Below are 288358 nucleotides of genomic sequence, written 5' to 3'. Positions count from 1 at the left end.
GTGTGGAGAGTCTGTCTGTATTATGTGGAGAGTCTGTCTGTATTGTGTGGAGAGTCTGTATGTATGGTGTGGAGAGTTGGTCTGTATTGTGTGGAGAGTCTGTCTCTATTGTGTGAAGAGTCTGTCTGTATTGTGTGAAGAGTCTGTCTGTATTGTGTGGAGAGTCTGTCTGTATTGTGTGGAGAGTCGGTCTGTATTGTGTGAAGAGTCAGTCTGTATTGTGTGGAGAGTCTGTCTGTATTGTGTGGAGAGTCTGTCTGTATTGTGTGAAGTCTGCCTGCATTGTGTGGAGAGTCTGTCTGTATTGTGTGGAGAGTCTGTCTGTATTGTGTGAAGAGTCTGTCTGTATAGTGTGGAGAGTCTGTCTGTATTGTGTGGAGAGTCTGTCTGTATTGTGTGGAGAGTCTGTCTGTATTGTATGGAGAGTCTGCCTGCATTGTGTGGAGAGTCTGTCTGTATTGTGTGGAGAGTCTGTCTGTATTGTGTGGAGAGCCTGTCTATTGTGTGAGAGTCTGTCTGTATTGTGTGGAGAGTCGGTCTGTATTGTGTGGAGAGTCGGTCTGTATTGTGTGAAGAGTCGGTCTGTATTGTGTGAAGTCGGTCTGTATTGTGTGGAGAGTCTGTCTGTATTGTGTGAAGAGTCGGTCTGTATTGTGTGAAGAGTCGGTCTGTATTGTGTGGAGAGTCGGTCTGTATTGTGTGAAGTTGGTCTGTATTGTGTGAAGAGTCGGTCTGTATTGTGTGGAGAGTCTGTCTGTATTGTGTGGAGAGTCGGTCTGTATTGTGTGAAGAGTCTGTCTGCATTGTGTGGAGAGTCTGTCTGTATTGTGTGAAGAGTCGGTATGTATTGTGTGGAGAGTCTGTCTGCATTGTGTGGAGAGTCTGTCTGTATTGTGTGGAGAGTCTGTCTGTATTGTGTGAAGTCTGCCTGCATTGTGTGGAGAGTCTGTCTGTATTGTGTGAAGAGTCTGTCTGTATAGTGTGGAGAGTCTGTCTGTATTGTGTGGAGAGTCTGTCTGTATTGTGTGAAGAGTCTGTCTGTATTGTGTGAAGAGTCTGTCTGTATTGTGTGGAGAGTCTGTCTGTATTGTGTGTAGAGTCTGTCTGTATTGTGTGTCGAGTCTGTCTGTATTGTGTGGAGAGTCTGTCTGTATTGTGTGAAGAGTCTGTCTGTATTGAGTGGAGAGTCTGTCTGTATTGTGTGGAGAGTCGGTCTGTATTGTGTGGAGAGTCTGTCTGTATTGTGTGGAGAGTCTATGTGTATTGTGTGGAGAGTCTGTCTGTATTGTGTGGAGAGTCTGTCTGTATTGTGTGGAGAGTCTGTATGTATGGTGTGGAGAGTTGGTCTGTATTGTGTGGAGAGTCTGTCTCTATTGTGTGAAGAGTCTGTCTGTATTGTGTGAAGAGTCTGTCTGTATTGTGTGAAGAGTCGGTCTGTATTGTGTGGACAGTCTGTCTGTATTGTGTGGAGAGTCGGTCTGTATTGTGTGAAGAGTCTGTCTGCATTGTGTGGAGAGTCTGTCTGTATTGTGTGGAGAGTCTGTCTGTATTGTGTGGAGAGTCTGCCTGTATTGTGTGGAGAGTCTGTCTGTATTGTGTGAAGAGTCGGTCTGTATTGTGTGAAGAGTCTGTCTGTATTGTGTGAAGTCGGTCTGTATTGTGTGGAGAGTCTGTGTGTATTGTGTGGATAGTCGGTCTGTATTGTGTGAAGAGTCGGTCTGTATTGTGTGAAGAGTCTGTCTGTATTGTGTGGAGAGCCTGTCTGTATTGTGTGGAGAGTCTGTCTGTATTGTGTGAAGAGTCTGTCTGTATTGTGTGAAGTCGGTCTGTATTGTGTGGAGAGTCTGTGTGTATTGTGTGGATAGTCGGTCTGTATTGTGTGAAGAGTCGGTCTGTATTGTGTGAAGAGTCTGTCTGTATTGTGTGGAGAGTCTGTCTGTATTGTGTGGAGAGTCTGTCTGTATTGTGTGGAGAGTCTGTCTGTATTGTGTGAAGAGTCTGTCTGTATTGTGTGGAGAGTCGGTCTGTATTGTGTGAAGAGTCGGTCTGTATTGTGTGAAGAGTCGATCTGTATTGTGTGAAGAGTCGGTCTGTATTGTGTGAAGAGTCTGTCTGTATTGTGTGGAGAGTCTGTCTGTATTGTGTGAAGAGTCTCTGTATTGTGTGGAGAGTCGGTCTGTATTGTGTGGAGAGTCGGTCTTTATTGTGTGAAGAGTCGGTCTGTATTGTGTGGAGAGTCTGTCTGTATTGTGTGAAGAGTCGGTCTGTATTGTGTGAAGAGTCGGTCTCTATTGTGTGGAGAGTCGGTCTGTATAGTGTGGAGAGTTGGTCTGTATTGTGTGACGAGTCGGTCTGTATTGTGTGAAGAGTCTGTCTGTATTGTGTGAAGAGTCGGTCTATATTGTGTGGAGAGTCGGTCTGTATAGTGTGGAGAGTTGGTCTGTATTGTGTGACGAGTCGGTCTGTATTGTGTGAAGAGTCGGTCTGTATCGTGTGGAGAGTCTGTCTGTATTGTATGGAGAGTCTGTCTGTCTGTATTGTGTGGAGAGTCTGTCTGTATTGTGTGAGAGTCTGTCTGTATAGTGTGGAGAGTCTGTATTGTGTGGAGAGTCTGTCTGTATTGTGTGAAGAGTCTGTCTGTATTGTGTGAGAGTCTGTCTGTATAGTGTGGAGAGTCTGTATTGTGTGGAGAGTCTGTCTGTATAGTGTGGAGAGTCTGTCTGTATAGTGTGGAGAGTCTGTCTGTATTGTGTGAAGAGTCTGTCTGTATTGTGTGGAGAGTCGGTCTGTATTGTGTGGAGAGTCTGTCTGTATTGTGTGGAGAGTCTGTCTGTATTGTGTGGAGAGTCGGTCTGTATTGTGTGGAGAGTCTGTCTGTATCATGTGGAGAGTCTGTCTGTATTGTGTGGAGAATCTGTCTGTATTGTGTGGAGAGTCGGTCTGTATTGTGTGGAGAGTCTGTGTGTATTGTGTGGAGAGTCTGTCTGTATGGTGTGGAGAGTCTGTCTGTATTGTGTGGAGAGTCGGTCTGTATTGTGCGGAGAGTCTGTCTGTATAGTGTGGAGAGTCTGTCTGTATTGTGTGGAGTGTCGGTCTGTGTTGTGTTGAGAGTCGGTCTGTATTGTGGGGAGAGTCTGTCTGTATTGTGTGGAGAGTCTGTCTGTATGGTGTGGAGAGTCTGTCTGTATTGTGTGGAGAGTCTGTCTGTATTGTGTGGAGAGTCTGTCTGTATTGTGTGGAGAGTCAGTCTGTATTGTGTGGAGAGTCTGTCTGTATTGTGTGGAGAGTCGGTCTGTATTGTGTGAAGAGTCTGTCTGTTTTGTGTAGAGACTCGGTCTGTATTGTGTGGAGAGTCTGTCTGTATTGTGTGGAGAGTCTGTCTGTATCGTGTGAAGAGTCGGTCTGTATTGTGTGGAGAGTCTGTCTGTATTGTGTGGAGAGTCGGTCTGTATTGTGTGGAGAGTCTGTATCATGTGAAGAGTCTGTCTGTATCGTGTGAAGAGTCTGTCTGTATCATGTGAAGAGTCGGTCTGTATTGTGTGGAGAGTCGGTCTGTATTGTGTGAAGAGTCTGTCTGTGTTGTGTGGAGAGTCGGTCTGTATTGTGTGGAGAGTCGGTCTGTATTGTGTGAAGAGTCGGTCTGTATTGTGTGAAGAGTCGGTCTGTATTGTGTGAAGAGTCTGTCTGTATTGTGTGGAGAGTCGGTCTGTATTGTGTGGAGAGTCGGTCTGTATTGTGTGAAGAGTCGGTCTGTATTGTGTGGAGAGTCGGTCTGTATTGTGTGAAGAGTCGGTCTGTATTGTGTGGAGAGTCTGTCTGTATTGTGTGGAGAGTCGGTCTGTATTGTGTGAAGAGTCAGTCTCTATTGTGTGGAGAGTTGGTCTGTATTGTGTGGAGAGTCTGTATAGTGTGGAGTGTTGGTCTGTATTGTGTGAAGAGTCGGTCTGTATTGTGTGGAGAGTCTGTCTGTGTTGTGTTGAGAGTCTGTCTGTATTGTGTGGAGAGTCTGTCTGTATTGTGTGGAGAGTCTGTATGGTGTGGAGAGTCGGTCTCTATTGTGTGAAGAGTCTGTCTGTATTGTGTGGAGAGTCTGTCTGTATTGTGTGGAGAGTCTGTCTGTATTGTGTGAAGAGTCTGTCTGTATTGTGTGGAGAGTCGGTCTGTATTGTGTGAAGAGTCGGTCTGTATTGTGTGAAGAGTCTGTCTGTATTGTGTGAAGAGTCTGTCTGTATTGTTTGAAGAGTCTGTCTGTATTGTGTGAAGAGTCTGTCTGTATTGTGTGAAGAGTCGGTCTGTATTGTGTGGAGAGTCTGTCTGTATTGTGTGGAGAGTCGGTCTGTATTGTGTGAAGTCGGTCTGTATTGTGTGGAGAGTCTGTCTGTATTGTGTGGAGAGTCGGTCTGTGTTGTGTGAAGATTCTGTCTACATTGTGTGGAGAGTCTGTCTGTATTGTGTGGAGAGTCTGTTTGTATTGTGTGGAGAGTCTGTCTGTATTGTGTGAAGAGTCTGTCTGCATTGTGTGGAGAGTCTGTCTGTATAGTGTGTAGAGTCTGTCTGTATTGTGTGGAGAGTCGGTCTGTATTGTGTGGAGAGTCGGTCTGTATTGTGTGAAGAGTCGGTCTGTATTGTGTGGAGAGTCTGTCTGTACTGTGTGAAGAGTCGGTCTGTATTGTGTGAAGAGTCTGTCTGTATTGTGTGGAGAGTCTGTCTGTATTGTGTGGAGAGCCGGTCTGTATTGTGTGAAGAGTCTGTCTGCATTGTGTGGAGAGTCTGTCTGTATTGTGTGAAGGGTCGGTCTGTATTGTGTGAAGAGTCTGTCTGCATTGTGTGAAGAGTCTGTATTGTGTGAAGAGTCGGTCTGTATTGTGTGGAGAGTCTGTCTGTATTGTGTGGAGAGTCTGTATTGTGTGGAGAGTCGGTCTGTATTGTGTGAAGTCGGTCTGTATTGTGTGAAGAGTCTGTATTGTGTGAAGAGTCTGTCTGTATTGTGTGAAGAGTCTGTCTGTATTGTGTGAAGAGTCGGTCTGTATTGTGTGGAGAGTCTGACTGTATTGTGTGAAGAGTCTGTCTGCATTGTGTGGAGAGTCTGTCTGTATTGTGTGGAGAGTCTGTCTGTATTGTGTGAAGAGTCTGTCTGCATTGTGTGGAGAGTCTGTCTGTATTGTGTGAAGAGTCTGTCTGTATTGTGTGGAGAGTCGGTCTGTATTGTGTGGAGAGTCTGTCTGTATTGTGTGGAGAGTCTGTCTGTATTGTGTGGAGAGTCTGTATTGTGTGGAGAGTCTGTCTGTATTGTGTGGAGAGTCTGTCTGTATTGTGTGGAGAGCCTGTCTATTGTGTGGAGAGTCTGCATTGTGTGAAGAGTCTGTCTGTATTGTGTGGAGAGTCGGTCTGTATTGTGTGGAGAGTCTGTCTGTATTGTGTGAAGAGTCTGTCTGTATTGTTTGGAGAGTGTGTCTGTATTGTGTGAAGAGTCTGTCTGTTTTGTGTGAAGAGTCTGTCTGTATTGTGTGGAGAGTCTGTCTGTATTGTGTGGAGAGTCTATGTGTATTGTGTGGAGAGTCTGTCTGTATTGTGTGGAGAGTCTGTCTATTGTGTGGAGAGTCTGTATGTATGGTGTGGAGAGTTGGTCTGTATTGTGTGGAGAGTCTGTCTCTATTGTGTGAAGAGTCTGTCTGTATTGTGTGAAGAGTCTGTCTGTATTGTGTGAAGAGTCGGTCTGTATTGTGTGGAGAGTCTGTCTGTATTGTGTGGAGAGTCGGTCTGTATTGTGTGAAGAGTCTGTCTGCATTGTGTGGAGAGTCTGTCTGTATTGTTTGAAGAGTCGGTATGTATTGTGTGGAGAGTCTGTCTGCATTGTGTGGAGAGTCTGTCTGTATTGTGTGAAGAGTCAGTCTGTATTGTGTGGAGAGTCTGTCTGTATTGTGTGGAGAGTCTGTCTGTATTGTGTGGAGAGTCTGTCTGTATTGTGTGAAGTCTGCCTGCATTGTGTGGAGAGTCTGTCTGTATTGTGTGAAGAGTCTGTCTGTATAGTGTGGAGAGTCTGTCTGTATTGTGTGGAGAGTCTGTCTGTATTGTGTGGAGAGTCTGTCTGTATTGTGTGGAGAGTCTGTCTGTATTGTGTGGAGAGTCTGTCTGTATTGTGTGGAGAGCCTGTCTGTATTGTGAGAGTCTGTCTGTATTGTGTGGAGAGTCGGTCTGTATTGTGTGGAGAGTCGGTCTGTATTGTGTGAAGAGTCGGTCTGTATTGTGTGGAGAGTCTGTCTGTATTGTGTGGAGAGTCGGTCTGTATTGTGTGAAGAGTCTGTCTGCATTGTGTGGAGAGTCTGTCTGTATTGTGTGAAGAGTCGGTATGTATTGTATGGAGAGTCTGTCTGCATTGTGTGGAGAGTCTGTCTGTATTGTGTGAAGAGTCAGTCTGTATTGTGTGGAGAGTCTGTCTGTATTGTGTGGAGAGTCTGTCTGTATTGTGTGGAGAGTCTGTCTGTATTGTGTGAAGTCTGCCTGCATTGTATGGAGAGTCTGTCTGTATTGTGTGAAGAGTCTGTCTGTATAGTGTGGAGAGTCTGTCTGTATTGTGTGGAGAGTCTGTCTGTATTGTGTGAAGAGTCTGTATTGTGTGAAGAGTCTGTCTGTATTGTGTGGAGAGTCTGTCTGTATTGTGTGTAGAGTCTGTCTGTATTGTGTGTCGAGTCTGTATGTATTGTGTGGAGAGTCTGTCTGTCTATTGTGTGAAGAGTCTGTCTGTATTGAGTGGAGAGTCTGTCTGTATTGTGTGGAGAGTCGGTCTGTATTGTGTGGAGAGTCTGTCTGTATTGTGTGGAGAGTCTATATGTATTGTGTGGAGAGTCTGTCTGTATTGTGTGGAGAGTCTGTCTGTATTGTGTGGAGAGTCTGTATGTATGGTGTGGAGAGTTGGTCTGTATTGTGTGGAGAGTCTGTCTATTGTGTGAAGAGTCTGTCTATTGTGTGAAGAGTCTGTCTGTATTGTGTGAAGAGTCGGTCTGTATTGTGTGGAGAGTCTGTCTGTATTGTGTGGAGAGTCGGTCTGTATTGTGTGAAGAGTCTGTCTGCATTGTGTGGAGAGTCTGTCTGTATTGTGTGAAGAGTCGGTATGTATTGTGTGGAGAGTCTGTCTGCATTGTGTGGAGAGTCTGTCTGTATTGTGTGAAGAGTCAGTCTGTATTGTGTGGAGAGTATGTCTGTATTGTGTGGAGAGTCTGTCTGTATGGTGTGGAGAGTCTGTCTGCATTGTGTGGAGAGTCTGTCTGTATTGTGTGAAGAGTCGGTATGTATTGTGTGGAGAGTCTGTCTGCATTGTGTGGAGAGTCTGTCTGTATTGTGTGGAGAGTCTGTGTATTGTGTGAAGTCTGCCTGCATTGTGTGGAGAGTCTGTCTGTATTGTGTGAAGAGTCTGTCTGTATAGTGTGGAGAGTCTGTCTGTATTGTGTGGAGAGTCTGTCTGTATTGTGTGAAGAGTCTGTCTGTATTGTGTGAAGAGTCTGTCTGTATTGTGTGGAGAGTCTGTCTGTATTGTGTGTAGAGTCTGTCTGTATTGTGTGTCGAGTCTGTCTGTATTGTGTGGAGAGTCTGTCTGTATTGTGTCAAGAGTCTGTCTGTATTGAGTGGAGAGTCTGTCTGTATTGTGTGGAGAGTCGGTCTGTATTGTGTGGAGAGTCTGTCTGTATTGTGTGGAGAGTCTATGTGTATTGTGTGGAGAGTCTGTCTGTATTGTGTGGAGAGTCTGTCTGTATTGTGTGGAGAGTCTGTCTGTATTGTGTGGAGAGTCTGTATGTATGGTGTGGAGAGTTGGTCTGTATTGTGTGGAGAGTCTGTCTCTATTGTGTGAAGAGTCTGTCTGTATTGTGTGAAGAGTCTGTCTGTATTGTGTGAAGAGTCGGTCTGTATTGTGTGGACAGTCTGTCTGTATTGTGTGGAGAGTCGGTCTGTATTGTGTGAAGAGTCTGTCTGCATTGTGTGGAGAGTCTGTCTGTATTGTGTGGAGAGTCTGTCTGTATTGTGTGGAGAGTCTGCCTGTATTGTGTGGAGAGTCTGTCTGTATTGTGTGAAGAGTCGGTCTGTATTGTGTGAAGAGTCTGTCTGTATTGTGTGAAGTCGGTCTGTATTGTGTGGAGAGTCTGTGTGTATTGTGTGGATAGTCGGTCTGTATTGTGTGAAGAGTCGGTCTGTATTGTGTGAAGAGTCTGTCTGTATTGTGTGGAGAGTCTGTCTGTATTGTGTGGAGAGTCTGTCTGTATTGTGTGAAGAGTCTGTCTGTATTGTGTGAAGTTGGTCTGTATTGTGTGGAGAGTCTGTGTGTATTGTGTGGAGAGTCTGTGTGTATTGTGTGGATAGTCGGTCTGTATTGTGTGAAGAGTCGGTCTGTATTGTGTGAAGAGTCTGTCTGTATTGTGTGGAGAGTCTGTCTGTATTGTGTGGAGAGTCTGTCTGTATTGTGTGAAGAGTCTGTCTGTATTGTGTGGAGAGTCGGTCTGTATTGTGTGAAGAGTCGGTCTGTATTGTGTGAAGAGTCGGTCTGTATTGTGTGAAGAGTCGGTCTGTATTGTGTGAAGAGTCTGTCTGTATTGTGTGGAGAGTCTGTCTGTATTGTGTGAAGAGTCTCTGTATTGTGTGGAGAGTCGGTCTGTATTGTGTGGAGAGTCGGTCTTTATTGTGTGAAGAGTCGGTCTGTATTGTGTGGAGAGTCTGTCTGTATTGTGTGAAGAGTCGGTCTGTATTGTGTGAAGAGTCGGTCTCTATTGTGTGGAGAGTCGGTCTGTATAGTGTGGAGAGTCGGTCTGTATTGTGTGACGAGTCGGTCTGTATTGTGTGAAGAGTCTGTCTGTATTGTGTGAAGAGTCGGTCTCTATTGTGTGGAGAGTCGGTCTGTATAGTGTGGAGAGTTGGTCTGTATTGTGTGACGAGTCGGTCTGTATTGTGTGAAGAGTCGGTCTGTATCATGTGGAGAGTCGGTCTGTATTGTGTGAAGAGTCTGTCTGTATTGTGTGGAGAGTCTGTCTATATTGTGTGTAGAGTCTGTCTGTATTGTGTGTAGAGTCTGTCTGTATTGTGTGGAGAGTCTGTATTGTGTGGAGAGTCTGTCTGTATTGTATGGAGAGTCTGTCTGTCTGTATTGTGTGGAGAGTCTGTCTGTATTGTGTGAGAGTGTCTGTATAGTGTGGAGAGTCTGTATTGTGTGGAGAGTCTGTCTGTATTGTGTGAAGAGTCTGTCTGTATTGTGTGAGAGTCTGTCTGTATAGTGTGGAGAGTCTGTATTGTGTGGAGAGTCTCTCTGTATAGTGTGGAGAGTCTGTCTGTATAGTGTGGAGAGTCTGTCTGTATTGTGTGAAGAGTCTGTCTGTATTGTGTGGAGAGTCGGTCTGTATTGTGTGGAGAGTCTCTGTATTGTGTGGAGAGTCTGTCTGTATTGTGTGGAGTGTCGGTCTGTGTTGTGTTGAGAGTCGGTCTGTATTGTGTGGAGAGTCTGTCTGTATTGTGTGGAGAGTCTGTCTGTATTGTGTAGAGAGTCTGTCTGTATTGTGTGGAGAGTCTGTCTGTATTGTGTGGAGAGTCAGTCTGTATTGTGTGGAGAGTCTGTCTGTATTGTGTGGAGAGTCGGTCTGTATTGTGTGAAGAGTCTGTCTGTTTTGTGTAGAGACTCGGTCTGTATTGTGTGGAGAGTCTGTCTGTATTGTGTGGAGAGTCTGTCTGTATCCTGTGAAGAGTCGGTCTGTATTGTGTGGAGAGTCTGTCTGTATTGTGTGGAGAGTCGGTCTGTATTGTGTGGAGAGTCTGTCTGTATCATGTGAAGAGTCTGTCTGTATCGTGTGAAGAGTCTGTCTGTATCATGTGAAGAGTCGGTCTGTATTGTGTGGAGAGTCGGTCTGTATTGTGTGAAGAGTCTGTCTGTGTTGTGTGGAGAGTCGGTCTGTATTGTGTGGAGAGTCGGTCTGTATTGTGTGAAGAGTCTGTCTGTATTGTGTGAAGAGTCTGTCTGTATTGTGTGGAGAGTCGGTCTGTATTGTGTGGAGAGTCGGTCTGTATTGTGTGAAGAGTCGGTCTGTATTGTGTGGAGAGTCGGTCTGTATTGTGTGAAGAGTCGGTCTGTATTGTGTGGAGAGTCTGTCTGTATTGTGTGGAGAGTCGGTCTGTATTGTGTGAAGAGTCAGTCTCTATTGTGTGGAGAGTTGGTCTGTATTGTGTGGAGAGTCTGTATAGTGTGGAGTGTTGGTCTGTATTGTGTGAAGAGTCGGTCTGTATTGTGTGGAGAGTCTGTGTTGTGTTGAGAGTCTGTCTGTATTGTGTGGAGAGTCTGTCTGTATTGTGTGGAGAGTCTGTATGGTGTGGAGAGTCGGTCTCTTTTGTGTGAAGAGTCTGTCTCTATTGTGTGGAGAGTCTGTCTGTATTGTGTGGAGAGTCTGTCTGTATTGTGTGAAGAGTCTGTCTGTATTGTGTGGAGAGTCGGTCTGTATTGTGTGAAGAGTCGGTCTGTATTGTGTGAAGAGTCTGTCTGTATTGTGTGAAGAGTCTGTCTGTATTGTGTGAAGAGTATGTCTGTATTGTGTGAAGAGTCTGTCTGTATTGTGTGAAGAGTCGGTCTGTATTGTGTGGAGAGTCTGTCTGTATTGTGTGGAGAGTCGGTCTGTATTGTGTGAAGTCGGTCTGTATTGTGTGGAGAGTCTGTCTGTATTGTGTGGAGAGTCGGTCTGTGTTGTGTGAAGATTCTGTCTGCATTGTGTGGAGAGTCTGTCTGTATTGTGTGGAGAGTCTGTTTGTATTGTGTGGAGAGTCTGTCTGTATTGTGTGAAGAGTCTCTCTGTATTGTGTGGAGAGTCTGTCTGTATAGTGTGTAGAGTCTGTCTGTATTGTGTGGAGAGTCGGTCTGTATTGTGTGGAGAGTCGGTCTGTATTGTGTGAAGAGTCGGTCTGTATTGTGTGGAGAGTCTGTCTGTACTGTGTGAAGAGTCTGTCTGTATTGTGTGGAGAGTCTGTCTGTATTGTGTGGAGAGTCGGTCTGTATTGTGTGAAGAGTCTGTCTGCATTGTGTGGAGAGTCTGTCTGTATTGTGTGAAGGGTCGGTCTGTATTGTGTGAAGAGTCTGTCTGCATTGTGTGAAGAGTCTGTATTGTGTGAAGAGTCGGTCTGTATTGTGTGGAGAGTCTGTCTGTATTGTGTGGAGAGTCTGTATTGTGTGGAGAGTCGGTCTGTATTGTGTGAAGTCGGTCTGTATTGTGTGAAGAGTCTGTATTGTGTGAAGAGTCTGTCTGTATTGTGTGAAGAGTCTGTCTGTATTGTGTGAAGAGTCGGTCTGTATTGTGTGGAGAGTCTGTCTGTATTGTGTGAAGAGTCTGTCTGCATTGTGTGGAGAGTCTGTCTGTATTGTGTGGAGAGTCTGTCTGTATTGTGTGAAGAGTCTGTCTGCATTGTGTGGAGAGTCTGTCTGTATTGTGTGAAGAGTCTGTCTGTATTGTGTGGAGAGTCGGTCTGTATTGTGTGGAGAGTCTGTCTGTATTGTGTGGAGAGTCTGTCTGTATTGTGTGGAGAGTCTGTATTGTGTGGAGAGTCTGTCTGTATTGTGTGGAGAGTCTGTCTGTATTGTGTGGAGAGCCTGTCTATTGTGTGGAGAGTCTGTCTGCATTGTGTGAAGAGTCTGTCTGTATTGTGTGGAGAGTCGGTCTGTATTGTGTGGAGAGTCTGTCTGTATTGTGTGGAGAGTCTGTCTGTATTGTGTGAAGAGTCTGTCTGTATTGTTTGGAGAGTCTGTCTGTATTGTTTGGAGAGTCTGTCTGTATTGTGTGAAGAGTCTGTCTGTATTGTGTGAAGAGTCTGTCTGTATTGTGTGGAGAGTCTGTCTATATTGTGTGTAGAGTCTGTCTGTATTGTGTGTAGAGTCTGTCTATTGTGTGGAGAGTCTGTCTGTATTGTGTGAAGAGTCTGTCTGTATTGAGTGGAGAGTCTGTCTGTATTGTGTGGAGAGTCGGTCTGTATTGTGTGGAGAGTCTGTCTGTATTGTGTGGAGAGTCTATGTGTATTGTGTGGAGAGTCTGTCTGTATTGTGTGGAGAGTCTGTCTATTGTGTGGAGAGTCTGTATGTATGGTGTGGAGAGTTGGTCTGTATTGTGTGGAGAGTCTGTCTCTATTGTGTGAAGAGTCTGTCTGTATTGTGTGAAGAGTCTGTCTGTATTGTGTGAAGAGTCGGTCTGTATTGTGTGGAGAGTCTGTCTGTATTGTGTGGAGAGTCGGTCTGTATTGTGTGAAGAGTCTGTCTGCATTGTGTGGAGAGTCTGTCTGTATTGTGTGAAGAGTCGGTATGTATTGTGTGGAGAGTCTGTCTGCATTGTGTGGAGAGTCTGTCTGTATTGTGTGAAGAGTCAGTCTGTATTGTGTGGAGAGTCTGTCTGTATTGTGTGGAGAGTCTGTCTGTATTGTGTGGAGAGTCTGTCTGTATTGTGTGGAGAGTCTGTCTGTATTGTGTGGAGAGTCTGTCTGTATTGTGTGAAGTCTGCCTGCATTGTGTGGAGAGTCTGTCTGTATTGTGTGAAGAGTCTGTCTGTATAGTGTGGAGAGTCTGTCTGTATTGTGTGGAGAGTCTGTCTGTATTGTGTGGAGAGTCTGTCTGTATTGTGTGGAGAGTCTGTCTGTATTGTGTGGAGAGTCTGTCTGTATTCTGTGGAGAGCCTGTCTGTATTGTGAGAGTCTGTCTGTATTGTGTGGAGAGTCGGTCTGTATTGTGTGGAGAGTCGGTCTGTATTGTGTGAAGAGTCGGTCTGTATTGTGTGAAGTCGGTCTGTATTGTGTGGAGAGTCTGTCTGTATTGTGTGAAGAGTCGGTCTGTATTGTGTGAAGAGTCGGTCTGTATTGTGTGGAGAGTCGGTCTGTATTGTGTGAAGTCTGCCTGCATTGTGTGGAGAGTCTGTCTGTATTGTGTGAAGAGTCTGTCTGTATTGTGTGAAGAGTCGGTCTGTATTGTGTGGAGAGTCTGTCTATTGTGTGGAGAGTCTGCCTGTATTGTGTGGAGAGTCTGTCTGTATTGTGTGGAGAGTCGGTATGTATTGTGTGGAGAATCTGTCTGCATTGTGTGGAGAGTCTGTCTGTATTGTGTGAAGAGTCAGTCTGTATTGTGTGGAGAGTCTGTCTGTATTGTGTGGGGAGTCGGTCTGTATTGTGTGGAGAGTCTGTCTGTATTGTGTGAAGTCTGCCTGCATTGTGTGGAGAGTCTGTCTGCATTGTGTGAAGAGTCTGTCTGTATTGTGTGAAGAGTCGGTCTGTATTGTGTGGAGAGTCTGTCTATTGTGTGGAGAGTCTGTCTGTATTGTGTGGAGAGTCGGTCTGTATCGTGTGGAGAGTCAGTCTGTATCGTGTGAAGAGTCTGTCTGTATTGTGTGGAGAGTCTGTCTATATTGTGTGCAGAGTCTGTCTGTATTGTGTGGAGAGTCTGTATTGTGTGGAGAGTCTGTCTGTATTGTATGGAGAGTCTGTCTGTCTGTATTGTGTGGAGAGTCTGTCTGTATTGTGTGAGAGTCTGTCTGTATAGTGTGGAGAGTCTGTATTGTGTGGAGAGTCTGTCTGTATTGTGTGAAGAGTCTGTCTGTATTGTGTGAGAGTCTGTCTGTATAGTGTGGAGAGTCTGTATTGTGTGGAGAGTCTGTCTGTATAGTGTGGAGAGTCTGTCTGTATAGTGTGGAGAGTCTGTCTGTATTGTGTGAAGAGTCTGTCTGTATTGTGTGAAGAGTCGGTCTGTATTGTGTGGAGAGTCTGTCTGTACTGTGTGAAGAGTCGGTCTGTATTGTGTGAAGAGTCTGTCTGTATTGTGTGGAGAGTCTGTCTGTATTGTGTGGAGAGTCGGTCTGTATTGTGTGGAGAGTCGGTCTGTATTGTGTGAAGAGTCGGTCTGTATTGTGTGGAGAGTCTGTCTGTATTGTGTGAAGAGTCGGTATGTATTGTGTGGAGAGTCTGTCTGTATTGTGTGGAGAGTCTGTCTGTATTGTGTGGAGAGTCTGTCTGTATTGTGTGAAGTCTGCTTGCATTGTGTGGAGAGTCTGTCTGTATTGTGTGAAGAGTCGGTCTGTATTGTGTGGAGAGTCTGTCTGTATTGTGTGAAGAGTCGGTATGTATTGTGTGGAGAGTCTGTCTGCATTGTGTGGAGAGTCTGTCTGTATTGTGTGAAGAGTCAGTCTGTATTGTGTGGAGAGTCTGTCTGTATTGTGTGGAGAGTCTGTCTGTATTGTGTGGAGAGTCTGTCTGTATTGTGTGAAGTCTGCCTGCATTGTGTGGAGAGTCGGTCTGTATTGTGTGGAGAGTCTGTCTATTGTGTGGAGAGTCTGCCTGTATTGTGTGGAGAGTCTGTCTGTATTGTGTGGAGAGTCGGTATGTATTGTGTGAAGAGTCGGTCTGTATTGTGTGGAGAGTCTGTCTGTATTGTGTGAAGAGTCTGTCTGTATTGTGTGAAGAGTCGGTCTGTATTGTGTGAAGAGTCGGTCTGTATTGTGTGAAGAGTCGGTCTGTATTGTGTGGAGAGTCTGTCTGTATTGTGTGAAGAGTCTGTCTGTATTGTGTGAAGAGTCTGTCTGTATTGTGTGAAGAGTCGGTCTGTATTGTGTGGAGAGTCTGTCTGTATTGTGTGGAGAGTCTGTCTGTATTGTGTGGAGAGTCTGTCTGTATTGTGTGGAGAGTCTGTCTGCATTGTGTGGAGAGTCGGTATGTATTGTGTGGAGAGTCTGTCTGCATTGTGTGGAGAGTCTGTCTGTATTGTGTGAAGAGTCAGTCTGTATTGTGTGGAGAGTCTGTCTGTATTGTGTGGAGAGTCTGTCTGTATTGTGTGGAGAGTCTGTCTGTATTGTGTGGAGAGTCTGTCTGTATTGTGTGGAGAGTTGGTCTGTATTGTGTGGAGAGTCTGTCTGTATTGTGTGAAGTCTGCCTGCATTGTGTGGAGAGTCTGTCTGCATTGTGTGGAGAGTCTGCCTGTATTGTGTGGAGAGTCTGTCTGTATTGTGTGGAGAGTCGGTATGTATTGTGTGGAGAGTCTGTCTGCATTGTGTGGAGAGTCTGTCTGTATTGTGTGAAGAGTCAGTCTGTATTGTGTGGAGAGTCTGTCTGTATTGTGTGGAGAGTCTGTCTGTATTGTGTGGAGAGTTGGTCTGTATTGTGTGGAGAGTCTGTCTGTATTGTGTGAAGTCTGCCTGCATTGTGTGGAGAGTCTGTCTGCATTGTGTGAAGTCTGCCTGCATTGTGTGGAGAGTCTGTCTGCATTGTGTGAAGAGTCGGTCTGTATTGTGTGGAGAGTCTGTCTATTGTGTGGAGAGTCTGCCTGTATTGTGTGGAGAGTCTGTCTGTATTGTGTGGAGAGTCTGTCTGTATTGTGTGGAGAGTCTGTCTGTATTGTGTGGAGAGTCTGTCTGTATTGTGTGGAGAGTCTGTCTGTATTGTGTGGAGAGTCTGTCTGTATTGTGTGGAGAGTCTGTCTGTATTGTGTGGAGAGTCTGTCTGTATTGTGTGGAGAGTCTGCCTGTATTGTGTGGAGAGTCTGTCTGTATTGTGTGGAGAGTCTGTCTGTATTGTGTGGAGAGTCTGTCTGTATTGTGTGGAGAGTCTGTCTGTATTGTGTGGAGAGTCTGTCTGCATTGTGTGGAGAGTCTGTCTGTATTGTGTGGAGAGTCTGTCTGCATTGTGTGGAGAGTCTGTCTGTATTGTGTGAAGTCTGCCTGCATTGTGTGGAGAGTCTGTCTGCATTGTGTGAAGAGTCGGTCTGTATTGTGTGGAGAGTCTGTCTATTGTGTGGAGAGTCTGCCTGTATTGTGTGGAGAGTCTGTCTGTATTGTGTGGAGAGTCTGTCTGTATTGTGTGGAGAGTCTGTCTGTATTGTGTGGAGAGTCTGTCTGTATTGTGTGGAGAGTCTGTCTGTATCGTGTGAAGAGTCTGTCTGTATCGTGTGAAGAGTCTGTCTGTATTGTGTGGAGAGTCTGTCTGTATTGTGTGGAGAGTCTGTCTGTATCGTGTGAAGAGTCTGTCTGTATCGTGTGAAGAATCAGTTCCTGAAAGACTTGGGCTAAGCTTCTCCCGGCGAACCGCACAAGAACGTGGGAATAATTTTGTCCATTAAATAATAATAATAAGTCAATTACTTGAGTGGTGATGTCATGTCCGGGGGACGGCCTGACCTCCAGCGACCGAGCGACATGTGAACCAGGAACGTCATCAGCAAAGACGAGTTTTCATCTCATAAATCAACATGGCGATCACATAGCTCGACAATATTAACGTCTCATGACATTTAACTGTCCTCTGAATGATATTGTTCATCACATTTTACACAATGCGGAATATTTCCAGGTACCTGCAAGTCGGACACTGATGTGAATGTCTGTCTAATTTGGACAGATTTATGATTTTCTACCAACAAAACACGTCGTCACCTACCTGGCTTTGCAAAAGTTATAACTAGTCACAGGTGATTGCTCTTTGCCCCACAAAACATCTACATATTGAGGTTCTCGTAAATACCTGATGTGATCTACGGCCCCCAGGTGTATATCCATTCAGGCCAGAATCGGTGACCACAGTCACACCAAAGACTTTAGAAATGGTACGTGCTGCTTCCTTGCTTGAGAAGGTAGAGCACCGACAATCCCCTTCGGTTGGCATCCATGGGGAGAAGGAAATTCCTCTTGAGGAAATGCCCCGCTGAGTACGGTGAGAATAGCGGCGCCATTGTTATGACGTCACTGGTACCCAGAGTATCCCAGGAAGTGACGTTAGCGATGTATGTGTGTGTGTGTGTATGTGTGCGTGTTTGTGTGTGTGGATATGTGTGTGTGTATGTGTGTGTGTGCACGCACGCGTGTGTGTGTGCGTGCATGTGTGTGTGCACGCACGTGTGTGTGTGCGTGTGCGTGCATGTGTGTGTGTGCATGCGCGCATGTGTGTGTGTGTGTGTGCGTGTGTATGTGTGTGCGTGCATGTGTGTGCGTGTGCACGCGTGTGTGTGCGTGTGCACGCGTGTGTGTGTGTGTGTGCACGTGTGTGTGTGTGTGTGTGTGCACGTGTGTGTGTGTGTGTGCGTGCACGTGTGTGGATGTGTGTGTGTGTGCATGTGTGTGTGCACGCGTATGTGTGTGCGCACGTGTGTGTGTGTGTGTGTGTGTGTGTGTGTGTGTGTGTCAGCTCTATTACGACCCTTTGCCCATGTATTAAAAATAATGATAATAAATAAGTAAAAACTCCCTCATAATAAAATCTTACCTTCATCATAATCATAAAATCTTATATCGGGAACCATATTCAAAAAGGACACGGTCTGTGTCTGCACCTGCCGTTTACAGGTGGCTCTGTGCTTCCAAAGACTTGCTGCGGATATCGTTGGTGTTCGGCTGAACAAAGCCGAGCTGGAACAATCACAGGTAGGTCGAGATTGAGCATGGTCTGCAGTACAGGTGTCACAGTGGCGTGCATAGTAGAACAGGCTGGTGTTATGAAAGGTGAGGATCGAGGCTGCGGTTTGATATTTCATCCTGATTTATGTGTTTATTGCCAACACTGCTCGGTTATACCATTTTACCAAGTAGGTTACAATTCATGGCTGCAGGTAAAGTGAGCCAATGAAAGGCAATTTTAATCTTTTTATCATCTTACCTGCTGTCCTGTGTATTGTTATATTGAGTGTAAAGCACCGACTCCAATGTTATTTGTCAAATAGATGTTTTATTGCATTTACTCAATTACCCTCATTCAAACTTTCTTTAAACACACACACACACATATGGAGGAGGAGGTGGTGGACACTTGGACACCTGGGAGAGCTCCGTCCGTTCCACCTTCTGAAAACCACATATGGAGATAACAAGCAATTGACACACACACACACACACACACACACACTCACTCACGAACTATTGTTTGTGGTTATTGTGAACTCAAATCGATGAGATGTATTGTGTAATTTGCAAGCACAAACCCCTGGCCTATCTGGCAAAGTGATGGGCCCATAGACTCAGCTTTATTGTGCGAGATTCCATCGATCGTGAAGGCCTAGGTTTGCATGGCATCAAGTGCCCACTAGAATGTATATACAGACTTGGCATTTAATATGGAATATTTTTTTTGTGGGGGTGAACTTACTTTTCAAGATGACTTAGAACCAAAAGTTCATTGGAATTATGTTGAAATTATTCTAGATTTTGTTAATGTGACCTTTAAAAGAAACAAAAACCACATTTGACATTTCGAAGCAAATACATTGATCCTTGAAAGTGATGTAAACTGATATCGAACTCAATTCACGGACAGTACTGTGTTAAACTTCTGTACGTTTTCCAGAAGTATCTCTATTTTGCACATTAGCCAAAAAATTTTTAAACAAAAACAAAAGTTAAATTACGACTGGGATTACGGACAGTAAAATTACAGTTCAGTACTTCGTGTAACCCCCACGAGCATTCAGGAGATCACGTACACGTTGAGGCATGCTGTTCATGAGATTTGCCAAGGTTTGGACAGGAATCGCTTGCCATGCAGTTGCAATAGCCTGCTGCAATTCACGCACAGAGGTCGGCTGCTGGTCCAAGTGGTCGATTTGACGCATTAATTCTGCCCACAAGTTCTCTGTCGGATTCATATAAGGGGACATGGCAGGCCACTCCATATGCTCTACACCACGGTCAGCAAGAAAGTGTTGGATCATGCGAGCACGATGAGGCCGTGCTTTGTCATCTTGGAAGACAAAGTTTCCTCGAAAGGCTGCACGAACAAATGGAAGCAATGTTTCTTCCAGAATGGCCCTGTGCTTGAACTGGTTCAGGTTTCCATTCAGAACAACCAGGTCAGTTTTGCCCCCTGCATGAAAAGCAGCCCAAACGGTCACCCCACCACCTCCAGCTTGGACTCTTGGCACTATACAATCTTTGTTGTAGGCTTCATGCACTTGTCTGCACACTCCGACACGGCCATCTTGACGATAGACCAGAAATCTAGACTCGTCACTGAAGATCACGTGATTCCAGTGTCCTGGCTGCCATTGACGGTGCTCTCTGGCCCACTGCAATCGGCGCTGGCGGTGTTGTCTGGTCAGACGTGGCTTTCTCAAGGGATGCCTGGCACGATAGCCTGCTTGAACCAGTCGTTGGTCGACTAGCCTTCTGGATACAGGCACATTTGTCCGTTGCTGCCACTCAGCCCTAAGCCGATTAGCTGACTTCGTACGGCCATTGCGGACTAACCGGTGCAGCTGGCGATCATCCCTCCTTGTGGTTCTGCGGGGACGTCCTGGCCTCGGTATTGGAGTAGGGACACCCCTCTGAGCATTTCGTTTCAGGATCTTTGACACCTGACCTTGAGTGATGCCATACTGCCAAGCAATAGCACGCTGTTTTATGCCGGAATTTCGTAAAGCCACCACTAAATGACAAACAGCATTGCCGAGTTGACGGACCATCTCCAGGGGAAGCGGCAATAACTTTTGTAGACGTGCAGCAGTTGTTTTCCACCAATACAGAACGCAACAACCCTTATATACCCGATTGTGAAGCCAATCGTCAAATGTACCTGTCCGTACATTTTGTCACGCCACCTGTGATATAATCCTGTTATTGACTTCTTGCTGCGACAGACAATCAGTGACATGGTTCTTTCAACAAAGAAATCACCGAAGCGTAAAGGAAACTCACCAGATTGATATACCGAGTTCAGAAAGTAAACCCAAGTCAAGAAAAAAAAAATATTCCATATTAAATGCCAAGTCTGTATATATATATAAATCGGGATTTAAATTTAATTCAAAAATTGATCCAGACGTCTATTCTCTTTCACACAAATAGAATGTTCTTTTTTAAAATTCTGTCACATGCAGTGGTATACATTGTAGGGAGCATTATTGTGCCCATTCCAAGTTGTCGTCAGGTCCACCTAGAAAGAGACTCATGTCACATAGAGGCCAGACCAGGTAGATTACCTTCCTTGAGCCAGTTACCTTTTTATTAATAGCGGTAGAGACGTGACCAGTAAGTCTCCCTAGACGAGATCTGTGTCCAACAGTTTAAAATCCAAATGCATAACACTGCTTTATCTTCAGCTAGAATTGAGTCTCCAATCTCGGGGGTGTGGTCCCACTTTCCACACTCACATCAAGTTTAAGATCATCCAGTTGTGAGGGGAGGACAAAGCACGGAACAGGCATAGGGTGCAAGACCAGAAATATGGTGGTAGTTGACAGAAACCACCGACCTGTCTGTGATGGTGAAGTCATGGACCCATCATAGACTTAGCTTCAAGGTGGGGAGATTCCTATGATGTTGAAGGCTTTGATTTTTATGGCATCGATCAAGATGTGAGGCAGGGGAGCCAGCCCAGAGGGGAGAGCAGTACTCCATCAAGCTGCGGATGAAAGGTGGATACGAGTTCAGGTGTGTCAAGGAAGGACATTCTATGACGGAGGATGCCCAGTCAGCGGATGGCTTTGGAGGCCAATTTTGAAATATGGTCATGGCTGATAGTTCGACCCAGGAGTTTGAATGACTAAACTTTCTCAAGAGGATAGTTAAGAAAATCGACTGGAGGGTCTGGCATAGGATTCTGTTGGAGAGATATAGTGAGTGTGAGAATTGTCTGGAATAATTTAGATAATGTTCCAGGTATCCTAGTGAGTAACAAGCGTTACGCCTAGGTCCCCCGTCGGTGAAGTGATGTGAGTTGACAAAGTGGAAGACGCAAGGCGGCCATCTTGGATTTTGACGCGGCGACCCAATTTTCAATAGCGTTCTCCCTTATGCCAAGATACACCGACACACCAGATTAGAAGTTGGTACTTCGTTTATTTTTCAAGATATTCCGCTCACAAGGTTCAGACGTACATGGCGGCGGCCATCTTGGATTTTGATGTGGCGACCCAATTTTCAATGGCGGTCTTCCTTATGCGTAGATACACCCACACACCAGATTAGAAGTTGGTACTTCGCTTATTTTTAAAGATATTTTGCTCACAAGGTTCAGACATACATGGCGTCAGACATACATGGCGGCGGCCATCTTGGATTTTGACGTGGGTTGCACCCACACACCAAATTAATTCGGTCCTTCGCTTACGCACGCGCGTACACACGGACGGAGGGGAAAACCATAGTCCCCCTTTCGCTCCGCGGTGCGACGGGGGACAATAAAGTCCAAGATAGTCAAGCAGACAGTCCATGTAATTACCAGAAGGGCACTCGGTATAGCGCATACCTCCACCAGGCTGAACAGTTATGTTTTGTATCCCAATGATAGGCCGGATCTGGATTCGGACCTGAACCAAATATAATCAGCTTGTTCTTGTCACCTCACCAACTCATCCACCAAGTTTAGTCACAACTCGTCCATAACTTTTTGAGATATCATGTTATCTATCACTTTTCGCCCGATCTCTCAATGGTGAAGAATCACTTAAAAATTAAATAATTCTCGTATCCGAATCCATATTCAGATCTTCACAAAAATCGAATCCGTTCGGTCTTGTCACACACGCAACCTCTTCACCAAGTTTCATCCAAATCCGTCCATAACTTTTTGAGATGTCCTGCTATATATCGGTTTAGCTCTATCTCTCAATGGTGAAGAATCACTTTAAAACTTCTCTGATCTGGATATGCAAACGGATCTTCACCAAAACCTAATCATTTCGTCCTTGTCATATACACAACCTCTCCACCGAATTTTGCCCGAATCCGTTCACAACTTTTTGAGATGTCCTGGTCACAAACAAATAAGAAATATATCGTGCATAGCACGATACTTGCGAATCCCGAAAATAAATTGTTGACCTTTGTCCTATGTTGACCTCAAAATAATTGATGGTTAAATTTGCAGACAATGTGTGCAAATCCTCTTCAAAATTCAAGTCAATCAAATGAAAATTGATGATTTTAGAAATTTGACAAAGTTGTTGACCTTTGGCATATGTTGACCTTTTGACCTCAAAATCAATCTCCTTCCTTATGACCAACTCTACAATTTCCTGACGTTTCATGAACATCGGTTTAAAATTGTGACCTGTAGGCAATTGACATACAAACAAAGAGACAAACAGGGGTGAAAACATAACCTCCATCCACATTTCGTGGCAGAGGTAATAAAGTAATGGGTCATAAAGCAAGATCAGAACATGATAGCAACTAGAACGGCACTCAGTAGAGAGCATACCTCCACCTGGTTGGCCATATCACTCAATGGTGAAGAATCACTTAAAAAATTCTCCTAGCCGGATCTGGATCTTCACCAAAATTGAATCGATTCTTCCTTGTCAGACACACAACCTGTCCAACAAGTTTCGTCCAAATCCATCCATAACGTTTTGAGATATCCTGCTATGTATCGTTTTTGGCCCTATCTCCCAATGGTGAAGAATCACTTTAAAAATTAAATAATTCTCATATCCAAATCCACAGTCAGATCTTCACCAAAGTCGAATCGAATCGTCCTCGTCAGACACCGAACCGGTCCACCAAGTTTCGTCCAAATCCGTCCACAACCTTTTGAGATATCCTGCTATGTATCGATTTTTGGCCCTATCTTCCAATGGTGAAGAATCACTTAAATTCTGGAAGCCGGATCCGAATCCGGATCTTCACCAAAATCCAATCATTTCGTCCTTGTCACATATGATGTCCTGTCCACAACGTTTTGAGATATTTTGTTCACAAACAGACAGACAAACAGACAGACGGACAGGGTTGAAAACATAACCTCCATCCGCCTTTGGTGGCGGAGGTAATAAACCTCTCTCTCTTTACATCTCTCCCTCCCCTGCTACGTTCTTTATTTTTGTTTTCTAAAGCTATTTTTGAAAGCATGTACTATGAATATCTCCTCTCCGCAAGCACTTGTCAATGTACATTGGTTGCATAATGGAGTCGCTGCTGCCATGAGGGTTATGCCTGATGAAGAAAGCACAATGGAGACACAGCTGTAATACTGTAGGCTTGAAGCTCCAGGATAAATGCACAATCCAGCCCATACGTTCCTGTCAGCTAGTTAGTTTTGTGAAAAGCCACTTTACTCTGTAGTACTTCAGTCCCTACCCCCCCATCTCCCACGATGGCCTCCGTATTGTTATCCAGGGAACAGACACACAAATCTGGCTTCCAAAGCAGGCAAATTAACCTCCATATTTATTGGCCCTTTGTCCTTACAATCCCAGTACAGCTGAGCTGGAGGGCTGTTTGCAAGCTCTTCCCTGTATCTGTCTCTCTCCCTCCTCTCTTTGCCTACAGCAAGTCGTGAAAGCTGACATCGTTAACTACATGCAAGAACAACCCACACAGCTGACCAGCCAACACAAGAGTTCAATGTGCCTGCTCCAGTGAGCAGTGGGACCGACGTCAGAAGTCAAAAGGAAACTCAACACTCTGCGCACCGACCCGTACCATCATGGTGTACTCTCGCACGTGGTGGTATCTTAGGGAAAAAATAACTTTTGTACATTCTCCTTGTATGGAACTCCATCGAGATAAATATTGGGAAATCCTTATGGAAGAGGGATGAAATTCCTAATGTACGATGGATGAAATCGCCATGACGTATGCTAACCGCCTTGGGAAGTAAGGAGAAGCTGACATTTCAGCATTAACCCTTCTTGTCGGAGTAAACGAGCTGACGTTTCGGGTGTTGACCCTTCATCAAAGCTTTGCTCCGATGAAAGATGTATTCGGCTTCCCACGGTGGCTATCGTACCTCGATCAACATCCTGTAGATTTCATCCATTGTTGTACCTGTCTGCCCACGCAGACCAACACTAGCCTTCACGGGCATGACTAGTTCTTCTTTCCAATGTACATGTCCTCACATGCCAAATCAAGACTGCCTTTCTTGCCGAGTGCTAAATAAATTGCTCCAAATTCCATTTAATGGGAACACCAGCAATTCCCAACAACACGTACCACCGAATTTTCCCTGTAGTACAAGTGTATCCGTAAAGTTGGCCAGTGTCTCTTTTGAGTGCCACAGTGCTCCCCGTTGCATCATGTTCATGTTGTAGCTCTCTTTTTCCTGGGTCCTCAAACCAGCTGCTCTCTTTTTCCTGGGTCCTCAAAGCGGCTGCTCTCTTTTTTCCTGGGTCCTCAAAGAGCTGCTCTCTTTTTCCTGGGTCCTCAAACCGGCTGTTCTCTTTTTCCTGTGTCCTCAAACCGGCTGCTCTCTTTTTCCTGGGTCCTCAAACCGACTGCTCTCTTTTTCCTAGGTCCTCAAACCCGCTGCTCCCTTTTTCCTGGGTCCTCAAACCAGCTCCTCTCTTTTTCCTTGGTCCTCAAACCAGCGGCTCTCTTTTTCCTGGGGCCCCAAGCTGGCTCCTCTCTTTTTCCTGGGTCCCCAAACCGGCTGCTCTCTTTTTCCTGGGTCCTCAAAGCGGTTGCTCTCTTTTTCCTGGGTCCCCAAACCAGCTGCTCTCTTTTTCCTGGGTCCTCAAAGCGGCTGCTCTCTTTTTCCTGGGTCCTCAAACCGGCTGCTCTCTTTTTCCTGGGTCCTCAAACCAGCTGCTCTCTTTTTCCTGTGTCCTCAAACCGACTGCTCTCTTTTCCCTGGGTCCTCAAACCGGCTGCTCTCTTTTTCCTGGGTCCTCAAACCCGCTGCTCTCTTTTTCCTGGGTCCTCAAACCGGCTGCTGTCTTTTTCCTGTTTCCTCAAACCGGATGCCCTCTTTTTCCTGGGTCCTCAAACCCGCTGCTCTCTTTTTCCTGGGTCCTCAAACCGGCTGCTCTCTTTTTCCTGGGTCCTCAAACCCGCTGCTCTCTTTTTCCTGGGTCCTCAAACCGGCTGCTGTCTTTTTCCTGTTTCCTCAAACCGGATGCCCTCTTTTTCCTGGGTCCTCAAACCAGCTCCTCTCTTTTTCCTTGGTCCTCAAACCAGCGGCTCTCTTTTTCCTGGGGCCCCAAGCTGGCTCCTCTCTTTTTCCTGGGTCCCCAAACCGGCTGCTCTCTTTTTCCTGGGTCCTCAAAGCGGCTGCTCTCTTTTTCCTGGGTCCCCAAACCAGCTGCTCTCTTTTTCCTGGGTCCTCAAAGCGGCTGCTCTCTTTTTCCTGGGTCCTCAAACCGGCTGCTCTCTTTTTCCTGGGTCCTCAAACCAGCTGCTCTCTTTTTCCTGTGTCCTCAAACCGGCTGCTCTCTTTTCCCTGGGTCCTCAAACCGGCTGCTCTCTTTTTCCTGGGTCCTCAAACCCGCTGCTCTCTTTTTCCTGGGTCCTCAAACCGGCTGCTGTCTTTTTCCTGTTTCCTCAAACCGGATGCCCTCTTTTTCCTGGGTCCTCAAACCCGCTGCTCTCTTTTTCCTGGGTCCTCAAACCGGCTGCTCTCTTTTTCCTGGGTCCTCAAACCGGCTGCTCTCTTTTTCCTGTGTCCTCAAACCGGCTGCTCTCTTTTTCCTGGGTCCTCAAACCGGCTGCTCTCTTTTTCCTGGGTCCTCAAACCGGCTGCTCTCTTTTTCCTGTGTCCTCAAACCGGCTGCTCTCTTTTTCCTGGGTCCTCAAACCGGCTGCTCTCTTTTTCCTGGGTCCTCAAACCCGCTGCTCTCTTTTTCCTGGGTCCTCAAACCAGCTGCTCTCTTTTTCCTGGGTCCTCAAAGCGGCTGCTCTCTTTTTTCCTGGGTCCTCAAAGCGGCTGCTCTCTTTTTCCTGGGCCCTCAAACCGGCTGCTCTCTTTTTCCTGGGTCCTCAAACACGCTGCTGTCTTTTTCCTGGGTCCTCAAACCAGCTCCTCTCTTTCTCCCTGGGTCCTCAAAGCGGCTGCTCTCTTTTTCCTGGGTCCTCTAAGTGGCTGCTCTCTTTTTCCTGGGTCCTCTAAGTGGCTGCTCTCTTTTTCCTGGGTCCTCAAAGCGGCTGCTCTCTTTTTCCTGGGTCCTCAAACCGGCTGCTCTCTTTTTCCTGGGTCCTCAAACCGGCTGCTCTCTTTTTCCTGGGTCCTCAAACCGGCTGCTCTCTTTTTCCTGGGTCTTCAAACCCGCTGCTCTCTTTTTCCTGGGTCCTCAAACCAGCTCCTCTCTTTTTCCTTGGTCCTCAAACCAGCTGCTCTCTTTTTCCTGGGGCCCCAAACTGGCTCCTCTCTTTTTCCTGGGTCCCCAAACCGGCTGCTCTCTTTTTCCTGGGTCCTCAAAGCGGCTGCTCTCTTTTTCCTGGGTCCTCAAAGCGGCTGCTCTCTTTTTCCTGAGGCCCCAAACTGGCTCCGCTCTTTTTCCTGTGTCCCCAAACCGGCTCCTCTCTTTTTCCTGTGTCCCCAAACTGGCTGCTCTCTTTTTCCTTGGTCCTCAAAGCGGCTCCTCTCTTTTTCCTGTGTCCCCAAACTGGCTGCTCTCTTTTTCCTTGGTCCTCAAACCAGCTCCTCTCTTTTTCCTGGGGCCCCAAACTGACTCCTCTCTTTTTCCTGGGTCCCCAAACCGGCTCCTCTCTTTTTCCTGTCTCCTCAAGGCGGCTGCTCTCTTTTTCCTGGGTCCTCAAAGCGGCTGCTCTCTTTTTCCTGGGTCCTCTAAGCGGCTGCTCTCTTTTTTCTGGGTCCTCTAAGTGGCTGCTCTCTTTTTCCTGGGTCCTCAAAGCGGCTGCTCTTTTTTTCCTGGGTCCCCAAACTGGCTGCTCTCTTTTTCCTGGGTCCTCAAAGCAGCTGCTCTCTTTTTCCTGGGTCCTCTAAGCGGCTGCTCTCTTTTTCCTGGGTCCTCTAAGTGGCTGCTCTCTTTTTCCTGGGTCCTCTAAGTGGCTGCTCTCTTTTTCCTGGGTCCTCAAAGCGGCTGCTCTCTTTTTCCTGGGTCCTCAAAGCGGCTGCTCTCTTTTTCCTGGGTCCCCAAACTGGCTGCTCTCTTTTTCCTGGGTCCTCTAAGCGGCTGCTCTCTTTTTCCTGGGTCCTCAAACTGGCTGCTCTCTTTTTCCTGGGTCCCCTAAGCGGCTGCTCTCTTTTTCCTGGGTCCTCAAACCAGCTGCTCTCTTTTTCCTGGGTCCTCTAAGTGGCTGCTCTCTTTTTCCTGGGTCCTCAAAGCGGCTGCTCTCTTTTTCCTGGGTCCTCTAAGCGGCTGCTCTCTTTTTCCTGTCTCCTCAAAGCGGCTGCTCTCTCTTTCCTGCCTCCTCAAAGCGGCTGCTCTCTTTTTCCTGGGTCCTCTAAGCGGCTGCTCTCTTTTTCCTGTCTCCTCAAAGCGGCTGCTCTCTTTTTCCTGTCTCCTCAAAGCGGCTGCTCTCTTTTTCCTGTCTCCTCTAAGTGGCTGCTCTCTTTTTGCTGTCTCCTCTAAGTAGCTGCTCTCTTTTTCCTGTCTCCTCTAAGTGGCTGCTCTCTTTTTCCTGGGTCCTCAAAGCGGCTGCTCTCTTTTTCCTGGGTCCTCTAAGCGGCTGCTCTCTTTTTCCTGGGTCCTCAAACCGGCTGCTCTCTTTTTCCTGGGTCCTCTAAGCGGCTGCTCTCTTTTTCCTGGGTCCTCTAAGCGGCTGCTCTCTTTTTCCTGGGTCCTCTAAGCGGCTGCTCTCTTTTTCCTGGGTCCTCTAAGCGGCTGCTCTCTTTTTCCTGGGTCCTCAAAGCGCCTGCTCTCTTTTTCCTGGGTCCTCAAAGTGGCTGCTCTCTTTTTCCTGTCTCCTCAAAGCGGCTGCTCTCTTTTTCCTGTCGCCTCAAAGCGGCTGTTCTCTTTTTCCTGTCTCCTCAAAGCGGCTGCTCTCTTTTTCCTGGGTCCTCAAACCGACTGCTCTCTTTTTCCTGGGTCCTCAAAGCGGCTGCTCTCTTTTTCCTGGGTCCTCAAAGCGGCTGCTCTCTTTTTCCTGGGTCCTCAAAGTGGCTGCTCTCTTTTTCCTGTCTCCTCAAAGCGGCTGCTCTCTTTTTCTGGGTCCTCAAACCGGCTGCTCTCTTTTTCTGGGTCCTCAAAGCGGCTGCTCTCTTTTTCCTGTCTCCTCAAAGCGGCTGCTCTCTTTTTCCTGGGTCCTCAAACCGACTGCTCTCTTTTTCCTGGGTCCTCAAACCGACTGCTCTCTTTTTCCTGTCTCCTCAAAGCGGCTGCTCTCTTTTTCCTGGGTCCTCAAACCAGCTCGCTGAGGTCATTACCGGCGATGGAGCTAGGGGCCGCAGGCCCATCACCCGGCCTCGACGATTCCCAAACACAGGCCACTCCTGGGTGTATTTGGGCAGCAGGCATGTCAGCCGAGCGGCAATTAACTTGTCACTCTGAGGATAGATTTTCCATATCCTCTCCTTTGACATTGTAAATGTAGTCTCGTCTTGCCGAGCGTGATGGTGCCATGTGAAGGCACCGGTCTCATGTAGCGTGCACATGTACACATGACGGGGTGGAACAATAGGGTCGAGTAGGGCAGTGACTCGCGTGTCCTGAATGTGTCATGCATCTGTTTTATCAAGGATTTGAAACAAAAACTGAACTCTGCACCGAGTTTGTTTAATCACCTCCTGGAGTCGCAGATAGTCATGCAAGTGTGTACTCGGTACATTTTGGAGGTGTAAAAATAAACCAGCTGTCCATCTTGTTCACAAACTCTTAATGTTAATGCTTTGTAAAATAAACCGTATCCACAGCAAGGTCGGCCTCCGTGAGGTCTGAATCGAACATAAGTGCCGAATTCGTCATGGCTTCTCTCGAAGCAAAAGGGCTGGTAGGACGAACGGGGCCAAGGGGTGCAAAAGGTACGGCGTCTAATCCCTTGCAGGTGGCAGGGGCCGAGAGCAGGTGGGCCGCTGGGACCGTGCGCCTGTGCTAGATCTAGGCCCGTCCCGTCGCTCCGTTTCACGAGTTGAGCACGAGGCCCTTTAAAGATAGATTACAATATCTAGAAATTACCTTTGTGTTCGTAATCAAAAGGTAATGTGATTGAAATCAGAAGTCTCGTTCGTCACTGGGACGCTCATGCCACCTAAAGGTATAAAGTGTGCACATGAACTTGATAAATCCCCTATAAAAACGATGATATATGACATGATATGAAATGCATTTCTTTATCCTATTATTTGGAACGTGTGACCAAATGTTCTACGATTTTGGAGTCATCTATTTATTACGTACTCAAGTATGTGGGGACACGTCAGTTATATATTAGTGATTGCTCCGACAGGATGGCCTTGAGGTACACACACTCACCTCTAACCTGTCTAGCCTAGGTTTGAATCCAGACCCAGCTATAAACTGTCATCCCGGTGTTTCACAGGTGGGGACATTCATCAATGTCCTTTAAATGGGAATCCAGTCTGCCAGCATTAGTTTGTGGGATCTTTAACGTCCACCGTGTTCTTCGTGAAAAGTAGGCGAGCTATCGCCAGCATCCTGAGAAAATGACAAATTCCTGCTCTAACCAGCAGAGGGCATTGCACCAGCGGTACAGCCTCACCCTCAGCCAATGATGGCACCCACAGCCTTGTGCTGCAAACAATTGAAGAAGAAGAAGTTACTTATTAAAGAGGTGTGGCTGAGTTCGATTCAGTTAATGTTGCGGAGTCAATGTACATATATGTGTGTCAATGTACATATATATATATATATGGCATATGCATGATGAGCCAAATTATATCCACCGTCTTACGAATTTGTACGTGACTTCTGCTACTTCCTGTGTCTTGGATGTTTTCTTTTTCTTTTTATTGCCCTCGCCAGGGGAGAGGGTATTGCATTTGAGTCTGTTTGTTTGTTTGTCTGTTTCTTTGTCTGTTTGTTTGTTTGTCCGCAGAGAATAAATATGATTTTCTCTGCAACCGTTGTTCCGATTGACAGGAAATTTTCACCAAAGGTGCAACTCCACCTGTATAATTTTTTAATGATAATTATGACGTCATAGCTCACGTGCTTCCGCCACCATATTGGAAAAAACTTTGCACCTCTATATCTCCGAAAGCGCTGAATAGAAAAAATTGTGACATGGCTCATTGTAAAGAACTCTCCATGGGGAATAACATCTGTTAGTGATGATGTCATAGGTGCCTTCATTATGACGTCATAATTCGACATGTACAAAACTTCATCCGATCAAGATGAAATTTCTTGAGCATAATCTCGGAATAAATTAGTTTAGAAAAAAAACAATGATGACGTCATCGGTCACGTGGTTCGGCCGCCATATTTGTTTTAACACAAAAGCCTTAAAAACCACTGAAAATACATCCTGGTGAGGGTTTGCAATCTCTGATTGCTCTTTTTCTTGTTTTGTTTTGCTTTATCCTTAGCTTTATCAAACCTTCCCTTACCCCCTTACCTGGAGTGGCTTTATGCCTTGATTTGGCGATTACCATTAAAAAAAAATCCTGATTATATATAATGACAGAGGTGCATGGTGGTAGTTCCAAACGTGCAGTTAACATTGGCTTGTAAAAGCAAATATTACGTTGGACTGACCCTAACCAGACCATGAAAGAATCTGCAAACTCGTCATCTCCGACCCACAACTCGTTCTTGATAACCAAAGATGAATCCTTGTCATTTGTCAACAGCGGTCTGGACAACCCAACTGCTCCGGGAAGTGAACTTACCGTATTTGTCCAACAGACAATGCCGATTCGACTTCACGCGTTGTCAAGCTGCTGGGTTGCAGATATCCTACACGACACCACCCTGTAAACTACAGCAAGGTACACACAGAGAAGACTAACATGGCCGGAAGTGACGTCACAATCATGAACTCGAGGCTTGTGGGTAAATGTCCTTTTTTGGGGTTGTTTTTTTTACTCTCATTTCAACTTTGAGTTGCAAGATGTGAGATAATGGTGTCCGAATTGTCCTGCTGGACACAAGAAGAGCAATGGTATCGTACAATTTAACGAATAAGAGCAATAGCACTGACTACACGTGAAGTGAGTTTGGGCAAATAAGAATTTTTAAAATACCAGTTCATGATATGGATTTTTTTTTTAAGGAAATTTTTCAAGGCCCTTTTTGTCCCCCGTCGCACCGCGGAGCGAAAGGGGGACTATGGTTTTCCCCTCCGTCCGTGTGTGCGTCCGTCCGTCCGCCCGTCCGTGCATGCGTGCGTAAGCGAAGGACCGAATTCTAATTTGGTGTGTGGGTGCAACTAGGCATATGGAAGACCCCTATTGAAAATGAGGTCGCCACGTCAAAATCCAAGATGGCTGTCACCATATCTAAACCTTGTGAGCGCGATATCTTGAAAAGTAAATGTCTGAACCTTGTGAGCGAAATATCTTGAAAAATAAACGAACTACCAACTTCTAATCTGGTGTGTGGGTGTATCTACGCATAAGGGAGAACGCTATTGAAAATTGGGTCGCCACGTCAAAATCCAAGATGGCCGCCTTGCGTCTTCCACTTTGTCAACTCACATCACTTTACCGACGGGGGACCTAGGCGGAACGCTTGTTATTTGTTATTTTTTCTCCAAAATGGCTGCCATGTACCATTCTGGCTGGCTTATTTCAATGGCTGCCATGTTCCATATTTTAACACCATCCTCCCCTCCAAAAAATTCCAGCAAATCATGTAGACGCCATGCCAGTTTCTTAGGTCCTCAACACCAACCCCCCCCCCCCCCCCTCCTCGCCCAAAGAAATGTCGTGAGTCACGTACCAGACATGTCAGTTCTGTACAACTGTTTACTCCGCGACTCGAAGTAGTTCTTTTGGCGCATGACTCAAAATCAGACGTTCGAAGGTCCGCAAAAATTGGACCGCAAATCTTTGTTACCCGCAGAAGATACGTTACCCTGTATTTCATTTTAAATTGTTTTTGTAAAATAAATTCTAAAAAAAATAATATATATATCCACTTTTACATTATGGGGTACTCGAATATATGACCCATCACTTCGCTGACGGAAATACCAATGTTTGCTGCGATGGCTAATCCATGGGGGAAGAACAAAAAACGAATTCCCGGGAGTTACCCGAATCCACCATAGTTGGATTTATTGAAATCCGTTCATCCGTTCTCAAGTTATAACAGACAGACATTTCTCCTTTTATAATATAGATCATGTGCAGATCAGGGACAAAAAATGTCAATTTAATCCATTTTCAATTCAGGCTGTAACAAAAAAATGTGAAAAGGTCAAGGGGTGTGAATACTTTCTGGGGGCCCTGTATATGCTACACACGCACAATGATGGATCACTGCCTGTGAAACACTGGGATGACAGTTTATAGCTGGATCAGGAATCGAGCCCAGGCTAGACAACTTACAGGTGAGTGTGTCTACCTATCGGCCATCCTGTCAGCCCTTACCATGGGCTACCCCTGAGGGTGCTTGCTTTACCGGACTGGGTGGGCAGCCTGTGATCGGTAATGAGCTGACCCGACCTCCCAAATCCCATCATGGTAAAACACGAGGGGATGCTTCCCGCGGATTTCCTTCGAACCCAGGTATGTACCGGGACCATCAAAGAGTCTCCAATAATGAGATCCCCCCCCTAAATTTTTTGCGGCACAAAAACAACAGGTGCACCGCGCTGCGTTATATGGCCACCTGATGTTTCACCAACTTGCGGTTAATCTCGTCGTCTTAAACTAAATCGGAGGGAGAAATGATGGGGGTTTTACCCCGACGGAGTGTCACGCGCGAGCCTTCGGCATTCACCGTAAGGAAACGCTTAGGGTCTTCATCCCCCAAATCCCAGGGTGGAAGTGCTGGTTTGTGCTGATGAAAACCCATAAATATATGGGATAATCCGACACAAGCAGCCCGTATGGGTAATTCCCCCTAAATCGTTACGGATCTTCCTTTTCCAATTGGTCCCGTTTGGGACACATGTGTCACTCGGTAACGTCACCGGCTTGTAATTTTCCCCCAAGGTTTCCGAAACCAATTATCCGGATTAATGAAGCCGCAGCACCAAATCGCTCCCCATGATGGGGTCTCGGACACCAAACACTCGGTTTCAGAACTCGCACGGACACCGAGCTTCCCGCTGGGAGCGCAAATCGGGGATGTCAAACAACAGCTGAAGTGAAACGATGCACAATGGAACAGACAATGACAAACATGTACGTACATTGTAGATACATGTTCTTCATACTATGGGTAATAGGATATCGCTCACCATGGATCTCCAGCCCAGGTATGATTCCCGGACACGACTATCAGAAGGGGCGTCCTTCGGGGAGGACATTAAGTCAGCTGTCTCATTTGTATTGTTGAACATTAAGTCGGCTGTCCCGTCTGTATTGTTGAACATTAAGCCGGCTGTCCCATCTGTATTGTTGAACATTAAGCCGGCTGTCCCATCTGTATTGTTGAACATTAAGCCGGCTGTCCCATCTGTATTGTTAGACATTGTCAGCTGTCCCATCTGTATTGTTGCACATTAAGCCAGCTGTCCCATCTGTATTGTTGGACAATAGGTCGGCTGTCCCATCTGTATTGTTGAACATTAAGCCGGCTGTCCCATCTGTATTGTTGAACATTAAGCCGGCTGTCCCATCTGTATTGTTGGACATTAACCTGGCTGTCCCATCTATATTGTTGGACAATAAGTCGGCTGTCCCATCTGTATTGTTGGACATTAAGCCGGCTGTCCCATCTGTATTGTTGGACATTAAGCCGGCTGTCCCATCTGTATTGTTGGACATTAAGTCGGCTGTCCCAGCTGTATTGTTGAACATTAAGCTGGCTGTCCCATCTGTATTGTTGGACATTAAGCCGGCTGTCCCATCTGTATTGTTGGACATTGTCAGCTGTCCCATCTGTATTGTTGCACATTAAGCCAGCTGTCCCATCTGTATTGTTGGACATTAATCCAGCTGTCCCATCTGTATTGTTGGACATTGTCAGCTGTCCCATCTGTATTGTTGAACATTAAGCCAGCTGTCCCATCTGTATTGTTGAACATTAAGCCAGCTGTCCCATCTGTATTGTTGGACATTAAGCCGGCTGTCCCATCTGTATTGTTGGACATTAAGCCGGCTGTCCCATCTGTATTGTTGGACATTAAGTCGGCTGTCCCAGCTGTATTGTTGAACATTAAGCCGGCTGTCCCATCTGTATTGTTGGACATTAAGCCGGCTGTCCCATCTGTATTGTTGGACATTAAGCTAGCTGTCCCATCTGTATTGTTGGACATTAAGCCGGCTGTCCCATCTGTATTGTTGGACATTGTCAGCTGTCCCATCTGTATTGTTGAACATTAAGCCAGCTGTCCCATCTGTATTGTTGAACATTAAGCCAGCTGTCCCATCTGTATTGTTGGACATTAAGCCGGCTGTCCCATCTGTATTGTTGGACATTAAGCCGGCTGTCCCATCTGTATTGTTGGACATTAAGCCGGCTGTCCCAGCTGTATTGTTGAACATTAAGCCGGCTGTCCCATCTGTATTGTTGGACATTAAGCCGGCTGTCCCATCTGTATTGTTGGACATTAAGCTGGCTGTCCCATCTGTATTGTTGGACATTAAGCCGGCTGTCCCATCTGTATTGTTGGACATTAAGCTGGCTGTCCCATCTGTATTGTTGGACATTAAACCGGCTGTCTCACCTGTATTGTTGAACATTAAGCCGGCTGTCCCATCTGTATTGGACATTAAGCCGGCTGTTCCATCAGTATTGGACATTAAGCCGGCTGTCTCATCTGTATTGTTGAACATTAAGCCGGCTGTCCCATCTGTATTGTTGGACATTAAGCCGGCTGTCCCATCTGTATTGTTGAACATTAAGCCGGCTGTCCCATCTGTATTGTTGAACATTAAGCCGGCTGTCCCATCTGTATTGTTGGACATTAAGCCGGCTGTCCCATCTGTATTGTTGGACATTAAGCTGGCTGTCCCATCTGTATTGTTGGACATTAAACCAGCTGTCTCATCTGTATTGTTGAACATTAAGCCGGCTGTCCCATCTGGATTGGACATTAAGCCGGCTGTTCCATCAGTATTGGACATTAAGCCGGCTGTCTCATCTGTATTGTTGAACATTAAGCCGGCTGTCCCATCTGTATTGTTGGACATTAAGCCGGCTGTCCCATCTGTATTGTTGAACATTAAGCCGGCTGTCCCATCTGTATTGTTGAACATTAAGCCGGCTGTCCCATCTGTATTGTTGGACATTAAGCCGGCTGTCCCATCTGTATTGTTGGACATTAAGCTGGCTGTCCCATCTGTATTGTTGGACATTAAACCGGCTGTCTCATCTGTATTGTTGAACACTAGGGCATGCCCGTACTATATATATATCTAAAATTATATCCCCCCCCTCTATTTACATGAAATGGTTTGGTCCATTCGCAAAGCCAAAGCGAACGGCTTGCGAGTACGGTGACAATCCCCCCCCCTCTATTTACATGAAATGGTTTGGTCCAAAGCGAACGGCTTGCGAGTACGGTGACAATCCCCCCCCTCTATTTACATGAAATGGTTTGGTCCAAAGCGAACGGCTTGCGAGTACGGTGACAATCCCCCCCTCTATTTACATGAAATGGTTTGGTCCAAAGCGAACGGCTTGCGGAGTTTGGTAAAGAAATCGCCATAGCTCGGTAACTACTTGTCCGATTAATATGAAACCTTGAAAAGGCACATCCTCGGGTCCCCAGCAATATACCTGGCAAGTTTCAAGTATATCGGACCCGTGGTTGTCGAGAAACAGCGGTCACAGACAAACACACAGACACACAGACATACATACACACACACACACACACAGAGATTACTGGAATTATAGATAGATTAAGCCGGCTGTCCCATCTGTATTGGACATTAAGCCGGCTGTCCCATCTGTATTGTTGGACATTAAGCCGGCTGTCCCATCTGTATTGTTGGACATTAAGTTGGCTGTCCCATCTGTATTGTTGGACATTAAACCGGCTGTCTCATCTGTATTGTTGAACATTAATCCGGCTGTCCCATCTGTATTGGACATTAAGCCGGCTGTTCCATCTGTATTGGACATTAAGCCGGCTGTCCCATTAGTATTGGACATGAAGCTGGCTGTCTCATCTGTATTGTTGAACATTAAGCCGGCTGTCCCATCTGTATTGTTGGACATTAAACCGGCTGTCTCATCTGTATTGTTGAACATTAAGCCGGCTGTCCCATCTGTATTGGACATTAAGCCGGCTGTCCCATCAGTATTGGACATTAAGCCGGCTGTCCCATCTGTATTGGACATTAAGCTGGCTGTCCCATCAGTATTGCGAATGTTAATGATCCATTCGATTTTATTTTATTTTTTACCCCGCGTGCGTGAAGTGAAAAGCGGGGTTAAGTAATCGGGTATGTACACACGTGTTTGCATTTTGTTAAGAGCAGACATCGCCAACCGTTCATCAGAAGAAATTGAAACTTTACCACATGTTACATGGACATTTGATGTGGCGCATATAACATGCATGGCGCACGCTGTCAGAATTTACATGGTGAATTAACAAAGCCGAATGGCAAAATATGACGTCATAGGTCACGTGGTCTGGCAGCCATATTGGACCAAAGAAAAAAAACCTTACAAAACGAAGAGTTGCCTCGCCCCAAGTCCTTCTGAAGAGTGTATGGGTTTAGTATTCCATGAACACCATCTCGTTCTATCAGAGGATTTGCCTTCCTACCGGTACCTTTAGTAAGTACCATGACCTGGGTTACACACGTTACCATGGAGCTCCAAAGGAGATGAGAGAAACTTGATGGCTGCAGCACGTGAATAATTATAAGTACAATTTTTGCATATCGTGACATGACCCTCGAATAAGGAAAAGGTGGGATCGGCTGAACCTCATTCGGATTATAGGAATGACGGTTGGGATTCAAGGGCACATGGAATGACTCGTCATTCCTGCTTGGAGGAATCATGTTTCGTTTCATGAACGCGATGTCAAATTACAGCCACGATTTGAATGGCTTTTGGCAGCAAGTAACTGGTGTTTGTACAGGGAATGGAGTGGACGTGCAGCGAATGGAGTGTACGTGCAGGACATGGAGTGTACGTGCAGGGAATAAAGTGCACGTGCAGGACATGGAGTGTACGTGCAGGACATGGAGTGTACGTGCAGGGAATAGAGTGTACGTACAGGACATGGAGTGTACGTGCAGGGAATAGAGTGTTGGTGCAAGTAATGGAGTGTACGTGCAGTTAATGGAGTGTATGTGCAGGACATGGAGTGTACGTGCAGGGAATAGAGTGTTGGTGCAAGTAATGGAGTGCATGTGCAGGTAATGGAGTGTAGGTGCAGGACATGGAGTGTACGTGCAGGGAATAGAGTGTTGGTGCAAGTAATGGAGTGCATGTGCAGGTAATGGAGTGTAGGTGCAGGACATGGAGTGTACGTGCAGGGAATAGAGTGTTGGTGCAAGTAATGGAGTGCATGTGCAGGTAATGGAGTGTATGTGCAGGACATGGAGTGTACGTGCAGGGAATAGAGTGTTGGTGCAAGTAATGGAGTGCATGTGCAGGTAATGGAGTGTATGTGCAGGACATGGAGTTTACGTGCAGGGAATAGAGTGTTGGTGCAAGTAATGGAGTGTACGTGCAGTTAATGGAGTGTATGTGCAGGACATGGAGTGTACGTGCAGGGAATAGAGTGTACGTGCAGGACATCGAGTGTACGTGCAGGGATGGAGTGTGGTGCAAGTAATGGAGTGTATGTGCAGGAATAGAGTGTACGTGCAGGACATGGAGTGTACGTGCAGGGAATAGAGTATTGGTGCAAGTAATGGAGTGTACGTGCAGGACATGGAGTGTACGTACAGGGAATAGAGTGTTGGTGCAAGTAATGGAGTGTATGTGCAGGTAATGGAGTGTACGTGCAGGACATGGAGTTTACGTGCAGGGAATAGAGTGTTGGTGCAAGTAATGGAGTGTACGTGCAGTTAATAGAGTGTACGTGCAGGAATAGAGTGTACGTGCAGGGAATAGAGTGTTGGTGCAAATAATGGAGTGTACGTGCAGGGAATGGAGTGTTGGTGCAAGTAATGGAGTGTACATGCAGGGAATGGAGTGTTCGTGCAGGGAATGGAGTGTTCGTACAGGGAATGGAGTGTTCGGGCAGGTAATGGAGTGTACGTGCAGGACATGGAGTGTATGTGCAGGGAATGGAGTGTTCGTGCAGGAAATGGAGTGTTCGTGCAGGGAATGGAGTGTTCGTGCATGTAATGGAGTGTCTGTGCATGTAATGGAGTGTCCGTGCATGTAACGGAGTGTCCGTGCATGTAACGGAGTGTCCGTGCAGGTAACGGAGTGTCCGTGCATGTAACGTGTCCGTGCAGGTAATGGAGGGTTTGTGGGAATATATATGTATAGATAAAACACACACACAAAACAGGTGTAGACACCAAGGTGGGGTTGTTTTTAAGATCGAATGTGTCAAGCTTTGCGGTCACAAACCAGATACAGGTAAATCTGGACAATCCTCGGCCGTGCCTGGTTCATCAATTACCATCATTTTAAGCTTTATAGGGATATGGCTTCCTTTTGATGTCAGGAAAGCCGTGTCTCCTCAAACGCACTGATCTCGTCACTGTCCTGCATTTATGTCTATTTGTTGAGACTCGTTTAGACTTCCCAAAGCACAGCTTCATAAACACCACGTGGTTAGACAACTGTTTTAACCCCTTCCTCTCTCCTTCCATCTCTTTGTCCACGATGGAGAGCAATGGAAAACATTAAAATCAGAAGATGTTATTAAAACCCAGCTCTTCCATGAGCCTCGACTCTGTATACAAAAACAAAACAGATTTGAACATGCAAAACATGGCTATCTACGAGGACCACAATTTTTATTACCTCCACCACCATATTACCTCCATCACCACATTATCTCCACCACCACATTATCTCCACCACCACATTACCTCCATCACCATATTACCTCCACCACCATATTACCTCCACCAACACATTACCTCCACCACCACATTACCTCCACCACCATATTACCTCCACCACAACATTATCTCCACCACCACATTACCTCCATCACCATATTACCTCCATCACCATATTACCTCCACCACCATATTACCTCCATCACCACATTACCTCTACCACCATATTACCTCCACCAACATATTACCTCCACCACCATATTACCTCCACCACCATATTACCTCCACCACAACATTATCTCCACCACCACCACCACATTATCTCCACCACCACATTACCTCCATCACCATATTACCTCCATCACCATATTACCTCCACCACCATATTACCTCCATCACCATATTACCTCCACCAACATATTACCTCCATCACCATATTACCTCCACCACCATATTACCTCCACCACCATATTACCTCCACCACCATATTACCTCCACCACCACATTATCTCCACCACCACATTATCTCCACCACCACATTATCTCCACCACCACATTATCTCCACCACCACCACATTACCTCCATCACCATATTACCTCCACCACCATATTACCTCCACCACCATATTACCTCCACCACCATATTACCTCCACCACCATATTACCTCCACCACCATATTACCTCCATCACCATATTACCTCCACCAACATATTACCTCCACCACCATATTACCTCCACCACCATATTACCTCTATCACCATATTACCTCCACCACCATATTACCTCTATCACCATATTACCTCTATCACCATATTACCTCTACCACCATATTACCTCCACCACCATATTACCTCTATCACCATATTACCTCCACCACCATATTACCTCTACCACCATATTATCTCCACCACCATATTACCTCTACCACCATATTATCTCCACCACCATATTACCTCTACCACCATATTACCTCCATCACCATATTACCTCCACCACCATATTACCTCTATCACCATATTACCTCTACCACCATATTACCTCCATCACCATATTACCTCTACCACCATATTACCTCCATCACCATATTACCTCCACCACCATATTACCTCCACCACCATATTACCTCCACCACCATATTACCTCCATCACCATCATATTACCTGCACCACCATATTACCTCTACCACCATATTACCTCCATCACCACCATATTACCTCCACCACCATATTACCTCCATCACCACCATATTACCTCCACCACCATATTACCTCCATCACCACCATATTACCTCCACCACCATATTACCTCTACCACCATATTACCTCCACCACCATATTACCTCCACCACCACCATATTACCTCCACCACCATATTACCTCCATCACCACCATATTACCTCCACCACCATATTACCTCTACCACCATATTACCTCCACCACCATATTACCTCCATCACCATATTACCTCCACCACCATATTACCTCCATCACCATATTACCTCCATCACCATATTACCTCCATCACCATATTACCTCTACCACCATATTACCTCCATCACCATATTACCTCTACCACCATATTACCTCTACCACCATATTACCTCTACCACCATATTACCTCTACCACCATATTACCTCTACCACCATACTCTACCACCACATTACCTCTACCACCATATTACCTCTACCACCATATTACCTCTACCACCATATAACCTCTACCACCATATTACCTCTACCACCATATTACCTCTACCACCATATTACCGCTACCACCATATTACCTCTACCACCATATTACCTCCATCACCATATTACCTCTACCACCATATTACCTCCACCACCATATTACCTCCATCACCATATTACCTCCACCACCATATTACCTCCATCACCATATTACCTCCACCACCATATTACCTCCATCACCATCATATTACCTGCACCACCACATTATCGTGTTACATATAATATACTTATAAACATAGCAGGATTTCTCAAAACGTTGTGGACGGCTGATTTTGATTAAATGTGATTCTGTATTGCGATTTTCTGGTCTAATCTGGGATACAAAACGTAAACTGTTCACCTGGTGGAGGTGTGCTCTCTACTGAGTGTCGGTCTTGTTCCGTATGCAACATGGCGGATTTTTGGGGAGTTCCGCTTTTTTATTCCCCCCCCCCCCCCCCCCTCGTTCATCTCCCTCCTGCACGTCTCTTAATCGTCGTTGATTTTCTCTGCTCTCGTGGACGATGACCGCCCGACATTTGCAGCTCCACCTGCGTCTCATCACAGCAGAGTAAATTTGTCTATCGTTTCTTCACGGGGGAGGGGAAGCGGACCTCCTGGTCCTGGATACTTCGCAGAGTTACCACCGAGGTTTGCAGTTGCACTATTCTGTTGATAAGCACAAGCACAACAATGCAGTTCAAACTAACATCCAATGGTGCAGGGTGTTCACCTTTGGCCTCAATCGTGCTGACATTTTGCCGCTGTGTTTAGTCTGCGATCCCAAGACCGTTGACAATCGCATTTCTCCTTTTTCGCTTCTGAATCACATCCTGAAAGTGTGGAGTGGTGGTCGATGCTTTCGGCAGCAACACCGGGGTGGCGACTCGAGGAGGTGAAGACATCTGCGCGTCAATGTGCACACCAATTTGTCTCACCTTCATATCGCTGTGAAGGGCTAACCCAGGCATTCATGTCCTTGCGCCTCGGCGTGAGGGAATAAATATTTACACAAGTGGGAGGGAGCGTCTGTGCTGAGAGCTGGTTCTTCTTCTCTCCTTCTTCTGGAGGGTAACCACAAATAAGAAGATGAACCGGTGATCGATTCACCCCGTTATACTCGGGGTCTAAACGCTCGGAATCACCACCGTTGAGGTCTCTCCCACCCTCTGGGTCTAGGTCCCTCCCACCCTCTGGGTCTAGGTCTCTCCCACCCTCTGGGTCTAGGTCTCTCCCACCCTCTGGGTCTAGGTCTCTCCCACCCTCTGGGTCTAGGTCTCTCCCACCCTCTGGGTCTAGGTCTCTTCCACCCTCTGGGTCTCGGTCTCTCCCACCCTCTGGGTCTAGGTCTCTCCCACCCTCTGTATCTAGGTCTCTCCCACCCTCTGTGTCTAGGTCTCTCCCACCCTCTGTGTCTAGGTCTCTCCCACCCTCTGGGTCTAGGTCTCTCCCACCCTCTGGGTCTAGGTCTCTCCCACCCTCTGTGTCTAGGTCTCTCCCACCCTCTGTGTCTAGGTCTCTCCCACCCTCTGGGTCTAGGTCTCTCCCACCCTCTGGGTCTAGGTCTCTCCCACCCTCTGGGTCTAGGTCTCTCCCACCCTCTGTGTCTAGGTCTCTCCCACCCTCTGTGTCTAGGTCTCTCCCACCCTCTGGGTCTAGGTCTCTCCCACCCTCTGGGTCTAGGTCTCTCCCACCCTCTGGGTCTAGGTCTCTCTCACCCTCTGGGTCTAGGTCTCTCCCACCCTCTGGGTCTAGGTCTCTCCCACCCTCTGAGTCTAGGGCTCTCCCACCCTCTGGGTCTAGGTCTCTCCCACCCTCTGGGTCTAAGTCTCTCCCACCCTCTGGGTCTAGGTCTCTCCCACCCTCTGGGTCTAGGTCTCTCCCACCCTCTGGGTCTAGGTCTCTCCCACCCTCTGGGTCTAGGTCTCTCCCACCCTCTGGGTCTAGGTCTCTCCCACCCTCTGGGTCTAGATCTCTCCCACGCTCTGGGTCTAGGTCTCTCCCACCCTCCTGGTCTCAGTCTCTCCCACCCTCTAGGTCTCGATCTCTCGAACGGACTATCTCTGGTGCTGAAGCACGTGGTGCTTTCCCGCCAAAAGGCACGTCTCGGGAGAGCGCGAAATTGGCGCCGGGTGTTTATTTAGAAAAGCGTAATGGCGGGTGTGCTGTTGCTTACCCGACCGGAGAGCCGCATTAAAAGCTCCTGGAGGCGACTAATACTATGTGCTGTAAGCGTGTTATAAGCGTGCTGTAAGCGTGTTATAAGCGTGCTGTAAACGTGTTATAAGCGTGCTGTAAGCGTGTTATAAGCGTGCTGTAAGCGTGTTATAAGCGTGCTGTAAGCGTGTTATAAGCGTGTTATAAGCGTGCTGTAAGCGTGTTATAAGCGTGCTGTAAGCGTGTTATAAGCGTGCTGTAAGCATGCTGCAAACCTGGCCAAAGACACCACTGCTGCAACCAAAGTTGTGTTTGTTGTTCGAAGGTGCGTTTATGCCATGCGTACATCTATCTATAATTCCAGTAATCTCTGTGTGTCTGTGTGTCTGTGTGTCTGTGTGTCTGTGTGTCTGTGTGTTTGTCTGTGACCGCTGTTTCTCGACAACCACGGGTCCGATATACTTTAAACTTGCCAGGTATATTGCTGGGGACCCGAGGATGTGCCTTTTCAAGGTTTCATATTAATCGGACAAGTACTTACCGAGCTATGGCGATTTAGCCGTTCGCCGTTCGCTTTGGCGTTGCGAATGGACCAAACCATTCATGTAAATAGAGGGGGGGGGGGGGGTTCTGTGGTCGTTCGCTTTGGCTTTGCGAATGGACCAAACCATTCATGTGAATAGAGGGGGGGGGGGTTCTGTGGTCGTTCGCTTTGGCTTTGCGAATGGACCAAACCATTCATGTAAATAGAGGGGGGGGGGGTTCTGTGGTCGTTGCGAATGGACCAAACCATTCACATCGAATCATCGAATCACATCGAATGGACCAAACCGTTCGCTTTGGACCAAACCATTGCATGTAAATAGAGGGGGGGGGGGGGTTCTGTGGTCGTTGCGAATGGACCAAACCATTCATGTTTTTTTTTTGTTTTTTTTTGGCAAGGAACGGGCACCCACGTACGGGCACGTCCTAGCTTATATATAGTACGGGCATGCCCTAGTAATAATAATAATAACAAGCGTTACGCCGAGGTCCCCCGTCGGGGAAGTGATGTGAGTTGACAAAGTGGGAGACGCAGAAAACATGCTATGATATGATATTTCGCTCACAAGGTTCAGACATACATGGAGGCGGCCATCTTGGATTTTGACGTGGCGACCCAATTTTCAATAGCGTTCTTCCTTATGCCTAGATACACCCACACACCAGATTAGAAGTTGGTAGTTAGTTTATTTTTCAAGATATTTCGCTCACAAGGTTCAGACATACATGGAGGCGGCCATCTTGAATTTTGACGTGGCGACCCAATTTTCAATAGCGTTCTTCCTTATGCCGAGATACACCCACACACCAGATTAGAAGTTGGTACTTCGCTTATTTTTCAAGATATTACGCTCAAGGTTCAGACATACATGGCGGCGGCCATCTTGGATTTTGACGTGGGTTGCACCCACACACCAAATTCGAATGCGGTCCTTCGCTTACGCACGCACGCACGCACGTCCGCACGCACACACACACACGCACGGACGGACGGACGGAGGGGAAAACCATAGTCCCCCTTTCGCTCCGCGGTGCGACGGGGGACAATAAAACATATGGGAAATACCACTGGCGCTCACCTGGTAGAATAAAGAGTATACTTCACCGACTAAGGGTATTTTAAACCAATCTCAATGGTTGCTAGAAGACAGGACAGCATGTAGATTGTAGAATCATACTAACATAATCAGAAGACTTTAAACAAACAAACAAAAAAAATACCTATTTTGGGGGGCAAACCCCCTTACACCATGATTTTTTAATGCCGTGAACAAACTTTAGCCACAACACAACAAATATCATTTGTGTCAAATTTGGTCACAATCCCATCAGCGGTTTCGGAGAAGAAGTTTCGAGTGTTTACGGACTGACGGACAATGCACCATCGCTTAAGCTCCTCTGAACTTCGTTCCAGGTGAGATAATCATTAACTTTACAACTCAGCGTTAAGACGTCCACGTGGCTTGGAAGCTTACAAGATAGCTGCACATGGGAGGAATTAAATGTTCATCGCGTTGAACCATCAAACAACGTAAGCTCGTCACAAACCTTCAAACGATCACACTCACTCCATCTCTCCCATCGGTTCACCCCACTCCATCGGTCCCCCCACTGCATCGGTCCCCCCACTGCATCGGTCCCCCCCCACTGCATCGGTCCCCCCCCACTGCATCGGTCCCCCCCCCACTGCATCGGTCCACCCACTCCTTCGATGTCCCCACTTCATCGGTCCCCCACTCCATCGGTTCTCACTCCATCGGTCCCCACTCCATTCGTCCCCCCGCTCCATCGGTTCCCACTCCATTGGTCCCCCCACTCCATTGGTCCCCCCACTCCATCGGTCCCCCCACTCCATCGGTCCCCCCACTCCATCGGTCCCCACTCCATCGGTTCCCACTCCATTGGTCCCCCCACTCCATTGGTCCCCATTCCATCGGTCCCCACTCCATCGGTCCCCACTCCTTCGGTCCCTCTCAATTTTCCCATCGGTCCCTCTCTTTCCATGCATTGTCCTCACTCCATCAATCGACCAGATTTTGCGCCATTTTATGAAGAAGTACAGTCAGGGATGGGAACATTTTTCCACTTGTACTCACTCATTCATGTACCTAATAAATTAAAAGAAATGGAGGAACAGCTGGTCAAGTACAAATGACGCACGTGCACAGAGGCATGCACGGATCATGCCTGGTTACACGTACAAGTCATGACGTTGTTGCAGGAGTGGTGTGTCATGCAGAGACCAAGAGGCTGTATAGTGTGGGATTTATTCCTGATGGAATGGGACCCCCTGATTCTCAGCTGTAGGTAGGACATTACTTCTGGTTTTCGCCTTTGCATGTACCACACTGCAAGTGGTTTACTGACCCCTGCTGCATGCAGTGTGCGAGGTTATTAGCTATGGCACCACATTTATTTGCCCCAGCCCTCCCCACCAGGCTTCTCCCGAAGGGAGCCCGTGTTTCTCATTCGTTAAAAAACAGGTTGTTATCCTCCGGCATCACACAGCGAAATCTGTCTGCCGGTTCGTCCATGTGCTTAGAATCCCATGACTGTAACAATATACGGTATATAATTACGTATTATAATTATAAAATGTTATTTTTGAAAAACATTTTTGGGGGAGGGGCGAACACGGTTGTAGGAAGAGGAATGAGCAAACAACAACTCATTCACCTTTTGATGAGAGCCACTCATGGACATCACAATCACTACACAGGTATGGTCGTCGATCTGTACCTATCTTCCATTCCTGCCAAGATCCATGTACCTCTCTATCCTCAACATTTGTAGGTACCCATCGAACTCAAATTTAAACCGATCTGCTGTTTCCGCTGCCACACTACCTTTTTAAGGAGACCATTCCATGCATTTACCACTCTCAGTGAAAGACCCATCCTTACTACCATCCTAACACCTGGTTCTATCACTGTCTATTCTACTTTAAAAAATAATAATAATTATTCGACATCGCAAAGTCGACTTTCCCAACTCTAACTTTGACCTAAAGCCTCAAGACCATTTGACCTCAACATCTGATGTGTACATATGTATCATGGTAATGTACTTGGTTTAGCTCAAATCTCAATGTCAACATTTTTACCTGACGTGACCTTTGACCTCTCGACCCTATAATCTAATCGGTTCATGTTTACATCATTATACATACTTGTACCATGTTTGACTTAGATCCCTTCAGCCGTTCTTAAGTTATCGCGATAACGAAAACCTACCACGGACGGACGGACAACCAGAAAACATAATGCTGGTGACTTCATCAGCGGAGGCAAAAAACATCGGGGCAACACCCCTGGCGCTCACCTGGTAGAATAAACAATATACTGCACTGACTAAAGGTATTTTAAACCAATTTCAGTGGTTGTTATGAGACAGGGCAGCATGTAGAATCATACTAACATAATCAGAAGACTTTAAACATACAAACAGAATTTTTTTTAATTTTGGGGGGCAGCCCCCCCCCCCAACCCAATATACCTCCTAAGACCCCAATTTTTCGAATGCCATGAACAAACTTTGGTACACCACGGGGGGTGAAGGTTGTGCCCAAGTTTCATCAAAATCGTGTGTGTCGTTTCAGAAAAGAAAGCAAATACCTCTTATGGTGGGTCATACCTGGATCCACTTTCACCCCGGTAAACCCCCTTATACCCCGAAGTTTTTAATGCCGTGAACAAACTTTTTGTGCCAAACACAACAAATAGTCGCATAGTTTCAGTCACAACACAACAGATATCATTCGTGCCAAATTTGGTCGCAATCCCATCAGCGGTTTCGGAGAAGAAGTTTCGAGTGTTTACGGATTGACAACGCGCCATCGCATAAGCTCCTCTGAACTTCGTTCCAGGTGAGCTAAAAACGTCTGCACTTATTCTGTCTCTTCCCTTCATTATCGTTTTTTTTTGTATCTGGTTTTGTTGTGTGTGTATATATATATATATATATATATATATATATATATATATATATATATATATATATATATATATATATGCAGTATATAGTCTTGGATAGATTTCTGCTGCACAGCTGTTCAACTCCAGGTCCGTGGAAGGCGTGGATGGGACGAGCGGGCGAGAAGGTAAATACACAGTCCATGGCCTGGTCGGCTGTGCAGGAGGAAACAGCACGAGGAGAGCAGCACAAAAGGCTCCGTTTGATGCAGTTCTCGGGTGTTGCGCTCCAGGCCACGTCCTGCAGTCTAAACAAGGGTTGCCGTACTCTGTCGATGGGCAAGTCGAGCCTGTGGTCCAGACACGCTGGGTCATGACCGAAAGCAGACCGTACAAGCTCGTATCAGGAAACGAGCAAATCAGGGCACGATGACGAGGTGGGTTATGGGTCGTCCGGACTTTAAAACTCAAGTCATGCAACACCAAACAAATATACATTACCACAAAATGAAATGGCGGAGTGAAAATTTCCATCAACAATGCGAATATAAAGTAAGTGGGGTTGACGTTTTTTTTTTACATTGACCTAATTTTAAAGGTCATGACCGAATTAGTCATTTTAACATTTTTCACCTTAACTCGACTAAGGTATGTCTGAACGGAACGAAATTGCTTTCATCCGATGGCCGAGAGAGAGTAAGGCACATTTACGCTTAATTTACATCGTGCACCTCCGGGTTAAAGGTCAAGGTCAAATGGCGGTCTGAATAAAAAATAAACGCGTTTTGTATCATCACTCAATTTTGCCAATGCAGAATCTCAAAGACCGCTTGGCCTTACAAGATGTTTTTGCATCATAATGGTGGACTTACAATGAAGTTGTGCACCTGGTCTTGGATTTGTGACCTCGATCTGTTTTTTTGGCGATTGTGACCTAATTAACAAGAACTACCTTTTTGATCATAACTTGAAAAATTTTCCTCCGATTTTCATAACTAGGACCTGCCCGTACGTGGGTGCCCGTTCCTTGGTGCGGCCCGCGTGCCCGTACTATATATATATCTAAAATTATATCCCCCCCCTCTATTTACATGAAATGGTTTGGTCCATTCGCAAAGCCAAAGCGAACGGCTTGCGAGTACGGTGACAATCCCCCCCCCTCTATTTACATGAAATGGTTTGGTCCAAAGCGAACGGCTTGCGAGTACGGTGACAATCCCCCCCCCCTCTATTTACATGAAATGGTTTGGTCCAAAGCGAACGGCTTGCGAGTACGGTGACAATCCCCCCCCTCTATTTACATGAAATGGTTTGGTCCAAAGCGAACGGCTTGCGGAGTTTGGTAAAGAAATCGCCATAGCTCGGTAACTACTTAACTACGCCATAGCTAGGACGTGCCCGTACGTGGGTGCCCGTTCCTTGCCAAAAAAAAAAAAAAAAAAAAAATTTGTGTAGGGGTGTGTGTGTGTAAACATCCTAGGGCGTGCCCATACGTGGGTGCAAAAAAACATGCGTGCAAACAACAACAAAAAAAAACTTTGAAACCACGTGGCAGTAACGACCACAGAACCCCCCCCCCCCCTCTATTTACATGAATGGTTTGGTCCATTCGCAACGACCACAGAACCCCCCCCTCTATTTACATGAAATGGTTTGGTCCAAAGCGAACGGCTTGGGGAGTTTGGTAAAGAAATCGCCATAGCTCGGTAACTACTTGTCCGATTAATATGAAACCTTGAAAAGGCACATCCTCGGGTCCCCAGCAATATACCTGGCAAGTTTCAAGTATATCGGACCCGTGGTTGTCGAGAAACAGCGGTCACAGACAAACACACAAACACACAAACACACAGACACACAGAGATTACTGGAATTATAGATAGACTAGGACGTGCCCGTACGTGGGTGCCCGTTCCTTGCCAAAAAAAAAAAAAAAAAAAAATTTGTGTAGGGGTGTGTGTGTGTAAACATCCTAGGGCGTGCCCGTACGTGGGTGCAAAAAAACATGCGTGCAAACAACAACAACAAAAAAAAACTTTGAAACCACGTGGCAGTAACGACCACAGAACCCCCCCCTCTATTTACATGAATGGTTTGGTCCATTCGCAACGACCACAGAACCCCCCCCCTCTATTTACATGAAATGGTTTGGTCCAAAGCGAACGGCTTGCGGTGTTTGGTAAAGAAATCGCCATAGCTCGGTAACTACTTGTCCGATTAATTTCAAACCTTGAAAAGGCACATCCTCGGGTCCCCAGCAATATACCTGGCAAGTTTCAAGTATATCGGACCGGTAGTTGTCGAGAAACAGCGGTCACAGACAAACATACACACATACACACATACACACATACACACATACACACAGAGATTAATGGAATTATAGATAGACTAGGGCATGCCCGTACTATATCTATATCTAAAATTATATCCCCCCCTCTATTTACATGAAATGGTTTGGTTCATGAAATGTTTTGGTCCATTCGCAACGCCAAAGCGAACGGCGAACGCTTTACATGAAATGGTTTGGTGCATGAAATGTTTTGGTCCATTCGCAACGCCAAAGCGAACGGCGAACGGCTTGCGAGTACAGTGACAATCCCCCCGGGGTTTTTATTAGTTTTAAAACGGAGCTTGGCAACCGCTGGCATTCTTTAGCCGGCAGCTTCGCCCGCCCGAACGCCGTTACAGTACCTTCGACCGCGAGTTGCTCGGACTTCACTTGGCGGTCAGGCACTTCCGCCATCTGCTCGTGCGAGTACAGTGACAATCCCCCCCCCCCCCCCTCTATTTACATGAAATGGTTTTTATTAGTTTTAAAACATAGTTTAACGCCAACATAGCGCCAACATAGTTTGCAAACGTGAAATAAATGAATACGCTCTCAAATGTGCCATCCGAGGCAGAGTGTGTCCGCCACGTTCGGCACACGCGATAGTTCGCTGCTCTCTGATTGGTTGAATCGTTTTTTGGACATAGCTCGGTAAGTAATTGTCCGATTAATATGAAACCTTGAAAAGGCACATCCTCGGGTCCCCAGCAATATACCTGGCAAGTTAAAAGTATATCGGACCCGTGGTTGTCGAGAAACAGCGGTCACAGACAAACAAACAAACGTACAAACGTACAAACGTACAAACAAACACACAGAGATTACTGGAATTATAGATAGATGACGACTTTTAAGGATAGATCGTAGAGGGGACACATTTTCTACACTTACACACTATCCTTCAATGTTCAAGGTCAAATGGTGGTCTGAAAAAAAAAAATATAGCCATTGGATCGCCAGCCAAGGGTAAACCTCTTCCGGTCGGGGGAGACTTACCCTTGCGATTGCTTTATCACAGATATCTCGTTAACTCTGCCACCTTAGGGTGGACGGACGTTCATTTTTCACCCCTGTCTACCTGGATGGCTGTGAGCAGCATATCCCAAAGTTAGAGGAATTCGGACGAAATTTGATGGACTCCAGTCCTTCCCGGTTGGATATGTGACAAGGACTAAGTGATTCCATTTTGGTTCAGGTCTGGATGCAGATCCGGCCTATCAGTGGGATACAAAACGTAAACTGTTCAACCTAGCGGAGATGTGCTCTCTACCGAGTGCCATTCTTGCATTCTTGTTGTACATATATATATATATATATATATATTTGGGATGTTTTTATTTGTATTTTTGTATTTAATGTAATTCCATGAGGTTCGATTTTACATTTTCTGGAAAGGTCACAAGTTTGGGAAATTTCTAGCTGCTCCTCATATGGAACCATAATTGTGTAGACGGGAAACTTGTCGTGGCTGGCCATCCAGATGCGGAACAGTCTACTACTTACGAGTAGTTTCCCGAGAGTGGTGTTTTTGGGAATTTTTGTGAGGCAGGTTTCTAATTGGTGAAGGAGCGCTCTGAGGACGAGAGAAGACCCAGTCGCCATTTTCTTTGCTTTATGCAGTGCCGTGGTGGTGTCTTGGGGTTGGCAGGATGTCCTAGAGGTACACACACTCCTGGGTTTGAGCTATCCAACCTGGGTTTTAATCCCGACCAAGATATATAAATGCCATCCTGGTGCTTCGCATGCAGGGCAAGGCATCAACGTGTGTGCCATCCATTGGATGGACGTTAACTTAATGCAGTGTCCCATCTGGCAGCAATAGTTGATGGACGTAAAATGTCTCATGGTGTCCTTCGTGAAGAGAACGCAGAACAGACTAGAAAGAGTAATCAGAGAATGCAGACCCTCGCCAGGATGTTTTTAGTGGTTTTTAAGGCTGTGTTAAAACAAACATGGCGGCCGAACCACGTGACCGATGACGTCATCATGTTTTTTTCATGGTTTATGACCGCTTGGCCGTACCAAGGTTTATGACCGCTTTTCACCAATTTATCCCTAGATGATGCTCAATAAATTTCATCTTGATCGGATGAAGTTTTGTACTTGTCGAATTATGGCGTCATAATGGAGGCACCTATGACATCATCATTAACAGATGTTATTCCACATGGAGTTCTTTACAATGAGCCATGTCTCAATTTTTTCTATTCAGCACTTTTGGAGATACAGAGGTGCAAAGTTTTTCCGTTTTCCAAGATGGTGCCCATACCACGTGACCTATGACGTCATAATTATCATTAAAAAATTATACAGGTGGAGTTGCGCCGATGGTGAAAATTTCCTGTCAATCGGACCAACGGTTGCAGAGAAAATCATATTTATTCTGTGCGGACAAACAGACAGACAGACAAACGGACTCAAATGCAATACCCTCTCCTCTGGCAAGGGTAACAAGGGTTGCTGTTAGTTTGCTAGGTCCAGGGGTGTATTCCAGCCGGAGTGCACCGCTCAGGTACCTCAATCCATTTGATTGCTTATCTCCGCAACAGTTGAATATATATATATATATATATATATATATATATATATATATATATATATATATATATATATATATATATATATTTAAACACCCACCTTCTCAATTGCTTGAGTTATTGTGCTTCTTTGAGCTTCTATGGCCAAATAATCGGGTTCAAAGCTCTGCCCAAAGCTTGGATATGTCGATACGTTGGACACTTTGTCGATGGAGTGATATTATAACATTACAGGTTATGTTTAGGCAACACAGACCCAGATGAATTGCCAATACAGCAATGGTCGAGAAACGAGACAAACTTTCCAACCACTTTCCACATCCAGATGTTGTGAATTCTCTTCTATTTACAAAAAGTATTTACACCCTGGAAGACGTAGAGGTACCTACATCCAGTGAAGGTCTGGTCCAGTTTAACGTCCATCCGAGGGACGGGACACACACTGATGAATCACCCCGCCTGTGAAACACCAGGATGACAGTTTACACCTGGGTCGGGATTCAAAACCAGGATAGACAACTTATAGGGAAGTGTGCATTCCGGCGGCAGATCTGGCGATGACATCACAGCCGCCATTTTTGCAGGGCTCCGGTACCTCTGGCTATATGTGAGAGAGTAGTTGCTCTCTGAGCAGCAGCTTTTCCATTTTAAAGGAGAATGACCAGGTAGAGTGCATGTTTCATGTGACTGGCCTTCTTGAGGTACGAAGGGCAACCAATTTTGCATCAAAAGAGAGTCCACTGAAAAATCAATGCCAACCTTTCTCAAATCACGATTTCAAACACAAATTTGCATTTAAATTTAACAGTTGCAGCCATATTATTTAATTTACTATTGACTGACACTTTGTCTAAACGGAATAAATGAAAGGTGAATATATTTGAGAAAGATAAAATTTATGTGTGCAGTCTGACTCTGCTCTGGAGTGCATTACAACACTCTCCGGAGAAGATTGACTCAAACATAATCCATAAAATAATTAAATCAATCCCAAATGGAGTTAAGGCAGTTCTCAAGGCAAAAGGGGGTCAACACTGATTATTGATTTTATGTAAACACAGATTTGATTTTTCATATAATAAGTGTTGATTTATCCTTAAAAGTTCATGGAAATTCCTTGAAAGTAATTTTGCTTCATATTACAATTACATATTTTATATCAAATAATACATCTGCTACTGGACAGTTTTGCATCCCACTATATATATATATATATATATATATATATATATATATATATATATATATATATATATATACTGTATGTATATTTAAATATAAGGAGGAATCAAATTCCTGCGAGGGGCTAAGTGTGAAAAAATTCTGACTCAATACATATATCTATATATATAAATATATTGTAACGAATTTGAGAAGTGTAACGGTTTTGAGAAGTGTAACAATTTTGAGAAAGTGTAATGAATGTGAAAAGTATGGTTTTGTTGTGTGTAACACCCTCGTAATGTAAATAATGGTTGCAGCCCGTCCTCCTAGTTAATTCCATGAAACTTACACACAGGCCACGATATATCTTTTTAAATAGCTTATTTCCTTATTCTATGTAGGCTAAATATGTGTTTCCCACTAGATTGACTCTGCATTGTATCAAACGAAATAAGCGTAGGCCCCTTTCAATTTCCCCAATCATCTCCGCTCTCCAAAATTCCTTTCAAAAGCGGTGCGAGTGGTGTTCAATCCCACAAGCCGCCATTGCCCATGTGCTAATCTCGGAGAAGAGGGGGTAGGAGCCGCCAACTCACAGGTGTGGCACGTCGTCAGGATCAAAGAGGGAATCGGACAGCCCTAACAGCCAACCAGCACCGCGGTGAGCGACCCGGTAGGCATGCCCTCGCAGCCGGCGGCTTGATTCCGACCCGAGTAATAAAAGCGACTGGAAGGGACTGCTTCAAGAGATGAGATGAGAGATGAGAGGAGAGATGAGCTGTGAGCTGAGCTGTGAGCTGTGAGATGAGAGATGAGAGATGCTCCAAACCAAAAAGGAGAGGTACTTGGAGAGGAAACAAGCTTTGGAGAGACGCGCTGAGAGGAGGGAGACGGCTCCACCAGGAGAGGAGCAGGTGTGACCGAGCCAGCGCGTGACGTCCACAGCATCAGCAGCGTCGACGCGACCGAGGGTTTTCCCGCCAAAAACGCGAAGAATTGGGAGCTGCTACCTCCAGCCCTGCCGGTTGCAGGGACCTGACCCTGCCTCCCTCTCCAGCAACCCACCTCCGCCATTCCTGCCTGCAATTTCCCCCGTGTAAGTGTGAACGTCGTCTGTCCTAATCGTTGTCCTGGGGTTAAGTAAATTGAATAGTATAAGCTAACGATTCACTGTGTGACTGCTTCTTCCATCCATTGCTTGTAAATAACTTTGATCGCTCCTTCTTTTTGCTTGTGTGTATAATAAATCCTGTTATTCCTCCGTACTCTGTCTTCTTCTCTCTTCCTTCTCTTTCGGTCGCTTTAGAGGTTTCCAAATTGAATATCTGTGGCGCGATCTGGTCAACGTTGGGGGAGTCAGGCCAATCGGGGATCCTGTAACGGTCGCGGTTGACCATCCGCTCGGCCCAAAGTAACATCTTGTCCGCGACCCGTAACAATTGGTGTCTAGGAGTGGGATACGAGGCCCGAACCAAATTTTTTAAAAACGTGTAGAAAAAAATTTGGTCAAAATTACGAGCTGCCGAAATTTTGTTGTTTTATAAAACCCGAATTTTGAGATCGCGCCATGGACAATCAAGGCGATCGGATGTCGGTGGGGGAGATAGACGGGTTAGGGGTAACCCAGGACTTAGGGGAAGAAAGGGAAGAGGGGAGCAATGAGGAGGCGGTTGAGGGGGTATCAGATGCACAAAATGGCGTCCTCACGCACGAGGCTTCAGGTGCACAAAATGGCGGCCTCGCGCACATGGTTATTGTGGCGCCAAATTTAGCCACGCCCGTGACCGTAACAGCGCCGCCGATGGATTGGGGCCTTTTTATGATCCAAATGAAGGCCCTTATGGATGCTCAGAGTGAGCAAATGAAGGCTCAGAGTGAGCAAATAAGGGCTCAGAGTGAGCAATTGGGGGTAATGGGGGGCAAAATGGGGGAAATGGGGGGCAAAATGGGAGAAATGGGGGAACGGCTAGAAGCTAAATTTGAGGGGTTAGACAATAATCTTAAGGGATTAGACAAGAAATTTGAGGGATTAGACAATGGGTTAGAGGGGGTGAAAAATGGGTTAATGGGGTTAGAAAATAGGATGGAAGACAAATTGCGGGAAATAGGGGAGCAATCCGCCCGGGAAATCGAACAGATGGGGAACCAGATAGAGGAGGTGAAAATCGGGTTAGAAAGTAAACTGGATGCTCAGAGGGATGAATTGGGACAGATGAGGGTGGCATCTACAAAAGAGATGGAGGAGATGAAAGAGGAGATACGACGAGGTGTGAGTGAGGAGGTTTCGGGGCTACGCGAGGAGGTAAAGCGAGGTGAAAAGCGTATAGAGAAAGAGGTGAGGAATAATACGGCGAGGTTACAAGGGGGCATAGAGGACCTGACGGAGGAGGTGGAACAGCTGACGGAGGGACAGACGGAGTTAGTGGAGCAGGTTCAAAGGAACACTGCGGTACTAGGAGGGTTAAAGGCGACACAAAAAGAAATTAAAAATGACTTGATAGCGACACAGAGGCAATGTCAGATGGTACGTGAGGGACTGACAATGAGGTTGGACGAGGTGACAGAGGTAATGGAGATGAAGGACCGGCAGGTGAGGATGCACATAGAGACGGTCACGGTAGCCTTAGAGGACGAACTTGAGGAGACGCACCGGGAAATAAAAGAGGTGAAGCAAAAATTAGAGGAAGTGGAAGAAGAGGTGAGGTGAGTGAAATTAAGAAGAGACGGACAGAAACTAAAAGAGAAATCCAGGAGGAGGTGATGGAATATGTACAAGGTCGGTGCTCAACTCATAATGTGATGCTCACTAACCAAATAAAGAGTTTGCAGGTGGCAAAGGAGGTGCGGAGACGAGGTGCCAAGGTGAGTGGCGATATAATCGGAAATGTACATGATGTGAGGAAAGCTTCAGTCGGCTTGGGGATTGGTTTGGATCCGGGTGTTCGTGAAAGGCCGTTGGTGAAGTGTGCGACAGGACTGGTGTGCGAAAAACGAGGTGTGCGAGAATGTCCGACCATGGGGTGTGTGAGGAAAAAGTGCGCGCCAAGGAGTGAGTGCGCTGTCGAGAGTGAGTTGGTTGTAGCGCGTGTGCGAGGGAGCACATGGAAGCGCGTAGTGAGGAGTGTTACAGAGGATGTAACGGAAGCATGCACGCCTGTGATGAGTGTTACAGAGGATGTAACGAAAGAGTGTACGCCTGTGGTGAGTGTTACGGCGGAAGTAACGGGAGAGTGTGCGCAAGAGGATGCGCGAGAAAGGTGTGTAACGGACAGGTGCATGGGGAAAGAGTACGCTGTCAAGAGTGAGGAAGAATGCACACCTGTGGTGAGTGTTACGGAGGAAGTAACGGGAGACTGTGCGCGAGAAAGGTGTGTAACGGACAGGTGCATGAGGAAAGAGTGCGCTGTCAAGAGTGAGGGAGAATGCATGCCTGTGGTGAGTGTTACAGAGGGTGTAACGGGAGAGTGTGCGCAAGAGTGTGCGCGAGAAAGGTGTGCAACGGACGGGTGCATGAGAAAAGAGTGCGCTGTCGAGAGTAAGGGTGAGTGCGTTGTCATGAGTGGAGGTGAGAGTAGTGAGAGTGACACGGAGCGTGAGTTGGTTGTGACAGGTGAGCGAGGATGTACACCTGGAATGGAAGGAAGCACACCTGGAGTGGTAGAGCGTGTGTGGGAATGCACACTTGAGTTGGTCGTGAGGCACGTGGTTGGGTGTGCGAGTGAGAGCACACCTGTGATTGTCACAGAGGAGGTGACCGAGGAGGGGGCGCGAAGAGGTGTGTTGGTGGTGTGCGAGCGACGAATGTGTGCCAAGGTGTTCGGTGGTCAGGTGTGTGACCAAGTCTGTGAGTGGAATGAGTGTACCTGGGTGTGTAAGAGAAGGTGCAATGACCAAGAGCAGGGAGACGGCTGGATGTATGAGCAAGAAAGGGGTAGCGTATGCGTGTAAGCATGCATGTGAGGCATCGACGGTAACCGGGTTAGCGGTTAGAGCGACTTATAGCCGAATCGGGCCCTCGGTGCGTGCCGGGCTTCGCGTGCCGCGAGAACCAGCGGGGATCCGAGCCACGGCGGGTTCGGAAGGACCGCCGTACGCGATCCACGCTGGGCCTCGCTTGGAACGGCCGCGTCCGTGCTCCACTAGGCAGAGCGGGCAGCCCGATAGGAAGGGTCATCATGGCGACCACTTTTTATTGAGACGTTCCGGCAGGTCGAGATCGGGCAATTGGATGGCTCCGCGCCGAGGTGGTGCGTGGGATCTCGGCCCGGGTAAGCCCCCGTCCCTGCCCCGAATGCGGGACGTATCCAGCCGCTGGCACAAAACAACCCGCATTCATTGCTCGGCTGTACGAAGCCCGGCTGTAGACGTGAATTGGCGCACCGAGAGGATCTAATAAGTAGACGGGTGATGAGGTTAGTGTTTTGGACCCAAAATTAGAAAAAGGCAAAGTTTGATGATTGGTACAGTGATTGGCAGATGATTGGCAAATTTTTGATTTGTTGGATTTGGACGAGCAAAATTTATAGTGGAACCTCCCTGCTGTGGTGGGATGGCCAATCCACCATCCCTCACAGAGGGGGGGCAAAGGAGCACTAGATTATGGGGTGTATGGCAGTGAAAACTAGCCCGGGTGGGTTAGGATATTGTGTGTAGGGATCTAGCGAAGATGACATTAGGTAACGTTAAGGTTAGTTAGTGACAAGGATACCTGTAGTGGGGACGCAGGTAGATTAGTGTGGATTATAATGACGAGGGAGCGCAATAGTTTAAAGGGACGACTGGGAAGCGCAAGTTTCAGAGGGGAGTAGTTAGCTGAGATGATGCCGTGTGTTTGAGGATTGAACAGGTGAGATTGAACAGGTGTGATTGCACAGGTGTGCAACTGGACAGGTGTGTGGAGCAGTGTATGAGTGAGTGAAGGTGATCGTGTATTGTGATGACCAAATGGTCCAGGAAGAAAGGAGGGTGCAGGTGGCACCAGGTATGATTGCACAGGTGTGCAACGACAGGTGAATGGAGAACGGGTGTATGGAATAAATGGTATGGAGTATTGGAATGGATGGTCGTGGAGTGAGTATGATGGAAATTGTGGAGTGGAACGGATGGTGCGGAGGTGTGAATGGGGGAAGAGTGGACCCCCATCACGGATACCCGGGAAGGGTAGTGTAATTGTTAGGTAGAGGGTATAGGTAAATTGTGGTTGGATATTGGCATCTGTGGTGCGGTTGGAAGAATGATGTTTGGATGGGTGCATTAGTGTTGTGGAAATGGCTGGGCGTGTAGCCTGTTAGTGTGTGTAGTTGGTTTGGGCACTCCACCACTGTGAGGATGTCGGCCAGGTGAGGCCGCAGGTGGGCTCTGGGAGCCGGTAGTTGTTGTGGATGGGGCCCGAGGATCCGGAGGACGGACCCGGGTAGCCCAGTGCCAGAGGGCACCAAGGGGTGACAGAGCCAGGAGGGGCCTTCCCCAGTTAGATAGGTTAGGGTGAGGAGCTAGGTAAGCTCGGGTGGCAACTGCAGTGGTGGAGGTGTGCAGGTGGGTAGACCTGCTGGGAGAGCTACACGTCACAGCCCAGAAATTGTGCAAGGGCACCGGGAGATGAATCGGGGGAGTGAGACCCCAAATTGAGAAGCACCACAGTTTGGTCAATGGGAATTGGTTTTTAGAACCCATAGAGTAAGTTGGCCAATGGATTGGCAGGGAAAGACCCCGGGTAGTGTAAAGTGTGTTAATGTCATTTAGAGGATAGTTAGGATTGGAGTCTCCTCGCACCATCTGCATCCACTCACCTGAGGTGACAGGTACTCCACACCATGCCATGTTTTGATTATTTTTTACTGTGCAAATGTTTTGGATTGTGAGACGCATCATGACGTGGGTGTGAGATTGTGCTTGATGTTCCATCTCTTCCTCCTTATGAGGATTGATGATGAATTGGGTGATGGCAAATTTTGAAGTCGAGGGATTGGAGACGAATTTGGTGTAGAAGGGAAAGATGGGGAAGACAAGACGTAGTGACGAATTTGTAAAGGTGTAAATTGTTGTAAATATGGGGTAAGGGCAAGGGTAGTGTATGTGACAGGGGGGGTGACGTACGGTAGGGACGAGTTTTTCTCACTTCGCTCTCCGTACGCACTTCACCCTGCATTGCCTTTATTGACGTGTACCCTTGTGACCTTACCCCTCGCTCATTTGTCTTCCCCCCTTTTGTCTCCCACTTGAGGACCTGTGCGCCATTGGGCGCCGAGGGGAGCGTGCGTGAGGTGGCCATTGTGCGCACGAGATTCTCAGAACCAGCATGCATTGCGTTGATGTACCACTTTATGGACCGCTGTTCTGCGGCCAAGTACCACTTGATGGACCCCAGGTTCTGGGGCAGGGCACCTCTGTTGGAGACCGGCCATAGTAGCCAGGGAATCTTGCTTGCGGACCTCGGTAAGGTGGCACCTATGCCAAACAGGTGGACCACCCTTAGTTGGCCCCTGAGGCCCTAAATAAAAATGAACACAAGTTGTGCTTTTTATTATTTCCAAGTAGGCCGCATGAAGCAGGAAGACGTCGGGAAGAACATCGGCCCAGCAGAGAAAGAGAAGACCACCACCAGTTGTTTTGTTGTGTTTATTATGAACAGTGGTGACTGTGCACCGAGTGGTGCTTTTGGTGCTTTGTAGTGCTTTTGGTGCTTTTGGGTGCTTTGGTGGTATTGGTACTGGTGCATCGATGCAATGCGTGCTGTCTCCTCCCTCCCAACAGAAATTTCTTTTTCTTGTTCCCTAAAAAGAAAAAAAAAACACAGGTCCTGGGTTGCGTTGTAAATAAGAAATAACGTCACTGTAAATAATGCTCCCCACCATAAATGTATAGTTTGAAAACAATTCCGTAATTCGGTTATCCTGTGGGCGCAAATCTGTTAGACAGGGTGCAATGCAGCAGGGGGACATATTTATTTGTGTTTTAAGATTGTCACACTCAGGGTCAGGTTAATTGTAGAGGGAATTACACCTACGTGTCACACTAAGTTAAAGTTTTGTAGGCCCGAGTACGGGCCTGAAGAAAGGAGGGTGCAGTGTAACGAATTTGAGAAGTGTAACGGTTTTGAGAAGTGTAACAATTTTGAGAAAGTGTAACGAATGTGAAAAGTATGGTTTTGTTGTGTGTAACACCCTCGTAATGTAAATAATGGTCGCAGCCCGTCCTCCTAGTTAATTCCATGAAACTTACACACAGGCCACGATATATCTTTTTAAATAGCTTATTTCCTTATTCTATGTAGGCTAAATATGTGTTTCCCACTAGATTGACTCTGCATTGTATCAAACGAAATAAGCGTAGGCCCCTTTCAATTTCCCCAATCATCTCCGCTCTCCAAAGTTCCTTTCAAAAGCGGTGCGAGTGGTGTTCAATCCCGCAAGCCGCCATTGCCCATGTGCTAATCTCGGAGAAGAGGGGGGTAGGAGCCGCCAACTCACAGGCGTGGCACGTCGTCAGGATCAAAGGGGGAATCGGACAGCCCTAACAGCCAACCAGCACCGCGGTGAGCGACCCGGTAGGCGTGCCCTCGCAGCCGGCGGCTTGATTCCGACCCGAGTAATAAAAGCGACTGGAAGGGACTGCTTCAAGAGATGAGATGAGAGGAGAGAGGAGCTGTGAGCTGAGCTGTGAGCTGAGAGACGCTCCAAACCAAAAAGGAGAGGTACTTGGAGAGGAAACAAGCTTTGGAGAGACGCGCTGAGAGGAGGGGGACGGCTCCACCAGAAGGAGAGGAGCAGGTGTGACCGAGCCAGCGCGTGACGTCCACAGCATCAGCAGCGTCGACGCGACCGAGGGTTTTCCCGCCAAAAACGCGAAGAATTGGGAGCTGCTACCTCCAGCCCTGCCGGTTGCAGGGACCTGATCCTGCCTCCCTCTCCAGCAACCCACCTCCGCCATTCCTGCCTGCAATTTCCCCCGTGTAAGTGTGAACGTCGTCTGTCCTAATCGTTGTCCTGGGGTTAAGTAAATTGAATAGTATAAGCTAACGATTCACTGTGTGACTGCTTCTTCCATCCATTGCTTGTAAATAACTTTGATCGCTCCTTCTTTTTGCTTGTGTGTATAATAAATCCTGTTATTCCTCCGTACTCTGTCTTCTTCTCTCTTCCTTCTCTTTCGGTCGCTTTAGAGGTTTCCAAATTGAATATCTGTGGCGCGATCTGGTCAACGTTGGGGGAGTCGGGCCAATCGGGGATCCTGTAACGGTCGCGGTTGACCATCCGCTCGGCCCAAAGTAACATCTTGTCCGCGACCCGTAACAATATAATTTCCCAACCAAACATGAACTAACGTGCTGCATTTTATTTTATTTATGCTTATTCTCCTTCGCCTCTTCCCTTCTTATGGGGTGAGGTCCAATGGCACCAAGCTTCTGCCCTACCTTGACCATGACACTCCCCCACTTCCCTCTGTCCTCAGCCAACTCTCTCCACTCTCCATCCACCCCACCTTACTGAAATCCCTCCTCACACAATATTCCCATCTCAACCATGGTATTCCTCTTTTCCTCCTACCTTGTTCCCTCAACCTATCCGCTCTCTTTACCATTCTCTCTTCCCTCATCCGCACCAAGTGCCCTGCCCATCTCAGCCGGCATTTCTCCAATCTCCCCGACAAGCTCATCTGCACACCAATCTCCTCCCTCAGTTCATCCATTCTCCTTCAATCCACCCTCTTCACTCCCGCAATCCTCCTCACCCAGTTGTTCTCACAAACCTGCAGCCTCTGTTGTTGTCTCTGTACCAGTGTCACTGTCTCCAGACCGTCAAGGTAGGCCGAAGTAACACACGACATCATTACCTTCCCTTTCAATCTCCTTAATATTTTTCTGTCTACCTCCACCCTCTCCCATGCATTCGCACCCACCTGAATCCTCCTCCACACCTCGGCCTCTGACTTACCATCCATCCCCAGTAATTGGTCGCCAGATACTCAAACCTATTTCCTTGTTGATCTCTGATCTCCTTCCCCTCTAACCTGTTATTCATTTATTTTCTCTGCTGCCCAACCCACATCACCTCCATCTTCAGCCCATGCTTCTCAAATGCCTCCTTCTACTCCCCCAGTACTTCCTGCATCTTCCACCCTCTCTCCACCACAACAGCCTAATTGTCCGCAGACAATATCCTCCACAGAATTCCCCTCATGTTTACCTTCCTGTTGTCCAGCTCCATCACCATGATAAACATGAGTGGGCTGAGAGCGCTTCCCCGCCTCAACTCGTTCTTCCTTCGACGTCACCATGATAAAGTCCTCCGACATTCCAGGACCAACCAAAACTCTTCCCTTGTCCATCCCTTCCACCAACCTAACTTCGGCTTCTAGCATTCCTCATCCATCTCATTGTCGCCATCACCATCTCTCTCAGGACGGTGTCATAGGCCTTCTCCAGGTCAACAAATCCCAATGCCATTTCACCTTGCACCTCCAACCTTTTCTCCACCAGCTGTCTCAGCGTGAAATCCCATTCGTCGCCCCACCCCCCCCACCCCCCCCCCCCCCGGCCCTTTTTAAACCCCTCCTGCTCTTCTTCGATATCCATCTTCACACTCATCTTTATCCTCCCATCCAGATTCCTCTCCAGCACCTTCATGACATAACTAAGGTGCATAATTCCCCTGTGCTTCCCCAGATCTTGAGCATCGCCCTTTTGTATCGGCACAATCCACCATGTCCTCCAATCCTCTGGAATTTAACCCTCTCTCATACATGCATTCAACAGCCTCTTCATCCAACTGACTCCGACTTCTGCCGCTGCCATTGTCATCTCGATACACATCTCATCAATGCTTGGTGCTCTTCCCTTCTTCATCCTCTTCATGCTGTCTGCACCTCCTCCTCCGTCATCTCCACTAACCCCACACAACTCGGTAGCTCCAGCTCGCCGTTGTTTCCTTCCCGGTTCAACAGCTCCTTGAAATATCCTTCCCACACCTTCAATACATCCCTTCACTGTCACTTTCTTCCCGCCTCCATCCTTAATCACTGCCCCTCCTTCATGTCCTTACTATCCTCATCCCTGTCACGAGCCAATTTATAGATCATCTTCCTCCCACCATCCTCTTCCAACTTGTTGTACACTTCCTCTTCCACATCATTCCTCGCTTTATCCACAGCTCTCCTTGCTGATTTTTTCTTCTACCAATACAGGTGCAGGAATCCCGCATCTGGCTGTCTCCCTCTGTCCTTGATCTTCTCTTTCCTCTTTCAAACCTCCTTCTTTACACCAACTGCCTTCACTACTACAACCCCCATACCTGGTTTTTATCCCTCGACAATGCACCCTTTCTTGACATCCTTCCACACAAAACTTCTGCAATTCCCCTAAACACCTCTCCGTACTTCTTCCACTCCTCCTCCAAACCTTGCTTCTTTGCTAAATTGCTCATACCTGGCACTCATTTCCTTGTACTCTACGCCAACATTTCCTCTACACGTCCCTCCCACCCCTCTAATAATCTTACGACCTCTGCTCTTAACCTCCCTCCTTTTCTTTCATCCTCATCACAAATGCCACAGGCTGTTGCTGGGTGGTAACATGCTCTCCTGCCACTGCCTTGCAATCCTTAACCCTCCACAACTGTCTCTTCCTTACCACCACCAAATCCAGTTCTGTTCTATGCCATCCACTCCTACAGGTAATCTTGTGGCTTCCCTACTTTTTAATGAATGAACCAGCTCTGGCCACCCCATTCCTTGCCACCAGCTCTTGACCCTCTCAATTCCTCAGTCACCAACCAAATTTACCAACACATTCCTCTTCACCCAGCTTCGCTACTCCCACATGCTCGATAAAGTCCGCCCGCAATGCATAGCATCACCTCCAGATGAACCATTCCCATCATCTTCTCCATTGTGTCCGATTTCCTTCCTCTCCACCAAAGTCCTTCCCATGTGTGGCCCATATACCGACATAACACACCATTTGCCTCTGAATCACCACCCATGCCACAACAATCCAACCCTACCATCTCTCTACTCTGACCACCTGCTTGCTGATCTCTTCCGATACCATTATTCCCATGTCATTACTCCTTCCATCGCCAACCCGTGTGCAACAGCTTGTATCCTCCTCCCATTTACCTCCTCCTTTCCATCTGGTCTCCCGCACACACAACACCTTCTCTGCATCATCTCCACCACCTCGACTCCTCTCCCCTCCATTGATCCCACATTCAAACTACCTAGCTGGACCTCACTTCTGAAGTGCTGCTCACCTGGCAGAGACAGTAACCTGTTTATCAGTTTAGGATGCTCTGGTCATCAATCAGCAGCACTGCCCCAGCTGACCTACTGGACCTACTACCCTAGACTGTCATCATCATGCTGTGTGCGCACACGCACGCACACCGCTCTTTCTTTACCCTCTCCCCCTCTCGCTCCACACCACACTCCTCTCCCCAACCCTGATGCACTCATCCCTATTCCCTGCCCCACCTCTCTCCTTCCCCTTCATTTTGTCCCACACTCCCAACTCTCTTAAATATTTTGAAGTCATGTTTAATCAGCTCACAACAAAGTGCATGGTTTTCACAAAAATCACTCGGTTCAAAAACCACTCAGTTCTAGCCTCAGCACACTCGTGCAATTACGCTCCTCGACTCTCACGCCCAGACATCCTCGACTCCCATGCTCAGTCCTCCCGCTAGTTGGCTGGGTGCCTTGTGGAGAAACAAGGGATCGGCTCCAGCACAGATACTTTAACCCACGATGAAAATTAATCTGACATTCCAGAACTGTCGTACAACTGTAATAATTACGAGTAGTAGACATCCACAACCATCATTACCTCCACCACCAAAGGTGGCTGAAGGTTATGTTTTCACCCCTGTCTGTCTGTTTGTTTGTCCGTTTGTTTGTAAACAAGATATCTCAAAAAGTTGTGGACAGATTCGGACGAAATTTGGCAGAGAGGTAGCGTATGTGACAAGGACGAAATTATTAGATTTTGTGAAGATCCGGATTCGGATCCGTCTACGAGAATTTTTAAGCGATTCTTCACCATTGGGAGGGCCCAAAACGATACATAGCAGAATATCTCAAAAGGATGTGGACGGATTTGGACGAAACTTGTTGGAGAGGTTGGGTGTCTGACAAGGACAAATAGATTCGATTTTGGTGAAGATCTGAATATGGGTTCGGATATGAGAAATTTTTTTTTTTTTAAGTGAATCTTCACCATTGGGAGATTTAGGGCCAAAAACGAAACACAGCAGGACATCTCAAAAAGTTGTGGACGGATGATTTTGATTAAATGTGATTCTGTATTGTGATTTTCTGGTCTACTCTGGGATACAAAACGTAAACTGTTCACCTGGCGGAGGTATGCTCTCTACTGAGTGCCGTTCTAGTTGACCATGTCGTGGAACATCGGTCGAGGCTCTCACTTTTTCACCGTGATTCGCTTTTAAATTGGTTTTCTCTGGAACCGCCTGAGCGATTGCACGAAACTTTCAACATCGGATCGCCGACCCATGGAGATTTCTTTTAACCAAAGTTACAATGATAATTGGATGAAAAACACGACTGGCGTTCCAAATAACTTGGTTTTTATAGAAATGGGTCGCAGTGTGTTTCATGTATCAGGAGTATTAGCACACTACCCACTGGGTGATTGCGTCACACATTCACCCCCATCCCCGCCCCCCCCTCGCCCCAAAGCCTCAACCTGTCCAACCAATGGGTGGAACGAAACAGGTTGCCTTAATATTATGTCCTCTGGAGCCAGCCAAGCTCTCGACCCACTATATAACTTTTGATTAATATATTTGTTATATTATTTTGGTTAATATTTTGGTTTTCATTGGTTAATATATTTCTTATTTAATTAATCCCACGTTTGTATTGGTCCTGCGAATACCAACAAACATCCTATTTGTCCTAATAATGAAGACAAAGACGTCCTTCAGCTCAAAATGGTCGAAACATAATCAACTACCTATTCTCCATCCCATGCAGAAATGCTCACGCAGAACGGGGTTTTTCAATGATGACCAACACTTGGAGAACAGGAGGACCACACTGGGAGTGGACAATGTGAAAGCAGAGATCCAGATCTGCATAAATTTTTCAGAAGAATGCAATGACATATATATATATATATATATATATAATAATAATAATAATAATAATAATAATAATAATAATAAAGGAGTCTTATATAGCCCCATCAAGCAGGGTAAACTACCCTCATGGCGCTTTACATTATCATGCGAACGCAATATAAGGCCTTCAGAAAGTATTCACACCCCTTGACTTTTTCACACTTTGTTGTGTCACAGCCTGAATTAAAAATGATTTAATTGAGATTTTTTTTTTTACTGATCTACACATAACAGCCTGGTGTTGGCTTCGCGGTTAGGGTGCTGGCTTGGGATCTTCAGATCCTGGGTTTGAATCCTGGCCGATCGCTGAATTAACGCCAGGGGGGTTGACTCAGCCTGTCGGCAAATTGAGTACCAGCTTGCTGGGATGAATGATCCCGGTGTCTACCCAGATTTAGAATAGGTACACCGTATCCCTGCGCATCGTAAGAGGTGACTAAGGGTTGGCGTCAGGAAGGGCATCGGACCATAAAACATTGCCTCAAAAAACAGGGAACCATGGTTGTCATGGGGCCTGCAAGCCTAACCCCCGCTCTAGTGGGGAAAAATAGCCTTAAAACGATCATTCATTCATTTACTGATCTACACATAATACCTCATAATGACAAAAGTGAAAACATGTTTTTAGAAATGTTTTGCAAACGAAATATGTAATTTACATACGTATTCAGCTCCCCGAGTCAATACTTCGTAGAAGCGCCTTTGCCGGCGATTACAGCTTCAAGTCTTCTTGGGTTTGTCTGCATCAGCTTTGCACATCTGGATTTGGGAGTTTCTTCCTTGCAGATTTGCTCAAGCTCTGTCAAGTTGGATGGGGAGCGTTGTTGAACAGCAATCTTCAAATCTTTGCAGAGATTCTCAATGAGATTCAAGTCTGGACTTTGGCTGGGCCACTCAAAGATTTTCACGTTCTTGTCCTGAAGCAATTCCAATGTTGCTTTGGATGTACGATTGGGGTTATTGTCCTATTAGAATGTAAATCTTCAGTGCAGTCTGACGTCTTTTGCACTCTGAAGCAGGTTATCCTCAAGGATTTGCCTTTACTTTGCTCCATTCTTCTATCTTTACAAGTCTCCCAGTCCCTGCCGCTGAAAAGCATCCCCATTGCATGATGCTGCCACCACTATGCTTCATGGTAGGGATGGTCTTAGATGGGTGATGAGTTGCTCTCGTTTTCTCATCAGACCACACAGAATATTTTGCCTCATGCTCTGAGTCTTTCATGCATCAAATTTGTTTGGATTTTCAGCACCATTGAGGTGATCAATGAACAGGTGAACATTTCAGGTGCGCAGAATGGGGAGGCTGCTCATAAAGTTGAATTATCCTTTGGATACTCACAACAATCCAAAGGCCGACGGTTTGCTGTTTTCTTTAATTATGCAGGTAGATTACACCACGCATCTCAAGCAACATTGAAACGAACCATAACAGTTAAAAGAGCAAAGAAGATCAAGCATTAAATCGGTCTCAGGTGGAGGAAAGCTATTTCATTCGCTTCGATAAATGAGTAAAAATACAAGCCGTGCTCAAATGGAATAAAAGAAACAAAACAGAACGCATCAAAATGTACCTTCGCCCGGTTAAGTTGCCCCAAATGACATCTCTCAAACTTGAAGGGCTTGACATGTTCAAATCACGACATCACAAAACGATCTGCAGATGAACCGACTGAAGGTCCAAAGAACACACATAATTGCTCTGCTTTTTAAACTCTCAACTTAGAGAGAATGCACATCGAACCATTTCCAATTGCACTCTACAAGTGCCTTACCTTAGGAATGTATAATAATCGGGAGATTGGGATTCAAACCAAGAACCTTCTTCCTGGAGGATTCAAGGAAAGGTCTTCAGGTGTTCATCAAGTCAGGCTGGTTTTATGGAGGGTGATTATATTAACATATTTTACAGCAAATCGAACAATTAACCTCAAAGTGGGAGGACGAGGTTAGGTAAAGAGGTTGACAAGGTGTGTGTGTATATGTGTGTGTGTATGTGAATGTGTGTATGTATGTGTGTATGTATGTGAATGTGTGTGTGTATATGTGAATGTATGGAGATGAATGTGTGTCTACAGAGTGGTACATTGCATGTACAAAGTCCATAAAACCTGCACTGCATTTACGCCGTCACATCAATCAAACAGTTTATTAACTTCAAAACACCGAGGGAGGGGAATATATATATATATCTTTAAAAATGTATTTAGAGAGAAAGGGGATGATCGAACATTACATGCAATCTACATGATCGAGAGAGAGGGGATGATCGAACATTACATGCAATCTACATGATCGAGAGAGAGGGGATGATCGAACATTACATGCAATCTACATGATCGAGAGAGAGGGGATGATCGAACATTACATGCAATCTACATGATCGAGAGAAAGGGGATGATCGAACATTACATGCAATCTACATGATCGAGAGAGAGGGGATGATCGAACATTACATGCAATCTACATGATCGAGAGAAAGGGGATGATCGAACATTACATGCAATCTACATGATCGAGAGAGAGGGGATGATCGAACATTACATGCAATCTACATGATCGAGAGAAAGGGGATGATCGAACATTACATGCAATCTACATGATCGAGAGAGAGGGGATGATCGAACATTACATGCAATCTACATGATCGAGAGAGAGGGGATGATCGAACATTACATGCAATCTACATGATCGAGAGAGAGGGGATGATCGAACATTACATGCAATCTACATGATCGAGAGAGAGGGGATGATCGAACATTACATGCAATCTACATGATCGAGAGAGAGGGGATGATCGAACATTACATGCAATCTACATGATCGAAGAGATCGAGAGAAAGGGGATGATCGAACATTACATGCAATCTACATGATCGAAGAGATCGAGAGAGAGGGGATGATCGAACATTACATGCAATCTACATGATCGAGAGAGAGGGGATGATCGAACATTACATGCAATCTACATGATCGAGAGAGAGGGGATGATCGAACATTACATGCAATCTACATGATCGAGAGAGAGGGGATGATCGAACATTACATGCAATCTACATGATCGAGAGAGAGGGGATGATCGAACATTACATGCAATCTACATGATCGAAGAGATCGAGAGAGAGGGGATGATCGAACATTACATGCAATCTACATGATCGAGAGAGAGGGGATGATCGAACATTACATGCAATCTACATGATCGAGAGAGAGGGGATGATCGAACATTACATGCAATCTACATGATCGAGAGAGAGGGGATGATCGAACATTACATGCAATCTACATGATCGAGAGAGAGGGGATGATCGAACATTACATGCAATCTACATGATCGAAGAGATCGAGAGAGAGGGGATGATCGAACATTACATGCAATCTACATGATCGAGAGAGAGGGGATGATCGAACATTACATGCAATCTACATGATCGAGAGAGAGGGGATGATCGAACATTACATGCAATCTACATGATCGAGAGAAAGGGGATGATCGAACATTACATGCAATCTACATGATCGAGAGAGAGGGGATGATCGAACATTACATGCAATCTACATGATCGAGAGAGAGGGGATGATCGAACATTACATGCAATCTACATGATCGAAGAGATCGAGAGAGAGGGGATGATCGAACATTACATGCAATCTACATGATCGAGAGAAAGGGGATGATCGAACATTACATGCAATCTACATGATCGAGAGAGAGGGGATGATCGAACATTACATGCAATCTACATGATCGAGAGAGAGGGGATGATCGAACATTACATGCAATCTACATGATCGAGAGAGAGGGGATGATCGAACATTACATGCAATCTACATGATCGAAGAGATCGAGAGAGAGGGGATGATCGAACATTACATGCAATCTACATGATCGAAGAGATCGAGAGAGAGGGAATGATCGAAACTCACACATTACATGTTCGATCATCTCACTACATTGCCTGATACAGACATACCCAAGAACACTACATTGCCATGTTACTCCCCCCCACCCCCCACTCACTACATTGCCCTGTCACCCTTCCCCCCACTCATTACATTGCCATGCCCTCCTCCTCCCCCTCACTATATTGCCATGTCACCCTTCCCCCATTCACTACATTGCCATGTCACCCTCCAACCCCCCCCCCCCCCCACCTCACTACATTGCCATGTCACCCCCCTCACCCCCTCACTACATTGCCATGTAACCTTCCTACCCCCCCCCCCCTCACTACATTGCCATGTCACCCTCCTCGCCCCCCTCACTACATTGCCATGTAACCTTCCTACCCCCCCCCCCTCACTACATTGCCATGTCACCCTCCTCTCCCCTCCTCACTACATTGCCATGTAACCTTCCTACCCCCCCCCCCCCCTCACTACATTGCCATGTCACCCTCCTCTCCCCTCCTCACTGCATTGCCATGTAACCTTCCTACCCCCCCCCCTCACTACATTGCCATGTAACCTTCCTACCCCCCCCCCCCCTCACTACATTGCCATGTCACCCTCCTCACTACATTGCCATGTAACCTTCCTACCCCCCTCCCTCACTACATTGCCATGTCACCCTCCTCGCCCCCCCTCACTACATTGCCATGTCACCCTGCTACCCCCCCCCCCCCCTCCTCACTGCATTGCCATATTAACCCCCCCACAACCCCCACTCCCGCTCAGCCCTAGGGGTTTGGTAACAAACAGTAAATCTCCTCTTTGGAATGCTTTCAATTTTGCATTAAAATATTATAGATTTGTCACTAAATATTCTATTATTCTCTTTGTGCGATCGGGATGAATTCAGAGGGAATGTTAAACTGCAGGTTTGTTTTCCGTTTCGTGTTCAAAATATAACATTAAATTTAAATTAAGTTGTTCGTCGATCATAAACTGACGTTCACTGGACCGACAGACAGACAGACAGACAAAGTGAACCAATTGCTTAACCCTGCCTTTGGCCTTGCGTGCGCAGGGTAACAATAACCCCAAGCACAACAGGCTTCCAGAGTCAGACTGGTATCGAAAAGTTGACAAATCTTCTCTAATTCCTCTTGCAGTTTTTTTTCTTTATTTGATCATCACAAATAATTACATGTTCTTCCCATCATCGAGGGACAGCAGTACACCGACAGTTTTAGCAGTAGACAGCACAACTCCAAACATCCCTGCCCACTTCTCTCCAAGACTACAAAATAGTTTTGAAACGGCTCTTCACTTCTTCAATGCATGTTCCACCAGCACCCCCACGCAACCACTGCTAGGTAGGCACTACTGAAGCCAATTTATATTCCATAGGTGAACCAATTTTTTTTTTCGTATTTTGCAGAGCTTCGTCGACAAAGCTTTGGCCGATCACGTCCCATTTCTCCAAACGATATCCTCAGGATATGGAAATCCACACAAACTTTAACATAGACCTACTGAAGCCATAATCAAGGGTGCACCGTCGGGTCATGTCAAAACTTTAGTTTTAGCTTCCTCAATCAAAAGGCAGCTTTACTTTGACCTCGTTTCACATAAACGCTTAAAAAACAAAAAGTGTCAGCAACCAAAAACTGAATGCAAACTCGGTTCGACATTGAAAGTTTATGCCGGAATTGCGGGACATGCAAAACTTAAAGAACGCACAAGCTTCAACCTTCTGCAAGTCACACCTCGTTCCATCGTGATAATGAACATAGTGTTTATTCTTCTTGGGGATAACGTTTTCATCAAAACAAAACCACATGCTCGGAGTATTTTCAGTGGAGTGCAACACCCATCAAAATGCGTTCAACAGCCCCCACGTGGTATAAATGGTAAAAGTATAAGGCACGTAGTAAAAACAAAATTGTGCGTCTGTGCAGTGCATTACCTCCGAGTATGCTTACCGAGGCAGGAAGGACCGCATTACCTCAGAGTATGCTTACCGAGGCAGGAAGGACCGCGTCGCCACCAACGGGCGCACGCAGGTCTCTGCCCAGGAGAGAGTGCTCACTAAAGATCCGATAACAAAAAAAAGCTAGTTGCAATTGGGCGGGATGGGTCTGCTCAGGATGATACAACGCCAACCGACAATGAAGGAATAGATCGTGTGATAGTGCAAGAAATTGCATTAATCAACGTATTGATAGAGCTGACCCCGATCACCGAAAATGAGGCACCCCCATTGGACGGCCGGCACCATGTCCAGAGAACGAGAGACCCAAAACGGCATCGAGATCCACCAGAGCAGGACAAAGCAGCTTGACGTCCGATCGAACGGTGAAACCTCCATTGCCGATATCGAGTTATGGATTTTAAAGAGCGACTCTCGGGATAAATCAAGGCGTGTTGTGACCGGGTGAACAACGTGGCCGTGGAAACTTTCAGACACGATTGCAAAGTCAACAATGATGGCGAAACATCTAGCAGCATAAAATCATAGAAGAATCAGTATGAAATGTCATTCCGATGAGAAACATGCACTGCACATTCCTGTTGTCTTTAAAAAAAAAAAAAAACCCATCAGCCAGGTACAATATCAACAGGTTTGCAGCAAAGAAAAGGTATGCATAATAGGCTACACATAAAGGTACCATTGCTGTCTCGACAATTAAAAAGCAATGTTACGATACTTCAACCTGAATTAGTGTGGGGGAAACTAACAAGGACACCTGACCTTTAAAGAAAATTGTGCGTAACAAATCGACATTCACTTACAAGAAGTACTCGTACGAATGGCAGAGGGGCAAAGAAAAGGAAGCACGGGGAGTCGGAAGGGTACAGAAAGCACGATGAGAAGACAGGCCGGAAGGAGAGGGCACACAAGGAAAAGAGGGAGAAAGCAGGGTGTGGGGGAGAAGGAGGGAGAGAAGTACCAGGAGAGGGGCAAAAATGGAAGAGCATAAGAAGAAGGATTGAAAAGAGAGGAACAGTAAGGACGGAGAGCAGGACGGGGTCAGAGACAGAAAAGACGGAAAGCAAGAGAGACAAAGGAGGTAGAACAGCACCAGGAAAAGAGCGATAGACAGGAGGAGAGCACAAGGATGAGAACGAAGAAGAATGAAAAAGGCCTGAAGATGACAGAGTTCAATAATTTTAGTTTTATAGCCGCTCATGACGGGGGTCACGTGTAATTAATCAAAAGCTTTCAAGTACGTGTTGAGATGATCAGGTGCATAAAGCTGAAGGAGTGTAAAGATGGATGGGAGAAAATGATGAGCATGGTATCCAAAATAGGCCAGAACAATGCGTGAGATATCATATGCAATTTTCAGCATTAAAATCAGGTTTGGAAGAACTAACCAAAAGAAGAATCAAATGGTGGGAAAAGGTAGTTATAAAAATGGCCGAAATGAACAATAAGTTTCAGTGAGTGGCAAAAGAATGTTTGAAGAATTCGTAAACAGACCACGAAATGGCAGTGGAAGGTACTTGGTATAAGATGCGTGCCTGCATGCCACGGAAGAAAGCCGAAAGGCCGCCAAGCCGGTAGACCGTTCTGAAGGCCATCACAAGCCCTTTAAGGTAGTGCGGTGGATGGCAATGTGGTGGGCGCTTGCCTCCACCACTATAAAAGCTTGTTGCACCCAAGGCGTGGCTTGCCGGCCGACTTTCTTGATGGTGTGCCTGGTACACCTGGAGGAGCGCCAAAATTGTGGCTCCGGTCTTTGGTGTACCAGCACGCATTTCCAAAGAGGGTTTGGCTCCGATAGCGGGGTTAGTCCTTGTGGCCGAAGAGGCCGTACCCCAGGCCGATTTGACGGTGCCGGGAGCTAAATAGTCAGCACGTGAACTCCCGAACGTCATGCCCAGAGGAGTCCCTGGAACTTCGTGCCCGCACCCACCCTTCTGCACCAGAGCCATTTCTTGGGTATTGAGCAGAGTTTTACACACGTCCAATGGGGTGGTGACGGCCGCTGCCAGGCCTCCGGCAATTCCGCCCGACAACATGTGCGTCACAGGGCTGTATATACGCTGTCCGTTCATCATCTCCTGGCTCGCTTCATAAGTCACAAAGTGCAGACTTTGAAAAGGCAGATTCAGGGCAAGCTGTGTCGGGTAGCTGCGATAGAAAGCCCGCAGGCCCTCTACACGCAGTACGCACGTGACACAGTCCACGGCTCCACGGTAGGGAGAGTTGTACATTTGAAGTCGCTGCTTCACCACTAATGTGCACGTGCACATCGTGGCAAGGTAAAGGAGATGTAGGGCTCAGAAACGAAACACCCCCAAACGAGCAAGCAGCAGTCATTTGGACAAGGTGAAATAAAGAGGGACGTTTGACACGATGAAGGGCAGTAGGATTGCGTTGCAAATTATTGGCGTGTTTTCAGAATCCAGGATGGATGAAGCAGAACGTCGGGAGTTCGCAGGGTTCAGCCATAGAGCGTAACATGTGCCGAGCCAGGGCACAAGATCCGATGCAAAAACATGAAAATTAGTTCATATACACGAAAATTAAAAAGCAAACGTTCAAATAATTTTGTCAAAAGGTGTATCGAACACTCAAACAAGCGACACATAAAACTTTTCCAAATACTCATTTCAGCAAATAAACGTTGCAGTGAAAAAAGAAACAAAGGACGATAAAACACTTACCTGTTGGGTATTTTGCCTCATAAATAAGACAAACCTCTGCAAATGGGCTTTTGTTGCAGTTTAGTAAAATCAAGAAGTGCAATACCGACACCAAGCAGCATGAGAACAACGGATGGGATGAAAAGCAAGACAAGTCTTGCATTGTTATCAAGCTGTCCTTCATTTTGTTATCGAATGATAACATAAACCAGGCTAACGTTCGCCATAACACAGATCGAATGTCTGCACTGCCATAGAGAGAGATAGTTAAGGTGGAATTCTGGTAAATCCCCGACGGTCCTGATGGTGCGTGTTCGTTAATTTAGTGGGAAATAAGTAATTAAAGCCCCCCCGAATCCCACCTTCCCAAAAACGTCCAGTTCCACCTGTCACCCAAACGCAACGGCTGTTGGCTGCACCATGTGACATCCATCCACAGCAATAGCCGAGAAGTCCAACAGGCGGGGATTAAATTGAAGGTGCAACCTTCACCCCACATCATCTGAGGTCTTATTTGCAGAAGCATAATGGTGAAGTATCTTAGAATTGAGGGCAGAGGACCATTTTTGTTACTAATTGCAGGACACCTGTCCACGTAACAACAAAGATGAGTGAAGAGGTTTTGTTACCATTGAAAAGTGAAACAGGTCGAAAAGTTATTCGATAAGCCGAATAGGCACGAATGGCACGATAATATAAACAAATCCAAAACGAAACTTTAGCTCGAATCACTGGGAAGAAGAAAACAGAATATATTGTTGTAAAGCGTTCAAACTACATCCTGGGCTACACCGGCTTTGCTTCATTTTGTTGATCCTTTCAATAGTTCGGTTACACGGGTTCACGTGAAACAAAAACAATTGGTTGAATCAAAATCCAACGTATTCTCAGGAAAGGGTAGTGAAAGCAAATAACTCGTCACAACACTGAACAGTTTGTATGTTGCAGCTGTGTTACCTTCGGCGGGATTCATCGTGGCATCGTGCAGCAATGTGGCCGCACACCCAGCTACACCTGCTCGCACACACGAGGATCGTTACAAAACATGGATCGACAAACGAGGATCGTTACAAAGCAGGGATTGAAAACCGAGGATCGTTACAAAACACGGATCGACAAACGAGGATCGTTACAAAACACAGATCAGCAAAGCAGGATCGTTACAAAACAGCGATCGACAAATGAGGATCGTTACAAAACAGGGATCAAAAAACTAGGATCGTTACAAAACAATGATCAACAAACAATGATCGTTAAAAACATGGATCAACAAAGGTGGATCGTTACAAAACATGGATCGACAAAGGTGTATCGTTACAAAACATGGATCGACAAAGGAGGATCGTTACAAAACACGGATCGACAAACGAGGATCGTTACAAAACATGGATCGACAAATGAGGATGGTTACAAAACACAGATCGACAAATGAGGATCGTTACAAAACATGGATCGACAAAGGAGGATCGTTACAAAACACGGACCGACAAACGAGGATCGTTACAAAACATGGATCGCAACAAACGAGGATCGTGACAAAACATGGATCGACAAATGAGGATGGTTACAAAACATGGATCGACAAATGAGGATGGTTACAAAACATGGATCGACAAATGAGGATGGTTACAAAACACGGATCGACAAACGAGGATCGTTACAAAACACAGATCGACAAAGCAGGATCGTTACAAAACAGCGATCGACAAATGAGGATCGTTACAAAACAGGGATCAAAAAACTAGGATCGTTACAAAACAAGGATCAACAAACAATGATCGTTAAAAACACGGATCGACAAAGGAGGATCGTTACAAAACACGGATCGACAAACGAGGATCGTTACAAAACATGGATCGACAAATGAGGATCGTTACAAAACACGGATCGACAAATGAGGATCGTTACAAAACACGGATCGACAAACAAGGATCATTACAAAACATGGATCGACAAATGAGGATCGTTACAAAACACGGATCGACAAAGGAGGATCGTTACAAAACACAGATCGACAAACAAGGATTGTTGCAAAACATGGATCGACAAATGAGGATCGTTACAAAACACAGATCGACAAAGGTGGATCGTTACAAAACACGGATCGACAAAGGAGGATTGTTACAAAACACGGATCGACAAACGAGGATCACATGGATCGACAAACGAGGATCGTTACAAAACATGGATCGCCAAATGAGGATTGTTACAAAACACGGATCGACAAATGAGGATCGTCATAAAACACGAATCGACAAATGAGGATCGTTACAAAACACGGATCGACAAACAAGGATCATTACAAAACACAGATCGACAAACAAGGATCGTTACAAAACACACATTGACAAAGCAGGATCGTTACAAAACACGGATCGACAAACTAGGATCATTACAAAACACGGATTGACAAACAAGGATCATTATAAAACACGGACTGACAAACGAGGCTCGTTACAAAACATGGATCGACAAACAAGGATCGTTACAAAACACACATTGACAAAGCAGGATCGTTACAAAACACGGATCGACAAACGAGGATTGTTACAAAACACGGATTGACAAACGAGGATCGTTACAAAACATGGATCGACAAACAAGGATCGATACAAAAGGATCTTTTCAAAACCCGGATCGACAAATTAGGATCGTCATAAAACACAGATCGACAAACGAGGATCGTTACAAAACAGGGATCAAAAAACTAGGATCGTTACAATACATGGATCGACAAACGAGGAGCGTTACAAAACATGGATTGACAAACGAGGATAGTTACAAAACATGGATCGACAAACGAGGATCGTTACAAAACATGGATCAACAAACGAGGATCGTTACAAAACAGAGATTGACATAAGAGGATCATTATAAAACAGGGATCGACACATGAGGATCATTACAAAACACGAACACACAAATGAGGGTCGTTACAAAACACCAATACACATACGAGGGTCGTTACAAAACAATTTGAACACACAAACGAGGGTCGTTACAAAAACAGGAATCAAAAACTCAACTGTGACCATGTTGGTGTATTGTGGTCCAAAAGGATGAAAAAGTGACATTTTGATTTCCTTATACAATTCACCAACAGTTTCTACCTTTAAGAAAATTTGCTGCAAAAATGTACAAATTCTTTAGCGCAGTCATTCAGTTCCAAATATTATATTGTTCATCTTTTCTTTTTCTATACATTTCCAACATTGTCATCACTCTGAGTGTAGTCAACGCCTTTGGAATCAATGTGCCCAGAATTGATTCCATTCCATTTTGTAATGTGCTTTGTACCATCATGGTAACCCTTAATGGACATTTAAAAGTAAAAGTAAAAACAATGCAGATGGTAATGATCATTTGTACATTTTCTTTGCTAGCACACCCGTTCCCTACGGGAGCGGCAGGAAGGGTCATTCAACTCTGGGGTACATAGATTACAGTAGATCTAGGGTCGGGCCTCAAGAACATCAGGGATGTGTTTATTTCCCAAGTTTCTTGTAGAGCGCTCTCCAAGTGGTTTAAGCACTTGAACAAGCACTCCATTCAAAACCGTTGATAAGGAATGGCAGGCCTGGCAAGCGAGGATCGCGAGCTTGCTGCTTAGTAACTGAACACACCCTGGGTTTTCTCCCTTTCAGTTTAGTGTTAAACAGCAGTAGTGACTGTTTCAAAACGTAATCAACCGTGTTTGTGATTTATAATATTTTTACTTCTGGTAGGGGTGCTCGTTTAGTCTTGACTTTAGACGTAACTCGTTTTGTAACGATCCCCAAGTTTAGTCAAAACTCGTCCATAACTTTTTCAAATATCATAACTTTTTTTTAAAGATCATAACTTTTTTAAATATCATAACTTGTATGTCGCTTTTGGCCCAATCTCTCAATGGTGAAGAATCACTTCAAAAAATTAAATAAATCTCATATCCAAATCCATATTCAGATCTTCACCAACATCGAATCAATTCGTCCTTGTCACACACCCAATCGGTCCACCAAGTTTTGTCCAATCCATCAATAACTTTTTGAGATATGCTATGTATCGGTTTTAGCCCTATCACTCAATTGTGAAGAATCGCTTAAATATTAAAATAATTACCGTATCCGAATCCATATTCAAATCTTCACCAAAATCGAATAGAATTTTTTTTTTTTTTTGGTCCTTGTGCGTTTGGTTATCTCGTGCGACCACGAGATTGGTCCTTGTCACACACATAACCTGTCCACCAAGTTTCGTCCGAATCCCTCCATAACTTTTTGAGATATCCTGCTATATACGGGGGCTGCAAAAGTAGGTATTCAGTGAGGATTATACCAGTATTACGTTTATGTAATTATTTGTAATTTAGGTAAATGTAATTATTTGTAATTTGTAATTTAGGTAAATGTAATTATTTGTAATATGTAATTTAGGGATTAATATGTTTATTATTGATATGTTTATTATTGATATGTTATTATTGATATGCTTGTATAATCAATAAAATACGTTTTGTGCGCACGTTTTGTTTTTCATTACTGTATACCTACTTTTGCAGCCCCCTGTATATAGTTTTTGGCCCTATCTCCCAATGTTGAAGAATCGCTTAAAATTTCTACAAGCCAGATCCGAATTTGGATCTTCCCCAAAATCTAATTAATTCATCCTCGTCACACCCAACCTGTCCACAAAATTTCAGCCAAATCAATTCACAACTTTTTTGAGAAATCCTGCTCACGGGCAGACAAACGACAGACCAGGGGGTGAAAACGTAACCTCCTTCCATCTTCGGTAGCGCAGGTAATCGTAATCATGTCAAGTCTCACAATGTATTTGGCCTTTGCATAATATGTACTACAATATCTTTCCATGGTCAAAGGGACTGTCGAAAACACTTGCACACAACACATTGCCATCACATAGAGACCTTAATGAACGATACAGATAAAATACGATGACCAAATTCACCAAATTTAATCAACGTGTGGAAAAGCCCACTGCAAAATTGAAGACTTGTGATGACCAATAATCCCGGGCAGGAACTGTCCGAAAAAGCTGAAGAGTGAGCAAACAAAGGCAATGGCATGCAGACCGATGAGTAGGGGCAAGGTTGGGGGGGTGGTGGGGGATGAATTTTGAAGACAGCGGATTCCATTTCAAAAGGATACTACATTTCAAGACGGATTAGAATAGTTACCAAAGCTGAAAACCTGCACTGTTCATCGTAAAATAGGGTAACATTAAGCTGCCACCTGCAGCACAGAAGTGGTTAGTAACAAACCTGGTAAATGGTGAGAAAATAACAAAAGGTGAGGAACGAGGTGTATTGCGAGTGGTGATAAAATGCACTACATTCACAGACCACCTTAGCTGCAGTGAGGAAGGATCAGGCCTATCCGTATCGCATTTCACGGCTGCAATCCCCGGCACAAAAGGTCAATCCGACCACGGCCCTAGGCCACGTTGTGAGGCACGGCCGCCCCAATTCCAAACCAGCCAAAGAAGCTGCCTTACTGGCTCCCTGTTTTGAATAGCAATGTAGGAATAGATCGTCCCATCGCTCCCACGGGGAAGGGAAAAAACATGGACGAAGACATAATATATTTAGAAAATGGAAATATCTGGGCTTTTGTGGACATTATTTAAAAGTATGGCTTACCTTACTGGAGAATAATATTTATCAAGTGACATTTGCTATTATATGCTGGGGGATTACCTTTTTGGGTGCGAACAGTGGAAGTAAAATAGAAATAAATTAATAAACAAGATCTCCTTAGTCTTCAGCCTGTCTTCACAGTGGTGTGGGTGTGAGTGTGTAGGTGTGTGTGTGTGTGTGTGTGTGTGTGTGTGTGTGTGTGTGTGTGTGTTTGTGTGTGTGTGTGTGTGTGTGTGTGTGTGTGTGTGTGTGTGTGTGTGTGTGTGTGTGTGTGTGTACACACACACACATACAGTCACGTGAAAAAGTAAGTACACCCCATGTAAAGTTTTGACTTTTTCAACATATTTCCACATACAGCTATTTGATCTTCATTTCAACAATATTGATAGATAAAGGTGATATAATATAACAAATATGAAACATTTACATTTTGTAGTCCATTGTATAATTTAAATAAACATAAATGCAAATTTCACATGTGGAAAAAGTAAGTACACCCTTGGCTCTAATAGGTGGTATTGCCCCCTTTGGCAGAAACAACCTCAAGTAGGCATTTCTTATAACTGTCTACCAGTCTCTGACATCGACTGGGAGAAATTTTTGCCCACTCCTCCATGCAGAATTCTTTCAGCTGTGCAATGTTTGAGGGGTTTTTTGCATGCACAGCTCGTTTCAAATCCCCCCACAACATCTCGATGGGATTTAGATCCGGGCTTTGACTTGGACATTCCAGAACCCTCCATTTCTTTCTTTTCAGCTATTCCTTGGTGGATTTACTGGTATGTTTAGGGTCATTGTCATGTTGCAAAGTCCACCTTCGGTTGAGCTTCAACTATCCGACAGATTGCCTCACATTATCCTCAAGCACCCTCTGGTACAATGAACAATTCATAGTGGATTCTATGATGGTGAGCTGCCCAGGCCCTGATGCAGCAAAGCTGCCCCAAACCATAATATTTCCACCACCATGCTTTACAGTTGGTATCAGGTTCTTGTGGTCAAATGCAGTCTTTGGTTTTTGCCAAACATGTCTTCTGGTACTGTGGCCAAATAGCTCTACCTTTGACTCATCTGCCCAGAGCACATTGTTCCAGAAGTGCTGGTCTTTGCCGAGGTGTTCATTGGCAAACTTCAGTCTTGCCCTGATGTTCTTTCTGGACAGCAAAGGTTTCCTCCTGGCACACCCCCCATGTAGATCAAATTATTTGTGCAGCCTCTTTCTAATGGTAGACTCATGCACTTTGACATCAACAGTGGCAAGAGCTACCTGTAGGTCCTGTGATGACATTCTGGGGTTCTTAGAGACTTCTTTCAGCATCTTGCGGTCTGCTCTCGGGCTGAACTTGCTGGGGCGGCCTGGCCTGAACAAGTTGGCAGTTGTTTGGAATCTTCTCCACTTGTAGATGATCTTCCGGACAGTCGAATGATTGATTTCAAATTGTTTGGAGATCTTTTTAAATCCCTTCCCAGACTCATAGGCATCTATAACCTTCTTTCTGAAGGCCTCAGAGAGCTCTTTTGATCTAGGCATGGTGACGCCACACATCACCTTGCTTGGCCAGCAACAACAAAGAGCAAACCAAACTAAATGTCTGAGGTTTAAATAAGACAGGTTCCTCCAAGATACTCTCTAACGATGTTCTAATCATTTGCATCTGAGCTGGTGCACCTGATTCTAATTTTAGGTATTTGAAGTAGTGATAAATGTAAGAGTGTACTTACTTTTGCCACATGCGAAATTTGCATTTACGTTTATTTAAATTATACAATGGACTACAAAATGTAAATGTTTCATGATATTTGTTATATTATATCACATTTATCTATCAATATTATTGAAATGAAGATCAAATAGCTGTATGTTGAAATATGTTGAAAAAGTCAAAACATTACATGGGGTGTACTTACTTTTTCACGTGACTGTGTGTGTGTGTGTGTGTGTGTGTGTGTGTGTGTGTGTGTGTGTGTGTGTGTGTGTGTGTGTGTGTGTGTGTGTGTGTGTGTGTATGTATATATATATATATATATATATATATATATATATATATATATATATATATATATATATATTGTTATAGATCGCGGTTAGGATGTTATAGACCGAGCGGTGGTTTAAAACCGCGACCTAACAAAACTCACCCGATTCCACCCGAACGTTGGTTGTATCGCACCCTAGCTGCTCAATGAGGGAAAAGACAAAAGCGACGCAATGCAAGAGGAAAGCGGAGACAAAAAAAGGTTTGAAATACTACCACTGAATTTATTTCTACTATTTACACACAAGCAACAAAAAGCAATTCAGTTTATTTACAAGTACAAGACGCAGGTGACACAGTGCAAATTTAGCTTATCTACAGACTTAACTTATTACCCAGGACAGAACAAACAAAGACGACTCACACGGGGAATGCCAGGGATGGCAGAAGGTGGATGGCTGGCGGGAGAGGAAAGGTCCAAGGGGGGGTCTTGCAGCACAACCGGCGCGTTCAGCAGCCGCCGTTCCGTTTCGGCCCTGCTCCGAACCGCCGTTCAGGCCCCCTTTGGCGGTGGGGTGGCGCGGCTGCGGCGGCCTCCGTCCGCTGCGTTCCCAGGACTTGTCTCACTGGTCTGGTCCCTCAACCCTCAACCCTCAACTCTTTCTTGCTTCTCTCACTCCTCACCACCGACTCCTCTCTCTGGCAACCGACTGTGACCAACTCCTTGCAACCAACTCCTCCTCTCTTCACAACCCTTCTTTTTCCAACCCAGAGTGCATCTCTCTTTCTTCTTCTCTCTCAACCACTTCCGGTTGCGCCCTTTTATAGCGCCCCCCAGCGATCACGCCCCCGGCGCTTTGGACACGCCCATCGGGGCGCTCACCTCGGCCCTGGCTGGTCGCACGACCCTCGGGCTCCGCCCCGGACGACGACGGGCGGGCGCGCCCCTCCCCTCCTCTGACGAGGTGGAGACACGCCTTTCTTCCCTGACTCGAGCCTCGTGGTCAATGGCGGTTATTGGAGGGGAGGTGATTGGGAATCGAGGCTCAGCAATGACGAGAGGGGATGTAATATGGCAATCGAGGGTCGGCAATCACGAAAGGGGGGATGTGAAGGAAATGGGGATTTTTGGGGATGGGAATGGAAGGGGATCTATTCTCTCTCACTGGTGCAATGGAGTATTTCAATTAATGGGAGACACAGCCTTATCTTAAAACACAGAATAAGATATAACTATCGAACATGAATATCCTATGATTGGCTGACGTGTATGCTTGTGGACTATGGGACGCCCTTTTGATCTTACACAGCTCCGGAGGCAGGAGGCACAGCACAACAACAATAATAATAATCATACAGCACACAATAAAAAATATATATATACAGTCCTCATATCCACAACACTGCACTCTCCTCCTCTTAGGCACGTCCCGGGCCTACAACTTTTAGCTTTAGCGTGACACGTAGGTGTAGTTCCCTCTATTTTTAACCTGACCCTGAGTGCGACAGTTTAAACATAAATAAATGTGTCCCGCTGCTCCATTGCACCCTGCCTAACAGACTTTCGCCCACAGTTAACCGAATTGCGGAATGGTCTTCAAACTATACACTGACGGTGGGGAGCATTATTTACAATGACTCTGCTTTTATTTACAAAACTAACCCAGGACCTGTAATTGTTCTTTCTGGGGGGAGGACAGTCTGCTCTGCATCAATGCACCATTAAAGCACCCAAAAACGCACCAATACACACCCAAGCACCAATCGGTGCAGTCCCCATTGTTCAATGAATAAAATAAAACCAACAAACCCAACCCTGCAGGTGTCTCTTGCTCTTCGGCTCCCTCTGCTGGTTATCATTATTTCTTCCAGTTGTTGTCATTTTCTTTGCTTTGCTTACTGGCGGCCTATTTTCAATAAAACTTGCACCCAATGTGTCCTTTTTATTTATTTATGGCCCACCAGGCCGACTATGTGTATGGTTCACCTGTGGGGCATTGGTGCCCTGTGGCCAAGGTCCGCCAGCAAGATTTCGGGCCCTCATGGCCGGTTCCAGCAGAGGGGCCATGCCCCAACCCATGGGGTCCATAAGTGGTGCTCGGCCACTGACATGTGGTCCATAATGTGGTGCATCGGTGCAGACAGCTGGTTCTGGGAATTTCGGGCGCACAATGGCCGACCCACGCACGCTCCCCTCGGCGCCCAACGGCGCTCAGGTCCTCATGTGGGAGACAAAAAAAAGGGGGGACAAGACAGATGAGCGAGGGGTAAGGTCTCAAGGGTACACATCAAAAAGGCAATGCAAGGCGAAATGCGTACGGAGGGCGAAGTGAGAAAGCTCGTCCCTACCGTACGTCACCCCCATGTTACCTAGCCCACCCTTGCCCTTACCCCATATGTACAAAACCTACACATTACCAATTCGTCACTACTGTCACGTCTTCCCCATATTTCCCCTATATCAAATTCGTCTCCACAATCCCTCTACTTCAAAATTTGCCATCATCAATTCATCATCAATCCTCATAAGGAGGCAGAGATGGAACATCAAAGCACAATGTCACACCCACGTCATGATGCGTCTCACATTCCAAACATTTGCCCAATAAAAAATAATAAAACATGGCATGGTGTGGAGTTCCTGTCACCTCCGGTGAGTGGGTGCAGATGGTGCGAGGAGATCCTTCATCCTAACTATCCTCTAAATGACTTTAACACACTTTACACTACCCGGGGTCTTTCTTCGGCCAAACCATTGGCCCTCTTACTCTATGGGTTCTAACAACCAATCCCCATTGACCAAACTGTGGTGCTTCTCAATTTGGGGTCTCACTCCCCCGATTCATCTCCCGGTGCCCTCGCACAATTTCTGGGCCGCGACGTGTAGCTCTCCCAACAGGTCTACCCACCTGCACACCTCCACCACTGTAGTTGCCACCCGAGCTTACCTAGCTCCTCACCCTAACCTATCTAACTGGGGGCAGCCCCTCTCCTGGCTCTGTCACCCCATGGTGCCCTCTGGCACTGGGCTACCCGGGTCCGTCCTCCGGATCCTCGGGCCCCATCCACAACAACTACTACCGGCTCCCAGAACCCACCTGCGGCCTCACCTGGCCGACATCCTTACAGTGGTGGAGTGCCCAAACCAACTACACACACTAACAGGCTACACGCCCAGCCATTTCCACAACACTAATGCACCCATCCAAATACCATTCTTTCACCTCGCACCACAGATGCCAATATCCAACCACAATTTACCTATACCCTCTACCTAACACTTAAACTACCCTCCCCGGGTATCCGTGATGGGGGTCCACTCTTCCCCCATTCACTCCTTCGCACCATCCACTCCACTCCACAATTTCCACCATACCCACTCCACGACCATCCATTCCAATACTCCATACCATTTATTCCATACACCTGTCCTCCATTCACCTGTCGTTGCACACCTGTGCAATCTCACCTGGTGCCACCTGCACCCTCCTCCTCTTTCTGGACCAGTTGGTCCACGCAACACACATCACCATCACTCACTCATACACTGCTCCACACACCTGTTCAGTTGCACACCTGTGCAATCACACCTGTTCCATTCTCACCTGTTCAATCCTCACACGCACGGCATCATCCCAGCTAACTACTCCCCTCTGAAACTTGCGCTTCCCAGTCGTCCCTTTAAACTATTGCGCTCCCTCGTCATTATCATCCACACTAATCTACCTGCGTCCCCACTACAGGTATCAGTCACTAACTAAACTTAACGTTACCTAATGTCATCTTCGCTAGATCCCTACAATTATCCAAGCCCTCCCTGGCTCGGTTGTCATAGCCACCCCATAAACTATTGCTCCTTTGCCCCCACCTGTGAGGGATGGTGGATTTGCCATCCCACCACATCGGGGGTCTCTCACTACCAATTTCGCTCGTCCAAATCCAACAATCAAAAATTTTCCATTTACTGCCAATTCTATTCACTTTTCTAAATTTTGTATCAAATCACTACTATCACTATCACCATCACCCGTCTACTTATTACATCCTCTCGGTGCGCCAATTCACATCTACAGCCCGGCTTCGTACAGCCGAGCAATGAATGCGGGTTCTTTTGTGTCCGCGGCTGGATACGTTCCGCATTCGGGGCAGGGACGGAGGCTTACCCGGGCCGAGATCCCATGCACCACCTCGGCGTGAAGCCATCCAATGTCCCGATCTCGACCTGCCGGCACGTCTCAATAGAAAGTGGTCGCCATGACGACCCTTCCTATCGGGCTGCCCGCTCCGCCTAGTGGAGCCCGGATGCGGCCGCTCCACGCGAGGCCCAGCGTGGATCGCGCACGGCGGTCCTTTCGAACCCGCCGTGGCTCGGATCTCCGCTGGTTCTCGCGGCACGCGAAGCCCGGCACGCACCGAGGGCCCGATTCGGCTAAAAGTCGACCTAACCTTTAACCCGGTTATCGTCGACGCCTCACCTGCAGGCTTACATGCATACGCTACCCCTTTCGTGCTCATACATGCAGCCGTTCCCATTCTCCTCGTACCTTTCCTTACACACCCCGGTACACTCACTCCGCCCATCGACTTGGTCACACACCTGACCACCGAACACCTTGGCACACATTCGTCGCTCGCACACCTCACCAATACACCTCTTCGCGCCCCTTTCTCGGTCACCTCCTTTGTGACAATCACAGGTGTGCTCTCACCCGCACACCCAACCACGTGTCTCACTACCAATTCCAGCGTGCATTCCCACTCACGCTCTACCATTCCAGGTGTGCATCCTTCTATTCCAGGTGTACATCCTCGCTCACCTGCCACAACCAACTCACGCTCCGTTTCACTCTCACTACTCTCACCTCCACTCTCGGTCGCGCACTCACCCTTACTCTTGACAGCATGCGCTTTCCCCATGCACCCGTCCGTTACACACCTTTCTCGCGCATCCTCTCGCGCACACTTTTTCGTTACTTCCTCCGTAACACTCACCACACCGCGCTTCCCTGTGCTCCCTCGCACACGCGCTACGACCGGCTCACTCCTGACGGCACACTCACTCCTCGGCGTGCACTTTTTCCTCACACACCCCATGGTCGGACATTCTCGCACACCTCTTTTTTCGCACACCAGACCTGTCGCACACCTCACCAACGGCCTTTCACGAACACCCGGATCCAAACCAATCCCCAAGCCGACTGAAGCTTTCTTCACATCATATACATTGCCACTCACCTCCGTACTTTGTCTCCGCACCTCCTTTGCCACCTGCAAACTCTTTATTTGGTTAGTGAGCATCACATCATGATTTGAACACAGACCTTGTACACATTCCATCACCTCCTCCCGGATTTCTCTCTTAGTTTCTGTTCGTCCCTTCTTAATTTCACTCACCTCTTCTCCCACTTCCTCTAGTTTTTGTTTAACCTCTTTTATTTCTCGGTGCGTCCCCTCAAGTTCGTCCTCTAAGGCTACCGTGACCGTCTCTATGTGCATCCTCACCTGCCGGTCCTTTGTCTCCATTATCTCTGTCACCTCCTCCACCCTCATTGTCAGTTCCTCCCGTACCATCTGACATTGCCTCTGCGTCGCTATTAATTCATTTTTTATGTCCTTTTGTGTTGCTTTTAAACCCCCGATGATTGCTGTGTTCTTTTCCACTTGGTCCGCTAGTTCCTTTTGTCCCACTGTCAGCTGTTCTACTCCTTTCGTCAGATCTTCTATTCCCCCTTGTAACTTTGCCGTATTATTTCTCACCTCTTTCTCTATACGCTTTTCGCCTCGCTTTACCTCCTCGCGTAGCCCCGAGACCTCCTCACTCACCCCTCGTCGTATTTCCTCCATCTGGTTCCCCATCTGTTCGATTTCCCGGGCGGATTGTTCCCCTATTTCCCGCAATTTGTCCTCCATCCTATTTTCTAACCCCATTAACCCATTTTTCACCCCCTCTAACTGATTCTCCTGGGCAGCCATTCTATTTTGCACCCCCGTTAACCCATGTTTCACCTCTTTTATCCCGTTGTCTAACCCCTCAAAATTATTGTCTAACTTCTCACCGGTACCCCTCGCTTCGTCCCTCATTACCCCCATTTGGTTTCCCATTACCCCCAATTGCTCACTCTGAGCATCCATCCGGTTCCCCATTACCCCCAATTGCTCACTCTGAGCATCCATCCGGCCCTCCAATCGCTCACTATTCTGGGCCATAAGGGCCTTCATTTGTATAAAAAAAAGGTTCAAATCCATTGGCATCTCCGGTTCGACTACCGCGACCATGGGCGTGGCTAAATGTGGCGCCGCTGTAATCACGTGCGCGAGAGCGCCATTTTGTGCACCTGAAATTCCCGCAACCACATTGCCCTTTTCCTCCTCCCTTTCTTCCCAGAAGTCCTGGGTTACTTCTAACCCCTCTATCTCTCCCACCGGTATCCCGTCGCCTTGGACAGCCATGGCGCGATTTCAAAATTCGGGCTCTTCCTTTAAAACAAAACAAATTTCGTACTTTATAATTTTGAGCGCGTGAAGCGCGCTCCGGGTCGATCTCACTCCCCGACACCAATTGTTATACTAATAGTACAATTGGTGTTCCAAAATTTGGGCTAAATAAATTTAGTCCCAGGTTCGAATCCAACTCCTGACAACCAATTGTTATAGATCGCGGTTAGGATGTTATAGACCGAGCGGTGGTTTAAAACCGCGACCTAACAAAACTCACCCGATTCCACCCGAACGTTGGTTGTATCGCACCCTAGCTGCTCAATGAGGGAAAAGACAAAAGCGACGCAATGCAAGAGGAAAACGGAGACAAAAAAAGGTTTGAAATACTACCACTGAATTTATTTCTACTATTTACACACAAGCAACAAAAAGCAATTCAGTTTATTTACAAGTACAAGACGCAGGTGACACAGTGCAAATTTAGCTTATCTACAGACTTAACTTATTACCCAGGACAGAACAAACAAAGACGACTCACACGGGGAATGCCAGGGATGGCAGAAGGTGGATGGCTGGCGGGAGAGGAAAGGTCCAAGGGGGGGTCTTGCAGCACAACCGGCGCGTTCAGCAGCCGCCGTTCCGTTTCGGCCCTGCTCCGAACCGCCGTTCAGGCCCCCTTTGGCGGTGGGGTGGCGCGGCTGCGGCGGCCTCCGTCCGCTGCGTTCCCAGGACTTGTCTCACTGGTCTGGTCCCTCAACCCTCAACCCTCAACTCTTTCTTGCTTCTCTCACTCCTCACCACCGACTCCTCTCTCTGGCAACCGACTGTGACCAACTCCTTGCAACCAACTCCTCCTCTCTTCACAACCCTTCTTTTTCCAACCCAGAGTGCATCTCTCTTTCTTCTTCTCTCTCAACCACTTCCGGTTGCGCCCTTTTATAGCGCCCCCCAGCGATCACGCCCCCGGCGCTTTGGACACGCCCATCGGGGCGCTCACCTCGGCCCTGGCTGGTCGCACGACCCTCGGGCTCCGCCCCGGACGACGACGGGCGGGCGCGCCCCTCCCCTCCTCTGACGAGGTGGAGACACGCCTTTCTTCCCTGACTCGAGCCTCGTGGTCAATGGCGGTTATTGGAGGGGAGGTGATTGGGAATCGAGGCTCAGCAATGACGAGAGGGGATGTAATATGGCAATCGAGGGTCGGCAATCACGAAAGGGGGGATGTGAAGGAAATGGGGATTTTTGGGGATGGGAATGGAAGGGGATCTATTCTCTCTCACTGGTGCAATGGAGTATTTCAATTAATGGGAGACACAGCCTTATCTTAAAACACAGAATAAGATATAACTATCGAACATGAATATCCTATGATTGGCTGACGTGTATGCTTGTGGACTATGGGACGCCCTTTTGATCTTACACAGCTCCGGAGGCAGGAGGCACAGCACAACAACAATAATAATAATCATACAGCACACAATAAAAAAAATATATATACAGTCCTCATATCCACAACAATATATATATATGTGTATATATATATACATATATATATATATATATATATATATATATACATACATATATATATATATATATATATATATATATATATATGTATGTATGTATGTATGTATGTATGTATGTATGTATGTATATATATATATATATATATATATATATATATATATATGTATGTATGTATGTATATATATATGTATATATATATATATATATATATATATATATATATAATATATATGTGTATGTATGTATGTATGTATGTATGTATGTATGTATGTATATATATATATATATATATATATGTGTATATATATATATATATATATATATATATATATATATATATATATATATATATATATATATATATATATACATATATATATATATATATATATATATATACATATATATATATATATATATATATATATATATATATATATATATATATATACATATATACATATATATATATATATATATACATATATACATATATACATATATACATATATACATATATATATATATATATGTATATATATATATATATACATACATACATACATACATACATACATACACATATATATCATATATATATATATATATATATATATATATATATATATATATACATATATATATACATACATACATACATATATATATATGCGGTTTTGAGAACCCACACTTGTAAATATAACATCATTAAAGGTTAAAGGTTGCACCCCATAGGTAGGTCACAAGCAACACGTAGGTCACCATAGGACGTTAGTTATTTCTTAGTATGTGTTTAGGATAAGGCCATTCCCAATAGTTGCATCTGCGTTGCGTAAAACAAATAAGAGTAGGCCCCTGTTCGTTCATTTTGGCAGCCTCCCTCCAAGCGACGCCATTAAGCGCTGTTCAGTCTGTACCCCATCGCCCCTCCCAGTTTGTTACGCTCCTTGGCCAGCAGCCTTCGCTGCCCTTGGGCTCGCTCAACCCAGCCCAAAAGCCACGAGGTGAAGCCCGGGGAAAAGGGGCGGAGCGCAAGGATAGAGGTGCGGCCACGTCAAGCGGCCATCAAGGCGGAGCCGGTAAGATCACACCCGCCAATCAGGGCTAAGGTGAGATCACCTGACAGGGCGTGGTTGGGGCTTCCAGAGCGTTCGCTGGCTTGGGTTATAAAAGCGCGCACACAAAGCCCTCGACAGGACTGGCCAGAAGAACTTCGTGGTATAAAGAGAGCATTCAGAAGGACTGGTACGAGAGTTGAGTACGAGAGGGAGAGACGCGCTGTGGCAACCAGCTTTACAAAGGGCGAGCGTGCGGCACGCATTGCCGAGGACTGCAGCGTGCAGAAGGACATGGGGGAAGGGGCGCTTGGAGCGATCAGAGTAATACCGGGAGCGCGTGTAAAGGCGCCGGTACACTTATTACGTACGCGGCTAAGCGTGCAATAACCGCTAGCTTACCGACCTTTCCCCGTCACAATAATTGTCTGCTCGCGCCTACGCTACACAGGAAGAGCTGCCTGCCGTCCACCATCGTCTGCACGGAACGAGCCAAGGACCGAGACGAGCTGTGGACGCCATCGCCGGACCTTCCACCCTACCTTCTACATCCCCGCGTGAGGCTGAGTCTGAGACCGAGTCGGAGAGCGAGCGGGCCCGAACCCAGGGAATAAGTTAAGACTGAATAAGGCTGTCCTGTGTACTTTTTCTTCCTCTTCCTTGTACATTCTTTGTTTCCTCTTCTTGTACATTGTGAATAAATTGCCTTGTTCTTCCTGGTTTCTTCCTAATCCGATCGTCCTTGTCTTTTCTCCATTGGGTAACCGTGGCACGATCCCAACCGCTATAATCGGGTCTAGTCCTTGTTAACGGCCCGAATCGCGGCTCGCTTCGCTCGGCGTGTCCACTAACGCCGAGTTTCGGGCGGGAGTTATTTCCTTGCTTCGCGGTCGGTGTTAGTACTTAGGTAATAGGACTAAATTCGACCAACAACCCTATTTAACACCGACCGGAAGGAACGTGATAACTTCCGGATCGCGTCGGTCAGATCACGGACAAGGGGATTAATCCCCCCTTGATAATGGGAAGGCCGACGTTTGACATCCACAACAATATATATATATATATATATATATATATATATATATATATATATATATATATATATATATATATATATACACAAAGAATTAAGTTAAGCACCCCTACACAACGAATTAAGGTAAGCACCCCCTAATATATATTCTTTGTGTATATGTATACATTGGCATATATTCTAAGGTATGTGAGATCAAATAATGATTGGTATGACATTAGTTATTGACGTTATTGACGTTATTGACGTTATTGACGCAAAGATCGCTAGAGGTCTTCTCAGAACAATGACTGTACGTTAGAAAACATAAACGTCATCCACACTGTCCGTGATGGACCTATAGCTCCATACTTAAATTGAGGTGAAAATATGGCTAAAATTCCCAAAAAATTTCACCTTAAATTATGCAGAATAAAATATTGAAAACGGCATGATTGTTATGTTTTTATGTGACCATAATATCACTTCTCCAGAAAATATAGCAATATCATGGGTATATTACACTGTTTTGACGACAACAAACTTGTAATGTGCGAGGTTGTAAAAAAACGGGGGGGGGTGCTTAACTTAATTCTTTGTGTATATATATATAAATATATATATATACATATACACACACACACACACACACACACACACACACACACACACACACACACACACGCACGCACACACACACACACACACACACACACACACACACACACACACACACACACACACACACACACACACGGGATTTGCTTCCACATTGTAAACAATAAGTACATAGGTGCGTAATAAATAGACACTTTATGATTATAGGCAAGTATCAACAACTTCTTGCTAGATATGGCTGTTTTTTTACGGACGTGTTTACGGTTTCTTACGTAAATTTCATTGAGGGTTTTCTTTCATGGTTTACAGTTATAGAATGCAAGATATCACCTGAGGGTTTTTTTTTTAACGGACGCTTTGTTCCTTTTTTTGTAAATTTTCCTTTACGGACAGACACTTTTTCTTTTTTTCCTTTACGGATATTATTGTTGTAGTGAAATCGTATTCGTACTGAACCCGGGGTGATGCCCACTGCTCACTGACACCGCTAGGGGGTCGCGGCTATAAGACCCGCCGCGGCCGGTGCTCCGAGACTCCTCCTGTGACATGTTACATCTAGCAGACTCGCTAACGGTACGCCTGCATAGAATATTAAGCTTGCTTGCATTGAATGTTATGGATGGACCCATGTGATGCCAAATCTTATTCCTATTGCATTTCCTGTATTACAGAATGATGTCATGGTCTTAATGGAATTAAACCACCAGTTGGACTAAGTTGTGTGGACCTGATTGGTTTTCCACAACACTTAATTCCATTAAAGATCTACCGACATGGCGGGCAACAAGACGCTGGGGGTTGCAACATTCTGTGCTGACCCACAAGCCTCGGATGGAGGATTGCAACTGAAGCACTGGCTCAAAACGTTGGAGCATCATTTCGCAGAGCCTGAGACCGAGCCGACAGCTGCCGCGAAGCTAGCAACGCTGCATTCGAAAATCGACTACAAGGTGTACAATTCCATCGCACAATGCGCGACGTACGACCTCGCGATTGCAGAGCTCAAACGGTTGTACATAAAGGAAAAGAGCCCGGTATATGCTCGGTATTTGCTACTAACGCGACGTCAGCAACCCAACGAGCCGATGGACCACTACGCCAGGAGCTCCGGCAGCTCTTGCTGGACAGCACCAGGGAGCCACGGACTCACGCGCAGTCTCAAGATAACCTTCTTTTAGACGCCTATGTCGCTGGGGTCTCCTCCCAGGACCTAAGGCTCAAACTCCTGGAGAAGACCGACCTGACCTTCGCTACGGCACTCGAGCAAGGAAAGGTATACACCGAAGCGCGGTTGCAATCGAACACCTATGATCGCACGCACCTCTTGGCGGGAACTTCGCTACACGCACGGCCGGAGAGTGCTACCGCCGAGGAAGCGGACCTGCTCGCGGAACTCCAGGATGCTCCGGAGGAGGACCCAGTCCTGATGGCTGCCGCAACGGCCAGACCCAAGGCCCTACGCGGGGCCACCTGCTATTTCTGTGGGGGGCAACGTCATTCCCGGGCCGTGTGTTTGGCTCGGGACGCCATATGCCATTTGTGCTCGCAAAAGGGGCATTACGCGAAAGTGTGCCGGAAAACAGCCCGCGGCTCGCGGCCGCGCGCGACCTTGAATGGGCTCATTGCGGAGCCTACGAGCCGAGCCCGGAACCCGGCGCCTTACCCGGCTTTGAAGGGCAGGGCCCCTCTCTGCGGGCCCCTGGGCGCTCAGTCGACCTTGGTGGGCGTCACCGGACAGCCACCACAGTCTCATCCTCAATCGGGCACGGCGTATGCGTCCTTGACCAGACTCCGGGCCACGCGAGGGGCTTTGGAGCCTCGCCAAGCCCCAGCGGTACGTTCTCGTCGTGACGCTCATGAGCGAACGGCGTCCACTGGCGGCGACATGGGTTCGGTACCAACTACGGTGGCCCTCACCCGTAAAAAGGCGATTTCGAATACTACGGAGGCCCTTTTCTGCCAAAAGTGTCAAAAGGCGCTTTCAAATACTACGGAGGTTTTTTTCCGTCAAAATTGTCAGATTTTGAATCGCGAAACACCGGAATGCATGGGAAAGCTCTCTGATGGCTTCAACGGATTCCCCATGGACAACGAATACTCCGGCAACGACCGCAAAACTGCTGCTGGCATAGGATCCGCCCGCGAGGCTCGTCCGACCCACTCGGGGGGTTCAGTCCCACTCCCAGCAGGCTCGTCCGGCCTGGCTCAAGCCCTTATTCCCCTCATGGTCGAAGGCCATTGTGTGCGGGCCTTGGTGGATACAGGGTCTACGGATAGTTTTATCGACCAGCGACTAGTGCACAGGCATGGTTGGCAGGTCTTGAGGTCTACGAGACGGATCTTCATGGCTTCCCAGGGACTTGGACTCAGCACGAAGGGGGAATGCCGATTGAAACTTGTGATAAAGGGACGGGTTTTTCCAGATGTGCACCTTATGGTTTTACCTGCTTTATGTGCTGATATTCTGTTAGGACACGATTTTCTTAAGCGGCATGGACGTCTGGAAATGGAGTTTGGTGGGCCTGACACGCTTGTTGTGGGGGCGGACGCGCTTGCTGTGTGTGCCCTAGCGAAAATGGAAATCCAGCCGCTTTCGCTGTTCCCCAATCTAACCTCCGACTGTACCCCTGTCGCGGTAAAATCACGGCGCTACTCTCGCGCAGACATGCAATTCATTGCGGACGAAACGGCTCAGCTCTTGAAAGACGGTATCATAGAACCTAGCCGGTCGCCGTGGCGAGCCCAGGTCTTGGTGGTGCGAAGCGAGGCCCACCGCAGACGCATGGTAATCGACTATTCCCAAACGATTAACCGCTTTACACAGCTGGATGCCTACCCCCTTCCGGGGATGGACGTGCTGGTGCGACAGGTGGCCCAGTATTCGGTCTACAGCACTCTCGATCTCCGTAGTGCATACCATCAGATCCCTATCTCTAGGGCGGATCGTATCTATACCGCTTTTGAGTCGGGGAAGCGGTTGTACCAGTTTACTCGATTGCCTTTTGGGGTAACGAACGGGGTCACCTGTTTCCAGAGGGCCATGGATGACCTCATTGCGAGGGAGCACTTAACCGATGTTTTCGTCTACCTAGACAATCTTACGGTTTGTGGGTATGACCAAGGGCAGCATGATGCTAATCTGAAGCGCTTCCTCGAGGTCGCGCAGAGGTATCACTTAACCATGAACGAGGATAAGTGTCAATACTCTCTACGCAAGATAGATCTTCTGGGGTACACCGTGACCCATGGCTCTGTCGCTCCGGATAAGGAGCGTCTGCGACCTTTGCTCGACATGGCCCCTCCCTGCGATCGGGCGTCCCTGAAGCGCGCCCTCGGGCTATTCGCCCATTACTCCAAATGGGTACAAAATTTCTCCGCGAAACTTCGCCCCCTTGTGGCCTGCGACACCTTCCCACTGCGTCCGGCCGCGTTGGCGGCCTTTGGAGGCCTTAAGGCCGACATCGCCAGTGCCGCCGTGGCGACGATCGACGAGAGCGGATCTTTCGTCCTCGAAAGTGATGCCTCGGATCAGGCCATCGCGGCGACCCTCTCCCAAGGAGGGCGTCCGGTGGCTTTCTTTTCACGGACTCTTACCTCCGCTGAGCGGAGACACTCGTCTGTCGAAAAGGAAGCGTATGCGATCGTCGAGTCTATTCGGCGATGGCACCCGTACTTACTCGGGCGGTGCTTCCAAATCATCACGGACCAGCAAAGTGTTGCGTTCATGTATGACACCTTACACGCCCAGCGCATTAAGAATGAGAAAATCACTCGCTGGCGTATCGAACTCGCCGACTTCTGTTACACCATCAAATACCGCCCGGGGAAGGATAACCGGGCCGCCGACGCCTTATCGAGACCGGCTACATGCGCGGGTATCACCTCTTTGGAGGGCCTACGTGTGCTGCATGCCACTGCGGGCCATCCGGGCGTAACGCGTTTCGCTCATTTTGTGCGGCGTAGCAATCTCCCTTACTCGATTGACGATATCCGCCGTATCTGTCGCGACTGCGCTATATGCGCGGAAATCAAACCGCGTTTCTATAACCCACCCATGGGGACTCTGGTTAGGGCTACGAGGCCGTGGGAACGCTTGGCGATGGATTTCAAGGGCCCATTGCCGGTGTCGAGTAGCTCTCGCTATCTGCTCACTATCGTCGATGAGTACTCGCGATTCCCCTTCGCTTATACGTGCGTGGACATGACTGCTGCCACGGTGATGCTATGCTTACAGAACTTGTTCTCTATGTTCGGGTACCCGGCCTATGTGCATACCGACCGGGGTGCGGTCTTCTTGTCTCAGGAGGTGCGCGGCTATCTGCTCCAAAATAACATCGCTTCTAGTTACACCACGCCGTACAGACCCCAGGCAAATGGGGAGATCAAACGCTTCAACGGGATTATCTGGAGGGCCGTCATGCTCAACCTCCAGAACCTCGGCCGGGGCCTCGATAAATGGGCTTGGTCGCTACCTGCGGCGTTGAACTCGATCAGGGCTCTCCTGTGTACGGCAACCAACCAAACTCCCCACGAGCGACTTTTCCACCACCTCAGGAGCACGGGGTGTATACGGTCTTTACCCAGTTGGCTCGCTGGGCCCGGGCCGGCCTACCTTAAACGGGCGGTTCGCACGAGCAAGTACGACCCCCTAGTGGACAAAGTGCAGATTCTCCAGGCTAATCCTGAGCATGCTCGTGTGATGACGGCTGATGGACGTGAGACTACTGTCTCCGTACGTCATCTTGCCCCATGCGGGATCGCCGACCCGAGTAGGGAATCGGACGAACCGATCGAACCCATCTATGAGACTATGGACTCTCCTGACGCTCCCATCACCGAAAGTCTACCGACCCTCCCCTCGCCGCGTCTACCTGGGCCCGACGGCTTGGCGGTACCCCCTTCGTCACCTGACCCTGGTGGCGCCTCCGACGCCGAGGACACTGGGATACGTGATGCCGAACCCGGGGAATTTTGGACGCGTGCTGGCAGAGAAATCCGCCGCCCGGACCGGTACGGTTGGGTCGACTGATACCCTGTTCCGCACCCTGTTCGTGCTGACGCTCGCTCGCTTCTAGCCGCTCTGCAGTATAATTCTAACGGGGGGGGGGGGGGGGGGAGAATGTAGTGAAATCGTATTCGTACTGAACCCGGGGTGATGCTCGCTGCTCACTGACACAGCTAGGGGGGCGCGGCTATAAGACCCGCCGCGGCCGGTGCTCCGAGACTTCTCCTGTGACATGTTACATCTAGCAGACTCGCTAACGGTACGCCTGCATAGAATATTAAGCTTGCTTGCATTGAATGTTATGGATGGACCCATGTGATGCCAAATCTTATTCCTATTGCATTTCCTGTATTACAGAATGATGTCATGGTCTTAATGGAATTAAACCACCAGTTGGACTAAGTTGTGTGGACCTGATTGGTTTTCCACAACAATTGTTATGTTTATTTCACATTTTACAGTTTTAGAAATTACAATTTTTCAAATGGGAGATATCGATTGAGGACTTTTTATGCCTCCACCTCCGAAGGTGACCAGAGGCATTATGTTTTTGGGTTGTCCGTCCGTACGGGCTAAACCTAGTTTTTCTCAGCAACCACATGTCCTATTGAGACGAAACTTTCAGGGTAGGAGTGACACCCATGGAGAATGTTTTTTTGATAATCTTGGCGTCATAGGTCAGGTGGTCTGGCAGCCATCTTGGATTAAATGCAAATAATTAAAAAATTATTTCTCGGAAACCGCTGAATGGAAAAATTTGAAACTTGCACATTGTCAAGTACTCTCAATGAGGAACAAAAGCATGGTAATGATGATATCATAGGTAAAATGGTATACCAGCCAAAAATGTTTTAATCAAATTCCTTATCCTAAAAACCTGAAATTGCATGCATATGATCTATAACCCATTTGTACTGAAATATTAAATTTATGGCATCATATGTCACATGGTTTGGCAGCCATATTGCATTTAACCTAAAACCGGAAAAAAATCTTCTCCCAACCCACCAAATCAATTGACTCGGAACTTTACATGTATCATCGACTAGGCATGGCGATTAAAACAATCACGAAAGCAATTGGTCACATGGTGTAGCAGCCATATTGGATTGAAGGAAAATATTAAATAATTATATCTCTGAAACCGCTTACCCTATCGATGTGAAATTATAAAAATATCATCAAACACCATTGTTGCATATAGTTTGAAATGATGTCGTCGTAGGTCATGTGGTTTGGCAGCCATCTTGGATAGAAAAACTAACCTTATCCGATCAACACGAAACTTCACAAATGTGATCCCCTTCCCATACATATGCAAATTGTACATTTTAAAGGTCATACAGCCGTGGCCAAAAATATTCGTACCCTTGCACTTTTTTCAAAGAATGCACCATTTCTTCCAGAAAATTGTTGAAATTAAAATATATTTTGGTATCCACATATGTATTTCTTTCGTTTTCAGTGGAACAAAAAAAAAGCTGAAAAAATTACTAAATCTTAGCTTATTCCACACAGAAATCCTAAAGTGGCCCGGACAATATTATTGACACCTTTTAAAAGTTGTTAGAAATAATTAGATTTCAATCAAGTGATTCTCCTTTACTTTGGAATTTAACTCACCTGTGGTGACTTGCAGGTGCCTGTAATGTAAAAATAACTCATTCAACCAGTTTGAATGGAGAAAAGGAGTCATTCTGCTGTTTTGTGTCACTGCGTGTACCGCAATGAGCATGGAGAAAAGAAAGAAAACCAGAGAATTGTCTGAGGAGGTCAGACACAAGATTGTAGCCAAGCATGGACAATCTCAAGGCTACAAGTCCATCTCCAGAGAACTTGATGTTCCTGTGTCCAACATACGCAATGTTATCAGGAAGTTTAAGGCCCATGGCACAGCAGCCAACCTCCCTGGACATGGCCACAAGTGTGATTGAAGATTGCAGCGGAGGATTGTTCAAATGGTGGAGAAAGCACCTCAATCAACTGCTAAACAGATTCAAGCTGACCTTCAGACACAAGGTACAACAGAGTCAACTGACACCATCCATCACAACTCAATGAAAGGGGGTTTAATGGTAGGACCCCACTGCTGAGAGAGATACATAAGAAAGCTCGACTGGAGTTTTCCAAAACACACCTGAACAAGCCAAATCCTTCTGGGAGAATGTCCTGTGGACAGATTAGACCAAATTAGAGCTTTTTGGTAAAGCACATCATCTCTATGTTTACAGAAAACAAAATGAAGCCTTCCAAGAAAAAAACACCTTCCCCATCATCAAACATGGAGGAGGTTCAGTGATGTTTTGGGGTTGCTGTGCTGCCTCTGGCACTGGGTGCCTTGAATGTGTGCATGGCATCATGAAATCAGGAGATTACCAAGGCATTTTGGAGCGCAATGTTCAACCCAGTGTCAGAAAGCTGAGTCTCCGGCGAAGGTCATGGGTCTTGCAGCAGGACAATGACCCCAAACACACTTCAAAAAGCACCCAGGAATGGTTCAAGACAAAACGCCAGACTGTTCTGAAGTGACCAGCAATGAGTTCAGATGTAAATCCCATTGAACACCTGTGGGGAGATCTGAAAACAGTAGTTGGGAGAAGGCACCCTTCAAATCTGGGAGAACTGGAGCAGTTTGCACAAGAAGAGTGGGCCAAACTGCCAGAAGAGAGGTGGAGGAAGCTCATTCATTGCTATAGGAAGCACTTCACTGCAGTTATTTAGTCCAAAGGCTGTGCTACCAAATATTAAGTCGTGGGTGTCAATAATTTTGTCAATGCCATTTCTTTTTATTTTCTGATTTAAAAGGATATATTAAGTTCTGAATCTAAAACAAAGGTCCTGTTATATTAACAGTGAAATAAAGAATTGTGGAGACCAAATACTTTTGTGAATTTCAACTTATTTTTAGGGAAAATTGTGAGTTATTTGAAAAAAGTGCAAGGGTGCCAATATTTTTGGCCATGACTGTGTCACGTGGTATGGCAGCCATATTAGCTTGAAAGCAGATATGAAAAAAAAATCTCTTCTCTGAAACCGCTTCACCAATCGATGAGAAACCTGTCATGGCTTATGAAAATGTGATACTTAAAAACAGCTGAAGGAGTTTAAATCAAACTTGTTTATTTTTAGGACAGTCAACGAGGGCATCTATTCATAATCTGTCTGCAACTTTTGGAAATATATCGCTATATATAGTTTTTGGCACCGTCTCTCAATGGTGAAAAATCACTTTAAAAATTCTCATATCCAGATCTGGATCTTCATCAAAATCTAATCAATTCTTCCTTGTCACACACCAATCTATGGACCAAGTTTCGTCCGAATCCGTTCATAACTTTCTAAGATATCCTGCTCACAGACAAATAAACATACAGACAGACAGACGTGAAAACATAATCTCCATACACCTTCAGTGGTGGAGATAATTATTTCATGATGGTGATTCTCTTGTAACAACTGCAAAAGGATAATAAACATAGGCCGATGTAATTTGCTACTTTTGAAAAGTGAATTATTTCAGATTAATTTTCTATTTCTAAAGTTAACTAAATGAGTAAAATCTAAACTTGCAAAAGGAATCAATAATACAATCTGAAAAGAGCCAAAGTGGCATTTCAATTTCACGTGACAAGTCATGCATCTCGTTTGCCTGTTTGGCCTTCACATCCGAGGACATACGAGCTCGTGATGTTGCTATCCCAGTTCAAATCCTATGTGCCGTGATCGTTTGTCTTGTCTTCCAATATCCATCAGATTCATGCAATAGTACACAGAGTCGTTATCCTCCATGCAATATCCACATAGCTTCTCCATCATAACCAAAAACCCCAAAACAACCCCTCCATTTCTTTCTTACAGGCCGACATCACTGGCCTACGCCGGACACAACAAATCTACAAATTACGAAAATAAAGGCTTTGGTTGAGAGGGTCTATAAAGCTCCATTCATACAATCCAAATGCAGTTGATGGGACCAGATGTTTGCTTTGATGAGGTGCATTAAATGGCCTTTTATGAAGATGAAGGGGATTCAATTTGAGAGAATGTCAGTTTCGTGGGTAAAGCAGGGAGCAGATTGTAAAAAAGGCAGAAGGCACAGCTGTATCATTAGAGCCAAATAAAGGTATATTTATTCCATCAATCCAGTGGCCATTTCATCCCAACCTACACCAATGGATTGAAAAGGATTAACTTGTGTCACCCAATCTTTTGAAGAGATTGCAATTATAAGTGTGTCCACTGACTAGCAAAGGCATGCCGAAGGACAGGAAAGATAGGGTGTCAGACGGACACAACGAAAGATCTTAAAGCGTAACATGCTGATGCTGGACACAAAGCATACTTGTGCCCTCTATTGGTGGAATCTTTCATGAAAATAATTTCATGTTTGACCTATTTGGGATCATCACAGAGTTACATTAGAAGAGCCATCACAGACTTACATCACAGTTTCATTCCTGTGCGCAAAATAAAATCAATGGCCTAAAGTTTCATCACTAAGTCACAAACCTGGGAGGAAGATGGGTAGAGGCATCTCTGAGGGATGGATGGGGAGAGGAACCACTTCGACTCGGGGTGGATAAGGTGAGGAACCACAAAGACTCAGGGTGGATAAGGTGAGGAACCACCAAGACCCGGGGTGGATGGGGTGAGGAACCATCAAGACTCGGGGTGGATGGGGGTGAGGAACCACCAAGACTCGGGGTGGATAGGGTGAGGAACCACCAAGACTCGGAATGGATGGGGTGAGGAACCACCACGACTCGGGGTGGATGGGGTGAGGAACCACCACGACTCGGGGTGGATGGGGTGAGGAACCATCACGACTCGGGGTGGATGGGGTGAGGAACCACCACGACTCGGGGTGGATGGGGTGAGGAACCACCACGACTCGGGGTGGATGGGGTGAGGAACCACCACGACTCAGGGTGGATGGGGTGAGGAACCACCCCGATTCGGGGTGGATGGGGTGATGCACGCTCGAAGTTAAGTAATTGTCACATTTGTATTTTTGTCGAAACTGTATTTATCTTACGTGTGTGTACCTTTTGCGTGTCCCTGGGAAGATTATTATCGGTGTTAATCTTTCATACCTGTAAAAAATAGTCGAGTATTTCGTGCCACGTGGCCTAGTTGTTGAAGCTTCCGACCTTGAGGCTTGGTTCTCTCCGGGGCATCCAAAGCGGTTATTTTTACCTTCGCAAAAGCGGAAGGTTATGTTTTGATCGCTGTGTATTTATTTGTATGTCTGTGTGTGTGTGTGTATGTTATTCGCATAACTCAAAAAGTATTCAACCGAATTGCATGAAATTTGGTGGGATGATTGGTTATTATACGGGACACATTTGATTAGATTTTGGGAGCAATCGGGTCAAAGGTCAAGGTCAAGGTCATGAAAAGGTCAAAATCGTATTTTTGTTGTTCTGTTCCCTACACTCCCATGCCAAGTACAGAACAGTAGCTGCGGCGAAGGTATGCGCTCTACCGAGTGCCCGTTCTAGTTTCATTCGTGTGTTTGTCAAATTTCAACTCGTTATTTTATCGTCTATGCGTAATATTGTTTGTTTATAGTTACTTTTGGTTTGAATTTCCTGTAACTCGTAATTAATTAATCGTGTTCTGCCTCGCGTGTGCGGCCTTGTACCCCCATTGGTGTTTGTTTACTTAACTCCCCTACATCGTGTTTTGCTTGGCTCTTAGTTTTTTCCCTTCTACCCCGAACATAATACTCTTTTTCTAACGTTTTAAATCCCCACCCCCCCCAAAAAAAAAGAAAAAAAGAAAAAAAGAAAAAAAAAACATTAATTTTTCCTTTCTCCACGTATGCTGTTTGTCTCATCCTGTACTTTCTGTCGAGGTGTGCTGTTCGCCCCGCCCCCATTATCTCCTTGCCATCCACCTTTTGCCCTGTCCACGTGACTCGTGGTGGTCCCTCTCGGCTCTCCCCCCGTTGGTACTTTGTGCATATAAGATTGTTTACGGTTCTGTTTTAATATTATTTAAATATGTATAAACTTTCCCCTTCAGTGTTTTATTCAGTGGTATATTACAACAAGCTGTTTTTCTTCCTATTTAAAAGGCTTTTTTCAAATTCCTCTCCATCTCATTCCATGTCAAAAAAAAGAAATTCAATCTCTTATATGTCTCCCTCACTACATGGTCTAAATTCACATTCATTCCACCCCTCCTCCATCGTTCTGAATCGGATTGCTAACTTGAAAATCACAACAAACCCAATTTGTTATCAATGTTTGTCTTTCATTAATCATCCATTTTCGAAACTCCCCTCTTGCCCCTCCCCTCCAAATCCCCCCCCCCTTGCACCGACACTCCTAAACTCCCCCCTTGCCCCTCCACTCCTAAACTCCCCCCTTGCCCCTCCACTCCTGAACTCCCTCCTTGCCCTTCCCCTCCTAAACTCCCCTCTTGCCCCTCCCCTCCAAATCCCCCCCCTTGCACCTACACTCCTAAACTCCCCCCTTGCCCCTCCACTCCTAAACTCCCCCCTTGCCCCTCCACTCCTAAACTCCCCCCTTGCCCCTCCACTCCTAAACTCCCCCCTTGCCCCTCCCCTCCTAAACTCCCCCCTTGCCCCTCCCCTCCTAAACTCCCCCCCCAACCCCTCCCATTCAAATCTCCCCCCATACCATTCCTCTCCAATTCTCCCTCCTCCCCTCTCCTCCTCAAAGCTGCCTCCTCCCCACTTCGTCTCCCTTCTATCTCATACCTCCACCCCCCCCCCCAACCTTCTACTTTCCTCTGCCCCCCCTCAAACAACTCCTCACTGTGCCTCATCCCTTCACCATCAAACCTTTCATCCTCCTCATCCTTCCCTTTCTTGGAACTCTTCTGTAATCTCTGACACACTATCAACTGCTCTCCCTACCTCCCCCTCTCATCCTTCATCTTACCCTACTCCTCCCCTCCCCTGTCCTGTACCCGATGCTCCCCCTCTCTCTTCATTAACGGTATGGACCTCAAACATCCGGGGCCTTCGCTCAAACCTGACTGATCTCTCCATACAGGTTGCTTCTGACAATCCAGACTTGATCTGCTTAACAGAGACTTTCCTTCTTCAAGATGTCTCCGATTCCTTAACATCTCTTCCTGGTTACACCCTCCTCCGGCATGATAGACCTGAGCCTCGTCCTGGTGGTGGGGTGTCTATCTTTATCAAAAACTCTCTTCCTCACTCTCCTTGCACTGCCCTCTCTCCTCCTCACCCCCAGGAGTACCTCTGGCTACGGCTTCCTCTCCGCTCCCACCTTTTGTTCATATGTGTTCTGTACCGTCCTCGAAACAGTGATGACTCCATTTACATTTCACTGGCTGACAACATGGACCAACTTCTATCCACTCATCCCAACTCTCTCTTCCTCATATGTGGTGACATCAACTGTCATCATGCCAGCTGGTTGGGTGTGGGTTCCTCTCTCACCAGTCATGGCACCTCAGCAAAGGACTTCTGTGACTCACTGGGATTGACACAATCTGTCAATTTCCCGACCCGGATCTCAGCCAATGGAGTATCTTCTCTTCTAGACTTGGTTATGACAAACTTCCCTGCTAATGTCTGCTGCTCATCTTCTGCTCCAATCGGTTCTTCTGATCATGTGCTTGTCAAAGTGGACATCTCTCTGGCCATTCTCAGAGAGCCTCCTCAGCGTCGACGAGTCTGGCATTTCACTCAGGCCGACTGGGACGGTCTTCAAGCAGCCATCAATCGTCTGGATTGGTCTCCCATCTCCACTGCCTCTGACATCAATTCTTCCTGGGAATTCTTCCAAAGCAAACTGCTCTCTCTCATGCACAGATTTATGCCATCTCGTCTTCAGTTGTCTTACCCTTCCTCCCGTCCATGGTACACTGAATCTTGTGGTGAGGCAGTTGCCCTGAAACAACTTGCCTTTGCCTCTTGGAAGGCAAATCCAACTGAAGGCAATCTCAGTTCCTTCCACCAAGCTCGGAACAAGTGTGTGTCTACGCTCAGGAGTGCCAGGAAGCACTATCTCTCCACACTCAAGAATGAACTCTCAAACCTGTCTCCTTCCTCCAAATCCTGGTGGCGTCTGGTCAAATCCGTTTCTGGTGTTTGTTCCCCCTCCATCCCCTCCCTTACCTCAAATGGCCACACAGTTGACATCGCACATGACAAAGCCGAATGCCTCAACTCTGTGTTTGCCTCAAAATCTTGTGTCCCAAACCCATCTCTCTCTGTTCCCACCCTTCCCAGTCGAACCCAACTGCTCCTGGACTCTGTGTCCTTCTCTCCTGACAAGGTGGAGGAGTTTTTGTCTAACCTCGACTCTGATTCTGCAACTGGACCAGACGGCATCAGCCCACGGGTCCTAAAATCCTGCTCTGCTGCTCTATCTCACCCTCTCTCTGTCATTTTCACCCTCTCTTTTGCTCAAGGTCATCTGCCAGCATCCTGGAAATCAGCAAACATTACCGCTTTATACAAAAAAGGTGCAAAAACAGATTCTTGCAACTACAGACCAATCAGCCTGCTCCCAATTATCAGCAAAGTCATGGAATCCATCATTGCTTCGGATATGAAATCTTTCCTCTTCTCCAACGGCTTGATCTCTGATCATCAATTTGGTTTCAGACCAGGTCACTCTACTCTGGACATGCTGCTTCTGCTGTCTCAACAATGGATGGAGGTCCTCAATGCCAAACAGGAAATCAGAGCTGTCTCCCTCGACATATCACGTGCCTTCGATACGGTCTGGCACCCAGCTCTGCTCACCAAACTCTCCTCCTATGGTATCCATGGAAATCTCCATGCATGGCTTGCGGACTTCCTCTCTGGTCGTAGTCAACGTGTGGCCCTGAATGGATTTCTCTCAACTCCCCTTCCTGTTCAGGCTGGAGTTCCCCAAGGCAGTGTTCTGGGCCCTGTGCTTTTTCTGGTCTTTATCAATGATCTCTCCGACTCTCTGGAAAATCCTCTCTATCTCTTTGCTGATGACTCCACTCTCTGCCGCTCCATTCCTCTTCCCTCAGATCGGCAGGCTGCAGCCTCCTCACTCTCTGAAGACTTGGACAAAATCACAGACTGGTCAAACAAGTGGAACATGTCTTTCAATCCTGACAAATCTCACACTCTTACTATGTCTCTCCGAAAAGATCGACTGGACAACCCTCCCATCTACTTTCTCAACAATCCTCTCCAAGAAGTTCTGTCGCTCAAGCTTTTGGGTCTCACTATCTGCCATGATCTTTCTTGGGAAAACCACATTTCCAAGCTGGCCTCCAAAGCCAGTCGCCGACTGGGCATCCTCCGTCGTGCGAAGTCCTTCCTCGGCACACCTGAGCTCCTCACCACATACAAGGCTTTCATCCGCAGCTCAATGGAATACTGTTCTCCCCTATGGGCCGGTGCTCCTGCCTCACACCTAGCTCGGCTTCACGCTGTCGAAACCAAAGCTTTCAGAATTATTGGAATCTCCCGCGATGAAGCTATCTCTGAGGGCCTTTCACTCACTCACCGCAGGCAGGTAGGTGGTCTTTCTGTCTTCTACCGACTCCTCTCCGGCCTTGCACCCCCAGCTCTCTCTGTGCTCTGTCCCCCAAATATTCCTACAGGTCGCACAAGATCTGCCAGCAACCCTCTGATGGTTAAACTGCCGAAATCTCGGCTCTCTGCTCACCTTCATTCTTTCATTCCTCTTTTCTCCCGCCTCTGGAACAAACTCCCTCACTCCCTTCAATCCCACTCGTCCCTCCAGGTCTTTAAAACAGCTGTTCACCACCATCTATCTTCCCCCATCCAAAACCTTGATCTTTTCTACCCCCGCTAATTCACCCAAGATCCACCTTGTTTGAAATTCCAACTTCTTTCCTGGAAGTCCTGGCAGTGTCCATATGTTTTATACCTCTCCCACCCCCCCCCCCTTCCCATGCCCCCGCCCCAAATGCCCTCTCCCTCTCACAGATCTCTCGATGTCTCCATGTCTCTCGGTCCCTGCTCTCAAATGTTGTGTTTGTGTCCTTCCTCCTCTCTCCCCATCTTGTCTACCGCTCCCGATGTTATATGTTTTATGTGTCGGTTTGTCTTTCTGTGTGATTAATGTTCGCTCTTTCACGAGCCTCGATCTTGTATGCAAAAAAAAACAAAAAAAAACGGGGTGGATGGGGTGAGGAACCACCAGGACTCGGGGTGGATGGGGTGAGGTCGTGTTAAAAACAATTTTTTAGGAACAGTTTTAAACTCTATTTCATAGACAGGTTTTCAAAATTTACAAGTCCAAGCCAATTATAGCTGTACTGTCCCTGCTTTCTTTGCACATTAAAAAAGGAAAGCCTCAATCTCAATTTTCAAGTCACTCCACAGATAAAAGTTTGGAAAAAAGTCAATTAGAGATGTGATGTTTTCAATGAAAACTTAAACTAGTTCACAATACGAGTATAGATGGACAAATTACAAATGTCCATTTAAAGATTGTGAAAGGTTTTGGTGCCGCAGGAGGTGTGGGGCGAGGGTGGAAGTGTGATACAGTAGGTGCGGTGGTGCTCACCGTTAGCTAGGTGAGAGTTACGACCCTCACTAAGAACAGCCTTGATGCGCTCGTAGCAGGCAAAGTAGAGGGCATGCGCAGGCCCAGCACCAGTCGCCATTGCATTGACTCCACGAACGGGTCTCCAAATGCCTTCAGTGCGCACGATGGTTAGAAGAGCGTGGAACACGTTTCGGTATGCAGCACGTGGGTCAGGACGCAGGCTCTGCATTCGTGTCTGCAGCACACATACCATGCATGGTTCAGGTCTCTACATTTCATCCATCGGTGGCAGCACTACTGCTAATCTCACCATTCAGTGCCGCCTAATCCGGTTTGAATGGGAAAATGAGGGTTAACAAAATTCCACAAGTCATGTTTGGCTTTTCATACATTTATAGGCAAAACTTTCAGAGCATCAGCACTGCTTGTGTGCAAAAAGCTAAGGATATCCAGATTGCTCAGGGCACTATCATAACACCCAATGACCAAGTTTAATGGGCATCTCAGCAGAAATCAGACCTCAAATTATCAATGCTCATAATTGAGTCTCGTGTTTATTCCAATACTATGCATTCATAATGGGGTGATGTCGAAAAATCCTTTCTGAAGAGTCATGAAGCAGTGCCCCCTTGTGGCAAATGCATTCACTATAAAGTTATCAACCAAAACGGTTTGCAACATCACGGTGATTCAGATAACCTCACCATTTTTACATCTCAACTCTACGTTTTCACATCAGATACAATTGAACAATAGTTTGCAAACCAAGCTCAGTCCCTCTCATGTAGTTTGGACAGATGGCTTTATAAAGAAACATGTACACGGACAGAGACGTACATGAGAAGCTAGACTACCTGCATTGCCCATGTTTAACATCCTCGACTGAGTTAGCGTTTTTCAAAAAATAAACCATTTCACTTGGTCACTGATAGGGATTCAAGTATGTTTGGAAAATTACTTTGAGCTTATGTCAGTATTCATGGCATGCAGAAAACTATACTTCAAATTTGACCAACTTCAACTGAGTGAAATTTTGGAAAAAACTCTCCAAATATGAAGTCCTCTAAAAAATTGTATATAATTGCTGTATTTACATACTTACACAATTAGGTGTTGAACATGTCAAAATAGTGACTATATATGGATTCATCATGATGTACGCGCAAACACACGTGTGCGTACACACACACACACACACACACACACACACACACACACACACACACACACACACACACACACACACACACACACACACACACACACACCTAACCCTCATAGTACAAGAAAATATTACCGCGCGGACCCCTCCGGTTAATACCAGGGACCGCGGAAGACCAGAACGGCTTTAAAGGAGGCGACGACCAAACACGGATTCGCTATAAAACGCGGGAAGAGAAGAAGGGAAGAGGAAGAAGCGGGAGCGCGTAACTGTGGAAGGGGAACGAACTCAAACGGACACCAGAGTTGAAGGGAATGAGAAATAATAAAAGGATTTATTGTAATAAGGATCGGGACAGGAAACGCGATGATAAATCAAATTCCTAAATTGGGATCCCACACACCAGACTCAACAAAAGGACACAGGGATGAATGAACAAAATAAATCGTCGTGTACTTGTGAATGTAGGGTGCGGTCTTATCTGTCCGTCGTCTTGCAGTGTATCGTCCAATGGTGCTCCAAACTCCGGTGCGGAGAAATCCTCCGTCCGCCTCGCATGCTTCGCGAGGCCCGAGCCAACGCCCTCGCCGTTTGCACAAGAGGTCCCGCCCGTTCACAGCACCGAGCCTCGCTCCCGCACCACACAGATGGTGAACCCACGACCACCAGGACCTCTCAAGACCAAGAAGAAGCGCAAGGGCTTCAAGCACAGAGAGATATCGTGCAGCGCAAGACAGCCAGAGACATGCAGCGCAAGAGGCAGAGAGTGCAAGGGCTAGAGCTAGCGCTAGAGCTGCTGAAATGTCGTGCAGCGCACTTTTATAACCTGGGCGGTGACGTCAGCCTTGGCACGCCACCAACCAGTGCCTTCCACCGAACCTTCCAGCTCCTTCCCTCCAATCACACGTTCCCTGTGGCGTGGTCATAGCTCGTGGTGTAGCTGACGGCGGCCACCCGGCGGTGCCCCGTTCTGGCTTCTTCCAAAGTCGTTGTAAGGGATGGGGATTTAATTACTGTGTGCGCTAAAGGGCCTATCTAAGTGTTTATATGGGTATGCATTGCCATAAGGGACAAAGGTTTGATTACCAGGTGTGACACACAAGGCTGTTATCTTTAATCCCTACAACTACCTAGCACACAAACATCCTGGTATGTTCACAGGTATTCTCCTGAACCGACAAACCGGACTAAGCACACAGAAGTTATTACAAGGTAGATAGATTCCCTATCGTGACAGTCGAATACCTACCTAAACAGATCTACCTGGCTCTAGATATTGCTCTACCCCACCGACATAACAATATACAAACAAAAAACCATGAAACAGCCGCATCTCCATCATGAGCAACAAGTGGTTTCATTGAATAAACCACCGTTTAGAGGCCATTTTTCCCCGCAAAGCGGGGGTTGGCCTTTTCGGGGACCGTGGTTGTTGTTTTTTTTTTTTGGTCCCCTTTTTGAAGCAATGTTTTACGGCCGGATGCCCTTCCTGACGCCAACCCTTTTTGTCGCCTTTTTACGACAAACAGGGAATTACCAGTGAACTGGTACTCAAATAGCCGACCTCGGAAGGATGACAGGCTGAGTCAACCCCCCTGGCGTTAATTCAGCGATCGACCGGGATTCGAACCCAGGATCCTTGGTATCCTAAGCTGGCACCCTAGCCGCTAGCCCAACACCAAGTGGTTTCATTGAATGTTGCACAGAAATAGAAAATGACTTTACAAAGCAGGAAACAAGGGATATAGAAATGCAGGTCAATGAATGAAAGTCAAAGCTCAAAGACAATTATTTGTTTGAACGAAATGCTTTTGCTGGAAGATAACAAAATTATTATAAAAATGAAGTTAAGGCAACTGTGTAAGAATGTGGATGATCGGTTGAGTGCGTTTGCACAATTACGATTTTGAATTTTATAATCTAAAAAGCTGATCAAACAGATTGCACAGTCAATGTGCCAATACACATCATTTCCTAAATTATCTTGCACATAACAGATAGGCTTGATAATTAATCTGAACTGACAAAAAGAGCGGGTAAATTTTCAAGAAAATTAAACAAAACATGAATCACCTCCATTAAACCAGATATTAAACTTTATTCATAATCGAGGATTTAATAATCTCAATTACACCAGATATTAAACTTTATTTATAATCGAGGATTTAATAATCTCATTTACACCAGATATTAAACTTTATTCACAATTGAGGATTTAATAATCTCAATTACACCAGATGAATGAATGAATGAATGAATGAATGATCGTTTTAAGGCCATTTTCCCCGCTAGAGCGGGGGTTAGCCTTGCGGGCCCCATGACAGTCATGGTTCCCTGTTTGAGGCAATGTTTTTTTTATGGCCGGATGCCCTTCCTGGCGCCAACCCTTGGTCACGCTCTTACGATGCGAAGGGATACGGTGTACCTATTCTAAATCGGGGTACACACCGTGATCATTCATCCCAGCAAGCTGGTACTCAATTTGCCGACCTCGGAAGGATGACAGGCTGAGTCAACCCCCCTGGCGTTAATTCAGCGATCGACCGGGATTCAAACCCAGGATCTGAGGATCCCAAGCCGGCACCCTAACCGCTAAGCCAACACCAGGCTGACAATTACACCCTAACAATTACAACCTGACAACCCTAACAATTACACCAGATATTAAACTTTATTCATAATCGAGGATTTAATAATCTCAATTACACCAGATATTAAACTTTATTCATAATCGAGGATTTAATAATCTCATTTACACCAGATATTAAACTTTATTCACAATCGAGGATTTAATAATCTCAATTACACCAGATATTAAACTTTATTCATAATCGAGGATTTAATAATCTCAATTACAGCAGATATTAAACTTTATTCATAATCGAGGATTTAATAATCTCAATTACACCAGATATTAAACTTTATTCATAATCGAGGATTTAATAATCTCAATTACACCAGATATTAAACTTTATTCATAATCGAGGATTTAATAATCTCAATTACACCAGATATTAAACTTTATTCATAATCGAGGACTTAATAATCTCAATTACACCAGATATTAAACTTTATTTATAATCGAGGATTTAATAATCTCAATTACAGCAGATATTAAACTTTATTCATAATCGAGGATTTAATAATCTCAATTACACCAGATATTAAACTTTATTCATAATCGAGGATTTAATAATCTCAATTACACCAGATATTAAACTTTATTCATAATCGAGGACTTAATAATCTCAATTACACCAGATATTAAACTTTATTTATAATCGAGGATTTAATAATCTCAATTACACCAGATATTAAACTTTATTCATAATCGAGGATTTAATAATCTCAATTACACCGGATATTAAACTTTATTCATAATCGAGGATTTAATAATCTCAATTACACCAGATATTAAACTTTATTTATAATCGAGGATTTAATAATCTCAATTACAGCAGATATTAAACTTTATTCATAATCGAGGATTTAATAATCTCAATTACACCAGATATTAAACTTTATTCATAATCGAGGATTTAATAATCTCAATTACACCGGATATTAAACTTTATTCATAATCGAGGATTTAATAATCTCAATTACACCAGATATTAAACTTTATTTATAATCGAGGATTTAATAATCCCATTTACACCAGATATTAAACTTTATTCATTATCGAGGACTTCATAATCTCAATTACACCAGATATTAAACTTTATTCATAATCGGGGATTTAATAATCTCATTTACACCAGATATTAAACTTTATTCATAATCGAGGATTTAATAATCTCAATTACACCAGATATTAAACTTTATTCATAATCGAGGATTTAATAATCTCAATTACACCAGATATTAAACTTTATTTATCATCGAGGATTTAATAATCTCAATTACACCAGATATTAAACTTTATTCATAATCGAGGATTTGATAATCTCCATTACACCAGATACAACAACATGCATTTTAAAGGCCATTTTCCCTGCGAGAGCGGGGGTTAGCCTTGCGGTCCCCATGACAATCTTCTCCATTTTGCCCTATTTTCTGCATCTCTTCTTGTTAACCCCCTTGTCCACATTTCTTCTTCCACCATCTTTAGTCAAGTCTTTCTCGGTCTTCCCCGTCTTCTACTTCCTTCTGCATTCATTTCCATCACTCTTCTCAACCAGTCACTTTCATCCTTCCTCAACACATGACCAAACCATCTCAACCTGTTCCTCTTCACAGCATCAATCACAGGCTCTATTCCCATCATCTTTCGCAATTCATCATTTGTCTTCCTCTCTCTCAACGATACTCCGCACATCCGTCGAACCATTCGCAGTTCCACCCTTTCCAACCTTCGTTGCTGCTCTACGTTCATTACTCATGTCTCGCTCCCATAAATCATAACACTTCTCACACATGCAGCATACACCTTTCCCTTCAGCTTCAACGACACTCCCCTCATCATCAGCACGCCACTCAATTCCCGAAACTTCTTCCATGCACATCTCACTCGAGCAACCATTGCCGAGTCTGATCCACCTTCTCCATTCAGCATGTCTCCGAGGTAGCAAAATGTTTTCACACCTTCCAGCTTCACGCCGTCTCCAAGATCCAACTCAACATTTCCTCCATCTGCAGCTCCCTCTGTGCACACCTTACATTTGAATGTAGCTGCCACACTGGTTAATGACCCTCTCAGACCACTACATTTTTGATGAACCCACTCAGCGCACATTGTACACTGAAGGGAGTTCACTCCGACACCCTTCCTACACACAGCACAGGGCCACTTCCCAGTTCTTTCCACCTCACCACATGCTTTACCACTTGCCATCACCTTCGTCTTTCCGATATTCACCTTCAGACCTTTTGTCTCCATACATTCCTTCCACGTGTTCATCTTTTCCTTCAGTCCATCCATACTTTCCGCAATCAACACCAGATCATCTGCATATAACAACTCCCACGGTAAACCCTCCTTTACGTTCTGAGCCAGCACCTCAATCACAGCTACAAATAGTAGTGGACTTAGTATCGACCCCTGATGCACTCCCACCTTCACCTCAAACTCACCACTGTTCCCGTCCTTCGTCCTTACAGCTGTGCGCGCTCTTTTGTACATTGCCATCACTACTCTGATCAACCATTCCTCCACTCCTAACTTCCTCAATGCCCATATCAATACTTTGCGTGGAACCCGAACGAATGCTTTCTCCAGATCAACAAACCCAAGAAACAACTTCTTCCTCTTCTCCATGTACTTCTCCTGCAACTGCCTCACAATGAAAAGCGTGTCTGTCGTTCCTCTTCCTGGCATAAATCCAAACTGCATTTCGTCGATCTTCACTTTCTTCCTTATCCTCCTCTCCAACACCCTTTCCAATACCTTCATTCCATGCTCCAATAACTTTATCGCTCGGTACGAGCCACACTCCAGAGGGTCACCTTTCCCCTTGTATAGAGGGACGAGGGTACTCAGTTCCCAATCCACTGGAATGCGGCCTTCTTTCACCACCAGATTACAGATCTCTGTCATTCTCTTCACACCCCAACTTCCTGCTGCCTTCAACATATCTCCCACAACTCCCGTCGGCCCTCCCGCTTTTCTACCCTTCATTGCTTTTATCGCTTCCTCAACTTCCTTCTGAGTTATCTTCTCTGCCGGTCCTAAAACTGGGTTACTCTCTATGTTGCCATCCCATTCATTCTCTGTATTCAACAGTATTTCCATATATCTTTTCCATCTTCCTTTAATTCCATCTGGGTCGACAACGATTTGTCCCACTTCATCCTTCAAGCAACTCACGCCCATCACATCACACCTCTCTTTCGCTATCTGCTTTGCAATCCTGAATACTGCTTTCTGACCCTCTTCCGAATCCAAGCGTTCTCCGAACATTTTCCTACATGCCTCCTGCGCCTTTGCTGCCTCTTTCTTTGCAGCCTTCCTGGCTGCCTTATAACTTTCATGCTTTGCTGTTTCTGCTCCCGTACCCTTCGCCTTCTGCCACTCCTTGAACTTCTTCCTCTTCTCGTCAATCCTCTTTCCAACTTCATCATCCCACCACCATGTTTCCGAGTGCCTCGGTGGTCCTTTTGTCCATCCACATACCTCACCAACGGCTCCCAACAGACTAGCTTTCATTGACATCCAACCACTTTCAAGCTCAACCACATCATCCTCGACCCTACTCAGCCTCTCTTTTAATGCCTCCCTTACTGTCACCTCTTTCAACCTCCACACCTTCATTCTCGGTTGGTACTTCACCCGCCGAGCTCTCCTCGCATCTTTCACCCTTACGTCGCAGACAACCAAGTGGTGCTGTGAAACAGCCTCCTCCCCCAGGATCACCTTTGTGTCTCGGAGGTGCCCCCTATCTCGCCTACGCACCATCAGGTAGTCAACGGTTGTCGTCGACCCACCTGACGTGTATGTAACAAGCTTATTATCCTCTTTCTGGAACTGAGTATTACAAATCAGCTCCATCAGCAAACTCCAAAATCCTTTCACCTTCTCCATTTCTCACACCATATCCATAACCCCCATGAACTCCGTCAAAACCATCCATACTCCTTCCCACATGTCCATTTAGGTCTCCTCCTACCACAACAACTTCCTCATCTTTCACGTTTTCCATCAGCTTCTCTATCGCACACCAGAACTTGTCCTTCTCTTCATCGCTTCGACCAACCTGTGGAGCATATCCCGAGATGACGTTCACTAAGAGCTTTCCAATCATCATTTTCACCATCATCAACCTATCACTCACTCTAGTCACACTCACCACACTGTCTACAAACTCCTCAGAAAACAGGACACCAACACCATTCACGCCCTCCGGGCACCCTTGCCACACAAACTTGTATTTCTGTCCCTGCCTACCCTTCACCATTCTCACACCACTTCCCTTCCATCTCGTCTCTTGCACACAACATATGTCCACTCTTCTTCTGACCAATACTTCCACCACTTCTCCTGATCTCCCTGTCATTGTCCCTACATTCCATGTCCCAAACCTCAGAAACCGATCTCCACTTTGGGCTGTACCCTGCCCACATGTAGTTGTAATTGTCATGGTTCTCTTTTTGAGGCAATGTTTTTGTTGTTTTTTTATGGCCGGATGCCCTTCCGGATGCCAACCCTCTCAGTCGCCTCTTACGACACGCAGGGATACGGCGTACCTATTCTTATCCAGGGTACACACTGGGAAACGTTTAAAACATGGAAATTCTGGGGGGTGGGGTGGGCGGCGTCAGCATCACGGCTGCGGTTTAAACATATTTAAATAAATATTTAAACAAAACCATGAAAACAATCTGGGAAAAGTCTCTAAGTGAGAACGTGGATTTGAGACCAGATATTAAACTTTATTCATAATCGAGGATTTAATAAACTCAATTACACCAGATATGAAACTTTTTTCACAATCGAGGATTTAATAATCTCAATTCCACCAGATATTAAACTTTATTCATGATCGAGGATTTAATAATCTCAATTACACCAGATATTAAACTTTATTCATAATCGAGGATTTGATAATCTCCATTACACCAGATATTAAACTTTATTCATAATTTAGGATATAATAATCTCCAAAACACCAGATATTAAACTTTATTTATAATCGAGGATTTAATAATCTCCAAAACACCAGATATTAAACTTTATTCATAATTGAGGATTTAATAATCTCCAAAACAACAGATATTAAACTTTATTTATAATCGAGGATTTAATAATCTCCATCACACCAGATATTAAACTTTATCCATAATGGAGGATTTAATAATCTCCATTACACCAGATATAAACTTTATTCATAATCGAGGATTTCTTTTATCGGGAAAATAAAGGATAACAAGCGTTACGCCTAGGTCCCCCATCGGTGAAGTGATGCGAGTTGATAAAGTGGAAGACGCAAGGCGGACATCTTGGATTTTGACATGGCGACCCAATTTTCAATAGTGTTCTCTCTTATGCCTAGATACACCCACACACCAGATTAGAAGTTGGTACTTCGCTTATTTTTAAAGATATTCCGCTCACATGGTTCAGACATACATGGCGGCGGCCATCTTGGATTTTGACGTGGCGACCCAATTTTCAATAGAGTTCTTCCTTATAAGGATAGCGTTCTCTCTTATGCCTAGATACACCCACACACCAGATTAGAAGTTAGTAGTTCGTTCATTTTTCAAGATATTTCACTCACAAGGTTTTTTTTTTTGGTTTTTTTAAATACAAGATCGAGGCTCGTGAAAGAGCTAACATTAATCACACAGAAAGACAAACCGACACATAAAACATATAACATGAGGAGCGGTAGACAAGATGGGGAGAGAGGGGGAAGGACACAAACACAACATTTGAGAGCAGAGACATCAAGAGATCTGTGGGAGGGAGAGGGCTTTGGGGGGAGGTAGGCATGGGAAGGGGGGGGGGGGGGGGTTGGAGAGGTATAAAACATATGGACACTGCCAGGACTTCCAGGAAAGAAGTTGGAATTTCAAACAAAGTGGATCTGGGGTGAATTAGCGGGGGTAGAAAAGATCAAGGTTTTGGATGGGGGAAGATAAGAGATGGTGGTGAACAGCTGTTTTAAAGACCTGGAGGGAGGAGTGGGATTGAAGGGAGTGTGGGAGTTTGTTCCAGAGGCGGGAGAAAAGAGGAATGAAAAAGTGAAGGTGAGCAGAGAGCCGAGATTTCGGCAGTTTAACCATCAGAGGGTTGCTGGCAGATCTTGTGCGACCTGTAGGAATATTTGGGGGACAAAGCACAGAGAGAGCTGGGGAAGCAAGGCCGGAGAGGAGTCGGTAGAAGACAGAAAGACCACCTACCTGCCTGCGGTGAGTGAGAGAAAGGCCCTCGGAGATAGCTTCATCACGAGAGATTCCAATGATTCTGAAAGCTTTGGTTTCAACAGCGTGAAGCCGAGCTAGGTGTGAGGCAGGAGCACCGGCCCATAGGGGAGAACAGTATTCCATTGAGCTGCGGATGAAAGCCTTGTATGTGGTGAGGAGCTCAGGTGTGCCGAGGAAGGACTTCGCACGACGGAGGATGCCCAGTCGGCGACTGGCTTTGGAGGCCAGCTTGGAAATGTGGTTTTCCCAAGAAAGATCATGGCAGATAGTGAGACCCAAAAGCTTGAGCGACAGAACTTCTTGGAGAGGATTGTTGAGAAAGTAGATGGGAGGTGTTACGGGGTCCTCCCCTATCCTCTGGTCTCGGTAAACCTCCGAACCCCGAGAGGGTCCCCGGCGGAAAGATATGTTAGCCTTGGTTGAAATTAATCACAAATGAAACCCTCAATGAAACCATGAAATGAAACAATCAAATTAATAATGAAACCACACCAAGGGTTATGAACAAACAATAATATATTATAAATCACACCGGAATCACGACACAAATAATAATAGCAATTCACCCGACAATCCCTATCTGAAGATGGTACCACCTTATCTCGTCCTATACCCAAACTCACGGCACTCCCTCAATGTCTCTGTACCCCTCCAAGGCGAAGTCGATTCGCTCCAGCGATCATTGGATCAATGTCCGATCAAAATCAATTGAGGCGTGGACGATCGAAGCAACCCAGAGGTCACGTGGTCCAACACCCAGCAAAAATAGCGGTGGAATGGAAAACCTCCCAAAAACGCGCGGTACATGTTTGCGGTTCAATCAGCGAGTCTCCTTATAATCCTCCAACAGCCACTTTCTGGCACAGCCGTCCCCGGCAACCCACCGGGGAATAATGCCCGGCCGACGCGACAAAAACCTTTTCACTGCAGGTTGAGCGCATGGCGAAAATGGCGGACGACTTTCCCTCGCGCCGGGGCTTTGAGGCAAGGATACTCCAAAACCTCTTCGCAGATACCCGACTACACCGGCTCCACCGCACTCTGGCGATATCACCTATCGCACGAACTTCCTTTCAAGGACGCAATGTTCACTCGCACTGTCCGCTCGACCGCTCGGTACGGAGCTTCAACCAAGATCGTCTTTTTACTTCTCTCCACGCCTCTTCTTCCTCGCTCCACTTCTTCCGGTGCACTATCCGATTTCCGGCATCATTTTTATCATGAGCGCTTTTAAACCTTTTAACCACAATAACCCTTTCCCTTAAACCACAATAATAATAATAACAACAATGATGATTAGTGCCGAATCCGTAACATAGGGTTGTCCATTCGGTCTTTTCGGAGAGACATAGTAAGAGTGTGAGATTTGTCAGGATTGAAAGACATGTTCCACTTGTTTGACCAGTCTGTGATTTTGTCCAGGTCTTCAGAGAGTGAGGAGGCTGCAGACTGCCGATCCGAGGGAAGAGGAATGGAGCAGCAGAGAGTGGAGTCATCAGCAAAGAGATAGAGAGGATTTTCCAGAGAGTCGGAGAGATCATTGATAAAGACCAGAAAAAGCACAGGGCCCAGAACACTGCCTTGGGGAACTCCAGCCTGAACAGGAAGGGCAGATGAGAGAAATCCATTCAGGGCCACACGTTGACTACGACCAGAGAGGAAGTCCACAAGCCATGCATGGAGATTTCCATGGATACCATAGGAGGAGAGTTTGGTGAGCAGAGCTGGGTGCCAGACCGTATCGAAGGCACATGATATGTCAAGGGAGACAGCTCTGATTTCCTGTTTGGCATTGAGGACCTCCATCCATTGTTGAGACAGCAGAAGCAGCACGTCCAGAGTAGAATGACCTGGTCTGAATCCAAATTGATGATCGGAGATCAAGCCATTGGAGAAGAGGAAGGATTTGATATCCGAAGCAATGATGGATTCCTTGACTTTGCTGATAATTGGGAGCAGGCTGATTGGTCTCTCGTTGCAAGGATCTGTTTTTGCACCTTTTTGTGTAAAGCGGTAATGTTTGCTGATTTCCAGGATGCTGGCAGATGACCTTGAGAAAAAGAGAGGGTGAAAAGAACAGAGAGAGGGTGAGATAGAGCGGCAGAGCAGGATTTTAGGACCCGTGGGCTGATGCCGTCTGGTCCAGTTGCAGAATCAGAGTCGAGGTTTGACAAAAACTCCTCCACCTTGTCAGGAGAGAAGGACACAGAGTCCAGGAGCAGTTGGGTTCGACTGGGTAAGGTGGGAACAGAGAGAGATGGGTTTGGGACACAAGATTTTGAGGCAAGCACAGAGTTGAGGCATTCGGCTTTGTCACGCGCAGTGTCAACTGTGTAGCCATTTGAGGTAAGGGAGGGGATGGAGGGGGAACAAACACCAGAAACGGATTTGACCAGACGCCACCAGGATTTGGAGGAAGGAGGCAGGTTTGAGAGTTCATTCTTGAGTGTGGAGAGAGGTAGTGCTTCCTGGCACTCCTGAGGGTAGACACACACTTGTTCCAAGGTTGGTGGAAGGAACTGAGATTGCCTTCAGTTGGATTAGCCTTCCAAGAGGCAAAGGCAAGTTGTTTCAGGGCAACTGCCTCACCACAAGATTCAGTGTACCATGGACGGGAGGAAGGGTAAGACAACTGAAGACGAGATGGGATAAATCTGTGCATGAGAGAGAGCAGTTTGCTTTGGAAGAATTCCCAGGAAGAATTGATGTCAGAGGCAGTGGAGATGGGAGACCAGTCCAGATGATTGATGGCTGCTTGAAGACCGTGCCAGTCGGCGTGAGTGAAATGCCAGACTCGTCGACGCTGAGGAGGCTCTCTGAGAATGGCCAGAGAGATGTCCACTTTAACAAGCACATGATCAGAAGAACCGATTGGAGCAGAATAAGAGCAGCAGACATTAGCTGGGAAGTTTGTCATAACCAAGTCTAGAAGAGAAGATACTCCATTGGCTGAGATCCGGGTCGGGAAATTGACAGATTGTGTCAATCCCAGTGAATCACAGAAGTCCTTTGCTGAGGTGCCATGACTGGTGAGAGAGGAACCCACACCCAGCCAGCTGGCATGATGACAGTTGAAGTCGCCACATATGAGGAAGAGAGAGTTGGGATGAGTGGATAGAAGTTCGTCCATGTTGTCAGACAGTGAAATGTAAATGGAGTCATCACTGTTTAGAGGACGGTACAGAACACATATGAACAAAAGGTGGGAGCGGAGAGGAAGCCATAGCCAGAGGTACTCCTGGGGGTGAGGTGGAGAGAGGGCAGTGCAAGGAGAGAGAGGAAGAGAGTTTTTGATAAAGATAGCCACCCCACCACCAGGACGAGGCTCAGGTCTATCATACCGGAGGAGGGAGTAACCAGGAAGAGATATTAAGGAATCAGAGACATCTTGAAGGAGGAAGGTTTCTGTTAAGCAGATCAAGTCTGGATTGTCAGAAGCAACCTGTATGGAGAGATCAGTCAGGTTTGAGCGAAGGCCCCGGATGTTTGAGGCCCATACCGTTAATGAAGAGAGAGGGGTAGCATCGAGTACATGACAGGGGAGGGGAGGGGTAGGGTAAGATGAAGGATGAGAGGGGGAGGTAGGGAGAGCAGTTGATAGTGTGTCAGAGATTACAGAAGTTACAAGAAGGGGAAAGATGAGGAGGACGAAAGGTTTTATGGTGAAGGGATGAGGCAGTGAGGGGTTGTTTGAGGGGGGCAGAGGAAAGTAGAAGGTTGCGGGAGGTGGAGGTATGAGATAGAAGGGAGACGAAGTGGGGAGGAGGCAGCTTTGAGGAGGAGGGGGGAGGAGGGAGGAGGGAGAATTGGAGAGGAATGGTATGGGGGGAGATTTGAATGGGAGGGGTTGGGGGGGAATTTTGAAGGGGAGGAGTGAGGGGGGAGTTTAGGAGGGGAGGGGCAAGGGGGGAGTTTAGGAGTGGAGGGGAAAGGGAGGAGTTTAGGAGTGTAGGGGCAAGGGGGGGGATTTGGAGGTGAGGGGCAAGGGGGGAGTTTAGAAAGTGGATGATTAATGAAAGACAAACATTGATAACAAATTGGGTTTATTGTGATTTTCAAGTTAGCAATCCGATTAAGAACGATGGAGGAGGGATGGAATGAATGTGAATTTAGAACATGTAGTGAGGGAGACGATAAGAGATTGAATTTATTTTTTTTGAAGTGGAATGAGTTGGAGAGGAAATTGAAAATAGCCTTTTAAATCGGAAGAAAAACAGCGTATTGTAATATACCACTGAATAAAACACTGAAGGGGAAAGTTTAAACATATTTAAATAATATTTAAACAGAACCGTGAACAATCTTATATGCACAAAATACCAACGGGGGGAGGGCCGAGAGGGACAACCACGAGTCACGTGAACAGGGCAAAAGGTGGATGGCAAGGAGATAATGGGGGCGGGGCAAACAGCACACCTGGACAGAAGTACAGGATGAGACAACAGCACACGTGGAGAAAGAAAAAGAATTTAAAAAAAAAATTTGGGGGGGGGGGGGGATTTAAACGTTAGACGAAGAGTATTATGTTCGGGGTAGAAGGGAAAAATCTAAGGGCCAAGCAAAACACGAAGTAGGGGACTTAAGTTAACAAACACCGACGGGGGTACAAGGCCGCACACGCGGAGCAGAACACGATTAATTAATTACGAGTTACAGGAAATTCAAACCAAAACTAACTATAAACAAACAATAACGCATGGACGATAAAATAACGAGTTGAAATTTGACAAACACACGAATGAAAAAATAACCACTTTGGATGCCCGGAGAGAACCAAGCCTCAAGGTCGGAAGCTTCAACAACGAGGCCGCACAGCACGAAATACTCAACTATTTTGTACAGGTATGAAAGATTAACACCGAGAATCTTCTGAGGTACACACACGTAAGATAAATACAGTTTTGACAAAAATACAATTGTGAACAAATACTTAACTTCGAGCGTGCGTGAAGATCGTGGAACAGCTTCGAAAAACCATGACCGCCCCGACAAGATCTCGCGAGATCTTTTTGAAGATCAGAGTTTTGAACCTTTTTGTTCAAAACCTTTTTCAGAAAACCTTTCAGAAAAAAGGTTCAGAACCTTTTTGAAGGTTCAAACATATATATAGTGGTAGATATCTTGGATTTTGACGTGGCGACCCACTTTTCAATAGCGTTCTTCCTTATGCCTAGATACACCCACACACCAGATTAGACGTTGGTACTTCGCTTATTTTTCAAGATATTTCGCTCACAAGGTTCACATATATATGGTGGCGGCCATCTTGGATTTTGACGTGGCGACCCAATTTTCAATAGCGTTCTTCCTTATGCCTAGATATACCCACACACCAGATTAGAAGGTGGTACTTCGCTTATTTTTCAAGATATTCCGCTCACATGGTTCAGACATACATGGCGTCAGACATACATGGTGGCGGCCATCTTGGATTTTGACGTGGGTTGCACCCACACACCAAATTCGAATGCAATCCTTCGCTTACGCACGCATGCACACACGCCCGCCTACACGGACGGACACACGGACGGAGGGGAAAACCATAGTCCCCCTTTCGCTCCACGGTGCGACGGGGGACAACAAGCGTTATGCCTAGGTCCCCCGTCGGTGAAGTGATGAGTTGACAAAGTGGAAGACGCAAGGCGGCCATCTTGGATTTTGACGAGGCGACCCACTTTTCAATAGCGTTCTTCCTTATGCCTAGATACACCCACACACCAGATTAGATGTTCGTACTTCGCTTATTTTTCAAGATATTCCGCTCACAAGGTTCAGACATACATGGTGGTGGCCATCTTGGATTTTGACGTGGGTTGCACCCACACACCAAATTAGAATTCGGTCCTTCGCTTACGCACGGACGGACACACAGACGGAGGGGAAAACCATAGTCCCCCTTTCGCTCCGCGGTGCGACGGGGGACAAAAAAACTAACCTACGTCACTACTCGGTAAGAACAGAAATTACATAAAAGGACATATCGACAAGAAGCTGCACAGTGTGACGTAGCGCTTAAGGTTCTTATGACCAACCGAATAGAGGCGCACATTTCTGCAGAACATTTCAACACTTATGATCACTTCGCCTGCAATAGAAGTGAGGTAAGGGGACATTATTCCACACAGGTTAAAACATGTGCCGGGAAGATTCCTCGACACAAGTTACAACAGTGAGAGCTAGATGCGTCTCCGAGTTAATAACCGCTCATTTCAAGGTGATATCTAAATGAGGATTTTATCTGTCAAAATAATAATAATTATAATAAAAATGGTGTTCAAAAGCTTCGACAAATGAGATGCTCACAATAAAGACATGCGAAAGTACAACGAAGTGCAAATACGGTTTTTATATTATATTTTATATATTAATCGGATCAGTTATACTCGTGTAAAAAGTAAATGATTAGTAAGTTTTGAATGATTTGCAAGGATCTCTTCATTCATGACCCTCGCAAGTATTACAGAAAGGTGACAATCAGAGAGTAACAAGTTTCAAGACTTTTGACTCCAACCTTGTGTCTCTGGCAAGTTGATTATACCTACCTAGTACTCTGTTTCTATACCTATGAAGAATGCACTGATGTTTTAGGCTATACCTGGGAGAAATCATTTAATTTTATGCGGTGCAAGCTTATTCGATTTCTATATCGTCTTTGGCCAGGCTCTTTCCAGAGCATTGGCGCTGCCAAAGCAGTCACTTTGGAGACATGCACTTTTCCACTGATCTTCCCAGAAGTAGCCAGGACAGGAACTAGGCCGTAATATCAGCACAAGGACCCACTCTTTTGAAAAGGCCATGTGGAATATTTAATGTCCATCAGTGAAAGCAAGTAGATGGGACAACCAGCTACACATCCATCCGAAGGATGGTGAACACGTTGACAACACCCCGCCTGCAAAGTACCAATATGACAGTTTCTAGTCGGTTGAGGTGGAGAAACAGCTCAACGGTAAGCAAGCCACCAATTATACAGTATACCCTGCGAACCCCCTAACACAGATTTAAGATAGACATTTTGCAAAAGTCAAATCAACTCAAATATAATGTTTTAAAGCATGTTATATGTATACATACTACAAGAAAAACATCTCTTCCTCCAATAATCCTTCCTTCCTTTTGGCGTTTCTACTGGTAAAAGCAAACTGTCATGCTTATCCACAAAATTATACTCATCTCTAAGGATTCAAATAATGATGGAAAGTTAGAAAAGAGCACACGTAGTAAAATCTCCACAAACACACCGTTAGGTGTATGTATGTCAGGAGTGAAACAACTACATTGAAAGACAATGCTAACATTCAGTACAATAATGCTGGTTGCAAAGGGAATTTATGTAAACACAATGATTTTCAATGATTTTTCAGAAAAAACAAAATTGGCATTTGGATTCCCTTTGAATGTGGTCGTGGTGCATGCAGCACAGGCATGATGGGCCAAATGATCTCCTCCTCCATCAATGCTCCTTGTTAAGATATATTAGTCTCTTATTGAAATGGTTACAAACTTCAACCCCAACCAACAGACATTATCAGGTTTTGTATTTGTGTGCAGCGGAATCGCATCTTTACTTCATGGAATGTAAAGACAGCACTTCCGTATTTTCCGAGAAGTTCATAGGAGGGGACGGTGATAGAGAAATCCAATAATGGATGCTATTTCTATATTTACCGACATAGACAGGTGTTCTCCTGCCTGGCGGACATCTCATCACTGTAACATGCTTGTAAACTTTTGTACCCTGCTAACTTCTAGAAAAACACCTCAAAAACTACCATGGGAGGAATTTGCATGACCATGGTCATGATACGCTAACATTGCACCCCATCCAGAAAAAATTGGTTAAGAAATGAATCAGCATATCGGAATAGCACCTCGATTCCCTATAATCACCGACCTAAGGTTCTGCTTGGCCGTACGTAATTTACAGATTAAGACATGAAGTAGAAAGCATGGTTTCCCATCTGGGATAACTAAATCACCAGCAAGGTGGGCGCGGGGATCCTACCAGATTTAGTCACCTCAGATGGCATGCCATCCATGGTTGCTCAGCAACCTGCCGGGTCACAGAGTTATCCTTGGCTCGTTGGCTACAGGGTCGGAGGTTGGGAAGCGGGTCTGAGTCATCCCCTCGTGAGCCCCACAAATTAGTTGTACAAAGAAAATAACGTGCACACGAACAACTAATCTACATACAAAATGCATTTAGAAGTTCATATCCGCAACTCTGTATACTGGAAACTTCCTTTTGAAGAGGTGCGGAGGTTCACTTAAGAGCGGGACAAGGAGCAAAAGGTCGACAGACAGAAAAAGTGTGGCAAAGCAGAAATGGGAGGACAAAAAGCACAGGTACTGACAGTAAGGTTTCAAGTGAAAGAGGGCAACAATTTTAGGCGACCCTCTGATGTTATTTTGACCCTACTGGGTTTGAACTCGAGACCAAAAGATCCTTACAATTAAGCGACCAACAGGCTTCCCATGTGATTATTTGGCATCAATCTCCGAATTATTTCTGGCCTTTGCCCGGTATCAGAACAAGGAAGTGGCAGTGCCGGCTCAACGTCATCTTCTGCATGCCATTCAATATATGATACAAACGGACGTCTCGAGAAATGATGATAATTCCTCCGAATAAGTCCATTGAAGAGAAAGCAGTTTGGGTATCAGGCAGCGATATCATTTGAGTATCAGGCAGTCTTGAAATGTATATGGGCCAAATAGAGAAAGAATGGGTGAGATAAATGTGATCACTGTAACAGGTTTAACAATTAGACGACTTCCAACGACAGGTGTAGTAAGCAGCAGGCTTTTACCTGTTATAAACATGGATCTAAGATTAATGGAGGAGATTGTATGAATAAACTAGAACGGCACTCGGTAGAGCACATACCTCCGCCAGGCCGAACAGTTTGTTTTGTATCCCACTGATAGGCCTGATCTGGATTCGGACCTGAACAAAATCTAATCTGCTTGTTCTTGTCACCGAACCAACTCGTCCACCAAGTTTAATCATAACCTGTCCATAACTTTTTTAAATATCATGTTTTATATCGCTTTTCGCCCGATCCCTCAATGGTGAAGAATCACTTGAAAATTAAGCATGTGTTACGCCTAGGTCCCCCGTCGGTGAAGTGATGCGAGTTGACAAAGTGGAAAACGCAAAGCGGCCATCTTGGATTTTGACGTGGCGACCCAATTTTCAATAGCGTTCTTCCTTATGCGTAGATACACCCACACACCAGATTAGAAGTTGGTACTTCGCTTATATTTCAAGATATTTCGCTCACAAGGTTCAGACATACATGGCGGCAGCCATCTTGGATTTTGACGTGGCGACCCAAATTTCAATAGCGTTCTTCCTTATGCCTAGGTACACCCACACACCAGATTAGAAGTTAGCACTTCGCTTATTTTTCTAGATATTTCGCTCACAATGTTCAGACATACATGGCGGCAGCCATCTTGGATTTTGACGTGGCGACCCAATTTTCAATAGCGTTCCTCCTTTTGCCTAGTTGCACCCACACACCAAATTAGAATTCGGTCCTTCGCTTACGCACGCACATCTGCACGGACGGACGGACGCACGCACGCACACACGGACGGGAAAACCATAGTCCCCCTTTCGCTCCGCGGTGCGACGGGGGACAATAACTCTCGTATCCGAATCCATATTCAGATCTTCACCAAAATCGATTTGTCCTTGTCACACACACAACCTCTCTACCGAGTTTCGTCCAAATCCATCCATCACTTTTTGAGATATCCTGCTATGTATCGGTTTCAGACCAATTACTCAATGGTGAAGAATCACTTAAGATTTAAATAATTCTCATATCCGAATATATATTCAGATCTTCACCAAAATCGAATTGATTTGTCCTTGTCAAACACCCAAACTGTCCACTAAGTTTCGTCCAAATCCATCCATAACTTTTTGAGATATCCTGTTATATCTCGTTTTCCCCCCCATCTCCCAATGGTGAAGAATCACTTAAAAATTTATACTAGCTGGATCCGAATCCGGATCTTCACCAAAATCTAATCATTTCGTCCTCGTCACATACGCTACCTCTCTACCAAATTTTGTCCGAATCCGTCAGCAACTTTTTGCGATATCTTGTTCACAGACAGACAAACAAAGACAGACAGACAGGGGTGAAAACATAACCTCCATCCACCTTCGGTGACGGAGGTAACTAACGAGAAGAGTTTCGTCCCAGTTTACGAAACTAGTTTACGTTTTGTATTCTGCAACCGGACCTGAATCAAAATGTAATCGGCTCCTTCTTGTCACCTATCCAATCCATCCACCAAGTTTCTTCCAAATCCGTCCATAACCTTTTGGGATATCATGCTATGTGTCGTTTTTGCTTCTATCTTTTTGCAAGAAATTTTTTACTATCCAGAACCGAATCTTGACCAAAATCGAATCAATTCATCCTCGTCACACACCCAACCTGTCCACCAAGTCTGGTCCGTCCATAACTTTTTTGAGAAATCCTGCTCAAAGACAAACAGACAGGGGTGAAAAATTAATGCCCGTTAACCTTTAGTGGTGGAGGTATTCACATACAGGACAAAGGTATTAATACACGTTACCACAATTGTACATAAGTTACACGAATATTAGTCGAATTTGGACAAAATGAACAGTATTTATGGGATTTATAGCTTCATGAGCTATGCACCGAGATGGGAACACCAAGCAGGCAAACTTCCAAAGAGTTGGGAAATTTCAGATAGTTATTTTTAGGTGCGTATCTAGACATCCTTTATAGATCGTAGTGTGGTCCAACTTCACTGCTAATCCCCAGCTGTTAACCTCCTTGTTGGTGCTGTCCGGGTTCGTTGCTCTATCTTGAAAGTGCCACAGTGTCCATCGTGGAGGAGGTTCTGCTCGGACCGATTTGGAGACACGAAACACGCAACTCAAGAGTATACTTTCAATGGAGTCACAATGAAAGTCACAATGAATCCCTCCTCCATATAGCCCACCCCCTTTGTTGCATATAAGGGGATGTTGAGATGATTTTATAACTCTTGAGGAAGATTAACGGAGGCGTGTGGCTTTGTCATGTTGGTAATCGAAACGTGGAGTCATTGTTTGTTCAATTAAAGGTTGGAGATCTTACCATGGAGTCATTTGGATTTACTCCCTACCGCAAATCTTTGCATATATATATATATATATATATATATATATATATATATATATATATATATACTACTAGCTTGGCTCGGCTCGCTGCGCTCGCCTCACCACGCGTCGATACTGAGGAACGGGCTTATTTTAGCTGAGGCTAATGACTGTACCTGAGTTGCGGTGTTGTCATGATTTACACCAATCATAATACAAACAATTACTTTGCACAAATGTATTTGTTATGTTTGTGATATTACATTTTTATAGGCAATTTAGGTTGAATGTTTTTTTTTTCAAGAAAGAACCCCTCCACACATACATAGGGGAGGGGTAGGTGCAGACTGGAAGTTTGGGACGATTACACCTCACCACCACGTAATTCAAAACACCTCACCACCAAGTAATTCAAAACACCTCACCACCATGTGATTTAAAAACACTTCACCACCATGTGATATTAAAACACCTCACCACCACATCATTTAAAAACACCTCACCACCACATAATTCAAAATACCTCACCACCACGTGATTCAAAACCACCACAACGTTATTAAAAACACTTCACAACGACGGAAACAAAAGTTTGAGAGAGTCGTTAAGTGACAACAAAGCCACTGCCCAGATGTGTAGATATATAGATAAATGACTGTACCCGAGTTTCCGTTTTGTCATGGTTTATTCCAATCATAATTCAAACAATTATTTTGCACAAATGTATTTGTAATATACGTGATATCACATTTTATAAACAATTGAGTTGAAAAAAAAAATTCCCCAAAAAATTCCAAAAAATAAAAAATAGAAATATATATATTTTTTAAAATACCCTTTGGACATACCGACGGGAGAGATATGTGCATACCAGAAGTTTGGTACGATTTCACAAAAGTTGGAGAAAGTAGTTCAGTGACAAGACAACACAACACAACACAGGACAGACGCTGCACAGATATATATATAGACGAGCTTGGCTCGGCTCGCTCCGCTCGCCTCACCAAGCGTCGTTCCTGAGGAACGGGCTTATTTTAGCTGAGGCTAATGACTGTACCTGAGTTGCTGTGTTGTCATGATTTACACCAATCATAATACAAACAATTACTTTGCACAAATGTATTTGTTGTGTTTGTGATATTACATTTTTATAGGCAATTTAGGTTGAATGTTTTTTTTTTCAAGAAAGAACCCCTCAGCACATACATAGGGGAGGGGTAGGTGCAGACTGGAAGTTTGGGACGATTACACCTCACCACCACGTAATTCAAAACACCTCACCACCAAGTAATTCAAAACACCTCACCACCACGTAATTCAAAACACCTCACCACCAAGTAATTCAAAACACCTCACCACCACGTAATTCAAAACACCTCACCACCACGTAATTTAAAACAACTCACAGCCATAAAACATGTAATAAATACACCTCACCACCACAAAATTAAAAACACCTCACCACCACGAAATTGAAAACACCTCACAGCCATAAAACACGCAATAAAAACACCTCACAGCCATAAAACACGTAATAAAAACACCACCACCACGAAATTAAAACCACCTCACAGCCATCAAACACGTAATAAAAACATCTCACAGCCATAATACACGTAATTCAAAACACCTCACCACCAAGTAATTCAAAACACCTCACAGCCATAAAACACGTAATCAAAACACCTCACCACCACAAAATTAAAAACACCTCACCACCACAAACTTGAAAACACCTCACAGCCATCAAACACGGAATAAAAACACCTCACAGCCATAAAACACGTAATAAAAACACCTCACAGCCATAAAACACGTAATAAAAACACCTCACCACCACAAAATTAAAAACACCTCACAGCCATAAAACACGTAATAAAAATACCTCACCACCACAAAATTAAAAACACCTCACAGCCATAAAACACGTAATAAAAATACCTCACAGCCATCAAACACGTAATAAAAACGCCTCACCACCACAAAATTAAAAACGCCTCACAGCCATAAAACACATAATAAAAACACCTCACAGCCATCAAACACATAATAAAAACACCTCACAGCCATCAAACACTAATAAAAACACCTCGCAGCCATAAAACACGTAATAAAAACACCTCACAGCCATAAAACACGTACTAAAAACACCTCACAGCCATAAAACACGTAATAAAAACACACCACCACGAAATTAAAAACACCTCACAGCCATAAAACACGGAATAAAAACACACCACCACGAAATTAAAAACACCTCACAGCCATAAAACACGTAATAAAAACACCTCACCCCCACAAAATTAAAAACACCTCACAGCCATAAAACACGTCAAAAAATCACCTCACAGCCACGAAATTAAAAACACCTTACCACCCCGTCATTTAAAAACACCTCACCACCAAGTAATTCAAAACACCTCACCACCACGTAATTCAAAACACCTCATCACCAACTAATTCAAAACACCTCACCAACACATAATTAAAAACACCTCACCACCATGTGATTTAAAAACACCTCAACACCACGTCATTTAAAAACACCTCACCACCACATAATTGTGACAAGACAACACAACACAACACAGGACAGACGCTGCATAGATATATATATATATATATATATATATATATATATATATATATATATATATATAGTTGCGGTTTTGAGTTTTGGTAACAGTTAGTATAACAAGCGTTACGCCTAGGTCCCCCGTCGGTGAAGTGATGTGAGTTGACAAAGTGGAAGACGCAGAAAACATGCCATGATATGATATTCCGCTCACAAGGGTCAGACATACATGGCGGCAGCCATCTTGGATTTTGACGTGGCGACCCAATTTACAATAGCGTTCTTCCTTATGCCGAGATACACCCACACACCAAATTAGAAGTTGGTACTTCGCTTATTTTTCAAGATATTCACCTCACAAGGTTCAGACATACATGGCGGCGGCCATCTTGGATTTTGACGTGGCGACCCAATTTTAAACAGCGTTCTTCCTTATGCCTAGATACACCCACACACCAGATTGGCAGTTGGTACTTCGCTTATGTTTCGAGATATTACGCTCAAGTTTCAGACATATATATATGGTGGCGGCCATCTTGGATGCTGACGTGGCGACCCAATTTTCAATAGCGTTCTTCCTTATGCCGAGATACACCCATACCAAATTAGAAGTTGGTACTTCACTTATTTTTCAAGATATTCATCTCACAAGGTTAAGACATACATGGCATCAGACATACATGGCAGCGGCCATCTTGGATTTTGACGTGGGTTGCACCCACACACCAAATTCGAATGCGGTCCTTCGCTTACGCACGCACGCACGCACGCCCGCATGCAAACACGCACGGACGGACGGACTGAGGGGAAAGCCATAGTCCCCCTTTCGCTACGCTGTGCGACGGGGGACAATAAAGGTTAAATTTCCCCCTCATAGTTAGTCACACAAACAACATGTAGCCTCGCTATAGTGCAGTTATCTCTTAGTATTTGTGAGAATAGTCCTTTTCCTGTGTTAATTCTGCGTTGAGTAGAGTAAGGAGAATAGGTCCTGCTCCTACTTCCATTGTAATATGCCGCCTCCATCGCCTTACGTCTCTTAGTGCTGCCTTTGGCTTTTTGGCGCGAATTAACACTAGGCAGGCCTAGGAGGGCCGGGGCGGGACCGAACGAGGGCGACAGAGAAGCTGACGGTAAGCACGAGCCGCCAATCAGGGCTCAAAGGGTGTGGCGGCAGCACTGCGTCACAGGGCGTGGTTGGAAGGTTCGAGAAGGTTTGAGAAGGTTCAGGGCGTATCGATATAAGCCGGTGCGCAAAGCCACCAGGAGGAGTTGGCACCCATGAGTTGGCGAGCAATAGTGCGCGCGGTGAGCAGTGGAGTTCGAGCAGCAATTGAGGTACGATGACTGAGTTGGCATAGAGTGGAGAAAGACACGCATGAACCAGGATACGCACTCATATGAAAGTGACGCTCGGTTGTGCTTGAAGCCGAGCCGCATATAGTGCATCGAGTTACGCGAGTGATAACGCGCTGTGTAACCGCCAGCCGCGCTGAGAGACGCGTACTTTTCCTTCCTACCTCATCGGCTGCCTTTTGTTCGGGAGACGCGCTACGAGGATCCTTCCACAGCCTGCTTGCCTTCTTCGCGGGATGTGCTGGGACCGTGGAGAGCCGGACGGGGCCGTTTCTGGACGACCACGTCGGTGCATTTGGCCAGAACATCATCCTGCCTGCAATCCCCTGTGTGAGTGTGAACGGGCCCGAGTCTGGGAATTTAGATTAGACTGATTAAGTGCTGCTCTGTGTATCTGCGTCTACCGATCATTGTACATACTTGTGGGAATAATAATTAAACCTGTGTTCTTCCTTCCATTCGATCGTCCTCGTGTTTTCCTCATTGACTAAGCGTGGTACGAGTGGAATCGCTCGAATCGGGGTCCACTACTAGAAAACTGCACAGACCACTTGGTACTCAATCCGCTCGGTGTACCCAAATCACACGTGGCTCGTGCGAGGCTTGCTTCCCCGCTTCCGCGGCGGCGCAGGGATTTAGGTACGAGCGAGACTTGGTCCCGAAACCCTACCTTGTGTTTGCCTGGAAGAGGCGTTTCAAGTCTCTCGGTTCCGCCAAGCCCAGAAAGAACAAGGGGCGTAATCCCCCCTTGGTAAGGGTAAGAAGGGTGGCGGAGAACCATAACAATTGGTGTCAGGAGTGGGATTTGGAACCCTAACAAAAACTTTTGGGACGAATTGGCTCCAAATTGCGAGCGGACTGAAATTTAGTTATTAAGATCAAATTTGTATTCGTACCATGGCGAGTCAAGGCGGTCGAATGCCGGTGGGGGTAGATGATGAGGAGGAATTAATGACCCAGGACCCACAGGAAGGGTCGGTAGAAGAAGAGGAAATTGATGAAGGGCCGGCAGCAGGGGTAGAAAATGGCGGCACCTCACACGCAGGGGTAGAAAATGGCGGCACCTCACACGTGGCGGTGAGAGCCGAGCCCACGGTGCCAGCGGGTTTGGACCTGTACTTACTCATAGAGCAACTACGAGCATCTATAGAAATGCAGAGGGACGAAGCAAGGGGTAACAGGGACGATATGAAGGCTCAGGGTGAGCGATTGGAAAACAAAATGGACGCCCAAGGTGACAAATCCACCCGGGAATTGGAAGAGGTGAAAAAGGGGTTGGAAAACAAAATGGACATCCAAAAGAGGAATTGGAAAAATTTATGGCAGTGTCAAAGAAGGACACAAAAAAAGCGGGGAAGGACATTGGGCGCATGTTGAGGGGGAAGGTCGCAATGGGACACGACGAGGTGACGCGGTGTGATGAGCGCGTGTGGAGCAAGCTTGGGCAGGGCACAGCCAAGTTGACCAGGGGTATGGAAATCGCCACATGGGGTGAAGAAAAACCGACGGTCGCCGAATTGGACAGAGAAATTTCATGCGTGCCGGCGATCGTCGAAGAAATAATGGAAATTAAAGAAACAATTGGGGCCGAAGAGACAATAGAATTGGAAAATAAATCGCCGGAGAAAGAGATGGGATTTGCACAAAGTTTGTATTTGCACCGTGATGTCGGGCTTGCTAACCAAATGAAAAGTTTGCAGGTGCTGCTGGCGGAGAAAAAGGTCCCCAAGGTGAGTAGAATTAATGGCGGGAATGTGTTTGGCGCAAAAAGGGTTTTGGCGCGCTTGGGATCGAGACGAAACCCGGGCGGTCATGGAAGGTCCATTGTGCAGAGTACGAGGGCGACTGGCGCGCGTATGAGAGAAAATTGTGCACCGGAGCGTGCGCCGGAGGAGAGTGTGTTACAGTGTGCGAAGGAATGCACACCCGAGAGCATGGAGAAAAAGTGTGCGAGGATTGGGTGTGTACCAGGAGAGTGCACACCCGTGGGCATTACGGGGTACGTAACGAGAGAGTGTGTAACAGAAAAGTGTGTAATGGATTGTGTGGAAGGTATGAGTGTGCCTAGGTGTGCAGGTGCGAGTACAGTGTGTGAGGAAAAATGCACACCTGAGTGTGTAAAAAAAGAGTGTGTAACAGAATGTATGGGAGGCGCAGGGACGCCTCGGTGTGCGAGTGCGGAGTGGGTCGCGAGTGGTGAGAACGCGGCTCAAGCATCGACACAGACCGTGGTAGCGTTTAGCGCGACGGATAGCCGACGTAAGCCCTCGGTGAGTTGTGAGCAGCGGGGACCGGCGGGGATCGATGCCATGGCCGTGTCACAAGGACCGCTGTGCACGACCCGTGCCGGACCCCGCCCTGTATGGTTGGTGCCGCGCCGTGGCGGCAAAGGCAATCGGCGAGGTTCATGGGGAGGTAGGAGATTTCGGAGCCGCTCACCTTTGCGGGTGCGGTGCTCCGAAGGTGGGCGGTTGGGCCATCGTACGTGGGACCGCGAGGCACCGCGCCGAGATGGAGCCCTGAACCTCGGCCCGTCCATGCCTCCTCCCCTGGATCGAAAATTCCGGACGGAGCCAACCTACAGTAGACTAACCACCCGCATGGATCGCTCGGCCTTTCGAAGCTGAGCTGTGACGATGTATTTCCGCACGAAGAGGCTCAAGAGGAGCGGACTGATGAGGAAAGTGTACCCTATGTGGAGGAATGGTAATTTCACCATTCCTCACACGATCCAGGGCTCATGAGCATTAGATTAGGGGGATGGCAGTGACAGGCACATGGAGATGCCAGCCATGGTTACCTCCATGGGGCACCAAAGCTAGCCGAGGGAGGGCTAGGATAATTGATAGGGAATTAGAAGGCAGACTGTAGAGGACATGAGATTTAAGTAGAGACATTTGTACTGTAGTGGGGACGTAGGTAGTTTAGGTGGTTGATAATGACGAAGGGAGTGCTTCGTCTAATGGGATGACGGGGAAGCATGAGTTTTAGGGGAAAAGCAGAGCTAGATAGATGATGTTGTGTATTTGAGGGAGTTGTGTTGTTGAGACAAATGGAATAGTGTTTGAGGTGTGCAAGGAAAAAGGTGTGGGAGCACAACAGGTGTGCGAAAGTGGTGTGCGAAATAAATGGTGTGCGAGAAAAGGTGTGAAATGCTTGGTGTAGAATAAAAGGTGTGGAATGCATGGTGCGAAGGATTGAATGGGGGAAGAGTGGAACCAATTCGCGAAAGCCCGGGGGGGGGGGGGGGGGAGGTAGTGTAAAGTCAGGTAGAGGGCCAAGGTAAATTGTATGGATATTGACACCTGTGGGGCAGGTAGTGGCAAGTAGTGCTTTGGAGGGTGTATGAGTCAGTGAAATGGCTGGGCGTGTGGCTTAATTGGTGCGTATGGTTATTGGGGCACTCTGCCACTGGTAGTTTGTCGGCCAGGTGAGGCCGCAGGTAGGCTCTGGGAGCCAGTTAGGGTAGTTGTGAGTGGGGCCCAAGGATTCAAGGGAAGGACCCGGGTAGCCCAATGCCAAGGTGGGCATCAGGGGCCTTCCCCAGTTTAGGTAGTCGCAGGAGCAGGTAAGCTCGGGTGGCGACTTCAGTGGCGGAGGTGCGCAGGTAGTTGGACCTGCTAGTGGAGCCACACGACCCAGCCCTGAAATTGTGCAAGGGCACAGTATGAAAATTTGTGGGAGTGAGACCCAAATTTCAGGGGCACCAGGTGGGCAATGGGAATTCGGGTTCTTAGAACCACATAGTTTAAAGAGGCCGATTGGCAGGGTACAGCCCCGGGTAGTTTAAAAGTAAATGTCAGTCGAGTAGTTAGGAAGAGAAACCCCATTCGCGTCATCCACAGCCATTCACCAAGGAGGACGAAACTCCACACCAGGGCTTTGTAAACTGTTTGAGTGGTAAAGACGTATCATGACGTAAAGAGACATTGTGTTTGTTCCATTCCTTCCTTCCTGGGAGGGATTGGGAGACAAATTTGGATTAGAGAGGGATATGGGAGACAAGACGTAGAGACGAATTTGTAAATACAAGGAAGGGCTAGGGTAGTGTAAGCTGACATTGGGGGATACTAACGGATAGGGACGAGCCTGCTCTGCTCGCTCTTCCGCGCTCCTCATGCTGCATTACCTTGTTTTGCTGTGTACCTTTGTGCCCTTGCCGCTTTGCTGGTCGTGCTTTGTCTCTCCCCCCACCCAAGGACCATTTTGGAGGTGGAACTGTGCAGCACCATCGACCTGTGCAGCATTCCTTGCTGCACCTTGCTACATCTGTGCAGAATCCCTGCTGCACTTTGTTACATCTGTGCAGCTGAACTGCGCAGCACTTTGCTGCCATATCCTTTTATTATAACTTGGCTGCACCTGTGCAGCACTTTGCTGCCACAAACACTTTGCTGCACATATTACACTTAGGGACCACAAGTCTTGTGGCCTTACACCTCTACTGTGCAGCACCTTTCTGCAAATTCACCTTGCATCTTCGCCTCTTCGGACCACTTGTTTTGAGTGGCATAAATGTCACGGTCGGACCACAGAGGGTTGGCCCTGCTGGAAGAAATACAATAAACACAGTCTTTGTGTATTTTTATTATGGTGTGCTAGGGACGAGAAGAGTTGTAAGTTTAATTATCCCTGAAGAGCAGGAATGGCCTGTATGCCAGTCCGGGGGCTTGCCGGTTTGATATATGCACACAGAAGATGCAATAAGCAAGAAGCAAGAAGCAGCAAACAAAATGTGATGATTTTTGTGTGTGTTTTGGGTTTTGCTGTGCTTTCTCTGCCCTCCAATCTTTTCTTCAAAAAGGACAGGTCCTGGGTCATAGAACTGTAAATAAGGTTAAGTTTTTGTGCTTGTATATAAAATGCTGCCCACCGGCTCTATGTTTAGTTTGACAAATTCCGGATTCGGTTAATTGTGGGCGTGATTCTGTTGGAGTAGCTACTCAACGCAATAGGTGCGACATATTTAGTGTTTTAAAACTGTCGCACCCACGGGTTAGAGTAAATGTTAGAGGGAACCACATCTATATGTCATATGCAAAAGTAAAAGTTAATTCCCAGATCTTTCTCAAAACCGGTCGTTCCAATTTTTGTAGGTTCGACTCGGGGACGAGTCTGACGAGGGAGAGGGGGTGTTGCGGTTTTGAGTTTTGGTAACAATTAGTATAATAAAGGTTAAATTTCCCCCTCATAGTTAGTCACACAAACAACATGTAGCCTCGCGATAGTGCAATTATCTCTTAGTATTTGTGAGAATAGTCCTTTTCCTGTGTTAGTTCTGCGTTGAGTAGAGTAAGGAGAATAGGTCCTGCTCCTACTTCCATTGTTCTATGCCGCCTCCATTGCCTTACGTCTCTTAGTGCTGCCTTTGGCTTTTTGGTGCGAATTAACACGAGGCAGGCCTAGGAGGGTCGGTGCGGGACCGAATGAGGGCGGCAGAGAAGCTGACGGTAAGCGCGAGCCGCCAATCAGGGCTCAGAGGGTGTGGCGGCAGCACTGCGTCACAGGGCGTGGTTGGAAGGTTCGAGAAGGTTCGGGGCATGTCGATATAAGCCGTTGCACAAAGCCACCAGGAGGAGTTGGCACCCAGGAGTTGGTGAGCAATAGTGTGCGCGGTGAGCAGTGGAGTTCGAGCAGCAATTGAGGTACGAGGACTGAGTTGGCATTGAGTGGAGAAAGACGCGCATGACCCAGGATACGCGCTCATATGAAAGTGATGCTCGGTTGAGCTTGAAGCCGAGCCGCATATAGTGCATCGAGTTACGCGAGTGATAACGCGCTGTGCAACCGCCAGCCGCGCTGAGAGACGCGTACTTTACCTTCCTACCTCATCGGCTGCCTTTTGTTCGGGAGACGCGCTACGAGGATCCTTCCACCGCCTGCTTGCCTTCTTCGCGGGACGTGCTGGGACCGTGGAGAGCAGGACGGGGCCGTCCCTGGACGAACACGTCGGCGCGTTTGGCCAGAACATCATCCTGCCTGCTCCCTTCCTGCCTGCATCCAATCCATCATCACCCTGTGTGAGTGTGAACGGGCCCGAGTCTGGGGTTTGGATAAGACTGATTAAGTGCTGCTCTGTGTCTCTGCGTCTACCGATCATTGTACATACTTGTGGGAATAATAATTAAACCTGTGTTCTTCCTTCCATTCGATCGTTCTCGTGTTTTCCTCATTGACTAAGCGTGGTACGAGTAGAACCACTCGAATCAGAGTCCACGACTAGAAAACTGCACGGACCACGTGGTACTCAATCCGCTCGGTGTACCCAAATCAAACGTGGCTCGTGCAAGGCTTGCTTCCCCGCTTCCGTGGCGGCGCAGGGATTTAGGTACGAGCGAGACTTGGTCCCGAAACCCTACCTTGCGTTTGCCCGGAAGAGGCGTTTTAACTCTCTCAGTTCCGCCAAGCCCAGAAAGAACAATAGTCCGGCAGCTAAACTAAATATAGCATAACAATTGTGCATTTTGTGAGGAAAGCACCAAATTTGGCACTCTAGTAGACTATCATATTATGAAAAGATCTGGATATTGGGCCATCTCAGATTCAGAGATTTGATTTTTGCAAGATTTGCAGATTTTGCAGATTTGCAAGCTGAGATTGCAACGCCAGGGACGGCCGACCCCTTCCTGCGAGCTGCCCACGTCACCCGCACAAGAAGAGCTCATCAAATCACTGCAGCGGCACTGCACATCCTGCAACACCGTGCGTATGAACTGACTGACTTTTGACTTCAGTTTGGAACATTAACAGTCGGTTTGGAATATTGTGGGTTCGTTCGGAATATTGCTTGTCAGTTTGGAATATTGCTAGTCGGTTTGGAATATTGCCAGTCGGTTTGGTATATTGCGAGACAGTTTGGAATATTGCGAGTCAGTTTGCGAGTACGACATATGCTGATGATGCAGAAGACCTGCCTGAGTTTGAAGACTGGTGTCACCAGAGAGGAGCAGACATTCCCAACTTTCAGTACTGGGCAACTGTGCTGGAACTAGAGATGTTGGTACTGGTCTACGTGCGTTCTCTGCGGCAGGCTTCATTCACGATGTACCTTGATGCCCTGACGGAACTGGTCCCATGGTTCCATGCCTTAGACCACACACACTAGATGCCAGGTGGGTCCCTGTTCACCTGAGGGACATGGTTGCACTCCCAATGAAGCACCCAGATGTAGCCAGAGAATTCAGGGCTGGCAACTTCACTGTACAGAAGACGAAGAAGGTGTTCTCTTCGATCCCAATCGAATCGAAATCTTGCAAAAATCAAATCTCTGAATCTGAGATGGCCCAATATCCAGATCTTTTCATAATATGATAGTCTACTAGTGTGCCAAATTTGGTGCTTTCCTCACAAAATGCACAATTGTTATGCTAAGTTGCCCCACTACAAGGGGCTTAATCCCCCCTTGGTAAGGGTAAAGAAGGGCGGCGGAGAACCGTAACAATATGTGGAAAAAGTAAATACACCCTTGGCTCTAATAGGTGGTATTGTCCCCTTTGGCAGAAACAACCTCAAGTAGGTGTTTCTTATAACTGTCTACCAGTCTCTGACATCGACTGGGAGAAATTTTTGCCCACTCCTCCACGCAGAATTATTTCAGCTGTGCGATGTTTGAGGGGTTTCTTACATGCACAGCTCGTTTCAAAACCCCCCAAAACATCTAGATGGGATTTAGATCTGGGCTTTGACTTGGCCATTCCAGAACCCTCCATTTCTTTCTTTTCAGCCATTCCTTGGTGGATTTACTGGTACTAGGGCATGCCCGTACTATATATATATCTAAAATTATATCCCCCCCCCCCCTCTATTTACATGAAATGGTTTGGTCCATGAAATGTTTTGGTCCATTCGCAACGCCAAAGCGAACGGCGAACGCTTTACATGAAATGGTTTGGTCCATGAAATGTTTTGGTCCATTCGCAACGCCAAAGCGAACGGCGAACGGCTTGCGAGTACAGAACTGCTACCATCATCAAGTAGAAAGAGAAGAGAAAAAAAATGAAAAGGAAAAACATTCCAAACCGCGAGGGAAAACAACACGGCACGTCGACACAACAACGTGTCCTGTGATTGGCCGTACGTGGCTGCCAGTAGCTGCCCCCAAAAAAAAGCTTTCACCATCCGGCGACTGAATTTAAGGGGAAAAATAAAACGCTCTTCGCTTAAAACAACGCCCTTCGCTCTGACTGAATTGGGACAATGTTTTTATGTTTTTAATTGAATTACTATCCGTAATGGCGCACGCTCTCACGGGAGCTCCGGAAGGTCGTATATCGCAGTTACGATGAATCGCAAATTAGTTTTTATTCGTTTTAAAACATAGTTTAACGCCAACATAGCGCCAACATAGTTTGCCGACGGGAAATAAATGAATACGCTCTCAAATGTGCCATCCGAGGCAGAGTGTGTTCGCCACGTTCGGCACACGTGATAGCTCGCTGCTCTCTGATTGGTTGAATCGTTTTTTGGACATAGCTCGGTAACTACTTCTGCGATTAATTTAAAACCTTGAAAAGGCACATCCTCGGGTCCCCAGCAATATACCTGGCAAGTTTCAAGTATATCGGACCGGTAGTTGTCGAGAAACAGCGGTCACAGACATACAAACAAACAAACAAACAAACAAACAAACATACACACAGAGATTACTGGAATTATAGATAGATGTTTAGGGTCATTGTCATGTTGCAAGGTCCGCCTTCGGTTGAGCTTCAACTTTCTGACAGATGGCCTCACATTATCCTCAAGCACCCTCTGGTACAATTAAGAATTCATAGTGGATTCTATGATGGTGAGCTGCCCAGGCCCTGATGCAGCAAAGCTGCCCCAAACCATATTTCCACCACCATGCTTTACAGTTGGTATCAGGTTCTTGTGGTCAAATGCTGTCTTTGGTTTTCACCAAACATGTCTTCTGGTACTGTGGCCAAATATCTCTCTACCTTTGACTCATCTGTCCAGAGCACATTGTTCCAGAAGTGGTGGTCTTTGCCTTGGTGTTCATTGGCAAACTTTAGTCTTGTCCTGATGTTCTTTCTGGACAGCAAAGGTTTCCTCCTGGCACACCTCCCATGTAGATCAAATTTGTGCAGCCTCTTTCTAATGGTAGACTCGTGCACTTTGACATCAACAGTGGCAAGAGCTACCTGTAGATCCCGTGATGACATTCTGGGGTTCTTAAAGATATCTTTCAGCATCTTGCGATCTGCTCTCGGGCTGAACTTGCTGGGGCGGCCTGGCCTGAACAAGTTGGCAGTTGTTTGGAATCTTCTCCACTTGTAGATGATCTTCCGGACAGTCGAATGATCGATTTCAAATTGTTTGGAGATCTTTTTAAATCCCTTCCCAGACTCGTAGGCATCTATAACCTTCTTTCTGAAGGCCTCAGAGAGCTCTTTTGATCTCGGCATGGTGACGCCGCACACTTCAACAACAAAGAGCAAACCAAACGAAATGTCTGAGGTTTAAATAAGACAGGTTCCTCCAAGATCCCCTCTAACGATGTTCTAATCATTTGCACCTGAGCTGGTGCACCTGATTCTAATTTTAGGTATTTGAAGTAGTGATAAATGTCGTGGTGTACTTACTTTTTCCACATGCGAAATTTGCATTTATGTTTATTTAAATTATACAATGCACTACAAAATGTAAATGTTTCATGATATTTGTTGTATTATATCACCTTTATCTATCAATATTGTTGAAATGAAGATCAAATAGCTGTATGTTGAAACATGTTGAAAAAGCCAAAACTTTACATGGGGTGTACTTACTTTTTCACGTTACTGTATATATATATATATACTAATTCCATCCCTCCTTTCAGGCTGTTATCCCCCCTTTCTAAACTAGTGCTTCACCCTATGGCTCTCCCTATTGGTCCTCTTGATGCACCGTCATACGCGCCCGAGAGAGACCACCCTCTTCTGGAGGTCTCAACTCCCTCCAGGGTCCGATGACAAGACATTCGCTTGGGCAGTGTCCCGATGCACAGGCGATGCCCCCACAACATCACCAGACCACTGTGGGGTCCGTATCTTACCATTAACACCCACCCCAGTACGAATTCTGCAGGTTGGAGACCAGGTCTGACCAAGGCCACTTTAAACCAAATTCAACATCATCATAATCATCAGTGTGTCCAAATGTGGCTGCGGTCAAAGACCCTATGTCACTCTTGTGTTGCCCCTTCCTGCACCCGCCACTGGCTTTGAAACTCTCAATCTTTCAATTCCCTCTTGGCACGAGCCAAGATGGAATTGCCAGCAGCTCAGGATTCAACACCAATCGAAGCACAAAACCACTTTAAAGCCAAACCTGGCTCAGTGTGACTTTTCTTTGCCATTGGCTTTCTTTTTCTTCTTCTCCTTGTAAACCCTCACCCGGTGGAGGCAGTCAACAAACACTGCAGGCACTGTGGGTCGCCGACTCTGGGCACCAAGTTGACCCCCACAGGGGCCGCCTTGAACACTCCAGACCCTGGTTGAACCTTCAACGTCAGCTCACCAACCTTAACGGGCGCAAACACGCTCACCAGCGTAGGTTCGGTACCGCTCACTGGTGGGTCCGACCTTGTTCACCAGCATTGGTCCAGCCTAGCCCACACACATCACAGGCTCAAATACCTGGCTCACCAGCTCAGGTTCTACCACCAGCGTGTACACCAGAGCTGTCGTCACTTCACACCCTGTCGGTCCCGGTGCATTAAAATGACCCCTCACCCACGCGGGGCCTAACTATACACCCGCGAGTATCATCCGACACACCACGGAGACCATTTCCACCTCTAAACCCTCTGTCTTATCTCATGGACACTCTTATGACACTCGAGCAGAGTGACATCCACACCAGTGCGATGTCATTCCAGGTCACCCTTCACTCTTTTAATCCCATTATTTGTGGCCCCAATTTTGTTTCCCAATTTTTCCCCTACTCAACCAAGCTGCGTGGAACGTTCTGATTTTTAAATGCAATTCCACCCATTTTAATTCCACCCATTTCAATTCAACCTCCATCACTATCTTTCCTTCCATTTGTCATCCATCCTTTCCTCCAATTTTTTTTTTCCAAATCCACCATTTTCCCCTCCATGTCCTCCAATTTATTTCCCATGGCATCATTTCAAGCTCCAACACATCAATTCTCTCATTGAATTTGTTTTCCAATTCACCTCTGCTTAATTTAATCTCCAATTCATTTATCTCACCCATGCTCACTGTTCTTTCATCAATTCTATCATGGCCTGGAAGTCAGTCACGGCTGCCTCCAGACTAGATCACTCGGAAGTGGGGGAGAAGCTATTCCCTTCCCTGCTAACCTCAGTCTCGCCTTCGACCACATATTCCAGGTCCTCCGCCATTACGTGGCCATCTGCCATTTTGTCCATGCACACTGAAATTTGAAAATAAAATCGTTTTAAATTTTGTCAACGCCCAATCGTGCTTTTTCCACTCAAATTTTATATCAACAATGTTCCTTGGTGAAATTTAATTGGGTTTGTATAGCCGTCAACCTAACAGTTGTCGCATCAGGGGTCCATTAACACAGACCGCTCTGAGCCACAGGTCTAAGACCTCCGTGGATGCCGAAACGACATTCGCCAAATTTACTGCGTTCTTTTAACATTTATCATTCCCCAAGAATCGTTCAATGCAAGCCCAAACTAGCGGTGAGTCGTGCACGGGAGGAGAAAAGTTGGGAAGATGCTTCTTATAATTACGTGCACGACTTTAATTATAATTAAAGGGTTTATTATAATGTATATGGGAGGGGAGAGACATGACACTAATATAATGAATAACAGGAACAGACCAGGCCCTCAAAGGACAAACTTGTAAGGGAGGCTGCTACCTCTTCCCTCTCTTCAGACCTTGATAGAATAAGAAGCTGGTCAAACACTTGGAATATATCCTGACATTTCTCACGCGGTCGTCTGTTGGTACTCACTATTTCTCTCTGAAAGGACCATCTGGCAAATCCTCCTACCTACTTTCCAATCCTCTCAAATAAGTTCAATCATTCAAACTTCTGGATCTTACCATCAGCCATGATCTCTCTAAGGCAAAACTACATTTCAAAGTTGGCCTCAAAACCAGGCACTGACTGGGCATCATCCGTCATACAAAGTTCTTCCTTGGCACTCCTGATCTTATCCACCCACAAGGATTTCATCAGCAGCTTGATGGAGGACTGCTCTCCCCTATGGGCTGGCTCCCCTGCCTCACACCTTACTCAGCTTGATGCCATGGAAACAACGGCCTTCAAGACCATTGGAACCTCCCGTGGGCCTATCACTTTCCCATCGCAGACAGGTCGGTGGTCTCTGTCTTCTTCCACCTCCTTTCTGATCTTGCACCCTCTGTTCTTTGTCCCCGCTAGGGATCTGCAGGACACACGTGTTCCACAAATCAACCTCCTTCTCGTGAAACTCCCAAAATCTAGGATTACTCTTCGTCTTCACTCATCTGATCCTCTTTTTCCCCAACTGTAGAACCAACTTCCACATCCTCGTCAATCATATTGTTATGTCGGTAGGGCAGAGCAATATCTAGAGCCAGGTAGATCCTTATAGGTAACATGCTTCGACTGTCGCGATAGGGAATCTACCTTGTAATAATTTCTGTGTAGTCCAGTTTGTCGGGTTAAGATGTATACCTGTGAACATACCAGGATGTTCGTGTGTTAGATAGTGTAGGGATTAAGATAACAGCCCCTGTGTGTCAAACCTGGTAGTCAAACCTTCGTCCCTTATGGCAATGCACACCAACATAAACACTGAGACAGGCCCTTAGTACAACAATAAATAATTCCCTTCCCTGACAGTGACTTCGGAAGGAACAGGCAAGGAAACCAGGCCAGTACACCGCCGATGATGGCCGCCGCCAGCTACACCCCCGGCAGGCTAGGCCACATCGAGTGCCACGAGCTATGACCACTCTACAGGCCTGTGATTCGGTGGAGGGCACTGATTGGGTGGTGCGCCAAGGCTGACGTCACCGCCGCAAGGTTATACGAGGGCGCGCCAAACGACATTGTTTTCTTCTTGCTTGCGCAGCACGTCTCTCTTGCAACTCTTGCAGGTTCAGCAGTTCGTCTTGCGCTCTGGCACATCGAGTCGTGCTTGCGCAGCTTCCTCTGGCAGCTCGAACTCTTGCACACGTCCCTCCCTGGCTGTCTTGTGCCCTCTGCGTTTTTCCTCTTGGTCTTGAGGGGTCCTGGTGGTCTTGGCTCGCCATCTGCGTGGTGCTTGGAGCGGTGCTTTTGGAGCGAGGGACCTCGTGGTGTGCGATCGACTGGAGCTTGGAGAGAGGCCCGGTGGCGCACGAGCGGGGCCGAACGGAGCCATGTTTGGACGGCAGACAATACAAGACGACAGACGAGATAAGGCTGCACTTACACCCCACATTTACAAGTACACGTTTCCTTTTATTAATTCATCTTCCCTTGTTCGTTTCTGAGTCTGGTGTGTGGGATCCCAATATAGGAGTTAGTTTATTTCATTGCCGTCGCGTTTCATTGTATCGGGTCCGTGAATAAACCTTTATTTTTGTACATTCTGATTTGTCGTTCGTGACTTGATCAATTTCCCCGCAGCTGCCGTCGGTTCACTGAAGATAAGCGCTTCTCCTGCTTCTTCCTCCCGCGTTTCATAAGTAGAATCCGTGTTTGGTCGTCGCCTCCATTAAAGCCGTTCTGCTCTTCCGCGGTCCCTGGTATTAACCGGAGGGATTCGCACGACAACTGTTGTCGAGGAGTGGGATTTGAACCCCGTAGTAAAATTTGGTGTCAAGGAGTGTGGAGAATTTGGAAACAAAATTTTTGTAGTAGGAGGCGATAAATTTGCATCGGCGATCGGTGTGCGAGACGCTGACGGAGCGTCGGTAAAAGTTAAATTTTATTCCTGTTAAATACGTGCGCGGGAAAGCGACCTCCTTTACAGATGGAGGAGGTGGGCAATATGGAGGAAGGAAGGATGGAAGATGTGGGAAGCATTGGGAGTGAGTCGGATGTAGATGGGGGAATTCAGCGTAGTGGTGGAACTTTCCCCGCCGTAGGGACGGCCTCCATAGACAACCAGGCCTTATTTCAATTTATGAAAGACATGAAGGACGATATGAAGGGAACGGGTGAGCGGTTGGAGGGAAAAATGGGAGAAATGAAAAATGAAATGGATGCCTATTATGAACGACTGAATAACAGCATTGATGCCCGGGGTGAACTGATCAAAAGAATGAGTGATAGTTTGGAAGGAAAGGTAGAGGGACTGAACGAACGAAGGAGTGAACCGGGGAAGGAAACACAAGAGGAGCCAAGGGTGGCAGAAATTCAATCTGAACGGGGGGAAGCCAAATTGGGAATTGCACCGGGAATGGCAATTTAAAGAAATCCACAGGTGAACGTGGAGTGTCCACAGGTGAACGTGGAGTGCCCACAGGTGAATGGGGAAGGAAATTTGGAATGTTTAGAGGTAAATGGAGGATGTTTCCCACATCGTGGCCTGGAGGGGGATCGGGGCTGGGTGGATGCCACAACACCTCAACGGGGGGACGATTTGGAATCCTTGCAGCACCAGGGCGGTGGTGCAGAGCGAGAGGGGGTAACATTCTTGGGGGTCCGTGTGATGGAGCCGGACCGGGTATTTATTGGGGAAGACCTGTCGGGGCCGCAGATTGTTGATGTGGATGATGATGGAAATGATGTGATTCAGCGGCTGGGGACCTGGGACAGTCCCATGGAGGTGGAGTTTGACCAGGCCCAAAGGAGCTTGGGGAATGAGGTGAGTCGGTCCGAGGAGGAGATTGTGGTGACCGAGGGGACCCTCACCGTACACTGCAATTTGGCAACGGAGGCTCCGAAATTGAATTACCAGTTGGGGGAGTGTATTGGCTCCGGGCTGGATTTGGACATTGGAGGATCGGGAGATCGAGCCTCTGAAGATTTGGTCCCCGTACGGAATGTGGACCAGCTGCAGGGAGGGGCAGAATAACCTGTGATAGAGGTTGTTACCTGCAGCTGCGGTGATTGGACACCTGGGGCCAAAAATTTTAAAAGAAAATCTAAAATAAAATTAAAATGGGCATTTGATTTGGAGCAGCCTTGGTTGGAGTTGGTCCCCGGGCTGCAGAATTTGGACCAGGGGAGGTCATTGAGGATGGCCTCGGGCAAAAGTTGCCCCTTTCAAAATTTGGTGATGCCAGCCAGCTGGGGGGCTGTGCTGGTGAGATTTGGACGTGGGGCCCAGCCATGGGTGTCGTGGTACGACCTGGGCCCCACGGGGGGTCTGGTGGAGTGTGGCGTCCCTTGTCCGTCGGGGCGCCGTCCGAGCTGTTGGCTCGGGCCGACAGGGTCACCGGACCCTGGTGGGGGTTAAGACCTCCGGGGAGTCCGAGGTGGTTTCTCAAGCCTGGGATGGCAAATATTGAGGACCACTAGGGGGAGGTGTTGTGGGTCACGTTTGGTGGTGGCACTGCGGACAGCCAACTTGGGCCTGATGTGGTGACCACCCGGGCATGCGGCCTGACACCCTCCTCCTGAGACTCTGGGACAGCCGGCATGTGGTGACCTGCCATGCCGTGCTGGTCTATGGACGCGGGTCGAACCACATGGACAAGGAATGTTATAGCCTACTGGACAACCAGTGGGGCATCTGTGGAACGTGATGGTGTGAGAGTGACCTTCCACAGATGTTCCGTTATGATTTATGGACTCTTGGTTTGGGAAGAGAGCCATGGGGTTAATGTGATCGGGAATTGGTAACGTGCCGAGTATATGGGCCATGCTCGGCTGGCATGTGTATGGCGAAGCATCTTTCTTTGGTGAGGTTAGGAAAATGTGAAAAATGTTTGGCATGGGTAATCTCGGGGTTATATGCAAATTTAAGGGTGAATTTTGAAATGGCATGGTGGTCACTGCACAGTGACACCATTATTGATCCAGGTGTGTAGACCAAAGTGTTGGAGGCTGTGATAAAATTGACAGGGTAGCAGGACACAGCTTTCAACTGGTTGTGGGGGCGACTGTGCCAATATTTGGGACGCGGGATCATGGGGATGGAGTTGGGGGTCTGGGGGTCAACGTGGTGCTATGGGTGTCCGAGGTGTGTGGACCATGTCTTCTGGGTGGGTCTCCTGGTGGAGCATGGCTGTCGACTGGGCCTTGGTGTGGTCAAGTGTGGGTGAGCACTGGGGGCTGTGGTTCTGTGGACTGGGCGATGAGGGCGGCGTAGGTGACGTGAGGGGAATGCCACGCACTGCCACCATCTCCCCCAGGGCCGAGGTTGTGCGTGCGGTAGTGTTTGTTGGCAGCAGGTGCTCACCACATTGGCCAGCTGGGGCTGGTGCAGCTGTGTTCCTCGCAGGGGGGCCGAAGGATGGATGGTGGATCGCACCCTTATAGACACTCATGGGCCATGTTGGCATTTTGACTGCTCACCTTGTCCCGATGACCCTTGCACGGTAGAGGTGCGGAGCTGTCGTAGCCACAGGTAGTTGTTTAGAGTGATAATCACCGTTGAATGCGGATCCACATGCCTGCCAGTATAGTGGGGAGAAAAGTGAAATTTGGAAGAATTTGGTAGGCCCAATGGGATAAATTTTGGGATTTTGTGGGTGGATGGCACTTTGGGCTTGACCAACCGGAAGTTACCTGTACATCAAGGTAGAGGTAAGGCCTTGATGGTTACTGTCCCAGGCTTCAGGACTTGCTATAGAAATTTTGGGGACATGTAATTTGGAGTTGGGGGCAGGTGAGAGTGATGACATGGTCGGTGAGGGGATTGGAATGTGTGCCACACAGAGTCTTGTGGGTGGCGTTTGTGTAAGTGTTGTGGTGATGTGTTTTCATGTGGTCGGGAGAGTGGAGACGGTGGAGGATGAGTGATGGTTGGTGAGTTTTGAAATGTACTTGTGGAAATGCAATGATTTTAAAATGTGAACGGGGGATTTCACATAAGGCAGGCCATGGCAACTTTTTGTAACACCATCTATGGAAATGTGTTGAAAATGGAATGGCAGCGGGGGAGGAAATGTGTTTTGGGGTCTTGTGGGTGGGGAAGGTGTGTGTGTGTGTCCGCAGGTACAGATCAGGCTCTGAGGAGCGATGCCTGCGGCCCCCCCTCTGCGGCAATTACCCCTGGCAGCCAGTGGTGTCTGGAAATTGGAGCTCGTCGGTGGAGGGTTTGGTTGGGCACCCTGGGGTAAAGGAGACCCCCGGCAACCCTTGGAGCTGCGCGGCAGCAGGAGGCAATGGAGCCTGGTGTGTGGAGACCCTTACCGGCGGGGTAACGGCGGAAAGGGCTGTTGGGCTGCCACGGGGCCAAGAGGTAAAGGGGGGGGGGGGGGGGCAATGAACTTGTACGTCGGTCGACTTGTTTTGGGACAGCAGGCACCACAGCCTGAAGCGCCCCCACCATCTTAGTTGTGCGGTACCTCCCCGCTGCCCAGTAGAAAGAAATGCACACACATGTATATGACATCAATGCCATGGTCCTGCAGGGGAGTGTATTGAATAAGTGCCTGGTTATGATTTTCTGTGATGATTTTTGGAATGAGTATGCGTGGATAAGGGGTTTGTGTTGCATGAATGAGGGCGAAATCCACCGAGCCATGTCACTCACCTGCAACACGTGGACAGGGCCCGCGGAAATTTAGGGGTGCATTGGGATGGCCCCGCAGGTAAGGTTGCGTCTTGTGGCATCCATTGGGGGACGCGGTCAGTAGACCGGGGTTGTATAAATGTTCATAGAGTTTTGGAATTTTGTAAGGTTGGTTAAGTTTTGTGGTGAAGTTCGTTTTTGAGTGTTAATTGTTTCCTCCCTCCACAGGAACAACGAATGAAATGTACATATTTGATTGCATGATTGTTAAGGGGATTAGCATGTTAAGGAGAATAGGTAGGAAGTCCGACTCACTTCCCACAGCCCTCCTGATTTATTTCATAGGTTAATTAAGTGTGTGACAGTAAGTGTTAAGACTGGAATGGTAGAGCCTGCAGTGAACCTAGCAGGAGCTACGGTTCCAGAGGGGGTGGGGGGGCTGTGTTATGTCGATAGGGTAGAGCAATATCTAGAGCCAGGTAGATCTGAATAGGTAACATGCTCCGACTGTCGCGATAGGGAATCTACCTTGTAATAAGTTCTGTGTAGTCCGGTTTGTCGGGTTAAGATGTATACCTGTGAACATACCAGGTTGTTCGTGTGTTAGATAGTGTAGGGATTAAGATAACAGCCCGTGTGTCAAAACTGGTAGTCAAACCTTCGTCCCTTATGGCAATGCACACCAACATAAACACTTAGACAGGCCCTTAGTACAACATTAAATAATTCCCTTCCCTGACAGTGACTTCGGAAGGAACAGGCAAGGAAACCAGGCCAGGAAACCGCCTATGATGGCCGCCGCCAGCTACACCTCCGGCAGGCCTAGCCACATCGAGTGCCACGAGCTATGACCACGCTACAGGCCTGCGATTCGGTGGAGGGCACTGATTGGGTGGCGCGTCAAGGCTGACGTCACCGCCGCAATGTTATATGAGGGCGTGCCAAACGACATTGTTTTCTTCTTGCTTGCGCAGCACATCTCTCTTGCAACTCTTGCAGATCCAGCAGTTCGTCCTGCGCTCTGGCACATCGAGTCTTGCTTGCGCAGCTTCCTCTGGCAGTTCAAATTCTCTTGCGCACGTCCCTCCCTGGCTGTCTTGTGCCCTCTGCGTTTTTCCTCTTGGTCTCGAGGGGTCCTGGTGGTCTTGGCTCGCCATCTGTGTGGTGCTTGGAGCGGTGCTTTTGGAGCGAGGGACCTCGTGGTGTGCGATCGACTGGAGCTTGGAGCGAGGCCCGGTGGCACGCGAGCGGGGCCGAATGGAGCCGTGTTTGGACGGCAGACAATACAAGACAACAGACGAGATAAGGCTGCACTCACACCCCACATTTACAAGTACACGACGTTTCCTTTTATTAATTCATCTTCCCTTGTTCGTTTCTGATTCTGGTGTGTGGGATCCCAATATAAGAATTCGTTTATTTCATTGCCGTCGCGTTTCATTGTATCGGGTCCGTGAATAAATCTTTATTTTTGTACATTCTGATTTGTCGTTCGTGAGTTGATTAATTTCCCCGCAGCTGCCGTCGGTTCGCTGAAGATAAGCGCTTCTCCCGCTTCTTCCTCTTCCCTTCTTCTTCCTCCCGCGTTTCATAAGTAGAATCCGTGTTTGGTCGTCGCCTCCATTAAAGCTGTTCTGGTCTTCCGCGGTCCCTGGTATTAACCGGAGGGATTCGCATGACAATATTATTCTCTCCAGGTCTTCAAGACAGCTGTTAACCACAATCTCAATCATCAACCATCCAAAAACATGACCTTTTCTACCCCGTTACTCACATCACCTCCCTGCTCACTCCCTACCCTCACTAGACAGACAAGCGACCAAGAATCAAAAGTTACAGGACCGGGAAAAATCTACTAGACTCGGATTACCGGATACCACCGGGAATACCAAACGGTCAGTATCAGTAAATCATATCTTTATAAGTTGATGCTTATGCACATTTGCTTCTGTGCCGTCTAGCCGAGGTTCTGGTCTAAACCCAGCTATAAACTGTCATACCTGTGTTTCACAGATAGGGTGATTCATCAGTGTGTGTGCCGTCGCTCAGATAGTCAGGACATCCAGTTTAACGTCCAATAGTCAAGTCAACTCATTGTAGGAGAGGAGGGCCTATGCCCTGTGCAATCCTATCTTCGGTAGAACAGCAGCTGGTATAGACTCCTCTTAAAGCCGTCAGTCATCAATGCTTAGACGGTGTCCTCAGAAAGTCCATTCCAAACATTGACCAACCGGTGGGTAAAGAAGGCTGCTCTTACCCAGCAGCACATCGAAGGCTTTTCCAACTTCTAGGAGTGCCCGCGAAGGCGACTGTCTGTAGTAGATAGGGCCGGCGGTTCTTCAAATGAGACGTTGAGTTCACCACGCAGGATTCTGTAAAGCATGATCAAATCACCTCTTAGCCATCTACAGTCAAATGAAAACGGATCCAGATTTGCAAGGCGTGGCTCATAAGGGAAGCGTGCTTGCCCCGTACCATGCGTGTTGCACAGCATTGCACTTTTTCTCCAGCAGGTAGCAATCCTGCTTCAGAAAGGGCCCCTACAGTGGTAGATCATACTCCAGATGCGGTCTAACAAAGTTTGCGTTGGTCAACTGGAAAATAGCAGGTGTAATAGAAACAAAGGAGCGGCAAAAGCAATGCATCACCAAGAGTGCTCTGTTTACTGCCAAACTAGTCTGCATTGAGACTGAGAGGGTGCGCATTGCACGAATTCTAAGGTCAGTGATACTATCAGTCGTCAGATGGTCCACTCCACCCAAAGATACTGCACTGTAGAGGTGACCCGTCCAAGGTGCGTGACCCCACATTTGGTCAGATTCACTTATATTTGCCACAGTTGCGTCCACTCTTCAAGCGTCCACCTGCAACGCCAGATTGGTGTCGTGTTCATTTTATTTACACCAAAGCTTGAGGTCACCCATGAACAGCAGCGATCGACAGCTGAAACAAACCAAGTCATCAATATATATCGGAAACATCACTGGTCTGAGCACTGAGCCCTGAGGCACTCCAATGTCAACCTCGGCCCAGAGAGAATGCGAACCATTTACCGACACTCATTGATGGTGTCCAGTCAGGAAGTTAGTAAGTCGAAAGTGAAAGTGGAGATCCACTAAGTAACCTCATCAATAAACAAGGACATGCATTCACGATAATAACCAATAAAATAACATCCAAAGAAACCATAAAGGTGACACATAGATGATTTAAAGCTCTTTGCACCGAACGCCAAAAAAAACTGGCAGAACAACTGAAATTAGTGAAGCGGTACTCCGATCACACCCACATGGAATTTGGCCGAGATAAGTGTGCCAAGTGCACATTCGTGCAAGGCAGACCAAACGGAAAAAAATTACCTAAATACAACAATACAGGAACTAGAAAACAGAGCATTTTCAATACAGATACCTCGGAGTAGAAGAGGGCCACCAAATATGTCACAAACAAATGCGCAAAACAATTACCAAAGAATACCTGCAAAGAACAAGGCTGATCTTGAAAACATACCTCTTCCCAAGGAACAAAATCAAATTCATCAGCCAACGAACAATATCAGTATTCCAGTACAGCTGCAGAATAGTAAACCGGCCACAAAAATAAATTAAAATAAATAGCACTGCAAAGCGGGCGTAACCCCTCAGCCCATGCATGAATGAATGAATGAATGAATGATCATTTTAAGGCCATTTTCCCTGCTAGAGCGGGGGTTAGCCTTGCGGGCCCCAGGACAATCATGGTTCCCTGTTTGACGCAATGTTTTTATGGCCGGATGCCCTTCCTGACACCAACCCTTGGTCGCCTCTTACGATGCGCAGGGATACGGTGTACCTATTCTAAACCGGGGTACACACCGTGATCATTCATCCCGGCAAGCTGGTACTCAATTTTCCGACCTCGGAAGGATGACAGGCTGAGTCAACCCCCCTGGCGTTAATTCAGCGATCGACCGGGATTCGAACCCAGGATCCTAGGATCCCAAACCGGCACCCTAACCGCTAAGCCAACACCGGTGGAAACCAACTTCAAGATGACTGCCGTGGCGGAAATATTGAAAATCGCAGCGCGCCCATTTTTGAAAGGAACCTTCCCCTACTCAACCCCAACACACACTGCAAAAATGGATTTAATCGGACAAGCCGTTCTGCTCGAAATTGACGGTAACCAATTTCAAGATGGCTACCGTAACGGGCATATAGAAAATTGCAGCGCACCCATTTTCGAAAGGAACCTTCCTCTACCCAACCCCAACACACACTGCAAAAATGAATTTAATCGGACAAGCCATTCTGCTCGAAATCGACGGAGACCAATTTCAAGATGGCTGCCGTGGCGGCCATATTGAAAATCGCAGCGCGCCCATTTTCGAAAGGAACCTTCCACGACTCATCCCCAACACACACTGCAAAAATGGATTTAATCGGACAAGCCGTTCTCCTTGAAATTGACGGAAACCAAAAGTTCACGGACGCCCGGACGCCAGTGACGACAATACCCCTCAGCCCAAATTGCGCTGAGGGGTGAAAACTAGATATCAAAAAAAGGAAACTCCTCTCCATTCATAGAATCTTCTACAAAAATCAGTGCATCCCGAGAATGTACCTGCCGAGACGAGGAGGTAGCAGCCTGATGGAGCTCAACCTGATGGAGCCTGATGTGTTCTGTACCGTCCCCCAAACAGTGATGACTCCATCTACATTTCACTGTCTGACAACATGGACCAACTTCTATCCACTCATCCCAACTCTCTCTTCCTCATATGTGGTGACTTCAACTGTCATCATGCCACCTGGTTGGGTGTGGGTTCCTCTCTCACCAGTCATGGCACCTCAGCAAAGGACTTCTGTGACTCACTGGGATTGACACAATCTGTCAATTTCCCGACCCGGATCTCAGCCAATGGAGTATCTTCTCTTCTAGACTTGGTTATGACAAACTTCCCTGCTAATGTCTGCTGCTCTTCTTCTGCTCCAATCGGTTCTTCTGATCATGTGCTTGTCAAAGTGGACATCTCTCTGGCCATTCTCAGAGAGCCTCCTCAGCGTCGACGAGTCTGGCATTTCACTCAGGCCGACTGGGACGGTCTTCAAGCAGCCATCAATCGTCTGGATTGGTCTCCCATCTCCACTGCCTCTGACATCAATTCTTCCTGGGAATTCTTCCAAAGCAAACTGATCTCTCTCATGCACAGATTTATCCCATCTCGCCTTCAATTGTCTTACCCTTCCTCCCGTCCATGGTACACTGAATCTTGTGGTGAGGCAGTTGCCCTGAAACAACTTGCCTTTGCCTCTTGGAAGGCTAATCCAACTGAAGGCAATCTCAGTTCCTTCCACCAAGCTCGGAACAAGTGTGTGTCTACCCTCAGGAGTGCCAGGAAGCACTATCTCTCCTCACTCAAGAATGAACTCTCAAACCTGTCTCCTTCCTCCAAATCCTGGTGGCGTCTGGTCAAATCCGTTTCTGGTGTTTGTTCCCCCTCCATCCCCTCCCTTACCTCAAATGGCCACACAGTTGACATTGCACGTGACAAAGCCGAATGCCTCAACTCTGTGTTCGCCTCAAAATCCTTAGTCCCAAACCCATCTCTCTCTGTTCCCACCTTTCCCAGTCGAACCCAACTGCTCCTGGACTCTGTGTCCTTCTCTCCTGACAAGGTGGAGGAGTTTTTGTCAAACCTCGACTCTGATTCTGCAACTGGACCAGACGGCATCAGCCCACGGGTCCTAAAATCCTGCTCTGCCGCTCTATCTCACCCTCTCTCTGTTCTTTTCACCCTATCTTTTGCTCAAGGTCATCTGCCAGCATCCTGGAAATCAGCTAACATTACCGCTTTACACAAAAAGGTGCAAAAACAGATCCTTGCAACTACAGACCAATCAGCCTGCTCCCAATTATCAGCAAAGTCATGGAATCCATCATTGCTTCGGATATGAAATCTTTCCTCTTCTCCAATGGCTTGATCTCTGATCATCAATTTGGTTTCAGACCAGGTCACTCTACTCTGGACATGCTGCTTCTCCTGTCTCAACAATGGATGGAGGTCCTCAATGCCAAACAGGAAATCAGAGCTGTCTCCCTCGACATATCACGGGCCTTTGATACGGTCTGGCACCCAGCTCTGCTCACCAAACTCTCCTCCTATGGTATCCATGGAAATCTCCATGCATGGCTTGCGGACTTCCTCTCTGGTCGTAGTCAACGTGTGGCCCTGAATGGATTTCTCTCATCTCCCCTTCCTGTTCAGGCTGGAGTTCCCCAAGGAAGTGTGCTGGGCCCTGTGCTTTTTCTGGTCTTTATCAATGATCTCTCCGACTCTCTGGAAAATCCTCTCTATCTCTTTGCTGATGACTCCACTATCTGCCGCTCCATTCCTCTTCCCTCAGATCGGCAGTCTGCAGCCTCCTCACTCTCTGAAGACCTGGACAAAATCACAGACTGGTCAAACAAGTGGAACATGTCTTTCAATCCTGACAAATCTCACTCTCTTACTATGTCTCTCCGAAAAGATCGACTGGACAACCCTCCCATCTACTTTCTCAACAATCCTCTCCAAGAAGTTCTGTCGCTCAAGATTTTGGGTCTCACTATCTGCCATGATCTTTCTTGGGAAAACCACATTTCCAAGCTGGCCTCCAAAGCCAGTCGCCGACTGGGCATCCTCCGTCGTGCGAAGTCCTTCCTCGGCACACCTGAGCTCCTCACCACATACAAGGCTTTCATCCGCAGCTCAATGGAATACTGTTCTCCCCTATGGGCTGGTGCTCCTGCCTCACACCTGGCTTGGCTTCACGCTGTTGAATCCAAAGCTTTCAAAATCATTGGAATCTCCCGCGATGAAGCTATCTCTGAGGGCCTTTCACTCACTCACCGCAGGCAGGTAGGTGGTCTTTCTGTCTTCTACCGACTCCTCTCCGGCCTTGCTCCCCCAGCTCTCTCTGGGCTCTGTCCCCCAAATATTCCTACAGGTCGCACAAGATCTGCCAGCAACCCTCTGATGGTTAAACTGCCGAAATCTCGGCTCCCTGCTCACCTTCACTCTTTCATTCCTCTTTTCTCCCGCCTGTGGAACAAACTCCCACACTCCCTTCAATCCCTCTCCTCCCTCCAGGTCTTTAAAACAGCTGTTCACCACCATCTCTTATCTTCCCCCATCCATAACCTTGAACTTTTCTACCCCCACTAATTCACCCCAGATCCACCTTGTTTGAAATTCCAACTTCTTTCCTGGAAATCCTGGCAGTGTCCATATGTTTATACCTCTCCCACCCCCTCCCCCCCCCCTTCACATGCCTCCCCCCCAAAGCCCTCTCCCTCCCACAGATCTCTCGATGTCTCCATGTCTCTCGGTCCCTGCTCTCAAATGTGTTTGTGTCCTTCCCCCTCTCTCCCCATCTTGTCTACCGCTCCCGATGTTATTTGTTTTATGTGTCTGTTTGTCTTTTTGTGTGATTAATGTTCGCTCTGTCACGAGCCTCGATCTTGTATACAAAAAAAAAAAAAAAAAAAAAAAAAGTGCACAGAATGAAAACTGTATGATTGGCTGAATATGTGGAAAGTGCAACAGACTAAGAATCCAATTTGGTTGCAAACATGAAAACAACAAACCAGAAAAGGTATCCCTAACCCACCGAACAAAACATTTCCAAAAGCATGTCCAAATCGACGATGTCACACATGAAACCAAAACAGTGACAAATACAGCGCCATTTATTGCAAAAAAGACAAAATAAAAATATAAAACGAAATATCAACAGATATTCACCAACTGGAAAAATTATAAAAGCGCAGGAAAATTCAAACTAGAGTGAAGTTGATGACGCACCATTGGAAATCCTCACACATCCCAGCTAAAGCAAAATTGCACAGATGGTAAAAAGTTCCACCAAGAATGACCCAACATCAAATTTTTAATTAAAAATATTTCCCCCCATCTTGACCCTTGACCCTTGATTGCATATTCACAAAGTTTCATTATTATGGTTATGTTTTCACCCCTGATTGTCTGCCTGTCTGTAAACAAGATATCTCAAAACGTTGTGGACAGATTCGGACGAAATTTGGCAGAGATGAAGCGTATGTGACAAGGACGAAAGTATTCGATTTTGGTGACGATCCGGATTCGGATCCGGCTACTAAAAATTTTTAAGTGATTCTTCACCATTGGGAGATGGGGCCCAAAACGATACATAGCAGGGTATCTCAAAAAGTTGTGGACGGATTTGGACGAAAGTTGGTGGACAGGTTGTGTGTGTGACACGGAAAAATCCAATATTGATGAAGATCCGGATCCAGCTAGTATAATTTTAAAGTTATTTTTCACCATTGGGAGATCGGGCCCAAAACGATACAGAGCAGGTTATCTCAAAAAGTTGTGGACGAATGATTTTGATTAAATGTCATTCTGTGTTGTGATTTTCTGGTCTACTCTGGGATACAAAACGTAAACTGTTCACCTGGTGGAGGTATGCCCTCTACTGAGTGCCATTCCAGTTAAAAATGTTTTAAAATGTGCCCATCATTTCACTTTTTGGTATTTGACCGTTTGACCATGCCCCATGGAGCAGGGCCAAAAATTATACTGCTCTTGCACTTTCTTGCCATGTGGTGATCATAACTACCAAGTTTGGTGAATTTTTGTACAACTGTTTAGTGAGGAGATAGCGTGACGGACGGGCGGACTTTCAAAAAGCGTTGGGATAAAAATATATATAGAGCCGTGGCCAAAAATATTGGCACCTTGCACTTTTTTCAAATAACTCACAATTTTCTCGAAAAACAAGTTGAAATTGACAAAAGTATTTGGTCTCGACAATTGTTTATTTCACTGTTAATATTACAGAACCTTTGTTTTTAATTCAGAACATAATATATCCTTTTAAATCATAACGATTTAAAAGAAATGGCATTGACAATATTATTGACACCCTAGACTTGATATTTGGCAGCACTTAATATTTGGTAGCCTTTGGAAAGAATTGAACAAAAAAAGAAATACATATGTGGATACCAAAAGACTTTAATTTCAACACTTTTGTGGAAGAAATGGTGCATTATTCGAAAAAAAAGTGCACGGGTGCCAATATTTTTGGCCACCACTGGCACGTGTGTGTGTGTGCGTGTGTGTGTGCGTGTGTGTGTGTGTATATATATGTATGTATATATATATATATATATATACATATATACATACATACATACATACACACACACACACACACACACACACACACACACACACACACACACACACACACACACACACACACACACACAGTTGGACCCTGGCATTCACGGGGAGGATACATTCCTGGAAAATGCCGCAAATTGCAAATCTGCGAATGTCTTGTGACAGACAGTATGCTTCGCGGCCTTGGGCTTGCCAATACAGCGGTATACCACACAGACTAAAGGTATTTTAAACTATCACTGTATTTTAAAGCATTTTCAATGGTTTCTAGGCGACAGGGCAGCAGGTAGAACCATACTAAAGGAATCACAAGACCTAAAACTAAACAGCAAATATATAATTAAACAAGCGTTACGCCTAGGTCCCCCGTCGGTGAAGTGATGCGAGTTGACAAAGTGGAAGACGCAAGGCGGCCATCTTGGATTTTGACGTGGTGACCCAATTTTCAATAGCGTTCTCCCTTATGCGTCGATACACCCACACACCAGATCAGACGTTATTAGTTCGTTTATTTTTCAAGATATTTCACTCACAAGGTTCAGACATATATATGGTGGCGGCCATCTTGGATTTTGACGTGGCGACCCAATTTTCAATAGCGTTCTTCCTTATGCCTAGATACACCCACACACCAGATTAGAAGTTGGTACTTCGCTTATTTTTCAAGATATTCCGCTCAAGGTTCAGACATACATGGCGGTGGCCATCTTGGATTTTGACGTGGCGACCCAATTTTCAATAGCGTTCTTCCTTATGCCTAGATACACCCACACACCAGATTAGAAGTTGGTACTTCGCTTATTTTTCAAGATAGGTCGCTCACAATGTTCAGACATATATATATGGTGGTGGCCATCTTGGATTTTGAAGTGGCGACCCAATTTTCAATAGCGTTCTTCCTTATGCCTAGATACACCCACACACCAGATTAGAAGTTGGTACTTCGCTTATTTTTCAAGATATTCCGCTCAAGGTTCAGACAGACATGGCGTCAGACATACATGGTGGCGGCCATCTTGGATTTGGACGTGGGTCCCACCCACACACCAAATTTGAATGCGGTCCTTCGCTTACGCACGCACGCCCGCACGCACGCACGGACGGACGGGCGGACACACGGACTGAGGGGAAAACCATAGTCCCCCTTTCGCTCCGCGGTGCGACAATAATCACTCACGGCTCCTGATCAAAATTTGTTTTTTGGGCCCGTGAAATACCTCAAATACACGAAGCATAGGGCCGCAAATGTAGAAGGAGGTCATATTTTGTTAACCACAAATATGCGGTGTCTGCGAATATTGATACCGCGAATGTCGCAGACCAACAGTACATTTTTTTTAAAAACCTTGTGCAGACTGGGAATAGACAAAGAAGGCTTATTGGAATGGCAAAAAGAGGTCAGCTCAACTGATAAGGAGAACGATTCATTATAAATGCCCAAGACCAATGACACCCAAGACCAATGACACAACACCAGCGACTTTAAAAAGATGGAGGGATTTAGCCAATCAGACAGGTGTAGGTTTTACAAGGTATAAACAGAAAGCACGAGCCAACTCTTATCAGGATGAAAAAAAACTAATGTCAGAACAACTGCACACCTAAAGGCACAATAAAATATGTAGAGTAATCCACTGGCACATCTGCAAAAATTCCAATATCCCAGTTCAACAACACTCATGGAAACATGAACCAAAGGCGATGACCGAGAACGTGGAAGTAATGCTCATGTACGACCTGATGATCCCATTGTGCGTGAACATAGAAAACAAAGCACTGCAACCGGATGGCGGATGTAGTACATTACTCAGATACAAAAAGGAAAATAAGGCATTGCTAATTGAGGTTTCAGTACAAGACTAGACGGATTTCTGAGAAATGTGAATGTTAGATGCATTTTTGGGTAAAAGTTGGGAACCTCACTTTTTAACATAATTAGGGTATGCTGAATTTGATTAACCCGGTTCCCAAGCCTAATTATGAGTTTTTGACATTCTAATTAGCATAAACAAAATGGCCACCAAATTGCCATTTTTGGACAATTTCTTTGAACAAGCATTTATATATCATGTATATATACATGCAGCTCTTTTACTTTAACTTTGGAACTTTTACCCCAAAATGCACCTAGAAGCTTATACATGGCCTTTTTTCATAAATCCGTCTTGTTTACATTATGGTTGGCAACATATTGAAAGAGACATTCAAACTGATATTGAAATTGGACACTATAAAATGGGAAATGGTTTTAATAAGACAAAGTTCCATACAACCATTTATTCTAAAATTAAGTATACATGGCCATGAAGCACAAACATTCAGGAATGTCACACATGTTGTTTTGCCAAACTACATCAAATTCATACAAGGGGTCTGATCATCACTCTGTTGCTGACAGGCACACATTGATGCGCACCTCAACTCTGAATAGCGACATTTGCAGCGTCGAGTCTTGCATTGCTTTTGGCATGCACAACAAATCATCTCGAGGCAACTTACTGGGATTGGACTCTGTGACATCAGAATAGGCTCTAGTCCTGAATCACCATGTTTCCATCCCATTTCCACAGGTGCAGGAAGGTCAGGTATGTCACAATGAGCATTTCTCCATGCCATGGCTTTTTAGTGTACTCGCATCAAATGGAAATGAAGAGCATCACTTGTCGATGACATGGCTTCTGGTTTACCAGTCTTGGAGAACAACATATGTCGTGCTGAAGCAACAGAGGTTGTTCTGTGCACATTATGTATTCTGCAGACGAACGCTTCTGCAGATTTGATTGTCTCCTCTGTGAGTTCACCAATGCCCAAGTTCTACAGCAGTTTATGGTGCTCTTTGAAGACTTTCCATGATGTTCGTTTGGTGTGATTTGCAAAATAGGAGGTGGTGTCACACCCAGTTAATGCGTGAAATGGTAGCAGTGCTGTGGACAAACATCGATAGTTTGTTTAAAACAGCATCAATTGGTGTATAACACATGGAGCTGCATGTATATATATATATATATGATATATAAATGCTTGTCCCAAGAATGTGTCAAAAAATGGCAATTTGGCGGCCATGTTGTTTATGCTAATTAGAAGGTCAAAAACTCAAAATTTGGCTTGGGAACCGGATTAATCGAATTCAGCATGCCCCAATCATGCTAAAAAGTGAGGTTCCCAACTTTTACCCAAAAATGCACCTGGAAGCTTACACATGGCCTTTTTCCATAAATCCGTCTAGTCTATACCCAGTGATTTTGGTCTAAACAAGGCAGAAATCAAAAAAATGACCAAATATCAAGACCTCAGAAATTAAGTCAAAATATATTGGAAGCTGAAGAGCATGGAAAATGTACCAGTGATAATTGGATCAACGGGAATGATAAAAAAGAATAACCTCACAAAGATCATACAAACCATCCCTGGGAATATTACCACAAACGAACTACAGTTGGAGGCTTTCCAGGGCTTGGTGAGAATCCTGAAAAGAGTCCTCAGAACAAAACCTTGAGAACAACACAACTTCAAATTTTCGCCTCTGAATCACGATCCTTCACCTAAATGAAGGTGGATACTTCGAATACCGGGAGAGCTCCGTTCCACCTTCTAAAACCCAAATATGGAAATAACCAACGAGTGCATGGCTTGGAGGCACAACAAAGAATGGAGCAGGACACAAGATAATGAAAAGAACAGTAGAAAGAGAATAGGGGAATGGGGGACGCACTAACAACAGGATAGATGGGACAAAATAGAGGGAGCCCATCAGAAATAACGGACATGGGGACAAATAAGAGCAAGGGGAGAACAAAAGGGTGAACAAGAAGGATACAATCACACAAACTTTCAATCACAGGAAGGGAAGGGAGATCTCGAGAAGAAACAGAAACAGAAACGCAAAAAAACAAAACAATAAATAAATAATTAAATAAAAACTTTTTATTCAAAATCAAACAGAAGGGTGAGGAGGTAATGGTGAGGTGGACCTGATAAGCTGGAAAAACGAAAATAGGTGGGCTTAAGGCAGATTACAGAGGGTAGAAAAAGCATGGATATCAAAACATGGATGTCAGGGGATGACACTTGAGATGTTGGTGAACAGCTGTCTTGAAGTACTGGAAGGAAAAATGAGATTACAGAGGAAACTGGTTCCACAGGTGAGAGAAAAGAAAGGGTGGAGTTGAGCAGTGAGACAGCATTTTGGGAGCATCACCAGAAGTTACTGGCAGACCCACACCCAACCTTCTGGAACGTGGTACAGAAAGGAGGGGAGGTGGCAGCAAGGAGAGGGTAAAGGGTGCAAGACCAGAAAGGAGGTGGTAGAAGACACAGTTGTGTTAGCAAGGATGGTGTCCAGTTAAATGCCTGGAGCCGAGTTCAACAACTACAACAGGATGTGGTCATTACTGGAGACAAACAAATCTGTCACATTCATAGCTCAGTTGGAGTTGAAATGTAAGCAAAGTTTTAAATACACATTTGTTTCAAAGTTTCAAACGACGAACCCAATATAGTGTGATCAGCTTTCTTTCCTAACCAAGTGTCAACAGACGTAACGAGATACAGAACAACACTCAACGACCTTGATTACAAAGAAGACATCTAATTAAATACAATCAAGGGGGAAAGAAACGACCGAAAGGGGACTGGAGAGAAGGGTTAAGATTTTAGATGAAGTGAGCACAGTCAAATCAAATCAAATCAAAGTTCTGTGATAAATAATGGAAAACCAATGGAATGAGTAAGCATACAGATGGCTTTGTTACTACGCTTCAAAGCATTAAAACAAATAAAACGTTTAAGCACAAACAAACGTAACAAAAACAAACACCGAGCAATGGTGAGGACAAGTATAAATCATGACGTGTGTCCACTTCTATTTCACCAAAAGCAAACACACCAATCACAAGCACTCAACATCTGTCCTCTTCTTAACTGAAGTTTGAAATTAAATCTGTGTACAGGGTTAAAATAATGAGTATAAACGTTCCCTTTACACCAGATGACACTGCTCCGCAGGCACATAAAGGACTATGCCACAACGGTGAAACAACGCAGCGACCCCGCCGAAACAGGGCAGCGACACCGCCGAAACAGGGCAGCGACACCGCCGAAACAGGGCAGCGACCCCGCCGAAACAGGGCAGCTACCCCGCCGAAACAGGGCAGCGACACCGCCGAAACAAGGCAGCGACCCCGCCGAAACAGAGCAGCTACCCCGCCGAAACAGGGCAGCGACCCCTGCCGAAACAGCGCAGCGACCCCGCCGAAACAGCGCAGCGACCCCGCAGAAACATCGCAGCGACCCCGCCGAAACATCGCAGCGACCCCGCCGAAACATCGCAGCGACCCCGCCGAGACATCGCAGCGACCCCGCCGAGACATCGCAGCGACCCCGCCGAGACAGCGCAGCGACCCCGCCGAGACAGCGCAGCGACCCCGCCGAGACAGCGCAGCGACCCCGCCGAGACAGCGCAGCGACCCCGCCGAGACAGCGCAGCGACCCCGCCGAGACAGCGCAGCGACCCCGCCGAGACAGCGCAGCGACCCCGCCAAGACAGCGCAGCGACCCCGCCGAGACAGCGCAGCGACCCCGCCGAGACAGCGCAGCGACCCCGCCGAGAAAGCGCAGCGACCCCGCCGAGACAGCGCAGCGACCCCGCCGAGAAAGCGCAGCGACCCCGCCGAGGCAGCGCAGCGACCCCGCCGAGGCAGCGCAGCGACCCCGCCGAGGCAGCGCAGCGACCCCGCCGAAACGGCGCAGCGACCCCGCCGAAACGGCGCAGCGACCCCGCCGAAACGGCGCAGCGACCCAGGCGAAACGGCGCAGCGACCCCGCCGAAACGGCGCAGCGACCCCGCCGAAACGGCGCAGCGACCCCGCCGAAACGGCGCAGCGACCCCGCCGAAACGGCGCAGCGACCCCGCCGAAACGGCGCAGCGACCCCGCCGAAACGGCGCAGCGACCCCGCCGAAACGGCGCAGCGACCCCGGCGAAACGGCGCAGCGACCCCGGCGAAACGGCGCAGCGACCCCGGCGAAACGGCGCAGCGACCCCGCCGAAACGGCGCAGCGACCCCGCCGAAACGGCGCAGCGACCCCGCCGAAACGGCGCAGCGACCCCGCCGAAACGGCGCAGCGACCCCGCCGAAACGGCGCAGCGACCCCGCCGAAACGGCGCAGCGACCCCGCCGAAACGGCGCAGCGACCCCGCCGAAACGGCGCAGCGACCCCGCCGAAACGGCGCAGCGACCCCGCCGAAACGGCGCAGCGACCCCGCCGAAACGGCGCAGCGACCCCGCCGAAACGGCGCAGCGACCCCGCCGAAACGGCGCAGCGACCCCGCCGAAACGGCGCAGCGACCCCGCCGAAACGGCGCAGCGACCCCGCCGAAACGGCGCAGCGACCCCGCCGAAACAGCGCAGCGACCCCGCCGAAACAGCGCAGCGACCCCGCCGAAACAGCGCAGCGACCCCGCCGAAACAGCGCAGCGACCCCGCCGAAACAGCGCAGCGACCCCGCCGAAACAGCGCAGCGACCCCGCCGAAACAGCGCAGCGACCCCGCCGAAACAGCGCAGCGACCCCGCCGAAACAGCGCAGCGACCCCGCCGAAACAGCGCAGCGACCCCGCCGAAACAGCGCAGCGACCCCGCCGAAACAGCGCAGCGACCCCGCCGAAACAGCGCAGCGACCCCGCCGAAACAGCGCAGCGACCCCGCCGAAACAGCGCAGCGACCCCGCCGAAACAGCGCAGCGACCCCGCCGAAACAGCGCAGCGACCCCGCCGAAACAGCGCAGCGACCCCGCCGAAACAGCGCAGCGACCCCGCCGAAACAGCGCAGCGACCCCGCCGAAACAGCGCAGCGACCCCGCCGAAACAGCGCAGCGACCCCGCCGAAACAGCGCAGCGACCCCGCCGAAACAGCGCAGCGACCCCGCCGAGACAGCGCAGCGACCCCGCCGAGACAGCGCAGCGACACCGCCGTGACAGCGCAGCGACCCCGCCGAGACAGCGCAGCGACCCCGCCGAGACAGCGCAGCGACCCCGCCGACAGGACAGCACGACGCCACAGCGCACCGTCACCGGGACGGGACAGCGCACCGTCACCGGGACGGGACAGCGCACCGTCACCGGGACAGCGCACCGTCACCGGGACGGGACAGCGCACCGTCACCGGGACGGGACAGCGCACCGTCACCGGGACGGGACAGCACACAGTCACGGGACGGGACAGCACACAGTCACCGGGATGGGACAGGACAGGACAGCACAGCACTGCGGCGCCAGGACAGCACAGCACTGCGACGCCAGGACAGGACAGGACAGCACTGCGACACCAGGACAGGACAGCACAGCACAGTGACGCCAGGACCCAGGAAAGGACAGCACAGCGCAGCACAGCACTGCGACACCAGGACAGGACAGGACAGCACAGCAATGCGACGTCAGGATAGGAAAGGACAGGCGATGCCAGGATAGGACAGGACAGGACAGCGCCGCAGCGATGCCAGGACAGGCCACACAGCACAGCACAGCGCAGCACAGCGACGCCAGGACAGGACAGCACAGCGACGCCAGGACAGGACAGCACAGCGACGCCAGGACAGGACAGCACAGCGACGCCAGGACAGGACAGCACAGCGACGCCAGGACAGGACAGCACAGCGACGCCAGGACAGGACAGCACAGCGACGCCAGGACAGGACAGCACAGCGACGCCAGGACAGGACAGGACAGCAACGCCAGGACAGGACAACGACGCCAGGACAGGACAGCACAGGGATACCAGGACAGAACAGCGACGCCAGGACAGGACAGGACAGCGACGCCAGGACAGGACAGCGACGCCAGGACAGGACAGCGACGCCAGGACAGGACAGCGACGCCAGGACAGGACAGCGACGCCAGGACAGGACAGCGACGCCAGGACAGGACAGCGATGCCAGGACAGGACAGCGACGCCAGGACAGGACAGCGACGCCAGGACAGGACAGCGACGCCACGACAGGACAGCGACGCCAGGACAGGACAGCGACGCCAGGACAGGACAGCACAGGGATACCAGGACAGGACAGCAATGCCAGGACAGGACAGAACAGCGACGCCAGGACAGGACAGGACAGGACAGCGACGCCAGGACAGGACAGGACAGGACAGCGACGCCAGGACAGGACAGAACAGCGACGCCAGGACAGGACAGCGACGACAGCGACGCCAGGACAGGACAGGACAGCAACGCCAGGACAGGACAGGACAGCCAGGACAGGACAAGACAGCACAGCGACGCCAGGACAAGACAGCACAGCGACGCCAGGATAGGACAGGACTGCCAGGACAGGACAGCGACGCCAGGACAGGACAGGACAGCGACGCCAAGACAGGACAGGACAGCGACGCCAAGACAGGACAGCGTCGCCAGGACAGGACAGCGTCGCCAGGACAGGACAGCACAGCGACGCCAGGACAAGACAGCACAGCGACGCCAGGACAAGACAGCACAGCGACGCCAGGACAAGACAGCACAGCGACGCCAGGACAAGACAGCACAGCAACGCCAGGACAGGACAGCCAGGACAGCGATGCCAGGACAGGACAGGACAGCGAGGACAGGACAGGACAGCGACGCCAGGACAGCACAGCGACGCCAGGACAGGACAGCACAGCGACGCAAGGACAGGACAGCACAGCGACGCAAGGACAGGACATGACTTCAGGACAGCACAGCGACGCCAGGACAGGACAGCACAGCGACGCCAGGACAGGATAGCACAGCGATGCCAGGACAGGACAGCGACGCCAGGACAGGACAGAACAGTGACGACAGGACAGGACAGGACAGGACAGGACAGCGACGCCAGGACAGGACAGCGACGCCAGGACAGGACAGCGACGCCAGGACAGGAGAGGACAGCGAGGACAGGACAGCGACGCCAGGACAGGACAGCGACGCCAGGACAGGACAGGACAGCGACGACAGGACAGGACAGGACAGCGACGCCAGGACAAGACAGCACAGCGACGCCAGGACAAGACAGCACAGCGACGCCAGGACAAGACAGCACAGCGACGCCAGGACAAGACAGCACAGCGACGCCAGGACAAGACAGCACAGCGACGCCAGGACAAGACAGCACAGCGATGCCAGGACAAGACAGCACAGCGACGCCAGGACAAGACAGCACAGCGACGCCAGGACAAGACAGCACAGCGACGCCAGGACAGCCAGGACAGGACAGCGACGCCAGGACAGGACAGCGACGCCAGGACAGGACAGCGACGCCAGGACAGGACAGCGACGCCAGGACAGGACAGCGACGCCAGGACAGGACAGCGACGCCAGGACAGGACAGCGACGCCAGGACAGGACAGCGACGCCAGGACAGGACAGCGACGCCAGGACAGGACAGCGACGCCAGGACAGGACAGCGACGCCAGGACAGGACAGCGACGCCAGGACAGGACAGCGAGGACAGGACAGGACAGCGAGGACAGGACAGGACAGCACAGCGACGCCATGACAGGACAGCACAGCGACGCCAGGACAGGACAGCACAGCGACGCCAGGACAGGACAGCACAGCGACGCCAGGACAGGACAGCACAGCGACGCCAGGACAGGACAGCACAGCGACGCCAGGACAGGACAGCACAGCGACGCCAGGACAGGACAGCACAGCGACGCCAGGACAGGACAGCACAGCGACGCCAGGACAGTTCAGCACAGCGACACCAGGACAGGACAGCGACGCCAGGACAGGACAGCGACGCCAGGACAGGACAGGACAGAACAGCGACGCCAGGACAGCGACGCCAGGACAGGACAGGACAGAACAGCGACGCCAGGACAGGACAGCGACGACAGGACAGGACAGCGACGCCAGGACAGGACAGCGACGCCAGGACAGGACAGCGACGCCAGGACAGGACAGCGACGCCAGGACAGGACAGCGACGCCAGGACAGGACAGCGACGCCAGGACAGGACAGCGACGCCAGGACAGGACAGCGACGCCAGGACAGGACAGCGACGCCAGGACAGGACAGCGACGCCAGGACAGGACAGCGACGCCAGGACAGGACAGCGACGCCAGGACAGGACAGCGACGCCAGGACAGGACAGCGACGCCAGGACAGGACAGCGACGCCAAGACAGGACAGCGACGCCAGGACAGGACAGCGACGCCAGGACAGGACAGCGACGCCAGGACAGGACAGCGACGCCAGGACAGGACAGCGACGCCAGGACAGGACAGCGACGCCAGGACAGGACAGCGACGCCAGGACAGGACAGCGACGCCAGGACAGGACAGCGACGCCAGGACAGGACAGCACAGCACAGCGACGCCAGGACAGCACAGCACAGCGACGCCAGGACAGGACAGCACAGCACAGCGACGCCAGGACAGGACAGCACAGCACAGCGACGCCAGGACAGCACAGCACAGCGACGCCAGGACAGCACAGCACAGCACAGGACAGCACAGGACAGCACAGGACAGCACAGGACAGCATAGTGCCGAATCCAGTGCAGTAACGTACCGACAGGACGGGATCACTGTTGAAGGTTCGTCACGGCATGGAATTGGAAGCGGTTACAGTATTCCTACCGTAAGCCATCCACCCACCCCTCCCTCCGACGCTAATAGTAACAAATAAATACTTCAGGGGGGAGGAGAGGGGGTTCCCCTTCTCCGAGGGTCTTGTGCAAACAGGAGACCGACCTTCACGCAATCCACCGGGTACATGACACAGTGCTCCATGATGCCCGCCATCGCGCCCGCGATCATGTGCGTCGTGACAGTCGCGCTTGGCGGTAAGCATTCGTAGTCATTCTGGTCAAAATTGTCCATAATACGACGACTCCTTGGGTAGCCGTGATTCCCGAGCGCGATCCAGGGGTCGAAGTGATGATCCACCAGCCCGAAGAAACGACCGATGATTCCGGATTGCGCTTTATTGGCGCCAAAGCGCCGCAACCCACCGAGGACTTCCTCCCTTCGAGCTTGGGCTCGAAGCCTCGAACGACACCAACCAATCGCATACGCCGTTCAAATCACGTGCTTCGGTTTTCGCAAGGCTATCGCAACGTCATGTTCGGTGCCACGCCCCTTCGCGTGCCATTGGATCTCAGGCCTGTTGTTAACTTTTGACTTTTTTCGGACCACATATCTCGCGGTCTTGACCATCTCGTTTTCTTTTCTACTTCGTGGTTACGCATTCAAACGTAGTAAGTGGTTTGAACAAGCATCGCTGAATGATTCAGTACTGTACAAGGAAAAGACAATTCTATCCATTGACCATTTTAACCCTACGCAATGTTTCCCTCCAGACACAACAGCATATAAGTGTATCATCATCATCATCATTATCATCATTATCATCACAGGTTAAAAACATCATCATTGACTTCCATGGCCAAACAGGCAAATCCTCTTCAAATTCCAAGTCAATCGGATGAAAATTTACGGTTTTAGAAAGCAGGTCTATTGTTGACCTTTTGACCTTCAGACCTCAACAATAATTGGTGGCTTAATTCAGTGACCTTATATGCAAATACTGTTCAAATTTCAAGTCAATCAGTTAAAAATCGAGGATTTTAGAAAATTCACCTGTGGTTGAAATTGGTCTTTTGTTGACCTTTTGACCTGTGTTGACCTGAGATATAATTGGACCTTGAATTCAATGACCAAATTTACAAATCCTCTTGAAATTTCAAGTCAATCGGATGAAAATTGACAATTTTAGACATCTGTCCTATGGTGACCTTTTGGCCGATGTTGACCTCAAAAATAATGGGTGGTTGAATTCAGTGACCTGATATGCAAATCTTCGTCAAATCTCAAGTCAATCGGATGAAAATTGACAATTTTAGACATCTGTCCTACGTTGACCTTTTGCCATATGTTGACCTCAACAATAATTGGTGGTTTAATTCAGTGACCTGATATACAAATACTGTTCAAATTTCAAGTCAATCGGTTAAAAATTGAGGATTTTAGAAATGTCACCTGCGGTTTACCTTGGCCTTTTGTTGACCTTTTGGCCTGTGTTGACCTCCGAAATAATTGGATGTTGAATTAATTGACCAAATTTGCAAATCCTTTTGAAATTTCAAGTCAATCGGATGAAAATTGACAATTTTAGACATCTGTCCTACGTTGACCTTTTGGCATATGTTGACCTCAAAAATAATTGGTGGTTGAATTCAGTGACCTGATGTGCAAATATTCTTCAAATCTCGTCAGTCGGGTGAAAATTGAGAACTTTAGAAACATGACCTAAGTTGTTGATCAATTCATGAATACCATACCATGATCGAGCAGATCTTTGGTGTTTTTATGACCGAATTGGTGTTTTTCGAATATGGCCGAATTGTGGCCGAATTGGTGTTTTTATGATCAAATGACCCGCGGTGGTTCCTATCTCTCCGGGCCAAGTTCTCGCAGGAATACGTCATTTGGGTACAACCAGCCAGCGATAACTCGCCTCCCTGCTCGAAGTGGGGTCTTCTAGCCTGAAGGTCCATCCGATGGAATGTGAAGGTGAAGGTGGAGTGTGGTACGTGGAGATGGTTTACATGGAGAGGCACAGACAGCAGGAGAAACATTGTGCAGGTTACACACCTGTGCACACACCTTTACCTGCCCACTTGTGTGAACCACACCAACAATAGCCTATTATTACTGCCTCGAGGTATATTTATTTATATTTATGACAAGGCGTAAACTGTTGTGTCGTTCAGCCCGTTCTGGTATTATTATGTGAATGTAATATCCACTTCCCACAAATGAAATTTGCAGGAAACAGTTTGTGGATTTTTGTACAGTAAATAACAAGAAATTGTTGAAGTAATTAACACCAGTTGCATTGATGCGAATTACAGGAAACCACGATAAAAGTTGCAAATGAGTCAATATGTGAAATCGGTTTTCATCAGCATGTTCCTTTATTGAAAGTCCATGAGTGGGTTCAGAATGGAGCCAATGAAGCAACTTTCAAGAGAACAGCGTGTGAAGATCCAAACTCTGCATGAAGAAGGGCACACTATGACGAAAAGAGCAGAAACGATGAAGATCTCTTACAATGGTGTGAGGTGCACCTTGCAACGCCTGAAGGAAACTGGCTCGGTACAAGACAAGAAAAGTCCAGGAAGACCCAGAAGAACCTCCCCAAGGCAAGACGAGGACTTGAAGTTGTTCAGCTTTTGCGATAGTAGCAGAATAAGGTGAAAAGACTCAAATTTGCAAGGTAACACCAGGATTGGGCAACTGAACAATGGAATCGGGTACTCTGGTCTGATGAATCAAAGTTTGAACTTTTTGATATGAGACGCCAATTCATACCCCGAATACCTAGAGAATGTTACGACACCTGATGTTGGCAATCTACTGTTAAACATGGGGGAGGGTCTTTGACTGTCTGAGGCTATCTTAGCTTTTGGTGAAGGGAAACTTGTTAAAATCAATGTGATCCTACCAAAAGAGAAGTACAAGCAGATACTGCAGCACCATGTTGCGGATTGATGGTATGGCCTAGAGATATGCACACCCACCTTTAAGCTGTCTAGCTTGGGTTTGAATCCTGGCCCAGCTGTAATCTGTCATTCTTTTGTCTCACAGGTAGGGCGATTCATCAATGTGTGTGCAGTCCCTCGGATGGACGTTAAACGGGCCTACCGTCTGCCAAATTTAGTTGGTGGACATTAATAGTTCCACTGTGTCCTTCGCAAAGAGTAGGGGAGCTGTTGCTGGCACCATGGCCAAATTCCTGCCACAACCAACCGAGGGCATGCATCAGCGGCATCAGAAGAAGAATTGCATCAGAAGAGGAATTGCATCAGAAGAAGAATTGCATCAGAAGAAGTAGCATCATGCAGTTCCTCGTGGAAATCGTTGCATTGGAAGAGCATTAATTTTCCAACACGATTATTATGCAAAAAACTCTTGCAATATAGTAAAACAGCATTTGAAGAACAAGGTTACAGCTGGTGTGTTCCAAGTGCAAGAGCAAGAGGAACCAAACGAACCTTACGGAACTGTGGAATGTACCATAGGATATTTCGCACAACATTCTTGGAAGAATGCTGTCGTCGTATACAAGAAGCACGGGTAAAATAGTTATGACACTCAAGAGGGCAAGGGCAGACATACAAAGTATTGGCTGATTCAATAAAAGGACACTCTTCTTGTTATGTACTTGTTCTTACATCTTCTTATTATAATGAAGCAAATGTATATGGTTATGTATGTATGTATGTTGTACATTTGTGACCAAAATGTCTTCCTCTTCTTCATATATATTATAAGCGTGAAAGTTTGTCTGTTTGTTTGTTTGTTTGTTTGTTTGTTCTGAAACAGCGTCGCCACTTCTCAACGGATCTTCACCAAATTTGGCACGGGGGTCCCTATGCACCACAGAATCACTGATGAACCAAAAAATTCCACCGCCCCCACCCCCACCCCCACCCCGGGGACCAAATTTGCCATTTCTCAACGGATCTTCACCACATATGGCACGAGGGTCCCTATGCACTACAGAATCACTGATGAACAAAAAAAACCCGACCACCCCCACTCCCACCCCCACCCCCACCCACACCCCCCGGGGACCAAATTTGACATTTCTGCACTGCCTCCAAATCAAAGCTATTTCATCCGAGGATACTCTCTCATGGGATGTTTCAGTAGGCGATTGTTCACAGCCATTTGCAATAATGTTTACAAATACTGGTATTTTCAGTACAAAAGGTAAGATATAGTTATATTGATTTTGGTGTATGTTTTTCAGTCAATACACATATTGTTTTTCACTCAGTGGTGTCATATACTACAAAACACTAACGTATGTTTTTCAGTCCATACGGATATTGTTCTTCACTCAGTGGTGTCATATACTACTCAACACTAACGTTTCAATACATTAGTGTTTTTCTCCTTTCTTACAGACAATCACTTCTCAGTAACTTCGTAAATGGGACCTAAGAGGCAACGTTCTGCAAGTGCAGATGCACATGCCTGAGATCACAGCAGAACTTATGCTTGGTAAGACAGCCCAAGACAGCCATGATCTTCTTGCCAGAGTGTTTTGCCAGAAGGTTATTTCACTTATGAATCTCATCACAAAAGGTGCTGTTTTTGGAGATTGCAGATGTTACATGTACTCCATTGAATGGCAAAAGCGTGGATTGTCACACATCCACATTTTGGTCTGGCTTAAGGATAAGATTCGTACAGCTCAGGTAGATGATATCATCAGTGGAGAGATTCCAAATCCTACCGAGGACAAAGTATTGCACGAAGTAGTGGTGAAGCACATGCTCCATGGTCCCTGTGGTCACATCAACACTCATTCTCCTTGCATGAAAGCAGGAAAATGCACAAAACGATACCCCAGACCTCTTCTTACAGAAACTCAGACAGATCAGGATGGATATCCTTTGTACAGAAGAAGAAAGCCAGGTGATGGGGGCTTCACCACTACTCTCAGAGTGAAACAACAAGAAATTGTCATTGACAACCAGTGGGTGGTGCCCTTCAACCCTCTCCTTTCATGCATCTTCAAATCACACATCAATGTTGAAGCATGCTACTCAGTCAAGTCTATCAAGTATGTCTTGAAGTACGTCAACAATGGTACTGATCAGGCAGTCTTTGGTCTGCAGAGAGAGGAAACCAAAAATGATGAGGTATCAGCATATCAGATGGGTTGTTACATCAGCAGTAATGAGGCTGTGTGGCGTATTCTCAACTTTCCCATTCATGAACGCCACCCCAGTGTTATGCATCTTTAGATCCATTTGGAAAATGGGGAAAGAGTTTATTTCACAGAAGAAACCATGCTGCAGCGAGCGCAGCAGCCACCTAGGACCAAACTAACTGCATTCTTTGATTTGTGCAAACAGGATTCTTTTGCTAGAAGTCTTCTCTACTGTGAAGTGCCTAGATATTACACCTGGCAAGAAGGGAAAAAGGCATTTCAGCCAAGAAAGCAAGGTGCAACAATCCCTGGACACCCTCACGTCAGATCCAGTCAAGTGTTAGATCGTGTCTACACTGTTCATCCCAGCAACTCTGAGTGCTTTTATCTCAGACTCCTCCTGCACAACATTCATGGTCCACCTCATTCCAGGATCTCAAGACAGTTGCTGGATATGTCTGTGCAATATACCGTGAAGCTTGCCTGAGAAGAGGTCTCTTGGAAGATGATGCACACTGGAAAAGTACCTTGGAAGAGGCTGCAGTCTCGCATTCTCCAAGCAAGATGAGGAGCCTCTTTGCTATCATTATCTGTGCCTGTTCACCATCCAATCCTGAGCAACTTTGGCATAATCACCAGGACAGCATGACAGAAGACATACTGTATCAAGCACAACAAGAGTCAAAAAACCCAAACCTGCAGTTTACCTCTGCCATGTACAACCAAGCACTGGTACTCATTGAAAATACTGTACAGTCCATGGCTGGCAAGGATCTTCAACAGTGTGGACTGCCTGCTCCTGTACGAACTGAACCTGCAACTCTCAGTCGAGAGATGCTCCAGGCAACCACCTATGACATTCAACAGCTGCAACAGTATGTCTGCCAAAATTAACCACTCTTGGTTCCAGATCAAAAAGAAGCTTATACAAGGATCAAACAATTGTTGACATCTGACTCGGGTGGAATTGTTTTCCTTGATGCCCCTGGTGGGACAGGCAAAACGTTTTTGAGCAACTTAATTTTGGCACAAGTTCGTTCACCACAGCAGATTGCTATGGCAGTGGCCTCATCTGGAATTGCTGCAACTTTGCTCACAGGTGGCAGGACTGCTCATTCTGCCTTTAAGCTGCCACTCAACCTGGCCCACAATGAGAGTACTGTGTGCAATATTGGCAAAGGATCTGGACAGGCACAGGTTCTAAAGCAGGCCAAGCTGATAGTATGGGATGAGTGCACAATGTCTCACAGACTTGCATTTGAGGCTCTCGGTCGCACCTTACAGGATCTCAGAGGTAACGCTAAAATCATGGGTGGAGTCACATTCTTGCTCTCTGGAGATTTCAGGCAAACTCTACCAGTCATTCCAAAGGGTACACCTGCTGATGAGTTGAGAGCATGCCTCAAAGAATCCTATATTTGGAGACGAGTGGAAAAACTCCATCTTTCTACCAACATGAGAGCTGCGCTTAATAGAGATGTCTCAGCAGGCCAGTTTCCAAAGGTTTTGCTTCAACTGGGCAATGGTCAGCTACCAGTAGACACTGAGACTGGAGATGCCACAATACCCCCAAATTGTGGAACAATCATCAACACATCTGAAGAAATTCTATTAAAGGTTTATCCTAGCCTCTCACTGTATTATAAAAACCATGAGTGGCTTTGTGAACGTGCCATCCTTGCTCCCAAAAATGACATTGTGCAGGATATTAATGCCACCATCATTCAACAGCTACCAGACCAATCCACATGGTAAAAGTCAGCTGTCACTGTAGTTTATCTTGACGATACTGTCAACTATCCAACAGAGTTTCTAAACTCTCTTCAGCTCACTGGTGTTCCACCTCACAATCTGCAACTGAAAGTGGGAGCCCCCATTATGTTGCTACGAAATTTGTATGCACCAAAACTCTGTAACGGTACAAGACTCGCTGTCAAAACTCTTATGCCCCATGTGATCGAAGCCACCATTATGACTGGTTGTGCCAAGGGAGAGGATGTTTTTATTCCACGGATTCCCATCATCCCAACAGATATGCCATTTCCGTTCAAGCGCCTTCAGTTTCCAGTGAGACTATCATTTGCTATGACCATCAACAAGTCTCAGGGACAGTCTCTCAAGGTTGCTGGAGTTGAACTGACAAGTCCATGTTTCTCTCATGGTCAACTCTACGTTGCATGCTCACGTGTTGGGGCAAGCACACATCTTTTCATCAGAGCACCAAACGGCAGAACAAGAAATCTTGTCTACCCCAGAGCTCTTGCTGACTAAAACACATGTCTGTTGATCTTTACCTAGGCAGCGCTGGTGGCCCAGTGGATCACGTGCTTGCTTGCCACGCAGACGATCCGCATTCCAATCCCAGCAGCGGCAAAAATTTGTGAAGCCACCAAATGTGGCCCGTTCTGAGATATAGTCCCGAAATGGATTGAACTTGGACCTAAATCACCAACTCACTCACTCTTTTTTAACTTAAATGACAACTTATAGCAAGTTCCTATGTTATGTACATATAATTACATACAACATGAACTACATAACAACATGCTATAAGTCAAGTCATTTACTTTCTACATATTTCTACATATTTGGAACCCGGGCAACGCCGGGTACCTTTGCTAATATATATATATTGTTGGGGTTTTGAGAACCCTGCACTTAGTAAATTGTTGTAAATATACCCTTTGTAAATAATTCTCTGTGTAAATACCTCCATTTCATTGTTAAGGTCAAAGGTCGTCCCCTAGTTAGTCCATCAACAACACGTAGCGAACCATAGGCCCTCTTTGTAGTTATTTCATTATTATGTGTTTCAGGTAAGGCTGTGTTTCCAATAGTTGAATCTGCGTTGCATTAATCAAATAAGATAGGTCCCTTTCGTTCCCTTCAAAAGCGGTGCGAGTGGTTTGCTATCCCCACAAGACACCATTGCCATGTGCTCCATCTCGGAGAAGAAGGGGGAGGAGCCACCAGAACGGGAGTGGCACGTCATCGTCATCAGAGGTGGAGTCAGCAAGCCCTTACCGGCCAACCAGCACCGCGGTGAGCCAACCGGTAGGCGTGTTCTCAGAGCTGGCGGCTTGATACGGCCGACAGCAATAAAAGCAACTGCGAGGGACTGCTTACAGAGAGACGCGTGAGGAGGTTCATGAGGAGGACCGAGGAGGAAGAACCGAGAGAGGAGGGAGAGAGGAGCACCGAGCAGCTTGTTGAGCACGAGCATCATTGGGGTGCAAGAGTCGGTGCACTCGGGTCGCCAAGACAGCGGCAACATAAACCGCGCTGCCTGCCGGGTTTTCGCCGCTGAAACCATATACGTGGGGCTGCTGCCGGCTGCTCCTTTTCCAGCCCGGAGCGTGGATTTGAAGCGGACCTCCTCGCTGAGCTTTTCCTCTGAACCTGCTTCCAGCCATTCCTGCCTGCAATTCCCTTTGTCGAGTAAGTCTGTTGTCTGTCCTTTTTGTTGTCTGGGGTTCAATAATTAAGACTGTTTTAAGGCTTGCTCTGTGTCTGCTTCTTCTCCTTCTGTATATTCTCGCCCTTTCGTTTTCCTCTTATAGATAGTAATAAACCTGTGTTCCTTCTTACCTTTGGTTTCTTTCTCATTCGATCGTTTTCCTCCCTTCTTTCATTTGAATATACGTGGCACGATTTGGTCAACCGCTTTATAATCGGGTTTAGTCTGCCGCTAATGGCTCGGGCCTCGGATTGCTAAACCGCTCGGCAATTACCATCTTGTCCGTGGTTCGAGCGGTACTTGTCTCCCTGTTTTGCGGAGGGATTGGTGAAGGTATTCGGGATAACACCTTGACCAATAACCCTGATCAATCCCACCCCGCAAAAGAGCGTTACAAGTACCAGGACCGGTCGGACGGCCAGCTTAACAGGACAAGGGGATTAACCTCCCCCCCCCCCCCCCCCACCTTGCTAACGGGAGTGCCGTCCCCCGTGTCCGCAACAATATATATATATATATATATATATATATATATATATATATATTGTTACGGACACGACTTAAGATGTTGCTTGACCGAGCGGAATGGCCGCCGTGTTCGCACAGTTTACCCGATTCTTCCCCAACTCACCCGATTCCACTCGAACGTTGGCCGAATCGCGCTACGCTAAATCAATGATGGAAAGGACACAACGGCTGGGATAAATGAAACGACACAGGGGTACAGTTCTCAAGACCTCCGGAGGAGGATATAATTGGTGATGCAGAAAAGGGGTAGATTACAAGGTAAGAGGTAAAGCACAGAAAAGATGGGCACTTAGTTACAGTCTTATCTTATCCCCGACAGACCACAGACAAACGGAACAAGACTGACTTACACAGGGATTGATGGCAGGGAAGGACAGGCAGTCGATAGCACAAGGTGCACCTTGGCTCAGGGACAGGATACAGCACGGTCCAGTAGATGCAGGGAGGTGTCACAGCGCTCGGTTGGTGGCGTCTCTCTTCCTTCAAGTCCAGCGCGCATCTGACGTCACCTCCCTCTTCCTGCGCATGCTCAGTGGGGAGTGACACGCCCTCCGCTCGTTGGCTCCGCCCCAGATGGAATCGGTCCGCCGCTTCTATTGGGTGCGGGGGGTTACCGGGCTCCGCCCTTGACGAGGAGCTGACAGCGAGCCCCTACGTGGTAACCCCATCGGAGCACATGTTCGATGGCGGCTAACCAAGCCGGAGTGAGGACGCGCACTCCCCGCGCCGCCGCCGTTGTTGTTGCTGTTGTTGTTGTTGTTGTTGCTGAACCGTGAGGAAGAGCTGCGGGGAGGTATTGGGAGGTCCTAAACTTCCTAACGGTGCCATACAATCACATTCTGGTGCAACGAAGAGTCAGAATTAATGGAAACGAGTCCTTAACTGACATAGACTAAGAATAACTAGCAAGATGTCCTATAGTTGTTTACGTGAGATGCGGTGGACCTGGATGCGACATTTAATGGGGGAAATAGGGGAAGGTCGGGTCTACAGAGTGTTGTTTACAGAAAATGGGACTAGGGAATGGGGGATTGGGGATAGTTGGGAAGTATTGGGGAAATAGGGGAATATTTACAAGCGGATATGGATGGATGTAAATCCCATATCCGCAACACTGCACCCTTCTCTACCTCGGGGCGGCCCGACCCGATAAATTTTTACCTACTTTAGTGTGGCACTCAGATGTAGTTCCCTCTACTATTAACTCAACCCTGAGTGCGACAGTTTTACAGATGTTCACAAATGAGTAAATATGTCCCCCTGCGATGTTGCACCCTTCTCCTAACAGAAACACACCCACAGGATAACCGAATCGCGGAAAGAATCCTCAAACTAAACATACAGCCGGTAGGGAGCATTATTTACAATTGACGCTACTTTATTTACAAGACTAACCCAGGACCTGTGATTGTTCTTTCTGGGGGGGAGACAGTCTGCTCTGCATCAATGCACCATTAAAGCACCCAAAAACGCACCAAAGCACCCTCAAGCACCAATCGGTGCAGTCACCATTGTTCATGAAAATAAAAACAACAACCCCTAACCCTGCAGGTGTCTCTTGCTCTTCGGCTCCCTCTGCTGGTTATTATTATTGTCTTCCAGTTGTTGTCTTTCTTTCATTTTCTTACTGGCGGCCTATTTGCAATAAAGTGTGCCCAATGTGTCCTTTTTATTTTCTTTTATTTATGGCCCACAGGGCCGACTACGTGTGCTTCACCTGTGTGGCATCGGTGCCCTGTGGCCAAGGTCCGCCAGCAAGATTTCGGGCCCTCATGGCCGGTTCCAGCAGAGGGGCCATGCCCCAACCCATGGGGTCCATCAGTGGTGCTCGGCCACAGGCATGTGGTCCATAATGTGGTGCATCGATGCAGACAGCTGGTTCTGAGAGTGCCGGGCGCACAATGGCCGACTCACGCACGCTCCCCTCGGCACCCAATGGCGCACAGGTCATGTGGGAGACAAAAGGGGAAAGACAATGAGCGAGGGGTAAGGTCACAAGGGTACACATCAATAAGGCAATGCAAGGCGAAATGCGTACGGAGGGCGAAGTGAGAAAGCTCGTCCCTACCGTACGTCACCCCCCTGTCACCTACACTACCCTTGCCCTTACCCCATATGTACAAAATCTACACATTACCAATCCGTCGCTACTGTCACGTCTCCCCATATTTCCTCTATACCAAATTTGTCAGCACAATCCCTCTATCCAAAATTTGCCATCACCAAATTCATCATCAATCCTCATAAGGAGGAAGAGATGGAACAACAAAGCACAATGTCTCATCCACGTCGTGATGCGTCTCACAAATCCAACAGCAATTCTCATTTCCTGCAACACAGAACAAAGGAACACAGGTGTGGAGTCATCATCATCACCTCAGGTACGTGGCTGCGTATGGTGCGACAGGTTCATCAATCCTAACTATTTCCTAAATGACTTTAACACTTTACATTACCCGGGGTCTTTCCCTGCCAATCCATTGGCCAACTTACACTATGGGTTCTAAAAACCAATTCCCATTGACCAAACTGTGGTGCCTCTCAATTTTGGGTCTCACTCCCCCGATTCATCTCCCGGTGCCCTCGCACAATTTCTGGGCTGTGACGTGTAGCTCTCCCAGCAGGTCTACCCACCTGCACACCTCCACCACTGTAGTTGCCACCCGAGCTTACCTGCTCCTCACCCTAACCTAACTAACTGGGGAAGGCCCTCTCGCACTCTCACCCCCTCAGTGCCCTCTCTGGCACGGGCTGCCCGATCCACACCCGGGATCCTCAGGCACCCACTGACACTAACGGCTCCCAGAGCCCACCTGCGGCCTCACCTGGCCGACATCCTCACAGTGGTGGAGTGCCCAAACCAACTACACACACTAACAGGCTACACGCCCAGCCATTTCCACAACACTAATGCACCCATCCAAATACCATTCTTTCACCCGCACCACAGATGCCAATATCCAACCACAATTTACCTGTACCCTCTACCTAACACTTACACTACCCGCCCCGGGTATCCGTGATGGGGGTCCACTCTTCCCCCATCCACACCTTCGCACCATGCACACCACTCCGTACCACTTACTCCAACTCTCTCCACACCACTCATTCTCTGCTCCATATATTCCACACACCTGTACTTGCACACCTGTGCTCTCACACCTGGTGCCACCTGCACCCTTCTCTCCCCAAGCGCATTCGCGCTGATCCACAACACTCACTACTCATACACTGCTCCACACACCTGTCCAGTTCTCACACAGCATCATCTCATCTAACTACTCCCCTCTGAAACTTGCGCTTCCCAGTCGCCCCTTTAAACTATTGCGCTCCCACGTCATTATCATCCACACTAATCTACCTGCGTCCCCACTACAGGTATCCTTGTCACTAACTAACCTTAACGTCACCTACTGTCATCTTCGCTAGATCCCTACACACGATATCCTAACCCACCCGGGCTAGTTTTCACTGCCATACACCCCATAATCTATAGCGCATTTGCCCCATCATGGGAAGGGTGGCAGGGATGCCACCCTTACCCACCGTCATACGGCGCGAGTGGGACCTTGGGGGACCACCTCGTATGCGAGTCGTTGCCCGCCTGCCGGACCCCGTGCGTCGCCCCTTGCGGGGTCAGCGCGGGGCCGAACCGGCCGGGCCCCCACAGTACATTACCCCCAAGGGGCTCTCGTGCCTCCCCTGTCCCTCTAAAAACTACCCCTGTTGGTGTCGATGCATGGGTCACACTTCCGCAACCCGCTACCCATTCCATACCACCACAACCTTGCTCACCCACACCTCGCACCTCTCCCATCACCGGACCCTCTCGCTCGCACCCTCGTTCCATACCCTCTGGACCAGCCATACACCTCACCCTTGGCCTCTCACGAACATCCGGGTCTATCTCGACCCCCAAGCTTATTAAATCACCTGGCGCATCATACGCACGACCATATTGGTCACCACTTACACCGGGTCCTCTTTCTCTTCGCTTCTCCTCCATCACCTGCGAATCCCTCATCCGGTTAATGAGCACATCATCACGATCCGAACACAGACTTTGGACCAATTCTTTTACTTCCTCCTTTATCTCTTTCTTATCCTCTCTCCGTCGCTTCATAATTTCGCTCACCCCTTCTTCCACTTCTAATTTCTGCTTCACCTCCTTCATCTCCTCGTGCGCCCCCTTAAGTTCTTCCTCTAACTCCACCTTATTTTTTTCTATGTGCTCCCGCACCTCCCGCTCTTTAACCTCCATTACCTCTACCACCTTGTTCATTTTCCTCGTCAGGTCCTCATGTACCGTCTGACACTCTTTTTTAATTACCCCTACGTCCTTTTTCATCTCCTTCTGTGTCGATTTTAAACCCTCTATTACCGCTGTGTTCTTCTTTACCTGGTCCCCCAATTCCTTTTGTCCCACTGTCAGTTGTTCTACTCCCAGCGTCAACTCCTCTATACCACCTTGCAATTTTACAGTCCCCTTTCTCACCTCCTTCTCCATGCGCTCCTTACAGTGCCTCACCTCCTCGCGCACTCCTCCGACCTCCTCACTCACCCCTCTTCTGATCTCTTCTCCCATCACTTGCATCTCCTGCCCAGATGCCACCCTCATCTGCTCCATTTCCTCCCTGTGAGCATCCAATTTAGTTTCTACCCCCATTCTGACCCCCTCTATCTGCTGCCCCATTTGTTTAACTTCCCTTTCCGCTTGGTCCCTCATGTCCCTCAATTTGCCTTCCATACTGTTTTCTAACCCCTCTAACCCCTTTTTCATCCCTTCCATTTGATTCTCCTGAACGGCCATTCTGTTTTCTACCCCCATTAACCCCTCCTGTATTTCCCCTAATCTATTGTCTAATCCCTCTATTCTACTCCCTAATCCTCCGATCTGGGCCCCCATCCTTTGTTCTAACCGTTGGCTATTGGCCCCCATGTCCTCCCTCAATTTCTCGCTATTGGACCCCATGTCCTCCCTCAATTTCTCGCTATTGGACCCCATGTCCTCCCTCAATTTCTCGCTGTTGGACCCCATGTCCTCCCTCAATTTCTCGCTATTGGACCCCATGTCCTCCCTCAATTTCTCGCTATTGGACCCCATTACCCCCAATTGCTCACTCTGCAGTTTGAGGGACGCCTGCATTTGCGCCATAAATTGCTCCATGAGGGCCTGCATTTGGGCCATCCCTCCCACTTGTGCAGCGGGTGCGGCCGCCGCAGCCATGTGCGAGGCGCCATTTTGCGAACCTGTCGCCCTCACTGCTTCGCTCTCCTCTTGTCCCTCAATTTGGTCCTGGATCGACCCTGCCTCACTCTCCTCTACCGGAAGCCAGCCGTCTTGATCCGCCATAGCGCGACTTTCAAAATTCGGGTTTTTATTTTTGTAAAACAAAATCAAATTTCGCCGTTAATAATTTCAAGCGCGTGAAGCGCGCTTCGGGTCCAATCCCACTTCCCGACACCAATTGTTACGGACACGACTTAAGATGTTGCTTGACTGAGCGGAATGGCCGCCGTGTTCGCACAGTTTACCCGATTCTTCCCCAACTCACCCGATTCCACTCGAACGTTGGCCGAATCGCGCTACGCTAAATCAATGATGGAAAGGACACAACGGCTGGGATAAATGAAACGACACAAGGGGTACAGTTCTCAAGACCTCTGGAGGAGGATATAATTGGTGATGCAGAAAAGGGGTAGATTACAAGGTAAGAGGTAAAGCACAGAAAAGATGGGCACTTAGTTACAGTCTTATCTTATCCCTGACAGACCACAGACAAACGGAACAAGACTGACTTACACAGGGATTGATGGCAGGGAAGGACAGGCAGTCGATAGCACAAGGTGCACCTTGGCTCAGGGACAGGATACAGCACGGTCCAGTAGATGCAGGGAGGTGTCACAGCGCTCGGTTGGTGGCGTCTCTCTTCCTTCAAGTCCAGCGCGCATCTGACGTCACCTCCCTCTTCCTGCGCATGCTCAGTGGGGAGTGACACGCCCTCGGCTCGTTGGCTCCGCCCCAGATGGAATCGGTCCGCCGCTTCTATTGGGTGCGGGGGGTTACCGGGCTCCGCCCTTGACGAGGAGCTGACAGCGAGCCCCTACGTGGTAACCCCGTCAGAGCACATGTTCGATGGCGGCTAACCAAGCCGGAGTGAGGACGCGCACTCCCCGCGCCGCCGCCGTTGTTGTTGCTGTTGTTGTTGTTGTTGTTGTTGTTGCTGAACCGTGAGGAAGAGCTGCGGGGAGGTATTGGGAGGTCCTAAACTTCCTAACGGTGCCATACAATCACATTCTGGTGCAACGAAGAGTCAGAATTAATGGAAACGAGTCCTTAACTGACATAGACTAAGAATAACTAGCAAGATGTCCTATAGTTGTCTACGTGAGATGCGGTGGACCTGGATGCGACATTTAATGGGGGAAATAGGGGAAGGTCGGGTCTACAGAGTGTTGTTTACAGAAAATGGGACTAGGGAATGGGGGATTGGGGATAGTTGGGAAGTATTGGGGAAATAGGGGAATATTTACAAGCGGATATGGATGGATGTAAATCCCATATCCGCAACAATATATATATATATATATATATATATGTATATATCTGAAAAACATGGTCCATGAAGCCATGAGGTGGTGAACCCATGTGACTATATATCTATTAATTATGTACTGTTCGAACATCGGTTTCATCCTGTCTATTAATTACATACTGTTGGAATATATCTTTCAAAAGTTTCGACTACTGAGACCCCTTAGACCTTTGAAGACCCTTTAAGTCCTCCAAGACCCAAAATACCCCAATGATCCTAAAGACCCAGAGGACCCAAAATACCCTGAAGTCCCACAATACCTCGATGACCAAAAATGTCCCAAAGACATTTAAAGACCCAGATGACCCAAAAGTACTTTATCACTGTTTATATGCACGTGTTTGTCATATTCACTTGTGTGTCAAGTTCACATGTTTGTTTTCATGTTCACATGCTTTTTATGTTCACATGTTTGTCATGTTCACATGTTTGCTTGTCATCATTAAATGTTTGTGCCGTTCTTGTTAAAAGAGGATTCATGTTCCGACAAGGTATAATGATCCAAAACAAAGTTCCAAAATAGTAAAACAGTATTTGGAGAAAAGGTTACAACTGGTGTGTTCGAAGTGTTGGAATAGCCACCCCAGAGTCTGGATAAGAGTCTCATCGAGGCGATATGGGATTTCCTGGAAACAGAGAACAAGAGGAACCAAACTAACCTTAAAGAACTGTGGGACAGGGCAGCACAACGGATATATGGACACAACATTCCTGTACGACTGTTTCAGTCGTACACAGGAAGCATGGGTAAAAGAGTGATTACACTCAATAAGCCAAAGGGTACACACACAAAGTATTGACTGATTCTATAAAATGACAGTGTTCTTCTTATTTACTTAAGCTGTTATTTTATTAGTTTGTAGTTTCACGTTTTTCGTTAATATTTTGCTTCATGCGCATTTATATAAAGTCTGTTAATTTACAATAATAAACACAAATGACTGTTATCACTGATAATTTGATGAATTTACCCGAAAGTATGAATAAAAATGGAACTAGAAAGCATCTGAAAATGAAAAGCCCATCAACATCCGCTCTAATCAACCATCTTCTTCTTACTCTTTTTTATCTTCTTCTTCCGTATGCTAAATATAACGAAAACAGTTTTAAAAAGTCACAACATGAAAATTGATGATTTTATGCAACCTTGACCCTTGATCTTTTTATCTAAAATTTTTTTATCAGCTTCTAGCTTTAGATTGGTGAACCATTCTGTGACCAAATATGCAAATTCTTAAAATTTCAGGTCAATTGGACGAAAATTAATGATTTTATACAACCTTGACCTTTGACCTTTTGATGTAAAAAAAAAAGAAAAAAGTTTCTACTTTTTGATTAGTGAACTAACTCAGTGACCCGGTATGCAAATTCTTTAAATTTCAGGTCAATCGTGTGATAATTGGTGATGTTACACAAGCTTAACCTTTGACCTTTTGATCTTAAAACAAACAATCAGCTTGTAGCTTTTGATTGGTGAACCAATTAATTGACCCAATATGCAAATTCTTAGATTCTGGTCAATCACATTTTCAAATCAGATTTTGTATACAAGATCGAGGCTCGTGTAAGAGCTAACATTAATGACCCCCAAAAAAAAAAACGAACACATAAGACACAATAAAGGGAGCGGGAGACAAGATGGGGAGAGAGGGGGAAGCACACATGTACAACATTTAAGAGCAGAGACATCGGGAGATCTGTGGGAGAGAGAGGGTTTGGGGGGAGGAGGCATGGGAAGGGGGTGGGGGGCGGGGGTGGAAGAGGTATAAAACACACGGACACTGCTAGGACTTCCAGGAAAGAAGTTGGTATTTCAAAAAAGTGGATTTGGGGTTAAATTAGCGGAAAATTACCCAATTTTCAATAGCGTTCTTCCTTATGCGTAGATACACCCACACACCAGATGAGAAGTTAGTCGTTCGTTTATTTTTGAAGATATTCCACTCACAAGGTTCAGACATATATATGGTGGCGGCCATCTTGGATTTTGACGTGGCGACCCAATTTTCAATAGCGTTCTCCCTTGTGTAGATACACCCACACACCAGATTAGAAGTTAGTCGTTCGTTTATTTTTGAAGATATTCCACTCACAAGGTTCAGACATATATATGGTGGCGGCCATCTTGGATTTTGACGTGGGTTGCACCCACACACCAAATTAGAATTCGGTTCTTCGCTTACGCACGCACGCACGTACGTACACACGCACGCACGTACACATGCACGGACGGACGCACGGATGGACGGGCGGACGCACGGACGGACGGACGGACGGACGCACGGACGGACGCACGCACGGGCGGAGGGGAAAACCATAGTCCCCCTTTCGCCCCGCGGTGCGACGGGGGACAAAAATGATTGGATCATATGAACCAGAAAATAGCATAAGATGCTAATCGGCCAATTAGATTTTGGGGCAGGTACAGATCCAGGTGTGGCCTTAGTGCGATACAAAACGTAAACTGTTCAGCCTGGCAGAGGTATGCACTCGATCTGCCGAGTTCCGTTCTCGTTTATTTTACCGAGTCTAACGATTCGACTCAGTGCCGCCACTTTTGTCAGTTTTGGGCCAATGTTGCAGTTTTATTTTGCATCCTTTTTCATTCCTTTCAAAGCCTTTCAATTCCTTTCATACCTTTCATTCCTTTCTCATCTGTTTGCAATTGGTTTATTATGCCTCCACCCCCCAAATGTGGTCGGAGGCGTTATGTTTTCGGGTTGTCCATCCGTCCGTCCGTCCGGGCTAAACCTCGTTTTTCTCAGCAACCACATGTCCGATTGAGAAAAAACTTTCAGGGTAGGAGCGACACCCATGTATAATGTTTTCATGAAATTCGTGGCGTCATAGGTCACGTGGTATGGCAGTCATCTTGGATTAAACACAAATAATTAAAAACGTATTTCTCGGAAACCTCTGAATGTAAAATTTGAACCTTGGCACATTGTCAATTACTCCCAATGGGGAACAAAAGCATGGCAATGATGACATCATAGGTGAAGTGACATACTAGCCAAAAATGTTTTAATCGAATTCCTTCTCCTAAAAATCTGAAAATTCATACACATGATCTATGACCCATTTGTATTGAAATATTAAATTTATGACATCATAGGTCACATGGTGTGGCAGCCATTTTGGATTGAAGGAAATTATTAAATCATTATATCTCAGAAACCGCTTACCCTTTCGAAGGGAATCTTTACAAATGTCATCCAACACAATTGCTGCATATAGTTTGAAAATGCTGACGTCGTAGGTCACGTGGTTTGGCAGCCATCTTGGATGGAAAAACGAACCTTATCCGATCAACACGAAACTTCACAACCGTGATCCCCTACCCATACATATGCAGAATGTACATTTTTTTGAAGTCATATGTCACGTGATTTGGCAGCCATATTAGCTTGAAAGCCGATATTTTAAAAAAAAAACCTTTTCCGAAACCGCTTCACCAATCGATGTGAAACCTGTAAAGTCTGGTAAAAATGTAACACTTGAGAACAGCTGAAGGGATCAAAATCAAACTTGTTTATTTTTAGGACAGTCAACGAAGGCATCTACCCGTTGTCATGGACCAGGGACTACACGGAGGCATATTGGCGACGCAGTCGCATTGCTCTAGTTTGAAAATGTTTTTATGACTTGTCTATTTTTCTTCTTCTTCTTCATCCTATTTTCTTCTCGAGTTTGCATTCTTTGCATCTGTGCAATTCAATCTGCCTTTGCTATCGTCCATCTCAGTCAGGGTACTTTGGGTCGTACGTCAGTCCGTATCATTTGTATAGTCTCTCTGTCTAATCACCTGTTCCGTGCCATAATTTAATGTCAATTGCAAAATCCGTTTTCTTCAAACTGTATGGATCAAAGCCTTCACATAAGGTGGTCTTCTGTCTCTACCTATGCCCAGCATCTGCCAGGAAATCATCAAAATACTTCGAAAACAGCATCGCAATGAGCCGAGTGACATCAACGTGGCGAACACACGTTTGTTTTCACCCACAATGCACAGCGACCCACGTCATTACAACAAACCTCATATCGAGACCTCCTGAATCGGTGAGTGCTGCACGGAAAACTGCACGCACGTCTGGAGACGTCCATATAACCGAGCCGACCGTGGGGGTGATGCATCGCGGAGCACCCCATACAACCGCGCCTTCTGTCGGGTGGTCCATCGCGGAGTATGCCGTATACCCGAGCCGAACGTGGGGTGGTGCATCGCGGAGCACCCCGTATACCCGAGCCGAACGTGGGGTGGTGCATCGCGGAGCACCCCGTATACCCGAGCCGAACGTGGGGTGGTGCATCGCGGAGCACCCCGTATACCCGAGCCGAACGTGGGGTGGTGCAATTCGTCTCCATCCATTAGCTCACGTTTACAGATACATCCCTTCAAGAAGGAAGACGTATCCGCGTCTCACGATTAACAGACACACCACGACGTTGATAACGTAATTTACAAAGTTTGGTGCGGTGTATATTTGTATACGTCAAATTGTTAGTCAATTAAATCCACTTTTATAACTCGAATAAACACACTGTACATATATCAGTCATGTCGATGTTAGAGTTGTTAGACGTAGTAATTAGAAACAAAAAAGTCACGTGAGGCGCACACCCTGTGGCTGTGTTTGTCGGAAAGCGGCGTAAAGGTCGCTTTACGGCACGGCCTGGTCTCTTATCTCCATCGAGGCGCCGCTTGGCTTGTTTACGTGGCCATCGTGTGATGTGCTGCGTGGTGATCGGTGACGGATGTCACTGACCAAGCAATGTATTATCAGGAAGCTTCGCACTTCTTTTCTTACAAAGGTAAATATTGATCGTTTGGAAAGATCGGGTTTTTCATCCAGTGATTCACTCAACTTGACCTGTGGACTTTGTGGTGTCTTCCTGTTCGGTGTAATTACTAATTTGTCCCCTTTTTTGAATATTTTCTGAGGTGAACTGAAGAATTGTAACATTTTCTAAACTATTATGATTATTCGTTTTGGACATATTTGTATTTTGTTTTCAGGATTTGTCATATAGATTATAGAATATAGATTGTCCAATTCATAAATAGGTATTGATAAGCTCGCGAATAATTTATTGGTCCCCTACCGGTTTCACCAGAGGGGACTATCGCAGTATCGGTTTGCTCTCGTTCCGCCTGTGCGTCGTCCCTTCCGTCATCCGTTCGGTCTGTATGTATGTATGTATGTCTGTCTGTCTGTCTGTCTATGTATGTCTGTATGTCTCTGTATGTCTGCCCGTCGGTCCGTCGGTCGGTGTAATGGGCTAACACATTGAACATGAAAACGTGCACAGATACATAAAACATACAATGAAGGGAGCGGAAGACAAGAGGGGGAGAGAGGGAAACACACAAGCACAACAACAGTAGAGAACAGGGATGTCGGTGTGGAAGGGCGAGGATTGGGGGAGGAGGGAGGGTTACACGGTACAAAGCAAATGAACACTTCTATGAATTTCAGGAAATAAGTTGGGTATTTAAAGAGGCGGATTTGGGGCGTTTTAACGGGGGTAGAAAAGATCAAGGTTTTGGATGGGGGAAGATAAGAGATGGTGGTGAACAGCTGTTTTAAAGACCTGGATGGAGGAGAGGGATTGAAGAGAGTGTGGGAGTTTGCTCCAGAGGTGGGAAAAAGAGGAATGAAGATGAGCAGAGTCTTTTTTTTTTTTGGCAGTTTCACCAGAAGAGGGTTGCAGGCAGATCATGTGCGACCTGTAGGAATATTTGGGGGACAGAGCACAGGGGGAGCAAGGCCAGAGGAGAGTCGGTAGAAGACGGAAAGACCACCAACCCGCCTGCGGTGAGGAGAGGCCCTCGGAGTTAGCTTCGTCGTGGGAGATTCCAATGATTCTGAAAGCTTTGGTTTCAACAGCGTGAAGACGCGCTAGGTGCGAGGAAGGAGTACCAGCCCAGAGGAGAGAGCAGTATTCCATTGAGCTGCAGATGAAAGCCTTGTATGTGGTGAGGAGCTCAGGTGTGCCCAGAAAGGACCTTTTTACAAGGTCGCTATCCCCCCTCCTCAAGGGGGTTTTTCCTCCTTGGCCAATCATCGTGTTAAGGCGTGTCATGGCGTTTTTTTTTTGTTTGTTTTTTACAAGGCCGCTTTTAATAACAAAAGCAATAAAACAATAATGATAATGGTGTAGCGGTTACCGCTGGATGCACACAATCGCCTTGCACCGGCCAGAACACGGCCAGACGCGCCTCTCCCGGGCATGCCCGGACTCACTGTTCCCGGGCACGCCCGAACCTCCCGGGCACGCCCGGTCTCGTCTTTCCCGGGCATGCCCGCTCTCGCCTTTCCAGGGCTCGCCCAGAGCGTCCGGGCATGCCCGCTATCGCCTTTTCAGGGCTCGCCCAGAGCGTCCGGGCATGCCCGCTATCGCCTTTCCAGGGCTCGCCCAGAGCGTCCGGGCATGCCCGCTATCGCCTTTCCAGGGCTCGTCCAGAGCGCCCGGGCACGCCCAGGCTCGACTTGCCAGGCCGCAGCCAAACACGCCCGGGCAGGTCCAGACTCGCCTTTCCAAGGCTCGCCCTTGACACCCGGGCATGCCCGGTATAGCTTTTGCCGGGCAAACTTCCCGACATAAATGTGTATATATATTGCTGCCCGATAAACGGGCTTGTGAGAATACCTGAGCTGTTTTGTTTCAATAAAGCAACTCGGACGAATTCCGTCTTTGGTCGCGTCAATTCTTTCGACTCGCGTTGGAGCGCAGTTCCTTCAATGGCATGATACTAATGTTGTGACAAAACAACATCCCCCCTCTCCAAGGGGTTTTTGTGACTACGATATTGCCCCCGACACCCTTACAGTATTGCCCCCTTACAGTAAATTTTGTTATACGGAATTAAAAAATATTCTTAACCACAAACAGGTATGATTACCTTTTTAAACGGTCGTCACTGCTGTTTAACATTAAGCTGAAAATTTTTTGGAGGGATCACGACATCCTTGAGGCATTCTATGCTTGTGGTGTCCACCACAGATAAATGGACCTGGGCCGAGATCTACTGTAATTTTATATACGCCACAAAGGATAATAACATGACCCTGCCGCTTCTCTAGGGAACAGTTGTATTAGTTGGGAAAAAATATACAATTTACACCAAATGTATTTACTACTACCCGACTGCAAAGCGAAATGAGCCGGCGAAGCCAAAGCCGCTTGCCACTATTTTACCCATCACTATGGCATCAGTTGGGTAGGTAGGTGTAGTAGGTACCGTACCTAGTTCAAAATGACACCATTTGCATTCTGGATGAGATTAAAATTTATAAAATTTTCTTCTTGATTAATTCGGTGAATTCCGTCTCAATTTCGGATATTTCCGGCCGTGAAAAACTATCCCCGACGGCCGCGAGATTTCTAAAAAATAATTATTCGTCAATTTTAGAATATTTGACACCGTTTTCAGCCTCAAACGCGGTAATAAGCTTATTTGTCCCCCGTCGTACCGCGGAGCGAAAGTGGGACTATGGTTTTCCCCTCCGTCCGTGCGTAAGCGAAGGACTGCATTCGAATTTGGTGTGTGGGTTCAACCCACGTCAAAATCCAAGATGGCCACCACCATGTATGTCTGATGCCATGTATGTCTGAACCTTGTGAGCGGAATATCTTGAAAAATAAGCGATGTACCAACTTCTAATCTGGTGTGTGGGTGTATCTAGGCATAAGGAAGAAGGCTATTGAAAATTGGGTCGCCACGTCAAAATCCAAGATGGCCACCACCATATATATGTCTGAACCTTGTGAGCGAAATATCTTGAAAAATAAACGAACTACTAACCTCTAATCTGGTGTGTGGGTATATCTAGGCATAAGGAAGAACACTAAAGAAAATTGGGTCGCCACGACAAAATTCAAGATGGCCACCGCCATGTATGTCTGAACCTTGTGAGCGGAATATCTTGAAAAATAAGCAAAGTACCAACTTCTAATCTGGTGCCTGGGTGTATCTAGGCATAAGGAAGAACGCTATTCAAAATTGGGTCGCCACGTCAAAATCCAAGATGGCCGTCACCATATATATGTCTGAACCTTGTGAGCTAAATATCTTGAAAAATAAACGAACTGCTCTGCTGCTCTTCTTCTGCTCCAATTGGCTCATCTGATCATGTGCTTGTTAAAGTGGACATCTCTCTGACCATTCTCGGGGAGCCTGCTCAGCGTCGACGAGTCTGGCATTTCACTCAGGCCAACTGGCCCGGTCTTCAAGCAGCCATCAATCATCTGGATTAGTCTCCCATCTCTACCACCTCTGACATCAACTCATCCTGGGAATTCGTCCAAAGTAAATTGCTCTCTCTCATGCACAGATTTATCCCATCTCGTCTTCAGTTGTCATACCCTTCCTCCCGTCCATGGCACACGGAATCTTGTGGTGAGACTGTTGGCCAGAAACAACTTGCCTTCGTCTCCTGGAAAGCAAATCCAACAGAAGGAAATCTCATTTCCTTTCACATTGCCCGAAACAAGTGTGTGTCCACCCTCAGGAGAGCCAGGAAACAATATCTCTCCGTTCTCAAGACCGAACTCTCTTATCTGTCTCCCTCTTCCAAATCCTGGTGGCGTCTGGTCAAATCTGTTTCTGGTGTTTGTTCCCCCTCCATCCCCTCCATCCCTTCCCTTACCTCAAACGGCTACACAGCTGACTCCACACGTGAAAAAGCTGAATGCCTCAACTCTGTGTTTGCCTCTAAATCTTGTGTCCCAAACCCATCCCTCTGTACCCACCGTACCCAGTCGTACCCAGCTGCTCCTGGACTCCGTGTCCTTTCCTCCTGACAAGGTGGAAAAGTTTGTCAACCCTCGACTCTGATTCTGCAAATGGACCTGACGGCATCAGCCCACGGGTCCTAAAATCCTGTTCTTCTGCTCTTTCACTCCCTCTCTCTGTTCTCCTCACCCTCTCTTTTGCTCAAGGTCAACTGCCATCTGCTTGGAAATCAGCCAATATCACCGCTTTACACAAAAAGGTGCAAAAACAAATCCTAGCAACTACAGACCAATCAGCCTTCTCCCAATTATCAGCAAAGTCATGGAATCCATCATTGCTTCGGATATGAAATCTTTCCTCTTCTCCAATGGCTTGATCTCTGATCATCAATTTGGTTTCAGACCAGGTCACTCTACTCTGGACATGCTGCTTCTGCTGTCTCAACAATGGATGGAGGTCCTCAATGCCAAACAGGAAATTAGAGCTGTCTCCCTCGACATATCACGTGCCTTCGATACGGTCTGGCACCCCGCTCTGCTCACCAAACTCACCTCCTTTGGTATCCATGGAAATCTCCACGCATGGCTAGCGGTCTTCCCCTCTAGTCGTAGTCAACGTGTGGCCCTGAATGAGTTTCTCTCATTTCCTCTCGCTGTTCTGGCTGGAGTTCCCCAAGGCAGTGTTCTGGGCCCTGTGCTTTTTCTGGTCTTCATCAATGATCTCTCTGACTCTTGAAAATCCTCTCTATCTCTTTGGTGATGACTCCACTCTCTGCCGCTCCATTCCTCATCCCTCAGATCAGCAGTCTGCAGCCTCCTTACTCTCTGCAGACCTGGACAAAATCACAGACTGGGCAAACAAGTGGAACATATCTTTCAATCCTGACAAATCGCACACTCTTACAATGTCTTTTTTTTTTTTTTTTTTTTTTTTTGTATACAAGATCGAGGCTCGTGAAAGAGCGAACATTAATCACACAGAAAGACAAACAGACACACAAAACAAATAACATCGGGAGCGGTAGACAAGATGGGGAGAGAGGGGGAAGGACACAAACACAACATTTGAGAGCAGGGACCGAGAGACATGGAGACATCGAGAGATCTGTGGGAGGGAGAGGGCTTTGGGGGGGAGGCATGTGAAGGGGGGGAGGCATGTGAAGGGGGGGAGGCATGTGAAGGGGGGGCGGGTGGGAGAGGTATAAACATATGGACACTGCCAGGATTTCCAGGAAGTAAGTTGGAATTTCAAACAAGGTGGATCTGGGGTGAATTAGTGGGGGTAGAAAAGATCAAGGTTATGGATGGGGGAAGATAAGAGATGGTGGTGAACAGCTGTTTTAAAGACCTGGAGGGAGGAGAGGGATTGAAGGGAGTGTGGGAGTTTGTTCCACAGGCGGGAGAAAAGAGGAATGAAAGAGTGAAGGTGAGCAGAGAGCCGAGATTTCGGCAGTTTAACCATCAGAGGGTTGCTGGCAGATCTTGTGCGACCTGTAGGAATATTTGGGGGACAGAGCACAGAGAGAGCTGGGGGAGCAAGGCCGGAGAGGAGTCGGTAGAAGACAGAAAGACCACCTACCTGCCTGCGGTGAGTGAGTGAAAGGCCCTCAGAGATAGCTTCATCGCGGGAGATTCCAATGATTTTGAAAGCTTTGGATTCAACAGCGTGAAGCCGAGCCAGGTGTGAGGCAGGAGCACCAGCCCATAGGGGAGAACAGTATTCCATTGAGCTGCGGATGAAAGCCTTGTATGTGGTGAGGAGCTCAGGTGTGCCGAGGAAGGACTTCGCACGACGGAGGATGCCCAGTCGGCGACTGGCTTTGGAGGCCAGCTTGGAAATGTGGTTTTCCCAAGAAAGATCATGGCAGATAGTGAGACCCAAAAGCTTGAGTGACAGAACTTCTTGGAGAGGATTGTTGAGAAAGTAGATGGGAGGGTTGTCCAGTCGATCTTTTCGGAGAGACATAGTAAGAGAGTGAGATTTGGCAGGATTGAAAGACATGTTCCACTTGTTTGACCAGTCTGTGATTTTGTCCAGGTCTTCAGAGAGTGAGGAGGCTGCAGACTGCCGATCTGAGGGAAGAGGAATGGAGCGGCAGAGAGTGGAGTCATCAGCAAAGAGATAGAGAGGATTTTCCAGAGAGTCAGAGAGATCATTGATAAAGACCAGAAAAAGCACATGGCCCAGCACACTTCCTTGGGGAACTCCAGCCTGAACAGGAAGGGGAGATGAGAGAAATCCATTCAGGGCCACACGTTGACTACGACCAGAGAGGAAGTCCGCAAGCCATGCATGGAGATTTCCATGGATACCATAGGAGGAGAGTTTGGTGAGCAGAGCTGGGTGCCAGACCGTATCAAAGGCCCTTGATATGTCAAGGGAGACAGCTCTGATTTCCTGTTTGGCATTGAGGACCTCCATCCATTGTTGAGACAGCAGAAGCAGCATGTCCAGAGTAGAGTGACCTGGTCTGAAACCAAATTGATGATCAGAGATCAAGCCATTGGAGAAGAGGAAAGATTTCATATCCGAAGCAATGATGGATTCCATGACTTTGCTGATAATTGGGAGCAGGCTGATTGGTCTGTAGTTGCAAGGATCTGTTTTTGCACCTTTTTTGTGTAAAGCGGTAATGTTAGCTGATTTCCAGGATGCTGGCAGATGACCTTGAGCAAAAGATAGGGTGAAAAGAACAGAGAGAGGGTGAGATAGAGCGGCAGAGCAGGATTTTAGGACCCGTGGGCTGATGCCGTCTGGTCCAGTTGCGGAATCAGAGTCGAGGTTTGACAAAAACTCCTCCACCTTGTCAGGAGAGAAGGACACAGAGTCCAGGAGCAGTTGGGTTCGACTGGGAAAGGTGGGAACAGAGAGAGATGGGTTTGGGACTAAGGATTTCGAGGCGAACACAGAGTTGAGGCATTCGGCTTTGTCACGTGCGATGTCAACTGTGTGGCCATTTGAGGTAAGGGAGGGGATGGAGGGGGAACAAACACCAGAAACGGATTTGACCAGACGCCACCAGGATTTGGAGGAAGGAGACAGGTTTGAGAGTTCATTCTTGAGTGAGGAGAGATAGTGCTTCCTGGCACTCCTGAGGGTAGACACACACTTGTTCCGAGCTTGGTGGAAGGAACTGAGATTTCCTTCAGTTGGATTAGCCTTCCAAGAGGCAAAGGCAAGTTGTTTCAGGGCAACTGCCTCACCACAAGATTCAGTGTACCATGGACGGGAGGAAGGGTAAGACAATTGAAGGCGAGATGGGATAAATCTGTGCATGAGAGAGATCAGTTTGCTTTGGAAGAATTCCCAGGAAGAATTGATGTCAGAGGCAGTGGAGATGGGAGACCAATCCAGACGATTGATGGCTGCTTGAAGACCGTCCCAGTCGGCCTGAGTGAAATGCCAGACTCGTCGACGCTGAGGAGGCTCTCTGAGAATGGCCAGAGAGATGTCCACTTTGACAAGCACATGATCAGAAGAACCGATTGGAGCAGAAGAAGAGCAGCAGACATTAGCAGGGAAGTTTGTGATAACCAAGTCTAGAAGAGAAGATACTCCATTGGCTGAGATCCGGGTCGGGAAATTGACAGATTGTGTCAATCCCAGTGAGTCACAGAAGTCCTTTGCTGAGGTGCCATGACTAGTGAGAGAGGAACCCACACCCAACCAGGTGGCATGATGACAGTTGAAGTCACCACATATGAGGAAGAGAGAGTTGGGATGAGTGGATAGAAGTTGGTCCATGTTGTCAGACATTGAAATGTAGATGGAGTCATCACTGTTTGGGGGACGGTACAGAACACATATGAACAAAAGGTGGGAGCGGAGAGGAAGCCGTAGCCAGAGGTACTCCTGCGGGTGAGGAGGAAAGAGAGCAGTGCAAGGAGAGTGAGGAAGAGAGTTTTTGACAAAGATAGCCACCCCACCACCAGGCCGAGGCTCAGGTCTATCATACCGGAGGAGGGAGTAACCAGGAAGAGATATTAAGGAATCAGAGACATCTTGAAGGAGGAAAGTCTCTGTTAAGCAGATCAAGTCTGGATTGTCAGAAGCAACCTGTATGGAGAGATCAGTCAGGTTTGAGCGAAGGCCCCGGATGTTTGAGGTCCATACCGTTAATGAAGAGAGAGGGGGAGCATCGGGTACAGGACAGGGGAGGGGAGGAGTAGGGTAAGATGAAGGATGAGAGGGGGAGGTAGGGAGAGCAGTTGATAGTGTTTCAGATGTTGCAGAAGAGTTCCAAGAAAGGGAAGGATGAGGAGGATGAAAGGTTTGCTGGTGAAGGGATGCGGCACAGTGAGGGGTTGTTTGAGGGGGGGCAGAGGAAAGTAGAAGGTTTGGGGGGGTGGAGGTATGAGATAGAAGGGAGACGAAGTGGGGAGGAGGCAGCTTGGAGGAGGAGGGGGGAGGAGAGAGAATTGGAGAGGAATGGTTTGGGGGGAGAATTGAATGGGAGGGATTGGGGGGGAGTTTTGAAGGGGAGGAGTGAGGGGGGAGTTTAGGAGGGGAGGGGCAAGGGGGGAGTTTTGGAGGGAAGGGGAAAGGGGGGAGATCAGGAGTGGAGGGGCAAGGGGGGGGATTAGGAGGGGAGGGGCAAAGGGGAAGTTTAGGAGGGGAAGGGCAAGGGGGGAGTTCAGGAGTGGAGGGGAAAGGGGGGAGTTTCGGAGTGTAGGTGCAAGGGGGGGGATTTGGATGGGAGGGGCAAGAGGGGAGTTTAGAAAGTGGATGATTAATGAAAGACGAACATTGATAACAAATTGGGTTTGTTGTGATTTTCAAGTTAGCAATCCGGTTCAGGATGATGGAGGAGGGATGGAATGAATGTGAATTTAGACCATGTAGTGAGGGAGACGTATAAGATATTGAATTTCTTTTTTTTGAAGTGGATTGAGTTGGAGAGGAAATTGAGAAAAGCCTTTTAAATAGGAAGAAAAACAGCGTGTTGTAATATACCACTGAATAAAAAACAGAAGGGGAAAGGTTAAACATATTTAAAAATATTTAAACAGAACTATGAACAATCTTATATGCACAAAAATACCAACGGGGGGAGAGCCGAGAGGGACCACCACGAGTCACGTGAACAGGGCAAACGGTGGATGGCAAGGAGATAATGGGGGTGGGGCGAACAACACACCTGGACAGAAAATACAGGATGAGACAACAGTACACGTGGAGAAAATAAAATAAATGTTTTTGTTTTTTTTTGTTTTTTTTTTTGGGGGGGGGGGGGGGGGTGGGGATTTAGAACGTTAGACAGTATTATGTTCGGGGTAGAAGGGAAAAAACCAAGAGCCAAGCAAAACACACTTAAGTTAACAAAACACCGACGGGGGTACAACTACAAGGCCACACACAAGGAGCAGAACACGATTAATTAATTACGAGTTACAGGAAATTCAAACCAAAACTAACTATAATCAAACAATATCGCATGGACGATAAAATAACGAGTTGAAATTTGACAATCTATCTGGGGAAATGGGGGAGAAACACGTGGTCGAAGAACGAACGAACGAATAAGAATGAATAAACGAATGAGCACAGAGAAGGTAGTCTTTTTTTTTTTGTTTTTTTGAGTTGAGATTTACATAAGGAAGTAGGCTTTGGGGTGGAAAGACTGCGAAAACAGAGAACGAAAGTTATTGGATCACAAACGACAGGCGCTGAGAGAAAAACAAAGCCTCAAGGTTGTACTTGTACAGTGTACACTGTACAAGACCTCGAGACGACACGAATTAACGCGATTTTCAATACAGGTATGAAAGATTTGCACCGAAAATCTTTGACGGGACAATATACGTACATACACCATAAAAGAAATACAGTTATAACGAAAATACAAATTGGAACAATTACTTAACTTCGATTTCGATGGAGAGCGTGGAGACCTGCGAAAAAACGAACCGTCGCCAGCAAGACCGGAAACGGAAGTCACGGAAGTCTCTCGAGAAAAGACCGACTGGACAACCCTCCCATCTACTTTCTCAACAATCCTCCAAGAAGTTCTGTCGCTCAAGCTTTTGGGTCTCACTATCTGCCATGATCTTTCTTCGCTGGCCTCCAAAGCCAGTCGCCGACTGGGCGTCCTCCGTCGTGCGAAGTCCTTCCTCGGCACACCTGAGCTCACCACATACAAGGCTTTCATCCGCAGCTCAATGGAGTACTGCTCTCCCCTCTGGGCTGGTGCTCCTGCCTCACACCTAGCTCGTCTTCACGCTGTTGAAACCAAAGCGTTCAGAAACATTGGAATCTCCCGCGATGACACTATCTCCGAGGGCCTTTCACTTACTCACCGCAGGCAGGTTGGTGGTCTTTCCGTCTTCTACCTTGCTCACCCAGCTCTCTCTGGGCTCTGTCCCCCAAATATTCCTGCAGGTCGCACAAGATCTGCCTGCAACCCACTTATGGTTAAACTGCCAAAATGAAGAATCTCTACTCACCTTCACTCCTTCATTCCTCTTTTCTCCTGCCTCTGGAACAAACTCCCTCACTCTCTTCAATCCCACTCCTCCCTCCAGGTCTTTAAAACAGCTGTTCACCACCATCTCTTATCTTCCCCAATCCAAAACTTTGATCTTTTCTACCCCCGCTAATTTCACCCCAAATCCTCTTTTTTGAAATACCAACTTCTTTCCTGGAAGTCCTTGGTGTCCTTGCGTTTTATACCTATCCTGCCTCCCCCCCAAGCCCTCTCCCTCCCCCCCAAGCCCTCTCCCTCCCACACATCTCCCGATGTCCCTGCTCTCAAATGTTGTGTTTGTGTGCTTCCTCCCCTTCTCTCCCCATCTTGTCGACCGCTCCCCTTTTTATATACTTTGTTTGCTTGTTTGTTTGATTTGTTTGTTTGATAAATGTTTGCTCTTTCACGAGCCTCGACTCTGTATACAAAAAAACAACAAAAAAAAACGACTAACTTCTAATCTGGTGTGTGGGTGTATCTACGCATAAGGAAGAACGCTATTGAAAATTGGGTCGCCATGTCAAAATTCAAGATGGCCGCCGCCATGTATGTCTGAACCTTGTGAGCGGAATATCTTGAATAATAAGCGAAGTACCAACTTCTAATCTGGTGTGTGGGTGTATCTAGGCATAAGGAAGAACGCTATTGAAAATTGGGTCGCCACGTCAAAATCCAAGATGGCCGCCTCCATGTATGTCTGAACCTTGTGAGCGAAATATCATATCATAGCATGTTTACTGCGTCTTCCACTTTGTCAACTCGCATCACTTTCCCGACGGGGGACCTCGGCGTAACGCTTGTTGAAATATTTTTTAAAATGCTCGAATCTCATTGGTTCCGGTGTTTGGTGATGATTTTCGTTGAAGATAACCAGGGCCCATGCGGGCCTGGGGAACGAGGTTGGTCTTAAAATATTTTAATTACAAATTGGAGGTGCATAAGTTTGTGAATAAAAAAAGGACGTGTGAAACAAGCTCCTTTTGAACTTTTCCGCAATTTTTTATGCATACTTCCGCATCCGCAAGATGGCGGCCTCCATGGAGCGATTTGGTGCATCAAAACTTCGAAATTCTCAAAGGATCCTGCAAAATCTGGCTTTTCAACATAATACGTACGCGTTCATTCACAACACCGGCTTCGCCGGCTATTATTCCATTTTTTTTTTGGGCTTCTTGCAACCGCTGAAGGAACATTTTTACTTCCGCCACCAAAGGTGGATGGAGGTTATGTTTTCACCCCTGTCTATCCGTTTGTCCGTTTGTTTGTGAACATGATATCTCAAAAGGTTGTGGACGGATTTGGACGCAACTTGGTGGACCGGTTGGGTGTCTGACAAGGACAATTCGATTCGATTTTGGTGAAGATCTGAATATGGATTCGGATATGAGAATTTTTTACTTTTAAGTGATTCTTCACCATTTGGAGACAGGGCCAAAAACGATACATAGAGGGGATATCTCAAAAAATTTTAAGGATGGATATGGACGAAACCTGTTGGACAGGTTGTGTGTGTGACAAGGAAGAATCTATTCAATTTTGTTGAAAATCCGGATCTGGATCCAGCAAGTAGAATGTTTTAAGTGATTCTTCACCATTGAGTGATATCGCCAACCAGGCGGAGGTATGCTCTCTACTAATTGCCGTTCTAGTCATAATTGGTTTATCTGTATTAGAGTGAGGACCACTACAAATTTTATCAGCAACACTTCCAGTATCTTTTAATCATAGCAAGAATTTGTGGACGAATTGACGAGTTGGTTTTGGCTTCTCGGCTGGTTTTTCATGAAGTAGTACACAACCCTCCCTCTGGCTTCTTGCGGAAATGTAATAACACCAGCTCCACCTTCTCTTGATTGGTATAGTGAGCCACCAGTGTTGTTTACTCCCTGAAATATGCAAAAGAGACTTTTAAGAATGTGTTTTTTAACTTTTAGAATAAAACGCCTAGATATTTCCTATGGGTCGATTTCTGGGACACCCTGTAATTTGGCTGTGAATTTGTCCTGATCGCGCAGGTGCCGAGTCGAGATAATATTTTTGCTCTGTCTGCCTGGATGTCAATCAAAATAGAAAATAATTCCAAACAGGAAACTTACTGTTTCTAGGGACATCATAAAGGACACAAACAACAGGCACGGATTCATTAATGTAATGTGTTAGATAAAGAGGTGTAAAAGATGCTGCATCAATGGTGGTGACCAAAAAATAAAAATTATGTTATACGATCTTCAAAACCTTCGTTTTATTTAAACTAGGGGGCCTGTTGGTCCATTGGACCAAATTTGCGTTGTCTTCACCGCCTTGTAGCATACCTGCCTGCTGAACTCGAGGGGGGGTGGGGTTAGGGCGAGGGGTTAGGGTTAGGGGGAGGGGTGGGGCGTTAGGTCCTCGGGGAGTCTCTTGGGTCATCGGGGTGTTTTGTGTCCTCTGGGTCTTTGGGGTCCTCGGGGATCATGGACTTTTGGGTCCTCAGGTCTTTATGTGTCTGTGGATTTAAGGATCTGAGGGGTCTTCAAAGGTCGAAGGGAGTTAAAAGGTACGTTTCAATGATATGTAATTAATTAATAGGTATACGTAATTAATAGACACAAAAAGTATGACACACACACACACACACACACACACACACACACACACACACACACACACACACACACACACACACACACCTCATCCATTTATAGTAGATTGAATTATATACCTGAACACTGCAGAACACATAACCTTTTTGGCACTCTTAAAACCCTTCCGTTTAGCAGCATCACTGGTACTCCAACCTGCAGATGACAGCTTACAATAATGAGGACGAGCTATACCGTACTCTTTACAGGCCGACTACAGGCCGACTACAGGCCGATGGTGCTGCCGAAGCAGTTTATTGGCAGAGTGATGCTAGGTGATTTGCCATTGCCTTAGTTGAACAGTACTTGCACAAAATATTACACCATTTTACATCATCACGACCAATGAAATTGGCCGCTCGTCGACCCCGCCCATGTCCTGTTTCTCAAGACTGCGTCGAGTAAGGTGTTCTATGAACTCTGGTTTTGTAAATGTTTTGGTACTTTCATTTTATTTTATTGTATTTCATTTGATTTTTGCTATTACACCTGCTATTTTGTAAGTCCTTATAAAGACGAGCTTTTTGTGATCTGATGTCTCGGTGACCTTTTAGCTTCCTCTGCCCTTCCGATCAACTAGGTTTCCCATCTGAGTGATCCAGTTGGCTCTCAGATCAGCATAGTTGCCTGCTTTGTGAGATTTCACTGTGCCTTCCTAGAGGGTGTGGATTTTTCTTCCTTTTCTTCTTCTTCTTCTTCTTCCTCCATCTTCCTTCTGTTTGCCCACAGGCCAAACTCAGATGACATTCATCCTCAGCTTCCAGTCCTCAGCTTAATGACAGCCGAAGAAGAGAACTTACTTACTGCCTTGGAAGAGAACAATGGAGCTCTTTATTTGTTTGATGTTCAGACCAATGGACATTGAAAGCAGAACTAAGAAGTCAAGTATAGCATCCATCAAGTGCATTGTTGGTCGGAGTGAGGGTCCGTGCTTCATTACTATAAAACAGGACAGACTGCACTGTTGCCATGAACAGTCAGTCGCTCCTTGATGTGCTGAGAGACAGACAGGCAGACAGAGTCAGAGAGAGACAGAGAGAGACAGACAGACAGAGTCTGGATTAGTCTTACAAATACCTGTAGACAATCTCAAATTGTTGTCAGGTGATGGTTTTTATGTTAAAGCTGACATCAATGTATTGTAATGGTACTGGGTCTCCCCAACATGTGACCCAATACCTTCAAATGGAGGCATTTCACTCGCTCACAATCAGCATGGTGTAATGTGGCAATAATTAAATGTTCGGGCCTACTCACTGAAGCTCTGCAGTTGTTCTGTTTAATGATCATTCAGATACTCTGGAGGGGAAATCCAGGGTTATGGATAGCTCAAATACCACGACAATGGCCTAAAAATATTGGGATTTAACAATGGTTCTAACGACGGGACACAACAAAGCATGCTAAAAGAGAAGAGAAGAGAAGACAATGCAATAACCCTATGGTGTGCTTATAAAACTGGGCAAAGATGGTCTCACTGACAATCTTTAAACTAATCTTACCATATGCAAACTTGCTCAGGGACACAAAACAAACGCAAGATGAGACAGACAGGGAAAAAGACTATCAAGGTAAAATTGGAGGCCTTCTCTAGCACTTAAATGGTCTGGTCAGCCGGTCGATGGGCGAGGCAGGAAAGCGCGAAGAGCTTTTGTCGCTCTTCATGTTGGTGGTGCTCGTGTCTCTCGCAACTCCACCCAGAAAAGGACAAAGCTCCGCACCACCCCCGAGCTCGCCCTCAAACGGACCACCGTCCCAAACGACCTCTCGCACAGCCGAGCCTTCGGCAACTCTCCAGATTTACTCCGATCTGGCCTTGAGCGTACAACCAGGAGGGATTAAAAACTAAATACAGAGGGGAAAAGTGGGAAAAGAGACAGATTATGGGGGCTTAGGTGACGGGGAGCTCTCTATACGCTCGATCCTGGCAATACAGTTTCTAAATTGTTTCCCCCCCAAAGGGGTTTCCCCCCCCCCCAATACAGTTTCCCCCCCCAAAGTCATTTTTGTGACAGTATGTCAAACAAACTGAACCAAAAAAAACAACTGCTGAGACATTTTACGTGGCGTTTTGTGTTATTTCTGGTTATAAAAGCATGCACACGTTCTCATTTTTTAATATTTTAGTTGTCTTGTGGTGCAACCGATCTGAAAAAGTTTGTATAAAAATGACCCCTGCGTCGACGAGGACGAAACGACACGAAAATTGTGCAATGCGTCACGTTGCTGATTCAAATCTCAAATCTGGAGCCGATAACCAGTTTGTGAAGGAGATTGCTGTAAATGTACTAGTTGGTGGTTTTGTTGGGAAATAGAGATTTATATTCACCAAATCGTTTTTGAATCTTTTGTTCAAGTCGTGTTCTCTTGCAAGAAACAGATAGACAAAAAGTATAAATGAATATACAGCTGGTGGCATTGTGCAAGTTTCTTTTTATGCTATTGAAAGTCATTTGGGGGTAATTTTTATATTTTGTGGATCAGGAAACGGATCAGGAAGGATCAAAAATGTGCACAATGGATTGCATGTAACCCACAAGTGGTGAGCGGAGACTGACTTTGTTGTTTGTTTTGTATTCCAGATACTAGAACTTTATTCCTGGGTTGGTGATTCACAATTGAAACTGCTTGGAGAATTCAAATGTTGCTTTGTCTTAATCTGGGAGTGAGAGAAGGTGAGTGTGGATCCACTTCTCGTGAATGACGGTTTGTAGTTTGTGCTTGTGCCTTCTCCAAAGTTGTATCGAGCATGCTCAGTAGACACAGGTGGTATCAAGCTTCCAGCAAATGGTTGATTTGTTTATTTATTTATATTTTATTTTTGCCTCTGAATCTGGCAATATGAGTCTGGTTCATGGAGAAGCCAGAACATGAATCAAGCGTGAGACAACATGGCAGACTTTGACTTCAGACACACATCAATGAAAAATCGGCCAATTGCGAGAGGCCTGATACCATCGATGCGCATTGGCTAAATATTTCAATTTTGTAATGCGCTATTTTTAAAACTACTATTAATTTGTTGGTCCACCATTTTACAAATGCTAAATATCTTTCTTGATGCAAACAATCTCATTGTTTTTATTTGCTTATTCCAGACTCATGATGCTGGGTGGAAGAAATGTCCCTCCATCAAAGCTTCCTGGATATTAAGCATTGCACATGGCCAGGTGACAATCGGTACCATTCGCGTTGCCTTTCAGACGCTAAATAAAAAGTCCGAAATGTTCTGCCAGTCGCCGATGGCGGTTGACTATTTCCCCATGGGTATTGGGAGAGAATTTTCGGTCCTTTCGTAAGATCTTGTCCGTCAGCTCGATTTCCTCAGAAAGATTGCCTGCGACGTCGATTGCACACAAGTTTGTAATTCATACTTTCTGATGAGGTCGACTTTTTGTCGGTATACGTGTTCGTTTTACATACAAAAATGCAATTGTAATGAGTAAATATAAGGTTTATATATTTGATGATGTGGATTGTGACAGATTTATATTGAAGAGCACGAGGTGACAAGACAAAATACAAATAAAAATGTTATATGTTCGTGATGAACTTAATTGACCGATGACGAAAAAAAAAAAAAAAAAAGGCGAGGCATGTGACCCAAAATGCAATATAATTAAATATGCAATATTTCAAGTGTGCTATTATTACTATGACTACTTAGTAATTAGCAATATTAAAAACATTTCAATACTTCAGCACATCAGGGATCAGAGACAGAGACATATAAATCAAGTGTAATTGCTTCCTTTTATAAAGAAGTTCGGTCTCCTTGACTGTTGTAAAAGCCCGTTGTGTTTGCATCCTGTAAGCAGTTAAATAACCCGAGTAAATAACGAATGAGCTCTTTATTTAAAGTTGGCTTAGCCTGGTGTTGGCTTAGCGGTTAGGGTGCCGTCTTGGGATCCTGGGTTCGAATCCTGGTCGATCGCTGAATTAATGCCAGGGGCCTTGACTCAGCCTGTCATCCTTCTGAGGTCGGCAAATTGAGTACCAGTTCACTGGTAATTCCCTGTGTGTGGCAAGAGGCGACCAACAGGGTTGGAGGCAGGAAGGGCATTCGGCCATAAAACATTGCTTCAAAAAGGGGACCACGGTGACCGAAAAAGGCCAACCCCTGCTCTGCGGGGAAAAAATGGCCTCTAAAGGTGGTTCTTCTTTCTTCTCTTTATTTAAAGTTTACAGCTATAGTAATTGCCTCCACCACCAAAGGTGGATGGAAGTTATGTTTTCACGTCTGCCTGTCTCTGTCTGTTTGTGAACAGGATATCTCAAAGTTGTGGATGGATTCAGATGAAATTTGGTGGAGAGGTTGGGGTGTGTGACTAGGACGAAATGATTCGATTTTGGTGAAGATTCGATTCTGGATCTGGGCATTTTAAAGTGATTCTTCACCATTGAAAGATGGGACAAAAATGAAATTTTGCATGATATCTCAAAAAGTTGTGGACAGATTCAGACAAAACCTGGCGGACAGGTTGGGTGTGTGACGAGGAAGAATTTATTCAATTCTGGTGAAGATTTGCATCCTGATCTTTATCTGAGAATTTTTTAAAAAGTGATTCTTTACCATTGAGTGATGGTGTTAAAACCGATATATAGCACGATATCTCAAAAAATTGTGGACGGATCCGGAAGAAACTTGGTGGACAGGTTGGGGGATTCGATTTTGGTGAAGATCCTTATCCGGATGTGATGATGTAAAAAAATTTTTAAGTGATTGCTCACCATTGTGTGGTAGGAGCCAAAAAATATATCTAGCATGATATTTCAAAAAGTTGTGGATGGATTATGACAAAACTTGGTGGATGTGTTGGGAGTGTGACAAGAACAAGCTCCTTAGATTTTGGTTTAAAATCGATGTCTTGGTTTGACTCCTTAGATGTTTTGCTCCTTAGATTTAGGTCATATGGCTCCTTAGAATTTGGTTCATGTCCGGATCCAGATCCGGCCTGTCAGTGGGAATACAAACGTAAACCGTTCAGCCTGGTGGCAGTATGCTCTCCACCGAGTGTCATTCTTGTTACCCTCGCCAGAGGAGAGCGTATTGCATTTGAGTCAATTTGTTTGTTACTTGCAAAAATCGAAGATTTAAAAAGCATATTGGTTGGTCTTGTGCGTTATTCTGTTTGGCTGTTTGTCTGTATGTCAGTCGCCTACAGGTCACAATTTTCAACCGATCTTCACGAAACTTCACCAAATGGTAGAGTTGGTCATAAACAAGAAGCCTATTGTTTTGGGGGTCAAAATGTCAACATAGGCCAAATGTCACCAACTCTGTCAAATTTCGAAAATCCTCAATTTTCATCGCATTGATTTGAAATTTGAAGAGGATTTGCATATATGGTCACTGAATTCAACCACCAACTATTTTTGAGGTCAACATAGGCCAAAAGGTCAACATAGGCCAGATTTCTAAAATCTTCGATTTTCATCCAATTAACTTGAAATTTGAAGTCATTGAATTCAACCTGCAACCATTTTTTTTAGGTTAACATAGGCCAAATTTCTAAAATCCTTAATTTTCATCTGATTGATTTGAAATTTGAAGGGAATTTGCATATCTGGTCACTGAAATCGACCACCAATTATATTTTAGCTCAACATAGGCCAAATTTCTAAGATTCTCAATTTTCATCTGATTGACTTCAAAATTTAAGAGGATTTGCACACCAGATGATTGAATTCAACCACCAATTATTTTTGAGGTCATCATCGGCCAACAACTTATTTTAGGGTATCGTGCTATGCACGACATATTTCTTGTTTGTCTGTTTGTCCGCATAGAATAAATAGCATTTTCTCTGCACCCGTTGATCCGATTGACAGAAAATTTCCACCATAGGTGCACCTCCACCTGTAGATTTTTGTAATGATAATTATGACGTTGTAGGTCACGTGGTACGGGCGCCATATTGGGAAAACCGAAAAACTTTGTACCTCTATATATCTGAAAGTGTTGCATAGAAAAAATTGAGACACGGCTCATTGTAAATAACTCTTCGTGGGGAATAACATATGTTAATGATTATGTCATAGGTGCCTCCATTATGATGTCATTCAACAAGTACAAAACTTTATCCGATCAAGATGAAATTTATTGTCATCTAGGGATAAATTGGTGGAGGGAAAAAATATGGATGACGTCATTGGTCACGTGGTTCGGCCGCCATCGTGGAAAAACCGAAAATCTTTGTACCTCTATATCTCCGAAAGCGCTGCATAGAAAAATTTGAGACGTGGTTCATTGTAAAGAACTCTCCATGCAGAATAACATATTGTTGCATCTACCCTGTAGTGAAGACCTCAGGGTGACAAATGACCAAACGAGGTTTAACTCCGAGGCGTATACCCAACTATGGCGGTACCTTGTGCACGCGTGGGGGTGTTGGGGGTGTTGGAGGGTAGCGAGGTCCTTACCTGTACGGACAGACGTGACGGGTTTATTCTGCGAACCCACAAACGAATAAACATACAGGACAATAAATTGAAAATTTAACAAATAATGGTTTAATGAAAATAAATGCCAGGATAACAAAGAAATGTATGGTAAAACCTAATTCCTAAATGTGGGGGTTCCCTCCCCACGGACTCGTATACAGACACAGGGAATGATAAAATAAAGATGACATTTAGTGTGGTGTGTTGGCTGATACCCCGCCTGGCGTCCTTGGCCGGTCTCGGAACCACCATGCGGGAACCGCACAAGATGGCGTGCAGTCGCGCCCAGAGCAGCCACCGACCCGCGGAGCGACGGCCAAACTCCCTCCTCCTCCGATAGTCCCATGCTCCCAAAGCTCTGATGTTTCTCTCAGGCGCACATGGCACGAAGCGCAGCCGTCATGAAGCCAGCACCAAAGAGAGGGAAAATATGCGGCCGCTTGCACCGACGCCCTAGGACAGAGAAAGTGAATGCAAATGCGTCCGGCTGCGACCAAAGCCAGGATCAAGAGAGAGAGAAAATGGCGGGACTTTTCCTTTTTGCTCTTTGTTCTCAAATGTTCTCTCTGACGTCGCACTCGCTCCAATCACCGAGCACCACCCACTCACCCCAGCGTTCTTTAACCAATCGGTCTTTGGGGCGTGGCCTCATGGCCACTCTTGGCATCCATCGAGATGATTCGGCTAGGTGGTGTAATCATGTCTGGGTATTGTCGGTGCTTGTGTTATTTGCAATTACGTGCCGATCGCATCGCTGGCCGAGTGTGCTTTATAAGAATGAAGGGAAAAATCACAAGGGCAATTTACACACTGGGAATTTTATCCATATGCCCTAGCTAATTAGCATAGCTCCACCCTCGCCCCCCCCCCCCCTCCCGCATGGAGACACATAACCGCTTACCCGGACATCCGGCCCTGACTTAGATACATGAAGGTGGCTACATGGCATACGTTGCATGCTAATCTATACAATCCTATCTGGACTGAGGTATTTCATTGCCTACCCCCATACACGTAACAATATGTTAATGATGATGTCATAGGTGCCTCCATTAAGATGTCATAATTCGACAAGTACAAAACTTCATCCAATTAAGATGAAATTTCTTGAGCGTCATCGAGGCATAATTTGATGGAGAAAAAAATAATAATGATATCATTGGTCATGTGGCTCGGCCGCCAAATTTGTTTTAACACAAAAGCCTTCAAAACCACCAAAAACATGCCCTGGCAAGGGTCTGCAATCTCTGATTGCTCTTGTTTTTTTCTTGTGTTTTACAGGTTTGGAGTTGCCTGCTTGCTGCCAGCTTCTTGGCATTTCAGCTGCTCACGTCCTGATTGGCTGAAAAGGCCTACTTCCTGCCGCTTCCTGGTCCTCCTGCTATTCTTTGTTGTACTCCTGGTCTGCATCTTGGTCCTGGTGCTCGACTGGAAACACTATGGGCGACCAGATCACTACCTTGAGAGGTATACATACCTACAACGCCATATGAGACGTTGTTGCTCCACAATCGGTGATGCTTTAATCTTGTATCCAGGTCTCTTGTATTGTTTTGGCGCAGTGATAATTTGTGGATTTGAATCGATAACCCAGAAGTTATCACAGATGCTGAATTGAAAAGCAGATATCCTCCTTTGCTGTCATCCTATGGTGCAGTCTATGCGAACAAAAATACACTGTCTTTATATTTTTATCTTTAAGCTATCCATCATGGAGTTTTGCTTACTTACACTTTTATCACCAAACTGAAATTTGTATTTAATAATGATTGTTGCAAGTATAAGATAAGTCGATATTAAACGGACTGTTTGAATCGCGACGAGTTACACCAAAGACTTTAAACATAGGGGTGATACCCCTGGCGCTCACCTGGTAGAATAAACAGTATACTTCACCGACTAAGGGTATTTTAAACCAATTTCCATGGTTGCTAGAAGACAGGGCAGCATGTAGAATCATACAAACATAATCATAGGACATTCAACAAACAAAGAAAAAAATACCTATTTTGGGGGGCAACCCTCCCTCCCCCAACCGCATATACCTCCTAAGACCCCAATTTTTATAATGCCTTGAACAAACATTGGTACAATGGTACATCATGGGTGATTAAGGTTGTGGACAGGTTTCATCGAAATCGTGTGTGTAGTTTCTGAGAAGAAAGCAAAATCCTATTTTGGGGGGCAATCCCCCGTAGACCCCCAAAGGGGCAGATTTGTTTTTTAATGTTGTGAACAAACTTTGGTAGATCACGGGTGGTGAAGGTTGTGGTCAAGTTTCATCAAAATTGTGTGTCGTTTCAGAAAAGAAAGCAAATACCTATTTTGGGGGCAAACCTGGATCCACTTTGGCCCCGGTAAACCCCCTTAGATCCCGATTTTTTTTTTTTTATGCCGTGAACAAACTTTAGTCACAACACAACAGATATCATTTGTGCCTAATTTGGTCGCAATCCCATCGTTTCAAGTGTTTACGGACGGACTGACAACGTGCCATGGCCTAAGCTCGCCTGAATTCGTTCCAGGTGAGCTAAAAAAACAAGACTTTGCAACGGTAGAGGAGCTTATCATGAGCCAACGGCATCTCACTGCAACCCAACTTTCCCCCAGTCATCTTGCATTGTTTGTCACTGGGCATAGGGCAAGTTGGGTGAAGTATGTGCGGCAGAAAACGGTGCATATTCTGCATCAATTTAAACAAATCCTAGCGCAGGCGTGGTGGGTATAGAAAGTCCTGTGGTGATGGGGCAATGGCGCCGATGGTAGGCTGGGAGCCGTCAGCTAATGTTCTGCATGCTACAGCTAAAATGATTTTACTAAGGTCTGAATGTGTTGGTCGTATACACATTGAGCAGAGTGACAGTAGTACAAGGCAGCTACTCTGATGTCTAGGTTGCCTTTTTCAAGGATAGCAAAGCCTACTTCCATGGAGGAAGCCCCTATACAAGGTGCGGTAAAAGAAGCTCACTCTATCTTCAACCCAGCCAGCATATCGCAGCTGGAGGGTACCCTCCTTAAACAGTAGGAAGCAAATTAGAATTATTCTTACACTTGGAACATGAATGTCAAAACAATGACTGACAACATTTTATCTACCAGACCAAAGTGCAGAACAACTGTTATTGATAGAGAACTGGACACATATGGAATTGACATTGCAGCCTTACAATAGATCAGGCTAGCAGATCACATCAGTATCAAAGAAAGAGAATACACATTGTTCTGGTCAGGAAAACCTGTGAACAAATGGAGGAAAGACCAGCGCAGCTTCGGTGTTGGGCTTGCAATCAGGAACAGCATTATACATAAACTTTCATCTTTGCCAATCCCTGTCTCAGACAGAATTATAAAACTCAAGAGTATAGATAGCCAATGATAGATATGCCACCATCATATCAACCCATGCCCCGACAATGACCCGTGCTGAAACCAACATCGGAGCTTTTTAACAACAGCTGGAAAATACCATCAGCAAGATCCCTAATGCTGACAAGATCCTCCTTATGGGGCATTTAAATGCTCGAGTTAGTTTAGATAATGAGACCTGGAAGCATGTCACAGGCTCATTTGGAAAGGGGAAGTGCAATGCTAATGGTGAGAGATTACTGCAGCTTTGCAATGAAAAGATTGTCCATCACAAACACGTACTTCCAAATTTCTGACAAATGGTTCTTGTCCTGGCTCCATCCTCCATAGCCTGGTGTTGGCTTAGTGGTTAGGGTGCCGGCTTGGGATCCTAGGATCCTGGGTTTGAATACCGGATACCGGTCGATTGCTGAATTAACGCCAGGGGGGTTGACTCAGCCTGTCATCCTTCTGAGGTCGGCAAATTGAGTACCAGCTTGCTGGGATGAATGATCACGGTGTGTACCCTGATTTAGAATAGGTACACCGTATCCCTTCGCATCGTAAGAGCGTGACCAAGGGTTGGCGTCAGGAAGGGCATCCAGCCATAAGAACATTGCCTCAAACAGGGAACCATGATTGTCATGGGGCCCACAAGGCTAACCCCTGCTCTAGCGGGGAAAATGGCCTTAAAACGATCATTCATTCATTTCATTCATCCTCGATCAAGAACTCACCATCTTCTCGACTATATTATCACTAGATGGCTAGAAGGAGCGATTTAGCAGATGTTTGGTATACCAGAGCCATTATGGGTGCAAACTGTTCTACAGACCATTTCCTCATCTGTAGCAACTGAAACCTGAACATCCCAGGAAAAAGATGAAAGGGTAACTGCAAGCTTGCCACTCTCCCCCCCCCCCCCCCCCCCACCCCCCAAGGAAAAAGAAAGGCCTGAAACCCAAAGCAAGGTTCAACACTTCAAAACTGAAAGATCCAGAAGCCCAAGTAAAACTGGCAACCCACATTAACACACACTGCCTCATCTGGCCTAAATTTGGATGATGACATCAACAACCAGTGGGATGAGCTCAGCAAGCTACTGTATCAGGCTGCTCTTGAAATGCTAGGAAAATCCCAAGGGAAGCATGCTGACTGGTTTGATGACAACGATGCCACGATCGCTACGCTGCTTGAAGCCCCAAGAAATGCCAACAATACGGACCTCACCAGAGACGCAAGAAGGGCTGAAAATAGGATACGTGAAATTAAAAACTGGTGGAGTATGAACATCACGCAGACACCAAAAACATGAAAGCCTTCTTCTCAGACCTTAAAAGTCAGTTTATGGCCAAGCACCTGCCTTCTTAACACCAGTAAAAAGTGCAATGGTTCGCATAACCTTTGCAGACAACACAGACATCCTAAATCGTTGGAAAGAATATTTTGAAGACTTTCATAACCGTCTATCGACTGTAACTGTACATCAAGAGGAAATTATCAAGCAGCATCCAATCAGAAATGATCTCGATGTAGTGCCCACTCTCGAAGAACTTACAAGTGTCCTACGAGACTTTAAATAGGGTAAAGCACCTGGGGGTGATGGAATTCCACCAGAACTACTAAAATATGGTGGGGGCGTACTAAAACAGAGGCTCGTGTTCTTCCAAAGAATGCGTTCCTCAAGAGTTCAAAGATGCTACTATAGTGACCATGTACAAAAAGAAAGATGATAGACTCAACTGCGGCAACCATAGAGGAATCTCTCTTCTTTCCATTGCGGGAAAGGTTTTGGCCAAAATAGTCTGGAAATGCATCCAAACACTGGTAGTTATTCCTTCCTGAGAGCCAATGTGGATTTAGAGCCAATCGTTCCACAATACACATGATGTTTACACTGCGGTAGCTGCAGGTGAAGGCAATTGAACAGCACCAACAGCTGTATGTAGTCTCTGTCGATTTTACTAAGGCTTTGGACTCCATAGATAGGATGACTCTTTGGCAGGTCCTTTCCTTATTTGGCCTCCATAGCATTATAACTAACTTGGTTAAAAGCTTTTACGACAACATGAAGGCCGCAGTCAGCGCTGGGGCTGAATGCAGCGACCCCTTGGGCGTCAGCCATGGCGTGAAGCAGGGTTGCGTGTTGGCACCTACCCCTTTTTGCATTATATTTGATTGCAGTCTTGAGGGAAACGGAGGACACACAGCTTGGTGGGGTGTTCTTAAGAACCAGATGTCATGGTGGCCTCTTCAATCTCAGAAGACTCAAAGCTGACACCAAGATACGCAAGAAGTGCATTAAGGAACTGTTGTACACCGATGACACTGCACTGCATTCCTTGGCTTTTCCTCCTCACTTTAGTGACGTCACAGTGTTTGTAACACATTATGGTAGCCTATATTGTCATTTGACAGTTGAGGGTTGATTCACAATTGTGTCTCGTCAAAATCTAAACTGAGATCAGATGTGGTGTCCGCTGAGATCAGATGCTGAGATCAGAAACTCAGAAACTGAGATCAAATGCGGTGTCCGGATGTCATGATCAGATGCGATCAGACCTTACTCTCTTTGCACAGGTACATCTTGCAATCGGTCACAAAACCGAAGAATCGAAACCACAATTCGTTTGTAAACGGAATGAAATTACTCTTTGTTGAAGAAACAACGTGCATAACGCACATTTTTGACGAAAACTCGACAGTCATCTTTCCCGCGTCAATCGATCTCTGTGCCGCCATATTGCTTTTATCGATATCAATGTTGCCCGATAGAATGCCACTTGTGATTGATCAACAACAACAACAACATGCATTTTAAAGGCCATTTTCCCTACTAGAGCGGGGGTTAGCCTTGCGGTCCCCATGACAATCTTCTCCATTTTGCCCTATTTTCTGCATCTCTCCTTGTTAACCCCCTTGCCTGCATTTCTTCTTCCACCATCTTTAGCCAAGTCTTTCTCGGTCTTCCCCGTCCTCTACTTCCTTCTACATTCATTTCCATCACTCTTCTCAACCAGTCACTTTCATCCTTCCTCAACACATGACCAAACCATCTCGACCTGTTCCTCTTCACAGCATCAATCACAGGCTCTATTCCCATCATCTTTCGCAATTCATCATTTGTCTTCCTCTCTCTCAACGATACTCCGCACATCCGTCGAACCATTCGCATTTCCACCCTTTCCAGCCTTCGTTGCTGCTCTACGTTCATTACCCATGTCTCGCTCCCATAAATCATAACACTTCTCACACATGCAGCATACACCTTTCCCTTCAGCTTCAACGACACTCCCCTCATCATCAGCACGCCACTCAGTTCCCGAAACTTCTTCCATGCACATCTCACTCTAGCAACCGCTGCCGAGTCTGATCCACCTTCTCCATTCAGCATGTCTCCGAGGTAGCAAAATGTTTTCACACCTTCCAGCTTCACGCCGTCTCCAAGATCCAACTCAACATTTCCTCCATCTGCAGCTCCCTCTGTGCACACCACCTTACATTTCAATGTCGCTGCCACACTGGTTAATGACCCTCTCAGACCACTACATTTTTGATGAACCCACTCGGCGTACATTGTACATTGAATGGAGTTCATGCCGACACCCTTCCTACACACAGCACAGGGCCACTTCCCAGTTCTTTCCACCTCACCACATGCTTTACCACTTGCCATCACCTTCGTCTTTCCGATATTCACCTTCAGACCTTTTGTCTCCATACATTCCTTCCACTTGTTCATCTTTTCCTTCAGTCCATCCATACTTTCTGCAATCAACACCAGATCATCTGCATTCAACAACTCCCACGGTAAACGCTCCTTTACGTTCTGAGCCAGCACCTCCATCACAGCTACAAATAGTAGTGGACTTAGTACCGACCCCTGATGCACTCCCACCTTCACCTCAAACTCACCACTGTTCCCGTCCTTCGTCCTTACAGCTGTGCGCACTCTTTTGTACATTGCCATCACTACTCTGATCAAACATTCCTCCACTCCTAACTTCCTCAATGCCCATGTCAATACTTTGCGTGGAACCCTATCGAATGCTTTCTCCAGATCAACAAACCCAAGAAATAACTTCTTCCTCTTCTCCATGTACTTCTCCTGCAACTGCCTCACAATGAAAAGTGCGTCTGTCGTTCCTCTTCCTGGCATAAATCCAAACTGCATTTCGTCGATCTTCACTTTCTTCCTTATCCTCCTCTCCCACACCCTTTCCAATACCTTCATTCCATGCTCCAATAACTTTATCGCTCGGTACAAGCCACACTCCAGAGGGTCACCTTTCCTCTTGTATAGAGGGACGAGGGTACTCGGTTCCCAATCCACTGGAATGCGGCCTTCTTTCACCACCAGATTACAGATCTCTGTCATTCTCTTACACCCCAACTTCCTGCTGCCTTCAACATATCTCCCACAACTCCTGGCAGCCTTCCCGCTTTTCTACCCTTCATTGCTTTTATCGCTTATCCCTGGTGTTGGGCTAGCGGCTAGGGTGCCGGCTTAGGATCCTAGGATCCTGGGTTCGAATCCCGGTCAATCGCTGAATTAACGCCAGTGTGGTTGACTCAGCCTGTCATCCTTCCGAGGTCGGCAAATTGAGTACCAGTTCACTGGTAATTCCCTGCTTGTCGTTAAAGGCGGCAAAAAGGGTTGGCGTCAGGAAGGGCATCCGGCCGTAAAACATTGCTTCAAAAAGGGGACTGAAAAACAACAACAACCACAGTTCCTGAAAAAGACCAACCCCCGCTTGCAGGGAAAAATGGCCTCTAAAGGTGGTTTTTTTATTGCTTTTATCGCTTCCTCAACTTCCTTCTCAGTTGTCTTCTCTGCCGGTCCTAAAACTGGGTTACTCTCTATGTTGCCATCCCATTCATTCTCTGTATTCTCAATTAAATTGATCAATCGCGCTAATTAGCTGAGGTTGTGTCGCGATGTTCTGTAATGTTTTTTTTTTTACTACTCGACCAAATTTGTCACGCGAGTTCACCAGCATTTTAATATTCTTTGCTGCGATGCTATTCATTTTTATAATTTATTTACGAGCAATATTTTGCCGTGCGGATAAATATAATTGGAATATGTGTAATATTTTATAATTATTTTGAAGGAGTGAAGTTATCCCCAGCTCTGTAGCACAGATGAGGAGGCCATGTCTGGAAATATTGTGGCCTAATAAGTTGGCATCCATGGGGAGGAGGAAATTCCTCGATGAAATGCCTTGCTGAGAGCGGTTTGAAAGGTGACGCCATTGTAGCGGGATCGCTGTACCCGGGAAGTGACGTCTCCCCAGAGTACCCCAGGAAGTGACGGCACTTCCCCAAAACTGTGTATGCATGCACGCGTGTCAGCTCCACTACAAGCCTTAGATAATGTTTTCTTTACGAACCAAGGCAGGTTGGACATCCCGGGTTGCTTCATTTGCTGCAGATACCTGCAAATCATGGCTGAAGCGGAAGCGACCAATATCAAGGATCCGAGCCTGTCATTCGGCATTGTCGTGGATTGCGGAAGCAGTGGCTCACGGGTTTTTGTTTACTACTGGCCACCACATAACAGGGACCCTCACAGCCTGCTCGATATTCGACAAATGCGAGATCACACCCGGAGTCCTGTGGTGAAGAAAATCAAGCCAGGTGCATGTAGTAAATTGTTTTGATTATAACATTCTCCTTGTTTTAATGTTTTCTTTAAAAAGCACCTTTTGTACTCTGATACTGTAGCCGATTTATCTCTTGTTTCGTTTTTATTCGTCATTCTTAAGTGTAATATTTAATGTGCTTATCGTTACGTGTTACGCGAGATATTTGAAGCTGCTAATGTACTGGAGAGCCCACTCCCAGCATGTATTGCATTGCCCTGCTTGAGTCACATTTGTTAAGTCTGAGGGAATTTCCTTTTTGTTTTTGCAAATACACAAATGTTTTGTTCATTGAATGAAATTGTAATGGCGAGACTTCCGTGATATTGATGAAACGTTGTCACTTTTGATGTTTGGGTGCGATTTGTGTGGACAACAGGCATATCCGCATTGGCCTCAAGGCCCGAGCAAGCGAGCGATTACCTGCGTCCGCTCCTCAGATTTGCGGCGGCGCACATCCCAGTGGAAAAGCACAAGGAGACACCCCTGTACATTCTCTGTACGGCTGGCATGCGTCTGCTTTCACAAGGGTGTGTCCCCTGTGCACTCGTAAACATTAGAAAACCGGAACATCACTGCTTATCTCTCCTTTGGTTTATTCACATTTTTGTTACACTGTTTATGTAGGTTTCTGAATCTAAATTTAGTACTTCTTATTTATTTAGAGTTTAAAATAAAACATGCATCATTGATTATTTTAATGAAATGTATAGCTTTGAAGCTCATGAAGGACGATGTCTGAGGACACTAAGAGACATTGGTGTATTTTCACCCAAATTGCAAGGACATCAGTGGATGGTGGACAAACAATGTGGTTCTTAGGATTTGCAACTGGCATCCCAGCATCATTACCCCACACATCTGAAGAGATGAGCTGGTTAACACTTTGGTTCACTTTGTCTGTTCATAAACACGAGTTGGGTCGAGGAACAAATTGATTTCAATGGAATGTTATTTTAGATTAATGAACAGGATTAAATAATTAAATTGATATGTGTGGGAAAAATTTCATGCTTGGTCAGGGTCGCCCAGATAGCTCAGATGGCAGAGCACTGGTACGGTTTTCCAGAGGAGCTGGGTTCGATTCCTGGTCTGGGCATGGAATTTCTCCACATATATCAATTAAATTTTATTTTGAACACGAATCGGAAAACTAAACTTTGGCTATGGATTTGTCCTGCCCGCACATGCACGGAGACGAGTGAGATTTAAAACAATTACATTGTCTGCCTGCCTGTCTGGAAGTCAAACAAAATTGAAAATTATTCCAAACAGGAAACTTACTGTTTTTAAGGACGTCATAAACGACACAAAACAGGCACGAAGAACTAACGTCACGTGTTAAACATGGTGATGTATAATACGCTGCATAAACGGCGGTAAACTTTGGGGGGGGGGGGGGGGGGGAGAAAAAAAAATACTTTCTTCAACCTTTAAAGTTTCTATTTAATTACACTATGCTTGAACACTGCAAAACACAAATCACATTTTTGGCACTTTCAAAAACCTATCGTTTACCATTAATTGGGCAAAATATTTGGCATTTTCCATCTCAACCAATCGCATTTGCTGCGCTCAGACCCCCACCCATGTCCCTTTTTTTCTCAAGACTGCACGGGGTAAGATGTGGAACTCCCTAGTTCGTTATGTACTCGAATAGTAATGTCAGTCCGGGCCGAAAACTTGTCGTGTATGTGAGAAATAGTTAATATGGTTTATGGGGAAATATGATTTATGTAAAATGTTCGACAGTTGTAGAATTTTTCAATTGCTGCTGATTAACTGACTGTTTGCCCACAGCCTGCAAGAGGCTATCCTGGAGGACATCCGTACAGACGTCCCACTTGAGTTTGGATTTTTGTTCTCAGACTCTCATGCAGAAGTCATCTCAGGCAAGCAGGAAGGTGAGATCTAAAGCGGTCCATAGATTAAGGATTTGTCGACTAACGGGGAGGATACCATGTTATAAAGCAAACAATCTCTAAATAAATCGATGTGATTAAATATATAAAATGTCAGTATTTTCGTCTTTATTCCATGGGTAATGGACGTAGAGCAGCAACGAAGGCTGGAAAGGGTGGAAATGCGAATGGTTCGGCGGATGTGCGGAGTATCGTTGAGAGAGAGGAAGACAAATGATGAATTGCGAAAGATGATGGGGATGGATGCTGTGAAGAGGAACATGTTGAGATGGTTTGGTCATGTGTTGAGGAAGGATGAAAGTGACTGGTTGAGAAGAGTGATGGAAATGAATGTAGAAGGAAGTGGAGGACGGGGAAGACCGAGAAAGACTTGGCTAAAGATGGTGGAAGAAGAAATGTGGGCAAGGGGGTTAACAAGGAGAGATGCAGAAAATAGGGCAAAATGGAGAAGATTGTCATGGGGACCGCAAGGCTAACCCCCGCTCTAGCAGGGAAAATGGCCTTAAAATGCATGTTGTTTGTTGTTTCGTCTTTATTCCCCTGTATGGTACATTATTTCCCTTCTTCCCCAAACTTTTGACTTTTCCTGGTCTCTTTCCTTCCCTTTTCTAAATTCTATCTTCCCGTCATTTCACTCTTCGTTTTCCCGTTTTCATCCACCTTGCTTCTCATCGGCTTCTTTTCATGCAATTAAGTCATTGCTGCTGATCTGAACCCAACTCAGACATGGGCACCTACCTTCTAACACTTCCCTTTTCCTTCCATCACCCACCCTACTCCCTTTGCTTTCGGAGAGAAGCAGCCTCTCCTCTTTCTCACTTGTGCCACCCATACCGCATATAACCGTCTCTGCTCCACTGATGAGCACGGCCAAAACACTATGCAGCGCGTGCCAGATGTGTGTTGCCGTTTACACAAGAAAATCAAATAAGACTATGTCTCACTCGTAACAATGTACTTTGCAATCATTTATTCCTTCACATTTGAGAGATTCTCAAATGTTTTTGTTTTGACAGATAATGTTAAGAACAAGCTTGTAGTATATATTGTAGACAATAATACTGCTGTGGACTCGGGAGTGGTAGGGATCATGAGAGAAGTTCTCAAAGCCGGCCACTCAAATGTTTTTGTTTTGACAGATAATGTTAAGAACAAGCTTGTAGTATATATTGTAGACAATAATACTGCTGTGGACTCGGGAGTGGTAGGGATCATGAGAGAAGTTCTCAAACCCGGCCAACAATCCTGAAACCGACGAACCGTGGATAATTTTGTGGTGCGGCAGGTTGCTAAGCAACCACTGACACAGTCTAAGACATTTAATTCAGGCAGGGTCCAGCGTCTGATTCCGCTTTACCTTTCCGGCAAAGCATGTTTCCACTTTACCTTTCCGGATGCATGGGTGGGGGAGGGAGGGTCACATTTACAGCATGGAGAGATGCTGTAAATGTGACGTAACTAAAACAAGTCACTTGTTGTGTGGCGTAACCATTTTCGTCATTTAATATATTATTTTAGGTGAAGGAGGAGAGAGAATGACATTGAAAACTATTTGTGAAATTCTGATACTTGTCGTTAACCAAACGTCTTTGTTACCTTTTCCCTTCATGTCCTTTTTAGGTGTTTACGCGTGGATTGGTATCAACTTTGTGTTGGGCCGATTTGGTCATTTGGAAGAAGGTAAATGCACGTTCGGTTTATCAATACAATATGGATATTATGGTTTTGCTTTAATAGTTATTATGAACTGCAGTTTGAATAGCATCAGATTTTCATTGTGCCATCATAATAAACAGTTGTCTGTGACCTTAAATGAATGACTGTCCTTTTAATTTTGATCTCTTCACCTTTACCAAGTTGAAACACGTGGTCTAATTCATTTTGTTGTAAATTTCATTTTTGTTAAAATTGGCCTATTTATTAATTTACTTATTTATTTATTCATTTTTAATTGTTTATTTTTAATTATTTACTTTTACTTCTATATTTTTTAGTATTTAGTTTTTTTTATTCCTTTTTTCAATTACTATCACACTATCAACTATCAACATCAACTGCTCTATCACACACTCTATCACACACTCTATCACACACTCTCTATGCCACACTATCAACTGCTCTTCCTACCTTCCCCTCTCATCCTTCATCTGACCGTACCCCTCCCCTCCCCTGTCCTGCACCCGATGCTCCCCCTCTCTCCTCATTAACGGTATGGAGCTCAAACATCCGGGGCCTTCGCTCAAACCTGATTGATCTCTTCATTCAGGTTGCTTCTGACAATCCAGACTTGATCTGCTTAACAGAAACTTTCCTCCTTCAAGATGTCTCTGATTCCTTAATATCTCTTCCTGGTTCCTCCCTCCTCCGGTATGATAGCCACCCCACCACCAGGACGAGGCTCAGGTCTATCTTTATCAAAAACTCTCTTCCTCACTCTCCTTGCACTGCCCTCTCTCCACCCCACCCCCAGGAGTACCTCTGACTACGGCTTCCTCTCTGCTCCCACCTTTTGTTCATATGTGTTCTGTACCGTCCTCCAAACAGTGATGACTCCATTTACATTTCGCTGTCGGACAACATGGACCAACTTCTATCAACTCATCCAAACTCTCTCTTCCTCATATGTGGTGACTTCAACTGTCATCATGCCAGCTGGCTGGGTGTGGGTTCATCTCTCACCAGCCATGGCACCTCAGCAAAGGACTTCTGCGACTCATTGGGACTGACACAATCTGTCAATTTCCTGACCCGGATCTCAGTCAATGGAGTATCTTCTCTTCTGGACTTGGTTATGACTAACTTCCCTGCAAATGTCTGCTGCTCTTCTTCTGCTCCAATCGGTTCTTCTGATCATGTGCTTGTTAAAGTGGACATCTTTCTGGCCATTCTCAGAGAGCCTCCTCAGCGCCGACGAGTCTGGAATTTCACTCAGGCTGACTGGCACGGTCTGCAAGCAGCCATCAATCATCTGGACTGGTCTCTCATCTCTACTGCCTCTGACATCAATTCTTGCTGGGAATTCTTCCAAAGCAAACTGCTCTCTCTCATGCACAGATTTATCCCATCTCGTCTTGCAACCCTCTTATGGTTAAACTGCCAAAATCTAGGCTCTCTGCCCACCTTCACTCTTTCATTCCCCTTTTCTCCCGCCTCTGGAACAAACTCCCTCACTCTCTTCAATCCCACTCCTCCCTCCAGGTCTTTAAAACAGCTGTTCACCACCATCTCTTATCTTCCCCCATCCAAAACCTTGATCTTTTCTACCCCCGCTAATTCATCCCAGATACACTTCTTTTTTTTTTTGGAAATTCCAACTTCTTTCCTGGAAGTCCTTGCAGTGTTCATATGTTTTATACCTCTCCCACCTCACCCAAAGCCCTCCCCCTCCCACATTTCTCCCGTTGTCCCTGCTCTCAAATGTTGTGTTTGTGTCCTTCCCCCTCTCTCCCCATCTTATCTGCCGCTCCCCTTATTTTTGGTGTTTTGTGTGTCGGTTTGACTTTTTGTGTGATTAATGTTAGCTCTTTCACGAGCCTCGATCTTGTATACAAAAAACATAGCCTGGTGTTGGCTTAGCTGTTAGGGTGCCGGCTTGGGATCCTAGGATCCTGGGTTCGAATCCCGGTCGATCGCTGAATTAACGCCAGGGGGGTTGACTCAGCCTGTCATCCTTCCGAGGTCGGCAAATTGAGTACCAGCTTGCTGGGATGAATGATCACGGTGTGTACCCCGATTTAGAATAGGTACACCGTATCCCTGCGCATCGTAAGAGCGTGACCAAGAATTGGCGTCAGGAAGGGCATCCGGCCATAAAAAAAAACATTGCCTCAAATAGGGAACCATGATTGTCATGGGGCCCGCAAGGCTAACCCCCGCTTTAGCGGGGAAAAAATGGCCTTAAAACGATCATTCATATTCATTTTGTCTTCAGTTGTCTTACCCTTCTTCCCGTCCATGGTACACTGAATCTTGTGGTGAGGCAGTTGCCCTGAAACAACTTGCCTTTGCCTCTTGGAAGGCAAATCCAACTGAAGGTAATCTCAGTTCATTCCACCAAGCTTGGAACAAGTGTGTGTCTACCCTCAGGAGTGCCAGGAAGCACTATCTCTCCACACTCAAGAATGAGCTCTCAAACCTGTCTCCTTCCTCCAAATCCTGGTGGCGTCTGGTCAAATCCGTTTCTGGTGTTTGTTCCCCCTCTATCCCCTCCCTTACCTCAAATGGCTACACATTTGACACCGAACGTGACAAAGCCGAATGCCTCAACTCTGTGTTTGCCACAAAATCTTGTGTCCCAAACCCATCTCTCTCTGTTCCCACCTTTCCCAGTCGACCCCAACTGCTCCTGGACTCTGTGTCCTCCTCTCCTGACAAGGTGGAGGAGTTTCTGTCAAACCTCGACTGATTCTGCAACTGGACCAGACGGCATCAGCCCACGGGTCCTAAAATCCTGCTCTGCCGCTCTATCTCACCCTCTCTCTGTTCTTTTCACCCTCTCTTTTGCTCAAGGTCATCTGCCAGCATCTTGGAAATCAGCAAACATTACCGCTTTACACAAAAAAGGTGCAAAAACAGATCCTTGCAACTACAGACCAATCAGCCTGCTTCCAATTATTATCAGCAAAGTCATGGAATCCATCATTGCTTCGGATATCAAATCCTTCCTCTTCTCCAATGGCTTGATCTCTGATCATCAATTTGGATTCAGACCAGGTCATTCTACTCTGGACATGTTGCTTCTGCTGTCTCAACAATGGATGGAGGTCCTCAATGCCAAACAGGAAATCAGAGCTGTCTCACTTGACATATCACGTGCCTTCGATACGGTCTAGCACCCAGCTCTGCTCACCAAACTCTCCTCCTATGGTATCCATGGAAATCTCCACTCATGGCTTGCGGACTTCCTCTCTGGTCGAAGGAAACGTGTGGCCCTGAATGGATTTCTCTCATCTCCCCTTCCTGTTCTGGCTGGAGTTCCCCAAGGTAGTGTTCTGGGCCCTGTGCTATTTCTGGTCTTCATCAATGATCTCTCCGACTCTCTGGAAAATCCTCTCTATCTCTTTGCTGATGACTCCACTATCTGCCGCTCCATTCCTCATCCCTCAGATCGGCAGTCTGCAGCCTCCTCACTCTCTGCAGACCTGGAAAAAATCAAACTGGTCAAACAAGTGGAACATGTCTTTCAATCCTGACAAATCGCACACTCTTACAATGTCTCTCCGAAAGGACCGACTGGAAAACCCTCCCATCTACTTTCTCAACAATCCTCTCCAAGAAGTTCTGTCGCTCAAGCTTTTGGGTCTCACTATCTGCCATGATCTTTCTTGGGAAAACCACATTACCAAGCTGGCCTCCAAAGCCAGTCGCCGACTGCGCATCCTCCGTCGTGCGAAGTCCTTCCTTGGCACACCTGAGCTCCTCACCACATACAAGGCTTTCATCCGCAGCTCAATGGAATACTGTTCGCCCCTCTGGGCTGGTGCTCCTGCCTCGTACCTAGCTCGGCTTCACGCTGTTGAAACCAAAGCTTTCAGAATCATTGGAATCTCCTGCGAAGAAGTTAACTCCGAGGGCCTTTCACTCACTCACCGCAGGCAGGTTGGTGGTCTTTCTGTCTTCTACCGACTCCTCTCCGGCCTTGCTCCCCCAGCTCTCTGTGCTCTGTCCCCCCAATATTCCTTTGGGTCGCACAAGATCTGCCTGCAACCCTCTTATGGTTAAACTGCCAAAATCTAGGCTCTCTGCTCACCTTCACTTTTTCATTCCCCTTTTCTCCCGCCTCTGGAACAAACTCCCCCACTCCCTTCAATCCCACTCCTCCCTCCAGGTCTTTAAAACAGCTGTTCACCACCATCTCTTATCTTCCCCCATCCAAAACCTTGATCTTTTCTACCCCCGCTTATTCATCCCAGATACACTTTTTTTTTTTTTTGAAATTCCAACTTCTTTCCTGGAAGTCCTTGCAGTGTTCATATGTTTTATACCTCTCCCACCTCGCCCAAAGCCCTCCCCCTCCCACATTTCTCCCGTTGTCTCTGCTCTCAAATTTTGTGTTTGTGTCCTTCCCCCTCTCTCCCCATCTTGTCTGCCGCTCCCCTTATTTTTGGTTTTGTGTGTCGGTTTGACTTTTTGTGTGATTAATGTTAGCTCTTTCACGAGCCTCGATCTTGTATACAAAAAAAAAAATTATTATTCTTTAAAAAAAATTATTGAATTATGAATATTGAATTCTTATTATTTTATTATTATTTTAGGCATTATTTATGTATTTGCCATCTTTTTTGCCTAACCAATGTAGATGATCCGGAAGTGGATTTGGCTGAAGGGACAGGACAACCTGCTGTGATTCGAAAGCGAACGGTCGGGATCCTGGACATGGGGGGCGCTTCAACACAAATAGCATATGAGGTTCCCAAGAGTGTAAGGTTCTCCTCTGCACAACAGGTTATTCTTTCTTTTCCTCCTGCTCTGCTACCTGGCTGCCCGACTGCTGCCGGCTGGCTCGGTCTTTCTTGCCTGCTGGGGTGAACACGAATATTTTCTCACCAAATTAACCCCAAGGCCTTTGCTTTGTGATGCTTTTTCCACCTCTTCTAACCTCTAATATACATGATCATTTATCTAAGATGGCTCCTCCATTTTTCCGAAGTTGGAAGTTTTTCGTTCTTTTTGTAGTTTAAATTTTTGTTCGAAGTTTTGGAAGAAAAAAAAAGTTCAAATAAATATTTAAAAAAACATTTTGTCCAACTTTGTCTGGTCAGGATTGTAAATTCCTAACCAAAATAACATAATTTGGTGTATCTGCTGTGACTTCGTATCGGTGTTTAAGCTCCGGCCTGTAAGCTAGCAGCAACAGTAAAGTTTGAATGATAAAGGACGAGGTTTTGAACAAACCGTGCCATTACATCCACAGTATTGGTCCATTTAACTTTTCATCTCAACGTCATGATGCTCATAACCCTGATTTTAATCCCACAACTTACTGCATGCAGTGTGTTTGTCCATTGATTACTAATGTCTTCATAATTATCATTAAAGTACAGTGACGTTTACAAATGTCTTTGTCTTGTGCGTGATTATGTACAAATTCCACTGTTTTTGTTTGTTTTTCTAACATGTCAGCTTTGTTTTTGTCAGTTTAAAAAAAATTTATCCTGATAAAAAAAGCTCATGGAAAAGCAAGATAGAACTGACAGTGGGACAAACATCAAGGGAATGAACAAAATCGAAAAGAGGGAGGAAACGCTGAAACTAGCAAGTAACATGGTTGGGTTAAGAAAGATTAATGGGGGTAATAAAGATCATGGGGCAGAATTTGAGATGCCTCGAGATGGTGGTGCTCTGCTTGCTTGAAGTCTTGAAGGGAAGAGTGAGACAGAACAGCCTCTGAAAGGTGGTTCCATAGATAGGAGAAGTGAGGAACAAAAGAGTTTGTGTGCAGTCAGCATGGATTTTAGAAGTTTAACTGGGATGGAGTTACCGGAAGAACACGTGTATCCTGGAGATTCTGGGGAGGGTCATAGAACAGAGAGCAGAGGGAGCAATATCAGGAAAAAGACAGTAGAAAACAGAGACCACTGGACCGTTGATCGCCCACGAGGTGAAAACAACAGAACTTGTTCTTCCACCTTGTCACGAGATATTCCAAAAATCTTGATAGCTTTAGGTTCCACAGAATCCAGAAAAGATGGATGTGATGCGTCCAGCCCCTAGTGGAAACCAGTACTCCACTGAGCAACAGACAAAGGTATTTTAGACTAAGTCGTTCGAATTTTCAAAGGAAAGATTTTGATCGCTAGAGGATGCACAATCTGCAGCTGCCTTTGGAGGCCAGCTTTTTTGTATACATTATCGAGGCTCATGGAAGAGCTAGAGCAGACTGGAATAGACCAAAATGAAAAGGGGGAAACACATTTTGAGTAGGGGTGAGAGGGAGATCAGTGGGAGGGGTAGAAGGACACGTGAGTGAACAAGCTGCACACAAGCTGAATAAAAACACAGCAATAAGAGGAAGGGGAAGGTGAAGATTAAACAGAAAAGGAACAAGCGTTACGCCTAGGTCCCCCGTCCGTGAAGTGATGAGTTGACAAAGTGGATGACGCAAGGCGGCCATCTTGGATTTTGACGTGGCGACCCAATTTTCAATAGCGTTCTTCCTTATGCGTAGATACACCCACACACCAGATTAGAAGTTAGTTCGTTTATTTTTCCAAGATATTCCGCTCACAAGGTTCAGACATACATGGCGGCGGCCATCTTGGATTTTGACGTGGGTTGTATTAGAATTCGGTCCTCCGCTTACGCACGGACGTACGCACGCATGGACGTACGCACGCACAGACGGACGCACACACGGACGGAGGGGAAAACCATAGTCCCCCTTTCGCTCCGCGGTGCGACGGGGGACAACAAACCAACCGATGACTAACAAAAAGAGGTGAGGGAGAGCGGGGGTGAAAGTAACAGGTCTGGACACTCAGCTTTGTCATGGGAGATCCCAATGATTTTGAGGGCCTTTCTTTCCATGGCATCAAGAAGGGCAAGGTGCGAAGCAGGGGCACCAGCCGAAAGGGGATAGTACTCCATTAAATTGCGATTGAAGGCCTTGTAGGTTATCAAAAGTTCAGACTTGCCATGGAAAGACCTTGCATGATGAAGGACACATAAAAGGACACAAACAACAGGCGCGACAAACTGATGTAATGTGTTAGATAAGGTGGTGTAGAAGACGCTGCATCAATGGGAGTAAACTTTCAGAATTTTTTTTTCTACAACTTTTAAAATCTTTATTTTATTTCATTAGAATTATATACTTAAACACTAGAACACAAATCACCTTATTGCTTCCAGAAACCTCCAGTTTAGCAATACTTGAACAAAATATTACGGCATTTACGTCATCACGACCAATCAAATTTGTTGCTCGTAGACCCCGCTCATGTCCTTGTTTCTCAAGACAGCATTGGGTAAGGTGTTCTATGAACTCTTTAGTTTCTGTTTGTATTTGTATTGCCTCCACCATTGTATTGTTTGTTTCCCAGGCAAGGCCCCCATTTACTTCCCCCACCTCCAACTCCTTCCAAAAATTCCAGTTTTTACTTCGTTTTTCTGTGTCCATCTTGTACTCGATCCTCCCCACACCCATTGTTTGTCGAAGTCTCCCTCATTATATTGTCCTTCAAACCTGGTTTTGGTGTTTCCCTCCTCTCTATACAGTTCCTTTTGTTCTGTTGCGTCCTGATCTGTTTAATGTTCTGGCTATTTCATGGGATTTGACTCGATACAAAAAAGTCGTTGTCGTTCTCTTCATGTCATTTGACAAAATACTTTGTTCCTGTCCACTCATGTCTGTGACACTCACCTCTGTGCACTACAAATGAAGTTCATAATAGAGTAATAGTAACAATTGATATGTTCTTCTCACAGGAGAACGTGGCCAAGAGCCTGCTGTCAGAGTTCAACTTGGGGTGCATCGAGCATCAGTTACAGCACGACTACCGCATCTATGTCGCCACGTTTCTGGGCTCGGGGGCAAATGCGGTCCGCGAGCGGTATGAAGAGCTCCTCTTCAATCAGAGCAGTCTCGCTAGCAGGTACGAGCCTCTCAAAGGAAATGTGAGGATTATTATATTCACTTGGCGATGATTGTTGATTGAGACTCGGGACCAGAATACGCGAGTTCAAGGCCTGCATTGTGACGGCCTTTTACCGTTTAGGTTGATGGCATAAAAGCTGAAAGGATAACCAGAGCCGGGGCATTTTCAGGCCGTCCGATCCTGATCCTGACCCTGGGCTGCCTCTGCCGGACCCCTGTTTGCCGTTGGGTTTAGAAGATGTTCTCGAGCGCCGCGGGCGCCGGCTATTTCTGCGTGGGGTCGGGGATTTCTCGGCTTGCCGGCTCGCTCTTCGGCCTTTTCTCAACGGCACCACTTCGGTGCTGCAGGCCGTTTACCGACCGCGGGTCGATTTCTCATCGAGCCAGTTTTACGGCTTTTCCGAGTTCTTCTACTGCACAGACGATGTTCTGCGCATGGCGGGTCCTTACAACAGTCGTCGATATGCCTCTGCGGCCTCTGTGAGTATGAATTCGGATGTTTGCATTTGGACTGTGGTCTGTCATGGCGGCACCTTGGATAGGATTGTGGCTTACCATTTGTTTTGCCTGGAAACTGAATGTGTTGTGGTTACCTAATTCATTTAGCATGCGACTGGTGATTCAACAATATTAGTGATATCTTTACTTGTCAAACCAACGAAGATCTTCAATGACTTATCAGTTGGGGAAACGTAATGTTTAAAAGATGTTCCAGCAAATTTTCTCATTTAGGATTAACGTATGATGGATCAAAGGTGTATTTAACTATTACACTTCACCACCTGATGGTTTAACATAGTCACGTGATCGCCATCAACATTTTATTTCCATGAAGCTGGGACTGCAACGTAGTGGCTCGTTTTATGGGAGTCACATGGCCGAAGGAGAGGAAGGCAGAGGATGGGATGACGCCATGAGATCGCTTTTAGAGGCACGCAATGGCTCTTCAATCCGGGTTGAAAATTAATTTGGCCAATGGAATATGACTTCAACGAATGGGAATGGACAAATCTTAATCACACTTTTTCCATTAATTTGAAATTTATAAAACGAGAAACATTCGCTTCCTCCTGGAGTTGCCTGGTAGGAGGCATGGAGAGAGAATTGGGGCAATTGTAATTTGTCGTGACTAGTAATCCCTCATCTCTCCATCAGGGGTCAGGAAACCACTTCCTGTGCCACGTGTACAGGCGAAAATCGCAAGCTCCCCACCCTCGGCTTTGTGCCTGACCTTGGTGTAAAATTTGATGGAGATTGGCTCAGCTGTTCTCGATTATATAACACACACACCTTATTTTTTATAATAGGATGTGCTGAAGTCTGGAATTGTTCAATGATTCGTAGCTAGCGTTATTCGACGTCACGAAACCAGGATTAAAATAATCCGATCAGAATGATGTGGGTTTAGCAGTTTGGTGTAAACCCCCCCCCCCCCCCCCCCCAAAAAAAACCACCACTTGTTTTCAGTTGGGTTGGTGGAGTTAGGGTGGTTATGGGAGAAATATTGTAGTTCAATTTTCGTAATTGGCAGGTGCCAACTATATTTAAATTACATGTTATTTAGCAACGGATGCTAGTAAATTTGAACAAGTTCTGTGTTTGTTGTGAAATCCACACTTAAGTGGTTTATCTATTGGTTAATCAGTGATTTAGTGAAATCGCCAATTTGAATCATTTAACTCTGGTGACTTATTTTAACCAAGCTAACTATTGTTTGTCATGAATTGCTAAGCGACGCTGAGAGAGGGAGCTTGATTCAAAGCACAAGAGAGACGTTAAAGGGTAGAGTTTGTGAACCGGTGAAACCTTTTTCCCTCATTTATATCGGTTTTTATTATTATTATTTATTACGAGCAACGGTACCTGCCCTAAAGGCGGGGCTTCAATTGGGAGGCCCAAATGAAAAGGCTAAATATCAGAAATTGAAGGCTTTTTATTTTATTTTAAACGATTTATATAAACATCCGTTAAATCATATCACACGCAAATCATCAAAATCTAAACTGTATTTGTAGAATTTCAATAAAAGCCACATCACTGTTCATATCGGTAAATATTATTCCATCGTGTTTGGAAAAACTGGTAAATTTGAAAAATTGGAAAAACAATATAGCCTAGTTTACTGCAGAGGGTCCCAGGATTACCCACCCACAATATCGTTGCGATCGGTTCAGCCGTTTTTGCGGTACCTGGGAACCGGACGGACAGACAGACCGACAGACGTTTGGTGAATTATAGTAACAACAACATGCATTTTAAGGCCATTTTCCCTGCTAGAGCGGGGGTTAGCCTTGTGGTCCCCATGACGATCTTCTCCATCTTGCCCTATTTTCTGCATCTCTCCTTGTTAACCCCCTTGCCCGCATTTCTTCTTCCACCATCTTTGGCCAAGTCTTTCTCGGTCTTCGCCGTCCTCTACTTCCTTCTACATTCATTTCCATCACTCTTCTCAACCAGTCACTTTCATCCTTCCTCAACACATGACCAAACCATCTCAACCTGTTCCTCTTCACAGCATCAATCACAGGCTCTGTTCCCATCATCTTTTGCAATTCATCATTTGTCTTCCTCTCTCTCAACGATACTCCGCACATCCATCAAACCATTCGCATTTCCACCCTTTCCAGCCTTCGTTGCTGCTCTATGTTCATTACCTATGTCTCGTTCCCATAAATCATAACACTTCTCACACATGCAGCATACACCTTTCCCTTCAGCTTCAACGACACTCCCCTCCTCATCAGCACGCCACTCAGTTCCCGAAACTTCTTCCATGCACATCTCACTCGAGCAACCGTTGTCGAGTCTGATCCACCTCCATTCAGCATGTCTCCGAGGTAGCAAAATGTTTTCACACCTTCCAGCTTCACACCGTCTCCAAGATCCAACTCAACATTTCCTCCATCTGCAGCTCCCTCTGTGCACACCTTACATTTGAATGTAGCTGCCACACTGGTTAATGACCCTCTCAGCCCACTACATTTTTGATGAACCCACTCAGCGCACATTGTACATTGAATGGAATTCACTCTGACACCCTTCCTGCACACAGCACAGGGCCACTTCCCAGTTCTTTCCACCTCACCACATGCTTTACCACTTGCCATCACCTTCGTCTTTCCGATATTCACCTTCAGACCTTTTGTCTCCATACATTGTTGGTGAATTATAGTAAGATTTTTTTTTTTTTAATCCCACAATATACAATTTAGCGTGTGTATTTTTCTTGTTTCTTCAATACGTCTGTATGGTACAGTACTGTAATATAGTTTGTCGGTTCATAATTGCAATTTTTTATTTATTCCACAAACATTTAATTAACTGCTGCCAACCCAGCGATAATTTTACTAATATGCGCACTTATTTCCGCAAAAAAAACTATTGTGAATTTGTTTTATGTTCCCAGGTATCGGACATCTTTTTTTTTTTCCCCGCAAGTTGCAAAATGCAATTCTAATTCAGTCATGAATAATATGCTGCCATAAAAGGCTAGTCTAGCACTAGACATAATTACATCCCAAATGTAATTCCGTCTTGCTCCATCCGTCATTCCGATGCTGAGCGTCTGGCATTTATAGCCCATCATTCACCGACGGACGTGATATTCAGATATATGGGTTATGGTGTTCAACAGCCGTCAAATCGACGGAATAGGTTGAGTGCTGGACGCCGGGATGACGCGCACATCCGTGGAGGCCTAGCCTAGTGGTAGACGTAACGCTGTAATGGTGTCCCAGCAAAAAGAGCACAACACGGATAAATTAAAACGTCCAGTTAAACGTTCATCCGAGGGATGGCACACACTGATGACACCCTGCCTGGGAAACACCAGGATGACAGTTTATAGCTAGGTTAGGATTTAAACCCAGGCGAGACGGCTCAAATTTAAGTATGGATACCTTGAGGCTATCCTGCCAGCCTCGGCCTGGATATTTGGAAGACGTTTTCTGGCTTGCTTAATCAGTGGCATGAGCTTTTCTTGCAGACCTTGGAGTCACTTTGTTACCCTCAGTGGGGTTAGCCATCAGTCTATGGCGAGAAACCAAGATGCTTGACCACCATCACCTCACTGCAGGATTCGGTGTACCAGGTCCAAGAGGATTGATGGGATTGCTGCAGGCAGGATGGGATCAACCTGTGTGTGACGGTCGACGTTTGTGAAAGTATTCCCATGAGGAATCGATGTCAGGTGTTGTGAAGATGGTGGCCTCATCCTTTTGTGAGATTGAAGTCCTTGACATTTGGTTCGTGCAACCATTCATAACCTGCGTTATGGAAGTCTCTCAAACAATAGTTAGAGAGATACGACCTTTGACAACACGGCCAGAGGAGGAACAGCAGAGGTTGGAGGGAAGGTTTGTCATCACCAGTTGCAAAATCCAAGTTGGGGAGTTTTCCCAGGAAGTCTTTAGCAATAACATTTTTTTTAAAGAAGGCAAACCAAGGTTGAACCACAGCACAATTGTCTGTATATACTACTTCCTTCGTATGCAGCACAAGGCTGTGGGTCGCATCATTGGCTGAGGACATTGCTGTGCCGCTGATGCAGTGCCCCCTGTTGGTTCGGGCAGGAATTTGGAATTTGTTCAGGGTGCTGGCGATGGCTCACCTGTTCTTCACGAAGGACACTGTGGGATATTTAATGTCCACCAATGAATGCTAGCAGATGGAACACCTGGTTTAACGTCCATCTGAAGGACGGCACGCATTGATGAATCACCCTGCCTGTGAAATTCGAACCCAGGCTCGACAGCTAAGAGGTGAGTGTGCGTACCTCGAGGTGTAGTCCATCCTGTGTAGCCCTGTAGGTGCCCTCTAGGTGTAGCCCTGTGTATATACTGATATCAATACGTTGTTTCATTTCCCCCCTGAAGCCCAGATATACGTGGTTGAACGCATCCACATGGTTGTTGCGTGCATGCACGTGTATGTGCAGGCTTATTGTGCCACACGCTGGGATACACTGCAAGCTCGGTATGAGCAGAAGCTGTACTCGTCACATGCTGATAGGCACCGCTTAAAGTGAGTACATTCCTCTCTTGCACTCCAATCATTCATGTCCAAACGAGGGAAAACTTCTATTCATTAATCATGAAATATTGGGATTTGCCATAATGTCCAAATGCAAATCACGTACCCATCGGATCCTGTGTACCAACTGCTCTTTGTACACCGTGTGTTGTTTTCAGACATCAGTGTTTTAAGTCTGCGTGGGTGTACAACATCTTGCATGAAGGCTTCTCATTCCCAGACAACTACACAGGCCTGTACACTGCTCAGTTGGTATACGACCGTGAAGTACAATGGACGCTGGGCGCCATCATCTACCGCACTCGCTTCTTGCCTCTACGGTGAGGAGCATCAATGACACTTGATGATATCGTGTGCAAAAAGTTTTTTTATTAACCCTTCCAGTATATCTAGGCTCTGCTCCATTAGTCTGTGGTGGACGCGCTAAGCATATAATGCCGGAAGGAAGTCGGGATTCCTCCAGATTTTTGTTTCGTGTTCACCAGCAGTTGTAACTGTTGTAAAAGGTAATCTTATGTGTTTGTGGTTTATTTAAAAAAAAATTTTAAACTTCCTGTGGACTTTCCCCAGGATAAGCTATTTTATTCACATTAACATGGATTTCACCCAAACCCCTTGGGAAGAGGAGCACATTAAGTCGCTAAAACTTCCGTGTGACTTCATCCGTGTTAACTTTGTTTGAGATTGGATAAGTGAAGACCGAATGTATCATGGACAGACAAGACACGAAATTGCGTACGTATTTAGTGTGATGTTTGACATGACATTACATGATAAGAAATTGAGGTTTGATTGTCGTGTTGTGGAAATGATGAGATGTGCTTTTTTGTAATTTAAAACTTGATTTGTACTTTTTGAGTGAAGTATAAAACCATCTCAGAAATTCACTCCAAAAAATGTAAAATGGTGCAATCATTCATTCACCCCACAAACACACATACCCCATATGTCACTTACGATCCCTCATCTTGCTCTGATCTCCCAAACTCTCCCTAACCTTCTTTTCTCAATTTAACTTCACACCACAAAAATCCCCTCCCCTTAGTATGTTAAACTCAGTTTACACCCTCCCCAATCCCCACCTTCCTTGTATGTTAACCCCAGATTCCACCCACAAATCCCCTCCCTGGTATGTTAACCCCCAGATTACATACGTAGTGTGTTCAAAAAGTATCCGACCTTTATTTTTCGTGCGTAAAAAAGAAGAAGCTAGGGAGGCGTTGATTGGTGCACGTATGTAGGCGATCCTAATGCGCACGCGTGAATTTTTTCCCACCTGCAGAAGCTGTCATTCGACGGCAGACTGCCGATGAGTGAGGACATGTAAGTGAGCGCCGTCGGATTTTCCTTTTTGACAAAATGACGGAAAAACTTGAACAACGCTACTGCATCAAATTTTGTGTTTCATCAAACTTGCATCAAAACTGCAACTTGGTTTCTGGGTCGTACCCATAAACCCAGGACTCATCGCCAGTGATCACTGTGTTGAGGAAGCTGGGATCGCTGTTCAGTCTCCAGCATGTCCTGTGCGATCTCCAAACGGAGTTGCTTCTGCTCAATCGTTAGCAGCTTTGGTACGAACTTCGCTGAGATTCTCCTGAAGCCCAAATCCTCCTTCATAATGGAATGAACGGTGTTGAATCTTGCGGATCGTTTCCACTTGGGAATCGCCAAGCTTTACACAAAATTTGATGCAGTAGCGTTGTTCAAGTTTTTCCGTCATTTTTTCAAAAACGAAAATCCGACGGCGCTCACTTCATGTCCTCACTCATCGGCGGTCTGCCGTCGAATGACAGCTTCTGCAGGTGGGAAAAAATTCACGCGTGCGCATTAGGATCGCCTACATACGTGCACCAATCAACGCCTCCCTAGCTTCTTTTTTTTTACGCACGAAAAATAAAGGTCGGATACTTTTTGAACACAGTAGTACCCATTCACCTGTCACCCTGTTATGTTAACCGCAGTTTACATCCTCCCCAATCCTCACCCCTTCCTGGTATGGTTACCTCTAGATTACACCCACAATCCCTCCTCCCCCTTGGTATGTTAACCCCCCAAATTGCACCCACAATCCACACTCTCCCTGGTATGTTAACCTCCAGATTACACTCCCAATTCCCCCTCTCCTTGGTATGTTAACCCCAGATTGCACCCACAATCCCCCTCTCCCTGGTATGTTAATCCTTAAACGGTTGTTTTGTGAATTTATTGCAGAGTTTAATTTGATGAGAATGGTAAATTCAAAATTCCTAATTAACGTTTCTAATAATATTTCAGAGATATTAACCACCAAGCCAGTGAGGCACACCACGTGAATCGTGGTACCTGGCGCCGTTATTCTGTGCTTCACGACCACTACCTCTTCTGGGCTTGCTTCCTCGTCGTGGCGCTCGCCATCCTGCTCTACCTTCTCCGGCTACGTCGGATCCACAAGCTCCTCGAACACGCCGCATCCTCCACCACCCTCCGGTGGGTGGAGGAAGGCATCGGACCATGAGCTGAGATTAGGCCCGTCGGTCTTTTTCTCTTGGGGGTATTTAACGTCCACCGGGGCTGGGCAGGAGAAACCCTGTCGCATCTTGCGCGCAGAGGACCTTGCTGGGCTGGGCAGGATAAACCCTACACCTTGTGCTCCCAAGCCCTCATTTTGGGAATACTTGAAATAACATTTAATCAAATTGGGATGGTCGATTCGCTGCTAATGAAGAATCTAAACTTTATGTACATATTTCCAATGATCTACAACTATTGTGAAGTTAAAGTTAAATGACATGATGGCTCAAATTTGATCGATTGGTCAGTTTGAAGGATATTTCACCGTCTTGGCCTCATTTTACGATCCATACAGAGTTGTGGGATGAAGGCAAGCTCTTCAAATGATGCAAAACACCACGATCCGGTGACGCGTGCAAACTGCACCGATCGCCTGTAACCAGAGTTGTTCCGGGTCGTCCGTCATGGAATTGTTGTTCACTCGGTAATCTGGAGGTCGTGTTGCCGGGTGTCACTAAACGGTTCGCTCTTCCAGTGTACAGTGCAATATCGTCATTGATGGTGTACGCCGATCGTGTTTCTTCAGCACCACGCCACATGGTTATTTAAATCGACAAATGGCATTGAGAGTTTTAATGTGAACATTGTGAAAGATGTATACGTTTTGGGGGAAATAAAAATCACATTACTTTAACAACAGTCTACGTTTGATTTCACGATCGGGTATCTGGTTTAACGACTCGGTTTATCAGGATCAACAAATTAACAAGCACGAGATTGCAAGCACATCAAACAAACCGTCACAACATCTCGTTCCGATATCCGGGCAACGTCTTCTTCCTGTAAAATACATTCGAACACCATTTAAGGTTTCATCGTTTGGGGCAACGGCTGGTTCAATCACCACTTGTACATTCAACGATGGCTTTGTGCAACAACACCAGCCCAAAGGTGAGTGTGTACCTTACCGTTCACGTAAAGTGCTCATGGCCAATGGTGGCGAAGGTACCATATGGCCTTGGTGGTAAGTTGTGGTCCAAACAAAGGGTTGAGCTGGGCCAGAATGGCAATTAACCAACTGCAAAATAACAAGTTTCACTTAAAATAAGCCGAAGATATTTGAAGTATTTGCCCTTTTTAAACACCACATACCCTCAAACTGCAAATAACTGGTTATGTAACGTGTACCCTCAAAGCGGTATGTAACACCAACATTTAAACTGCAAACTTCCATGGTAGTTGTACCTGCACCAAGGGAAGGGTAAGAGACCAATCTGATGCAAACCCAGTAAATAATTTGATTCAAAGTACTAACGCTGGAAACGAGAGGACTGTGTGCAAGAACTCATTCATTACATCAACTACAACGGCACTCGGTAAACGCATACCACCGCCAGGTTGACCTGAACAGTTTGTTTTGTATCCACTGATGGACTGGATCTGTATTCGAACCTGAACCAAAATCGAATCGCCTTGTGGTCATGCTCACCTAACTAACTCATCCATAACTTTTTACTCCCGCCAGGGAGTAATGCATTCACTCGTGTCCGTGTGTGTGAACAAGATATCTGGAAAAGTTCTGAACGGATTTGGATGAAGGTTGGTGGGATGATTGCCCTTGGGATAAGGAAGAATTGATTAGTTTTTGGTGAAGCTCAGGATATTATTCCCGATCCAGGAATTTTTTGAAGGATTTTTTTACCATTGGAAGATAGGGCTCATTTTTTATAAACATTATCTTCTATATATTCTGTATTTAACAGTGATATGAAAATAGTTTTCATATTTGTTGTAAATGTAGTTTAAACTCGTGGTTATGCGCTAGAGCGGTGTATTTTTTTTAGCAGCGTCGTCTGCAATGTTAATTTTTATTTTTTTTCTAATAAAGACATATTCTGTCATTTTAAAACCACCAAAGTGTGTATTAGGTTTCTCCGCTTCATAAAATATATCGTTTGATATGTATAATGCTTTAAAACTTTTTTTTTTTTTTTTTTTTTTTTTTACCTCAGAACAGATATCAACATTTAGCTCAGCGAATGTTATTCGCGGTCAGTATTTTATGAACTTATAAAGACTTGGTTCCAGATTTGTCAATGGCTGAGGTATATTAACAAACGAATAAAACAGATTTAGCAAAATTCGAACTTTTTTTTTAAAGATCGCATATTCACCCAGGGTTGTGAGGCTGAAGAAGAAGAAACCTCACATGGGCTTCCCAGACCAAAAAATAATTCTGGCTCTGATTTTCAGGTTTATTTATCTATATATCGACATATCTGGGCAGGGTCTCGTCACTGAACTACTCCCTGAAACTTATTTCCGTGGTTGTGAAGTTTTTAATAACGGTGGTGGTTTTGAATCACCTGGTGGTGAGGCGTTTTTAATTTCGTGTTTTGTGGCTGTGAAGTGTTTTTAATTTCGTGTTTTGTGGCTGTGAAGTGTTTTTAATTTCGTGTTTTGTGGCTGTGAAGTGTTTTTAATTTCGTGTTTTGTGGCTGTGAGGTGTTTTTAATCATATATATATATATATATATACACACACACACACACACACACACACACACACACACACACACACACACACACACACACACACACACACACACACACACACACACACACACACACACACACACACACACACACACACAGACTTGGCATTTAATATGGAATATTTTTTTTGTGGGGGTGAACTTACTTTTCAAGATGACTTAGAACCAAAAGTTCATTGGAATTATGTTGAAATTATTCTAGATTTTGTTAATGTGACCTTTAAAAGAAACAAAAACCACATTTGACATTTCGAAACAAATAAATTGATCCTTGAAAGTGATGTAAACTGATATCGAACTCAATTCACGGACAGCAGTGTTAAACTTCTGTGCGTTTTCCAGAAGTATCTCTTTATTTTGCATATTAGCCCAAAAATTTTTTTAACAAAAGTTAAATTACGACTGGGATTACGGACAGTAAAATTACAGTTCAATACTTCGTGTAACCCCCACGAGCATTCAGGGGAGCACGTACACGTTGAGGCATGCTGTTCACGAGATTTGCCAAGGTTTGGACAGGAATCGCTTGCCATGCAGTGACAATAGCCTGCTGCAATTCACGCACAGAGGGCGGCTGCTGGTCCAAGTTGTTGATTTGACGCGTTAATTCTGCCCACAAGTTCTCTATCGGATTCATATCCGGGGACATGGCAGGCCACTCTATACGCTCTACACCACGGTCAGCAAGAAAGTGTTGGATCATGCGAGCACGATGAGGCCGTGCATTGTCATCTTGGAAGACAAAGTTTCCTCGAAAGGCTACATGAACAAATGGAAGCAATGTTTCTTCCAGAATGGCCCTGTGATTGAACTGGTTCAGGTTTCCATTCAGAACAACCAGGTCAGTTTTGCCCCCTGCATGAAAAGCAGCCAAAACGGTCACCCCACCACCTCCAGCTTGGACTCTTGGCACTATACAATCTTCGTTGTAGGCTTCATGCACTTGTCTGCACACTCGGACGCGGCCATATTGACGATAGACCAGAAATGTAGACTTGTCACTGAAGATCACGTGATTCCAGTGTCCTGGCTGCCATTGACTGTGCTCTCTGGCCCACTGCAATCGGTGCTGGCGGTGTTGTCTGGTCAGACGTGGCTTTCTCAGGGGACGCCTAGCACGATAGCCTGCTTGAACCAGTCGTTGGTTGACTAGCCTTCTGGATACAGGCACATTTGTCAGTTGCTGCCACTCAGCCCTAAGCCGATTAGCTGACTTGGTACGGCCATTGCGGACTAACCAGTGCAGCTGGCGATCATCCCTCCTTGTGGTTCTGCGGGGACGTCCTGACCTCGGTATTGGAGTAGGGACACCCCTCTGAGCATTTCGTTTCAGGATCTTTGACACCTGACCTTGAGTGATGCCATACTGCCGAGCAATAGCACGCTGTTTCATGCCGGAATTTCGTAAAGCCACCACTAAATGACAAACGTCATTGTCGAGTTGACGGACCATCTCCAGGGGAAGCGGCAATAACTTTTGTAGACGTGCAGCAGTTGTTTTCCACTAATACAGAACACAACAACCCTTATATACCCGATTGTGAAGTCAATCGTCAAATGTACCTGTCCGTACATTTTGTCACGCCATCTGTGATATAATCCTGTTATTGACTTCTTGCTGCGACAGACAATCAGTGACATGGTTCTCTTAACAAATAAATCACCAAAGTGTAAAAGAAACTCATCAGATTGATATACTGAGTTAAGAAAGTAAACCCGTCAAGAAAAAAATATATATTCCATATTAAATGCCAAGTCTGTATATATATATATATCTATATCTGCAGTGTCTGTCTTGTGTTGTCACTGAACTACTCCCTCACTTTTGTGAAATCGTACTATTCCAACTTGACCCACGGCGGGAGTATGCGCTCTACTGAGTGGCGTTCTAGTTGAAATATGTTATTTATCGCTTTTGTCCCGATCTCTCAATGGTGAAGAATCACTTTAAAAAAAAAAAAATTAAATAATTCTCGTATCCGAATCCATATCTTCACCAACATCGAATTGATTCTTCCTTGTCACACACACAACCTGTCCAACAAGTTTCGTCCAAATCCTTCCACAACTTTTGAAGTATCGTGATGTGTGTCGGTTTTAGCTCCGTCACTCAATGGTGAAGAATCACTTCAAAAATTAAATAATCCGAATCTATCCACAACTTTTTCAGATATCCGGCTATGTATAGTTTTTGGCCCCATCTCCCAATGGTGAAAAATCACATAAAAAATTATAGTACCCGGATCTTCACCAAAATCTAATCATTTCGTCCTTGTTACACACACTACCTGTCCACCAAATCCGTCCATAACTGAGATATCCTGCTCACAGACAAACAGGTGAACACATCAATTTACCTCCATCCACCTTCAGGGGCGGAGGTAATGATTGCTTCTTCGTATAGCGCTCAAGGTTCACACAGCCCATTTTAAGACGGAAGCCCATTAACAACTCGGCCAAAGGTAAAACAAAAGGGAAAAAAAAGACGTTCAAACTTGAGCGTGCTCCTATATGCAGCACCCACTCGCACCGGATTGTGGTTATTGCAATTCAAACGTGTGAAATGTGCGCAAGATACCCAAAGAGAAACCGCGTTACTTACAACAGGTAGCAGCAAACGGCAGTTGTAACGAGCATGGTGTTGATAACCCTGAAAAACGATTTGGAATACAAAGTACAGTAAACATAGACATATTAAAAGCGATCAAAAAAAGATCAAAGAACAGTCATTGAAAGCACGAACCCGCGATTCGGTCCCTTGGGAATGAACCAGGGAATGACACCACCGATGAGGCCCCAGAAGACACTCATGACGATGATTGGGATCGTGAGAGCGGGGTATGCCATGGTGACGACAACCACTCAAGGTGAGACGACGTATCTATCACAAAATAACTTCACTGTATACACAGCACGGACCGAACCCAACCAAACAGGTTCTTCTTCCTCTCCACGAATTTACTTCCGTGTTGTTATTTGATTTTTCACCTAAAATGCGTCATTTTTGTTTGCGAATGGATTTGATAACAAAATATATGAAACAAAACAATTATGCACTTTTAAAAACCGAAGGAGTTAAGCATAAGCTATTACGAGCAATTGTCAGAAGGTTCTACCACGAACTACACCGTTAAGGCCATGTATTGTGAACACATCATTCTGGATCATTACACCGATTGCTTTCAAACTTTCCCACGGTACATCACACAAATACTAGGCTAATTGTGACTGCACTCTGGCCAAAGTCGAAATTTCGGCCGCGAACCTACAGGTCACACATAGCACCTGCACGTCATTGACATATTGTAACTGCTTTTTTGCCAACCCCCAGCTGCGTGGCGTGCTCTCGCGAGATCTCACGCGATCCCGTTTGAGGTGGTAAGGCATAAGGCACACTGAACCAAACACACACGTGGAATCGGAACACATAGTGTTGCATTACATCTCCTTTCCTTCAGAATGAAAATCAAGTCAAAGATTAAGTTTGTCCGGACGTTTTATATTTGCTGGTACCTGGCAGTGGTTCCATGCTGACCCTGAACGAAAGGTGGCCGCTCTCTCATTACCTTATCATGATGGAACTTCTGCTTGCTCTTCTCCATGTCAAAATGTAAACCTCATGAAAGCTAAAGGATTTTGGTGCAAGTAAGATGCGCTTTGCCGACAGCTTGTTATGTGGTCTTCTACCCATCAACAACTGTGCAGGGTGCAAGTGTAGTCCTTCTAGGTGAGTGGTAATCAGCAGTAGTTAGTTAAGGGGAAGGGCAGTTATCTTACATGGTGTCAGAAGTGGGATATGGTGTTTCACAAAACACGGAACCAATATTATGGTAACCAACACAGTACATCTATATAAATAAAGGAGGAGTGTCTGTGTGTGTGTCTGTCTGGATGTCCGCTTATAACCCAAGAACTACACATCGGAGAAAAGTTTTAGACACAGATTCGGAATCAGCATAAAATTCCGGTGGTTAGAGGCTACTTTTTATTTTAATATCAATGCTTTAAAAAAACGGGCCAGCTGCAATTCCACTTGAGGCCACAGCCAGAGAAATTTCCGACTTTTGACGAACCTTGGCCAGGATGATATTAATGAGGAATGTTTTTCCTGTCCCGCCAGGAGCATCGAGGAAGAATATCTTGCCAGCATCATCATCAACACTCTTCAGGATAGAATTAAAGGCTTGCTGTTGGTCCTCAACCATTCTTGGGACATTCTGCTCGACAAATGTGGTCAGCTCTTCCATGTTGTAGTTTGTGGCGGTGCTATTGCCCCTTTCCGATCCCATGACGCATTGCGGTTCCGATTCGCGATAAGGTCTATGTGCTATCACCGACACTTTTTCACCTTTTTCATACCTCTTAATCAGATTTAACTTATCTTCCATCATAACCACATTACGCTTGGAAACACTAGCATTATCCTTCTTCGGACCAATGGCCAACACAGACACAGTAAAGGAATACTGTACGTCGCCTCTGTTTTGAATGAGAACCAGCAGTTGCGCGTACGTACAGTATACTGTACGTACATTTATATATATTTTTAATGTGCTTTTTATTGTATTTTAAATTGTTTTTTAGCTTCTTTTATTGTTAATTTATGTACTATTTTATTTGTTAAAGATATTTTTAAGGAAATTTTTTTTTTCACGTACGTAGGAGTGACGTAAAGCCGCACATAATGACGGTCGCTGCCCGGTCATGAAAGAAATTATGATTCTCTTGACAAAGTGACAGATGAAGATCAGGCAGTAAACTTCCCAACTGAGTTTCTCAACAGTCGTCAGCCTCAAGGACTCCCAACACACAGGTTGATTCTCAAGGTGGGAGCACCAATCATGCTTCTAAGGAATCTTGATCCACCAAAGCTGTGTAATGGAACACGATTGACAATCCAGAAAATGATGCCGCATGTCCTAGAGGCAACCATCCTCTCAGGACAATACAGAGGAGAGAAAGTATTCATTCCAAGGATACCACTTATTCCACCTGACCTTCCATTCTCCTTCAAGAGGATTCAGTTCCCCATCAGGCTATGTTTTGCTATGTCCATCAACAGGGCGCAGGGGCAATCAATGAAGGTTGTAGGCCTGAACTTCACAGAACAAGTGTTTGCCCATGGCCAGCTGTACGTGGGCTGCTCGAGGGTTGGAAAACCAAGCAATCTTTATGTCTTGGCACCAAGTAAGAAAACCAGAAATGTTGTATACCCAGAGGTTTTGAGAAATTGAAAATTGACAAAACGTCATGTAGGAAATGTACTGTGATATTGCTCTAAAATATACATGTTCTTTTCATCATATATTTGTCTTATTCTTATTCAACCCGGGTGAAGCCGGGTACCTCAGCTAGTTACACATATCCAGCACCAGCGGTGATACAAACAGCAGATGACTTTGTTGTTCTTTGTGTTGCCATAGACGTGATGTTGAATATCCGTGCCGCAGTTTTGTAAGTTTTACGGATTGTGGATCCACAAGACCGCATGGGTGAAATGTTTTTGATATATATCGAATACTAGCAGGAGTACCCGCCATTGCCGGGATGAGGGGAGGGAAGCACGAGAGGGAGGGGTAAGGAAGGGAGTGAGTGAAGTGGAAGGGGAGGTGGAGGTGAGGGGGAGAGTAAGAGGAAAGTTATACTACATATACATCTTTGGGGGGGGGGGGGGAAGTGGGGTGGCTTTGACAGGCCCCTCCGTTTTGGGGGAGGGGGGAAGGGAAGGAGGAAAAAATTTCCCCTGCAAAGGGTGCTTCATAACCTCAGTGTTGCACAGGTAAAAAAGGATATTGTAATACCCTCTGCCACCATCACCAGGTGGCGCTACACGGTACATATTTACAAAGAGAATTTACGCCCCTCTCCCGGTCCCCCACACCCCCGAATAAGGCCACGACCACATGGCCTATGTTACCCCCCAGACAAAGTTGTATTTGTATTTGTACCCCGAGTAAAGTATAAAAGCGTTTATAGCAGGAGTACCTGGTGTTGCTCAAGCTAAAAAGAAACATTAACATATTTGAAATAAGGGCAAATATAATGGAAAAGCAATTACATCCAAATCAGAATCCATCCCAAATGTCAAATCATCATTTCCCCTTTTCGGTGAATATCTGCTGCTGAATGTGTCGTTCATCACGTTTCTAAGTTAAGTATGATGATGTTCAGGAAGAAGAAGAAGCCTTACCACCAACCGCTTCCGGAATTGTTTTATTATTTGTGTTCAAATGTCTGGTAATTGTTTTGTATTTATTTATGTGAATGTGTACTTGTATAAAACTGTCATTAATCAAAAAGGCTTAAGCACTATAGAGCAATTTTTAAAAAATCCAACAAAACAAACTTTTTTTTTTTCAAAATATAGATACAGTATATATAATATATATATATATATATATATATATATATATATATATATATATATATATATATATATATATATATATATATATATATATATATATATATATATATATTGTTATGGTTTTGAGAACCCCTCACTTGTAAATAATTCCTGTAAATAATATTCCATCATTTCAAAGGTCGCACCCATAGTTAGTCCATATGCAACATGTAGGACACCATAGGAACTTCTCAGTTATTTCCTTAGTCTGTGTTTAGTTAAGGCTGTGTTCCCAATAGTTGCATCTGCGTTGCATTAATTAAATAAGAATAGGTTCCTTTCATTTTCCAGCCTCCACACCCCCAAAAGCTACCCTACCCAAACAGGCGCAATCCATCTTGGCCTAGCATTTCGGCTGCCACTAGTCAAGGAACACGAGGTAGGCCCGAAAAGGGGGGGGGGGGGGGGTGGAGAGGCGTTGAGGTGAAGGGTCACAGCATTGGGGGACGGTAAGGGCCACCAGCCAATCAGGGCTGAGGTGGGATGGCCTGGTAAGGGCGTGGCTGGAGCTTCCAGAGGGTTCGCTGGGCTTGCCTATATAAGCGCGTACGCAAAGCCCTCAAGAGGACTGTAAAGAGAACTGCGTGGGGAGAGCTCGAACAGAAGAACTGCGCGAGGGAGCTCTACTGTATTGGAAGAACTGTGCAGGGGACCGCTGCTGCTGGAAGGACTGCGCGAGGGAGCTCCTTTGTGAGAGAGAACGGCGCCACAGACACCTTGCTTATTGTACAAGAGAGATCTGCGCATACGGACTTGCGAAGGAACCCCTCCCCCCCCCCCCCCCCCCCCCGCCATATGTAAGGTCCGGTCGCGCACCAACGATACGCACTAGCTGCCTGCCAGGGTTTTCGCCATGGTATGAGGTGACGCCTGGAGCCGGATCCCATCGCCTGGACCATCTGCTTGGACCTTCTCCTTACCACTACCCTCCTGTGTAAGTCTGTCTGTTTGTCCTGGGGTTAAGTAAGACTGTATAGATAAGCTTGCCCTGTGTCCTTTTGCTCTGTATATTGCTTTCGTTTCCTCTTCTTTGGGTCTTGTAAATAATTAATAAACCCATATTTGTTCTTTCTTTACTCTGGTTTCCTCTCCATTCGATCGCTTGCGTCTTTTCTCAATTGAATACCTGTGGCACGATTTCGGAACCGCTCAGGATCGGGTTTAGTTTTCCTGTTAATGGCTCGGGCTTCGGATTGCTTTACCCGCTTGGCAATTTCCATCTTCTCCATGGTCCGAGCGGGAGTTATCTCCCTGCTTTGCGGTCGGATTGGCACTCAGGTATTTGGGACTCCATTGACCAATCACCCTGGCCAATCTCGGCCAGAAAGGAGCGTTATAATTTCCAGGATTGGGGGACGGCCAGCTTAAAAGACAAGGGGATTAACCCCCCCCCCCCTTGGTAAGGGGAGCGCCGACCCCCCGAATCAGCAACAATATACCTAAAACACTTCCAGGCACTTACTGATGAACCTCTGAAAGTTTGACGAAGATAAGTTCAGCAATCTCAGAAAAATGGCGTCACAGACCAATGGCTCTCTCATATAGTAGAAGATATAAAGCTCTTTCTAATCACTGACTCACTGATTGATATTAATGTTTGGTACCTTCCGGATGACCTAGAAAGCTGAAATTTGGCGTGCCGGAGGACATCGAAGCCGGTTGACCAGGAAAAAATCCACAGCACCGTCGGAAAGCATCCGTAAATGAAAATGTATGTAAAAAAAACATAAACATATACATAAACAAAAAGAAAACAATCAATCAATATATTGTAATTGGCTGTTTGTCTGTCTATCCGTCCATTACGCTATCTCCTACTAAACGAGTAAATGGTTGTGTAGAAATTCATCAAACTTGGTAGCTGTGATCACCACATGGCAAGAAGGTGGGTGGTTCGTGTGCAGCTACCCAGCTGCTGTTAGCATCATTTTTCTGTGGGTGCGTCTGCCGCTGATGCAATGCCTCTCTATACTGCCGCTGATGCATTGCCTCTCTATAACCAGTATCTGGTACTCATTTTGCCGACCTCAGAAGGATGACGGGCTAAGTCAACCCCACCTGGCGTTAATTCAATGGGATTCAAACTCAGGACCTTATGATCCCAAGCCCATATCCCTAACCATTAAGCCAACACCAGGTGATGGCAAGAAGGTGAGAGGGCAGTACCATTTTTGGCCTCGCCCCATGGGCGGGGTCAAAAGTCGAATACTAAAAAGTGCAATTTTGGCCATATTTTTAAACACGTGGAGATTTGTGATGGCTGCCATTGACTTCACTCTAGTTAAATTTGAGCTTATATTTCACTCATTGCAACATATGTAATACAATTTAAAGTCCAAACATGTTCAGAAGTTACATGTAAAAAATACAAATGGAATTCATGAGTAAAAACAAACCATGTGACCTATGATGTCATACATTTAATATTTCAATACAAATGGGTCATATATCATGTGCATGCAATTTCAGATTTTTAGGATAAGGAATTCGATTAAAACATTTTTGGCTGGTATACCACTTCACCGATGATGTCATCATTATCATACTTTTGTTCCGCATTGGGAGTACTTGACAATGTGCCAAGTTTCAAATTTTTCCATTCAGCGGTTTCCAAGAAATACGTTTTTAATTATTTGCGTTTATTCCAAGATGGCTGACATACCACATGACCTATAACGTCACAATAATTGTCAAAAACATTCTGCATGGGCGTCGCTCCTACCCTGAAAGTTTCGTCTTAATCGGACATGTGGTTGCTGAGCATAACGAGGTTCAGCCCGGACAGACGGACGGACAGACGGACGGACGGACGGACAGACAGACAGACAGACAGACAGACAGACAGACAGACAGACAGACAGACAGACAGACAGACAGACGGAAGGAAGGATGCAGGATGGAAGGATGGACAGAAGGAAGGATTGAAGGACGGACAGAAGGATGGACGGACGGACAACCCGTAAACATAATGCCTCCGGCCACCTTTGCGGGCGGAGGCATCTATATTATAATAGCCGTAGATGATTCTGTCTGTCTGTCTGTCTGTCTATCTGTTGGGTGTCTGTCCGGGGTGTGGCTTACTCGGTTTGCAGAGTAGCTCCACCCATAGCTCCACCCATTCTGGGAGTGGCTATAAACAAATATCCACCATTTTATTAACTCGCATAGCTTTGAGTCCTGTTTTGTAGGCCCGTGGTGTCTTGCTCTCCCCCAGTTTTATTTCAAATCAAATTCGATAAATCATTTCATTTTTCACAGTCGCTAACATAGTTTTTGACTCGGTTGAAAAAAAACGGGAAGAAAATCCGATGAAAGTTGCCGTTTATAGAACGAAATGAATTCTCAAAGGCCTGTAACTTCAAGGCCATTGAGTCTCTCTCACGCCTTTATCTCCAATCTAACTCACCATATGATTTCATTTTTATCGATGGTTTTACTTTTAGACTCGGTGTCAGCAATAATTGAGAACAATCCACACACGCGGGAAAATGCAGAGATATATTTTTTAAAATCGCGTCATGGTGTATCATACACCGCCCAACATGACACCGCCGGCAATGTGTCGATATATATTAAAAATTCGCTTTTGCTTTTCCGTTATGATATATTACTATTTCGTTTGATGATAGTCGTCACAAAAACGTCAACAATGATGCCGACATATATTTCTTCGTTTTTATTTCATTCAACATATTAGCCGGAAGTAAAATATGTTTCAGGAAATTACCATTATAATAGCCGTAGATGATTCTGTCTGTCTGTCTGTCTGTCTATCTGTTGGGTGTCTGTCCGGGGTGTGGCTTACTCGGTTTGCAGAGTAGCTCCACCCATAGCTCCACCCATTCTGGGAGTGGCTATAAACAAATATCCACCATTTTATTAACTCGCATAGCTTTGAGTCCTGTTTTGTAGGCCCGTGGTGTCTTGCTCTCCCCCAGTTTTATTTCAAATCAAATTCGATAAATCATTTCATTTTTCACAGTCGCTAACATAGTTTTTGACTCGGTTGAAAAAAAACGGGAAGAAAATCCGATGAAAGTTGCCGTTTATAGAACGAAATGAATTCTCAAAGGCCTGTAACTTCAAGGCCATTGAGTCTCTCTCACGCCTTTATCTCCAATCTAACTCACCATATGATTTCATTTTTATCGATGGTTTTACTTTTAGACTCGGTGTCAGCAATAATTGAGAACAATCCACACACGCGGGAAAATGCAGAGATATATTTTTTAAAATCGCGTCATGGTGTATCATACACCGCCCAACATGACACCGCCGGCAATGTGTCGATATATATTAAAAATTCGCTTTTGCTTTTCCGTTATGATATATTACTATTTCGTTTGATGATAGTCGTCACAAAAACGTCAACAATGATGCCGACATATATTTCTTCGTTTTTATTTCATTCAACATATTAGCCGGAAGTAAAATATGTTTCAGGAAATTACCGAGATATTTCTTCGTTTTTTTTATTAGTTATGTGCGCATACACTTTAAATAGGTTTATTTGAAATCTTTAATTTTCCACAAACATTCCACACACGCGGGAAAATGCAGAGATATATTTTTTAAAATCGCGTCATGGTGTATCATACACCGCCCAACATGACACCGACGGCAATGTGTCGATATCTATTTTAAATTCGATATATCATTTCATTTTTCACAGTCGCTAACATAGTTTTAGACTCGGTTGAAAAAAAACGAGAAGAAAATCCGATGAAAGTTGCCGTTTATAGAACGAAATGAATTCTCAAATGCCTGTAACTTCAAGGCCATTGAGTCTCTCTCACGCCTTTATCTCCAATATAACTCACCATCATGGTTTTAGACTCGGTGTCAGCAACGCGGGAAAACGCAGAGATATATTTTTAAAAATACACCATATCACCGCCCAACAGCCAACAAGTATCATACACCGCCCAACATGACACAGACGTCAACATTTCGACATTATCGCTTTTTCTTTAAACCGAGCCGAACCGAATAAACCGAGTGAATTCACCGTTTACCTTTGATGACAGTCGTCACAAAACGACATATATTTCTTCGTTTTTATTTCATTCAACATTTTTAGCCGGAAGTAAAATTACCGAGAAATTACCGAGTTCAGGAAATTACCGAGACATATTTCTTCGTTTTTTTATTTATTAGTTATTTGCGCATACACTTTAAATAGGTCTATTTGAAATATTAAATTTTCACAATGTAATTTACTTGCTATTTGTCATTTGATAATTATGAGACACTTCCTATTGAGGATCGTGACAATTCATGCGGTGCGTGGAAACTTCCATTTCCAAAATGGATGAAGAACGCAGCCCTGAACAGGATGCAGCAAGAAAACGAATGAGAAGGGCGAACGAGTCCGTCGTCGAACGTCAATGCAGACTTGAACAGGATGCAGCCAGAAAACGAATGAGACGGGAGAACGAGTCCATCGACGAACGTCAATGCAAACTTGCGGGGTCACCCGTGGGAATCCCTCGGGCATGGACGTGTGACATTTCGACATATTGAGTTAGATGCTGCACATTCTTTTTACAAAATGGTTACTGGCAAGTCATCAGATCCAGAAATGGTGTAAAAACCACCGTTTAGAGGCCATTTTTCCCCGCAAAGCGGGGGTTTGCCTTTTCGGGGACCGTGGTAGTTGTTGTTTTTTTGTCCCCTTTTTGAAGCAATGTTTTACGGCCGGATGCCCTTCCTGACGCCAACCCTTTTTGCCGCCTTCAACGACAAACAGGGAATTACCAGTGAACTGGTACTCAATTAGCCGACCTCGGAAGGATGACAGGCTGAGTCAACCCCCCTGGCGTTAATTCGGCGATCGACCGAGATTCGAACCCAGGATCCTAAGCCGGCACCCTAGCCGCTAGCCCAACACCAGAAATGGTGTCATGAACACAATTTATTTACGCACAAGCACAAAAGCAAGACGGGCCGATTTCCGATTCCGACGGGCCGATTTGGAGCAAGAAAAAGAACGAGACGGGAGAAAAAGGAGAGAAACGAGACGGGGAAAGCCGATTGGAGAGGCGAGTGAGGCGCGATTGGAGAGGAGTGTGAGGCGCGATTGGAGAGGAGTGTGAGGCATGATTGGAGAGGAGTGTGAGGCGCGATTGGAGAGGAGTGTGAGGCACGATTGGAGAGGAGTGATTGGAGGGGAGTGTGAGGCACGATTGGAGAGGAGTGTGAGGCACGATTGGAGAGGAGTGTGAGGCGCGATTGGAGAGGAGTGTGAGGCGCGATTGGAGAGGAGTGTGAGGCGCGATTGGAGAGGCGTGTGAAGGATTGGAGAGGAGAGGAGTGTGAGGGATTGGAGAGGTGAGGGATTGGAAAGGAGAGGGATGTGAGGGTTTGGAGAGGAGAGGAGTGCTGGGTGGAGAGAGGAGAGTGTCAGGTGGAGACAGGAGAGTGTCAGGTGGAGGCAGGAGAGTGTCAGGTGGAGAGGAGTGAGGGGTCACATATTATGTGAAATAAATAAATTGTGTTCATCACACCATTTCTGGATCTGATGACTTGCCAGTAACCATTTTGTAAAAATGAATGTGCAGCATATAACTCAATATGTCGAAATGTCACACACATCCATGCCCGTGGGATTCCCACGGGTGACCCCGCTAGTAATAAGTATTCTGCTTTAATTTTACACCAAGTCACTCCCCTCAACGTTGGCAACCACGGAAGTGACGTCATTCTCTGAGGATGAAGGTCAGCCGAGAAATTAAACAAATGGTCTTTTCTCCTCCCGAAAACAAGCCAAAGAGTTGAAAAAAGCATTCAGAAAAGAAAACTATGATTGGTGGATAAAAACGGTAAAAGCCACACGACTATTGGACGGTGTAGCAGGAAACTAGATACATCACAAGTGGATTGCCATCTTTCGTCTTTCGTTCTTCGTCGTTCCTCCGCCCTCCAGGTCGAGTAACACGTATAACTTCCGTGGAACACAGTGGACGTCAGAAATTCCGACCAATTTGCTCGTCATAAATAGATTTGTCTTAAATGTTGAAAGGGGAAATTAGTTAAAAACCCATCAAATATTCACACATCTACATTTCTTTGTTCGGTACGTTTGTTCGAACTTGCATTTCATACAGAGTAATTATTATAAATCGTCATAAAAGTCTTCTTTTGAGTTGATTCTCTTTTACTTATTAGGTATGAGTTGTCATAATACCTTAATCAATTCGTACAATGACACAAGTCGGTGGGATTAATAAGGGTGTATTATTCACGCACGTTAGCTCATCTTGTAAATTCTCTGTCTCACCGTCTTTCGCCGTTCAGTCGTTATTCGTTAGAGTTGAAGGTAGAATACCCAGGTTCCGTGGTTTATTATATAACATTTTCTTACACTAATTTCATAATGAACAGTCCTTCTAAACTGCACTTTTAGACTCAAGAGTCAAGACCTACAGCTACAATTCCAACAGGCCAGGCAAGCAGAGGTCGCTACTCATGCGAAGGACCCGTCCGTTTCGTGCGGACCTCGTGTGTGGTGAAGTCGAGCGATATGAAGGTGAAGAAGGAAAAGAAAGAGAAGGAAGACAAGGAAGATGGTAACAAAGTCGAGGAGTCGTATGACGATGGAAATGTAAACGAAAGGACATTTGAGGAATTGGTGGAGCATGTGAGTTGCATCGCGAACCCGTTGGCAACGCGGAAACTCACGAAACGCCTTTACAAGATCATCAGGAAAGGTGAGAGGGCTCGTTAGAATTCACCTTTCATCCAGTGTCACGTGACGTAGAGAACGCGATGCCGGACGAACATGTAATGGGGAATGTGATTCGAGTCAAATTATCGCTTTTGTTTTAACAAAACATATCCCCAATATATACGCTGTGTGTATATATATATATATATATATATATATATATATATATATATATATATATACATATATATATATGTATATATATATATATGTATATTATATGCAATATAATATATATAGATATACAGCATTGGCCTACACGGCTACACCCCCGAGGAATGCACACTTCCCTGTGCACAGAGGAATGCATAGTTGTCTATCCTGGTTTTGAATCCCGACCCAGGTGTAAACTGCCATCCTGGTGTTTCTCAGGTAGGGTCATTAATCAATCAATGTGTGTGCCGTCCCTCGGATGGGCGTTAAACTGGTGTCCGTCTGCTCGCATTCGTTGGACGTTACAGATCCCTCCTTCGCGAAGAGTAGGCGAGCTATCGCCGGCACCCTGAACAAAAACAAATTCCTGCCCTAACAACTACTAACTAGGAAGGCAATAGCAAAAACCCAGTAATCAGTATGTATACATACACACACACACACACACACACACACACACACACACACACACACACACACACGTCAGGAGGAGAGGGGCCATGAGGTCAGGGGAGAGGTCATGAGGTCAGAGGGAGGGGTCATGAGGTCAGATGGAGAGGTCAGGGGGAGGGGTCATGAGGTCACGGGGAGAGGGGTCATGAAGTCTGGGCAAGTCTCCCCTTTTTATATACTTTGTTTGCTTGTTTGTTTGATAAATGTTAGCTCTTTCACGAGCCTCGACTCTGTATACAAAAAAGAAAAGAAAAAAAAGAAGTGAAAGGTGGTCATGAGGTCAGGGGGAGAGGGGTCGTGAGGTCAGAGGGAGAGGTCATGGGGAGGGGTCATGAGTTCACAGGGAGAGGGGTCATGAAGTCTGGGCAAGTGAAAGGTGGTCATGAGGTCAGGGGGAGAGGGGTCGTGAGGTCACAGGGAGAGGGGTCGTGACGTCTGGGCAAGTGAAAGGTGGTCATGAGGTCAGGGAGAGGGTTCATGAGGTCAGGGAGAGAGGGGTCGTGAAGTCTTGGCAAGTGAAAGGTGGTCGTGAGGTCGGGGGAAGGGAAGTGAGGTCAGGGCAAGTGAAGTGAAGTGAGGTCAGGGGGAAGGGATGTGAGGTCAGGGCAAGTGAAGTGTGATCATGAGGTTAGGGCGAGAGAGTTTGTGAGATCAGGGGGAGAGGGGTCATGAGGTCAGGGGAGAGGGTTTGGGAGGTCAGGGCGAGTGAAGAGGGGTCGTGAAGTCAGGGGGAGGGTTGGTCAGGTCATGCGCATTGTGGTTTGAAGTAATAGCTGGTCTTGTACGTACAGGGCAATGCATTCAGAATCGGTCCCCCCCACCCCCTCTCCCCCACCAAACTCCTTGCAATTATTTTTCTTGCGCAAGTTGAGGTTCATGGAAGTGCAAACCTTCAGAAGTTTGAAGATTACTGGACCTATGGAGCAGGAGGGAAAAACACACACACCCATTGGCAGGAGAGAAGAGGTGTACGGGATCATTGAGTCAGGTTTAGTTCGGTCGTGGGTATTGGAGAGGCTGTGAGAGGGAGAATGGGCAGCACTCTTGAAATACTGAGGGGAAGACCATGAGATGACAGACACAAGGAGTCAGTTCATAGACAAGATAAAGGTTGGATGAAGGAATGGTGGTGACCATAAAACTTTAACTTGGGAGGGGAACTAGGTTTGGGTTTCTGGATGAAGACACGTGTCATGTGGTTGGGCGATGAGTGTTGCGGGTTTCTGTGAATGGGCACAGAGTGATAAAGTGATAACCTAAACACTGCAATGCCTTTTTAACCAAAATACTGATATGGATAGCCGGCTTAATCCAACCATCCCCCAATATGTCACACAATAAGACATTACTCACATGTGAAACGCCACCACTTAGTTGTTGCGTTGAACCAAGAACAGAGCCGGGGCGCAGAGCCGGGGCGCAGAGCCGGGGAGCAGAGCCGGGGAGCAGAGCCGGGGCGCAGAGCCGGGGCGCAGAGCCGGGGCGCAGAGCCGGACGCCGCCATTTAGCTATGTTGGATTTATAACGTCGCTTAATAATGACGACTTGTAAACAAACGCGCCTCTTACCATAATGCTTTGTCTTTTACAGCAGCGAAGCAGAAGATGCTCCGAAGGGGTGTGAAGGAGGTTCAGAAATATATCAACAAGGGTGAGAACGGGTACGTTATGAGCTTGTGAAGGTATTTTATACCATTTTGTCTTGCCCTCTGTTGTTCTACTTTGCCGTGAACCTTGAAACCGATTGATTAATAAAAACCTGATTTGTTTTTATATTTGATAACATGTTAAGTGCAAATTGAATTTCTAAATCGGCGCTTCTTGCGAATATTATTGTTGAATTAGGAAACCATTAAAAAGGTTTAAGTTGTTCCTTTAAAATATTCCCATGCTTTGATTCTTTGATGCAATCTTTGTTGTTTACATGGTTGAGGCTTGTGGAAGAATGAGAGCAGAATTAATTTCTTTAGATTTTAGAGTGAGATCAATGGGAGGGCAAGGAACATGTGGTGAACAAGCTGCGCACAAGCTGAATGAAGCACAGCAAGACGAGGAAGGGGAAGGTGGGAATGAAAGAGAAAAGGAACGAGCCAAACTCAAATTAACGAAAAGAGGAGGAGGAGGGGGGGAGGATGATCAGGATAACCTGGAAAAAGGAAGTGCTTGGGGATGGGGTAATTTGCGGTAGAAGAGATCATGAGCGGCAGTTAGGTGTGACTGGGTATGGTGGGTACAGAGAGAGTGGATGGGGCATAAGTTTTCCAAACAAACACAGAATTGAGGCATTCGACCTTCTCACGAGCGGAGTTGGCTGTGGTTCCATTTGAGGTGAGGGGAGGGATCGAAGGGGAGCATTATCCAGAGACAGACTTGACAAGATGCCACCAGATTTTAGAGATGATGTTTTCTGGCTCTCCTGAGAGTCGACACACACATTTTCCGCGATTTGTGGAATGATCTTCGGTTGGATTTGCCTTCCAGGAGAAGAATAAAAACCACCTTTAGAGGCCATTTTTCCCCGCAAAGCGGGGGTTGGCCTTTTTTGGGGACCGTGGTTGTTGTTGTTTTTTGGTTCCCTTTTTGAAGCAATGTTTTACGGCCGGATGCCCTTCCTGCCGCCAACCCTTTTTGTCGCCTTTTACGACAAGCAGGGAATTACCAGCAAGCTGGTACTCAATTTGCCGACCTCGGAAGGATGACAGGCTGAGTCAACCCCCCTGGCGTTAATTCAGCGATCGACCGGGATTCGAACCCAGGATCCCAGGATCCTAGGATCCTAAGCTGGCACCCTAGCCGCTAGCCCAACACCAGGTTCCAGGAGAAGAATGAAAGTTGTTTTAATATCAGGGTATATAGGAGAACAGTCGTGAAGAGCAATGGTTGCTTGCAGTCCCTGCCAGTTTGTCCGAGTGTACTGCCAGACTCGCTGGTGCTGAGGCTGTTCTCTGAGAATGGCCAGAGAGATGTTGACCTTCACAACCACGGAATCAGATGAGCCAATTGTGGCAGAGGACAAGGAAGATACATTGTCATGAGGTACGAGCTTAGCAGAGCTTAGCAGAGCTACAGCCCCCCTACTTCGCAGTGGGATTTCACTGCAGCCAATATCAGGAAGATAATCTAATTCTCAATTTTATAGACCGTTCCACCCCTGAAAGGGGACATCCATGGGCGTGAGTTTTGGGGTTGTTGGCCCTCATCAGCATAGAGCAGTAGCTCCTCCCTCAAACTCCTGGGGAGGAAGGAAGTTAAACGGGGAGGAAAGGAAGCTTATAGGAAGGAAGGTAAACATCTAGACATAAAACTATATGCTAAAGTTTGAAGTGAGATTGTATGCCAGAATGACCGACTGTATGGACACTCTATTGATGTGGACCCATCATTTGATTTGCAGAGCTTCTCCTCGGCTAAAAGGGTTGAAACCTCCATGAACAATGGAACCTAGCTAATGATCCAGACGGTCCGAAATTCGGTCACTGGCCTACAAATGTAAATGTTGTTACTTTTGGCGTACAACTGTTTTAGTCGTCGCTATTCATTAAATGGTCGTAATTGTTGAGAAACAGATTTATGGGGAGAAAACGTACGTTTGCGTGTGTATTTCTGCGCCTTTGTGTATCTTTGCAATCAAATCTGAGGGAATCCCCATTGATTGTGCAGGATTGTTTTACTTGCGGGCGATACACAGCCTGTGGATGTCATCTGCCATCTGCCCATCATGTGTGAAGACAACAACATTCCGTACTGTTACATTCCAGCGAAGCAGGTATTTCTGATTTGTCTACACCACTTGTGGTCACTTTGGATTAAAAATTACGAATTTGTTACCTCCGCCACCAAAGGTGGATAGAGGTTATGTTCTCACCCCTGTCTGTCTGTCTTTCCGTTTGTCTGTCTGTCTGTCTGTCCGTTTGTGAACAAAATATCTCAAAACGTTGTGGACGAATTCGGACGAAATTTGGCAGAGATGTAGCTTATGCGACACCGACGAAATGATTCGATTTTGGTGAAGATCAGGATTCGGATCCGGCTACTAGAATTTTAAAAGTGAATCTTTACCATTGGGAGAGAGGGCCAAAAACGATACACAGCAGGATATCTCAAAAAGTTATGGATGGATTTGGACGCAACTTGGTGGACCGGTTGGGTGTCTGACAAGGACGATTCGATTCAATTTTTGTGAAGATCTGAATATGGATTCGGATACGAGTATTATTTAATTTTCAAGTGATTCTTTACCATTGGGTGATGGGGCCAAAAACGGTACATAGCAGGATATCTGAAAAAGTGATGGATGGATTTGGACGAAACTTGTTGGACAGGTTGTGTGTGTGACAAGGACGAATCGATTCAATTTTGGTGAAGATCTGGATCCGGATCCAGCTCGTAGAATTTTTAAAGTGATTCTTCACCATTGAGTGATATGGTCAATCAGGCAGAAGTATGCTCTCTACTGAGTGCCGTTCTAGTTCCCTGTGTTATCATTATCTCCCCTCCTACATGGAAAGGAAATATTGTTTTTACTCTTTCTTTCTTTCCAACATTTAAATCGCACACCTTTCCTTCATTACCGTGCACACGCAAAGTGAAAAGCAGGCTTTAGCAATTGGTTCACTTTGCAGGCCTGCGGATTTCACGGAAACGATCGTTACCGGTAGCGTGTCGGTAACGTGATAGCAAAAATACGGAACCGAAAGTACGTTTCCCATCGCAGAAAGGCGCAGTGTAAGGCAAAAAGATGTAGTATTTACCTTCACGTGTGATTTTCAGCTAACTATTTTAGAAGTTGAGTATTATTTCCAACAAAATTAGGCCGTTAAAGCAGATAGCATGTAGTTTCCCACATTCAGGTTCGCGATATGACTTCCGCTTTGATGGACATGCGCATCGGTCTCAATCACAGACTTCCTTTTCAAAATGGCATCCGTTGCTTAGCGAAAAAACCTCGAAAATGTTGCCTTAAAAACATCACGAAAATTGTCATTCAGCGACGATTTTGAAGCGGAATGCGATGGGGAAGGCTTGGTCACATTGCTTCGCTGCAAATAATAACAAAACTTTATTTCATAAGGGTATACACAATCAAATTGACAGAATTTGCTCTTCTCTGATAATAAACATCAACCTCAATAATGAACATGCGTTAATTACATTGCATACATGTAAATGACAGGATTTATTATTGGAGACTACATTTAAAATTTTGTATTACAAATGTTTTACTTTACAAATTCTAAAGGAAAAAAAATCGTTTCCCATTAGGTTTGGGCACGGAACCGGAATTTTGTTTCCCATCGGTTCCCATAAACTTAAATCATGGAACCGAAAAACGGTTACCGATGAGATCTGAAATCCCCAGGCCTGCTTTGTCTGCCTGTCTGTCTACAAACGTCCGTTTATGAACGAGGAACAACTTGATTTCAATTGAATGTTATATTTTGAACATTAATTGGAAAACGAACAATTAGTTTAGCAGTGCTTTGGCTCTGAGTTAGTCCCGATCGTGCATGTGCAGAGAGGAGTGAGATAATGTTTTTATTCTGCCCACCTATCGGACGGTCAAACAAAATTTAAAATCATTCCAAAGATGAAGCTTACTGATTTAGCGACGTCCTAAAGGACACAAACAGGCACGAATAACTAACGTAACTTGTTGTTTTTGTTGTGTAGCCCCAGACAGTTCTCTCGAACTAGCCAGCGGCACGGAGACAGCGGCTCGATCTCCCAGGAGCAACCCAGATATCCCCCACATCCACGATGGTGTATCCCCGCCTTCGCAAAGTCAGGGCCACGACAGAGTTAGAGAGAGAGAGACAAGAGGGAAAGGGCCGGTCCATCAGGACTGATCAGCACTCTGACTGTGATCACGCTGCCCTGACGAATCCAGACAGCAGAGAAGAATTGGGAAGATTTGGCCCCAGACTTGCAATGCGGGGATCCAACCACCGTGAAGAGGCGGCCGCAATAGTAATGTAGCATGTTAAATAAGGTGGTGTAAAAGACGCTGCATCAACGGCAGTAAACTCCTGAAAAAGCATTTTTCTACAACCTTTAAATTCTTTATTTTCTTCATATTTAATTAACGGTTTCCGAGTTATGTGCAATAACAACTCTAGCCTCTCATAGCAATCATGTATTAATTAAATACATGGGCACTGTAGAACACAAATCACCTTTTTGCCACTTTCAAAACACTTCTTTTTACCAGTACCTAGGAAAACCTTTACGTCATCACGACAAATCAAATTTACCGCTCACAGTCCCCGCCAAGTCCTTGTTTCTCAAGACTGCATAGGGTTTTAAAGGTGTTCTGTGTACTCTAGTTTCTGAGGTAATTCTCTTCAAATATGGCATGAAGAGCCTTGGTCCAATACATTTCCGACATTCCCTGGTCCAATATATTTCTGAAATCCCTTGGTGCAATATATTTCTGAAATCCCTTGGTCCAATATATTTCTGACATTTCTGAAATCTCTTGGTTCAATATATTTCTGACATTCCCTGGTCCAATACATTTCCAAAGTCCCTTGGTCCAATACATTTCCAAAGTCCCTTGGTCCAATATATTTCCAAAGTCCCTTGGTCCGATATATTTCCGAAGTCCCTTGGTCCGATATATTTCCGAAGTCCCTTGGTCCGATATATTTCCGAAGTCCCTTGGTCCGATATATTTCCGAAGTCCCTTGGTCCGATATATTTCCGAAGTCCCTTGGTCCGATATATTTCCGAAGTCCCTTGGTCCGATATATTTCCGAAGTCCCTTGGTCCGATATATTTCCGAAGTCCCTTGGTCCAATATATTTCCGAAGTCCCTTGGTCCAATATATTTCCGAAGTCCCTTGGTCCAATATATTTCCGAAGTCCCTTGGTCCAATATATTTCCGAAGTCCCTCGGCCTCGGTTCAATATATTCACCACTTTTTCCATTTTCTTCTCCATTCCAATTATAAGGGGTGAAAGGTGAAACACGAAGCCACACATTGTGCCATTTCCTCTTATGTGAGTCGATAGAGAGGGAATGTGGCACAAAGGTGCTATCGGCCATTCCTTATAGGGATGCAGAAAAACAAAACAAGAAAGAAAAAAACATTGAGGCATATATTAGTCTGGTAGACCCCTTTCAATTTTACTGGGGACAAAGGTCAAAATTGGTCGCAAAATATGGAGTCTTAACCTACTGAGATTATATATTTAAAGCAACGCAGACAAGACTTGGCACAAAGAAAGAAAGTCGTGTGGGCAAAACCCACTTGAAAGTTATTTCACTGCCTAGGTGGGCGCTGATTCTCTTTACGAGCAAAGTACCCATTTTTCCGGATGTGGTATTTCCCTCAGAATCACGTATGGGGTAATTAGGTTTCCTCTGCATTTAAATGCAGAGGAATACCTATTGTTTTTCCGAGAGTTTATTATTATTCTTCCGCCTGATTTTTCACCTCCGAAAACTTTAAAATCAATGTTCTCAGAAACTGTTGGTCCGATTGACACGAATTTTTCACCAAGTGATTGGCTAGACATATATAAAAATTTTTACTGCTAATTATGATGTCATAGGTCATGTGGTATGGGCGCCATCTTGGAAAATATCTTTAACTTTGGCCCTCTGTATTTCCGAAATGGCTCAATGGAAAAAATTGAATCATGGCTCATTCTAAAGGACTCTGCAATGGGACCAAAATACATGTTTATATAGGATATTAAAAGCGCTTAAGTTTCGAAGTTAGAATTCGACAAATAGACCCCTTGATGCCACGAATATGATTTTTTTTACATGACCTTAGTGAAAGAAAATTCAGAATGCAAATTTTTTTGTCATACGTCACATGGTTCAGCCACCATATTGTTTTTGGTGAAAAACACGAAAGCCACTTTTTCTCCAACGGCTGAACAGATTGAGCCCAAACTTTGCATGCAGAATCGAATGCCCATGACGAACAAAACGCTCCCTCTCGCATTACGACGTCGTACGTTGCATCGTTTAGGAGTTATGACGTTTTTAAGCATAAACCTTAAATCCTATCTCCTCCCTTATTTTTGAAGATATCGAGTGGAAACTTTACACAAACGTTCCCCATGTGGGGAAGTCAAAACATTACTCGGGAAGTTTCGATAAGTCACATGGTTTGGCTGCAATAAATGATTGAACGAGAACCTTAAAAAGCTTCTATCTCTTGAACTGCTGCATTTATCAACAACAACAACAGGCATTTTAAGGCCATTTTCCGACTAGAAGATTTAATATAATGTAGCTCTCACCAAGGGAAATAAGTGTTTAAAATTTCAACATGATTGCTTGTACGGCCTGGAAGCTAGAAGTCGGTATTCTTGAAAGAAGAAGAAACGCAACACTTTTTTTTTCTCAGGCCATGTAACTCATTGTGGCACTGCTATTTTTCGGATTTATATCCTTTAAAAATAATTTTCTCTGCAATAGTTGGACCGATTGACAGGAAATTTTCACCATTGAGTGCCTTGGCCTGCATAATATTTTAATGGTAATTATGACGTCACAGGTCAGGTGGTATGGGGGCCATTTTTGAAAAACCGAAAAACTTTGCACCTCGATATCTCCAAAAGCACTGCACAGAAAAAAAATGAGACGTCTCATTGTAAAGAACTCTCCATGCAGAATAACTTTTGTGAATGATGATGTCATAGGTGCTTCCATGATGACGTCACAATTTGACAAGTAAAAACTTAATCCGATCAGGATGAAATTTCGTGAGCATCATCTCTGTATAAATTGATGCAGAAAGAAAATTATAATGACGTCGTAGGTCACGTGGCACAGCCGCCATATTGTTTTAAGTGAAAAGGCTGAAAACCCACTATAAACCCATTTTCTCTGAAACGACTGAAGAGATTGAGACCCAACTTTGCATGCAGAATCGCATACCCATGACAAACAAAAAGTTCAGCGAGCATGACGTCATAAGTCACATGGTTTAGGAGCTATAACGTTTTGAAGCATAACCCTTTAAAACCCAGTTCTTCCCTCATTTTTGATCATATCGAATGGAAACTTCACAATTATGTTCCCAATGTTGGTGTGCTAAAATTCCCTTTTGGAATTTGCGATAGCTCACATGGAATGGCAGCGATAAATAATTGAACGAATATATTTTAAAATTTATATTTCTTGAACCGCTTCATTGATAGACGCCAAGCTTTATAATAAAGTAGAAGTCACGAAGTGGAACAAGTGTACAAAATTTCAAGATGATTGGATGTACGGTCTGGAAGCTAGAAGTTGTTATTGTGTGAAGAAGAAAAAACTCTGCATGACCTTCTCCTGCCATGTTACGGATTGTGGCAGTGCGATTTGTCAGGTTTATTTTCTTTAAAAATCTTTTTCTCTGCAATGGTTTGACCGATGGACAGGTAATATTCGCCAAAGGAGCGCTTTGGCATCCCTTCTGTCAGCATTAGTTCATGGATCTTAAGCTGGGCCTAACATCTGTTGACATTAGTTGATGGACGTTAAGCTGGCCATCCTGTCTGTTGGCATTAGTTGGTGGACGTTAAGCTGGGCATGCCTTCTGTCGACATTAGTTGATGGACGTTAAGCTGGCAGTCCCGTCTGTCGGCATTTGTTGATGTACCTTAAGCTGGGCATCCCGTCCGTCGGCATTGGTTGATGGACGTTAAGCAGGCCGTCCCGCCCATCTGTTGGCATTGGTTAATGGACGTTAAGCTGGCCGTCCCATCTGTCAACATTAGTCTCATCAGGATAAAATGTATTGAGCACCATCTGGGGATAAATTAAAAATAAATAAAATAATGTGAAAGCGGGGTTGTATCAAAAGCGGGGTTGTATGAAAGCGGGAAGGTGGAGGAAACCGGTCATCACTGCCAGCAGTTATAAAGTGGCAGTTCTAGTTGTAGACGTAATTATTCTTCCAGAATTGGTACATTTTATTATACTTGCAATACCAGAAGTGGGTGCTATATGATGGCCAAATTCCCGTCCTCGCCTAATCCGAACGTCAGGCATGGCCAGCCGCTTTGTGAAAGACTTGGGCCAATCTTCCCCTGGCCAACCTCACAACAAGGTGGGAATAATTGTGGCCTTTAAGAAGAAGATTGTTCTTTACCCACTACACCTCACCCGTTCACTTGGGTCATGGTTCAGGTGTTATTGTTGGCAGTAATGGTGACCGGTTCATTGTCTCATGAACTACAATCTCAGAATTTCCAGTGAGGCAGATGATTTGGAGAATTAATTCACAATCCTCGGCTACCGATATCTTTTTTTTTGTTGTACTCAAACTTTTGTCCACCACCAAATATTAGCATTTATGAAGAATCTGTCATGCTTGAGAAACTAGAACGGCACCCGGTAGAGCGCATTCCTCTGCCAGGCTGAACAGTTTACGTTTTGTATCCTACTGATAGGCCGGATCTGCATGTGGACCTGAACGAAAATATAATCGGCTTGTTCTTGTCACTGACCCAACTCATCCACCAAGTTTCGTACGAATCCATCCACAACTGTTTGAGATATCATGCTATATATATCATTTTTGGCCCATCTCTCAATGGTGAAGAATCTTTCTTTTTTTTCCTTTTTTTTTTTTTGGTATACATAATCGAGGCTCGTGAAAGAGCTAACATTTATCACACAAACAAATCAAACAGACAAACAAACAAAGTATATAAAAAGGGGAGCGGTCGACGAGATGGGGAGAGAAGGGGAAGCACATAAACACAACATTTGAGAGCAGGGACGTCAGGAATGTGTGGGAGGGAGAGGGCTTGGGGGGAGGCGGCGTGGGAAGGGGGTGGGGGGTGGGAGAAGTATAAACACAAGGACACCAAGGACTTCCAGGAAAGAAGTCTTCTTTGTAACTTAGAACTTCCAGATCTTCACTTGTAAAACAAAATAATAATAATTGATATTCATATCCAGATCTTCACCAAAATATAATCAATTTGTCCTTGCCACACACCCAACCACTACCAAATTTAATCAAAATCCGTCCATAACTTTTAGAGATATCCTGTTCATGGACAGACAGACGGGGGTGAAAACGACCTCCGTCCACCTTCGGTGGCAGAGGTAATTAGAGTTGTTTTCCTTACTGAAGTAAGTTAAAATTGTTCTACGTGTCACCAAATGCACTTTTACAGTTTGAATCTCATATAGTCTGGTTTTTGTTTTTACACTTTGAATATCCTTATCTTGTATCCTGTATCTTATCTCTTATCTTCCTATAATGGAGCAAATGTGGATGTTATCAAAACTACAAAATTGACGTGGTGGAAACAGCAGCACCTTCGGTGGTAGCCAGTATTACAAATCTTTCTCCTTTATCTGATGATATGGAGTGCATGTTGTGATCAAGAAATATTTTTGCAAAAATTATAAAATGCATTTCCGAGATTGTGCAGCAGCACATTGCCTCCCGAGCGTGGGCCAAAGGAGGCCCTTGTTCGCCCGGTGAGGGCGGTCGTGCCCGCTCGCATAATTAGGTAACCTCCAACTCTATACATCTAAACAATGTTTTGAAGCCATGATACTACACCTTTCATTAACGGATCATTTTTGCTTCTCACCACTAGGATCTTGGGGCTGCCATAGGCTCCATGCGCCCCACGTGTGTGCTGCTCATCAAACCTCATAGCAACTACCAAGAGGCATTTGACGTCTGCAAAAAGAAAGTGGAAGAGCTCCCGACGCCTTACTGAAGCTCCTCGACTGTAAAAATCCTGAGGCTTTTCGGATGCCCCTGCATTGTCTCGCACCTGCAGAAACGCGGTCCCTTTTCAAAGCTCGATTTTTATTTCATCCCACACAGGTATTCCGATCCTGCGGTGCCAACCCCAACAGTTCTATTGGATTAACGAGTCCGAAGCACGTTTGAGGTTGTCTTACTGTTCTTTTACATCATGCGGATTTTATTTCGACAAATCGATGTAAAATGATCTTGAGGTTTTTGTAAAATGCAACTTTATCTGTTAGTTTGCCGTGGTCTCGACTACTGGTACTTTTCTCATACATCCGTTCATCAATACAGGCTCTGCTGAGCATCTATTACATACATTTGCCTTATGTGTAACGTACCAGGTTATTTCACACTTGTAAGGACAATGTCATATTGCAAAAGAAAAATAAATGGGGAAAGATTTGTTCATACTTTTCCAGAGTTCTTTGAACTGGTCATGGAAGCAGCTTGAAAGGGATGGCACTACTTCAACAGGTAGCCTGCATTTCAATCGTAGGTACTCAAATTGTATTTTCGAACTTGTGAAGGTACAAGCTACTGTCATTAGTGGGTGAAAGGGAAATGCAAGTCGTTGTATATACTGATATAAGGACATATAATGTTGCACATCATTTGATATGTAAAGTTTTTATTTTAATCTGTATGAAAGACCCTGTTATTGTGACCCCTTGATGAATTTAAGGCTTTTTGGATTTTGTTTTGTGCATTCCACATGAATTATGCATTTTTATCGTGAGCCTGCAATAACGTTTGATAAAGTGAAACAAACCATCTTTCTGAAGTGTTGGGTATATAGATTTGCATCAGCCGTTGTGGTATGGCCTAAAGGTATGCACATGTACCTCTGAGCTGTCTTGCTTGGGTTTGAATCCTAAACCAGTTATAAAATGTCATTATGGTGTTTCACAGGCACAGAAAGCCTGGTGTTGGATTTACGGGTAAGGTGACTGGCTTGAGATGTTAGGGTCCTGAGTTTGTGCCCCCGTCGTGGGTTTGTTTGACTCAGGCTGTCATCCTTCTGAGGTCGGCAAAATGAGTACCAGCTGACTGGTAATGGGCAATCACCTAGCTACTACTAGAGAACCCACATAGCTGTGCCGCAGACCTGCTTATACAGTAGTATATGCCGTCAAAGACGAAATATTGAGAAGAAAGACATGCATCGAGGAGGACATGCATGTCTTTGGCACTCAATGTGCCCGTGGCCAGTTTCCAGCAATCTAACTCCATTCGTCACTGTCTGACCACATCAACCGCCAGGGTTATGAGCACATTGGTAAACAAAGAGATTACATCTAAGGATACCATGGATTCACGCAAAGTATTGACATGGGCATTGAGGAAGTTAGGAGTGGAGGAATGGTTGATCAGAGTAGTGATGGCAATGTACAAAAGAGCGCGCACAGCTGTAAGGACGAAGGACGGGAACAGTGGTGAGTTTGAGGTGAAGGTGGGAGTGCATCAGGGGTCGGTACTAAGTGCACTACTATTTGTAGCTGTGATGGAGGTGCTGGCTCAGAACGTAAAGGAGGGTTTACCGTGGGAGTTGTATGCAGATGATCTGGTGTTGATTGCGGAAAGTATGGATGGACTGAAGGAAAAGATGAACACGTGGAAGGAATGTATGGAGACAAAAGGTCTGAAGGTGAATATCGGAAAGACGAAGGTGATGGCAAGTGGTAAAGCATGTGGTGAGGTGGAAAGAACTGGGAAGTGGCCCTGTGCTGTGTGTAGGAAGGGTGTCGGAGTGAACTCCATTCAATGTACAATGTGCGCTGAGTGGGTTCATCAAAAATGTAGTGGTCTGAGAGGGTCATTAACCAGTGTGGCAGCTACATTCAAATGTAAGGTGTGCACAGAGGGAGCTGCAGATGGAGGAAATGTTGAGTTGGATCTTGGAGACGGCGTGAAGCTGGAAGGTGTGAAAACATTTTGCTACCTCGGAGACATGCTGAATGGAGAAGGTTGATCAGACTCGGCAACGGTTGCTCGAGTGAGATGTGCATGGAAGAAGTTTCGGGAACTGAGTGGCGTGCTGATGATGAGGGGAGTGTCGTTGAAGCTGAAAGGAAAGGTGTATGCTGCATGTGTGAGAAGTGTTATGATTTATGGGAGCGAGACATGGGTAATGAACGTAGAGCAGCAACGAAGGTTGGAAAGGGTGGAAATGCGAATGGTTCGGTGGATGTGTGGAGTATCGTTGAGAGAGAGGAAGACAAATGATGAATTGCGAAAGATGATGGGAATAGAGCCTGTGATTGATGCTGTGAAGAGGAACAGGTTGAGATGGTTTGGTCATGTGTTGAGGAAGGATGAAAGTGACTGGTTGAGAAGAGTGATGGAAATGAATGTAGAAGGAAGCAGAGGACGGGGAAGACCGAGAAAGACTTGGCTAAAGATGGTGGAAGAAGAAATGCGGGCAAGGGGGTTAACAAGGAGAGATGCAGAAAATAGGGCAAAATGGAGAAGATTGTCATGGGGACCGCAAGGCTAACCCCCGCTCTAGCAGGGAAAATGGCCTTTAAAATGCATGTTGTTGTTGTTGTTGATGCCATGGATTCATGTGGTTGGATTGTGGTGTGTCTTATTTGTTCTGCAAATTTGGAGCTGTTGCGGAGTCCACGGTCAGTTTTTCCCACGAGACACTTTGGTATATTCACAATAAACTTGGACAGTGCGTATTAAAACAACAACAACAGGCATTTTAAGGCCATTTTCCCTGCAAGAGCGGGGGTTAGCCTTGCGGTCCCCATGACAATGTTCTCCATTTTGCCCTATTTTCTGCGTCTCCCCTTGCCCGCATTTCTTCTTCAACCATCTTTAGCCAAGTCTTTCTCGGTCTTCCCCGTCCTCTACTTCCTTCTACATTCATTTCCATCACTCTTCTCAACCAGTCACTTTCATCCTTCCTCAACACATGACCAAACCATCTCAACCTGTTCCTCTTCACAGCATCCATCACAGGCTCTATTCCCATCATCTTTCGCAATTCATCATTTGTCTTCCTCTCTTTCAACGATACTCCGCACATCCACCGATCCATTCGCATTTCCACCCTTTCCAGCCTTCGTTGCTGCTCTACGTTCATTACCCATGTCTTACTCCCATAAATCATAACACTTCTCACACATGCAGCATACACCTTTCCCTTCAGCTTCAACGACACTCCCCTCCTCGTCAGCACGCCACTCAGTTCCCGAAACTTTTTCCATGCACATCTCACTCTAGCAACCGTTGCCGAGTCTGATCCACCTTCTCCATTCAGCATGTCTCCGAGGTAGCAAAATGTTTTCACACCTTCCAGCTTCATGCCATCTCCAAGATCCAACTCAACATTTCCTTCATCTGCAACTCCCTCTGTGCACACCTTACACTTGAATGTAGCTGCCACACTGGTTAATGACCCTGGTTAGTGCATATGATGGACTATTTTGGGTTGGGTCCTTTGACATACTTTAACAAGTGCTAGTATCGGTCAATAATTTCTGCATTCTGTCCTATGCGCAGCTGTCCAATAATCGCACGTCTAGCCTGGGTTTGAATCCAGATCCAGCTATACTCTGTCATCTCGGTGTTTTACCAACTGTCATCCCGGTGTTTCACAGGCAGGGAGATTCATCAATGTGTGTGCCGTCCCTTAAATGGACGTTAAATGGGTATCCAGTCTGCCAGCATTAGTTTGTGGGATCTTTAACGTCCACCGTGTTCTTCGTGAAAAGTAGACGAGCTATCGCCAGCATCCTGAGAAAATGACAAATTCCTGCCTTAACCAGCAGAGGGCATTGCACCAGCGGTACAGCCTCACCCTCAGCCAATGATGGCACCCACAGCCTTGTGTTGCCGTCAAACGAAGAAGAATGCATTTTCCTTTGATTCGACTATATTGACTCTCATTTATTTGCATTTCCTTGCTTGTTGATACAATCACATATCATTGAGCATTAGCTTTTAATGTACTGGCACCGACCTCTAAAGGTGGTACTGGCACCGACCTCTAAAGGTGGTACTGGCACCGAGTCATGCTAAGGACTTTTAAATGGTATGAGCTGCTTCCTTGCTAAATGCTCAGCAATTAAAGTCTACAGTAAGGACAACCCCATAGCTTGCCATTCTTGGGGAGGATGAGATTCCTCTTAGTTTCCTTGCAGAGTCCAGAAAAAAAGGTGACATCATCAGGATCGCTTCTACCCAAAATGCTCTGGGGCAGTGGTTGTATTTTTCAGAAGGGGTGTGTGTGTTTTTTTCTGCAGTCTTAAATACTTCCTGTATGTTATGCTCAGGCTACAAAACTACACAATTGATGAATGACCTAACACATGCAGCTGCCCTTGTTTGCTTTTATTTCCTTCACACAATCCACCAGAGAGATTCCCACGATAAAGTCATGATGGAAGTTCACTGGGCTGCCCAAACATTCCACGCGGGATCGAAAGGAACCTGGACTGTCATGCAACTGTAACTACCCAAGCAGGAATACAGGACAAATTTAATGACTTTGCAATATGTTGTATGTGATCCATCCTTGTCCACCATTTGTTGTCTATTAGTGGGGTGCCCGGGCGCTCAGTCATTTCAAATTGATGCAAAAGTTCGTTTTCAGTACCAATTTGAAGGTAAGGGCCTAAAGAACAATTTTGGTTTGAGTGTCGAACACACATATAATATTTTGGGGGGGGGGGGGGGGGGATTTGGAGGATTTTTTTCGTCACGAATCTTCCTCATACCCACCTTTTTTTTTTTTTTTTTTTTTTTTTTTTTTTTGTATACAAGATCGAGGCTCGTGAAAGAGCGAACATTAATCACACAGAAAGACAAACAGACACATAAAACAAATAACATCGGGAGCGGTAGACAAGATGGGGAGAGAGGGGGAAGGACACAAACACAACATTTGAGAGCAGGGACCGAGAGACATGGAGACATCGAGAGATCTGTGGGAGGGAGAGGGCTTTGGGGGGGAGGCATGTGAAGGGGGGAGGCATGTGAAGGGGGGGGGGGGGGGGTGGGAGAGGTATAAACATATGGACACTGCCAGGATTTCCAGGAAATAAGTTGGAATTTCAAACAAGGTGGATCTGGGGTGAATTAGTGGGGGTAGAAAAGATCAAGGTTATGGATGGGGGAAGATAAGAGATGGTGGTGAACAGCTGTTTTAAAGACCTGGAGGGAGGAGAGGGATTGAAGGGAGTGTGGGAGTTTGTTCCACAGGCGGGAGAAAAGAGGAATGAAAGAGTGAAGGTGAGCAGAGAGCCGAGATTTCGGCAGTTTAACCATCAGAGGGTTGCTGGCAGATCTTGTGCGACCTGTAGGAATATTTGGGGGACAGAGCACAGAGAGAGCTGGGGGAGCAAGGCCGGAGAGGAGTCGGTAGAAGACAGAAAGACCACCTACCTGCCTGCGGTGAGTGAGTGAAAGGCCCTCAGAGATAGCTTCATCGCGGGAGATTCCAATGATTTTGAAAGCTTTGGATTCAACAGCGTGAAGCCGAGCCAGGTGTGAGGCAGGAGCACCAGCCCATAGGGGCGTTGCCATCCTGCGTTGTCATCCGAAGGTTCCCTCAACTCTTGTACCAGGTCAGATTTATTGGTATACATCGTGGAAGCCAGTACGAGTAGCGCCATTTCTGTCGACGAGGAGCTAGTTGCGCCAGATGTTTACGACTTCATTGTTATTGACGGTGGAGTACTGATACACTCACTTCCTGGTGCAACTGTCCAAGGAAACACCTTTGATTCATATTTCGACAAGGTATTCTGCAAAGTTTAAGGGCAAAGTTGAAGTGCACACGTCTGTGCAAGTGCAAATGCGAGAAGTAGCTGGACCAGAACAATTTCCAATACTGACATGTACATATGGTCGATTTGTTAGCCACTTTCTTATTAAAACTATTGTTCAAGGAGTTATTCAAGCAATTGTCTGAACAGTTACTCATCACCATATTGTAGCACAGTTAAAAGATAAATAAAAATGTCACTATATCATTGGGTCCGAGTATAATTGTCCAGTTTATTATTTTTAAAAACATGTTTCAGCTTACCGGGCCTATGAGCCTCGGTCTTTTTTTTGTGGATATGCACCGATACCGGCAAAATTATTGCTTCTATGGGCAATATGCTTGAAATACAAGTTGCTACTCCTGATCCTGAATCCATACATACCTCGTATGTTCAGATCGGATCATCCAATCAAAAGGTATAACAGTTTCCATATTTCGCATAGGCCGGTGGGGGGTCGGGAACCCCCCAGGTCCCCAGAAGCCCCATTTTTGATCTGAGTGCTTGACACTCGAACCAAAATTGTTCTGTAGGCCCTTACCTTCACATTGGTACTGAAAACGAAAATTGCATCAATTTGAAATGAAAAGAAAAAATTACCCATGCACCCCCATTATATTATTAAAATTACCCACTATATTAAAATTACCCCACTATATTAAAACCTTGAATGCCTACGTCTTTGCCAGAGGCCGGGTCGCCTGGGCAGCTCAGGCTCTGCGGATGTGGGGAGGATAGTAGCAGCAGGTGGCTCAAGATTGAGATGCTTGAAGTAGAGCCACCAAGACACAGAGCGATCACCGCCATGACGCCGACCACTGGCATGCTGCTTTGTCATCCATTGCCTCTGTTTCCAGCGCTGCACGGTTACTCTTCTAGGCCGAGGATCTGGCTTTAGCTTGAAGTCGACTTGGCCAGCTTGTCTCATTCCTTCAGGGATGTAGATCCGTTTGAGCGAAGGCAAGTACCCAGGTCCTGAGGCCTGGACCAAATATGTCCCTGGTCGAAGCAGACGCCAGTATTCGCCACTGCGTGCTGCAGGTGAGGTAGGTAGTACAATATAATCCCATTATTCCAAGACGGGATACCCATCCATTGCCTCATTAATTATCTATCAATGCATTATTTACAACTCTATTATTTGTTTATATCGACTGTAATTAAAAGGATATACCAATTATACCAGCCCTAGTTAATGATACAGCTGGCCAGTTCAGCATTCCCATTTCAATTTCCCTGTTTAGCATTCCCATTTGGATTGCCCTGATTAGCATTCCCATTTGGATTGCCCTGATTAGCATTCCCATTTGGATTGCCCTGTTTAGCATTCCCATTTGGATTGCCCTGTTTAGCATTCCCATTTGGATTGCCCTGTTTAGCATTCCCATTTGGATTGCCCTGTTTAGCATTCCCATTTGGATTGCCCTGTTTAGCATTCCCATTTGGATTGCCCTGTTTGGCGTTCCCATTTGAATTGCCCTGTTTAGCATTCCCATTTGGATTGCCCTGTTTAGCATTCCCATTTGGATTGCCCTGTTTGGCGTTCCCATTTGGATTGCCCTGTTTAGCATTCCCATTTGGATTGCCCTGTTCAGCATTCCCATTTGGATTGCCCTGATTAGCATTCCCATTTGGATTGCCCTGTTTAGCATTCCCATTTGGATTGCCCTGTTTAGCATTCCCATTTGGATTGCCCTGTTTAGCATTCCCATTTGGATTGCCCTGTTTAGCATTCCCATTTGGATTGCCCTGTTTAGCATTCCCATTTGGATTGCCCTGTTTGGCGTTCCCATTTGAATTGCCCTGTTTAGCATTCCCATTTGGATTGCCCTGTTTAGCATTCCCATTTGGATTGCCCTGTTTAGCATTCCCATTTGGATTGCCCTGTTTGGCATTCCCATTTGAATTGCCCTGTTTAGCATTCCCATTTGGATTGCCCTGTTTAGCATTCCCATTTGGATTGCCCTGTTTGGCGTTCCCATTTGGATTGCCCTGTTTAGCATTCCCATTTGGATTGCCCTGTTTAGCATTCCCATTTGGATTGCCCTGTTTAGCATTCCCATTTGGATTGCCCTGTTTGGCGTTCCCATTTGAATTGCCGTTTAGTTTTCCCATTTGGATTGCCCTGTTCAGCGTTCCCACTTGGATTGCCCTGTTTAGTTTTCCCATTTGGATTGCCCTGTTTAGCATTCCCATTTGGATTGCCCTGTTCAGCATTCCCATTTGGATTGCCCTGTTTAGTTTTCCCATTTGGATTGCCCTGTTTAGCGTTCCCATTTGGATTGCCCTGTTTAGTTTTCCCATTTGGATTGCCCTGTTTAGCGTTCCCATTTGAATTGCCCTGTTTAGTTTTCCCATTTGGATTGCCCTGTTTAGCATTCCCATTTGGATTGCCCTGTTTAGCATTCCCATTTGGATTGCCCTGTTTAGAATTCCCATTTGGATTGCCCTGTTTAGTTTTCCCATTTGGATTGCCCTGTTTAGTTTTCCCATTTGGATTGGCCTGTTTAGTTTTCCCATTTGGATTGCCCTGTTTAGCATTCCCATTTGGATTGCCCTGTTTAGCATTCCCATTTGGATTGCCCTGTTTAGCATTCCCATTTGGATTGCCCTGTTTAGCATTCCCATTTGGATTGCCCTGTTTAGCATTCCCATTTGGATTGCCCTGTTTGGCGTTCCCATTTGAATTGCCGTTTAGTTTTCCCATTTGGATTGCCCTGTTCAGCGTTCCCACTTGGATTGCCCTGTTTAGTTTTCCCATTTGGATTGCCCTGTTTAGCATTCCCATTTGGATTGCCCTGTTTAGCATTCCCATTTGGATTGCCCTGTTTAGTTTTCCCATTTGGATTGCCCTGTTTAGCGTTCCCATTTGGATTGCCCTGTTTAGTTTTCCCATTTGGATTGCCCTGTTTAGCGTTCCCATTTGAATTGCCCTGTTTAGTTTTCCCATTTGGATTGCCCTGTTTAGCATTCCCATTGGGATTGCCCTGTTTAGCATTCCCATTTGGATTGCCCTGTTTAGCATTCCCATTTGGATTGCCCTGTTTAGAATTCCCATTTGGATTGCCCTGTTTAGTTTTCCCATTTGGATTGCCCTGTTTAGTTTTCCCATTTGGATTGGCCTGTTTAGTTTTCCCATTTGGATTGCCCTGTTTAGCATTCCCATTTGGATTGCCCTGTTTAGCATTCCCATTTGGATTGGCCTGTTTAGTTTTCCCATTTGGATTGCCCTGTTTAGCGTTCCCATTTGAATTGCCCTGTTTAGCGTTCCCATTTGGATTGCCCTGTTTAGTTTTCCCATTTGGATTGTCCTGTTTAGTTTTCCCATTTGGATTGCCCTGTTTAGCATTCACATTTGGATTGGCCTGTTTAGTTTTCCCATTTGGATTGCCCTGTTTAGCATTCTCATTTGGATTGCCCTGTTTAGCATTCCCATTGGGATTGCCCTGTTTAGCATTCCCATTTGGATTGCCCTATTTAGCATTCCCATTTAGATTGCCCTGTTTAGCATTCCCATTGGGATTGCCCTGTTTAGCATTCCCATTTGGATTGCCCTGTTTAGCATTCCCATTTGGATTGCCCTGTTTAGCATTCCCATTTAGATTGCCCTGTTTAGCATTCCCATTGGGATTGCCCTGTTTAGCATTCCCATTTGGATTGCCCTGTTTAGCATTCCCATTTGGATTGCCCTGTTTACCGTTACCATTTGGTTTGCCCTGTTTAGTGTTCTCCCTTGGATTGGCCTTGTGTGTTTTCATCTGAACCATCCGCCCATGATTTTGGGAACTGAGGTTCAAATTCCCGATAATGTATTCATTCTTCATTGTATACTCGTGTTTTTTTTAAACAAATATTTAAGTACAGTACACTGACGTGTGCTGATGTCCTTTATTTATGTACAAACCCCTCCCCGAGCCTTATATCAATATAAAAAAAGATGAAAACAAATTTAACACTGATCAATATGCCGTTGTCAATCATACATGTACGGATTAATTTATGGTTCCTAATAATTATGGGTCACTGTAAGGATTAATTTAATTGGTTCACGAGTTATCAAACAGAGTGACCACTCTATTCGTCATGGGTGTGTGTCTGTCTGTCTGTCCGTCCGCAGCATAACTACCCGATGATATCATCCGATCTTGATGAAACTTGGGTGCGAGGTTGATATCATGATCTAGTTGTGTCCTGCCTAGAGTGGGCGCATTGCGCCCATTGTGGGCGGAGCGACGCCGGAAAAAGATGCCTTTTTCGGGGGTAATTAAGTTCAAGCTACATCTTCTCAGAGGGGTTTGGTGGAATCTGACAGGGGTTTCGGTATTTGGTTCGGCCAATTTCATGTGTCTAGCCCCACGGAGCTCGATTTTTCATTTTCGTCCCGAGGTCAAGGTCACAAGGTCACGGAATTTAGAAAAGTCGATTTTTGATGGTTTTATTACATTGTTCACTTCCTGATAGGGTGAAATGTCATACATGATCTTATATTATCACATACATCATGAAATACAAGTTTTCCAACAAATTTCAGAATCTTCGACCTTTGACCATTGAAGGTCACAAAGGTCAAATTTTCAAAGTTGTCGGAATCGAACCGAATTTTCGGTATTGTGTAGCTAACTAACCTCATAACTGATTATGCATTATTTTCTATCTCATTTCAAGGTCAGTAACCTTCGTTTTGACATTTCCAGGCCAGCACCACACACAATTACGTACAGCTGGCTCTTATAGGCCTGCGCACGCAGCGCATTGGGGCCCTTTGTAAATAGTCATGTACACCGCATGTCGGGGGGCAGACACCTGCCACGTGGGCCCCCGACCCCCCAGTCCGGGTCTGTTTCGGTTATAGTCCGTCCTTTGTCATTGAATACCGCTCGCTCGTGAACCATCGTCGTCTCCTGACTTGTTGTTTTTATAATTACCTCCGCCACCAAAGGTGGGATGAAGGAGGTTATGTTTTCACCCCTGTCTGTCTGTTTGTCCGTTTGTCTGTCTGTTTGTGAACAAAATATCTCAAAAAGTTGTGGACGAAATTTGGTAGATATGTAGATTATGTGACGAGGACTAAATGATTAGATTTTGGTGATGATCCGGATTAGGATCCGGCTACTAGAATGTTTTAAGTGATTCTTCACCATTGAGAGACAGGGCCAAAAACGATACATAGCAGGATATCTCAAAAAGTTGTGGACAGATTTGGACGAAACTTTGTGGACCCGTTGGGTGTCTGACAAGGAAGAATCGATTCGATTTTGGTGAAGATCTGAATATGGATTCGGATATGAGAATTATTTAATTCTTTAAGTGATTCTTCACCATTGGGGGATCAGGCTAAAAACGATGCATTTTTTAGCAGGATATCTCAAAAAGTTATGGATGGATTTGGACGAAACTTGGTGGACAGGTTGTGTGTGTGTGACAATGAAGAATCGATTCAATTTTGGTGAAGATCCAGATCCGGATGCAGCTAGTATAATTTTTTAAGTGATTCTTCACCATTTGGTGATTTGGCCGACCAGGTGGAGGTATGTTCTCTACTTAGTGCCATTCTAGTTTGCACTATAATTGTGAGTGGATCCATTTTCTGGTAAAATTGACATTATCAGTCTGTTTATTGCATTTTGTGTCACTTACTTGTGACGACGTCTCTCGGGTTGCCTTTTACTGCAACGTGGATGCCACGGATTCCACGGCCATTCTCATTCCGAACGACACCCTTAATTCCTTGATGTACCTGTAACAATGGTTGGATACCATGAACCATGTAAGCCAAAAATATGTATAAGCGGTTAAAATAAAAAAATTCCATGAATTATTACATTTACTGTATTTATTATTGTTTATTATTATGTTGTCACGTGACGCTGTGCCCTCAGGTCGAAGCACGTGTGCTGCAAGCGGGAGGAGGACCACCATGGCCATGATTTTGGAAATATACCCAGGATGCTCTGCACCATTGTAAGGTCACTTCTCGATCCTTTTCTTCCCACATTTAAGTGATCCCGTCCTCACCGATTCCATGAAGCTGAAAAGAGCTTCGCGGTTGTTTTCCCACTCTTGTTCAAGCTCAGACGCGTTCGGGAATTTCCTGCAGCCGAGTTCTACCGTAATCTCGAAGCAACCATGGTGCAGGTAACTGAAATCCTGCATTCCTGCAAGCACACAGGGAAACGTGCACCTTCTAAGGTGTCAAATAGTTACATGAAATTTCTATGAGGTCTACCAACCTTCAAAAAGGTCTACGAGCGATGTAATCCCAATAGTCCAAAGCACACCATTAAGTATGTTCCTTGTCAATATGTAAGTTTATTATCTGAAGTGAAAATAGAAATGTGTTTTGTATCGACTAGCATACCCACTCCCTACGGAAGCGGCAGGAAGGGTCATGCTATCTTCTCTGGGGCATATCGATTACCATAGATCAGCCTCAAGAACGCCAGGTTTCCTCCTTTTCAGTTTAGTGTTAAACAGCAGCAGCGACTGTTTTAAAGTCTCATCTCAGTCACATGCTCCTGATATTGAAAGGATGGGAAAAGTGCTCAATATTTGGATTGAGGACCAAACACAGAACAAGGTGCTTTTGAGTGGACCGGTGATGTTGCAGAAATAATTGCGCATTTGCTAGCGTTTCCACGAAGCACCCGGGGACGACGGCTCCTATTCAACCATTGATACCCACATGTCCATGCCAGCAAGGGCTCGTTTGAGAACTTCAAAAGAAGATTCGGCCTCCATAATGTCACATTAATTGGGGAAGCAGCATCGGGTAAACCATGATGCTGTGGAGAATTACGCACCGCAGCTCATGAAACTAATCGAGGGGAAGGGATTTATGCTGGAGCAGGTCTTTAACGCCGACGAGACGGGATTATTCTGGAAGAGGATGCCATCTCATAACTTCCTGTTCAAGCAGGAAAGAAAGTCCAAGGCGGCTAAGGATCATCTTACCCTTCCCATATGTAGCAGTGCAGCAGGTGACTTCTTCGTAAATCCGATGCTGCTCTTCCGAGCACTGCATCCACCTCCACACTCGCCTCTGCCCCTCACTGCTCCCCACTCCCACTCCCCCTCTCCGCCTCCCACTCCTGCTCACCCTCCACACTCACATCCCCCTCCCCCACATCCCACTCCCACTCCTCAGTCGTGCTCCCCACTGCCGCTCCCCCTCCCTGCTTCCTATTCCCCCTCCCCAATGCCCCTTCCCACTCTCCACTGCCCCTCACTGCTCTCCACTCCCCCTCTCTGCTTCCCACTCCTGCTCCCCCTCTCCGCTTCCCACTCCCCCTCCCTGCTTCCCACTCCCCCTCCTCAATGCCCTTTCCCACGTCCCACTCTCCGCTTCCCACTCCTGCTCACCCTCCACAGTCCACACTCACACCCCCCTCCACGCTTCCCACTCCCGCTCCCCACTCCCACTCCACCTCCCTGCTTCCCCCTCCCCGCTCTCCACTGCCCCTCCCCGGTTCCCCTCTCTGCTTCCCACTCCAACAGCATCATCATCATCATCCAAAGCTAAGTCTTGTGGTTTATATTTACGGCAGAGTATGTAATACTTTTACCCTCACTCACCTCACTGTTTTGGTATACATTTAAAAGGTAAAGTCTTGTGTTCTTGTCTATTAGCATGTCCCCACACAGCGGGAGACAGGGTTTTGCAATCACTTCTGTGTGTGTCTGCTGTGTGTGTCTCTCTGTATCTGTCCAGGACGTACGTTTCTTTACCATTTGAGATAGTCATCAAATTTTCAACAAAGCTTTAGTATAAGAACATGGAGAAGGCAAATTAATGATCTGGTCAAAAGGTAAAAGGTCAGCGTCAACATAAAATCGTCAAGTTTCATCCGATTGACCTGAAATTTAAAGAATTTACATGTTGGGTCACAGAATTGATTCACAAATCAAAAGCTAGAAGCCAATTGTTTTTTTAAATCAAAAGCTCAAAGGTCAAGGCTGCATAAAATCATCAATTTTCATTTTGTATTTTTTTAAAACACTTTTTAACTGTTTTGGCCATCTTGAGCATATTGAAGAAGAAGAAGAAATTTATTTTATCTACATGTTTATTTCAATGTTGACATGCCTTACATATCTTTTACATGTTTATTTTAATTTTAATGTGTTTATTTTTAGCTGTCGCCCATCTCACTCTGTATTTTCTCAAGGCCCAGGAATAGAACCTAACCTCCCTTTTCCCATAGACCCTTGCTTTTATCTACCATGGTATTAACTATTTTCCAGGAACATTCCCCTGCGATATGGGTTTACTGTATATTGTTTAGATATAATTTATTTATTATTTAAAAAAAAAAAAATTCTTTATTATTTCTTAAAATTTTACTTCTAAACAAAAAAAAAATGTTGGTGAGTTTTGGACTATTGTCACGAGTCTCTCATTCTGGAACTCTTTGAACATCCCACGTATACACAAAGTAACCTCTTCTGTTTAAATGTCATTAAAAGTTTTCATGGTTTTCAAGCTGTTATATCCAATGGACATGGATATAGACAAGAACGTGCGGTAACATTTCCGCATTGGGAAGTTGCCGAATACTTATGCATTTACATGGTATGACTGCTTTACTCAAAATGGGAAATTACTTTTGGAGTAATAACATGTGACAACATTTAACCCTTACAACAGCACCAACCTCCATGAAGATTGTACACTTGTGCTCCACTACCCACACCACCCGTTGCTGACATCCTGAGAGGGCAAGACTCTGTACCATTGTTAGCCATGATCTTGTGAGCGTCTACATATGTGCTGGCCAAATGGCGAAACACCTAGAGGAGAGGAGAGGGGTCAGGGGGGGGAGAAAGGGGGGGGGGGGGGGCTGGAGGGGAGAGTGTACATCTGTGAACAACAGTCATGATGAGCTGCTCAAGATGAAGCTGCTCATAAAAATAACACCTCTTCATAAAAAAGATTCTGGTGTTGGTGTGTTCAGCGCTCCTTATGGTAGAGCGCGATAAGCATATATTTTTGTTGTTGCTCTCATGATTTTGTACAAGGTGTGGTGTATTTTATATCGCTTAAGGTTGCTGTAGTATTAGAAGCAGATTTGCAGGTAATGGTATTATTTTATTTTGAAGGGTATTTTTAAGGCCTTTAGGGGCTAGTCCAGCGGTATGTTCCTTTTTTCAAGTAAATAAGGCAGTGGAAAGATGATTGGGAGACGTGTCAATATGAGAATTGATTAAGATGCTAAACAATGTGATCATGCTTGATGTGGAAATATTGGGGATAATGGTGACAGAGGGTTGTCTTTGCGATAGAAAAGGTATAGAAATGATAGAGCTCAAGATTGTAAATTATAGGTTGAAGGAACGGATAACTACATTGGAGGAGGCAAAGGAGTGTGAAAAGTTTGTAGATAAAAGTTTGTTAGATTTGTGGACTGAATCTGCAGAGGAGATTAGCAGTGATGAGGGTGTAGCGAGTGCAGGCAGTGGTGATGTTGTAGCTAGCGGGTACATGCAGTTGTGAGGGTGCTGTGAGTACACGCAGGGTGATGGTGTAGTGAGTGCACATGGGGTGATAGTGTATGCGGGGTGATGGTGTAGCGAGTGTACGCGGGGTGACGGTGCAGCAAGTGCACGTGGGGTGACGGTGTAGCGAGTGCACGCGGGGTGACGGTGTAGCGAGTGCACGCGGGGTGACGGTGTAGCGAGTGTGCGCAGAGTGACGGTGTAGCGAGTGTACGTGGGGTGACGGTGTAGCGAATGTACGTGGGGTGACGGTGTAGCGAGTGCACGCGGGGTGACGGTGTAGCGAGTGCATGCGGGGTGACGGTGTAGCACGTGCATGTGGGGTGACAGTGTAGCGAGTGCACGTGGGGTGACGGAGTAGCGAGTGCACGCGGGGTGACGGTGTAGCGAGTGCGCGCAGAGTGACGGTGTAGCGAGTGTGCGCAGAGTGACGGTGTAGCGAGTGTACGCGGGGTGACGGTGTAGCGAATGTACGTGGGGTGACGGTGTAGCGAGTGCACGCGGGGTGACGGTGTAGCGAGTGCATGCGGGGTGACGGTGTAGCACGTGCACGTGGGGTGACAGTGTAGCGAGTGCACGTGGGGTGACGGAGTAGCGAGTGCACGCGGGGTGACGGTGTAGCGAGTGTACGCGGGGTGACGGTGTAGCGAGTGTACGCGGGGTGACGGTGTAGCGAGTGCACGCGGGGTGACGGTGTAGCACGTGCATGTGGGGTGACGGTGTAGCGAGGGCACGTGGGGTGACGGTGTAGCGAGTGCACGTGGGGTGACGGTGTAGCGAGTGCACGCGGGGTGACGGTGTAGCGAGTGCACGCGGGGTGACGGTGTAGCGAGTGCACGCGGGGTGACGGTGTAGCGAGTGCACGTGGGGTGACGGTGTAGCGAGTGCACGTGGGGTGACGGTGTAGCGAGTGCACGCGGGGTGACGATGTAGCGAGTGCACGTGGGGTGACGGTGCAGCAAGTGCACGTGGGGTGACGGTGTAGCGAGTGCACGTGTGGGGTGACGGTGTAGCGAGTGCACGCGGGGTGACAGTGTAGCGATTACACGCAGGGATGACGTTGTATCTAGTGAGTGCATGCAGTTGTAAGGGTTCAGTGAGTGCAGGCAGGGGTGAGGCCAGAGAGATGATTCTTTGTTTGTGATGAAACAATTAAATTTGTAAAATCTTCATTATGCAGGAAGGATCGTAGATTATAGAACTGTGTGTTGTTTTGAAAGAGCGCTAAGAAGGGATATTGAAAGTTAAATGCCAGCATGTGAGGTGTCCAGTAATTTCATTAATTCAACAGTGTCGGCACTCAGCAGTCTCCATTAATTCGGCTATTCGCAAAGTACACTGCTTCGGCGTGGTGGGACACGTTAGCGACTCATTATAGAGGTCACCTCCCCATGCTCAGCGAGAGTGGATAGCCATGGGACTCAACAACCAGTTAAAACAAAAGACTAGTCACCAAAATATGTGGAATTTGAACCTGAGATCCCAGTATCATGAGCCATGTGTTCAGATGGTCCACCTGTACATACCTGTCTTTAATCAGTGCAATTGTGCCATTGAGCATTATTAATGAGGCATATTGCATACCTCTTCATCTGGACTCGGTGAGCTTTCCTCCTCTCCAGTGAGCGATAGATCATACGGGTACCGAACAAGCAGCTCTCCCCCATGCAGGTTTGCCGAGATCACAAACGGTATGCTGCTGGACCAGCGCATTACAGCACGTGTCTCTGGCGCCACCTAAAGGTGGGAAACAGGAGTGCAGGTTTGATTTGAGAGATGAGAGAAAAGAGACAGACAAGAGGGAAAGGGCGGGTCCATGGGGACCAATTGGCACTCTCTCCGTGACCGCGTTGCCCTGAGGAATCCGGGCAGCAGGGAAGATTTGGCCCACGACTTGTCTATATATTATGTAAGCGAATATGGTGGAATTTTTAACGCCCCTCTACGAATGCTTCATTGCATGCCTTCTCATCTTCCCAAACTTCCTTGTTCTCTCTCCCAACTCCCCCCATACTTCTCCCTCTTCTCTCCCAACTCCCCCCTAACTTCCTTCCATCCCAACCTGTTCCTTATCTTCTTTTTCTCAGTTTTACTGTTCCCATTCTCGCCCTCGCCATGTGTGCATAAATATGTAGTTCATAATACTGTGGAACATTATGAAACCACGTGAATGTTCTGCATCACCTCATCACTCCAATATTCATCCAGGATAGGCACTGGACCCCAATGGCGTTTCGGTGCCTTCATTCGCAGGACAGTATTCGTGAGGTCTGGGAAGTTTCTGTTCAGATCCATGTTCTGCATATTCATTCGTCCTGAAAAGAGCTGTCGTTCCATCTCGGGCTGTACAGGCACAAAGACAGAAGGGACAATAGTTTCATCGCAATGCTGACCAAGGTCCCCACCATTATTACTACACCTTTATTCATTTATCCATAATTAACTGTCCTGGTTGTGTTTGGGCTTCAATCGCTGTAGAATCATCACTGAACGTTCGGGATGACTACTTTATAACACCCAGGTCTATATATTTATTACGTACGCAATAATATTTTTTGGACCCTCTCCACTTTACCAGGCATTTAATTTGCTCACCTAATCTCACTCAATAATCATGAAGATCAATAAAAGGCATTTAGGAGCATTCTGTAGAAAAAAAAATTTATACCCCAATTTATTATAATGCACTTCACTATTCCAATTATAAAACTAGAAAGCATCTTAAAATCAACGTGCGTTTGTAATCAGACATATTCTTCTTCTTCTGTATGCTCAAAATAACGAAAAGTTTTTTTTAAAAATACAAAATTAAAATTGATTTTATGCAGCCTTGACCTTTGAGCATTAGATCTAAAAAAAAAATCAACTCCTACCTTTTGATTAGTGAACCAATTCAGGGACCCGATATGCAAATTCTTTAAAATTCAGGTCAATCGGGTGAAAATTGGTGATTTTATGCAACCTTGACCTTTGATGTAAGCTCGAGCAATGCGACTGCATTGCCAATATGCTTCTGCATAGTCCATAACCATGACAACAGATATATGCCCTCATTGACTGTCCTAAAAATAAACAAGTTTGATATTAATCCCTTCAGCTGTTCTCAAGTACTGTATCCCATTTTTACCAGACATGACAGGTTTCACATCGATCGGTATGGTTTTGGAGAAGGGTTTTTTTTCTAAAATATTGGCTTTCAAGCTAATATGGCTGCCAAACCACATGACCTATGATGTCATCATTTTCAAACTATATGCAACAGTGGTGTTAGATGACATTTGTGAAATTTCGCAACGATAGGCTAAGCGGTTTCAGAGATATAATTATTTAATACTGCCCTTCAATCCAATATGGCTGCCACACCATGTGACTAACGCCGTTTTTGTGATCAACATTTAATTGCCATGCCTAGTCAATAACACACGTAAAGTTTTGAGTCAATTTGGTGGTTTGGGGGTAGACGTTTTTTTAAACGTTTCATGTTAAATCCAATATGGCTGCCAAACCATGTGACCTATGATGTCATAAATTTAATATTTCAATACAAATGGGTCATAGATCATGTGCATGCAATTTCAGATTTTTAGGACGAGCAACGGTACCCGCCCTACGGGCGGGGCTTCAATTGGGAGGCCCAAACGAAAAGGCTAAATATCAGAAATTGAAGGCTTTTTTTCTTGTAAACGATTTATATAAACATCCGTTAAATCTCGATCGGTGCAGCCGTTTGTGCGGCACCCGGGAAAATAACGTCATGCGGGAGCAAGTATCAGCAGGATGTGGTAGTGTGGGAGTCCACGTTTCTGATCCTTCATGCCGAAGTAACCCACCACTTCTCCAAGCATTCCGCTCTTCAGATCCGCCATGAGAGATTTGAGCTTGATACTGAAGACGCGTGCAGTTAGTCCTGATGTCGTATGTACTCCCGATGTCGTATGTACTCCCGATACGTGTTTCCTTCATTGTAAAAACTTCCAAATCAACAGTTAAAAGGATTTTGAGCCGATAGCTGTTACGGCCTTGGCCAGATCGATGGAGACAGCGATCTGTTAGCGTATTCACCGCCCAAATAGCTATGTGGAATTATCTCATGTGGAGATTAAACTAATCGTGTTCACAATCGCTATGTCGTATGTACTCCCGATACGTGTTTCCTTCAGTTGAAATGGGTTAGAATTCTCTCAAGCAGGGATTCAACCCGTGTCCTTATAAAATGTCTTTGTCCGAGGTCACCGAGTTCGATCGGTGCAGCTCTGCAACGATCGGTGCAGCCGTTTGTGCGGCACCCGGGAAAACAACATCGTCACAATGAGAACAATGAACGTTATGCGAACACGAATGTTATGCGGGAGTCCAAACCTGAGAATGCTGGAGATGAGCTGAAATTGGGAAAACTAAATAGCCTATTTTACTCTTGGAGATACCAGGATTATCCACCCAAAATATCGTTGAGATCGGTTCAGCAGTTTTTACGGTACCTCCGAACAGACAGACAGACAGACGGATGGACATTTGGTGAATTATAGTAAGATGAGGAATTTGATTAAAACATTTTTGGCTGGTATACCACTTCACCTATGATGTCATCATTATCATGCTTTTGTTCCCCATTGGGAGTACTTGACAATGTGCCAAGTTTCAATTTTTTCCATTCAGCGGTTTCCAAGGAATACTTTAAAAAAAATTTTTTTTTTTTTTGTATACAAGATCGAGGCTCGTGAAAGAGCGAACATTAATCACACGGAAAGACAAACCGACACATAAAACATATAACATCGGGAGCGGTAGACAAGATGGGGAGAGAGGGGGAAGGACACAAACAACATTTGAGAGCAGGGACCGAGAGACATGGAGACATCGAGAGATCTGAGAGAGGGCGAGGGCTTTGGGGGGGGGGGGGGGGGCAAGGGAAGGGGGTGGTGGGAGAGGTATAAAACATATGGACACTGCCAGGACTTCCAGGAAAGAAGTTGGAATTTCAAACAAGGTGGATCTGGGGTGAATTAGCGGGGGTAGAAAAGATCAAGGTTTTGGATGGGGGAAGATAAGAGATGGTGGTGAACAGCTGTTTTAAAGACCTGGAGGGAGGAGTGGGATTGAAGGGAGTGAGGGAGTTTGTTCCAGAGGCGGGAGAAAAGAGGAATGAAAGAGTGAAGGTGAGCAGAG

General features: G+C 46.0%; 6 protein-coding genes across 13 annotated transcripts in view; 3 read left to right on the top strand and 3 right to left on the bottom strand.

Annotated features, from left to right (window-relative positions):
• The window catches only part of RAB28 (RAB28, member RAS oncogene family), a 124857-nt gene extending 100967 nt beyond the window's left edge, over nt 1–23890 (top strand). The window contains exons 6-7 of one of the 2 annotated variants that reach the window (XM_068111172.2): nt 17316–17393; nt 23232–23890. In XM_068111172.2, coding sequence (XP_067967273.2) covers nt 17316–17393; nt 23232–23324 — 171 coding nt within the window. In that variant the 3' untranslated portion in view covers nt 23325–23890. The remainder of the gene's footprint in view (nt 1–17315; nt 17394–23231) is intronic. The other variant, XM_068111173.2, reaches the window with a different exon arrangement.
• Nucleotides 23891–71198: 47308 nt separating this feature from the next.
• LOC137423728 (mitoferrin-1) lies at nt 71199–171397 on the bottom strand. Of its 2 annotated transcripts, none has more exons than XM_068111183.2 (4): nt 171057–171397; nt 108496–108712; nt 75652–75708; nt 71199–74282 (listed from the first exon to the last, which is right to left on the bottom strand). In XM_068111183.2, the coding sequence occupies exons 1-4, from the start codon at nt 171183–171185 to the stop codon at nt 73483–73485; spliced, it is 1203 nt and encodes a 400-aa protein (XP_067967284.1). In that variant the 5' UTR covers nt 171186–171397; the 3' UTR covers nt 71199–73482. The 2 variants fall into 2 exon arrangements, with proteins under 2 accessions (XP_067967284.1, XP_067967285.1); XM_068111184.2 differs by lacking the exon at nt 171057–171397 and adding an exon at nt 153420–153522.
• Nucleotides 171398–191227: 19830 nt separating this feature from the next.
• On the top strand, nt 191228–239605 carry ENTPD4 (ectonucleoside triphosphate diphosphohydrolase 4). 2 transcript variants are annotated; one of them, XM_068111187.2, is made up of 14 exons: nt 191228–191424; nt 207016–207108; nt 207532–207603; nt 212159–212344; nt 219657–219862; nt 220247–220397; nt 221668–221771; nt 223410–223469; nt 228088–228209; nt 231216–231382; nt 231555–231864; nt 236321–236406; nt 236574–236735; nt 238693–239605. In XM_068111187.2, exons 3-14 carry the CDS (start codon nt 207596–207598, stop codon nt 238910–238912), a joined length of 1782 nt encoding a protein of 593 aa, XP_067967288.1. In that variant the 5' UTR covers nt 191228–191424; nt 207016–207108; nt 207532–207595; the 3' UTR covers nt 238913–239605. The 2 variants fall into 2 exon arrangements, with proteins under 2 accessions (XP_067967288.1, XP_067967287.1); XM_068111186.2 differs by having other exon boundaries at nt 191249–191424; nt 228088–228233.
• On the bottom strand, nt 239527–244451 carry ATP6V0E1 (ATPase H+ transporting V0 subunit e1). Its single transcript, XM_068111188.2, has 4 exons — nt 244207–244451; nt 244066–244113; nt 239877–239986; nt 239527–239748 (listed from the first exon to the last, which is right to left on the bottom strand). Exons 1-3 carry the CDS (start codon nt 244308–244310, stop codon nt 239893–239895), a joined length of 246 nt encoding a protein of 81 aa, XP_067967289.1. The 5' UTR covers nt 244311–244451; the 3' UTR covers nt 239527–239748; nt 239877–239892.
• A 347-nt stretch (nt 244452–244798) lies between these two features.
• On the top strand, nt 244799–268699 carry NHP2 (NHP2 ribonucleoprotein). 5 transcript variants are annotated; one of them, XM_078773781.1, is made up of 6 exons: nt 244799–244841; nt 245584–245696; nt 255282–255578; nt 257792–257861; nt 259861–259966; nt 267763–268699. In XM_078773781.1, the coding sequence occupies exons 3-6, from the start codon at nt 255392–255394 to the stop codon at nt 267886–267888; spliced, it is 489 nt and encodes a 162-aa protein (XP_078629907.1). In that variant the 5' UTR covers nt 244799–244841; nt 245584–245696; nt 255282–255391; the 3' UTR covers nt 267889–268699. The 5 variants fall into 5 exon arrangements, with proteins under 5 accessions (XP_078629907.1, XP_078629904.1, XP_067967294.2 ...); XM_078773778.1 differs by having other exon boundaries at nt 244806–244841; nt 255317–255578; XM_068111193.2 differs by lacking the exons at nt 244799–244841; nt 245584–245696 and adding an exon at nt 254708–254944 and having other exon boundaries at nt 255275–255578.
• A 5213-nt stretch (nt 268700–273912) lies between these two features.
• Nucleotides 273913–288358, bottom strand: part of LOC137423734 (carboxypeptidase Z) — a 94504-nt gene continuing 80058 nt past the window's right edge. Inside the window, exons 7-12 of the mRNA XM_068111197.2 lie at nt 285377–285535; nt 284777–284929; nt 282352–282487; nt 279716–279855; nt 279338–279437; nt 273913–274735 (exon numbers count right to left, since the gene is read on the bottom strand). Coding sequence (XP_067967298.2) covers nt 274359–274735; nt 279338–279437; nt 279716–279855; nt 282352–282487; nt 284777–284929; nt 285377–285535 — 1065 coding nt within the window. The 3' untranslated portion in view covers nt 273913–274358. The remainder of the gene's footprint in view (nt 274736–279337; nt 279438–279715; nt 279856–282351; nt 282488–284776; nt 284930–285376; nt 285536–288358) is intronic.

The sequence above is a fragment of the Myxine glutinosa genome, chromosome 3 (genome assembly GCF_964187855.1).
Source record: "Myxine glutinosa chromosome 3, kmMyxGlut1.1, whole genome shotgun sequence".
Lineage (NCBI taxonomy): Eukaryota > Metazoa > Chordata > Myxini > Myxiniformes > Myxinidae > Myxine > Myxine glutinosa.
Note: the sequence above shows the minus strand (reverse complement) of the source record. Positions and strands in the feature narration are given on the sequence as shown.

Bases quoted from the DNA above. Each gene is read 5' to 3' on its own strand.
- ENTPD4 (XM_068111186.2), top strand. The intron at 212,345-219,656 runs GTATACATACCT...CATTTGCTGCAG, and splicing joins CCAGATCACTACCTTGAGAG to ATACCTGCAAATCATGGCTG. The intron at 219,863-220,246 runs GTGCATGTAGTA...TGTGGACAACAG, and splicing joins GGTGAAGAAAATCAAGCCAG to GCATATCCGCATTGGCCTCA.
- ATP6V0E1 (XM_068111188.2), bottom strand. From the start codon at position 244,310: ATGGCATACCCCGCTCTCACGATCCCAATCATCGTCATGAGTGTCTTC. The intron at 244,114-244,206 runs GTTCGTGCTTTC...ATCGTTTTTCAG, and splicing joins CCCAAGGGACCGAATCGCGG to GGTTATCAACACCATGCTCG. The intron at 239,987-244,065 runs GTAAGTAACGCG...GTTATTTTGCAG, and splicing joins GCCGTTTGCTGCTACCTGTT to TTGGTTAATTGCCATTCTGG.
- LOC137423728 (XM_068111183.2), bottom strand. From the start codon at position 171,185: ATGGACAATTTTGACCAGAATGACTACGAATGCTTACCGCCAAGCGCG. The intron at 108,713-171,056 runs GTCGGTCTCCTG...TGTGTGCTGCAG, and splicing joins ACCCGGTGGATTGCGTGAAG to ACACGAATGCAGAGCCTGCG. The intron at 75,709-108,495 runs GTGAGCACCACC...GTGTGCGAGCAG, and splicing joins TAACTCTCACCTAGCTAACG to GTGTAGCTGGGTGTGCGGCC.
- NHP2 (XM_078773781.1), top strand. From the start codon at position 255,392: ATGAAGGTGAAGAAGGAAAAGAAAGAGAAGGAAGACAAGGAAGATGGT. The intron at 255,579-257,791 runs GTGAGAGGGCTC...TGTCTTTTACAG, and splicing joins TTACAAGATCATCAGGAAAG to CAGCGAAGCAGAAGATGCTC. The intron at 259,967-267,762 runs GTATTTCTGATT...TCTCACCACTAG, and splicing joins GTTACATTCCAGCGAAGCAG to GATCTTGGGGCTGCCATAGG.